General features: G+C 43.2%; 1 protein-coding gene and 1 non-coding gene across 8 annotated transcripts; one reads left to right on the forward strand and one right to left on the reverse strand.

Moving 5' to 3' along the window:
* Nucleotides 1–3,737: 3,737 nt before the first annotated feature.
* Nucleotides 3,738–174,444, forward strand: LOC121282358 (receptor-type tyrosine-protein phosphatase R-like). 7 transcript variants are annotated; one of them, XM_041196065.1, is made up of 11 exons: nucleotides 3,738–3,764; nucleotides 61,941–62,037; nucleotides 79,065–79,313; nucleotides 144,195–144,372; nucleotides 149,797–149,881; nucleotides 159,429–159,508; nucleotides 160,134–160,271; nucleotides 163,838–163,948; nucleotides 165,920–166,077; nucleotides 167,219–167,332; nucleotides 171,862–174,444. In XM_041196065.1, the coding sequence occupies exons 3-11, from the start codon at nucleotides 79,114–79,116 to the stop codon at nucleotides 171,968–171,970; spliced, it is 1,173 nt and encodes a 390-aa protein (XP_041051999.1). In that variant the 5' UTR covers nucleotides 3,738–3,764; nucleotides 61,941–62,037; nucleotides 79,065–79,113; the 3' UTR covers nucleotides 171,971–174,444. The 7 variants fall into 7 exon arrangements, with proteins under 7 accessions (XP_041051999.1, XP_041051998.1, XP_041052001.1 ...); XM_041196064.1 differs by lacking the exon at nucleotides 3,738–3,764 and adding an exon at nucleotides 54,623–54,694; XM_041196067.1 differs by lacking the exons at nucleotides 3,738–3,764; nucleotides 79,065–79,313 and adding exons at nucleotides 61,551–61,702; nucleotides 62,995–63,205.
* Nucleotides 113,228–113,366, reverse strand: LOC121282663. Its single transcript, XR_005944102.1, has one exon. It is a non-coding gene; the product is annotated as a U11 spliceosomal RNA (small nuclear RNA).
* Nucleotides 174,445–287,302: the final 112,858 nt, after the last annotated feature.

Raw genomic sequence — 287,302 nt, forward strand, 5'->3', positions numbered from 1 at the left:
GCATCATCCATAACTTGAGATTTACTATGATAAACTGCAAGAAATATTGGATTAGACTGACATTCAATAATAGATAACATACATATTAGCACCAATAAATTTAAAATATTTATAATTCAGCATATTTCAATCACGATTATTGAATTATTGTTACTAAAAGTAACCTTAATTCATTAGTCATCCTTTATTTCTTGGTCCCTAAACTGTTTACCTTAATTTTTACTGATTGGCTAGAGTAACAGTCTCAAAAACAATTCACATTTACATTTGTTAGATGAGGGATCAAACAGTGAAAAAAAAATCTTTCAGATGTTTCATTGACCTTTTATAACTTCACCTTTTTAAAAGCGCTCATCCAGTCTACTATCACCGCAACATTTTCTAGCCCCCCTCCCCACCCTCAGGAAGTAAAGCTTTCAAAGTTCTGGCTTGATTCTCCTGGTAACCACATTAACACTATAGTTTACCCCATCTCACTGAAATGGAGAGTTGTGTATTCCCCTAACTCCATGGTTCATTTCTTGGAATTGACTTTTTTTAATTATTTGGAGAGGCACACCCCCTAAAATATAAACAACCAAACATAAAATATTTTTGCATACGTGAGGGTAGATATTACACAGTCCTATGTGTTGTCAGGAGCAGTCAGCAGGCAGGCCCTGAAGGGGGAGAGAAGCAACTGCATGAGGACTCGAAACATCAACTCTTTTCTTCTCCGCCAATGCTGCCAGACCTGCTGAGTTTTTCCAGGTAATTCTGTTTTGTTTTGGATTTCCAGCATCCGCAGTTTTTTGTTTTTATATATGCATGAAAATGGGTTGACTGGGAGAGGGAGGTGGGGGCAGTGTTCGGGAGATGGATGGCAGGAATTGGGACAGGGCCAGGTGTTTGGCTAGCAACAAACCTCAAAGCCTCAGTGCTGTTGGAATGAACACTCTGGCTCCTATTGTCTCTACACACAGGTATGAATATTTTACAAAATGTACCTTTTTTGTGGCAGCTGGCAGTAGTCCATTTATGGGTAGGCTGCATGTAGACAACATTTTACTAAATAGAGGCAGGATGATATCTGCTGTATTTAGAGCAAATCAATTTGGTAAAGTGGGCACCAAACAGTGTTTAGGTCTCTTATTTAGATATGCAAAAAGCCTAATGTCTAGTTTAGGTGGAGGCCCCAAACGTCTCCTAAACCAAAATGGTGAACAGTGCAATTCTGGCCCAGAATGTTGCAATGCACATCCTAGCTGCCTTATTCATTCGCCTTCAATTTATGTCTGTAAAATAAATGCAGCATAATCAAATTTCTAATCCATTTTTTTAAAAGGCTGATTTAAAACCTGTAAGATAACTGGGTTTGTCGTACGGGTCAAAGACATCTTTACTCTCAAAATTCACCCCATAATTTTGTTTTACTCAGCAAAGCTCTCGCTTTCATTACTCACTGTTTCATCTGAGCTAAATCTTTAATCTCACTTCCATCTTTTTTTTCCTTCCCAATTTCTTACCCTGCTGAAGGCACTGACTCAAGTTGGCCTACAGTTCCTCAGGCAGCAGTTATAACCCAGTCTCTGCCTCAAGTAAACACTATTCATGCGTGGGTCTTGCCTATGTATATTGGTAAGATAACTCTTTCTTTGGTTTTAAGATATTTTCTAACAAGATGTACATTCTTTTGTAAAAATGACCTGTTATTACCAGGAATGGTTGCACCTCAGCCAAAATGATTTTCTTAGTACACATTTTAGTTTTCCTAGAATGTTAAGGATTTGTTTTCAAATTGACCAGAAGAGGCATATTGTGACTGCCGTGTCTAGATTCCCTTTACTATAAATGCCATTTGCCAGGATAAGTTTTAATGAAAATGAAATGATCATATAAGTAACAGTACAGAAAGGAGCTTTTAGTAACAGTCTCTGGGGTGAATTTAAATAAGATTCCCAGGCACAGACTTGCAATAGTAGGAAGGAAGTAGTGTTAGCAGCTCTGTGGGCTCAGCGTTTGCAAAGGTGAGGAACAATAGAAAAATATAATGAGATCTTGTTGGGCTTGTTTTCCATGTGTATGGTACAATGACACTCTCCAACAAATAACATCACGACTTAAACATAGAGCAGGTGTGACCTGTGTTTTGACTTCTCTTCAGCCTTTTACCCATAGCTTACTAAAATAATTCAGCCTTTTGTGAAGAGATTTAGCTGCTTTGCTGCAGCATTTACAGTCATCAGTAAGCGACAAGGCCACACGCAGGCCGAGTACAATTTGGTTACAAAACAATTTAAGGGGGCCACACTCTTGAACTAGTCACTCTGAACAGGTCACATACACCCTGGAAAAAAAACGAGAGAGAACATGCTTCCAGATGCTGGAACCTGCGCAGCTCTTCTCCTTGCACTGGCTGAAGGCCACTTGCACTTGGTGATGCACAATGTGCAACTCCTCCCTCTGCTCTACCCTCTAAAGGATGTACAGTGCCAGTATCTGAGCTGCTGGCCGCAAGTGTGAGATCAAGTGACGGTGTTTGATTATTATCAGTCTCCTGCTCCTCTTGGATTTCAAGCTCCCACACCACTTCCTGGGCAGTTCTTGGGCAGCTGAAAGGAGAAAAGTGTTGGGGTCATGGTGAGGGAGTCGGGGAAAGCTAAGAGTCCATGCTTACATTATCTGCAGCTTATGGATCAGAAGGGATTGTGGGATTTGGGGGCAGTGGGATATGAGGAAGTGGATTAAAGTAGGATTAAGTACCACTACCTTCTATGCTTTGAGCCCCACCACTGGCCTCCTCTAATGGTGGTTAGTATTGTCTCCTCCATGGGGCTGAGGACATGCAGCCCTGCCTGTCCCCCACTAGTTAGGTGTTGGTGTCTATGGTTGTGCGCCATCTTGTCCTGCAAGCTTTCTTTGCATTGTCATCTCTGATGGATTTGAGAAAGAAACAAACAAACAAAGTTTGAAAAAAAAATTAAAAATACATTCATTTAGCACCTTTCACCACCTCAGGTCACTCCAAAGCACTTTACAGCCAATGGAGCATTTTTGAAGTATAGCCACAGTGTTGTAATGTTTAAATAAAAATGAAAATCACATGAAATGGGGCTGTCAGACTTGTTTTACTATTTACAAATCCTTGGCTTCCTATTTCCTGCTACAGCAGGAAAAAGAGACTATCACAAGGGACTTAAAGATCTCAAGAGGACTTCTAGCATATAACTAGAAAGGGATGGACATAGAAAATTGAAAAGATGGAAAGCTTATCAGCAAAGAACTAACAAGTTCCCATCAACAAATCAGAAATGAGCTAGTGTGGTTTTAAATGAGTGCCCACAGCCATTTTTGAATTAGAGATGTGAGTCATTGATAAATTTCTTCTCTATTTTAAAGTGGGGGTAGCAGCTTGTAGTCTCAGGCACCGATCTCACTTGTTTAATTTTATGTCCATTTAAATTTTTCTGTGCTAGTTATTTACAAAAGGCTTCAGCAACAGTCAAATCAGAACCCATGCAGAGTAAATTTATATTCTTTTGGTTAAAATTATGTATACAGTGACTAATACTTTAAAGGTTACATTTTACAATTAAACGTTATATTAAATTGTGCCTGGTTCATGTTTTGTTGCTCACTGCGTCAAAGCATAATTGTTGGTAAACAAGAAGATTTTTCCATTTTGTAAGAATGCGCACTGATCTAATCACCTATAGCTAGAGAGTAAAACATCATCAATGCATTACAAATTGCCTGCAGCCATGATAGCTGGTAACATCAAACAGGTATGCGTTTTACCAAAAATATATGGTAATAAATGTTATATAAATTGTTTCCTTCCACTATTTTGAGTAATTTGTTTGATCCTTATTAGGGATCTTTTTGTAATAAGCATCTTTAGTCTTCTCCTTGGGCCTATATTGATGTATATGTGATTATGTATATTCATTTGTGTTAGTAAAATAAACTTGTCAGAATGACATGAAGACTGGTGAAAAGGCAGGTATTACTGGTTTGATCTTTTGATTATAATCTATAATTATAATTTAATGTTTGCAGTAAGCAACTTTTGAAATTGTGGTTAGCCTTAGTGTATGTGGTTCACTGTCTATAAATAGAGGACCAGAAGTGCTTAAAACTCACAACCCTTTTTTAAATTGAAGATATGGAATTTGGATGCAGTAATTTATTATACAACAGACTGGGCAGAGGACTGTGGAAAATAACGCTCAGGCTGGGCAGAAAGTTTTGCTAAATAATAGACTGGACAGAAGGGTCTAGTAAACAACAGTCATACTGGACAGATGGGTTTGTTAAATAGCAGTCATACTGGATAGAGAGGTCTGGTAAATAACAGTCATACTGGACTGCTGAGTTTGTAAAATAACAGTCATACAGAGCAGAAAAGTCTGGTAAATAACAGTCATACTGAACAGATAGGTTTTTAAAATAACAGTCACACTGGACACAGAGGTCTGGTAAATAACAGTCATACTGGGAAGATGCGTTTGTTAAACAACAGTCATACTGGGCAAAGAAGCCTGGTAAATATCAGTAATTCTGGACACAGAGGTCTAGTAAGTAATAATAATTCTGGACATATGGGTCTGGTAAATGGCAGTCATATTAGAGAGAGGGATTTGATAAATAGCAGACAGACTGGACAGAGGCATCTGGTAAATAACATTCATACTGGACAGATGTGCCTGGTAAATAACACTCAGACTAGGCAGATGAGTCTGAAAAATAGCAGACTGGAGAGAAAGCTCTGGTAAATAACTGTCATTCTGGACATCTGGGTCTGGTAAATAAGTCTTTCTGGACAGAGGGGTTTGATAAATAGCAATCATATAGAGGCATCTGGTAAATAGCAGACAGACTGTTCAGAGGGATCTGGTCAATATTCATGAAGGAGTAGGAGGAGTCTGTTTAAAGTCAGAGATTAGGGTGAGATCTGATAAATTACAGAGCAGTTATCTGATGGGCTGTTCAAGAGATCTGATAAATGTCTGAGAGTTTGAGGGTAGAGAACGTTACAAGACAAATTTTCTGCCAGCAGTCAACACATGTTCATAGAATGTATTTCCATAAACAAACCTGCATTTCTCATCACCTGAAACTAGCAAACTCAGCATGACATGAGTAATACAGGGCAATGCTACAGGGTAATAATTATTCATTTAGTATCCCGTCCACTCCCAAAGCTGGTACATTGTCTGACCACATCCTTCAGACTAAAACTGATAGATGAATGTACTTACCAATGTGATAAATGCATAGAAACAAAACATGTAACCAATGTTAACAGGATCCGCGCTGGTTGAAGTCAAAACTAAGACAAGGAGCCGTTGCTTGCTGAGAGAGTTTATTGACTTTGCTCAGTGTCAACACTCCTCACTTCCACCCAGTGTCCCAGCTATCCCCTATTTATATGTGTTCAAATGCCCATCATCTATTTCTCTTAGCAATGTAATTGAGATTAGCAAGCCTTCACAATGTAATTGATAAGACTTGACAACTTACAGAGCAATAATGACACTATGTATTTTTGTTTCAAAAAAATCCATAATTACGTTCTTTCCAACTGCTTTTGAATTGAGATTCTGATGAAATGTTAGGTGGACCACATAGATAACCACATAGTACCTCCAGGTTACCACTGGTAATAGACAGTCAAAGCAAGAAACTGAAAAATCTTGAGATTTCTATCAACATATGCAGAACAATTTTACATATCTGTGCTACTAGTAGGCATCCTCATTCACTGGAAGTGCAGGTCAGAAATTTATTACATGGCATGTATCTGAATAAGCAGCTAGGCTCATGATGGGCAATTAGTCCAGTATTAGTCCAATCACAGCTACACAATCAACATGTTTAATGTTATCACCTGCTCAGTTTACCACTGCCCCATTTGACTCCTCCATATCTTTACACGTTTTTTACACTAAAGTAAGGCTACCTTTGATTGGGTGATTCCCCAAAGGCCTTGCTAGTTCCATTCTACAGCCAGCCAATGATTCATGGTCAATGATATGAATTGGTGCTCCCTTCTGATCTTTCCTTACACTCTGAACTATGGTTGATTCTGTTCACAAATGAGCTATTAACAGAGTGATGTATAGGAGATGGCACAGTGAAGAATTACAATATGACTTATTTGAAGCCCTTGTAAATGATTAGTGCTGGAATTATCAAATTGAGATTATCAGAGCCATAATTTTACTAGATTTTGTGGTGAAGAAGATCAGGAGAAAACCATTGTTTGCTATCATGAGCTTCTGAGTAATCACAATTCAATGGCAGTCTTGTGTAGTGATATGTGGCTCTTGGCTATATAATACAAAATATTCAGAAACCTTTACAATGCCTCTGCAGATACAAGGGGCTGGATTTTCAAATGCTGGCAGGGCTGAGAAAGCATGTAGGCGTGCATTGAAAATTGTGTCCCTGGAGGGCATCTCTGCCCTGTGCTCTGGAGCATTAAGAGCACAATGCCATTTCTAGAGAGAGGGTGTGAGTGGAGGGAGCTGGGAACCCACGTGCCTCCAATTAACTGATTGTTGAGCTCATTGATGAGCCCATTAAGAGGCCTCAGAGGAACAATTTTAAATTTTCAATCAAGAGGCACAGGAAAGACACAGAGCGCAATTTTCTGTGCCCACTGGCGGCAGGCATGATAGATGGTGTGAGAGGACAATCGATTTCACGATGGCGGGAAGGTTGCGATTGTCCACTCAGCTAGCCAACGGCAGGTCCTGTTTCCCGTCATTGGTCGTTGGGAACCTCATTGTAATACATCAGCATATCATTATCAGGCAATCCAACCAGGCTCTTGCACTCCCACTGGATCAGCTATCCGCAAATTCCTAAACTAATCTCCATTAAGGCAACATCAACCCATAGATTTTTAAGCAGACACCAGGCAAAACATATTCACCTTACGAATTTAAAATGAGGTTCCTTTCACTGTGGCTCCTGTGAAGTCAGTTGGAGGCTTGTAGTTGCTTTGACCTGACATTACCTCTGCTCGGCACACATGAGAACTACTGAAGTTATACCTAGCACAGCTCATTGAATGTAAATTCTCATTGTATCAATAACCTCTTTGAACCCACCTCTTCTAATAATAAAATCCCTATCATAGTACCAATTTTATAAGCAACATAAACATATTGCTTGGTCGCTGCTCGCTGGGTGCTAGATTTCACTCCATTTCTTGAATGCTGTATTAAAAAAATGCAAATACACTCTATCTCTCTTACATCTCAAAACATGTACACATCAAAGCACCCAGAGTGGCTGGCTTTAATCCAATTAAGACACACCCACAGACTAAATCTCCAATTTAAAAGAAAGATATTTTCCAATAATATTACATACATCAGTAGCTTCATGACATCTCTCCCCCTATCGACAAATGAACCGTCATAATTCTAAAAGACGGCCTCATTTTAATAACCCAACTCACACTATCTCCTATACTTATTACACTATTACATTACCAGATGCATGCATTAACATAACAATATATATATATACAAATCCTTGGTATCAACAGAAATCACTCCAGTTCAGTGTCCAGGATTTTAAAAATGTCCAATTTTCCTTTAAACTTCAAACTCTTAATAGCACATCTGTAAACAGATTTTCTCTTCTAGCAATATGTTTAACCCATAGATTAAATGGTTTAACAATAGACTCCATCTGAAAAGCCTTGTACTTTTGTCTCAAAATTTGTCCAAAAACTTCAAAGGATTTTGGTCTGTATAAACGATTGTTTCTGATGAACTGTTTGTAACATGAATTTCAAAATGTTGCAATGCTAACACCAAACTCAAAGTCTCTTCTTCCATTGTTGAATGTCTTCCCTGTTGTACATTCAGCTTCTGTGAAAAATACCCTATCGATTTTTCAATTCCAGTGTCAACTTCTTGTAACAGTACAGCCCCAATGCCTATACTGCTTGCGTCAATGGCATACTTGAATTGCTTGGCATAATTGGGTACTGCCAAAACTGGTGTCATAGCTAATACAGTTTTCAAATTATCGAATGACTTTTGACACTCCAGTGTCCATTAATTCAGTGGAGCCACCACTTGGCTAAAATTTAGTACAAATTTCTGGTAAAACCCACTCATGCCAAGAAATCTCAAAACTTCTCATTTTGTTGTAGGCACGGCAAAATCCATGATAACCTTGACACATCTCTCGGAGCCACCTTACTATGTCCAATGGTATGACCTAGATACATAACTTGCGCCTTTGCAAATTCACTTTTATCCAACTTCATTACCAAATTAGCTTCTTGTAGTCAAGTAAATAATTCTTCCGGATGCTCCTCCCACGTCTGACTGAAAATGATTAGATCATCAAAATAAACCACAAAATTGCTTAGACCCACAATTACTTTGTCAGTCTTTGAAATGTCATAGGTGCATTCTTCATGCAAAATGGCATGCCTTTAAACTGATATAGTCCACTTGGCATTACAAAAGCTGGTATTTCCTTTGCTCTTTCTGATAACAGTGCTTGCCAATATCCTTTTAGGTAGTCAATTTTTGTGATAAATTTCAATTGTCTCACTTTTTCAGTGCAACCTTCCAACTGTGGTATGGGATATGAATACACTTTTGTCATCACATTCAGCTTTCGATAGCCCACGCTCAGTCCTTGTGTTCCATCTGGTTTCAGTACCAGTATAACAGGCGAACTCCAGTTACTGCAACTAGACCCTATGATATCATTTTGAAGCATGAAACCAATTTCTTTTTGAACTTGTAATAACTTTGTCGGATTTAACCTATAAGGATGTTGCCTTATTGAAGATGACATTTCAATGCATACATCATGTATAGCTAAATGAGTCTTTCTCAACTTATTCCCACAAATAGGTTTGTGTGACTGCAATAGCTTTTCCAAATCATTTTGACACTTGCTTGGAAGGTAACTCAATATTTCATTTAAATTTTCAAGCAACCCCTCATTATCCAATTTGATTAGAGGAAAATCAATTTCAGAGTCCTGTACTTCTACTTCTTCCTCATCATCTACCATCACTAACAATTCTTTTTGTTCCTCTCCCCTGTCAAAGTACTTTTTAAGCAAATTTACATGGCACACCCTCTGCTTCTTTATTCTACCTGGAGTATTTATTAAATAATTTACTTCACTCAACTTCTTTTTGATCTTGTAAAGCCCACTAAATTTTGCATTTAATGAATCACCTAGCACTGGTAACAAAACTGGTACTTTCTCTCCAGAAACATAACTGTGAGTTTTGGTTTTCTTATCTGCTTTCACTTTCATCACTTGCTGTGATGTCTTTAAATGTTCCCTAGCCAACTCACATGCTCTATTCAATCTTTCCCTGAAATTTGATACATAATCCAGGAGAATAGTTTCTGAATTTTGACCCACTAATTTCTCATTAATCAATTTCAGTGGTCCCCTTACCTCATGACCATAAAATAGGTCAAAAGGGCTAGAACTAGTCAATGCAAAGGGAATGTTTCTAATAGCAAATAACAAAATTGAATTCCCGTATCCCAATCCTATGCATAATCCTGACAGTATGCTCTTACTATAGTTTTTAAAGTTTGATGCCATCTTTCCAAAGTTCCTTGTGAATCCGGGTGGTAAACTGTTGGCTTAAGCTGTTTTATCCCCAAACTGTTCATTACTTCCTTAAACAGCTGTGACATGAAATTTGACCCTTGATCTGATTGTAGTTCCTTAGGTAAACCATATCTTGTAAAACATTTAATTAACTCCCCCACAATCTTCTTAGTTGTAATATTTTTTAAAGGTATTGCTTCAGGGAACCTGGTAGACATATCCATTATTGTCGATAAATACTGATTTCCACTTTTAGTCTTAGGGAGGGGTCCCACACAATCAATCATGACCTTGGTAAAAGGTTCTTCAAATGGTGGTATTTGGTTTAAAGGCGCAGTCTTAATCACTGCTTGTGGTTTTCCTGTTATTTAACATGTATGACAGGTTCTATAGAATTCAACTACATCCTTATGCAATCCTAGCCAAAAATAAATCTCTGCATCTTTTCCTGTGCTTTCCTAATTCCTAAATGTGTTCTCATTGGAACATGAGCAATCCTCAGAATCTCATTTCTATACCCTAATGGGATAACAATCTGATGCACCTCCCTCCAGCTTTCATTTGCTGAGACATGATCTGACCTCCATTTTCTCATCATGAATACCGTCCCAGAGATAATAACACACTGGAATACATTTTGCTTCTGTTTCTGAATAAGCTGTCTGATATGACTGTTTTAATTGCAACTTATTGTTCTGTAATTCTACTGACCACTTTGACTTAAACATTTCAGCTGAATTGTGCTGTATTCTTTCCTCTTGAACAATGTTATCAAATATAGTGCAAGCTAATTGGATTTTGACTCCCTCTTCTTGCCTTTGAACTTCCTGCTTATCTTGTTTGTCTTGTTGTTCCCTATGAGCCTTTGATCTCATTACAACACAATTAGGAAACAATGGAGGATGTTCCTTCTGTAACACCTCTGTTAAAAACACATCTACAGGCTGATCAACTACCATAGGCATCACCCACATTTGTGATCCAGCTATATCATTACCCAGAATAAATTGAAACCCTGCAATGGGCAATTTTTCCACTGTTCCAATTATAACTTCACCCAACTTCCATTTGCTCTTTAAGTTTACCTTGCACTATGGAATAGATTTAGCATCTCCATGAACCCCACTTATTATTACCTTCTCCTGCAATACTCCCTTTGAACAACAAATATCACGATACAACAACATTAAGGATTGACTAGCCTCTGTGTCTCTTAAAATTTTATCATCTTTAACTACTCCACCCTGTATACATAGAAAGACTTTCCCGTCACATACAAAATCTTTAAACATTTCTGCAACCTGCCCCTCAGAATTCTCTTGAATAAACTGTGAACACATTTCATTGATTCTCCCTGTTTTACCTGTACACAAATCACTAGTTTCTCCTGTGCCTGAACCTCAGATCCCACAGTACTTTTGCATCCAGAGGTTTTCTGTACCCCAAAATTTCCAATAGTTTTTTTCCTGCAACCTCCAACACACTGACTTTGTGTGTCCCACTTTATTACAATGAAAATACCTCAATTTTCAAATATCACTTCTACCTTCAGCACCTTCTTTTTTATTCTGAGAAAAAACTTCCTGGGAACTTTCAGCTACGCCTTCGATTCCCTGAATACCTACTTTTCTTTCACCTTCCCAGTTTTTATCCTTTTCCAATTTGAAAGGGTGATGAAGAAAGGTTTAGCTCTATGAACTAACTCATAATCATCTTTGCTGCTTGTCTTACAGAATCAACCTTCTGTTCCTCCACAGGAGTTGTCACTCCTGAAGAGACTGAATCTTTAAATTCTTCCAAAATAATTACTTCCCTAAAAGCTGCATAGGTTGTCTCCATTTTTAATGTCCATATCCACTGTATCCACTGGTCAAAATTACTTTGTTTCACCCTTTCAAACTCAATATAAGTTTGTCCAAAACAAAAATAAAAATATATGGAAAAACTCAGCAGGTCTGGCAACATCTGCAGAGAGGAACACAGTTAACGTTTCGAGTCTGTATGACTCTTCAACAGAACTAAGTAAAAATAGAAGGGAGGTGAAATATAAGCTGGTTTAAGGGGAGGTAGGACAAGTAGAGCTGGATAGAGGGCCAGTGATAGATGGAGATAGCCAATAGATGTCACAGACAAAAGGACAAAGAGGTGTTGAAGGTGATGATATTATCTAAGGAATGTGTTAATTAAGGGTAGAAAGCAGGACAAGCAAGGTACAGATAGCCCTAGTGGGGGTGGGGTGGGGTGAAGGAATCAAAAAAGGCTAAAATGTAGAGATAAAACAATGGATAGAAATACATTTAAATAAGTGGGAAAAGAAAAATCTATATAAATTATTGGAAAAAAGTGGGGGTTGGAAAGGGGGTGGGGTTGGAGAATAGAGTTCATGATCTAAAATTGTTGAACTCAATATTCAGTCCAGAAGGCTGTAAAATGCCTAGTCAGAAGATGAGGTGCTATTCCTCCAGTTTGCGTTGAGCTTCACTGGACCAATGCAGCAGGCCAAGGACAGACATGTGGGCATGAGAGCAAGGTGGTGTGTTGAAATGGCAAGCGACAGGAAGCCAGGGTCATGCTTGCGGACAGACCGAAGGTGTTCTGCAAAGTGGTCACCCAGTCTGCGTTTGGTCTCTCCAATGTAGAGGAAACCGCATTGGGAGCAACAAATGCAGGAGACTAAATTGAGGGAAGTGCTAGTGAAATGCTGCTTCACTTGAAAGGAGTGTTTGTGCCCTTGGACGGTGAGGAGAGGGGAAGTTAAGGCAGGTGTTGCACCTTCTGCGGTTGCGTGGGAAGGTGCCTTGGGAGGGGGTTGAGGTGTAGGGGGTGATGGAGGAGTGGACCAGGGAGTCCCAGAGGGAATGATCCCTGCGGAATGCCGCCGGGGGGTGAAGGGAAGACAATATTTTATATATATTTCCAATCATTTATATAGATTTTTCTTTTCCCACTTATTTAAATGTATTTCCATCCATTGTTTTATATCTACCTTTTAGCCCTTTTTTATTCCTTCACCCCGCCCCACCCCACCCCCACTAGGGCTATCTGTACCTTGCTTGTCCTGCTTTCTACCCTTAATTAGCATGTTCCATAGATAATGTCACCACCTTCAACACCTCTTTGTCCTTTTGTCTAGGACATCTTTTGGCTATCTCCATCTATCACTGGCCCTCTACCTAGCTCTACTTGTCCCAACTCCCCCCAACCCCGCCTTAAACCAGCTTATATTTCACCTCTCTTCTATTTTTAAACGGTTCTGTTGAAGAGTCATACGGACTCGAAACGTTAACTGTGTTCCTCTCTGCAGATGCTGCCAGACCTGCTGAGTTTTTGCAGGTATTTTTATTTTTGTCTTGGATTTCCAGCATCCACAGTTTTTTTGCTTTTATCTATAAGTTTGTCCAGGCTGTTTTCTCATATTCCTAAATTTCTGCCTGTATACTTCAGGAACCAACTCATATGTCCTCAAAATAGCCGTTTTTTTACCACATCATAATTCACTGACATTTCTTCTGATAGTAAAGCATATTCCTCAAGTGCCCTACCTAACAACTTAATCTGTAATAAAAATGTCCAGTTTTCCTGTGCCATTTCATCTGTTTAGCTAGCTTCTCAAATGAAATGAAGAACACTTCAATATCTTTTTCCTCAAATTTTGGAAGAGCTTGTACAAATTTAAACATCTCCCCACTGGATTCTACTCTAGAGGTAAATCCTTCCTCACCTACTGGCATATCTTTTCTAACTGAAAACATTTGCAGTTGGATTTTTCTCTCTCTCTTTTTCTCTTTCCTCCTTCTCTATCTTCACAATTTCTAATTTCCTTTTAAAAGCCATTTCTCTGTCCTTTGCTTCAATTTCAAGCTTTTTCTGTTCTTTTGCTTGTTCAAATTCAAGCGTCTGCATTTGTAACTGAAGTCTCAGTACTTCCAGCTGTGACTCACTAGTGTCAGATTTCACTTCCAGCTGTAGATGCTGTGCTATACTTTTAATTATATCTGATTTCCTAACCCCTGCAGGTAACCCACAATTTTAACTTATTTGCCAACTCTGTTAACATACTTTTGGTTATTTTTTCGAACACAATCAGAGTTATCTCTTCTACTACCAGACAAGTCTTAGCAATTGCCAAATCCATCTTTCAGTCTCACCACTTCTAAAATGCCTCGCCAATTCCTGAATTCAAAGTGCTTCTCCTACTCATGACCTTATGATTCACCAATTCCAAACCAGTCATGGAATTAGAAATGTTATTATCCCACTAGAGCCTCCAATTGTTATGAGAGAGCCTTTTTGGTAAAGCTGTTATTTAAAAATCCCAGAGGGAAACGTTAAACAACTGTCATAACCTATATTTTTAAGAGATATGTTTGAGAAGAAATGCTAAATTCAGGAAGCAGACCACAGGTTCTCAAGAGGTTTTATATTAAACCAAATGAAACAGTTTGTTAATTTACACAAGTTAAATACATATACATGGCTACAAATTACTACTATCATAACTTTTAACACATTCCTAAAATAATCTCCATTAAGGCAACAGCAACCCATAGATTTTTAAGCAGACACCAGGCAAAGTATTTTCACCTTATGAATTCAAAATGAGGTTCCTTTCACTGTGGTTCCTGTGGAGTCAGTTGGAGGCTTACAGCTGCTTTGATTTTACATTGCCTCTGCTCAGCACACATGAAAACTGCTGATTGTTATACCTAGCACAGCTCATTGAATGTAAATTCTCATTGTATCGGCAACCACTTTGAACCCACCTCTTCTAACAATAAAACCCCTTTCATAGTAACAATTTTATTAGCAACATAAACATACTGCTTGGTTGCTGCTCGCTGGGTGCCAGGTTTCACCCCATTCCTTGAATGCTGTATTCAAAAAATGCAAATGCACTCTATCTCTCTTACATCTCAAAACTAGTACACAACAAAGCACCCAGTGTAGCTGGCTTTAATGCAATTAAGACACACCACAGACGAAACCTCTATTTTAAAAGAAAAATATTTTCCAATAATATTATATACATTAAAACTTCTTGACAGGTGGGGCAGGCGAATGATAGCAAGCCCACCATGGAAATGGCGTGTTTCATGGGTGTGCATAAATAATGAGGCGGGTTCGGGATGATATGGCTTGAAAACCCACCATTGCGGCCAGTGCGTAAAACGTTGTTTTACCATCTGCTACCACACTCTGTGCAAATTTGGGAAAATTCCACCCTCAGTATCTGGGACACATCAGGGTGCAGCTGCCGTGAATACAACAGTAAACCATCATATCTAAGCAATGGGGAGTAATGCTCAGCTGCTCAACCTGTGGCACAGACTTGCTGTTTCTGGTGATGAGAGGCCTTATTTTGTGAACAGTGAGTGGTGAGACCCTTGAGAAGGATGTGAGGAAGCTGGTATCATTTGAGCAGCAGAAGCTAGCAAAGGAAGCTTGCGTGAATGAACGATCGACAGCTGAGGGAATTGAAATGGGAGGAGCCATCTCTGACATTGGTTGGATTAGCAAGGAGGAGCTTCAGCAGAGGCAGCCTCTTGGTTAGGCGGAGGCCAGAGGGACACGGGTGATGGGGGAGGAGCAGTGCTGCAAGGGGAAGAAGGTACTACCCAAGCCATTGGGTTTACTGCCCGAGAATTAGCTACCTTCAAATGAGAGGCTGGCAGTACCGCAGGAGCCTGAATCCCACCTACAGCCATCGAGGTCACTGTAGCCCTGAATTTCAATGCATCCCAGTTGTTCCAGAGATTAGCTGCAGACCTGGGTGACACCTTGAAGTCAGCGCTCATTACACCATCGGGCAGGACACAGATACTCCATTCTGGAGGGCAGAGAGATGGATGGGCTAGCACAGGCACAGAGGGCATTAGGGTTCACTGCCATTGATCGATTCCCTCAGAACCAGGTGGTCATCAATTGCACCCATGTAACAAGCAAGTTACTGACAGACCAGACAGCCAGATTCCTCAACAGAAACGATTTCCACTCACTGAATACCCATCTACTCTGTGATCCAGGCTCACAGCCCTATGACAGATTATTCTGTAACATAACTTTCATCAGAAAAAGAAATTATGAAGCAAGCACAAACGTGTGGATGATCCCATTGCCACTCAAATACATTGAAACTGTAGTCTCCACTGTTACCAATTGCCCCACCTCACAGAACATGGAACTGCATCAATCCCAAGAACCTGGACTGACATCTGCCCGTGCCAATGCTGGCCCTCTGCGAACCCATCTTCACCATCTCCTCAGCGAATGGCAAGCCCAGTCACGACTGCCGCTGGCCTTTTCAAAGCGGCATTAATTTCCATGTCCAGCCTCCATGTGCTCCCAGCACTGCTAATTGGGTGCTGTTCTCCACCCATCCCCACCCCCCAGCTAATTAGGCACTTTATTCTGATCAAGACCTGGAAATATTCTGGGGCTGGGTTCCCAACCCTGGATTGAAAATCCAGCCCAAGTTTTTTATGTCAAACCAGGTCCTAAAACAAGAAATCTAATGATTACAACATTAACCCAAAGTTGAATGCAACAATCACACTTCATAACTCATTTAATGCTTGTAAGGGTTGTCAGGGTGAAACAGATTTCAGAAATAGGAAGGGAACACAATAGTGAGAATTATAAAAGCGAGTTATTGCTGGACCAGGAACCAATATAAGTCAGTGTTAAAATCTGCTTTGTTTAACTTCCTAAGCAAATGGTGCTCCTTTGGGTCAAGTGATCCATTTTGAATGTTCACATCCTGAGATCTTGTCAAGCTAGTGTGAACATTGCAGTTTGGCTCTAACAGTGGGCGGGCAGGAAGTAAAATGAAAGGGACAGCTATCTCCTGTTCCTTTGTATCACAGAAACAGTCATAACATTGCCAGGAGGTTTGTATGAAAGAATCTCTATTTTTTTTATTCATCTCTGATCATCAGATGACATAATTTGAGATCAAAGCAGAAAGTTTTGGACTTAAGTGGGAGCGATAAATAGGATTTCCCTAGAACATTGATGGGGAACTGGATACAGCAATGCATATGGGCCCCAGCTACATTCAAGAGGTAGTGCTGAAGGTTTGTCCTTCAGAACCAATTGTGTCAAACTGTTTCAGTACAACTATAAGACTGGCACAACAAGGCAGCAGACACATGGGAACACTGCCTCCTGGAAGTTCCGTCCAAGCCACTCACTATCCTGACTTAGAAATATTTTGCCGTTCCTTCATTGTCGCAAACTCAACACCTGATCTCATTACAGCCTTGGTTCAAAGATAGACAAAAGAGCTGAGTTCTAGAGCTGAGGTGAGATGGACTGCCCTTGACATCAAGACAGCATTTGACCAAGTATAGCATTAGGAAGCCCTAGTAAAATTGAAGTCAATAGGAATTGGGGTGCTGGGGTGGGGCAGTGGTGAAATCTCACCTAGCACAAAGGAAGATAGTTGTGATTGTTGGAGGTCAATCATGTCGGCCCAAGAACTTCACTGCAGGAGTTCATCAGGGTAGTGTCCTTGTCCCAACCATTTTTAGCTGTTTCATCACTGGCCTTCCTTCCATCATAAGGTCAGAGTTGGGAATCTCACTGATGATCATGACTCCTCAGATACTGAAGCAGCCTGTGTCTACATACAGCAAAAATTGGACAACATTTACATTTGGGTGGATAAGTGAAAAGTAACATAAGAATTAGGCAATAACCATTTCCAACAATTTTAACCACTTGGCTTTGATACTCAATGGCACCGCCTTTGTTGAATCCCCTACCATCAACATCTATAGTTCGCCATTGACCAGAAATATAACTGGACCAGCTACATAAATAATGTCATTGCAAAAGCAGGGAGAGACTGGGTATTCTGTGACAAGTGACTAATGTTCTGACTCCCCAAAACCTTTTCACTATCTACAAGGCACAAATCTGCTTGCCTAGATAAGTGCAGCTCCAATAGCACTCAAAAAGCTCAATACCATTGAAGATCAAGCAAACAGCTTGATTGTCACCCCATCCACCACCTTAAACATCCCACCCTGCACCACCAGCACACAATGGCTTCAGTGTATATCATCTATGAGTAGTAACTAGTTAAGGCCTCTTCAATAGCACCTCCCAAATCAATGAGCTCTGCCACATGGGAGGGCAATGTCAGAGGGTGCATGGGAACATTACCACAGCAAGTGCCTCTCCAAGTCACACATTAACTGGGTTTGGAATTATATTATTGTTCCTTCATCTTTAATGGATCAAGGTCTGGGAACCTGCTACCTAATAGGAATCTGAGTGTGCCTTCATCACACAGACTGCATCATATCAACACTGCCATATCAATGACAATTAGTGATGGACAATAAATACTGGCTTTACTAACAATGTCTGTCCATGAATAATTTTTTAACAACGCTTGATTTTTATAAAACACTTCAGCAACATATACTTAAAGGAGTATTTTCATTTATTCGTATAGAGAGAAAAATGATCAAGGTTTTAGAAGAAAGTCCAGGGAAATGATGGCACAGAAGGCAGTGAAATCCCTGATTATGATCTATGGGTCTTTTATTGAGTAACTTGCATCCTATTGAATTCAGAACTGTCTAAATTGCACCTGTTTAGAAGCTCGAGTTTATTTTCATGCATGTATAAATTTTCATTTCTTAGCCAATGTTGTAGCCTTTAATCTCTAACTAGAATATAGTGCGTCCACAAAGGAATAATTTTCCAATGCAAAGGAAATGATCTTAAACTCTTTGAAGTTATAAACCGGAATTAGTAATTAGGTTTATAAATCTGGCAAGCTTTAATAATGGTAAACAGATATTGAAGTAACCAATATAATGAGTGCCATTGATGGCTGTTCTAAAATTGCTTTTGAAATATTATCCTCAGATCATGAATAAGCTTTGATTAGGATTTTACATGATGCATGTGAGTGGAGCTGATAAAATGGAAATTTTTGTTGAGATGAGGTGAGCAGTTACGCGGTGCAATGGTTACAGAAATGTCTGAGTGCCACCTTTCCTTGAGTAAACTAAACTAAATAATTCACTGCAGTAAGGTCTGGCAGCATCGGTGGAGAGGAGCACAGTTGACGTTTTGAGTCCGCATGACTCTTCAACAGAACTAATTAAAAATAGAGAAGGGAGGTGAAATATAAGCTGCTTTAAGGGGGGTGGTTGGGACAAGAAGAGCTAGGTAGAGGGCCAGTGATGGGTGGAGATAACCAAAAGATGTCACAGACAAAAGAACAAAGAGGTGTTGAAGGTGGTGTTATTATCTAAAGGAATGTGCTAATTAAGGGTAGAAAGCAGGACAAGCAAGGTACAGATAGCCCTAGTGGGGGTGGGGTGGGGTGAAGGAATCAGAAAAGGCTAAAAGGTAGAGATAAAACAATGGATGGAAATACATTTAAAAGTAATGGAAATAGGTGGGAAAAGAAAAATCTATATAAATTATTGGAAAAAACAAAAAGGAGGGGGGAAAATCGGAAAGGGGGTGGGGATGGAGGAGAGAGTTCATGATCTAAAGTTGTTGAACTCAATATTCAATCCGGAAGGCTGTAAAGTGCCTAGTCGGAAGATGAGGTGCTGTTCCTCCAGTTTGAGTTGAGCTTCACTGGAACAATGCAGCAAGCCAAGGACGGACATGTGGGCATGAGAGCAGGGTGGAGTGTTGAAATGGCAAGCAACAGGGAAGTCTGGGTAATGCTTGCGGACAGACCGAAGGTGTTCTGCGAAGTGGTCACCCAGTCTGCGTTTGGTCTCTCCAATGTAGAGGAAACCACATTGGGAACAACGAATGCAGTAGACTAAGTTGAGGGAAGTGCATGTGAAATGCTGCTTCACTTGAAATGAGTGTTTGGGCCCTTGGACAGTGAGGAGAGGGGAAGTGAAGGGGCTGGTGTTGCATCTTCTGCGGTTACATGGGAAGGTGCTGTGGGAGTGGGTGAGGTGTAGGGGGTGATGGAGGAGTGGACCAGGGTGTCACGGAGGGAATGATCCCTACGGAATGCCGCCGGGGGAGGGTGAAGGGAAGATGTGTTTGGTGGTGGCATCATGCTGGAGTTGGCGAGTTGGTTAGTTTCCTCCGCCATTTCTACCATTTTTTTGTTTTTTCCAATAATGTATATAGATTTTACTTTTCCCACCTATTTCCATTATTTTTAAATGTATTTTCATCCATTGTTTTATCTCTACCTTTTAGCCTTTTCCAATTCCTTCACCCCACCCCACCCCCACTAGGGCTATCTGTACCTTGCTTGTCCTGCTTTCTACCCTTAATTAGCACATTCCTTTAGATAATATCACCACCTTCAACACCTCTTTATCCTTTTGTCTGTGACATCTTTTGGTTATCTCCACCTATCACTGGCCCTCTACCTAGCTCTTCTTGTCCCAACACCCCCACCCTCTTAAACCAGCTTATAGTTCACCCTTCTCTATTTTTAATTAGTTCTGTTGAAGAGTCATGAGGACTCGAAACATCAACTGTGCTCCTCTCCACCGATGCTGCCAGACCTGCTGAGTTTTTCCAGGTATTTTTGTTTTTGTTTTTGTTTTGGATTTCCAGTGTCCGCAGTTCTTTGCTTTTAATTCTCTACAGTACTTGTAGAACAGAGCGGCTACTCTTCTACTGCCCAAGCTCCCCACCCACACATCTTCCTGCATTGTCAGCTGAAGCACAAACACATACATAATCTGGTGCACAATCATCTTCTATTTTTGATACTGGTGTTTCTATTGAGCTGCAGACATACTGAAATAAACAGGAAATCTTCTTTAAAAGCTCAGCAGGTCTGACAGTATCTGCGGAGAGGAGTACAGTTAATGTTTCAAGTCAAGAGTCATACGGAGTCGAAACATTAACTGTGTTCCTCTCCGTCAGACCTGCTGTATTTTCCCAGGTATTTTTATTTTTGTTTTATATTTCCAGCATCCACAGTTTTTTGCTTTTATCTTAGGAAATCTTCTTTAATACTCAAATGAATAAGCATCAGGCTTTGATTAATGTCTAACGTGTTTTTTTTGTCTATTTGTTCAATTTTGAAAACTCTTAATCCAGCTCAATTTATGACTCAGGACAGACCTTGACTTTCAGCAATAGCTTAAAACAGGTGATCGTGAAACAGCAACATGTTTTACATCTCTCCTGATCTTTATTTTCAATGATTTCAACACTAAACCCATAGGTGTTAATAAGAAAGTATCTTTAAAATTTCATTTGTGAGAAGTGGGCATTGCTGACAAGGCCAGTGTTTATTTGCCATTTCTAGTTACTCTTTTAAGGTGGTGGTGATTTGCCTTCTTGAACTGATGCTATCCTTGTGGTGAAGGAACTCCCCCGGTGCTGTTGAATAAGGAGTTCCAGAGTTTGACCCAGCGATGATGACAAAATGGTGATATAAGTCAGGACAGTGTGTGAGTTGGTGGGGTGCTTGGAGTCGGTTCTATTCTCAGCCACTTGCTGCCCTTGGTGCCAGGTTTGGGAGGTGCTGTTGAAGAAGCCTTGGCAAGTTACTACACTGCATCATTAAGATAGCACACAGTGCAACCACAATTCCATGGTAGTGGATGTATGAGGTGTTTTTTAAACATTTACAACCTGAAATATCATTTGTGTTGAGATATTGGATTCTGAAAATTTTCTTGTCCGAAATAATATACAAAAGCATGTTTTATTAAAAATAAGGAATATGAGTTTTGTGCTTATTAAGATGAGACATTTTAGGAATAGGGAATAGAACAATTTGCATCCCAGGTCAGCAGAGTGATGGAAGGTGTCTTCGACATTGCTATCAAGTGCCACTTACTCAGCAATAACCTACTCAATGACACTCAGTTTGGGTTCTGCCATGGCTGCTCAGCTCCTGCCTTGGTTTAAGCCTTGGTCTAAACACGGACAAAAGAGCTGAACTCAAGAGGTGAGGTGAAAGTGACTGTCTTTACCATCAAGCTCGTATTTGACTGAGTGTGGCATCAAGGAGCCTAGCAAACCTCGAGTCATTGGGAATCTCCACTGGTTGGAATCATACCTAGCACAAATGAAGATACTTGTGGTTGTTGGAGGTCAATCATCTCAGCCCAAGGACATCATTGCAGGAGTTCTTCAGGCCAGTGTCCTACATCCAACCATCTTCAACTGTTTCACCAATGATCTTCCTTCCATTAGAAGATCAGAAGTGGAGATGTTTGCTGATGATTGCACAATGTTCAGCACCATTCATGACTCCACACATACTGAAGCAGTATGTGTCTATATGCAGCAAGACCTATAAAATATTCAGGCTGGGACTTTTTTAAAAATTCATTCACGGGATGTGGGCTTTGCTGGCTGGGCCAGCATTTATTGCCCATCCCTAGTTATCCTTGAGAAGGTAGTGGTGAACTGCCTTCTTGAACTGCTGCAGTCCATGTGGTAAGTAGCTGATAAGTAGCAAGTAACATTCACACCACACAAGTACCAGCCAATGACCATCTCCAACAAAAGAGAATATAACCATTCCCCTGGGACTTTCAATGGCATTATCCTCACTGAATCCCCCACTATCAACATCCTGGGAATAACCATTGAACAGAAACTGAACTGGACCAGTCAGATAAATAATGTGGCCACAAGAACAGGTCAGACTCCCCAAAGCCTCTCTACCGTCTACAAAGCACCAGTCAGGAGTGTGAAGGAATGCTCTCCACTTGCCTGGCTGAATACAGCTTCAACAACACTCAATAAGCTCAACGCTATCAAGGAAAAAGCAGCTGGCTTGTTATGATACACCAGTTGGTAAAGCTGAGTTATTTAAAAATCCCAGAAGGAAACTTTAAACAACTATCATAACCTATATTTTCATTTGGTATGATGGAGATGCAGCTCTGAGTTTAGGCATAAAACCACCGGTTCGCGAGAGGTTTTTATATCAAATTACTTGTGTCATTTATTAATTTAAACAAGTTAAAAATATACACATGGCTACAAATTACTACTATCATAATTTTTTTTAAATTCCCAAACTAATCTCCACTAAGGCAACTACAACCCAAAGACTTTAAGCAGACACCAGGCAAACTATTTCACCTTATAAATTCAAAATTAGGTCCCTTTCACTTTGGTTCCTGTGCAGACAGTTGTAGGCTTATAGCTGCCTTGATGTTACATGACTCTGCCCTGCACACACAAAACTGCTTTCTGTTATACCCAGCACATCTCCTTGTATGTAAATTCTCATTGTATCACCAGTCTCTTTGAACTCTACCTCTTCTAGCAATAAAACCCCTCTCATTGTGACAATTTTAGTAGTAATATAAACATTGCTTGGTCTCTGCTATCTAGGTACCAGATTTCACTCTCCTTCTTGAATGCTCTATTCAACAAAATGCAAATGCACTCTACCTCTCTTATATCTCAAAACTAGTATAATTCAAATCACCCAGACTAGCTGACTTTAATACAATTAGGACACACCCACAAACTAAACTATTATTTTTTTTAAAATTCCAACAATATTAGATACATTAATAGCTTCATTACACTGCTTGATTGGCACCCCATCCATCACCTTAAACATTCACACCCTCTACCACTGATGCACAGCAGCAGCAGTGTGTACCATCTACAAGATGCACTGCAGCAACCTACCAAGGCTCTTTGGACAGCATCTTCCAAACTTTTGACCTCCACCACCTAGAAGGACAAGGGCAGCAGGTGCACGGGAGCACCACCACCTGCATGTTCCCCTCCAAGGCACACAGCATCCTGACTTGGAACTATATCAACATTTCTTCACTGTCGCTAGGTCAAAATCCTGGAAATTCCTTCCTACCAGCACTGTGGGTGTTCCTACAATGGTTAAGAAGGCAGCTCGCCACCACTTTCTCAAGGTCAATCAGGGACAGGCAGTAATGGTGGCCTATAACCAGTGACATCTGCATCCCATGAATAAACAGATAAACAAAAAAATTATATTTATATTTTGATATATACACAGATAGGGACTCTCACCTGCTGAAACCATGTATTAAAAACTAACTCTTAAAATTTGTTGCTGGTGAATGAATATTACCCTCAAAAAGACCATCTTTTATTAAAACTTTTGTAAACGTGGAGTTGCCTTTAAGGGGCTGCTTGTCAGTTATTTTAAAGGACTTCAAGTCATTTTGTTTTAACCCACAATTTTATGCAACGCTAATGTTGCTTATTCTACCAATTGTTCAGATATTAGGATGTGGACATTTTGAGTGCTGGAATATACATTGTTAGTTTCTTTCTAAAATTACATTGACAGACTAATATTTCTCCTTAAATACAACATTTTTAGTTTACAGTTATGTAAGCTTTTAGAAAGAGTCAAATGCTCTATGGGTGATTTTGCTTTCAGCAAGTTAAGTGAAATATAAGGAAGTTGCTTTTGTGGTTACAACCCATACTTCCAGTTACACAAGTTTGTCAAGGAGTCTGATCACCCACGCATAAATTGTAAAAATTGGTTGGGCCGTTTATGCAGATAATCTTTCAGAGATCAGAAGGTGTTCCTGCCAATCAAAAACATTCAGCTGATAAAACTTTCGGAGAGAAACATGAGATTAAAGAAAAAATAAGATTAAAAACTTTGACATGTTTGTGTTTTCAATTGAGGCTGCTGACAGAATGTTAGATATCTGTTGGATTTAAGAAAAGACTTATTGGTGAACTTAACTGGTCATTCAATGAAAGAGAAAGATGATAGGGTACAGTGTATTAAGATACAGACTTGCAATGTTAGTAACAGAAACAAAATATGGTCTGTATGAATTAGATAATTACCAAAGTTTCTAAAATATCAGAACTATATCTGAACAAAATCCACTTTCATAAAACCACAGCAATTTCTCACAAATGTGTTCACATACTGCAAATATTAACCATTCACTGCTAACTCCCCCAAAACATTCTAGCTAATACTATCAATTAAAAATGTTTTTCATTCCACTACTGAATTTTTTATGTTCAGTCAGTACTTAACAAATGTTGATAACTCATGCTTATTTTGCTGACCGGAAACTGCATATTCTGTTCACCAGCTCAGTCAGGATTTGTTGGCCATTTCAATGAGTAGATTTCCTAAGAGAAAACATACGCTTCTCCATTTATTGCAAGCAATTTACTGTCTTCGACAGAAGTGAATCAAATTTAGATGCTATCAGTGGTGTGGATCCCTATATATTACCATTAATTCACAGAACTGAGGACCTTGATCCTGATTGCCTTGATATGTCACACCATGTGAAAGAGTACTCGCTATTGGTAGAGTGGGGAATGGGGAGTGTAAAGCATATCAGTTGCATATCAGACATCATGGTGGTTATAACCATAGTCACTTGAGCTCTCAGAGAAGGAATGCATACCAGTCTACTATCAAATGTAATGGTCACTATGTCTAAGTCATTCTTTTTCTCAGAAGCAACTAATGTTATTTTTGTGATATATTACATATATATATATATATTTAGGGTGCATTTTATTCAAGATGTAATGCTCACATGAGGAAAACCAAAGAAGATCACAGTTATATACCAGGCTCATTCTCATTCCCATTGAATCTTATTTTGAAAGCAGAACTGGTGAGTTTCATGTGCATATATATCATTGAATTGGGTCATTAATACTAAGAATCCTTTTGAAACTTGCCTACTTTACACTAAGATAAACAGGGAGTACAATCTCATGACACTGTTACTCTGACTCATCAAAATGTCAGAGTCATGTATCTGACAACATAATAACTACATGCTTTTTCTATGAAAAAGCCATTCTTTGATCATGAAAATACCATTCATGAATGCTTAATGAATGAGGATCTATGTTTTTTTCATTATAGAACTTGATGTATTCAGCTTACATCTGCTGATTTTGAGGAAAACAGTTGAGTTTATAACTGTTAGCTTTCAGGACCTGTGACTCTCACTCAGAAAGTCACAGTTTAGAATTTCAATTTCAACAGCAGTTCAGCCTCTCCACTGTTGGGATAGATTGAACATCTGGAATCTTGTTCCCTTTGAAAATAATTGAGGGCCAGTGACTATTTCCAGGTCCAGACCACACACTTGCTGTTTGCATGCACTCCTGAGAGATAATCTCAAGGTTGGGGCGGGCGGAGGGCATTAAGGGCCACCCCTCCACCCACCATCCTTCATGTTCTGAGGCTGAAGACCCAATCAGAAGTGGATGCTGCCACTGCAGGAAAGGAATTGCGATGGGACCTCCATCTTGAGGGCCCTCTGAAGAGGTGTTTACTTCTGTAAAATAATGTGGAAAACTCTCTACAGTATAGCCTGCAGCCATCGCTGAGACCAGTTGATGGCTGTGACTCTCGTTGGCAGGGAGGGAGGTGGACTGAACCACAGGCCCTCCAGCCTCCCAGTGGCAGGCTACCTCCGGGCACCTGCTTGGCATTGACCTCAGCAGAAGGCCAGTTCCCGATGGTATCTCTATTCTGCCCATAATTGGGCAGTTAAATATGCAAAATGGCTATCCACTGCTGTTGGATGGGTATGGCCATTGCCTCTCCTACCCTGCCTCCAGCAGCATAGGCCAGAGGGGTGGGGATGCATCAGCCAACTGGCACGACACCCCCCTTCAAACTTTCCTCCCTGTCCCACCTTCAAGTCTCATCCCACAGGACCGGGAATATTTCACCCTCTAGTCAAGTTCCACGTGTGTCAAGTTCTGCCTTACAGGTGTGGGTTTATTGTTGGAATAAACTCAAGTCATGCATTAGTCAGTCAATAAACTGATGAGTAATATTATGGAATAGTCTGTGAACCAGAAGAAGAAAACAGCGAGGTAATTAAACAAAATATATGCCACCCATCATAAAAGCTGCTGCATACCTGACATCTTTTTGCAAATGACTTGAAAATGTTGTGTTCTGACTTGCATGTTGGTTTTATTGATTTTTTTCAGTTGATCGTTGGTGATACCATGGAAGTTCTGATTTGTTTTATACTATGTGTTGGAAGAGACAGTGTTAAAATCAGTCCTACAATTGGGTCACCGTTAACCAACTGGTATTTGCATGAGGCAAACATCAGGGAGGCAGGCTGTATACTTAGCATTGAAGTGTTGCCCCTTGACAATGAGCATCTATGCATGTACACCTGGGGTTGAACTTCCCCCCCACAACCATCCCCCCGTCCGGGTTTTGCGGTGTGCGGGCGGGAGTGAGTGCGAACCCGATCAGCACCCCCGATTGGATGCGCGCCACCATTTTACGTGGACAGGTCAATTAAGGCCCGCACAGCATAATGCACACCCAGAAGCACTGAGTGCTCCCTGTGTGGGCGAGGGGGGGAGGGGGGGAGTCCTTGAGTCGGGGCCTGCGCTCTTTCACGCATGCACACAAAAGAGCACAGAAATTTCCCTGAGGCACCTTTGTGCCTCAGGGAGATCAGTTTAAGTTCTGGAATATTTAATTAAGGTGAAAAAAAAATTTAAGAACACGTCCCCTCGTGTGAAACTGTCACATGAGCTGAGACATGTCCATTAATTTTTCAAAAAATTTTATTTAAATAATAAACCTTTCATGAAACCTCATCCCATCCGTGGATGAGGTTTCATGAAAAATGCAAAGGCCACCTGGGCTCTTTGCCTGCCGCCAACCTTAAGGTTGGACGGGCAACATTCTTAACAACTTTAATTACTTCATTAATAGCCTTAGTAGGCCTTTACCAGTTTGGCGCACTGACAATCTAAATGACGCGCGATGACCTCGGGATGCCAGCCTGACATCACCGCGCGCCATTTTACGTGTTGGCGTGCGGACACCACTCCCGCTCGCGGCCAGGAATATTGTTCCCCTGCATTTCATAGGACACGACTCAATGTGCCCTGAGAGGCAGAGATTCTTTTCACTGACTTATTCTGTTTTCATATGAGCTGTATCTAAACGTCACTTTAAGGAGAGATTTTATTTGCACAGTAATGTGGGTAAGGATCGGCTGCTCATTCAGATAAGTAAAAACCAAGTGGACCAACAAGAGTTGTAGTTAACTCAATAGGATGATTCTCTGATGATTGCCTTGATGCCCTCGAGGATTTGGCAGCACGGCGGGAGGTCCTTGTACCCGAGGATGGAAGGAGGAGGCCCCCCCATATGATCAAACATACCTGGGAGGAGGTGGCGGAGGTGGTGAGCTCCCGCGACATGGTGCAGCGCACCTGGATCCAGCATCGCAAGCGCTTCAATGACCTGTTGCACTCAGGAAGGGTGAGTACCATGTTGGCATTGGTCACTTAACCCAGCTGGTGCCCACCCGAGTCTGAGTGTAGTAGCTGCATTGAATCATTGATGGCATGTGTCATTCGCTGGGTAGGCCAGCCCATGCCAAGGTCACCCTGAGAGGGTGGTGAAGAAATGGGTTCTTCACCCACAGCATGTGGTACACTGAGACCAACATTACTGTTTTGGGGGCAACCTGGAGGAGCTGCACCTAGGCGCAGTGCTGGAACTCCAGTATATATCAAAGTCAGGGTCATGACAGGCTGGGAGGGGAGCTTGAAGGTGGTGTGACACTGATCAAGCTGCTGACTTCTCTGCTCCACGTGCTTGCACCTCCTTGCTAAGGAAGGTCAGACTGTGTGGTGCCTAATGTGATGTAGGCAACATTTGACCAAGGGGGTCGGGACAGGCCTAGCATCTTTGTGTGAGTGTTCGGCAGCAGCGGGGTGAGGAGGCATTGGAGCCCTGCAAGGTCCCACTCTGGTTGTGGTGGGCCGTCTGATAAGAGAGTCCAGGAAGAATGCACGTAATGCCGCCAAGTGGATGAGGACTGGCAGAGGGTCAGCACAGTTGGCGATTCTCAGCCACTTCGAGCAGAAGGCTCTAGATTTGGAGAGGTGCCATGCGCCCAGGTCCACCAGTATTGGTGAGGCTGGGGTGCCAAGGGCAGGTAGGTACGCTCAGGAGTGAGGTCACCATTGTTTTCCAACAGCCATGGCAGTGCTGAATGTTCAGTGATTGAAGTTTGCAACATGGCTTGACCATTGCTTATGGAAGAGTGCACGCATAATGATCCAGGGGACAGGGATACACATTGACATTGTCTCCACGTTAAGTGATCCACTGTCCTTGTTCTTCCTTTCAGCATCATCGGAGCAGGGCTGGGAGGAGGAGCAGCAGAGGCCCCCTCTCACACCTGAGGGGCCTGAAGTCTCACCAGCGTCACACCATCTCTGCCAGGGCAGGCATCAATGCAGATACTTGCACCTCAGTGGGATTTTGAACAATGGCTAGTGTCCCGGGGCACAGTGGTGAGCGCACTTCACACTCGCTGGAGGAGCTGGCAGAGACAGAGGGTGCCATGGTGCCAGCAGTCAGGGGACTGCAGGGGATCAGGCAGATGCTCAGTCAGTGCCTGACGATGTGCCTCTGGAGTTGTCCGTGAAGCAGCAAACCCAGGAAATGCAGCCGGGTGTGCAGGAGCTTCTGGTGGAGATACATGAAGCTATGCTTAGCTTGGTGTCTGTGCTGGAGGTGTCTACATGGACTATCGCCGAAGTAATGAGCCTCATGGCCGAGCGCCATGCGTCCTCCCTGGAAAGAGTGGCGACTCTTGTGGAGAGGCTCCTCCAGGAGACCCAATAGGACTTCCTGGGTATGCAATCAGACCAATAAAATCTCACATCGGCATTGAACTCAGCTGGTCAGTGCCAGTGTGGGGGATGGTCTGGACACCAGGTTTCCCAGCTCGGTGCTAATCCATCCACTGTGAACAGGGAGGTCCGAAGCAACCTCATGTCGGTGCAGCAGCTGCCTGTCATCTCAGTGGGCAACTCTCAGGGCGCTCAGTATGAGGACAACAGCTCCTCCGCCCATCTGCCAGTGACCGTTGCATCCGGTGAGGCTGCGACAACTGGGGAGATGCCAGCTGTGGATCTGGCAGCTCCCTCCCAGGCGGGGTCAGCACAGGCTCCATGAGATAGAGGATGCCCGCCAAGGTTATCAATGCCAACAGGACAGCAGAGTCAGCAGGCTGTCTCAGATTCCACTACCAGCGAGGGGGCGGCACCAAGACGTAGCGCCCGAAAATGTAAACATAAGGCACCTTAGGCACACCGCAAGTTTTTCACTGGTACTTTTATGTTGGCCCGAGATTAAGTCCTTATGAGTTGCTGTGATTTTGAACATCTTTGTCATTTTGTTTCCTAAAGTTTCTTTGCTTGCAATATTAAATTCAGACATGTCACCAGGGCTGAGGGTGCCTCTTTACTTCTGAAGGTGGATGGTTTCCAAAAATATTATGAGTGTTTTGTGGGACATTCAGCTTTATTAACAAGGACCGTAATTAATGTTCCTGACCAGGCAGATTTTGTACTTAAGTATCGAGTATGGAGCTGAAAGCCCAGGTTTGTCCTGGAGGTCCATCTGTGGTGTGCTAACTGAAGGTTCATGGGATTAAAGCCTCCCGGGTGCCCCTGCCTCCTTGGAGTATGCCCGGGTTAGTGTCTACCCCCTCAGCATTTCCCTGTGCATGCTCATCCTCTGACTCACTGCTGGACTCATCGTGTGCAGCTGCAGCCACTGCGTCAACGTCTTCATCGTTCACTGCATTCCCCCCTTTCCAGCGCAGGATTGTGGAGAGTGCAGCATGCAACCACTAACAATGACACACAATCTGGGGGGTTACTAGAGTGTGCCCCCTGAGCGGCCCAGCCATCAACAGCGCATCTTGGGAAGACCAATGGCTCTCTCCACCACAGCCCATGTGGAGGCGTGACTCCTATTGTACCGCTGCTCAGCTTCTGTTCTTGTCTGGTGAAGAGGTGTCATGAGACACCTTCTGAGGGGTTAGCCCTTGTCACCCAGCAGCCATCCATCAAGTCAGGCTGCAGCACTGAAGAGTCTCGGCACTTGGGAGTGTCTGAGGATGTAGGCGTCATGGGAGCTGCCTGGGTGTCTTGCACAGACTTGTATAATCAGCATCCTGTGATCACACACTATCTGCACGTTCATGGAGTGGAATCACTTACTGTTGACGAAGGCACCGGGCTCACCTGCTGGTGCCTTGATGGTCACATTTGTGCAGTCTATTGCACCCTGGATATGGGGGAAGCCAGCAATGGTCGCGAGGCCTCTGGCTCACTCTGTCTGCCTTGCCTGGTCCCAATGGAAGTGGATGAAAGTCAATGCACGTCTGAACAGAGCGTCTGTGACCTGCTTGACACAAGTGTGGACAGCTGATTGGGGGACACCACAAAGATCACTCACTGACCTCTGGAAAGAGCCAGAGACATAGAAGTTGAGGACAGCTGTGACCTTTAGAGCCACTGGCATGGGGTGTCCACCCACACAGTTAGGGAAGATCTCAGGCCCAATCATCTGACAGGTATTCAAAGACAGAAACAGAAATACTCAGCAGGTCTGGCAGCATCGGTGGAGGAGAGCACAGTTGACGTTTCGAGTCCTCATGACCCTTCAACAGAACTAAGTAAAAATAGGAAAGGGGTGAAATATAAGCTGGTTTAATCCTGATGGAGAGTAGAACAAAACTTCTTCAAGGTATGCATTTCTTGAAGAGAAGTGGCCGTAAATTAAACACAGAGATAAAAGCAAAAAACTGTGGATGCTGGAAATCCAAAACAAAAATAGAAACAGAATTACCTGGAAAAACTCAGCAGGTCTGGCAGCATTGGTGGAGGAGAGCATAGTTGACGTTTCGAGTCCTCTGTTTTTGTTTTGGATTTCCAGCATCCGCAATTTTTTGCTTTTATCTCCGTGTTTAATTTACTGCCACTTCTCTTCAAGAAATGCCTACCTTGAAGAAGTTTTGTTCTATTCGCCGTCAGGATTAAACCAGCTTATATTTCACCCCTTTCCTATTTTTACTTAGTTCTGTTGAAGGGTCATGAGGACTCAAAACGTCAACTGTGCTCTCCTCCACCGATGCTGCCAGACCTGCTGAGTTTTTCCAGGTATTTCTGTTTCTGTTTTTGTTTTGGATTTCCAGCATCTGACAGGTATTGTTGACTGTCTCCTTTGAGAGATGAAGCCTCCTTCGGCACTGCACTTCAGACATATTGAGGTAGCTGCTTCGCCACCTGTATACCCTGGCAGCAGGATAGTGGCGCCTTCTGTGTCCCCTTCTGCCTTGGACTACTTCTTGGCCCTGGGCCCCTTGTGCCTGTGCCTCTCCTCCCAAAGGTGGCTCCCCTAAAGGCTGAATGTGCACTCGTGGCCTCCTCCTCCTTCCAGCCCTCCTTTCCTCCTCAGAGAAGGTGCCTCCAGTGGACAGTTCAGCTCCCATTCCCAGGCTGTGGGAAGGCTTCCTGAAATCCGCAGGCCTAAAAAAGATTCCTCACTGCAGAGTGCTGACATGAAGGTTGTGAGTCTGTACCAAGTAGCTGGAATGCATTTTGAAGTATTGCAGATCACACAGGTAAGTATCAGTAACTTTGAAAAATCAATACTTGACAGAGCACACTCGTGACCCCACTGAGCCCTCTTACCCTGCCCGTGGATGAGGTTTATACAAATGTGTCCTACCCACCTGCTCGTTGCACCCATGAACCGACTGGAAGATCGCACGGGCACTGAAAAATCACCATTGATTGGCGCCTCAAGGGCCTTAAGTGGCCGGTTAATTAATGGCGGGCGCGCACTGGACATCAACGTGCGCCCGTCCAATGAAATATCACGATGGTGCACGGTGATGTCAGGACGCTCGCCAGATGTCACCACTTGTCATTTTACGTGTGGGCATACAGGGTCCACCCCCGCATGCCAATGGGAAAATTCTGGCCTATATAAAAAAGAAATTTTATATACTGGGGAAAATATTCTTATTTAATTTTGCATAGAAATCATAAACTAATTGTTCAAAACCTTACTTTTGATTTTGCATAAAATAGCGAACAGAGAGACATTTCCCCCATGGTTAGCAGAAGTAATGCACTAACTGGTATCTTAAAACCTAAAAGTTTATTTCCTGGCACCCATATCTTTCAGTGTCACAGGTTGGGAGCAACCTAATATAGTACATCCCATCAAATCTACTCTTAAAGTTTACATTTTTGATGAAGTACTCAAGTTTAATAGATTGTTGAATATGTTCGTGTGAGCTGGGAAAGTTAATTTGCACCAATCTTTCTGGCCAGACAAGCAACATTGTGACGACTGTGAAGTTGGTGCGGTGTAAGAATAGCTCCTTAATGTGGACCCACACAAGATTTAAAAATTCAATGCACTTTCAATTCAGCAATTTTACTCCTGAGTCTTTCCAGAATATTGTGTTGCAAAATTATATTTTATCATAGCAAAAACTTTAGTATAACTGGACCATTGAACATATTGTTGTTCAATAAAGGCCTTTAAGAATTAAAATAAACCTAGGGAAAAATGTTCCCCCCATTGGGGGGAATGTGTGGGAGTGGGGTGTGGGCGGACGTGCCTCCAATCGGTGCCCCCAGTCGTGGGAGTGCTGCCATTTTACATGGGTGGGCAAATTAAGGCCCACCCGGCGTGACATCCACCAGGAAGCATGCGCGTGAAAGGGCGCACAGATCTCCCTGATACTAAGTCCTCCCTCAGGGAGCTCGGCTCCAATTTAAAACTTTCATTAAAGGTGTTTAAATTTTTTTCTTGCCATGTCCCCTCATGTGACACTGTCACATGAGTTGGGACATGTCCATAGGTTTTATTGAAACCATTTTTAAAGATTTAAATACCCCCATGAAACCTCATCCCGCCTGTGGTTGCGGTTTCATGCTTTTTCCGAAGCCCTTAAGGTTGGACAGGCAGGTCCATTAATGGACTTAATTACCTTTTCAATGTGCCTCAATAGGCGGTTGACAGGTTGGCGGGCATGCAGCTGACTTGGCTGTGCCACTGCTGATCTGAAAATGGAAATGACGCGGGGTGACATCGGGAGTTCCACCTAACATCATCCCGCTCCGTTTTACCTGTCAGCGAGTGGGGACAGGGCCCGCTCACTGACCGGGAAATCCTGCCCCTATTTTTATAGATGAAGACTGTTAAATTTATTTTAAACTCAACATATTTTACGTGTATTCTAATGGTAAGAGCTTCCTCAAAAGATCCTTTCAATTAATACTGCTGGATTCCATTTCTGCTGCGTGGAGTCAAGATTTATTCCTTTTCAAAGTATGCAGAAATGAAACAAAAATCAATCTGAAATCTTTCTCACTTACCACAGCTGGTTCACAAAAAACTAAAAACACCATAAACATCTAAAGTTGTCATTCCAAACAATTTATTTTTAAATTTATTCATGGGATATGGGCTTCGCTGGCTGGCCCAGCATTTATTGCCCATCCCTAGTTGCCTTTGAGAAGGTGGTGGTGAACTACCTTCTTGAACGGCTCCTGTTTATGTCGTGTTGGTACACCCACAGTGCTGTTAGGAAGGGTGTTGCAGGATTTTTGACCCAGTAACAGTGAAGGAACAGCGATATACTTCCAAGTGATAATGGTGAGTAACTTGAAAGGGAACTTCCGGGTGGTGGTGTTCCCATCTATCTGCTACCCTTGCCCTTCTAGATGGTAATGGTCATGGGTTTGAAAGTTGGTGTCTAAGGAGCCTTGGTGAATTCCTGCTGGGTATCTTGTAGATGGCACACACTGCTGCTACTGTGTGTTGGTGGTGGAAGGAGTGAATGTTTGTGGATGTGATACCAATCAGGCAGGCTGCTTTGTCCTGAATGGTGTAAAGCTTCTTGAGTGTTGTGGGAGCTGCACTCATTCAGGCAAATGGGGACTATTTCATCACATTCCTGAATTGTGCCTTGCAGCTGGTGGACAGGCTTTGGGGAGTCAGGAGGTGAGTTACTCGTCGCACGATTCCTAGCCTCTGCCCTGCTCTTGTAGCCACAGTATTTATACGACTAGTCCAGTTCAGTTTCTGGTCAATGGTAACCTCCAGGATGTTGATAGTGGGGGATTCAGTGATGTTAAAGCCATTGAACATCAAGGGGCGAGGGTTGGACTCTCTCTTGTTGGAGGTGGTCATTGTCTGACACTTGTTTGGTGTGAATGTTACTTGCCACTTGTCAGCCCAAGCCTGGATATTGTCCAGGTCTTGCTGCATTTGGACATGGACTGCTTCAGTATCTGAGGAGTCATGAATGGTCTGAACATTGTGCAATCATCAGCGAACATCCCCACTTCTGATGTTATGAAGGAAGGAAAGTCATTGATGAAGCAGCTGAAGATGGTTGGGCTGAGGACACCACCCTGAGGAACTCCTGTAGTGATGTCCTGGGGCTGAGATGACTGACCTCCAACAATCACAAAAATTATCCTTTGAGCGAGGTATGACTGCAACCAGTGAAGAGTTTTCCACCTGATTCTCATTGACTTCAATTTTGCTAGGGCTCCTTGATGCCACACTCGATCAGATGCTGCATTGATGTCAAGGGCAGTCACTCTCACATCACCTCAGGAGTTCAACTCTTTTGTCCATGTTTGTACCAAGGCTGTAATGAGGTTAGGAGCTGTGTGGCCCTGGCGGAACACAAACTGGGCATCAGTGAGCAAGTTATTGCTAAGCAAGTGCCCCTTGATAGTACTGTTGATGACCCCTTCCATTACTTTACTGATGATTGACAGTAAACTGATGGGGCGGTAATTGGTCGGGTTACATTTGTCCTGCTTTTAGTGTACAGGACATACCTGAGCAGTTTTCCACACAGCTGAGTAGATACTAGTGTTGTAGCTGTACTGGAATAGCTTGGCTAGGGGCGCGGCAAGTTGTTGTTCAGTATTGTTGCTGGAATATTCTCAGGGCCCATAGCCTTTGCAGTATTCAGTGCCTTCAGCCATTTCTTGATATCATGTGGAGTGAATCGAATTGTCTGAAGTCTGGCATCTGTAATGCTGGGGACCTCTGGACGAGGCCAAAATTAATAAATATCGAGCTTTGGCTTTAATACCAATAATTTTGCCAGATGGTGAGATGTTCCAATTCATTGTATCACAGGATAGCACTTCCATACAGAAAATAATAAAGAACATAACTGGCAGATGGCCTTGCAGTAAGTCTCCAGGGAATCCAGCTTTCAAGGAATGATGCTAAAATTAGGGACGAGACTTAAGAAGGGGAAAGCTAAAATTTGATACCCTCAAGGAGATAGAGGACAGAAAGCTTGGTCAGAGAAATAGGTTAAGGAGCGATTAAATGGCGGAGAGAGAGGTAGAAATGTAGAGCAGTTTCGGGAGGGAATTCCCAAACCTGAGAGACTAGGCAGCTGAAGACACAGCTGCTTATGATGGAACAAAGGAAATCAGGCATTAGCAAAGAGGTCAGAATTGGAGGAATATGGAGATCTTGGAGGGTATAGACCTGGTGGAAGTTGCAGAGATATGGAGGGGAGAGGCCATAGAGGGATCTGAAAACAAGGATGATTAATCGAGATGTTGACTTACCAGAAGCCATTGCTGGTCAATAAGGAAGAAATAATTGGGCCATTTATCAGGCATCCAAAGCAGCCCCCCAAAACAGGCAGAGGCCCCCTGTATAAATGGGGATCGAATGCTGTTTTAAATGCCCTCATAAATTGGGCTACCCTGAGCAGAGTAAGCATCAGTACAGTACTCTGGGTGGTCCCTGCAGGTTGCGATCAACCCTTCCTGCTGCCTTTTCCTGCCCCCACCACCCCAGCACTTACTAGAGCGCCACAAAGGAAGTTGCTCAAATATTTTTTTGAAGATGGATGAGCTGCCTGGGGAAGTGATACAGGCACTAGCAATGCCAATCCTGGCCCTAATTTTTACTCTTTATGTCTGCTAGTTCTGTGATTAAAATTTAAATTAGATATCGTCCTCATGCCATCATTGTCCTTACAGCATGTCTCCTCTTAATGTTCTCTCCTCCACTGAGGAAAAGATAAATTACAATTAGCTGTTTGATGCTTTAGTAAATAGAGTTGCAAGATTTTTCTTGCTCTACTTGATTAACTATTTGCTTATTGCATGTTAACTTGTGTTGTTATTGTGTTTCTCCCATTTATAGCTATTCCCAAGTCATTTCCTCAGTATCTCTGTTGTTACTAACAAGAACCTCTAAGCACCTGCATGAAATAAATACATTTTCAAAAACAGGAAAGGGCCACACTTAGTGAGTATTCAGGTGATGTGTAATGCCCAGAATATCAGCATTCACAGCTTCGCTAACTCAGCCACAATATTTTGACAGTCAGGCCCAGACATGAAGTTTGAAATGAAAAATCATCTGAGTGGCTGGCTGTTTAGTAGATATAAATCCTGTTAAAACTGCATTATCTGTGATGTGGGATCTCGATTACATTTTAATTTCAACAGTCAACAAGTCTTATGGTCTGAAACTCAGTTGTGATACCAAAGCCATGTGATAAGCATGAATGCAATGTACCATAATGAAGCCCATGATTAATATCTCAAACAAGCACTTATTTATCAAAGCTGATTTTATTTATCCAGCTGACATGAGGAGCAACACTGGGAATCTCATAAGCTCAGGCTGTGGGATTTTCTGCACCAGCCCACCCTCGTGAACTTCCAGTCCCACCACAAGTCAGTGAACTTCTGGCTGGGGCGCCGCATCGCCCACAGCGTGTCCCACACCCGCGACAGGGCCGGAAAATCCAGGCTGTAGACTCATAGATGTCGACAGCACAGAAGGAGGCCATTCGGCCCATCGTGTCTGCGCCGGTCAACATGTGGAAACTTTACCAGTTGCCTCCCTATTTTTCCAGAAGGCAAAGACTTCTTATTACTGGACAGCTCTATGTGTGCTGGCCATCCTCCGATACCTTCCAAGATGATATTTCTTGATATCTAAGGCGGTATAAGGGAGTTTGTTAGCTCAGCTGGCAAGAAGACAAGTATGTGGTCCAGAATAATGCAAACAACGTGGATTTGATCCCTGTTCTGGCAGAGGTAGACTTGGGACCGGCTTCATCTCCCCGTCCCTGAGAGTGGAAGGCAAAGGCAAGCCAGCACTGACAAAAACTGCCAAATAAATGGCTCAAGATGAAGCATCACAGAATCACAGAATCACACAGTACAGAAGAGGCCCTTCGGCCCATCGAGTCTGCACTGACACATGAGAAACACCTGACCTATCTACCTAATCCCATTTACCAGCACTTGGCCCATAGCCTTGAATGTTATGACGTGCCAAGTGTTCATCCATGTACTTTTTAAAAGATGTGAAGCAACCTGCCTCCACCACCCTCCCAAGCAGCGCATTCCAGACCGTCACCACAGTCTGGGTAAAAAAGTTTTTCCTCACAACCCCCCTAAGCCTCCTGACCCTCTCCTTGAACGAATGTCCCCTCGTGACTGATCCTTCAACTAAGGGGAACAGCTGCTCCCTATCCACCCTGTCCATGCCCCTCATAATCTTGTACACCTCGATCAGGTCGCCTCTCAGTCTTCTCTGCTCCAACAAAAACAACCCAAGTCTAACCAACCTCTCTTCATAACTTAAATGTTTCATCCCAGGCAACATACTGGTGAATCTCCTCTGCACCCCCTCCAGTGCAATCACATCTTTCCTTTAATGTGGCGACCAGAACTGCACACAGTACTCCAGCTATGGCCTCACCAAGGTTCTATACAACTCCAACATGACCTCCCTACTTTTGTAAGCTATGCCTTGATTGATAAAGGCAAGTGTCCCATATGTCTTTTTCACCACCCCACAAACATGCCCCTTCAGAGATCTATGGACACACACGCCAAGGTCCCTTTGTTCCTCAGAACTTCCTAGTGTCATGCTGTTCATTGAATACTTCCTTGTCAAATTACTCCTTCCAAAGTGTATCACCTCCCACTTTTCAGGGTTAAATTCCATTTGCCACTTATCTGCCCATTTGACCATCCTGTCTATATCTTCCTGTAGCCCAAGACACTCAACCTCACTGTTAACCACCCAGCCAATCGTTGTGTCATCCGCAAACTTACCAATCCTGCTCCCTGCATAGTCATCTATGTCATTTATATAAATGACAAATAATAGGGGACTGAGCACAGATCCTTGTGGTACGCCCTGGACACTGGTTTCCAGTCACTAAAGCATTCTTCTGTCATCACCCTCTGTCTCCTACAACTAAGCCAATTTTGAATCCACCTTATCAAATTACCATGTATCCCATTTGCATTTGCCTTCTTTATAAGTCTCCCATGTGGGACCTTGTCAAAGGCTTTGCTGAAATTCATATAAACTACATCAACTGCACTACCCTCATCTACACACCTATTCACCTCCTCAAAAAATTCAATCAAATTTATTAGGCATGATCTCCGTCTGACAAAGCCATGCTGACCATCCCTGACCAAATCTTAGCCCTCCAAGTGGAGATAGATTCTCTCCTTCAGAATTTTCTCCAATAGTTTCTCTACCACTGACGTGAGATTCACTGACCTGTAGTTCCCTGGCTTCTCTCTACAACCCTTCTTAAATAGCGGAACCACATTAGCTGTTCTCCAGTCCTCTGGCACCTCCCCCATGGCCAGAGAGGAATTAAAAATTTGGGTCAGAACCCCTGCGATCACCTCCCTTGCCTCCCTCAGCAGTCTGGGACACAAATCATCTGGACGTGGAGATTAGTCCACTTTTAAGCCTGCCAACACCTCCAATACCTTGTCACTCCCTATATCAATTTGCTTAAGAACCTCGCAGTCTCTTTCCCCGAGTCTGATACCTTCATCCTCATTCTCTTGGCTGAAGACAGATGTGAAGTATTCATTCAACACTCCAGCGATGTTCTCTGGCTCCACCCATAGATTGCCCCCTTGGTCCCTTATGGTCCCTACTCTTTCCTTGGTTATCCTCTTCCCATTAATATACTTATAGAATATCTTGGGATTTTCCCTACTTTTACTTTTAGACAATGAGCCAATGAACTGCCTTTGGGCACAGCACCCATAGAATGGAAGGTAGTATCACTAATGGTGATGGCCTATTTGACTATGGGGTCATTATCTTGAGTTTGATCCTGCCCATTGACACATGGGAACCACTGCATACCTATCATCGCCAGTCATTAATTACCATAAATTACAGTGTATAAATCAATCTGACACATTAGAAACCCAATTTTTCCAGCCCCAAAATCTAGTTTTTGCATATGCTCAGCATATAAGCGCTCCTTTTCAACCATGATGTGCTCTACTCTCATGAGCAGTCAGCCTCAATTTTTTCACCTCATAAATGCATGCTCTCAATGGTACTTTATAACTGGGTGCAAGTAGGCAATACAGGCTGTGTTGTGAAAGTGTATGGGAGTTTAAGAAATGCCCATTCACTGCATAAGATGCCGATGATTTTTCAGAATGGCCACCAACCATGTTCATTTTTATACCTGGTGTATAAGCCAACACCTGTTTTTGGAGGGATTTTTTGATGCTTCTAAGGGATAATTATAAGCCAACACCTACACTAAATGTTTGCTTTCCCTATCTCATATTAATATGACTTCTGAACCAGATATTAAGTATTTGCAAAATTAGAAACCAGCAAGATTCAGCACTAGGCCACTGAAAAAAATATGCTTCTACTATGTTTTTCCTTAAGACTATAAAACATATAATGCAAAGGACATAGGGCAATAGCTGATAAATTCCTTAAGAATGAGCAATCCCCAGTTCTATACTATTTACTTGACAGCCAACATCACAAACAATTTTCATAGTCAAGCAAACCATTATTGATTCATGTCATGAGTTGACACCTGATCACAGTGAACTTGCCAATTGCAGGCGATGATGCTTTCATTTTCCATGTATCTGGCATATTCAGATGTCTGTGCACTCCAATTAGCCTGCCATACCAAATTTTATGAGCCACATGACAGCTGTTTGGCTCAGGTTGCAAATCAGTAGATCAAGATGCCTAAAATAAGACAACAGCAATAGAAATTCAGTTTGATTTGCTTTCCTTAGTTAATGTTCCCTGGAGTGGAACTAACTGACTGCATGCTCAAATCAGTATACCTCCACACAATTCAGTTGTATAAAAGAAAGAACTTGTATTTATATGGCATCTTTCATGTCCTCAGGGTGTCCCAAAATGTGTTGCAAGAAATTAATTGCTTCTGAAGCATAGCCATTGGTGTTTTATAAGTAAATGTTGTGCACAATATGTGCAGAAGATCTCTCAAAAAACGATGAGATTAATGAACAGATAATTTCGTTTTTGAGTCATGTCAATTATATCAGGTCTACAGCACAGAAACAGGCCATTCAGTCAGACCAATCTATATCAGGTCAATGCTCCAATTGAGCCTCCTCTCATTGCTCATCACCTAACCCTATTCAGTTTATCTCCTAAACCTTTCCACCTCAAGTGCTCATCTACCTTCCCTTTAAATGCACCTGTGCCATTTGCCACAACTATTCCTTGTGATAGCACATTCCACATTCTAACTACTCTCTAGGTACATTACATTTATTAGTGACTGGATTATATTTATGGCTTCTGGTTTTAGTCTCCTTCACAAGTGGAAACATTTTTTCTATGCCTGCCCTAATCATTATCTTAAAGACACCTAGCAGGTCACCCCCTCAGCTTTTTATCTTCCAAAAGGAACAAAAAAAAAACTGTTCAATCTTTCCTGTTACCTATCATATCTCAGCTCTGGTATCACTCTTGTGAATCCTTTTAGCACCTTTGCGATGCTTTGTTTTAATTAAACAGTCGGAATCCCCTGGTCCGCACCAGTTCTAAGTCAGTTGCTAGGCGCCGGCCGAGGCCACCCGCCTGCCGGGGAAGGCCGCAGCTGGGGCAATCAATATTATTTTTATAAAGTTGGGACTGGAACTATGCACATTACTCCAAACCTGGTGTAACCAAAGTTCTATACAACTTTAAAATGATTTTTGAGAAATACAAGCAAGCATATTATGCTGAAGAGGAGAAAAGAGAAATTAAGGCTGGGATTTTCCATGCCCACTGGCATTTGGTGTTTCCAGTGGCATGAGAGACAATATGGCGAGAAGTCCAAGAATCAGTTTTACAACATCATCAAACCAGTTTGTGATTGTCCGTTCTGCCCCCCGATGGCAGGCCACGTTTCCCACCGTTGCAAACCTCATTGTAATACATCAGCATGTCATTATAAGGCCAGCCTGCCGGGATCAACCCCCACTGCCTGCTGGATTGTCCACACACGCTGATCTGTTTCACGATAGCATATGAAAGGCGCGCACTTGGCGGGTTGCACTTTGAGGGGAACTCGAAGGTGAGTGCACAGTAACATTGCGGACTGCTCACCTAGGTCGCTTGTTGGACTTCAAGGCTGAGGCGCTTTTGGGGGAGCAGGTTGGAGGGGGGCAAGGGCTGCCCTGCAGTTGAGGCGGGGTGGCTAGGGCTAGCCTGTGGTTGAAGGTAGCGTTCAAGCACGTGTGGGCTAGTGGGGATGGGAGAGGCAACAGGCCACACGTTAGGGAGACCTTGTATAAAGTGACCATTCCTCTGCAGCTGAGACAGTTCAGACACAGACACATTGATATGATTGGAGTCGGGCCTTTAGCTTCTCTGCCCACTCAAGCAACGCAAAGGCAGTGAAGTGCCACCAAGAGCTACAGAGCTTTTCAACCCTCGGGCAAATACTGCAAAGTAATGTGTTTTAGTGGACTGCAGTACAGTTGGATGACTGGGCATGTTGTGCAATCTCCTTGGTAAAGCTGGCCATGGAGCAGTCACTGGTGGAGGTGCTCACAGCCCCTTGTAATGTCATTATCCTGAATTGGACCAGTTTCCCCCAAGCTAACAGTGCAGCCTTGCAGTGTGGGTTAGGAGAATGCCTGTGCCTGAGCTGAGAGCACAGCACGCAGTCCAATGGGCAAAGCTGCTGCCAATCAGTCGGGTGGGGCTGAGGTGGGTGGAGTTTCGGGCAACCATGCAGCATGCTAATCTCTGGCCATCCAAGTGGTGGTCAGCACTCTCTGGGATGCGTTAAGGAGCCTTCAGACTTAACCAAGAGAGGATTTTAGTACACCCATGTCTCTCTCTATCACCCTGCAGAAGGAGTACATTAGGATCATAGAGCCTGGTGACCCAGCTGTATGCCTTGTGGCTCACAGAGAGCAGAGACGACAGAGAAGGGAGTGACTGAGGCGCCTGGCTCTACAAAGGGAGGAGCAGCACTCTCTGGAAGAAGGGGCAGCTGGGGCTTCTGCACACACCGCCAAAGAGCCAAAGCGAGCCGTTGCTGGTTAGCGCCTAGCTGGGCACAGGGTTTGTAGACGCTGCCTTTCATGACTGAAAATGACTGAGAGCCAGTGTCGCCAAAGACTGCACACGGCTAGGGAACTGGTCAGTCACATCTGCCACCTGCTGCAGGATTTGGCACCATGGAGATATGGAGGGAATCCACTGCCAGTGGCCATGAATGTGACAGTGGCACTCAATTTCAATGCCAATAACGCCTTTCAGCGCTCCACAGGTGACCTCTGTGAGGTATCACAAGCCTCCACCCATAAATGCATCCATGAGGTCATAGATGCCAACTTTGTGTATTTTGCCTGGGACCAGGACAGCCAGGATGCGAGAGCGATTGGATTCGCCCAGATCTCGGGTTTCCTACAGGTGTAGGGTGCTATTGACTGCATTCAAATGGTGCTCAGATCTCCATTGCAACATGCAGTCAGCTACATCAACAGCAAGGGATTCCATTTGCTGAAGGTGCAGCTGGTGTGTGACCACAACAAACGCATCCTGCAGGTCCATGCATGGTTTCCAGGGAGTGTGCATGACACCTACATCCTGAGTCGGTCATAGATCCCTGAAGTATTCCAGGGTCCACATAAGCTGCATAGATGACTTCTCGGGGACAAGGGCTAACCGCAGAGGCCATGGTTGATGACACCTGTGTAGCTGCCTCAGCCTGCAGCAGAGCGACGGTATAACGAGGTTCATGCTGCAACTCGCAACTTGGTGGAGCACACCACCAGGATGTTGAAAATGAGGTTTCAGTACCTGGACCAGTCTGGTGGGGCCCTGCAATATAGTCCACAGAGGGTGTCATGCATCATCATCACCTGCTGCACCCTTTACAATCTGGTGCTGCAACAGGGAGAGGAGCTGGCTGAGGAGGAGATGAAGGAGCTGGAAGTCTCTCTGATGAGGAGGACGACGATAAGGATGAGGGCAAGGAGGTCCTTAAAGGCGATGATGATGGGGATGAGGCTCTCGCACTGGCTAGACGAGGCAGGCACGCTCGGAAGGCCCTCATAGCTGCTAGATTTGTGGATGATGATGATGACATGCAGTGAGGAGATACCATAGATCCTCACATTGCTTCTATAAATGTTTGGCTCTAGTCAGGCTTATGGCAACGTACATACACTCTGCGATAATGCTCTTGTCATGGAAATGAAGTGGAGGCCCTAATAGTTACTTGTTTGCAGGAGGATGATGATGACATGCAGTGAGGACAGTCCGTTGATCTTCACATAGCCCCTGAGAATGTCTGACTCTTGTCTGGCCGAGAGCAGCTCGCTTGTGCTCTGTGATCAGGGTCATATCATTCAGCACCACCTTTAAGGTGCTGAGAGTACACAGAGAGAATGAGAGAACCCTGGAGCCTGCCCACTACATTCTGGCAGCAATGACAAGCACCGCCGAGGCGCAGACATAAGTAATGTTTCCAGGGAATGTGAGGCTGGACTGAAGCCTGCACAAAGCACATGGAAAAGGCCCTGGACTGAGATATTTGCTTTTATCTTGCGCAGAAAGGTTTCAAATCTGAGTGACACAAACATTGCTCGTCAGAACAAGGAGCCATAAGCAGGGAGGCATTCTTGGAAGTTTATTGACAACAGTGGAGAGAATGTACAAGTGATTAATACCCGTGCCTAGGCTGTGCAACTACATGTTAACTTTTCTAACTCGGCCACTATGTCTTGGTGCTCTCCTGCCATCCACAGTGGAGGCTGAGGCAGCCTGCTGACTGCTACGCCTGTCTGTGATGACCTTGGCAGGTGTCCTCTGGAGGGCCGAGACCTGGAGAGCCCTGACCTGCTTTGGATGTCCTGCTGTGTAGCCGTGGGACCCTCCTCAGCCTTGGAGCTGGAGCTGCTAAGGTCACAGGAAGAGGAGATTTGGATAGGCTGAACACTCCTGGAGTCACCTGGATGGTTGGCTCTGGGGTGTGCACCTGCTGAGCCCCCTCCCTATGGGTGCCCAAGGGTCCCAGGCTGACTTCTTGAGGAAAAGGGGAAGCTGAAGTGAGATTGAGCTGCCTCACAGCCCTCTCACGATGTTGGAGTACACAATGTTGGAGGTCAAATATGGCGTCAGCGATGGAGTTGAGCCTGCGCAACAGTGCAGGAGTGAAGTCCTGGACCAAGGTCTCCATGGCAGCCACCATCCTACCAGTGTTGACCTCGATGCATTGGCATTCCAGCACTATCACATTAGAGTGAAGGCAGACAGATTCCTCCACCATGCCTTGCAATCTGAGGAGCGTAGTGGACATCCCTTCCCAATGTCCGCAAACTTGACTTTGCAGCTCCTGCAACTGTGACATGCAAGACTTCAGAGGCTCATCATCTGACTCGGACTCAGCAAATTTCTGGCCTCCAGCAGACCTCCACGTGCCGGGGACCTGGGAAGTCCCTGCCTCTGCCTGCTGTGGATCAGACAATTCAATGTGCTCACCAGTTTGTGATCCTGAGGCTACTCTAAAGCTAGGTCCCTCCGAGGTGTGTGTCTCTGCACTGGTGGATGGTGTGGGTGAGCACTGTGACAGAACTTCAAGGAGGATGCTTTCGGATTCCTGTTCAGAGGCTTCTTCGGGGCTTAATTGGGGGACCAATTTCCTGGACTCCATCGGCTATTTGGCAGATGTGCCTGCGAAAGCAAGGGGAGATAATTACTGCATGGCAGTGGCCTGTGAAACAGCACACATCACTCAGCATGGTTGTCTGATGGATGTTGCGCGGCTGGATCCTCACTTGGTTGAGCGCCACCAAACTCACTGTCAGCACAGGAGCAGTCCCGATTGTTGCCAGCCAGCTGGTTGACTCTGTTTTCAAAGTCCGTGTGGACCTTGAATTCAGGCATTCCCCCAACAGTCTGTGACCTCCCCCTCTTGTTGTGTGGTAGCTTGTCCTGCATGAATCAAGATGAAGAGAGTGTAAGCAGGATGCCTGCAAGGCCAGATGATAAGGATGCCTGGCATGTGTGGATGGGGAGTGGTCCCATGGATGAGATGAGGACAATGAACGTGTGTGTGAGAGAGTAAATGGTGCTGTCCTTAACTGGCAGTGAGTTAGGGCCCTGTGGATGTGTGATGTGTTTGTGAGTGTGTGAGTTAAGAGTGATAAGCAGAGTGACTTACACTGGCGGAATGGAGGAGATCATTCATTCTCTTGCAGCACTGTCCTCTTTTGAAGGGTGTTGGTACTGACCACCACTGATACCACCTCCCAAGCCTGGTTGATCACCCCACTGCCCATCCTGCAGCCAGGGCAGGGGTAGAGGACATCTCTGTGGCCCTCCACAGTGTCTGAAAGGTGCTCTAGTGATGTGTCACTAAACTTGGGGGCTGCAGACATTTTGCCATTTGTGGACATCTTCCCTGCAGTAGTCCTGGGTTGGAAGCACAGAGATTTGTGCGCACGGCTGGACTTCAGATATTGCGCCTGTTATCATGAAGTGGCAAGGTGATAGTATGGTGGACAAATGAGAGCCTGGCCGCCACGGAAACGGCGTTAATGCATAATTAATGCGGCGGGTTGTGACGATATGGTGTGAAAACTCACCATTGCGGCCGGCGGATAAAACGTTTTGCTCACCCATTACTGCAGTTAGTGCAAACCTGGGCTGATTCCTCCCTTGGACTGGAGACAAAGACGGATACAGATATGGAGAGATAGAGAAAAAAGGCTGTAGTTAAATGAGAAGGGAGGGCAGGCCTTAGTGGGAATAGATGTTTTTTCTTCATAATTAAAAACAGAAAATGCTGGAATACTCAGCAGGTCTGGCAGCATTTGTCCAGAGAGAAATAGAGTTAAGTTTCAGGTCTATAATCTTTCATAAGAACTGGGAAAAGTTAGGAATGTAATAGGTTATGAGCCAGTGAAAGGGCAGAGGGATGGAAGAAGAACAAATGGGAAGGTATACAATAGGATGGAGGATAGGAGAGATTAGATAAGAAAATTAAACCTTTTCTCTTGCATGGTGCAAGGCCAAAGGGATTTTTTCTGAGATGTTCCCTCTGTCTGTGGCATGATACTTGGTTAGTAGACAGGCGCAGTCATACTCTGGTGTCTTCTTAACACTTGTTTATTAGTACTACTTCTAAACAGGTTACAAAGTGGGCACATTGCTCCTAGGCATGGTGTTCCAATCTTTCTCTCCCTCTTGAGAGATAGTCTAACACATTACTGACTGATGTCAGTGGTACATCATCATCTACGTCACACATTAGCATACCTCATCTGTGAACCCTTTATACTACAGGAATGGGAATGGGACTAGTAAAGAAACAAAAGGTCTGTCCAGAGGAGGTGTGAGCGGGCAGATAGCTGCCATCCAAATGCAAAGTAAAGGAAATAAGAGAGAAATGAGAAAAAAAAGACCAGCAGAATTTACAATCTAAAAGTTTTGAACTCAATGTTGAGTCCAGAAGGCTGTGAAATGTCCAGTCGAAAGATGAAGTGCTGTACCTCAAGCTTGTGTTGAACTTCACAGGAGCAGTGTAGCAGACCGAGGACAGAAAGTCAGAGTGGGAGCAAGGTAGAGAATTAAAGTGACAGGGGGCTGGAAGCTCAGGGTCACATTTGCAAACTGAAGGGAGTTGCTCTGAAAAGCCATCAGACAATCTGTGGTTGGTCTCCTTAATGTCAATGAGACCACAACATGATCAGCAAATGCAGTATACTAAATTGAAAGAAGTACAAGTAAATCATTGTTTCACTTGGAAAGAGTGTTTGGGACCTTGGGCGATGAGAAGGGAGGAGGTAAAAGGGAAGGTGTTGCATCTGCTGCACATGGTTAGAAAGGTGTGTAGGAGGGGGAGGGGGTAACTGAGGAGTGAACCAGGGTGTCACAGAGGCAATAATTTGTTCAGACTGCTCAAAGTGAAGGGAAGGGAAAGATGTGTTTGCAATGGAATTATATAGGAAGTGGAGGAAATGGAGGACGATGATCCGTTGAGGCTAGTGTGTTGGAAGATGAGGACAAGGGGAACCGTTTTGTGGTTCTGGGAGGGAGGGGAAGGGGTAAGATTGGAAGTGCGTGAATAGAATGGGCATGGTTGAGGTTCTTGATCATGGTGGGGAAGGAAATCCTCGATTAAGGATTCATATTGGTAGTTCTCGTACGGTGGTCGCATCATCAGAACTCATGACAGAGACAGAGAAACTGGAAGAGACTAGGACAGAGTCCTTACGTGAAGTAACATGTGAGGAAGAGTAGTCAAGGTAGCTGTGGGAGTCAGTGGGCTTGTGCTGAACAATGGTTGATGGCCTATCCCCATAAAAAAGAAGCAGAGGTCAAGGAAGGCAAGGGGAAAGTCAGCAATAGACTATGTGAAGGTGAGAGGAAGGTGCAAATTAGAAGCAAAGTCAATTAAATTTTCCAGTCAAGGCAAGGTCTGGAAGCAGCACTGATACAGTCATCAATGGAAAAAGTGGTGAGGAAGGTGGCCTGAGTAGGGCTGGAACAAGGAATGTTCCACATATCTTGCAGGTCTAAATAGATTATCTGGGTAACCATAGCAATGCCTTTTACTTGAAGGAGGTGAGTGGAATTGAAGTAGAAGTTGTTCAATGTGTAAACAAGTTCAGCGAGGCAGAGAAGAGTGGTGATGGATGGGGACTGGTTGGGCCTTCATTCAAGGAAGAAGTGGGGATCTCTCAGACTGTCGTGGTGGGAGGGGTGGAGGTGTAGAGGGATTGGGCATCCATGGTGAAAAGGAGATGGTCACGGCCAGGAAATTGGAAACTGTTAAGATGATGTAGGGCATCCGAAGAGTCGGGGTATTATTTGGAAATGATTGGACATGGGAAGAAAAATGGAGTTGAGATAGGAAGAAATCAGTTCAGTGGGGCATGAACAAGTTGAACAATGGGTCTACAAGCAGCCTTTTTGTGGATTTTGGGCTGTTCAGTATTGGGGGTCAATGAAATTGGAGGCCATGGAGATAAAACTTCCAGAGGGAAAGAGGTCAGTGAAAGTCCTGGCAACATTGTCTTGATGTTTAGTGGTAGTGTCGTAGTCTAGGGGGAGATAGAAGGAAATGTAAGTGAGCTACTTTCAGTCTCTGCTAGATAAAGGTCGATACGACAGACAACAACAGCACCACCCTTATTAGCAAGTTTGATGCCAATAGTAGTGTTGGACCTGAGAAAGCAAAGTGCAGCAAGTTCAGAGGGACACAAGTTAGAGCAAGTAAGGGCAGCAGCGAAATTGAGATGGTGATATGCTGGCAATTCTCAAAGAAAAGATCGAGAGAGATAAGAGGCCAAAGGGAGACATCAAGCTGGAGGGAGAATACTGGAAACAGGTAAAAGAGTCTACTGAGCAGGTGGAAGACATGCGGCCAAAGAAGTGGGCATGGAGGAGAAGGCATTAGTTTGTCAAAAGTAAAGCACCAATTGAATGTGGAGCTAATTATGCATCATGCTTTTGTGTAACTGGAAGTTAAAAAGAACAAGAATAATCATTTACATCCGTGAGACAGAGGTGGAAAAAAAGAAAAAAGGCAGAAATTCTTCTAATTTTTTGTTTTGAAGTTGAATTTTGAAAGTTACCAAGTCCTCTTGCAGAAAAACAAGTAGATGAGAAATAGGTTGAAACTGTAGTTTCCTCTGGCAGGAGAACAATAATAACACCTAAGTAACTATAAATCCAGGAAACTGGGGTTTAGTCATGTCTGGGTCTATCTTTAATTGTCCCTGTAGGCATCAGTGCTTAGGCTTCATGTGGACCTGCTTTTCTTGAACAAAGCTTGCTCAATGTCAGCTGAAGCCAGCATGGCTCGATTTTTACAAATTTATTTGCAGATAAAAAGAGCCTAATGTCTGTAGGCCAATAGTAAGCCATATTTTCTGCCTTCACCAATATGGTGGGACACTTCTGGTACATACCAAGTGAGCATGCCCTGCCTGCCACATTAGATTCTTATAGGCTCCCATTTTGCTCCGAACAAAACACCATGGAATTTCTGAGCCAGTGACTGTCGCAAAAAAGTCTTGTCGTTTGTAAGTTCAGTGTGCACTCTACTGTAATTCCGTTATAGTGCTCAATGCACTGGAGTGCAGTGAACTATAAACCTGTAGAGGGCACTGTATGCTGTTTGATTTGTCCAGCATGGTGTAGTTCTACTTTGGAAGAAGTGACTAATTTTCTGAGGAGAAATCTCTTTTTGGATAAGTTAATAGGAAAACTCAACAGTAGTAGAATATCTTGTTTCTTGTTTCAATACACATCATCCCGTTTACTCCACTGAACACTGGACCCTGCTGATTGATCACACAATGGCACCACAGTTCCAGCTAATCTGTTCCTTTAACTGGAAAAGGATGTATGATGCCAAGCAACTTGTAAGGAGAGATATGGCGAAAAACACTTTTGTTGAACACATTTCAAAGTCTTGTGAAGACTCGCTCTATGCTTGAGTGGCCTTGGACTTTGCTTAAACATGGCAAAGCTACAGTGAATCTGAATAAGCCAAGTCAGATACATGTAGCAAAACCTGACTTTTCACCCTATTCAGTACTGTGTAACCAGTCTCCAAGAAACTGTCCTTTTACACAATAGTGGCTTTACTTTGTCTCACAATGTCATACTGTGTGCTCTGTGTAGGCAAGTCCTAGATTCCAGCTGAAACTGAGAGGCAAAGTTTCATCATATGCCAGCATAGGTTTCTCATGGCCACAACAAGTAGGCTAAATTTTACTAAAATTAGAAAAAACATACAAAATTAAAAACAATTCTTGATTATCATTTATTTGACCTGAATGTAAATTAAATTTCACTCATCTTCTAATCACATTACAACTCTTAATGCATTTTCAGGGTCGATGTTCTTTGTGCGCAAAACAAAAAGAGAAACTGTAAACACATTGAAATACTTCATACTTCGACCTCTGATTTATTTTTCTACAGCAAGACCTCTGAATCAACTGGGCTGCAGCATTTTAATTAGAAATATATGAATTTCAGGAATGCATTCACAATGCAGTGATATAAAATGCAGCCTGTAAGACTGACAGCAGAATGAAGGTTCTTACTTTGGAGTCAGTTTGAGCCTTCACACGGACAAGTTTAGCATCAGTACAAACCTAAAGCTACCCTGCAGGCGTGGATCCAAAATCTGGGTGTGTCTTCCTCTATCAACTTGCTAACCACTATTATTTCAAGCATGCATTGTTTTAATGCAAAAGTAGCTTAGCATAGAAGAGAAATTTCACCAGTGTCGACTGCTGTATTGGGATGCTATGCATCTTCTGCATAATTAGCTCTCCCACCATAGCAGAGGAACTGATATTTGAGAGCAAGGCAAGCTGTGTAAGTGATAGGAGTTATTCATTTTTCCAGCAATTGGGAAAGCAGCTGTACAAACATCACATGTCTTCTCTATGCTATATATGTGACAGAACTTCTTGTACTGCACAGACTGCAAATTATATTTCATTGCAAATAGAGTAAATATACTGAAGCTCACCCAAATAAGATTGGGATACTCATGGTATATAACTGTGTGACATAACACGTGAGAATTTCTGTATATTGCATTGTCCAATAAGTCCTCTGAGCAGTTCCACCTGAATTAACATTAAGGGAGAAGTTTTAACCTGAAAATGTCATTGGACTTGCAAATGGGCAGCTAATTAAAAAGGCTGAAATTGACAGTGTATTGAGAAGACAGCAGCAATCTCTCAAATTCTGACTTCAACCTTAGCGCTACAGGCTGCAAGCAAGAAACTTCTGTGTGAGAGGTGCACTGGTAATTACAGTAGCCAAAGAACCAGTTATTTTAACTGGGATTTTGGAATTTAACTAAATGTGCATGGGTTTCAAGGGCTTCGTGGAGCTCGCCAGGGAAATCGAGGTGAGAGGACAGCGAGATCTGTGGGTGCCTGAAGAAATGTCAGACAGAAGTCCTTTGAATACTGAGACCCTACACCTGTTTCCTTGCCTAAGTGAAATCTTTTTGCTCACAGGACCCGTTCTGAGAGCGTGCTTTCACTACTTTGAAAGTTATTTCCAATACTTTGGAAGTGATTTCTATTACTTTGGAGTTTTTAGTACCTTTGCTCTACGCTTCCCAAATGTCAACCTTCAGTTCAACATGAGAGCTACTTATGCAACTTTACCTTCAATCCCAGGCGGGGTACAAGAAGAATAGCAACAGCAATAGGACTAGTGGTAAGAGCAGCAGGAGCAGGTTCAGCCTTCCACTAAACTCCTATCGCTCCACAGGAGAGAAGGGTTGAGCACAGATTCCCAGCCCATAGGAGGTGATAACCATAACCTCGGATTTATAGGCAGATGATCAGCTTTCTGGCAAGTCTAAGCGCCAGTGTCTCAGGAGGCTCAGATTATTATGCCTGGTGGTCACTGATATTTACAACCTCCTGGAAATAGACATCCTGCCAATTGGACTAGGTGGGTACACATTGCCTGTGGCTATCAAAGTCACCACTAGGTAAGTTCTTCACATCTGGCTCCTTCCAGGAATCTATAGGTGATATTTACAGAATCTCACAATCTGTTACCCACAAATGCTTCACACAGGTGATTGATGTCATGTTTGCCAAGGTCAGAACTTATGAACATTCCCCAGCAGAGGTCAGTCAGAATAAGTGGGCATTTGCATTTGCTACCCTGGCTAGCTGGCTTCCCACAGGACCAGGAAAACATTGATCACATAAGTGTGGCAATCAAGGCACCTTGATATCAACCTGGAGTCTTCACCAAGTGAAAGGGAAGAGGTGGAGCAATGGGTGAGAAGTGGAAGTGCTTGTGTAGAGTCCCCACTCCACCCTTTCTCCATCTTCTCTCTCATGGTCCTCACCAGCATTTTCCTACTAGCTGAGAGCTGGAGAGCACTTTGCCCGCACTTCAGTGAGGCACTGAAATCTTAAGAGCAAATATATCAAATGTCATGGTGAGTTGAAGGTAGGGAGCTGCACTATCACAAAAGCTGGCAGCATTTCTTTTTCTCCACAAAGACTTTTGCCACCTCAGGTCAAGACAGTCTTTTCACACCAGGCATGTGAATGTATTTTTAATTAACTTTTTCCATGAAGAGAGTATGAATTGCTGACTTCTGATATTTGGAAGATCTTTTTTGTTATCTTCTGGAATCTAACTTGCATATCAAATAGCTTGTTCTTGAGGGCCAATAGTATGCATCAACAAACTTCGCACGCATCCAATGTTTCAAAGTCAGGCAAAAATTTCAGCTCCAGTAAGCATGGGATGACTTCCCTTTGGGAGACAAGCTGGCTGTTTCCCTCAAAATATTCAAGGCCATCTCTTGTTTGCAACGTGCACAAAACACACAGAATATTTCCTTTCAGAAAACAGCCTACAGCTTTGTTTTATATTCCTGAGGTAGAAGCCTTTCTAGAATTGAACAAGAAACAGATATGATGACCCAAAATTTGCTATCAGTAAGACAGTGACACTAAATTGCCCATTAATTTACCTGCTTTTCTGCTTACTTCAACCATAATATTCTACAAAATAGAGTTTTACACCTTTTTTTTCACTCTTCCTATTGTCTTCCCTCACCTTTCACCCATAAATAGGTTTTGTAACATTTGTTATTCTTGCTTATTCCTTTCCACATTGTCTAATCAATGAATTAGGGTCATATTTATTTAATTTGTTTTTGTTTGTTGTTGGTATATACTTATACTGTAGGCTCAGATATACTTAAAGGAATTCTGGTTGTCCTCAACTACAGTTCTTCTTAAGTAATTCAGTTTGTTTAAAAACTTCCCTGGTTGCCTTAACTTTGACCCTTTTAAATTTGCACATCCTTTACTGGTTTATCCCAAGTCATACTATTTTATGGTCCTGTCAACCAGGAATCTCACCACTTTCATACCCAAGTTTACTATCTGAACTACTTGGCAATGACAGGAAAATGAATCTCAAGTGTTAGTTATCTTTTTAAAGAAGAGCTGTTCAAATAAAATATGATTTAAAAAATGTCCCACTGCTGCAGGGTTTCTATTTTAGATCCAAAATAAGCAATCACAAGTGACTTTCTCACCAATTCATCACAAGCTTGTCTGCGTTTATTTGGATTGATTTCAGCATTTCAGTATGACCTTTTTAAATTATTTCCCCTCCTAATGTGTTTTATGTAACAGTGGTTGCTTCAACATTGGACAGACTTGGGGTTAATGCAATCTGGCAGCCAGCGTGAGATTATGTTCCATTCCTTTACTTCTTCTATATGAAGCCAAGATAGTAACTGTAATAAAAAGTGAACTTTAAAATGATTAGGATATTTGTGAATAAATAATTCACACAAGTAGTCCAAGCAATACTGAGCAGAATCATTTCTGTTTCAGTGTAAATTGGGAAAATTGTGATAGGCAACTAGGGATGGGCAATAAATGCTGGCCAGCCAGCGAAGCCCACGTCCTGTGAATGAATAAAAAAAAAATTATACTGCATCAAAATAAGGAATCTTTCCCTGCATTGTTGGAAAATTAAGGATGGGAACAGATCTGTAATGTCACCATAAGTCTTTGACAGTATGCTTTGGCCCTCACAATGACATAACATGTATGAACTATCATAAACGGTAGCCCTGCTCATTCTGTTTGGGGTGGAGTGTTGATGAATTGTCACCCCACACCGCATATTAGCATACTTCTTGTAAAACCAACAAGGTCATGGGAATCTGTTGCATGATTCACCAACACAAGAGCCCCCGCCCCCAAACATCAGCACTACCACTGCCCAATAAAAATTACTTTCTCTCTGAGATAGATAAGCATGTTCTACCCTTCTGATTTGTCCTTTCTCATTGTGGGGAAGTATCAGCTCATTCCCATCACAAGTTTAGCTCAAGCAAGTAACTTAGAGGATAAGCATTACCAAGACCCACAAGTGTGCCTCAACGTCTTGAAACACCCGTGCCCCTCTGCAGTAAAAGTGCTTATTGTATGTATTGTATATTATATATTTTTTAAAAATTCTTTCCTGGGATGTAGGTGTCGCTGGCAAGGCCAGAATTTATTGCCCATCCCTACTTGCCCCTGAGAAGGTGGTGATGAGCTACCTTTTTGAACTGTTGCAATCCATGTGGTGCAGGTATAGCCACGTTGCTGTCAGGGAGGGAGTTCCAGGATTTTGAGCCAGCGACAGTGAAGGAACGGTGATATATTTCCAAGTCAGGATGGTGTGTAACTTGCAGGGGAACATGCAGGTGGTGGTGTTTCCATGTGTCAACTGCCCTTGCCCTTCTAGTTGACAGACTGCAGGTTTGGAAGGTGCTGTCAAAGGAGCCTTGATGAGTTGCTGCAATGCATCTTGTATGTAGAACATACTTCTACCACTGTGCATTGAGAGAGCGAAATTTTTAAGCGCTGATGGGGCACCAATCAGGTGGACTGCTATGGCATGGATAGTGTCAAACTTCTTGAGTGTTGTTCAAGCTGCACTCATCCAGGCAAGACTTGAGCTTTGCAGATAGTTGGCAGGCTTAGGGGAGTCAGGAGGTGAATTACTTGCTGCAGAATTCCCAGCCTTTCACCTGCTCCTGTAGCCATAGCATTTATATGGCTGGTCCAGTTCAGTTTCTGGTCAATGGAACCTCCAGGATGTTTATAGTGGGGGGATTCAGTGATAGTAATGCCATTAAATGTCATGGGGAGATGGTTAGATTCTCTCTAGTCGGTGATAGTCACTGCCTGGTACTTGTATGGCGCAGATGCTACTTGCCACTTATCAGCACAATCCTAAATTTTGGCCAGGTCTTGCTGCATTTGGACATGGACTGCTTCAGGATCTGAGGAGTCATGAATAGTGCTAAACATTGTGTAATCATCAACAAACATCCCCATTCTGATCTTATAATAGAAGGTAGTTTACTGATGAAGCATCTGAAGATGGTTGGGCCTAGGACACTACCCTGAGGAACTCTTGCAGCAATGTCCTAGGACTGAGATGATTGACCTCCAACAACCACAACCATCTTTCTTTGTGCTAGGTATGCCTCCAACCAATGGAAAGTTTTTCCCCTGATTCCCATTGACTTCAGTTTTGCTCGGGCTCCTTGATGCCACAATTGATCAAATGCTGCCTTGATGTCAAAGGCAGTCATTGTCACCTCACCTCTTGAGTTCAGCTCTTTTGTTCATGTTTGGACTATGACTGAAATAAGGTTAGGAACTGAGTGGCCCTAGTGGAACCCAAGCTGTGTGTCAATGAGCAGCTTATTGCTGAGTAAGTGCCACTTAATAACACTATAGATAACACCTTCACTTTGCTGATAATCATGGGTAGACTGACAAGGTGGTAATTGGCTGGGTTGGATTTGGCCTGCCTTTTATGGACACAACATACCTGGGCAACTTTGCACATTGCCAGTTAGATGCCAATGTCATAGTTGCACTGGAACAGCTTGACAAGGGGTGCGGCTAGTTCTGGATCACAAGTCTTCAATACTATTGCCAGAATTTTGTCAGGGCCCATAGCTTTTGCAGTATCCAATGTCTTCAGCTGTTTCTTGCTATCATGTGGAGTGAATCGAATTGGCTAAAGACTGGCATTTGTGATGCTGGGGACCTCTGGAGGAGGCTGAGATGGATCATCCATCCAGCACTTCTGACTGAAGATTGTAGGCAAATGCTTCAGCCTTGTCTTTTGAACTAATGCGCTGGCTCCCCCATCATTGAGAATAGGGATATTTGTGGAGCCTCCTCCTCTTATTAGTTGTTTAATTGTAAAAAGATTGCAGAGTTTAGATCTGATCAGTTGTTTGTGGGATCTCTTGACTCTGTCTATCGCATGCTACCTCTGCAGCTTGGCTTGCAAGTAGTCCCGTGTTTTGGCTTCACCAGATTGACACCTTATTTTTAGATATGTCTGGCATGAGGATGACATCTCATTTTTAAGTATGATGTTCTTGGCATGCCCTCCTGCACTCTTCACTGAACCTTTATACCCTATGGGAGTATATGAGAGTGGGAGTTTACCTCTGAAAGAGCGGAGCAGCTATGCCAACTTAGGGCCAACTCATGCCAATACATGACCCCCCACTCACCCCTGTGGCCCCTTATTGCCTCTACACAAACTTATTGCCAACCCATGCGAACACTTGACCATTCACTCACTACCCTTTGCCCTTACACAATCCATGCTAATTCAATCAATATCGAGTATTGGCAGACTGCAGGATCCATGCAGAGATGAAATAACATAAAGTTCTAAGTATCTATTACAATCTTCACTATATAACAAAAATTCTGATAAAAGCCCATTCAATACATTTAAATCTCCTCAAGTTATTAATCCCTTATAGAAACATATGTTGTGTTCATTAATTCACATGAAGGACAAGTAATCCCTTAAAAACCTTTCAGAGCTTTCAATCAAACTGTAAACTCACAGTCTCCCCCTTCCCTCACCCCCAAACACCAACCCCACACCGCCCCCCCTCCCCCGCCCCCCACCCCACTGCGTTAATGACAAGTTGTGGAAGTAGTTAAGCCATAATAATACTATATTAATAGCTTTTAGGGTTATGTCAACAAACAGCTTTTGAAGCTGAAATTACCTCTTTTTTCAACTCAGAGACATAGACAGGCTTTTTTTTCAAAATTTAAAGAGCAGAGGGCTTAAATATCTGGACAGCTTGATAGACCATACTGTCTTTTATGAGTATTTACATCCACTCTAAAACATTGTAACTCACACACTGCAGGGTTAGTCCCTTGTTGCAATTAAAATGGGGCCTGTTTGAACTCATCACTGAATTCAAATGCCCCTGCTGAGTTCAGGTTTGCCCTATGTGTGAGTTACATCCCATGCCTGTTCAACCAATGGTGAAAATAGTATGTCAGAAATGGGGACAGGTCTTCCTGATTTGGGCTCCCGGTGCCACTTTGGATAAGGCGTGGAGTCTCTATAACTCTTGTGAAAATCTAGGCCACAGTATTTTAATGGCTGATCCCGTAATTTTTCTGGTCAATAGTAACCCCCAGGAAGTTGATGTTGGTGGATTCAGCAATGATATTGCTGATGAATGGCAAGGGGAGCTGGTTTGATTCTCTCTTGTTGGAGATGGTCATTGTCTGGTACTTGTATGGCATGAATGTTACTTGTCACTTATCAGTGCACTTATAAATGTTGTCCAGATCTTGATGCATTTGGACACAGGCTGCTTCAGTATCTGAGGAGTTGTAAATGGTACTGAACACTATGAAATATCAGTGAACATCCCCACTTCTAACCTTGTGATAGAGGGACAGTCATTGATGAAGCAGCTGAACATAGCTGGTGTAGGATACTCCCCTGAGGAGCTCCTGCAGCGATGTCCTGGGTCTGAGATTATTGTCCTCTAACAGCCACGGCTATCTTCCTTTTTGCTAGGTATTGCTCCAACCAGTGGAGAATTTTCCCCGTGTTCCCACTAACTGCAGCTTTGCTAGGACTCTTTGAAGCCACACTCAGTCAAATGTGCCTTGATATCAAGAGGAGGCACTCAACTCACCTCTTGTTCGGTTCTTCTGTCCATTGGACTAAGCTGTAATAAGGTCAGGAGCTGAATGGCCCTCGTGGAACCCAAACAGAAATTTGGTGAGCAGGTTATTGCTGTCTAAGTGCCACTGGACAGGGCATACCTGGGATATTTTCAATATTGTAGCAGTACTAGAGTAGCTTGGCTAGGGTCTCGGCTAGTTTTGGAGCACAAGTCTTCAGTATTACTTGCCAGGATGTTGTCAGGACCAATAACTTCTGTTGTATCCAGTGCCTTCAGCCATTTCTTGATATCACCTGGAGTGAATAGAATCGTTTGAAAACTGACATTTTTGATATTGGAGAAGGCCAAGATAAATTATTCTCTCAGTACTTCAGGCTGAAGATGATTGCAAATTCTTCAGACCTGTTTTTGCACTGATGTGCTGGGCTCCCCCCATCATTGAGGATGGGGACGTTTGTGAAGTTTCCTCTTGCATTTAGTTATTTAGTTATCCACCACCATTCATGACTGGATGCAGCAGCGTTTTAACATTTCATTCTATATCAGTACATACTTACATATCACATCAAATTGGATTTGGTTTTAAACATTAGCTCTAAATCTGGTATAATATATGAAATTTTTCAGGCATGCATCACACTTTAAAAATATCTACAGCACAGAGAAGCTTTGGTTTCAGATTGTTTCTTAGCACATTTCAGCCAATGAAGTAATAATTTACTGCAATTTACTTGCTACGCTCACTTCTCACAAGCTTCCACTATATCCTCTGACTCAGTATGAGCAAATGCACAGGGGATCCACTTTTTGTTCATAATTTTATAAACTTATGTTCTTGGATCAATCAAGATTAAGATAATATTAGCTCCATAACTAATATCAACTACAAGAGATTGAAATATTTTAAAAATAAAAATATTACTGTATTTTTCTGCTTCAGTAAAAAAATTCCCCCACACCCCCAGGACCCATTACTGAGAAGATTTATTTGGCCTGGCTGCCAACTGAATAGCAGTAAGAAATACACAACAAACAATTCCCAGCTTCAAAAGTCAGCACATTGGTTGTTAAAATGGTTTGGTTGCAAAAAAGCAAGAATATTTAGCATCAAAATAGGATCAAGCATTTGGGACAAATGTTCAGCACTGAGTAAAGTAACATCATGGTCTGAATTTTTCCCTTGTTGAGCGAGCGCAATTGGCAGACCCAAGAGCGGTCGGGAAGTGGGCCCATGATCGCGATTGGTCTCTGACCGCGATTCCATGCTGGCTGGCCAATTAACAGTCAGCCAGCATGAAACGTGCACTGAAAAGCTCAGAGCTGCTGGAATGGGGGCGGGCAACAACATCACCACAGGTGCAGGGAGCGCTGCGAGAGAGTTCCCTGAAGGCAGACGGCTGCCTCAGGGAGCTGCAGACCTGCAAATAATAAAATAATAAAATAGCTGGAAAATTGCCCATGTAGCACAATCAAGCACCTGGAAACATACCTCATAAAAATGCTGTACCCAGGTATTTATTTTTATTTTATTTCCTATTGGAGGTTTCATCGAGCCCTTGAATGAGGTTCCATGAAAAATGTAAAGGCAGATTGGCCTGTCCGCCAACTGTAAGGTTGGACCGACCATGAAAAAGCGCATTCAATTGCGCTGTTAATGGACTTAATTGCCTGTTTAATTGTTGGCAGGGTGCACTTTTGACTGCTGCATGCACATGCCGAGCGAAATATCGCAGAAGTGCGTGATGATGTCAGAACACTTGCCTGACGTCATCTTGCACGATTTTACCCCTGATTGAGTTGAGCATGCGCCCGCCTGGGGGGACATAAAATTCTGTCTCTTTAGTGTTATTGGATATCACAAGTGTTGTACTTGGAAGATATTTGTGCCTGTTAGACAATTTCAGCACAATGATGACCCAAAATAATGTTAGTACGCAGTGAAGTTGATTTATGGTTAATTTAATTAAATTACTGTCATGCTTATTTTTTTCTTCACAAAGGTTGGAAGACAAGCATTTTCATTACTTAATCATTCTATGGTTGACCAATAGAATGTGGGGTTGAAATGGGACAAATTGACTGGTGCCTTTCTTCCCTTTCCTTCCCACTTCAACTCTACCCTCCCCTCTCCTTTGCCCTCAGGAGAGTTTTTCATTGTAACAGGAATCTATGCCCGGTGGTCCAGCTAAGAACTGTTAAAGTTCATCTCTGATAGATGAATCAGAGGAGCCAGGTAGCAATGTCAACACAATTGGAAGCAGTTAATCACCGCAGGCAGCAATTAAAAAGTGAAAAAGTTAATAAGTGTTCTTTACTGGCAGAGAGCCAATTTAACCACTTCATCAGTAAAACCGAATTTACTGTACTAAGCTGTGGAAAATTTCCAAATCAATAAATTATATTGCAGTCACAATCATATCAAGTTAAGCGTTAGCGATTACATTCTGATGTACTTTGAAGTCTGAGAACCCCTAGACCTTTGTTCCATTTGAGATCAAACATGTTTATTGAGTAGCAATGACAAAACTTAGTAAGGCTCATGCTGATTCAGATTGTAATAATGTGGCTATGTGCTTTCATTGTTAATGAACCAAAAAAATATATATACACTCTGAACAAAGGCATGGGACTGGTGGAAAGACTACAAACATGATTTGGGGACTTTAGTCAAAAAAAAATGTTATTTTTTTCTTTTCAAAAGTAAAACTAAAACTCACTTCCTCATTCCCAGTGGCATGAAGTACATATTGATATAACAAAATTAGGTAAATATTAAAGAAGATTTGCAATCTAAATATTTTTACTGTGATGCAGACTTCAATGCCGGTTTCATATATTTTCCCTCAAAAACAAGAAGCGTTATGAGTTAAACCACTATTTATCCTTCTTTAACTATATGTTGTATAGTGGTTGCACTCGTACAAAGACATGTCACAAGTACCAGAAATATTCTCAAGCATTGCAATTAAGTGCAACATTGTTGTTGTTGTTGGAAGAAGGAACTTATATTTTAAGCTAAATGTTTCTGAATCAGATAACCTGGGGCTTTGGAGTATTTGTGTGTGTATTTTTAACTCTACTAATGAATCTGTAAAGCTAATCCATTTGGCAACTAGTTTACATGGGCATTCAAAATGTTCTAACATCCTAAAATAGACTCATTAGGCTGTCTCACCAATTTTCTAGTTTTTTGTCATGTACGTTTAATGTGACCTTTTGTTTCACCTTTTCAGCTTGCAAGTGGAGTAGTATGATGAAAGTGCGTAGGCCCGTGTGTAGGTGGTGTGGGAGGAAGCAGCAGTGAACAGTGAGAAGAACCTCTCTGCTGATAAGCAGCTTCCTGAGCATTCAGGAAAATGCAGCAGTGTACATTATAGGCAGGGATTACCACAGAGCGAGACAGAGAGAAAGAGAAAGGAAAGAAACACCAAGCTTCTGCTGAATATTTTAGTTTTTACTTTTAGGTGAGTAAAGAAGTGGAAAAGCAAACAGAAAACACATGGGGCTAGAAATTTGGCTTTTCCTTGAATGGGTTTAAACTTGAGAAGTTGTACGGTTGAACTGGTTTTCAAAGTCCAATTTGGCTGCTCCTATCAGCATTGCAGTGTGATGTATGTCGACGGAATTATGAAACTTTAAAAATACATGCCTGTTCCTGCCTTTTTTCTACCTCATTCTGCTATGTGTTCTTTACACTTTTAGAAACAAACTTCATGAACTCAGTCTGAGCAACAGTCAGCTACTGCCATGCTGGTGTAATACTGGCCTGCATACATTTTTAAAAGTATTCCTTTTGTTGGTAAGTAACTTTTTGAGATATTTTCTCTTGCTCTGAGATTAAAATGATGTAGCATAAATGCCAGTTTTATACCTGTTTCTACATTCTACTTTGTACCTGTGACAGAAAAAATGGTTAAATATATAATGTATATATATAAAAAAACAAGGTAAAATAAGATTAATCCAACATAAATTTAAAAACAGACACAAATATAATATTGCATTGTCTTTTGTAAAGTGTAATGAAAAAGTGTTTACTCAAATATTTAAACTGTCTGATAAAATTGAAACCAAGTATAGTGTACTGAGGTGATAGTTCGCAGATTCATAAATAGTTAAGATAAAAAAATGAATGAAACAGTATTTAAGAATGAGTTTAATAGTACAATTCTTTAAAACTATGTGCTTATTGAGAAAAGTAGATCCACTATGTTGTCATTAAATCGTTTTGCTGACTGGTAGAACTTGTTTGTTCTGAAAATAGGTGAAGCATTTCTGTGGCCTTTATATCAAACAGAAAGCAGGGAAGGGGTGCCACATGGATTATTTATGGGTTGTTCTTTCTATTTTCACTTCTTGTGCAATTTAGCAGCAGACTATTTCTAGAAGATAGTTTATGCAATGCAGCTTTTGACCAGGATTGCATTCATGGCTGAAATACTTAAGGCCCGCATAGGATGGAAACTTTAAAAATTGTATTTAAAGTTAATTTATTGAAAGTTAAATTGCATCTACTGTTATTATAAAGAAACAGAAAGCTTAAGTATTAGTAACTTCTATTAAATTAGTGACCATTATGGATAGTTTATCCATTATTAAGATATGATTTTCTACATTATGCCAATGACTTTCACAATGAGTTACCTCCGGCTGTATTTCTGAGCACTATACAATCTTAAACTGAAATTTGAACAAACCTGCTGTTAATAAAGCATAGATGCACTCAGATGTCAGTTTTTCCTTTATGTTGTTGCAGCTTCTTGCTTGTGCACAGCACCAGCAGGCATTGACAAAAATTGCCACAAGCACAGGAGAATTAAACTTGCCATTGATAATCAACGCTTATTGTAACCAGGATCTATCTCATGGGAGAAGGGTCCGGCTCAGAGAGGCTTCCAATCGTTCTTTCCAATTATTCTGATGAGTTACAGTCTTGCAAATACAGCTTTATTGCCAACTCCTTTTAAGTAATTATGGAACATTCTGTTAGCGAAATGGACATGCTAAATCCAAAATCCTTTTACTTTCATTATATTATTCATCTGAGAGAAATTCTTTCAGTTGCATATTCCTGTTAATTGAAGAACTTCTGCTTGCACTTCTCATTCTTTTATAAACGTCCGTTATTAATTACATATTCTGTAGCATACTCAGGAAAGAGCAACAAGATCAATCCCAAGTGTAAATGGGTTTAAGCAATGCAAAAATATTTGAGAAGCTGTGCTGTACAGTATAGAATGGACATTTAGGTGGTCATATAAAGTCAAGATGTAACTGAATGCAACAATAGGAGAGTTAGAGCTGTGAGAAGGTGAATTTTGACAGTCTTCGCTTGTCCTTGACTTTTGTTAGGTTGTTATTTCCTTATTTGTAAGTAGTGCAAAGGGGTGCTAATGGACGAATCAGAGTCTACTTGTTTCAGAGATACAGCAGTTGTGTGCCTTTTAAAGTGACCCACAGTATGTGACTTAAATCATATATGTGATGTACACAGCAGTGACAGCTTATAAATTGGTATTGGGTGGAGTGTTCAACTTTGGCAGAGCTGTGAAACGGGCAGCAGTGGATCAGTCATCCATTACACACTTAGCCTGACCATCTATCACCTTTGTCACACCCTGCCAAATTCTTTGCAATGTTGTTAATTACTATCTCTGTTGGATTAAGAAACTATTTGCATCCATTATCATCTCCAATGTGTTTAAATTACATAAAGATACCAGAAACTAAATATAGTTTAAAGTCCTGCAATTTGCAGGAACATCCTATTACTGTATGACAGTAACTGTTATGTTGATATGACTCTTTATGCCAAATGCCTTAATAAATTGTTATTTCATTGCTTTTCTTTACATAAAAGGTAATATCTGACTTGAAAAGTATACAGTTTAGCAGGAATCCCTATTGCATGGTGACATCTATATGTAGACATACAAACACATAAGCAATTTTATACACAATACTTATTTCACTCACATCAGAATTCCTAAACTGTAAGTAGCCTTAAAATGTTTACTTGTAAGATGCCTATTAAAGTACAAATCCTGTACTAAAGTGATGTTACAGCCTTTTTTCACTAAACCAATTTACATGACTTTGTGTGCAAGATGAACTTGCTTTTGATCTATGCATCATAATACAAAATACCTAAAAAGACCTGTTACCAAAGGTTTAAAGAATGATACAGCACAGAGGAGGCAGTGTGACCCATTGTACTGTTTTGGTGGTGCTGTGCTACAGCTAACCAATTAGTTTCAGACACTTATCTTCCAGATCACAACAACTCACTGCAAGAAGAAATGTTTCCTCACATTGCTTCTGGTTCTTTTGCCAATCACCTATCTATGTCCTCTGATTATCAACCCTTTTATGAAGTTTCTCCTGTTCATGATTTTGAATGCATCCATCAAATCTTCTCCTAACCCTCTCTGCTCTGATAAAAACATCCTCACTTTCGCCACATAACTGAAGCCCCTTCTTTTGGATACCATTCCAGTAAATCTCCTCTTCACCCTTCCTCAAGTTCGATGCACAGAATTAGCCACAAGACTCCAGGTGACCAGTGTTTTATAAAGGTTTAGCATAACATCTTTGTTTTTGTGCTGTAAATTTTCTCCATGGTGGAGAGGCTCTCCAAAGTGGCGAAAATCTCGGATATGGACGAAATGCCAAAGTCCTCCCCCCCACCACCACCCCACCAACCCGGTTCGGGGTGCAGGGTTCCTGGATTTCCCACCTTCGTGGGGGCAGGGCTGGAGTTCAACTAGGGTTCGTGCACTCACGGGTCCTGGAGGTAGCTGGCCATTTAAACCACCAGCTGCTTCCACTTACTTCAGTATTTTGAGCCACTGCTGCATGAAGGCTGGCGTGTGCAAAGCAGACTAGGTCAGGGGAGGTGTGTTTTCTGTGCGTTTTATTTGGAGAGCCAGAGTACCCCTTGGAAAGGTTAGGTACCCCTGTGAAATTATATTGAAGTTTTAATTTAGTCCCCCAGAAGTGTCAGAAACTTAACTCCCATTATCCTCTCGTGACCCGAGGAAGTGCGATGTTAGGGCTGCTGAGTAATTTTTCATTGCCCCAGCTGAGTCTTCCACCCAGGTGCAAGGAATAAACTAGTGCTTCGAAAGTGTGCATAATGCTTGTCCAAGGAAGATAAGGGATAGGCATGGCACATTCTCACATAGAGGCAATAGAAGCCAGTCAACATGAGTACCTGGAGCTCAGAAGGAGGGCCGAAGTCCATGAAGAAGAGGCTGTGACATGAGCACCAGGAAGGAGGAGGAGAGGGAGGACAATCAGGTTCTACCCTGTGGTGAGGATGTACAGAACGAGGACATCATACCCTAACATGACAGAAAACCAGTGCTGGAGAAGACTCAGGCTGAGCTGTGATGTTGTGACAGACTCTGTCACAGAGTACAGCAGCAACTGGAGTCACAATTCATCGATCCCCAGGCCCTCCCAGTGGCTGTGAAGGTAACCATCACACTGACCTTCTACGCTGCAGGCTCTTTCCAGGTCTCGGTAGGAGACATGGCTGGCATATCACAGTCAGCAGCACGGAGATGCATTAAGGAAGTGATTCATGCCTTGTTTGCTCATGTGGGTGAATACATTAGTTTCCCCATGGATCTTGAGTCTCAAACTCACAGAGGCACCCTTTGCCCAAATTGTCGGCTTCCCTCAGGTGCAGAGCATCATTGACTGCAAAGACGCCAACTCAGCATGCAGACTCCTTTGTGAACTCCAAATCATTCCACTCCATCAATATGCAGGTCGTCTGTGACCACAATAAGGTATTTCTTCAAGTGTGCACAAGGTTCCCAGGCAGCTGCCACGATTCCTTCATACAAAGGAATTTGCAACTCGCCAATCTATTTCATCCACCCACATGGATCAGGGGAGAGCTCTGAGGGGACAACAGCTACCCCCTAAGAACATGGCTAATGACCCCTGTTAGGTACGCACAATCAGATGCAGAGCGAAACTATAATTAGCAGTCATGATGTCACCAGGAGCAGCATCGAGCAGTCCATTGACATTTTAAAAATTATAGTCTGATGCTTCAATCGCTCAGGGTGAGCTCTGCAATATGCCCCAGCAAGGTTTTCAAGAGCAGTTGTTGTGTGCCGCATGCTGCACAACATTGCACAGGCGAGGGGACTCCAGCTTGATGATGACGAGGTCATGGGCAGAGACACAGTTTCTGAGGAGGAAGAAGATGAGGAAGAGGAGGAGGAGGTGAAAGTCCATGCACATTCAGGCCACCCTGCCACAGATGAGGGTGTTAAGTCCATTAGAGAGGCAAGGACCATGTATCCAGGGCTGATTCTGTGCAAGTGGGGGTCCTTGCCAGGTGGGTCCATGTCCAGAACGGATTTTATTTAAGCTTCTCCAAAATAAATAATGCTACCAGACAGTCTGTGGTGATATACCTCCAATAGAAAATCCCTGTACCTTGACGCCAGAGTCTCTCAAGGGACTGCCCATCCCTCACAAGGGAGCAAATGTATTAGGTTCAGCAACATTAAAACCTGCAGCTACCGTCTCCATCGTAAAAACTGGCCACCATCATCTTTCAAACGCACATGGTAATAAGTCCCTTTCATCCTGGTCCCTTCACATGAATGCCATTGACTGTGAATGATGTACCTATGCTGCCAGATGGACCTCTATCAAGCCATGCCTCAATGCAGATAATGACACAAATGATGGTGTTAAACCCTATAGCCGCTGACACAGAAGCATGTTGCATCATTCATGCAGATATGGCATCTCATGCATGATGCCTGGACAAATGCGCCATGACAGTTCATCAGGAGATTTTGTGCAATATCTATTCTGGCGAATGTTCCAGGTTAAGAACTGGGCACCACACGCATCAGTCCTGGCTTAAATCTACCTCTGCAAACTTCACAAACCACATCCTGTGATATTGGAAGTGAGAACACAGCCACTGTTGTGACGACAACAGACAGCCTGCATTAATTGGATGATGCATGGCCTACGAAGCTGAACTGCCCACACCAAGGCCAAAGTTCAACACTGCAGTGCGGATGAATGTCTAGCATCCAGAATTTATGCTTCAAATGCACTTGCTAACCAGCATTTTGTCATGGAGTTGGATCATTAAGCCTCCATTAATGTCACACTTAAATGGAAACTGAAGGATACAGGGAGCAACTTAGTGGCTGAGCCTTTGACCACTGGACTCTTTCTGATACAACAGAGAAGGAAGAAGCTCTTACAAGCCTCACCAATCAGGTTACATCATTGCTCCTGGTGAAGCCACGTCAATATGCAACTCAACCTGCACTCTCAATGTTACTGATAGGAAGGGACCTCACATTTTTATCATTCCTTTTGAGCTCTCTATTGTACACACATACACGCACACACAGAATGTAGTAGTGAAAAGAAATATATTGGACAAGACCTCAAATGTGCTATATAGAATGTAAATACAATAGCCATGGTGAACCCATTAGTGCTCTGGGTTAGATGATGCGCTGCAATTGCTCACACTCCTACGAAGTGCCCCCCCCCACCCTGCCGACCACCTGCCTTGTTGTCTTGGAGGAGGTGGAGGCAGGCTGCTCACTTCTCCAACTAAAGGACAAAGAGGAGCGTGGTGGTCGGCCTCGTCCTGCAGGCACCTGTTGGGGACCTACTTTAGACTGTGGCCTCTGCATCTCTGCATGGACAGCATGGTCACTGGCGCATGTAGAGCAGACGAGGGCTCTGGCAGATGGGCAGGGGGATGGCAGAGGATAAGGGTGCTGAGGAACTCTTGATGCCTTCACCCTCCTCAGCTACCTCCACAGCCCCGGCTTGGCCTTGAGGTGGGGTCAATGAGGCTGGTTGCTGGTGCACAGCAGTTGTCCAATGCAGCAACTGCTGTGCCAACGGTGTGACTATCTTGTTAAAGGTACGCAGCTCCTCGTGTATTCTGTGGGTGCCAGTGCTCATACTCTAAGCAGACTGCTCGAGGCCTGAGGGAGGACAAGTTGCAGCTCTTGCATCCATTCCTTGTGTTGCTGCACATATCTCTCCATGAAATTGGCCAATCTCTCATGGTCAGAGCTCATACGGCTGAGCCCTCAGGATAGTGTGGAGCTCATAACGGCACTGGACTTCCACATTTGCAGTCAGATGTCCACACATCTGCTCCTGATTAGACAAACACTGTACCCCAAAAGCTGACTCCTGAGGCTCCACATTCCTTCCCACGGGAGCATCATCATGACTTTCCTCCCTCCTCCAAGAGGGAGTATGCACAGTTGTCTCTGACTCTGACACCTCCTCCTGCACTCTGGTACAGTGACTTTCATACTGTGCCAATGCTCTAAACGCATGCTACAGCCCTCTGAAGTACCTGTGCCTGAGTTGACGGACCGTGGGCTAGTCTGATGTGATGCTGCCTCCTCGGACATCTCTTCCTCTGTTCCTCATCTTCGGGATGGAATGAATCCATGGGTACAGCCAGCAGAGCTTGGACCTGCAAGAGACACAAAATGAGGTATTTAGGTAAAGTCCTTCTCATTGCAGAAACATACTCTGTTGCACAGCCTTGCCTTAACCTTGCTCCTGCAGCCCCTATGACACAACTCTATTGTTATGCTTCCTCTCATGCCAACATCCCATTGTGCTCAGCAAAGTGACAGCATAACCTCCACATTACCACCAAGTGCCAATGTAAGTTCAACACCTCCTTTATCACCTGCTGCAGGAGATTCACCATCACAGACAGCAGTTCCGGCATCCTGCCAATCTCTAGGGCCATTTGCCCCACAGGGCCCAAGGACACCAGGTGGGCTCGCCCAACCCCCAGTCTGGTCCATCTCCCCCTGTTGGTTCTGCAGCCACAAAATTGATTTATGTCACCTCCATATGGAGCGCATGCAGAGATATTGTTCTTCAATACGCCTGCATATTATGCTGCCTATTCACATGTTTTGCATGTAGATAAATGAGCTGCTTACACAATCCTCTGCTTCAGCATTTAGCGTTATATGTGCTATGTCTCATTCTTGTGACCTTTCCTTTTGACCCCCAGATTAGGACTGCATTTCAGATTGATTTACTAAATACATAATTGCTATTTTCAAAGATTGTCTGGATACTTTCTTTTACTTATAAATATTGAAAAGGCCTTTGCTACTCACCTTACCAGAACGCAAAAGGTCACTGAACCTTTTGTGACACTGAGTCCACAATCTTCTGTGTTCACTGGTGGTGTTCACGATTGCTGCAATCTAAACCCAAGCCTTCTTGCTTGTGACAGGCAGCTTATGATGGCCAGCTGGGTGTAAGATGCCCCTTCACCTTTGGACTTCCTCTACCAGGGCCTCCAGGTCCCGGCCAAAAAAAGATGGAGCAACTGGCCCTATCCCTTTGGATGCACCTGATCTCTGCTACACTCTATGAATTAATTAGTTAATTAATGAAAATGTAAGGTGAGAAACGTCATGAGCAACTCAGAATACATTGCTATAATTCACATTTTTATGCTTACATGCTCTAACCATGTACATCATCTCATCTATGAATACTCTCAGTAAAGTGGTTGAGAGAAGGGCTCTGCAAATACTCTTGGTGCCCTTTATGTTGTGGAGGCCACTCCAAGGTAACATGTTGTGCTCAAGCACAACTGACAGCCCTACTGGCTTACTCTGTCTTATACAGACTGTTATGCCACTACACTGTGCAAATGTGAGGTCAAGGGTCCACTGTCTAGGCACATCCAGAGAGACAAGTGCAAACGGAGCAAGTGGATTGGATAATGAGTGTAGCAATGCTGTTCATTCGTCCACTGAACCAAGCCAGCTTCCTAAATCACTGCAATTTCCTCTGCATGGCAAAACAATGCTACCTCCATGGTTATGTCTTGGGAATCCACTCAGTGGTTTAGCTCAGAACACTTTTGATTAGCAAACATTCAATGACAGTTCTCCCATAGGGTATGTCCTTGATCGGCCATCCATTCTAGGATGATCTAACAGTTGGCCAACATTTGGAGCTTTGACACTCACTTGACCACTCCACAAAGTCTCCTCCAAGGCTTCCAATCTGTTTCACTCGCCAGGACTGAAACTCCAAGGGGGCGCTTTATACATCCAACCAAGTTGCCTGACCCACACCGGGCCCATCTCCAAACCCTCTCCACTTCCAGGGTCGCCCGTTCTGAATTGTTTTACAGCCTGCACACCCACCACCCTCCCCCAACCAAAAATCCAACCTACAGGCAGTCATTTGTAAAGATAAAAGCAAAAGACTGCAGATGCTGGAAATCTGAAATAAAAACAGAAAATGCCAGAAAACCTCATTAGTTCCAGCAGTATCTGTGGAAAGAGAAACAGAGTTAATGTTTCGAGTCCCTATGACTCTTCTTCGGAGTCATTTATAAAGGTCAGGTTCGCCGAGCTGGGAAATCCCCCAACACAGTGAACTGGACCCGGGGACAGAAGTCTGGGCTCAAGTCTCTATTTGATGAAGATATGGACCCTACATGCTTTTTAATGATTTCATCAACTTGCCACCTTCGAAGATTTGTGTACAAAAACCATCTGCATTCCCTCACCTCCTACCCTTTACATTGTACCATTTAATTTATGTTGCCTGTCCTCCTTCTTCCTACCAAAATGAATCATGTTGCACTTTTAGGCATAAAATTTCATCTGCCTTATGTCTACCCATTGCGCAAGTCTGGCTATGTCCTCCTGAAGCCTGCTCTAGTCTTCTCATTGTTATACATTCCAAAGTTTCATGACATTTGCAGATTTTGAAATTGTGCCTTATATACCCAAGACAGGGTCATTAATTAATATCAAAAAGAGCAGTAATCCTGATACTGACTCCTGGGAAATAATACTCTATACTTTCCTCCAGTCAGAAAAAAACCACTCATCACTCTTTGTTGTTTCTGTCCTTTAACTGATTTTGTGTCCATGCCATAGTCCCTTTAATGGACTTTCATCTTGCTAATCATTCTATTACATAGTACTTGGTCAAATGCCTTCTGAAAGCCCCTATATACATAACCACAATGCACTCATGAACTGCTTCCATTACCTCACCAAAGAACTCAATCAAGTTCGTCAAACATGATTTGCCTTTAACAAATCCATGATGACTTTCATTTATTAGTCCATATTTTATCATGTACTTTTTTTTCCTGGATAGCTATTTCTAAAAGTTTCTCCACCATGATGTTAGTCTGACTGGCCTTTAAAGCTGGGTTTATCACCCAACCCTCCACCACCAACCCCATATCTAAGGAACATTGAAAGATTGTGATCAAAGTTTTCTCAATTTCCACCTTCACTTCCCTCAGTAAACTAGGATACAACTCAGCCGGACCAGTTAAATTTTCTGCTTTGGGCACTACCAACCTTTGAAGCACCTCCTCTTCACCTATTTCGAAACCTATCTACTGTTGCTACTATCTCCTTTGTAACTGCTACATTGATAGAATCCTCTTCTCCAGTGAAGACTGATCAAAGTATTTATTTAGTGCCTCAGAAGTGCCAGCGTATTAATCTGTGCACATTACTACAATATATTTAGAAGGACTGATTATCCCCATATTAGTGCATCATACTAAACACATGCAGAACAGCCCAGTATCCACACATTAGTATGTTCATCAGACTACAATGTATATGAAAAGATCCATCACACACACTCCAATCCATGTGGCATACTACAACATACATTGAAACACCCATCACATGCACATTAATCTGCGTGTCATACTATATGTTCGGGTTGGGCGTGCGCCCGTACACTGACCCGCACATAGCCACACACTGGGCAGAATTTTACACCCCGTGGGCTGGCGCACGCCCAACCTGATTGGATAAAATGTCTGACCTAATCAAACGCAAAATAGCGTGAGAAGGCGTCGGGCGAGCATCCCGACTTCATTCCGCAAGCGAGCAATCTTCAGGTCGGCGCGTGCACGTGGAAGTTGGAGTCGCACCTGCCATCAATTAAGAGGCCACTTAAGTTTATTAAAAACCCAACTGAAACCGATTTTACTTTGCCCTTGTGATTTCGCACTCGTTGCATGGGCAAAGTGGGGGAGGGGTGGTGGGGGGGGTGGGGTGCGGGGGCAGCTCACATTTTCCATGACCTCATCTAAGGGTGGGATAAAAATTTTCAGCAGGATTGCCAGTGTGAGTGGTGAGGAGTTTAGGAGATAGTTTGCTGCTGGTTGCTTATTTGGAGTTGACAGCCTCATCTCTGTTCTGACCTTTATTCTTAGCATTTCTAGGCTTCATTTCAGGACTCATTGGTGTCTCCAATGCCTCCAGAGGATTTTGATCATGTGGACCCTTCCAGGTATCAGACAGCCTTCTACTACCCTGGTAATGGGGATTATGGTCTCTGCTGGTGGCACCTCCTCTGAAGAGGAAGAGAGGGGCAGAAAGGGGATGAAGCCAGCTGTCCCAATGCAGCTACCAGGGGAGCGACCTGTAGGAGCAGAGGCACAGGCACAAGGGGGCACAGGGACAGCAGGTAGTCCAAGGCGGAAGGGGCCGCCAAAGACGCCACTATCCTGCTGCCAGGGTTTACAGGTGGCGATGCAGCTACCACAATATGTCTGAGGGGCAAGGCCGAAGGAGGCTATGTCTCTCTAGGGAGACTGTGACCTCCAGTTGCCAGATGATTGGGCCTAAGTTCATTTCCAAATGTATAGATGGAAACCCCATGCCAATTGCTCTAAAGGTCACAGTGGCCCTCAACTTCTATGCTTCTGGATCTTTCCAGCAGTCAGCGGGGGATATTTGTGGAGTGTCCCAATCAGCTGGGGAGGTGATGGCATAGTGGTATTGTTGATGGACTAGTAATGCTCTGGGGACCTGGGTTCAAATCCTTTCACAGCATTTGAATTCAATAAAAATCTGGAATTGAAAGTCTAATGATGACCATGAAACCATTGTCGATTGTTGTAAAAACCCATCTGGTTCACATTTAAGGAAGGAAATCTGTCATCCTTACCTGGTTGGCCGACATGTGACAAAGTGGTTGACTCTTAAATGCTCTCTCGATGTTTGTTACAACACTCAGTTGTAACAAACCACCACAAAAAGGGAATGAAACTGGATGGACCACCCAGCATTGACCAACAGCAATCGCAGCTCTGCTAACATCTGAGGGCTAGCGCCAAAATTGGGAGAACTGTCCCATAGATAAATCTCACAACAGCCTGACATAGACATCCTCACGGAATCATAGACACCACCATCACCATTGGCAGGACAGACCCAGCAGAGGGTGGTGGCACAGTGGTATACAATCAGAAGGGAGTTGCCCTGGAGTCCTCAACATCGATTCTGGACCCCATGAAATCTCATGTCATCAGGTCAAATGTGGGCAAGGAAATCTCCTGTTGGTTACCACGTATCACCCTCCCTCAGCTGATGAATCAGTGCTCCTCCATGTTGAAGGAGGAGGAAACACTGAGGGTGGCAAGTGCTCAGAATATACTCTTGGTGGGGAACTTCAGTGTCCATCATCAAGAATAGCTCGGTAACACCACTACTGACCGAGTCTTAAATGACATAGCTGCTAGACTGGGTCTGCGGCAGGTGGTGAGAGGACCAACAAGAGCTGAAAACATACTTGACCTCATCCTCACCAACCTGCCTGCTGCAGATCCATGATAGTATCGGTAGGAGCGACCACTGTACAGTCATTGTGGAGAAGAAGTCCAGCCTTCAAATTGAGGATACCCTCCATCGTGTTATGTGGCACTACCACCATGCTAAATAGGATAGATTTTGAACAGATTTAGCAATCAAGACTGGGCCTCCATGAGGCGCTGTGGGCCATCAGCAGCAGCAGAATTGTACCCAAGTAGAATCTGTAAAGTTATGGCCCAGCATATCCCCCACACTACCATTACCATCAAGCCAGTGGATCAACCCTAGTTCAATGAGGAAAGCAGGAAGGCATGCCAGGAGCAGCACCAGGCATACCTAAAAATGAGGTGTCAACCTGGTGAACCTATAACACAAGTCTACTTGCATACCAAACAGCATAAGTAGCCAGTGATAGACAGAGATAAGTGATCCCACAATCAATGGATCAGATCTAAGCTCTGCAGTCCCACCACATCCAGTCGTGAATGGTGGTGAACAATTAAACAATTAACTGGAGGAGGGGGCTTCATAAATATCCCAATCCTCAATGACAGAGGAGCCCAGCACAGCAGAGCAAAAGATAAGGCTGGTGTATTCCCAACAATCTTCAGTCAGAAATGCCGATTGGATGGTCCATCTTAGCCCCATCATCACAGATGCCAGTCTTCAGCCAATTCGATTCACTCCATGTGATATCAAGAAACTGGATACTGCAAAGGCTATGAGGCCTGACGATATTGCGGCATTAGTACTGGAGACTTGCCGCACCCCCAGCCAAGCTGTTCCAGTACAGCTGCAACACTGGCATCCACCGGCTATGTGGAAAATTGCCCAGGTATGTCCTGTACATACAAAGCAAGGCAAATCCAACCTGGCCAATTACCGCACCATCAGTCTACTCTCGATCAACAGTAAAGTAATGGAAGGGGTCATCAAGCGGCACTTGCTGAGCAATAACCTGCTCAATGATGCCCAGTTTGGGTTCAGCTAGGGCCACTTAGCTCCTGACCTCCTTACAGCCTTGGCTCAAGCATGGACAAAAGAGCTGAACTCCCCAGGTGAGGTGAGAGTGACTGCCCTTGATGGCAAGGCAGCATTTGGCTAAGTGTGGCATCAAGGAGCCCTGGCAAAACTGGAGCCAATGGGAATCAGGAGGGAAAACTCTCCGCTGGCTGGAGTCACACCTAGCACAGAGGAAGATAGTTGTTGTTGTTGGAGGTCAATCATCTCAGCTCTAGGACATCTCTTCAGGAATTCCTCAGGAATTCCTAGGCCCAACCATCTTCAACTGCTTCATCAATGACCTTCCTTCCATCATAAGGTCAGAAGTGGGGATGCTCGCTGATGATTGCACAATGTTCAGCACCATTTGTGACTCATCAAGATACTAAAGTAGTCCATGTGCAAATACAGCAAAACCTGGACAATATCCAGGCCTGGGCTGACAAGTGACAAGTAACATTCAGACAATGGCGATCTCCAACAAGAGAGAATCCAACCATCACTCCTTGATGATCAATGGCATCACCATCACTGAATATCCCATTATCAACATTCTGGGGACTACGATTGACCAGAGGCTGAACTGGACTAGCCATTTAAATGCTGTGGCTACAAGAACAGGTAAGAAGCTAGGAATCATGTGACAAGTAACTCACCTCCTGACTCCCCAAAGACTGTCCACCATCTACAAGGCACAAGTCAGGAGTGTGATGGAATACTCCCCACTTGCCTGGATGATTGCAGCTCCCACAACACTGAAGAAGCTTGGACACTGTCCAGGGCAAAGCAGTCCACTTGATTGGCACCATATCCACAAACATTCACTCCCTCCACCACTGACAAACAGTAGCAGCAGTGTGTACCATCTAAAAGATGCACTGTAGGAATTCACCAAGGCTCTTTAGACAGCATCTTCCAAACTTATGACCACAACTACCTAGGAGGACAAGGTGGGAAAGATGGAACTTCCACCACCTGGAAGTTGCCCTCTAAGCCACTCACCATCCTGACTTGGAAATATATCGCCGTTCCTTCACTGTTGCTGGGTAAAAATCCTGGAACTCCCGACCTAACAGCACTATGGGTGTACCTATACCACATGGACTGCAATGGTTCAAGAAGGCAGCTCATCACCACCTTCTCAAGGATAACTAAGGATGGGCAATAAATGCTGACCCAGCCAGCGAAGCCCACATCGCGTGAATGAATTAAAAAAAAGTTGCGTCAAGCTGATGACTGATGCGCTCTTCAGGCAGTTAATAGCATTTATTCATTTCCGTATGGATGTGGCTAGCCAGACACAGTGAGCCAGAAGCTTTGCAGCAATTGCTGGGCTCCCCCGCATCCAGGCTGCAATCGACTGCACACATGTGGCCATCAAGGCACCAGCAGGTCAGCCGGGTGCACTCGTCAACAGGAAGGGATTCCACTTGCTGAATGTCGAGAAAGTGTGTGACACAGGATGCAGGTTCTGCAAGTCTATGTAAGGTACCCTGGCAGCTCCCATGATGCTTATGACCTCAGACACTCCCAGGTGCTCAGGCTATTCAGTGCTCCAGCCCAATTGGATGGATGGCTGTTGGGTGACAGGGCTATTCATTGAAAAGGTGGCTTATGATGCCTCTCCACCGCCCAAGAACAGAGGCAGAGCAGCGTTATAACAGGAGTCAGGGCAGTAAGAGAGAGGTAACCATGTGTCTTCTGAAGACATGCTTTTAATGACTGCACCGTTTATGGGGAACACTACAATACCCCCCCAGAGTAGGTGTCACTGATAGTGGTTGCATGCTGCACTCGCCACAATCTGGCACTGGCAAGGGGGGACCCACTGGAGGAAGTGGATCTTGACGTAGCTACACAGGCCACAGAGGATGAATCCAGTAGTGAGTCAGAAAAGGAGCACGGTGAGGAGAACGCTGAGGGCATGGAGGCAGACCTCTGTATCCTTCAGGGAAGCAGGGACACCAGGGATGCCTAGATCCAACACTCCTTCAGCTAGGCTGCCAAAGATCTGCATCCACCTCATGCAAGGGCTGCCTCCTCCATCCCAGATGTCTGAAATTACCCTTTAATTTAATCCACACAGTGCCTGTGCAATAAGGTTTAGAGCCACTCATGTCCAGCATTATATACTGATGTACTCTGCAACAGAAAAATACAAAGGTGAAGCATACTCAGGCCATTAAGACAAAAACAAAATTTATCTTATTTTGACAACCCAAAAAAATGAACATCACTTTCTCTGGTCTTCACCCCCAGACCGGAAAACATTAACAAACCATTACACAACGGAAGTTCACTTGTGACCAGTCCCTCTTGTGCTCATTGTGCCTTAAACTTACATTTGCGAGTGCTATGTCCTAGTCCCCGGGCACCCCGCCGCACCCTCTCTGGCAGCAGCATTGGAGGCAGCTGGCTGATTCTGGTGTCTTGTTGGCCCTGATGACCTCGACAGTTGTTCTCTGGCCGGTGGAGCCTGTGCTAGCCCCACCTGGAAGGGAGTGGTCAGTGCCACGGCTGGCATTTGCCCAGTCACCACAGCCTCATGAGACGCCACGGTCACTGGCAGAAGGGTGGAGGAGCAGCTAATGTCATGCAAAGCACCCTGAGAGAAGTCCGCAAAGACGATAAGCAGCTTGTGCACCAATGTGGGGCCACCCCTCCCCCAGCTTTCAAGTAACCTTGCAACATTGACTATGAAAGTCAGACACTTGGATGGATTACCAAGTAGTAACTGGTGTCTGTAGAACTGTACTCTAGCAAGGAGTAAATATGTTGAGGAGAGGACAAGGCAGGTGGAGAAAATTCCTGGGAGGGGGAATAACAAATTCCTCAGCTTTAACTAAAAGTAACTGTTTGTTACATCATGAATTATCTTTGCTCAGTAAATTTCAGGAATGCATGCTTAACCATTTTGACGGCCAACCTTTTTGATCGTGAAAGAAGTCATCAAGTTGCAAAAAAAAGATAAAGGCACAACTGTAGAAATGAAATGCTTTATTCTTCTCATTTTAACGCAATACCCATTCAACATGAATCGAGCACAAACTATACTTAGTGCACTACAAAGTCATACATGGCCAGGGAATAGAAAGGATATGGAAATTGTGTTGCTTTCAACTATATCACTAAATAAGCAGTGGCTGTGTTCTCCACCTCTGTTTACCTCAGTATAAAATAAACAAATACTTTCAATTAACTTAACTCTTTTTAGACAGTCTGGCTGTGCTAACTGCTGAATCAACATAGAAAAAGATGCAGTGAGATGTATTGTGCCCATGAATAGTTTTTAATATTTGATTACCTGGACTAATACAATTACTAGTCAAATCAAATATTAAATGATTATGAAAATCAAAAGAATACTCTATAAAACTAAGTCAGTAAACATCTAACCACAAAAGGTTTGGTTAAGTACAGTAGCTTAACAAATAACATCAGTAACTTAAATAAAAACAAAAAAACTGCGGATGCTGGAAATCCAAAACAAAAACAGAATTACCTGGAAAAACTCAGCAGGTCTGGCAGCATCGGCGGAGAAGAAAAGAGTTGACGTTTCGAGTCCTCATGACCCTTCGACAGTTCTGTCGAAGGGTCATGAGGACTCGAAACGTCAACTCTTTTCTTCTCCGCCGATGCTGCCAGACCTGCTGAGTTTTTCCAGGTAATTCTGTTTTAACATCAGTAACTTACTGCATGAGCAATGTGTATTGGATCAATAAAATGCTGAAATCCTGAATCGTTCAAAAGGTTCCATTTCCCCTCTGGGCTTTAGTTAAAGAAATTGCAGGAAGCAGTAGAAACAAGCTCATTGTTTTTAAACATATTTTTTGTTTAGTAGAAATCTCAGGTATTATTCTGATCCATAAATTACATTAAACATGTCTATGTTATATTAACTAAGGATTATGATAGATGTTTGTTTTGATATCTATATTTAATGATTAGCACGCAATAATAACTTTGTTGCCTCGCGCAATTCTCAAATTATATTTTAGTATGCCCATTATGAAGGCTATGCTTTTTTTAAGTTATAATTGCACATATATAGATATCTTCAAAGTTTGAAATAAAATTCAATATTCTTCAGGCTAAACTGCAAAGTGACTTTGAATTTTGTTCAAAGCACACACAAGGCTTTTCACCACAACAAATTTTCTTTTCTGACAATTTACAGATTAATTGCCATTTAAGGGTGCTTTTGCTTCCAAACCGGCCAGGACATCATGGAGCCAGCAGGTAGTCTCAGCCCAGACCTGCCTCCTTCTGAGGTATGTTCAGTGCACAGCATGGTACAGCCTGGGCTAGCTTCTATTCCGATACATACTGTGAGCTGTCAAGGTCAACCCGCAAAAGAGAACATGGACCCCTCATCGACTTTCTCTGCATCATTCAAATCAGTTAAACAAAGCCGCCTTCAGGAACGGTAAGAATGGAATGACTCAGCAGCTGAAAGAATCACTTCTGTAGAGAACAATTTCAAGCCTTATAATTGATTTGAAATAGTTTTTTGAATATTAAAGAAGGTGACAATATCTGTGGAAAATAATTTAGTAGAACCTTTGTATATCAAACATTTAGTGATTTGAATTTATTGTTAATAACACCTATTATCATCTGAATCTCCAAAGTTTAGGCATTCAAATCATGAGCTTAATATTAATTCTGTTGATTCTCTAAAGGCACTGTGAATTTGCCCAGTGAATAGGCAATCTATGTTAGACGCCCACTCTAGACTCATTTGGATAAGGTCATCCACAGAGACAGGATGGGGGAGAAATTTGTTCACGTAGCACCACTTCTAACTATCTTTGAAGAATGCTATGCAGCCCAAACAGGTAGCTGCCCATGGCACTGTCCGCCCTGGGGAATTGAGATAATTCTATGGAGAGATGCTTCAAATGAATTTTGCCCCAAATTGGCTTCTGTGTTGCAGAGGATAAAGATTAACCTGGCTCCTGTTGCTGAAAGCAGTTGGAAAGAGGCACTTTCCCCTCTGCGCTGCAGCTGGGCTGAGATTATTTGCATCTCTCTGAGCTGAGGGATTGTGGGGTAAACAAAACAAAATGAGGCAGGTCTTCTCAGAACGTACAGCCTAGAAGTCCCCAGGAGGTCTATCAGGCTTCTTCATTTGTTAACTTGCTAGCAACTTACAATTGTTTACTGCAAAGACTACAAAGCTATCCTGTCAGTGGTTGTCACTTTCTTTCTGACTGGAGGACAGGGATACGTGGGGGTTTGTCACTAATTGCAGCAGGTTCCTCACAGAAAAACGTCATGGCCATCACAATGGGCTGAATCTTATGTGCTTCTTGCTGTGTTTTCAGCAAGTGGCTGGGGGGAGGTGGACATGTAAAAGCTAGTCCGCCACCTTCAAGCCCACCTCATGATATGCTAGGTGGGCAGATGCTAAAATCGGTAGCCTGCCTGCCATATTTAAATTAATAATTAAAGGTCAATTAGGCTTGTTAGCAAACCTATTGACCAGAATAATACGCTGCCCATGCCATAATATGGTTGGCATGGGGAGGCTGGCAAGAGTAGGCAGGGCGTTTTTAAGGCCCACATGAAAAAATGCTGGAAGGAAGGGAGCACCTCAGTTTGGGTGGGGGGGGGGGGGCTGCCCTGTGCTCATTGGTGTCGCCTCCCTCCTAGACGGCTCACCACCACCCCACCACCCCCCCCCCTCCCCGCCCTCACTCCTCTCTTCTGCATCACCTGCCCTAGCAAATCTGGCCCCCAACCTTCTCTCCCTCCTCTCTGGGCTCCAAGACCCATCCCAATCCTAAAATGTTGGGACTTACCTTTCTGGGGCAGCCATGGTGTTCTTTGTCCTTCTCCTGTAGTCCCAAGGATGTGCCTACTCCTGGTGCTGCCAGAACTGCTGGAGCTACCAGCCAATCAAGTTGGCTGACAGCTGCGGAGGCCAGGACTTCCTGCCATTGAGGGGTAGAAGTCCCATTGTTAATTTAGTCAGCCTGCAGCATGCTATGGGAGCAGATCGGCTTCCAGCTACCTTTCCTTTTGGGGGGGGGGGGGGGTGGTGGGGGGGGGGCGGCAGGCAATCTGTCCCTCGCCCCCTCTGTAATATGCAGCTCCCTTTAAGTAGTCAGCTCTGTTTAGCATCAGTGGAACTTGTAAGCTGGGCCCCTACCCAGGAGACAAGACGGCTGTTATAATGTGCTAAGATGCATTTGGGAACAGAGATCATTGGTACAGATGTAAAAGAGCAGGGAAACTGTAAGTAACACACTTGTGCCAGAGAGTCCTTGATCTTTTATGACAAATTTTTGCTTTTTGTCCCGATTCCACCTGCATGTGAGTACAAATCCTCTTATCCTTCTATCCCTGAACTGCACCCCCTGCAATTTTTTTTTAACATTAGCGAACGCTGCTTATTTATTCCCGGTTGTTCAACTGCCCCGTTAAGAGGCTGCAGCAAATAATATAGTGCCGCAACATTTAGGCCAGGATTTTGGCCTTGTCGGGTGGGAAGGCCAGGGAGCGATCGCGAAGCTGACTGCCGCTTGCGATGGTGCCCTGACATCGATTTCATGCTGGCTGGCCAATTAGCAAGAGGAGGGCAAGCGCACAAGTACGTGCTTGCACACGAGCGCGTGCAATGAAAGCTCCCTGAGGCTCAAAGCTGCTTCAGGGAGCTGAAGATTTAAAAAATCAGAAATAAAAATACTTTGCTGTGTTAAAAACACGCCCCCATAAGGTTGGACAGGCAGCGCAAAATTTCATTCAATTAGAACTTTAATGGCCTCAATAGGCCTGTTCATTGCCGGCGGGAACACTGCCGACTCCTGTGCGCGCTCGCCAACCAAAATATCACATGCGTGCGCAATGACGTTGGGTCACTCGCCCGACGTCATTACGCGTCATTTTACGCTTGAGCGGGCTGGGCGCATGCCCGCTCACTCAGTGGAAATTTCTGCCCTGAATTTCCTTCAGTCTCTGAGGAGCTCTATTTGCACTGGGACTCTGTCCTGCACACATAAGCATCTTGTCACAAAGGAAAGAAGAATGGGTTGAGGATCACGGAGCACACATGTAGGCCTGGAATTTCAACTGGCCAGAATTTTTGCAACACTTACAGCAGAAACATAATAATAAAAAAAATCAAGGTCATGAAGTCTACACAATTATTTCATCAGTTAAGACAGTTTCAGCTGTCAGTACTCATCAATTTGAATCTTCCTTTGCATTTGGCAACAAGCTTTAACTGTCTTATGGCTTTCTCGTGAAAGCAGCATATTCACCCTAACCCACTTGTCATGAAACTGAAGGGATCACGATTTTACCCTTTATTAAAATCAGATGAGATATGAAAGTGATGCTTGAGGTTTCCTGTCAGGCAGGTTTGGTTAAAATTACTCCCAAATACCTAATTGAAATGAATTAAACTGTCTTTAAATTGAACCCTATTTGGTGCTCATTCCATAAAGCAGCCCAGAGTCAGAAAATCTTGAGTGCTTCTCTATTTATCACATTACATCTTGGAAAATTAACAATATCACAAGGCAACATCATTGGATGCTATAATTGACAAGTTTAGTCAAAGCATTACCGAAACAGTAGTTGTGAGCAAGAGGTTTTACACTGAACTCTTGGCTCTTTCTTTATGCTGCTGCTCATCAATATCATCCAGAATTATGATACCAGCTTCTGTACTGATGATGCGCAGCTTTATCTGTCAGCCTCTTACATTGATCCCAAGGCTGTTTCTGCATTCTCCAATTTCCTGGTTGAAATTAAGGTGTGAATGGGTCAAACTTTCCTACATCTTAAAGTAATCAAAAGCAAAACCTTTTCTTTGACATGATTGGCACCTACAATCCTTTGGTCTTAACTTCATCAATCTCCCTCCTTACCACTGCCTCAGGTTAAATATGGAGGTGTGGAACTTTGATGTAATGCTTGATCATCTGAAAAATTTTCTTCCCCCACATCATTTCAGTTACTAAGACAGTTTTTCTATATCCCCATGCCAAGTGCTTTCATCTCCATCTCCGTCCCCAGCCACAAATTGATGATAGAGAAATTATCCTCAAATCAACGGAAATATTCAGTAGGTCAGGCAGCGCCTGTGGATAAAGCACTATAGGTAATATTTCAGATCACTGACCTGGCCAGTTCTGACAATAGGGTTATTGACCTGAAATTTTAACTCTTGTTTGTCTCTCCAGAGGTGCTGCCAGGCTTACTGCCAATTTCCAGCATTTTCTGTATTCATTTTAGATTTCCAGCATCCACAACACTTTGTCCTCAAATAGTCTTCTAGCCAGTCTCCATCCTCACTCAAAATGCTTTAGCTCCTCTTCTGATCCATCCAAAGGTCCACTCTCCAATCATTTCTGTCTATCATCTACCCACTCTGTGACAAATTGACTTTAAGAACCTTGGCCTTTCAAATCCTTCAAAACTTCACTCTACTTACCTCAGCTTCTCTTCCACTACATTCTTGACTGCTTCAGCTGTGGCAAACACCTAAGGCTATATTTTCCCCTAAGAGATAGGAAATGGGAGGCAGATTCGATTGGGGGATTTCCAGGGGGTCGAGGGTGTTGGGGTGTGGTCGGGGTGGGGGGGTAGTTTTGGGGCGGTAGCTTGGTGGTGGGAGGTGTAGTTATCTGGGAGTTAGAACTGATTTTAATCCTTCTAATTTTTCCTTGGTAACTATTTTCCCAAGTGAGTTGGAACCATCCAAATTCTCCGACTTTAAATCAGAGCTTCGAAGAGTTCCAGACACAGGATAATTGTCCAACAGAAGCTGAAACTTCCTGGACAATTCTTGTGAAGTTCTTGCATGGGGTCTCCTGAAGGGTCCCCCAGCACATCTTCTGAGACTTCCGGGGTACAATCCTCCCTCTCTCCCTTTGAGAACTGAAGGCCTGGGCTTATATCTATGCCTCCTTTGGGTAAACAGCTGCTAAAAAATTTAATAGGCATTTCAAATAGGATGTATTCATTTTAAAAGTGTGGGTTTTCAAAAGCTATAAAATCACAATGCAGCATTTCATCAAACAAAGTTATTAACCAATCAAACAGGAAAAAATGTCGATCACCACTTAAGGGAAAATAACATGATGCGTAGCTCAATTAAAAAGGATGACTAGTTTTTCTATTACAAAATAGTTTTTTTGAAATGTATAATTAAAGTACCAATATGTGGTGGATGTAACATAAATTATATTATATTGAAATGTATAATTAGAGTACCTATATGTGGTGGATGTAACATAAATTATATTAGTTGATGCATTTTTCTGTAAGCACTGATCAATGGCAACAGCTGATACTAGTCTATTGGGACAATGGAAAAGTCTCCAGCAGAATGGAACTGGCCAGGGCTGAATGCAGGTTGACATTCTGAGAATTATGTTTGCAGTTTGAATTAACAAAAAGTCTATCGTTTTGGAAATGTTGGCCATGATAATTCATTTCCAGAGAATGAGTGAGAGTTGATGAAGTTCATATGACACATAGGCCATTGGAAGAAGTTGGATCCATAAGCCAAAGGCCTCTTCCCATTGTTTACTTACATATTTTGTAAATAAACCACAGATTTAATTTGATAAATAATTAGATAACAGTGAAAGAAAAAGTGAAATGATTTTTATTTCACAAAAATGTAATCCTAAAGCAGAAAGTGTCCAAAATCTCAGCAAGTCTTTGACTTTCATTTTTATTGTTATCGTTGACCATTCTGCAGATCAAGGTCATTTCTCTTTCAGTGAAAGGTGTTGTGAAGGTGAAAGGTGTTATGGCATTGATAGGTCAGACTATTCCAGCAGCAGCTTAGTCTAGCTTCATATCATGTTCAGATTACAAAGCCTGTTATTGTTTGTTAGTTTCCAACACAACCTTTCTAGAGGAATAGAGATGAACTGGGGAAGTAATTTCTGTGGAACAAATAAAGATGTTTAAAATATTTGGAAAACTTCCCAGTGATACCCAAAATAATAATTCTAAAATCATTTGCAGTTTAAGAGTCAATATGGACACCAGTTGTATATATGGACACCAGTTGTATATATGCAGCAGAGTACATCTATAAGCATGGAGTGCAGACATCATTGATCTCAAATAGTGAAGTGATTAAATTGGAACCACACAAAGAATACCTTAAGATAATTGTCATTTAACTCTGGGGGCTCCTGCCCACAGTGCCAGGAAGTTCCAGTCGGCATAGGAATGGGCCCTTAATAGGCTCCTTAATTACTTCTCATTAACGGCAATTGGCTACCTACCGCTTGACAATCTGTCCCCGAGCCAACCTCTTTCAAAAATAGCTTCAAGTTGGGGTTGTGGCAGAGGACCAACATGGAGACTAGTGGTGCCAAAATGGGCACCCAACTCCTTATGATCCAGACCCCACCTCTTTTTAAAAAAATCAGCCCATGGGGTCAGCTTCCACACGTACACTAATGCATCCATCTCTTCCTCTTTGCAAACTTTCTGGCACCCTTCATTTCCTGTCTGCAGTCAAATTGTAAGACTGGCATCCAGTCTCAGAAGAGTTGCAATTTCCTCTAGTTGAAGTTTGGGCAGGCAGAAGTCATTGCCTTGATCCCAACACACACTCTATTGCCTTGATACTGATTCCATCTTCTTCTCTGACAATCATCTCAGGCTGAAGCAGACTGTTCATGACCTACATGTCCAAATCAACCCCAAGCTGAACCCACAAACCCATATACCTATTTCCAACTCTCTTCGTAAACTTCAACTCATCCAAATCCCCACTGCATTTTTTAGCAGAAGCTCATTTAGGCCCATCACCCCTATCCTCACTCAATTAAATTGGTTCCCAGTTCCCCAAAGTTTCCATTTTCATGTTCACATCCCTCTATGGCCTCAGCACTCCCAACATTTGTAACTACTTCCAGCATTACAGTCCCTCCCTACCAAACTCTCCATATCCCTGACTGCAACCTCTTGTGCATCACTCCCCTCCCTTCATCCCACCATTAGTACTTGATCTTCAGCCACCTAGACCCCCGTACTCTTGGATCTATCCTTAAATTCCTCCACTTCCAACCTTCCTTAAAAGCCCTTCATAAAAGCCACCTCTTTGACCAAGACCTTGGTCACCCCTCCTACTATTATTTTTGGCTCAGTGTGCAATTTTTCCTTACACCTCTATGAATTACCTTAAAATTTCTGGAAAAGTGAGTGAGTATTTTGATTGTCAAAGTATATTTTGGTTTCATACTTCAATACATTTGACACACTTCAGATTGCTTTATGTTTGCTCAAGAATCATATTCAACTAGAATTGTTTTGTTTTCATTTTTCCTCTTGTAATATTCAGAGCTAACATTTTATTGATTATTCCCCTTATCTAAATGAAAACAGGTTTATGTTTTGCAATTTGACTAAATAATTTAGTTCTGACTGTGTTAAATGCTTCACCATTATACTTCACCAAATCATCATTCATTGCACAAGTCTCTGCAAAAGCAAATTTGAATATGTTTTTTGTGACAAATGATATATTTTTCTCTATCTTGAAATGTTATTTTTCAACTTTATTTTACTTGATTTCATACGTTCCCTAAATATTCTTGATCTTAAGCATATTATATATGCCAAACTCTTTGTAGGTATACGCAAATTGCCAGTTTTAACAATATAATATTCAAAGTGAATTCATCAAGACACTTATGATCAAAGTAGTCAATACTTATTGACCTGTTTTAATAATCACACATTCTTTTTATCTAATCTCTCACACTTAATTTAAAATTATTCTTTTATCCTGCTCCCCACCCCCACAGAATTATTTTATTGACGTCTTTTACCAATTCAGAAGTTAGTCAGTAGACTCCAGTTTTGTTTAGTGTCATTCCTGATTAACATCTGATATATTTATTTTTCCAGTTCCTGTGACAGTTATATCTCCACTGTGGTCTGCTGCGTAGAGCTGGCCATTTTCAAGCGTGGGCGATGCAGATTTCTCATAAAAATGTGGTTCAGTTGCTGGTGCTGTGAACACTGGGCCTCTGGCTCCTGCAACAAACAGGCAAATGCTGCTCCAGATGTGCTGTGATCTTTGACTTCTGCACATGAACTACAGAATAGCTCTGTTGTTTTGCCTTCTTAATATTTATCTCATTTCCATCAGAAAATTGATACACAATTCTAAATATACTTTATAGTCAGCTACAATGAGATTTTTCAAAAGCTGTATACATACTTATCTAGACTACAGCAACAACTTGCATTTATATAGAGGCTTTAATTTGGTAAAGCATTCCAAAGTGCTTCACATGAGCATTATGAAACAAGATTTGACATCGAGCCATAGGAAATGTTATGACAAGTGAATTAAATTTTAAGGAGTGTCTTAAAGAAGTAGAAGGAGGTGGAGAGGTAATGAAGTTTCGGAAAGGAATTTTAGAGTTTAGAGTTTACTGTACTGTACTGTATTGTACTGTACTGAAGGTACAGCCAACAATCGTGGAGCATTGCTCCAAATCAAGGATGTCTAAAAGGCCAGAATCAAAGGAGCACAGAGATCTCACATGGTTGCAGTATTGTGGGAAGTTACAGACATAAGGACTCAGAAGGAAAAAACCGTACGGACCAATACTCATATTTCCCAGTTTTTATTGGTGTTCCATTTTAAGGTATACAAGACCAGTTCGGAACAATATTCTTATTTCCCAGTTTTTACTGATGTTCCATTTTAAGGTATACAAGACCAGTTTGGACCAGTATTCTTATTTCCCAGGCCTGAATCTTCCGGTCGGTGTGCAGGGGCTGGCCCCGCTAGCCAATGTGTAAAATGACCTCCATGACCTTGCCCCTCCCCAGAATAAAAAAAACAGTAAAAATTTGGGGGCGGGAGAATTTTCGCCCCATCAGGGGGGCTAAGCGGAAGCGGGCGTAGGTGGGTGGGCAGCCAATCTCCGCCTGCGATCGGCTGTGTGCCACCATTTTACACGGGCAGGCAAATTAACGCCTGCCCAGCATGACGCGCATCTGGAAGCCCTGAGCGCTTCCTGTGCAGGCAGAGGTAGGTGGGAGAGTTGGGGCCTGCGCCAAGTCATGGACGGTGTCACATGAGCTGGGACATGTCAATGAATTTTAATAAACATTTTTATGACATTTATAAACCCTTCATGAAACTTCATCCCGCCTGTGGATGAGGTTCCATGAAAAATGCGAAGGCCGTCTGGGCTTTTCGCCTGCCCGACAACCTTAAGGTTGGACGGGCAGCCTTGTTAATCATTTCAATTACAATTTAAATAACCTTGTTAGGCCTTTGACAGTTCAGCGGGCGCGCAGCCAACTCTGGTGCATGCCTGCCAAACTAAAAATCGGAATGACGCACGGTGACATTGGGACGCACCAATGTCACTGCGTGGGCATTTAATGCCTGCCCCTGCACACCAACCAGAAGATTCAGGCCTTGGGATTTTTATGTTTATCTGAAAGGAAAGCCAGGGCCTTGATTTACTATTTCATTTGCAAAATGGCACCTCTGACAGTGCAACACTCCCTATGTATGACAGCACAACTGCACTGGAGTATGAGCTGAAATCCTGTGCACAAGACCCTAATGTGGCTTTTGAACTCACAAGCTTCTGAATGAGAGGTGAGGCTGTTACCACTGAACCACAGTTGACACCTTTTATTTTGTTTAGTATAAAAATACTAAGGGCAGAATCGTCCCAGAATTGCACTGTGTGTGGAAGCGGGGATGAAATAAGACTTTTTAACTGCCAGCCGCAATGATGGCTTTTCGTGCCTTATTGTCCACTTACTACCTCATTACTTATGCAGCCATAGGAAACACACTGTCTCACTTGCAGAGAGCCTCTGAATCACCCACCATATCCTTACCTCACTGTTTCTTCACTCCGGGTGTCATATCTAAACTGCAGCCGCCCACACAGTTCTCAAAGCTTGCAGCCCAGGACTACTCCAGTGAAGACATGGCCCTGAAAGCCAAGAAGAGTTCAGTGACCCATCACTGGAATGCCTGTTGGAGGCCCGCTGTGATGTCTTCCATCGCCGCTCTGGGAGCAGGACTTCCAGTACTCTCACCACTCCGGCTTGGGAGCCGGTGGCAGAGGTGGTCAGTGCCAACGCTGCACTGAAAAGCTTGGCCATCCAGTGCAAAAAGAGGATGAATGATCTCATCCATGCCACCAGGGTAAAGCAACCATCTCATCAGTCTAAACTCACACACTCACAGGCTATCACATATTCATTGGCATCACACTCACAGCCAACTAAAGGACATCACCAATCACTCTCTCACACACTCCCTCACATCTCCATCTGGCCTCATCTCCCGTGGAGACTCCCTCCTCAGCCCTTACCATCTTGAGGCCCCCTGCAGAGATCAACATGTGCCACCGCACACATCCTGGGATACTCCCGCTTCCTCAGTACAGCATTTGCCCTGCAGACTCTTCCCTTGCCGAAGACAACTTCACCCACTTCCCCAAGGAAGCCTTAGCCCTGTAGCTGTTGAAAAACCACCATCTTATGACTACTCTGGTAAGTGGAGATCTGCTCATGCACCCCCCTAAAAGTGATGTGGGGTTGCCTGCGAAGCCTAGTGCTGATGACTGCAAGCGCTGCCTGATGCAAGGTAGGCAACCAAACTCCGAAGTCCCGGGCGAATTGCAGCTCGTCAGGTGCATGTTTCTTATGTATATTTGTGAAACACGTCGGCGTGATTGCATGTTGACGTGCCTGGATGATCCAGCGTGGAGAATGGTTCCAGTGAGCAGAGCTTATAATGAGATGCTAGAGTATTGAAATTAGATTCCCGACATGTGATAGTCGGAAATGCGCCCTGCTATTGAAGTGTGGAGCAGTGTTTCACCACGGCGTTAAACTGATTTTTGGTCTTCTCATCATATTGTCTGCTCAAACTGTCAAACACACCCACTGCCAGCAAGAGCAGAAAATTCTGGCCTAAGTCATTTTAGATTGGTAGAGACTGGTTTATACCAATCTGCCATAAGAACGTCACTTCATAGAGTGGAGGACTAAGTCCCTCAGCTTCTTAGATTTAGTCCAGCTCTTGCAAAACATGGGAAAGTTTCCTGTTTGCTTATTTCTTGTGATTCACAAATAGATTCAACAAGACTGGTGGGGTAGATTTTATGGAGGCCACTTCAGCAGGAATTAGGTGGGATACAAAATCTCGATTTCCCAACAATGGGTTGAGATGTAGAGGTAAAGGCAGTGGCGTGTTTGTGGCGATCCAAGACTCATGCTGGTGTGATGGGTTCATACTTGTAATACATTTGCATGCCATGAATACTTATTAGTGTAAAACTTTGTTTGAATTATGTCCTACCTTCAAGATAAAGTCAGCGGCACATGAGAATCTCGTGGTCCCTGGATCTTATTCGTTTAAAGGTGGCGTGCACCAGTCAGCTTTGTGCAGTTGTGTCTGAGTTCAGCAGGTTTCCTTGTTTAACTCTACCAGACAAAGGAGAGGAGCAGGACAATGGCAGCTTGCATGGAGACACTGGACAGGCAAAGTTGAGTGAGTAGTGGGGGCAGTGGGGATGGAGTGGAGTCAGGGGCACTGAAGAGTGGAAGAGGGATGCAGTGAAGACAGAGAGAGGGGTTGGGAGCATGGAGGAGTGAGGCAGGAAGAGCGTGGCATCCTGGCTGTGCTGGAGGGGAGGGGTTGGTGGGAACAGTCAGTCAAGGTAAGGAAATGAGGGGATAAAACACACTGCAAATGTGTGTCTATCTCAGGGACTCAGGTTATTGGCTGATAGAGTCCTTACAGGGCTTTGACTTCACCTACAATATTTCAGTTATCCCCGCTGAGAGTGATCTTAGTATGCTTTACAATTCATAGAAAGAAGGGCCAGCTGAGCATGCAAGTTTAGCCATATCCCACGGAGTGATGAGCACAACACTGGACACCAACATGAACATTCAATAAAGAGTGAACAAAAAACACAACATTGTTCCTTCCACAATAAAGGAAATGTCCTTAATTCCACTGTAACCATCAATGCATGCTAACCACAGGGTATGCCAGTACATTTAGCCCTGTGACTAATCTAAACAAATAACAACGATACACATTTGAATGAAGTGATACCAACGTATTGTGAAATATTTACAAGTGAAATTTAATTTTGACAAACACCCATGCCACTGTTAGGACTTGTGAATCCCACTTGTACACTTGTTGTGGTACTATTGATAGAGTTGATCAGCAGGCACTTCTTAGGTAGAAAACATTATGCTTATTTATAAAAGTACTGAGCTGCTACACTTGTGTGCTTTCACTTCAAACCCTATCTCCATACTATTGACTACAGACTACTGACAACAGAGGTAGCCCATGCTACTCCTCTATTGGTTCCACAAGATCATGTGATCTTCCTTTATAACATCCTTCGTAAAGTTATACTACATATTAGCTAAAACCATAATTACCACATCCCTTCCCATTTACTAAGAAATGCATTTTATATTTACAAGTACAATTTTCTCAAGATGGTGAAATATTTACACTGGTGAGTAATTTACAAATTCAGTCTTTCTGGAGGTTTCCTAAGGTGTGTAGAACATCTCAGTTCTATAACCTCAGATGCTTTGTTAGGAACCTCTTTTTCTGGAGTTGTCTGAAAGTACTAAGTAAACGACAAGCTGTTAAACTTAGCTGCTTATATAAAAGATGCAGTTTAACAGCTGCAAACATGAGAATGTAGTTTATTCATCTACTATTGTTCATTATTTATAAAGAACTGTAAATTATACCACTAATCACCATTCTATATTTCAGTAGAAGAGTCTGTGTACCGGTTGACATCATTCTGCTTATTTGATAGATTACAATTATAGATATATATATATAACATATAAATCTGTAGCCATGAGGATGGATTAGAGAGGTTGGGACTGCTTTCCTTGGAGGAAAGAAGGTTGAGAGGAACTTGATAGAGATATTCAAGATCCTGGGGGCTATGGACAGGGTAAATAGCGAGAAACTTTCCACTCAAGAGAGCCCAACAACTAGAAGGCACAGATTTAAAATAATTGGCAAAACCAGTAATAGTGATGTAAGGAAAACGTTTTTCACCCAAAAGGTGGTTGGAGTTTGGAACAAACTTCCTGAGAGGGTGGAGGAGGCAGGTTCAATCGAGATGTACAAAAGGAATTGTACGGCTATCTGTAAAGAAAGAATGTGCAGGGTTACGGGGATAAGGCAAGAGAGTGGGACTAGGTAGAATGCTCTTTTAGAGAGCTAGTGCAGATTCGATGAGCCGAATAGCCTCCTTCTGCACTGCAAAGATTCTGTGATTCTGAGTTATTATTATGATATTAGAATCTTGTGCTAATTAAAATGATCTTTTATTACAAATATTCTTCGGTTACAATTGTTTGACAAGAATTACATTCATACCATTAAGTGTACATTACAGATTGTGAATGTGAGTGAACTTTATTGAGGTGTGTCCCCTGCGTGCCTTGGAAGATGCTAATCTGGTGCTATCCTGATGTCACATAGCCCGACCGTGAATGTGACACCTGGATCCCATATTTCGGCAGTGCATGTGCAAGTAGCCTCTTCATTGTCCACTCAAGAAAAAAACAAGTGTGGATCTGGGCCCTGTAATGCGGTTATTTAAAGGGACAGGCACTCAAACTGCAGGTACAGAAAATTCTTGGAATTTCTTTTGAGCTAAGTGCCTGTAAGGTTTCTGGAGTTCTCTTGCGGTGAGCTCCTGGATTTGCTGCAGAGGGTTACTGCAAGGGCAGTGGAATTGCTAACCTGTCAACATAAAGATTGCAAGAGAAATGGGGGCAGCAGTGGCAGTACCTCCGGATCTGCAACAGTAGGGAGACGGAGAGGGACTGTGGAGAGGACAAGTCCTGCCCCATGCTCTTTGCCAAGTTGGAGCGGGGTCCTCCATGCTCCTTTGCAGGGACAGAAGGCTATCTGGCAGGCTAGCCAATGCATCCAGCATCTTGGTTTTCATTGAGTGCTCTGTCATCTTACTGCAGTCCTCATGTGAATCCCCTACAGCAGTACTTGTCTGTCACCTCTCCCTCTGGTAAACTTGCATATGAACCATCTTTTACCCTTAATCTGATTGCAGCTCACTCATGTTCAGGTGACACACCACGAGTTGATCTCAACTCCATATGAGCCTCCCAGATATGTGCAGTGCCGATGTGTGCGCAGGCTGCGAGTGGCCGAACAAATGACACAACATCTTCATTAGTGCTGTGTTATTTCCTTCCTTCTCCTGTGGCTGTGCAGGTGGCAGTTCTCAGCTGTCTGAAAGCAGGAACTCAGAAGGGGAAGGTTCCTGTGAGGAAAGCGAGTGGGGTGGTGGGAAACAAGAAATCCATGACAGATAGCAAGACGACGGGATTTGAGAGGGGGAATAAGGCAGGAACATGCCATCATCCTCAATACTCTGAGCGATATCGGATGTCACAGACCCCATTGCAGCCAGCCTCATATTATTGTGTAATGTCATCTTGTAGAAGAAAGAGAGAGAGCAGGGTTGTGTACCACTATAGAGGAGATGTGCGGGGCAAGTTTTTTTACACAGAGGGTAGTGAGTGTCTGGAATTCGCTGCCAGAGGAGGTGGTGGAAGCAGGTACGATAGTGGTGTTTAAGAGGCAGCTTGACAAATACACGAATAGGATGGGAATAGAAGGATATGGACCCTGGAATTGCAAAATGTTTTAGTTGACGGGCAATATGATCGGCGCAGGCTTGGAGGGCCGAAGGGCCTGTTCCTGTGCTGTACTTTTCTTTGTTCTATAAAGCGAGAGTTTACCAAGGTTAACCAGTGAAGTCTAGCCAAATCAGCACAGACTGGGAATCAAGCCTAAATATTTACCATCTGTATAAATCAGAGTCACACTGCAGTGATTCCGCAATAATTCTCTTAAAATGTATACAGTATCTATTGATGGTCTTTTTTGTGTGCTTCACAGTGATAGAGCAATGGTGCAGAATTCTTTCACAGACAAGAGAGTGAAAGGGTCTTTGATCCCTGCATTGAAATTAAACCCACATCTCAGAGATAGAGTGGTGGCTTTCATCGACAAGAGGCTGGTGCATTTAATATTTAATATCTACAGTGACATTAATATTGAATTAAAAAGGGACCAAGATTAAAAAGTGTTTGTCCTGGGTCCTGTGTAGCTCAAACCTGAAAGAACGCAAAAGATGAAGTTGAGTTATTTTAACATTATATTTTGTCTTGTCTCTTTTGGAGCTTGAGATCAGTTGAAACCAATGACAAGTGTGTCACTGTACATTCCTAGCAGGCTTTTGTGTGTTAAAAAACTGAAGCCATTAAAATGCATAGATCTGAAATCTTCCAGAATCACTGCATGGATTTAAATTGTGGTGTGCAACATTTCATAGCAAATAAATAGCCTATTTGAAATGAATGGGTTCGTCCTTTAATTTAAAATTTCAGACAAAGTATGAATGTGTTAACACATTTATTATTAATATTGTAGAGCATGATTCCATTATGGCTCATGTAAATTTACTTTTTGAATTTTGGGCACCTAATAAAGCATCACATTTTAGTTCTGAAAATATCAAACATATTTTTCTCCCAGTAAGAATATAATCATTTGATAATGTCTTTACTGTGTTTGAGTTAATTTTATTATGGATTTCAATGGATTCCAACCCCCCACCCCAGTTTATCCCTTATTCCTGGGATTAACCTGCTGAGGTCATAGAGCATCTCCATAGACGCAGCCAAAGAAACTTCTAGATTCACTTGGCAAAAGAATTGTTGATTCGGAATGGACAAACTGACATCCATTTTTACTCAAAATGACACAATCCAGAACAAAGAAATCATTAAGTGACAGGAAACTGATTGTGGATGAAATTTAAGATTGGTTTTGAATTCCTAACTCAAAAATCAGTTGTTTGCCTCTAGTGTATGAGAGATAAATATGAAAGTTGTTGGAAATCAGAAATTGCTAGAAATATATCTGAAACTTTAACTTGCTTTTCTTGTTCCAATGCTGAACTGAACTATCCATTTCCAGAATACTCTGTTCTTACTGTAGCATTAGAGTTTTCACAGTGTCAAACTTCTGAATATTAATGATTTATATGTTGAACTTTCTTCAGTGGTCCTCACAATCTGATCATTATCCTTATTTGATCAACATAAATATCAATTCTTCTTCATCTTTGCCTCTAGTAGGATTCCATATTAATAACGCTGCAGATATTAAACATTAAGTGCACAAGCATCCTGGCAAATAAAAGACGGCTCTCTATCCCTGAGACATGGGTTTGATCCCTAAACGAATATTGCCAAGATGAAATCTGTAAATGCAGAATTTGGTTGCTGTCTACTGCACAACACAGTGCATCTAACATGTAGACAAGGAAAAGTGCCAATTTTCCAAAAGGAGTATTCAAGTTCATTTCAATGAGCATTTCCACACACCAGACAAATTTAGAATGCAACAGGATAATAAAAAAAGACTTGTACTGTTATAGTGCCTTTCACAACATCAAGATGTATCAAAATCCTTTACAGCCAGTGAAATACTTTTGAAGGGTAGGCACTGCTGTAATGTAAGAAATGCAGCAGCCAATTTGTGCACAATAAGGTTCCACAAACAACAGTGAGATAATGACAAGATCATCTATTTTGATGTTGATGTGATGTTGATTGAGAGATAAATATTGGTCAAGGGAGAGATAAATATCCCTTGAGAGAAAAATCCCTTGCTCGTCTTCAAAATAGTATCATGGGATTTTTAGTGCCATGGATTAGTGCCCATATGAGGGTAGAAGGGGTTTTGGTTTAATGTATCATTTGAAAGATGGCACCACTGACAATGCAGCGTTCCTTTAGTACTGCACTGGAGTGTGAGCTTGAATTATGTGCTCAAATTTCTAAAATGGGACTTGAACACATAATTTTCTGTCTCAGAAGTGAGAGTGCTACCATTGAGCCAAGGTTGACATCTAATACTTCAAAAAGTCATCGTCAACTCAATATTTAACAGCGATATTTGAGATTATTAGGATGATTTGTGTTCACCAGTGCTAGGAAGGAGTAGGTTGAGAAGAGAACTATCAGTTTTGATGAGAAAAGTGACTTCAGTGCGGTTTTAAGGCATGAAATGGCAGCACTGAAGAGAGAATGATAAAAAATGGTATAGAGCAAGGCTTCAATATAAGACACCATGGCCAGGACTTTTCCTATGGTGGGCAGGCTGCGCGGGAGCGGGCGGGTGCAGAACCGATCGCCAACTGCAATTGGCTGCACACCACCATTTTATGCGAGCAGGCCAATTAAGGCTTGCCTTAGCGCTACCTGTGCGGGCGGGGGGAGGATGGAGAGTCAGGGCCTGCACTCTTCTGCGCATGCGCACGAAAGAGCACAGCAATCTCCCTGAGGCACAGAGCTGCCTCGAGGAGCTTGAATGGATAATAAAACAGTTTAATAAATGATGTAAAAATTTATTTAAACATGCCTCCACATTGACAGTGTCACATGAGTTGGGACATGTTTGTAAAAGTGGGAAAATTTATTTATTTTATAAGAGCTTCAAGAAACCTCATCCCGCCCATGGATGAGGTTTCCTGAAAAACACGAAGGCCTCTTGGGCTTTTCTCCTGCCCACCAACCAATCGCTTGGTTTCACATTAAGTGAAACAGTTGAGGGTCATTGTATTGACTAATGCTTCATCAGTTATCTGGTATCTGGGTTTGGATGACAAGGGGTCACAAGTGTTAGCTCGGTAAGTGAGGTTATAAATGCCTGCTGATGGATTAATGGAAATGCCATCTACACACATACATAATTCTAAAAACTTTGTGTGTGTAGTTTTGAATGTTTGGTACAGTAACAAAATAGTATGTATACCAATTAATATATAACGATACTTTATCACACCTTCTCAGGCAACATTGAAAGCAAATTCTCCAAAATGCTTTTTGTAATAAAAATAAGAAAAATAATTATGCATGTGGGTAATAGGCCATATTCAAAAGTACTAACTTGAGATAAAAACTGGAAATTCTTAATATTTGACCTTTTTAACATCCCAAAATTAATGTGTGAATTTTGGCAGAGCTGTCTCCAGTGTTGAGAATTGTTCTTCATTTTAACCATTATGTTAAAATGCTATACTTAAGACAACAGTCCATGACCAAATGCAGCAGGACCTGGACAGTACTCAGGCTTGGGCTAACCAGTGGCAAGTAATATTCACGCCACACAAGTGTCAGGCAATGACCATCTCCAATAAGAGAGAATCCAACCATCGCCCCTTGATATTCAATGGCATTACCATCACTGAATCCCCCACTATAAACATCCTGGGGGTTACCATTAACCAGAAACTGAACTGGACTAGACATATAATTGCTGTGGCTACAAGAGCAGGTTAGAGGCTAGGAATCGTGCGATGAGTAACTCACCTCCTGACTGTTCAAAGCCTGTCCACCATCTACAAGGCACAAGACAGGAATGTGATGGAATACTCCCCACTTGCCTGGATGAGTGCAGCTCCTACAACACTTAAGAAGCTGGACACCAAGCAGACAGCTCTGTCCTGGATGATTAGCACCACATCCACAAACATTCACTCCTTCCACCACCGATGCACAGTAGCAGCAGTGTGTACCATCTACAAGATGCACTGTAGGAATTCACCAAGGCTCCTTAGACAGCACCTTCCAAACCCACAACCACCACCATCTAGAAGCACAAGGGCAGCAGATAGATGGGAACACCACCACCTGGAAGTTCCCCTCCAAGTCACTTACTATCCTGACTTGGAAATATATCACCATTACTTCACTGTCACTGGGTCAAAATCCTGGAACTCCCTTCCCAACAGCACTGTGGGTGTACCTATATCACATGGACTGCACCGGTTCAAGAAGGCACCTCACCACCACCTTCTCAAGGGCAACTAGGGATGGGCAATAAATGCTGGCCCAGCCAGCGTAGTCCACATCCCGTAATGAATAAAAAAAACATACTAGCACTAGCCCTCTTCAGTATGTTTTTTCTCTGCCAAGCTCTCCAATGCCTTCCAAGATGGTGATCCTGGCATCAAAATCATGCATTGTATGGACAGGAAGCTGCTCAATCTGAGACGACTCCAGGCAAAGACCAAGGCCTGTAAGGATATATTTCACAATTTGCTGTTAGCCAATGATTGTGCACTAGCTGCCAGTTCAGTGTTGGACATGCAATGTGCCATGGACTTGTTCTCCAATGCATGCAACAACTTTAGCCTTATGATTAGCATGAAGAAAACTGAAGTAATGTGTATCAGCATGCTCCAGGAAAGCCGTATCTCAAGCCCAAGGTTCCAGTCCATGACCAGAACTTGTTGGCTGAGGTTAAGTTCACTTATCTCAGCAGCAGCACACTCTTCAAGCTGTCTACATTGATGACGAGACACATGCAAGAATTGCTAAAGCAAATGCAGCCTTTGGCAGACTTCAAACATCAGTCTAGGAACAAAGAAGACTAAGTCTGCCTACCAAACTGAAAGACTACAGAACAATAGTCCTGCCCACTTTGCTCTACACATGTCAGGCATGGTCTGTGTACCATGCCATGCCAAAAGGCTCAACCACTTTCACTTGAGCTGCCTTCAGAATCTTCTGAATATCAAATGGGAGAACAAAATACCAAATACTGAGGTGTTTACAAACTGTCATGTGAAGCATACACACTATTTTGAGACAGTCACAACTGGTCATGCAACCAAAATGCCTGGAACTTGGTTACTAAAGCGAATCTTGTGTGGAGAGCTTGAGTCTGGGGTGTGCTCTCATGATGTTAGCAGTCACTTATGTCCCCACTGGAACCCTACCAAACACCCCAAATGACGAACATGGAAGAGAAAGAAAGATACTTAAGGCTTATGACATAAAGTATCATTCAACACAGCTTTTATATTCAAACATCTCATTTCCAACCACCACAACCTAGAGAATGAATAGCAGACATCAATAGGGACACCCACACATGTTAGAACATGGCACAAACTTAATCATCACAAAGTCAGGTTTGGTATGTGGTTAATGAGCACATGAGTCAACACATCCGGGCTAATCTTGTTATTGCACAAAATTTTATGGCAACATTTTCCCCTCATGTTACAAAATGTTCTACTGAAGTGCAAGCACCGAGAAAATGCTAACGAGCATTTTCAGTGAGATACTAATCAAACTGGGGGGCCCAGCAGCCATTGGTAAAAATAAATACAGGAAGGATTTGCTTTAGCTGTAAATTGTATTCGCAAATTATGGGAGTTGGCACTTCCTTATATTTCTTCAACGGTTTTTAGTAATTGTCCACATAAGTAGATATTTGGCCAATTGCTTTCTTGACTGAATTATTAGGCTACATACTGAAATAACTAGAGCATGCAGTTTAAGAGCCCCTATTATTTATATTGTCAATCAGGAGAGTGTTGACAATCTTGGACCTATTCTTTCAGAAAAGCAAGGGAAGAAAAAGGGACCTGGGTGAGTGGGGGAAACAGGGTGGTTAGTTAAGTTCACTTTTCACTGTACTTCTCAATTGTACCCTCATGCAGGAGCACAGATGGGATATACATAAATTCCAACTGCCATTCTAGCGATGATACGACAGGAAAAAATATATATATTTTTGATGTAATTCAATAGATTACTTGGCTTTATGTCTTGTAAATGAGAGAGAGTAATAATAAGACATGGAGAATAATAGCAGATGCTAATAATCTGGTAGAGGAAAAGGTTATCTGCTTCTGAACAAAATCAATATTTGTCGGCAAAAGCACCTGGATGTGTCATTGTAACTGAATAAAGTTCGACTGCTATAAAAAAAGATCTTGCATTTCCTAGTGCTAAGTCCAACAAACTCTTGTATATCATGTTATCTGATTTAGCAAAGACATGACTCACTTGGTTCAGTCTAAGTAAAGAAATACTTCAGATGCTAATATAATATACAATCCATACTCATAGGATGATTTAGTATAGTTATTGCCAAAGTCTGTGAGCAGAAGCATGAAGTGTGATGTGATGACTCAATTAGCAGCACTCAAACCCACAATCTTCTGACCCAGGCCAACGCGACAAATTGGTTCATAGTCTAAGTTGGCACACCTGGGTAGCACATTGCATTGTCAAAGATGCCATGTTCTGTATAGAACCTGAAATGGAGTGCCATCTCGCTGCCCATTCAGATGGACTTTGAAAGGGTATTTTAATGGACTTGTTTTGCCAGCCAGAAGTCAAGCCACTGGCACAGTATATTGAAAATTCAGGACTGTGCTGCTCATAATTTGCTGATTTTTGCTCCTGGCAGCGTTGTGCCATAAAAATAACACCCTGAAGGTTCCAGGGCACTACTTAAAAACACACAGTTCTGCTGATGTCCTGGTGCAAATACATCAAAAATAAGATTAACTGGTCATACATGTCAGTGCAATTTGTGAGGCCTTGTTGATGTAGAAATATTGCTGTATTTGCCAACATAACAGTTACTGCTCTTCTAAATGAAATCATTGGTCAAATGTGATCAGCAGAGACCGAATGTGCGATTGAAGATGAGTGTCAGAACCCTGCAGACATCCTGATGCGTGGGCCTATGTGGAAATGGCCTGAAAAGTTTCAACTTCTGATGGACAATTCTTCTAATCCCCAGGATCCTCCACATTAGAGTCAGAGGCTTTGGACTGTTCAGCGGTGCTTGCCTGGATAGTTACAGCAAAAATATTAGACAGGGTAAAACCTAGTCTAATACCTGCAAAACTCCACAACTGACCCTCCAATCACACCCCACCGTCTGCTACTCCCATAACCACCTATCCACTTTCATTCACCCACTCATCATTTCACCCATTCACTTACCCTTTCAGTTACATTCAAAGGCTGTACCTATAAACTTACCATACCACAGCTAGATGACATAAAAAGGGGGCGTTGTCCTGTCTTCCCCCAGTGTTACTCCGCTCTGGTGAAGTTCCCCGAGAAATGCTGCGCTGTGCATTTCTGTGAAAGCTGGGATCGGAAAGCCCCATAAGAAATGTGCAGCATTGTTGAGTTGGGGGAATTTTTGAGTGCAGCAGCTATCCGCTCACCGTTGCCGCTGCTAGGAAGATTGGGCCATTGTGTCAAGTGCTTGAAGACAGTGCTTCATAAATACACACATTTTTAAAAAATATGTTTTTGCCCAAATTGGAGAACTAGGAGGATTCATTGGTGGATGTTCACAAAATTGGACTTGTCTGAGTAGGTAGTGGTGGTGGTGGGGGGGCCGGGAGGACTAGACAAGAAATATGTAGATGGCAGATGGCCATTTGACTGAATCAGTACCTCCACAGTTGAGGCGCACCACATCATTCTTCAGCAACTAAGCTTAGAGAGATTTGTGGTCACACTACATGACTAGTCACAATTTATTCCATTAAATGTACTAGTGGTAGATTTTCAAGTGAAAACAATTTTGGCAAGAATCAATGCTAAGATTGATTGGTGACGCAAGAACAGAAAATAGGTTAATTATTTCTCCAGAACAATTAAACATTCTGCTGCCTTGTTGAACACCAAATAATTGACCTTTAATTCTGTTGTAGCTAAAATAGTGATGGATCAGAGTGGGATCAGCAGTTGCGATTTGTATATTAGAATGGTGGTATCAATTAAATGAGTGCACATTCATTTGCATCAGGTATAATTAAGTGCAAGATGGCAGGTTCTTTTTCTTTCTAATGGTGACAAAGTCAGATACAATAATTGAGTTTGAAATTTTTTTTAAGTTTGCAAAAGCCTCTTCAATCTGTAAATCTGCTGTTTGGAAACACCAGTTGTCAGAAATTTTTGAACAGACCCAAGGGTCTTGAATTTAGTACAGTATTTTGGGAGCATAAATATGGAAGATACAATATTTGTATAAGTAAGACAATTTTATTACTGCTTTATGCTGCAAGTAAATACTGATATCTGGTTCACACCTTTGTGACTAGGCATTCTAATATCATGCTTTAATCCTGAAAATTCCAAAGTCCAGATGTGACTTTGCAGATCAGAGAAGTTATAATGTACAAGGAATTAACTGTTGCAGTTTAAAGTTCCGAAACAAAGGGAGAAAGAGAAAAGGGAAACAAGAAGGTACACAGACAAGTAGAATAGAGGCAGAGCGACAATCATAAAGACAAAGACACAAAGACAAATGAAGGATGTGGACCTAAGAAGGGAGAGACACACACAGGGACAACAGCAACTTGCTTTTATAAAGCACCTTTAATTCAATCCCAGGTGCTTCAGGAGGGTTATCAAACAAAATTTGACAATGGGCAGAATTTTCCCAGATTTGCACTAAGTGCGATAGTGGATGGGTAAAATGTCTGTGACGGCTCGCTGTGGCTCTTGGGCAGCATGTGCAGGAGCCCCAGCTGCCCCTTCTTCCTGAGGTTGCTGCACCTGCCTCTGTGCAGCCAGGAGCCTCAGTCACTCTCTCCTCCGTCTTCTTCACACTCTGTAGGCCATCAGGCATACAGCTAGTTCACCAGGCTCCATGATCCTGATGTACTCCCCCTGCAGGATGAAAGAGAGAGACACATGGTTAGCATGGGTGCTTCTAAGAAACTGTCTTGGTTAAGTGTGACGGCCCCTTAACACTTCCCAGAGAGTGCTGGCCACTGTTTGGATGGCCAGAGATTAGTACGCTGCATGGCTGCCCTGTTAGCTTTAACTATGGGGGAAAGTGGTCCAAGCAGGGATTCTGACATTGCAAGGGGCTGTGAGTGCCTCCAGCAGTGACTCCTCCATGGCCAGCTTTAGCGAGGAGATTGTACATTGTGTGCAGTCCAGCTGCTCTGCACCACTAAAATGTTTATGAATTTGCAATCTGTGCCGGGGGCGGGAGGTGGGGGGGAATGGAGCTCTGGAGAATTTGGTAGCACTTTGATGCCTCTGCGTTATTTGAGCAGGCAGATAAGCTAGGAGCCCGACTGTAATCATATCAACGTGGCTGTGCCTGAACTGTCTGAGTTGCAGAGGAATGCTCACTTTATACAAGTTTCCCGAATGCATTGCCATTTCCCTCACCCACACAACTCCCCCGACCCTGAATACTTGTATGCTATATTCGAAAGCAAGGCAGCACTTAACCTCCCCCCCGCCGTCCCCCGCCCTGCTATGAGTTGCCTCAGCGGCAAGGCTGCCCTTAATTCCGACCCCCCTGATGCCCCTGAAGTCCAACAGGTGACCCTGGTGAGCACTGCACAACGTTACTGTGTACTCACCTCCGAGTTCCCCTCAAAGTACAGACTGCCAAGTGCACGTCACTTGTGTGGTGTTGTGAAACATGTCAGCATGCTTTCCCACTAGTGTGGATGGAGGATCCAGCAGGATGGGGGGGTGGATTGATTCTGGCAGGCTGGCCTGTTAATGATATGCAGATGTATTACAATGAGGCTTCCCAATGTCCGATGGCGATGGCGGGCTGAGTGGACAATCGTGAACTGGTTTCCCACTGTTGTAAAGCCAATCATGCCACATTGTTCGCTGATGCCACCCATACACAGCCCCCCCACCCCCCAGGTGCTGGGGGGCATGGAAAATTCCACCCATTGAGCTACATAAGGAGGTTTTAGGGGAGATGATCAAAAACTTGATCAAAGGGGTTGACTTTAAGGACTGTCTGAAGAGGAAAGAGAGAAATTGAGACAAAGAATCATAAGAAGGGATTTTCACAGCTTAGAGCTTTGGCAGCTGAAGGCATGACTTGTGGTTAAAATTGGGGATGATCAAGAGAGTGGAATTAGAGGAATACAGATATCTCAGAGGGTTGTAGGTCTTGAGGAGATGGAAAAGATAGTGACGGGTGAGACCATGAAAGGATTTGAAAGGATGAGAATTTTAAAATCAAGGGGTTGCTTAACTGCCAGCCAATATGATCAGCTAGCACAGGGGTGATGAATGGGACTTGAGAGTTAGGACATGCACAGCAGAGTTTTGGATGATTTCAAGTTTACAGAGGTTCAAATGTGAGGGGCGGGTCAGAAGTGCTTTAGAATGCTCAAAGGTAACAAAGGCATGGATGAGTGTTCCAGCAGTGGATAATCTGAGGCAAATGCAGAGTCGTGTTATTTTACCATTGTGGACTTAGGTACTCTTGCTGCTGGTATGGTTGGATTTTTATTGGTCAATTATGATCCCAAGGAAGTTATAGCGGAAAGAAAAGACTATTGATGTGGTGGCAGTTGCGAGGACAGGGGATTCAAGGTGCGTTTATTTTCTAATAAGAAAGGATATTGATAGCAGATTTGAAGAAGTGAACAGAATCTGAGAAAAGAAGGTGCCAGCCTTCCATCAGTGACAACAATGTCAATGTGGAATTCTGAGAAATTAAAGCTAACTTCAATCTATTGTTCAGACATCTTGAGAGGATCATGAAGATTTAATATTGTGGTTGCTTGACATGGCAAAAACTGATTGATTTTGAGCTCTACCATGTGGTCAGTTCCTGGGAACCATACTTCTTCCAGATGGAGTATTTTGGCTTTGACAATTCCATGGTAACCTTAATGTATTATACCCACAACAATTCCCTCAATCAATGCAGAATGACAATACCTCTGCTGCGTAACATAAGATCAGATGAGCTTGTAATGGTGAGATCATTTTGTACATTGGGAAGACCTTGAAGTGTGTGAATGATTTCACTTGTAGACATGTTCTTGATTACATCTTTCCAGATTCCATAGCTGTCATACATAGTTGCAATGCCACATTGTGTTTTGTTGCTGCTTTGATGGACTTTGGCATGTTTAACATTACATAATTAAGATTGTGTTTGTCAACCTTTTCTTCACAACTAGTAGGAGTACCTGTTGGCAATGGATTTCATGAAAGATAGTCTGCTGGGTTGAGCTTGCCTGGCTTATACTTAACATGGAACTCATACTCTTGTAGTCTGAGTATCCAACATTCGAGTGGGTGGTTTGCTATGTGAACAAGCTTACTAGTGGTCTATGATTAGTTATTACTTCAAACTTGCTTCCATACTAGTAGAGATGAAAGTGCAAGTTACCCCATGTAATTGAGAGCACTTCTTTATCCGTTTGTGAATAATGTTGCTCTACCGGCAATAGCGACCTGCTTAATTGTTATAGCAATGATTGATGGGTTACCTGACTTGTTCTTCTGCTTGAGAACTGCACGTAAGCCAACCAAACTTGCATCCACAACAAATTGTTTTTTCTCAGGGTTGAAACAGGCATTTGTGCAATTTGCTGACAACCATTGTTTGATCTGGTGTACAGTATGTTTCTGCGATATAGTCCATTCCCACTTGGTGGTCTCTTTTGTCAGATCACGTGGGTGTGTGTGTGTGTTTGTGTCCAGGGTGGGGGGTGGGGGGGGTCAGATGACATTGCCAGATCAGAAATGAAGTGACTACAGCAAATGATGAAGCAGACTCCAGACTTCTTGCATGCTTGTAGGATCTGCAGCATTATCAATAGCTGAAACTTTCCATGGATCAGATGATACTCCTTCACCACTGAACACATGACCAAAGAATACAATTCTGCTTTCATTGAACAAGCACTTATTTTTGTTCAAGGTGGGGTTACATTCTCTAAGACATTGTAGCCATGAAGGTAGACGTGTCTCGATTTAACTTTCAGCGTGAATGTGGATGAGAACATCATCACTGATGTTCATTATGCCTTCAAGTTCTTGAAATGCAGACTGAATCATGAGCTGAAATACCTCAGCTTGCTGAACTGACTCCAAATTTGGGCCTCTTGTATCGAAAAATTCCAGTGTGTGAGGTGATCCTTCTGCAAGTTGGGTTTGATGGTAGCTTTTTTTTGAGGTAAAGTTTAACAAAGTGTTTAGCACCATTCATAATATCATGGATTGTCAGTGTCAAGTATCTTTCTCGTTGTATGGCTAGGTTTGATGATCATGTATCAGTGCAGATTCTAATCTGATTCTCGATCTTGGGTTTCGTGACAACTTGTATGGGTAGGCACATCCCCAACTTTCTCAATAATGTCAAGGTCAATTAGACGCTGAAGTTCCTTCTCAGTCTGTTTCCTTAAATGAAATAGTATTCACTGCCATTGATGCGTGACTAGGGGCATGTGTCTACAAGCAGCTGCATGAAATGGTCAGAATACACTTTGAGAATGTTGTTGGCATGTGTAAGAACTGTGTATGTGACTGCAATCTTGTGCAGATCTGTTGCAGTGTGGAAACTGTTAAATATGTCACCTTCTTTAGATATGACATAGAATACAGCATTTGTTCCAGTGTCTTTGAATGAAACTGTTATTTCAAAAGTCCTGAGAACTTTCAATCATTTGTCACTGGTGGAAGGGAAAATTTTCATATTCCCAGATTGGCAGAGAATGGGGCCATTTTGAAGTTTGTTGAATGTTTTGTCTCCCTTGACATTGTCAGATGCTCTGTCTTAGAGCATCTATGTCCGAGCAGCCAATGGTCACTGTCACATGTAGCTGGTTGCTCTGTCCAAAAGAGAGCACAAAGTATATTCAGGGCCATCCGCCTCTACATTGGCCACATTCTTTTGTCATTTTGGGTACATGCACATGACATCCTTTTGGTGATATTGGTCTTAATAGTTACTTTTGCTGATGAGTGACAAACATGAGCAAAATGGTTGAATTTTCCACAGGCTTTTCACTGTTTGCCAGTAGCAGGACATTCTGTCCATGTAGATAAGCATCACCAGAGTAGAAACTTTCTTTGGACAAGCTGCAACACAGATAGGTTCCTAGCACATGAGTGATAAACAGCGTTCACAGAACCAAAGAAAAGTTACAGCGCAGAAAGCAGCCATTCAGCCAATTGTGTCTGCGATGCCCAAAGAAAAGAGAAAAAAAGAAACTAGCCACTCATTTTTAATCCCACTTTCCAGCACCTGGTCCATAGCCTTGGAGGTTACAGCTCTTCAGGTGCGGATCCATGTACCTTTTCAGTGAGTTGAGCATTTCAGCCTCAACCACCAACTTAGCCAGTGAATTCCAGATGCCCACCACCCTCTGGGCGAAAAAAGGTTTTCCTCATGTCCCCTCTAATCCTTCTACCAATCACCTTAAATCTATGCCCCCCTGGTAATTGATCGCTCAGCAAGGGGATAATAGTTCTTTCCTGTCTACCCTATCTCGGCCCCTCATAATTTTGTACACCTCAATTAGGTCACCCTTCAGCCTCCTCTGTCCTAAGGAAAACAACTCTAGCCTATCCAATCTCTCCTTTTAGCTGCAATTTTCAAGTCCTGGCAACATTCTTGTAAATCTCCTCCATACTCACTCCAGACCAATTATGTCCTCCCTGTAAGGTGGTGACCAGAACTGTGTACAAAATTCCCACTGTGGCCTAACCAGCATTTTACACAGGAGTTGAACTTGGCATAATGATAGTTACTGTTAACAGCCTCAACTTCAGTAGCTCTGGACTCTGAAAACAATAATGATTTTGCTAACTCCAGCAGCTCTGACAGTTTTCTCGAGTACTTAGCTGACTAAGGAGACACCTTCGATTATTTGTACTTTGATTTCCTGTTTGATATACTGAACATCATCAAAGCCTCATTTGTTTTGCTAGTTACCTCAATCTTATGCAATATTGGTCAATTGTCTTGTTTGCTTCTTGCTTAGTAAATTGGAAGACAATTGTTTCATATATTATGCTTTCCTTGGGCATGGTTATGGCATTTTTTGCTGCGTTGTAGTCAGTTTTTACCTTGTGCAGGAGTAACTGTCTCAAAAATATCTTCCAATTCTTCACCTCCACAGTAGAGAAGTAAGGCCTTTTCTCTTTTGTTATCTGTGGGCGCAAAACCCACTATTGCACCTTTGAAATGTTGCAGCCACTTTTGTCAGTATGCAAATACCGATAATAGCCAGGATTTTCCAGCCCTTTTGGCTGGAATCATGGTGGGCTGTGGGGGGGACAATATGGCGAGAAGGCCAAAAATCGTTTTCACGTGTTGTGAAAGCACAACTGGGATCAACCGATGGTGGAATGGGAATTCTGCTGAAGGCTGGCGTGAACCCCATTTGCATCCTGGTAATGGGATGCAAAGTAAAGGCCCGACCGGATCCATCCCCCTATGCCAGGTTTAACTTTTAACTAGCGGAAAAGCACACCAGCCCAGAACACATTCTGGACGTGCAGAAGTTGGGATTTCCATTAGGGTCTTGCTCAGATTGCGGACATCAGAGGAGAAGATGCTGGAGCTGTACAGCTTTGGGGACCCTGGAGGAACATGTGCAGCGTATGCTGGATGGATTCTCATGGCCAGGGCTCTACTGCAAAGCAGCTCATAGAAGGTGGGAAGTCTCCATTGATGCTCAGGTCTGCATCAGGACTTCATGGTCTTGGCCATGAGCTACTACAGAAGATCGGCAAGGGGGGGGAGACGAAGGCTCAGCCGTGAGTGGGAGAGGAAGGTGTACCAGGGGGTGGGGGTGGGGGTGTTGATGGAAGGCTTAGGATTGACTGGGAGAGAAAGGTGTACTGAGGGGGTGGGAGGGAGTGGTGAGGTTGGGGGGGTGAGGTTGGGGCGGGAATGAAAGATTTGGGGGGCTGAGGCTGGAAGGGGGAGAATGAAGGTGTAGGGGATGAGGTTGGGAGGGAGAGAATGAAGGTGTCGGGAGGTGAGGTTGGGATGGGGAGGAGCGTGTAATGGAGGAGAATGCGGAAAGTGGGTAGGTAGGTGTAAGGGGGGAGGAAGGTGTAAGGGAGGGAGTTTGAAGTGGGGAAGGAATTTGGAGGGAGAAGGTGTCTCCAGGATGGAAGATGTCTGGCAAGAGGAGGGAGTTCGGAGGGGGAAAGGTGTCCTGGGGAGGTAGGTGTCAGGGGGAGAAGGTATTTCAGAGGGGGAAGGTGTCTGGCAGGTGGGAGTGGAAGATGTCCAGGAAGAGGAAGCTTTTTTGGGAGAGGAGGAAGTAAGGGTGGAGGAGGGAGTAAGGTTTGAGAACAGAGTAAAGGGTGTGGGATGCCCAGGTAAACACACTAAGGAGGAGGGGTCTGTGCAATCAATGACTGCTCCCTGGGGAGCAAAATGAGGTTGGACATGGTAGAAGGGAATGGTGAGTGGACAGGGGGCATCGGGAGCCCAGGGTGCATTGGCTGTGGTAGAAGGGATAGTGAGGATAATTGGTGGGGACTTGGAGGCAGAACTGGGAAGGGGTGAGAAGGAGGAGTTCGGGGAGGTCAATATGGATGAGGGTTAGGTTCTCAAGAAGGTAAGGAACATGCACATTCACCTTGACATCAGGAAAGAAAGAGTCCAGGTTGGTAGGTGATGGCGGGGAGGTGGAAGGTAAAGAGGATTGACAATGATGGGGGGAAGGACATGGGTGACTGCGGGAGGAGAAAGAATGGGAGAACTGATCCAAAGCTTCACGATGACCAGCATTGTCGAAATCGAAAGTGAGGGAGCCTCGTGTAGGACGGGCACAGGTGCTGCATGGGAGTGTGATCAGTGGGTGGGTGGAGATGCAGGTTAGCTCAGATGGATAACTGAAAGAGAACCCCAGCAGGCAGCATTGAAAATGCTCAGGACAGTGAGATGACTGTGATGGATGAAGGCTCTGCATGCGTGGGAGAGTGTTTGCACGAGGTTCCGAAAGGCTCTGCCACTCACACACCTCTCCCTTCAGAATCATTCATGGTCCGGCTGCGTGGAGATGAACTGCTAGTGGGGCAGTGAGATGCACTGGGATTACTCGTGAAGCCTGAAAGACAAATGAAGCTGAAAGACAAAATTACACATCATTCAGTGAAAGTGAATATATTTTTGGATGAAGAGAGAAAATGTGTTCACCTGTGCAACCATGTGATTAGAATTTCTTAACTTTTCTAGGCCTACCACTTCTTCAAGGTGCTGCCCTGACATCCGCAGCAGGGGTGCAGACAGCCTGTGCAATGGTTGGCGCTGTTGCCTCTGATGACTTTGGTGTGTGTCCTTTGGAGAGCCAAGGCCTTGAGGGCCCCAGCTTGCTTTGGCTGTCCTCCTGTGGGCCAGCTGCTCCCTCTGCAGTGACAGAGGATAAGGTTGATGGAGTCACAGGCAAAGGGGGCTTGGAGGGATCAGACAGCCTCTGAGATTCCTTAGTGGATGACCCAGGGTTGTTCAGCTGCTGCTCCTCCTCCCTTTGGGCGCCCAAGGGCCCCAGCCTGACTCCTTGAGGGGAAGGAGCACCTGGAGGGGCATCAAGGTATCCCATTTCCCTCCTGCATTGCCACTACAGGAACTTGCCCATGGCTACAGCAATGGAGTGCAGGTCTGCACACATCCCCGTGTTCTGCTGGACCAGGGTCTTCTTGTCTTCCACCATCTGCTTGATGTCCCCCTGCCTTCTGCTGACTCTCCACTATGAGTTGGAAGGCCGAATCGGAAGACTCATCATCTGACTTGGACCTCACAGATGCCTCTTCCCCAGCAGTATTCCAAGTGCCGGGGACCTTAGCTGAACCTGCCTTCGCCTGCTGCAGACATGTGTCCATATGGTGACCACTAGATTGTGAACCTGAGCCTGCTCTAGTTCTAGGTCCTACCAAAGTGTGTGTCTCTGTGCTGGTGGAGGATGTGGGTGAGCGTTGTGCAGGGCCTTCCAGGGTCCTTATGTCCAGCTCTTCAATGGAGGAATTGTCCCCTTGGCTGGAGGTGAGAATCTGGATGGAGTTGAGGGATTGGCTGGCTCAGGGCATCAGTCGCTTGGCAGAGCTCCCTGTGAACCAAAGTAGAGACAACTAGTGCATGGCAGCAGAGTCAAAAGCAGGAGAGAGAGCACTCACAGCTGCATTGAGAGAGGGATGATATGGTGCAGAATCCTCATGTGGGTATTCGTCGCTGACCTCACCGTCACTAGAGGCACGGTCCACATCCTCACCAGTCAGCATGATGGCACACTACTCAAAGTGAACAACGGGCCTAATGTGGGTCACTCCACTCCCGGTCTGGGACCTCTCCCTGCTGCTGTGAGCCAGCTTCTCCTGCCTGAAAACAGATGCAGAGAGCGTGAGCATGGCATTACGTGGAATGTTTGTGTGATGAGCAGAGCCATGGACAGTATGAGTACATGAACTCCAGAGGATATGAGCCTGATGGAGATGTCCGCGTGTGTGTGAGAGAGTTAATGATGTCCCATGTGGTGTGAGATCCCTGTGGATGTGTGATGGGTTTGTGAGTGTAGGTGAGTTGAGAGTGATGAAGCGGTTTGCTTACCCTGGTGGAATGGATGAGAGCATTCATCCTCTTCCTGCACGGGATGGCTGACCTCCTCTGTGCTCCAGTGGTGCTGATCGCAGCCTCCCAGGCTGGATTGTTGTCTCTGGTGGTCCTCCTGTGGCCAGAGCCAGGGGAGAGGACCTCACGGCGGCCATGCACTGCATCCAGCAGGTGCCCAGGAGGGACATCACTAAATTTGGGAGCTGCCGTCTTCTTTATTTTCAGGGCCATCTGTCACCTGGAGCAGTGCTAGTCTGTCAACATGAAATGGGCTGCGCTCTGGTGCACTTTAAATATGGCGCCCAGAGCAAGGAAGCGCTGAGATCACGGTGTGGCGGGCGCCCACCAGAGATCCGGAGTGTTTCCCATGGAATGCATTATTAATGAGGTGGGACGGCGCCAGGAATAGGATGATATGGCACGAAAGCCCACCATTGCGGGCTGACGGGTAAAATGACTTTTTTCACACCCAGTACCGCACTGAATGCTGGAATCTGGAATGATTCTGCCCAGTGGCTCTAAATGTATATTAAAATGTGGTAGATTGGGCATAGACAATGCTACCTTGACCTGCAATGCAGCAATAGTGTATGGGTGTGTGTGCGGTCTGTGCAGGCTTTCCTCTTGCTAATCCCGAGCTGGAGTGCCTCTTGTGTGTCTAATAGCAGGCTACAGCCTCAACGTGTTCCCTCCTAAACCTCCAACTTAAAATGCTGTCTTCAGCAAGTAGACAAACACCTTACAAAATGTTCACACTTAAAAGCAATGTTTCTTATTCCTCATCATCTTCATCACCCTTGTGCAGTTCTTGGGAAGAAACAGCAAAATTCAGTAAGAAGCAGAACTGCTGCAGTTGCTGTTGAAACAAGGATTATTTTATTCTCCTTCTCGACTCTCTCTGCTGATACATGGGTATTATTGTTTTTTTTCATTTGTTCATGGATGGGATGTGGGCGTCGCTGACTAGGCTGGTATTTATTGCCCATCCCTAACTGCCCTTGTTCAGAAGGTCTGGAGTCACATGTAGGCTAGACCAGGTAAGGACGGCAGATTTCGTTCCCTAAAGGACCAGAAAGACATTATTGGTTGTCCTAAGTGGACAAAATATGCATTATAATTTTTAATACACCTCAGAGGTCATGGGAAGATAGATGGGACCCCACAAAACCACCACTGAGCTATATGTGTGACATAATGAACCAGTGCTTAATATAACATTAACCCTTTCCACAATTGCCTTGCCAGAACTCTAGTGTAGAGAAGTTTCCAATTGAGAATTCGGCAAGGGAAGCAATATCTAGAAGGTTCCAACTGTTATTATGCAATATAGTGACCTATAACTCAAGATTTCTCAGTTGTTCCTCCCAGACTGCCCCCCCAAAAAAATCACCTCTACTCAGGAAGCATTTAATTCTTTATTTCACACATCCATAATCTTCAGCTTCTTACACTAGCTAGATCCAAACCACAAAGCCTGCTAGGCAATGCATGATGTTTAAATCAAAGCGTCCTTTAAGTTGTTTAAGCTAACTTAAGTAGTTACTAACTGGTTGTGGTGTTCTGATTTGGGTTAATCCACCAAGGAAGCCACTGCAGTGCCAATAGCAAGCCGTTCCAAACTTCCAGACCAATAAAGTTCAAACAGGTCAAACATGAGTGGGAAATCAAATTGCAAATAAATTGAATTGGCAGAACCCATTCACTATATCTGACTCACGAGCTGGAATTTGCACAGCCTGGTTTTCCCTGAAGTATACTTGAGCTATAATTAAATTGGTTCCAAGAAGTGGTTATCTAGCTTTCACAAGAATTGTCAGGATTTCATTAAAACTACATATAATGATTCATTAGACAATGTTAATTGCATTAATGTTCAGATCTTACATTTAATGATTTGATTTCTTTATTCTTTCATGGGACATGGAGTTGCTGGCAAAACCAGCATTTGTTGCCCTAATTGCTCTTGAACTGAGTGGCCTGATGGACCATTTCAGAGGTAGATAAGAGTCAGCCACATCACTGTGGATCTGGAGTCACATTGTAGGCCAGACCAGGTAATTTAGCAGATTTCCTTCCCTAAAGAATTTTTTTTTTGGAGCGCCAAGACAAACAATCACTAGCAGCTCCAAGAAACAAAAATTGTGCTTCCAAAATCTCTTGATATCAATTCTGCACAGATAAAGCGCAAGCACCTCATCCATGTGCTATATTCTTGAACCAGATGGGTTTTTTCAAAAGTTGATGGTGGTTCTTATGGTCACCATTACTGAGATTAGCTTTGTATTCCAGGTTTATTAATTGCATTTAAGTTCTACCAGCTGCTGTGGGAGTTGAACCCACTTCCCCAGAGCATTAGCCTAGGACACTGCATTACTAGTCCAGTGACAATACCACTGTACCACCATCCTAAACTAAACAAGGTTTTAACTTGTATGATGGTACAAAGCATTAAAAGCATTGGAAAGCCTTGCAAATATTGTACCATTATTCCACCAGAACTCATAACACCATCTGCATTAACTTTTAGCTTTCATTCTGCCTCCTTAAGTCAGATATTCCCCTCAGTAGATCATGCTCCAGCCAATTTGAGTCTTCTTCAGCATGGCCATCTCCACAACCACTAAATGGCTTTGATGCTTCTGATTATGGCCTATTACTGGAAGAGCGGCATGGTAAATTGATTGACTCAACTCCAGATTTTCTACCAGGGACACTCTTTAAAAACTCATAAAGACAAAGTTCCACCACCAATACAAGTTATATTATATTGATTTTTAATTATGATCTGAAAAAAAGCAATTTTACAAGACCTATCCCAGTTTTCAATAAATCTGAGAGCTGACTTTATTGCCACTTTTCCCCCCACCATATTCAGCAGCTTGAGACCATGTGACTTTACAGAAGATCAAAGCTCGTTAAAAACAGACAAATAAGAAAGATGCTATTCCAGTCACCATCACAATTGGGTGTATAAGGAGGGGACGAAGAAAAAAAACATTCACAAATAGGAATAGGCAACACCCACACTTTGATTTTGAAACCCTTGAAACTAAGCACAGACTCTGTAATTCCCAAAGCTTTCAGCAACAGGCAACATGTAAAAGTTTTTAAAAGTGTGACCCAAGTTAGGGTGGGGCACTCCTTTCATGTCAGTTTTATGGCAGGAAGTATAATATTTATCTTCATACCAACCCACGATTAAAATTATAATCTGATACTCATTTATCATCCTACAGTAACTTCTGATAAAGCCTGCCCCATTCAACTGAAATTATAGCTTGTTATTAATATAACATGATGATCATAATATGGACAAGGTTTTGCATTAAGAGTAATGGTGAAGCTATCAGCAGACTCTAAAGGCATCAAGGGGTGAGGGGAGAGAGCGGGAGTATGGTGTTGAGATAGAGGATCAGCTATGATCATATTGATTTGTGGAGCAGGCTCGAAGGGCCGAATGACCTACTCCTGCTTCTATTTTCTATGTTTCTATGACTTTTGGCTGGCCCGCTACATCCCCCACAGCGGGCCCCACCATGGCTGGTCCAGGAAATCCCAGCTTCAGCTTTAAAGTGCATAGGGAAGATCCAGGAAAGTGGTGAATATTCTATCATGCTCCTGACTTGTACCTTATAGATGTTGGATAGGCTTTGGGGATCCAGGAGGTGAGTTACTCTCTGCAGAACTTTGTAGCCACGGTTTTTTTATGGCTAGTACAGTTATATTTCTGGTCAATGGTAACCCAAAGGATGTTGATAGTGAGGGATTTTGCAATGGTAATGTTTGAGTGTCAGCGGGAGATGGTCAGATTCTCTCATGTTAGAGACCGTCATTGCTTTGCACTTATGGCGTGAATGTTACTTGCCACTTGTCAGCCCGAGTCTAAATATTGCCCAGCTTTTGCTGTATACAGGTAGGGATTGCTTCAGTATATGAGGAGTTCTGAATGCTACTGTGAATACTGATCACTGTGCAATTATCATTGAAAATCTCCACTTCTGATGTTATGATAGAGAAAGGGTCATTAATGAAGTAGCTGAATATGATTGGGGAACCTGGGGAACTCCTGCACTGATGTCCTGAGGCTCAGATGTTGGCCTCCAATAATTACAACCATCTTCCTTTGTGCGAGATATGACTCCAACCCATGGCAAACTTTCCACTGATTTCCATTGCCTTCAGTTTAGCTGGGGCTTCTACATGCCACATTCAGTCAAATGCTGCCTTGATATCAAGGGCAGTCACTTGAGCAGTCACTCTCACTTCACCTTACAGTGAAAATGTTACAGAACCCGTGCTTTTCAAAATTTTAGGTCTAAAAAAAAGTTACTTATGTACCACACTTTGACATTGTTCATTCTGCTTTAGGGCTGTGCCACGCATCATTTCCTGTTTGAGAGAGCTTTGCCTCTGACTTTCAGTCACCACTTGTTAGGAAATGAATACGGGTGGTCCTGGTTGTCTGGATTGATGACTGTGCCTTTTTCCCTTCTGCAGGCAAGTGCCTTTGTTCCACTTGGTTCCTCTCAAATAGGATCAGGATTTGCCATGCAAATTTCCATCCCTATGCTTTCCATTGTCCCATTCTACCATTATAAAGCTATTGGACCACTGAGGATAACCAATCCCTTTCAAAATGTAGTGTACTCATAATACTTAAGGATCTAAGCTGGTTTTGACATACTGAGCAATGCCAATGTGACAGTGGGGCAGTATTAGCAAAATTCATCACTAAACTACCTGACTGTCATTTCAATAAGAGTTGTATTGTGGGGAACTCCTATTGTGTAAAAGAGAGCAGGAAGAAAAAAATTAAAGCACTGTCTTAAATAATTAAAGAAAAAAAAACACTGAAGCAAAACAATATTTAGTGATAGATGTGAAAAATGTAAGAATCACATAATTTCTCTGCTTATATGTCACAGCACTTTGACTAAAAATAAATACAGATGTATCAGTCTGAAACAAAATTGAAACACCGCATTTATGTTTCTGTTATAATTCCAAAAAGTCTTGTGCAGACATTTAAGAATAGAGGCCACATGTGTGGTAAGAAATGTTAGTTTATTTGAAGCAGAGCTGCTGCCATCTTAGTAATGGAGACGTTACTGCAGATCCTATTGTTTGCACGATCCCAGCTGTAGAAAAATAAATAAACCCATTCAAGGACCATCCACCAGTGATTACTGAAGTAAAATGAAATAAGAGGAGCAGTAATTGTTTACTAAATGAAAAGCTGGTGAGGAAGTGTTTTCATAAATACTTGCTTCTGCTCAATCCTCAGGAATGATTAATGGGTTGTGTTGAACACACATACCCTTTCTATTCTGCAGCTGAGAGCAACCTGGCAATTGCATTAATAGAAAACTCTATCTTTAAGGAAACTGACATTTAAAAAATTCATTTATGGGACGTGGCTTCGCAGGCTGGGCCAGCATTTATTGCCTGTCCCTAGCTGCCCTTGAGAAGGTAGTGGTGAGCTGCCTTCTTGGTGAACCGCTGCAGTCCCTGTGGTGTAGGTACACCCATAGTGTTGTTTCCTACCATTTGTCCATTAATTATGGGCTGAATTTTGCCGTCAGCGAGAAGGGGGCGGGGGAACCCCTGATGTCATTCCGCCCCATTTAAGTTTTCAGGAAGGCAGGAGCACAGCAAAATCAGCTGTGCGTCTGCCGACCTGTTAATGGCCAATTGAGGCCATTGACAGGATCATTTAAACAATTAAAGGACCTGCCTATTCAACCTTCAGGTTGGTGGACAGGCCAGGAACCCCAGCGGGCAATAGAAAAAACATGAAACCTCATCCACCGGCGGGATGAGGTTTCATGCAGGGTTTTAAAAAGTTTAATAAAGTTTTACTGTAATTTATGAACATGTCCCGTCTCATGTGACATTGTCACATGAGGGGGGCATGTTAGGGAATTTTTTTTTTTCTATTTTTAATCCTGTTAAAACTGTCAGTGATCTCCCTGAGGCAGCACTTAGCCTCAGGGAGATGTGCGCTCTTTTGTGAGCATGTGCGAAAGAGCGCACTCTCGCTTTTGGGGAATCCCCTCCCCCCCGCCCGCACAGGGAGCGCATAGCACTTCCTGCTGGATGTTACGCTGGGTGGTCTTAATTGGCCCGCCCACATAAAATGCCTGCGGGGCCCGCTTCTCCGGCGGGGATTGGCTCCCCGCCCGCCGGAGATGAGGTCGGGCCCACCCTGCAGACAGAAACTTCTGCCCCATGAGTCTGAGTGCCATGCAGATACATGTCCGATGCCTGGCAGCATTAGAGAGTAAATTGCTGCATCAGTTTTTCATCAAAGTCATGGAGCTTCTGGTTGACAACTTGCACCATCAAACTGAAGCTTCAGCTCTCCACAGCTTTGAGAGTTGAAGCCAAAAATTAGCTATCCACCTTGTCCAATGTGTTTGTCATCTAGTTTGTAAAGTTAAAAAATGTATTTTCCACGACAGCGTATTGGGAAAAAAAGTCAAGAGCATCAAGCCTTACAAAAAGAAATACATATAAAAATGGGTATTCATTCTTTGGAACATTGCCAATAAACAATGATATTTCAAGGTCAAACACACCAAAGCAGAATGTTTAGCTTAAGAATGTAAGAGTTATACAGTCCTCTGTACTGTATAAATGGTTGTTGTATTCAGGCACCCATCATTAGAGCGGCAACCAGCCAATGAAAGGCAATCAACATTCAACAACATTACAAACAATAGGCTACAAAAAAATGCCCATATACATATTGGCCGCATAGACTTTTGACCTTATTAAGTCTTTACACTTATCGTAATTTTACTTTAAAAGTTATTTATTGAAGAGAAGCATTAGATGTGTTTATTTGTCTACTAGGCATTAAGCACAGTAAAGAAAATCAGCCGGAATTTGAAAATTTGGTGACCCAGCAAAATGTCCATTGACTTTCGGTGGGAATTTCTGGTCCTGCCACAGGTGGAACCAAAAAATCCCAGTCATCAAATCGAAAAAAATACACACAAACGCATACACAATAGAACTTGCCCAATTTGTCGTCCATTAAATTAAATGGAATTAACAATTGGCAGGCTCTGTTATTGGAGTGAATATCCACAGATTGTTAAGACAAACATCAACTCCAATGTCTCAAATTTTAAGAGCATGTCTCCACTGAATTGAGAGGGAGGTAGGAAGAGAAGAAAACAGGGGAAAAAAAAGTAGTGGTACAATGGGAGCCAGGAGAGGGGAGGTGATTAACATTACCTGGGGTGATTCATTTCTAAATTGTCTATGCTCAACTTTTCACTGACTGGTGGATACAGGAGATTAATTATTAATGTAAATTTCTCACTTATATGAGCAGAATTTTGCAATATTTTTAATGAAACTTTTTTAAAAAACAATCGAGCCACTAAATCTGATGAGACAAACAGAATAAGTTTGAATTAGATTGGCATTTGATTGAGTGCTTCCAAAATACCAACTCATGACCATTTTAAATATCCACCTAAACAGGCAATGACTTCTGTTTAACACCTTGCTATGGAACTTTGAAAATGTTCTACAGTAGACTTTGAGCCGAGATGATTTGTTCAAACTGGCTGTAGAGCCAGAATCAATAGCCTTCTGCTGACAATCCAGCTTTGAAAACATTAAAATGTCTAAGTATTACCTTTTGTAATGTCTGGTATCCCATTGATAGCTAAAGGCATTTTACTCAACATACTTGCTTTTCTTTCACCTCTTGCTGTTTATTCTTAATCATAGCATACCAAATTTAGACTTGTGCACTTAGTTTCATATCCAAAATGCAAAAAAATGAGGCAACACTTAGAAACCTCAGAAAGCAAATTGGTTTTTGTCTTGTGTCACTTTCAAACATCAGCAAGGATCACACACCTTCAGAACATTGTGAGACAAAGCAGAAGGATGGACATTTTTATAAGATACTGTAAGGTAGAACAAGTTTATACGAACATTGAACTTGCACTCAAAGAATGGAATAGCAGAATAAAGTTTCAGCTTTGGTTGCAATTGGTGATTCCGGCGCAAATTGCACCAAAAATTGAGCCCCTTTTGAAAAGAGTTTTTTTTTCCCTTTAGTTCTACTCAACGCATTTGCACATCAACAAATGCAAAATCTACTATTTCCAGTGCAATAGAGCAGCATTTTAAAATGTAATTTTTTTTTAAAAAAAGTTTTGCTTTAAAAATGATTCTTGATATTTTGAATAGAGGCAACTTGGTATAGTTTGATGAATACTGCTGAAATTGGGTATCTCACAATGAAAGAAGCATTTTAAATCACAGTGTCAATCCAGCACCTGTGAGTGATTCAATTTTAAATGGTTGAAAATGACTTTAAAAAAAAATGCGGATCTACTTTTTAGTTGGATTAGAGCACAGCAGTCAGTTCCTTAGTAATTTTTTGAAAAGAATCATTTAAAACCGTTGAAAAAAGTGTCTATTATTGTTCTTAATTGAGCCCAAAAGAATCAATTAATTTTTGGAGTCTCCTCAAAGGTCTACAAAGAAGAATAATTAATGGAAACTCCCAAAAGTAATGAATTCACCCTGGGATGAGACCAATTTTGTGGGCTGGGCCTCCTTCTGGTGCAATGTTTTTAAATAGCGCAAAAGATGGCGAAATTCGAGCTACGCTGAACACAATTTGTGCTGGTAAACACCATACACCATCATCAGAGGAATTCACAGAATCAGCGAATCACAGAATCACAGTGCAGAAGAAGCCCTTCGGCCCATCAAGTCTGCACTAAAGGTGAGAAACACCTGACCTACCTACCTAATCCCATTTACCAACACTTGGCCTATTGCCTTGAATGTTATGATGTGCCAAGTGCTCATCCAGGTACTTTTTAAAGGATGTGAGGCAACCCGCCTCCACCACCCTCCCAGGCAGTGCATTCCAGACCGTCACTACCCTCTGGGTAAAAAAGCTTATCCTCACACCCCCCTAAACATCCTGCCCCTCCCCTTGAACTTATGCCCCCTTGTGACTGACCATTCAACTAAGGGGAACAGCTGCTCCCCTTCCACCCTGTCCATGCCCCTCATAATCTTGTACACCTCGATCAGGTCACCCCTCAGTCTTCTCTGCTCCAACGAAAACAACCCAAGCCTATCCAACCTTTCTTCATAACTTAAATGTTTCATCCCAGGCAACATCCTAGTGAATCTCCTGTGCACCCCGTCCAGTACAGTCACATCCTTCCTATAATGCGGCGACCAGAACTGCACAGAGTACTCCAGCTGTGGCCTCACCAAGGTTCTATACAACTCCAACATGACCTCCCTACTTTTGTAATCTATTGTAATTGCCCTGAAAAGTACAATGTAATTAAGTGGAAACTCCAGGTCAAAATGTTTAGTGTTTGGTTAGATGGCCCCCCTCTGATTATTTTTCAACCTTGACCTGTCATTGCTGTTCCCCAAATCCAACAATTTACATTACTTTCGAAAGGTTTCTATTTTATTTCACAGGAAGCATACCTACATGCAACAAGTGCAACATCTGATAAAGTACCACAAAAGATTTTAGAAATACATGGTGCTAGTTTCAGTTTAAGAGAAAAAAAATATGAATGAAAGACGCAAGTTCAAAGCTCCTGCATAATCATCTCACTAGTTTTCTTTAGCCACGTGCTCTATGGAGCAACCTGAAGCAGGCCAGGCTGATGCTCCAATGAGTTACATGCGCTGATTTTATGGTGGCTACATTGTAAGCTGTTCTACTTTCATTATTCAATTCCTTATCACAAAGTGAAAAAATACTAAGCTGTATATTAATAAAAGCTGCTGTTAGATTCAACTTCCACTATATTGCAAGAAACTTGTCAATTATTGAATACTTGATATTTGCTAAGGGGTAGTGATAATCTAAGCATGGCCTACATCTCAGCTTTCTTCAGTGCAGGTTGTTTGTTAATGATGTGTATACAATGTAGGGCTGAGGTATTAACATCATGCCAAGTAATCACAACAAGTGGGCTTCAATTCATCAGCTTCACAAGCTAATGAAGAAGATGAAAATGATAGTTAGCATTCAGCCACTGCACCCTTCACCTGCTTTTAAGAGCACCCTCAATTTACGACAAATTCATTGTTTAAATTCATAATCGATACACAAGCCAACCCGTGACAAATTTGGAAATATGTTTTGAATGTGTTGAATTAGGGCATAGATTAGGCATGGAGAGAATGATGGGCCATGAGACTGGCATAAGGTGGGATGGTTGGCACGGGTGGGGTATGGGGGTATGTAGGAAAGAGGGGGTTTGATGGATGAGAGCTGGAGGGTTGTTTTTTGCGTTATTGTTTTTTCGCATTGCTTCGACGAAGTGCCAGTGCACCGAGGCAGACCTTGCGCCTAGGCCACCTCTGCACCCAGCAACCTTCACCCTGTTTCCGAGGCTTGCACCATGACTCCCATAAAACACCAATCCCTCCCCACAACTGAATGAAAATCCAAAGCTCAGGGGCACTTTTTCCCGGGTTGGGTTTGCAAGCTGGGAATTGTTCCATATCCATGCTCCCAATGGGGGAGTGAAAATTCAAGCATAATATCCATGACTGACACCAGACCATTATTTTATGACATAGCAAGGAAAACATGACCTCAATAGGATAGTATGAGTTCAAATTTCTCGAGGGATTCAGCTGGATTCTGCCATTTTATGTGGACGGGCAATTAAGGCCAGCCCAGCGTGACATGCAACCGGAAGCACTCAGCACTAGCTGTGTGGGCAGGGGTAGAAAGCAGAGTTGGGGCCTGTGCTCTTTCACACATGCAGGGAGAAATCTCCCTGAGGCAGCGCCGTGGCAGCAAAAAAATGGTTAAATTTTTTTAAATTATTCAGACAGGTGATAGTGTCACATGAGCTGGGACATGTTCATGAATTCTAACAAATTAATTAAACCATTTAGGAAACCTCATCCTGCCCGTGAATGAGGTTTCATGAGAAATGTGAAGGCCACCTGGGCTCTTTGCCTGCCCACCAGCCTTAAGGTTGGATGGGCAGCTTTCTCAATAGGGTTAATTGTATAATTATGGCCTTAATAGGCCTTTGATAGTTCAGTGGGTGCACAGCCGACTCCAGTACTTGCCTGCCAAACGGAAGGTCGGAATGACACATGGTGACATTGGGGTGCATATCCAACATCACCGTGCGTCATTTTACCTGTCAGCGAGCGGGCACCGCCCCCACATGCTAAGCAGAAGATTCTGGCCCAAGAGACCGGTGGAACTCATTAGAACACACCAAGAACCTGGCTGCAATAAAACTCTGCTATTTCTCAGATTTTTCAACCTACTTTGCAAGTGCTGGAATCTTCACCCAACCCTTATAAGATTGGGGGTGGAAGTGGTTGCAAGGAACTTCCTATGCCAGGAATTACCACTTCCTCAGTGCATTCAGAATCCAGTCAGAGGCCTGGATCCTGCAATCTCCATTTGATATCTTTAACCTCAAAAGAAGGCTATGGAGGAGAGAATTTATAGAAATGTTAAGATATTAGATGACACAGAACTGATGTCGAGAAGAACTTGTACAAAATAAATGACAAACTAGATTTTCAGGAAAAAGGAGAGGCAAAAGCATTAAACATTCAGAAGTCTAATAGGTCATGTGATGGAGAACTCAAAGGTTTTCTTTATGGGTGGATGAATTAAGTTATGCTGCTTGGATTTCCTTATCTGTTTCTATCATGCAATCTTGTGAAAATATACAAATAGAAAAGCATACATTTTAAAATTGCAGGTTATTTGGTGATGGGATTTTTTTTAGCTAGTCTTAGCAAGCATTCTGTGTTGGTGTTAGTAGTTAAATGCCTGTTTACAGTTGGCCCACTGTTTTTCTTTCTCCCTCTTTTTGATTCTTATTCAGAACACAGGAATATAATGAGTCATTCATTTTATTTTTCAGATGCTTAATTTGTAGTATTTTTCAGTCTTTCAGTTCCTGTCTACTGTACCACCTTGTACACAAATCTTGATAATCAACCACTTGATGACTGCATTGTGATTGCTGACAGTGATGCATTCTGGGAAACACTTTTGCAATGGATAGCACCAGCACTGTTTAGCACAAGCAAGAAGCTATTTTGAGATGAAAACTACAGCAGTCAAACTATTACTTTCAGGTTGTCCTAGCTAGATTTGGAGAAGCTGCTAATTTGCTGGAAAAGTGAAATGGCTGTGCCACAGAGGTACCAGACTTCCTGTGTGAACCAGACTGTGTGGGCGTCCAGTAGGCAGATTGGGCAGCAACATGGAAGATAGTATTGATAACTGAACATTACCTGAGAAGCAAAGAGGGAGAAGCAGCAAGGCGAAGAAAGCATCTCTTCAAACGTGTTCATAACACTCTATATTTTGTGTTCACTAAATTTGGAATACAAAAAAAAAATACTGACACTCATTGAGAAAAACTGTCAGATATCAGTTTGCTTTTGTTCTGTGGAAATCTGCAGATGTTAATATTTTACAGACTTATCGGGTAGAGTGATTTTATTCAATGGAAATGTGTTTTGGTGCTTTAACAATTTATCAGAATAGACGTAACTGCTACTTACACAGTGAGAAAGAAAGCAATTATTAATGGATACATTGTCACAATGGAAACTTGAAATTCGATGTTCTCGAGAGAAACTATTTAAAAGCTCATAGTTTATATTGCCTGCCAGAAACCGTTCCAATATCAACGTATACTATATGGTGGTGAGCAAGATGCCCACTTTATAATTAAAGAACCATTCTGTAATAGTTTTTAGTTCTCTCATTGGATCCATTTTATTGTAATTTAGTGTTGTTCCTTTCACAAAATATTTAGGGTAAGCTTAATGTAGAATTATGGTGGAATGTAGTTAATTTTAGTTCTACAATTACATGAAGTTGATATATTCCACAAACAATATGTAGTAAGTAGTTTACCGAAAGTTTTTGTGAGTTTTCAACATTATATTTTCAATTTGCTGTCAAGTGTTGCCAACAGTTTTCAATGATGATGCCAGTGATAAGCTTTTGGAATGTGATGATGAATTTTCTTTTCTTGATAACCAGTGATACAACCTATGGTATCAAGATATTCAGGACATGAGCTAAAGACATGAATACCAGTGGATGAACAAGTTCCAACAGATGAGTATCTACACAACCTAATTAAAATAGGGTCAAAGAAATTAACTTATAAATCTCAGTTGTGCTTGCTTCTTTTGGTACAATTCACTCAATTTTGGTGCAGTTGGCACGAAGGATCACATCATTTTAATTGCAAATTATTTTTGGCATAAATAAAGTTTCTGCAATTTTTTACACTAGTTTTAAAAACATTTTGCAAGAATCAGGCACTGCCATCAAAATGGCCACACGTCCTCTCCCCAGAATGAACTAATCACTATTGGAAATTGGGGCTAACTGTGGTACAATTGTGGGGCATAGTAGTACATCAGTGACAGCTCCATTAATAGGAGTGTCTGTTATAAAAGTGAAGGGCATCTAACTTAACTCAATTAGAAAAAACAATTTTCATATCAGATACGATCAGATAATAAATATAGAGAGGCAAGATTCAATTTTTGGAGGAGCAATCACAGATTCCACTCAAATTGTAACCCAAAAATTGCCTTGGTTTTGAAAAGTGTATTTTTTCCTCGAGTCACCACTCAAACTGATTTGCATATTACCAAATAAAAAATCTGCCAAGAACCAACGCAATTAGGCAACATACTGAAAGGTTTATTTTCATTTTAAATTGCTTTGATAAAATATTTCATGGGCAGAATTTTCCCATTGGCGTGCGGGGGTGGGACCTGCACGCTGATGCAAAAATGATGCGCGGTGACATGAGGCGAGCATCCCAACATCACCACGTGCCATCGCGACATTTCATTGGGCGGGCACATGATTATCTCCGATGTGCGCCCATCATTAATTAACGGGCCACTTAAGGCCCTTGAGGCACCAATTGACTGTGATTTTGCAGCACCCGTACGATCTTCAGGTCATCGCACAGATGCAAAGGGCAGGCAGGTAGGATACATTTGTATAAACCTCATCCACAGGCGGGATAAGACCATAAGATGTAGGAGCAGAAATTAGGCCATTCGGCCCATCGAGTCTGCTCCACCATTCAATCATGGCTGATAAGTTTCTCAACCCCATTCTCCCGCCTTCTCCCCATAACCTTTGATCCCCTTACCAATCAAGAACCTATGTATCTCGGTCTTAAATACACTCAATGACCTGGCCTCCACAGCCTTCTGTGGCAATGATTTCCATAGATTCACCACTCTCTGGTTAAAGAAGTTTCTCCTCATCTCTGTTCTAAAAGGTCTTCCCTTTACTCTGAGGCTGTACCCTTGGGTCCTAGTCTCTCCTACTAATGGAAACATCTTCCCCACGTTCACTCTATCCAGGCCTTTCAGTATTCTGTAAGTTTTAATCAGATGCCCCCCTCATCCTTCTAAACTCCATCGAGTATAGACCCAGAGTCCTCAAACATTCCTCATATGTTAAGCCTTTAATTCCTGGGCTCATTCTCGTGAACCTCCTCTGGACCCTCTCCAGGGCTAGCACATCCTTCTGGAGATACTGGGCCCAAAATTGCTCACAATATTCTAAATCTGGTCTGTCCAGAGCCTTATAAAGCCTCAGGAGCACATCCTTGCTTCTATATTCCAGTCCTCTCGAAATAAATGGCAATATTGCATTTGCCTTCCTAACAACCTGCAAGTTAACCTTAAGAAAATCCTGGACTAGGACTCCCAAGTCCCTTTGCACTCCAGATTTCTGAATTCTCTCCCCATTTAGAAAATAGTCTATGCCTCTATTCTTCCTACCAAAGTGCATGACCTCACACTTACCCACATTGTATTCCATCTTCCACTTGTTTGCCCATTCTCCTAACCTGTCCAAATCCTTCTGCAGCCTCCCTGCTTCCTCAATACTACCTGTCCCTCCACCTATCTTTGTATCATCTGCAAACTTAGCCAGGATGCCCTCAGTTCCTTCATCTAGATCATTAATGTATAAAGTGAAAAGTTGTGGTCCCAACACTGACCCCGGCGGAACTCCACTAGTCACCATCTACCATCCTAGAAGGACCCCCTTATCCCCACTCTCTGCCTCCTGCCAGAGAGCCAATCTTCTATCCATGCTAGTACCTTGCCTCTAACACTACAGGCTCTTATCTTACTGAGCAACCTTCTGTGCAGCACCTTGTCAAAGGCCTTCTGGAAGTCCAAGCTGATAACATCCATTGGCTCTCCTTTGTCTAACCTACTCGTTACCTCCTCAAAGAATTCTAACAGATTTGTCAGGCATGACCTCCCCTTGATAAAACCATGCTGACTTTGCCCGATTTTACCATGCACTTCCAAGTATTCTGAAATCTCATTCTTAATAATGGATTCTAAAATCTTACCAACGACCGAGGTCAGGCTAATCAGCCTGTAACTTCCCGTCTTTTGCCTCACTCCCTTCTTAAACAGGGGGGTTACATTAGCGATTTTCCAGTCCTCTGGACCTTCCCTAACTCTAGTGATTCCTGAAAGATCACCACTAACGTCTCCACTATCTCTTCAGCTATCTCCTTCAGAACTCTGGGGTGTAATCCATCTGGTCCAGGTGATTTATCCACCTTCAGACCTTTCAGTTTTCCTAGCATCTTCTCCTTGGTAATGGACACCATACTCATCTCTACCCCCTGACTCTCTTGAACTTTGGGGATGGCACTCGTGTCTTCCACTGTGAAGACTAACGCAAAGTATCTGTTCAGTTCCTCTGCCATTTCTTTGTTCCCCACTACTACTTCTCCAGCGTCATTTTCCAGCGGCCCAATGTCCACTTTTGCCTCTCTCTTACCCTTCATATATCTAAAAAAAACTCTTGCAATTTTCTTTTATATTACTGGCTAGTTTACCCTCATATTTAATCTTCTCCCTCCTTATTTCGTTTTTAGTTGTCCTCTGTTGGTCTTTGTAGGCTTCCCAATCCCCTGGTTTCCCACTGCTCTTCGCCGCATTGTATGCTTTCTCTTTAGCTTTTATGCTGCCCCTGACTTCCCTTGTCAGCCATGGTTGCCTCATCCTCCCTTTAGTATGCTTCTTCTTCCTAGGGATGAATTTTTGCTGTGTCTCCCAAGTTACTCCCAGAAACTCCTGGCATTGCTGTTCCACTGTCTTTCCTGCTAGGCTCATCTCCCAATCAATTCTGGCTAGCTCCTCCCTCATGCCTCTGTAGTTGCCTTTATTCAACTGAAATACCGTTACATCTGATTCCAGCTTTTTCCTCTCAAATTGCAGGGTAAATTCTATTATATTATGGTCACTTCCTCCTAAGGGTTTCTTCACCTTAAGCTCCCTTATCAAATCTGCCTCATTACACATCACTAAATCTAGAATTGCCTGTTCCTTAGTGGGCTCCACCACAAGCTGCTCCAAAAAGCCATCTCGTAGACATTCCAAAAATTCCTTTTCTTGGGATCCGCTACCAACCTGATTTTCCCAGTCTATCTGCATATTGAAATCCCCCATGATCATTGTAACCTTGCCTTTTTAACACACCTTTTCTATCCCCTGGTGTATCTTGTGCCGCACATCCTGACTACTGTTCGGAGGCCTGTACATAACTCCCATTATGGTTTTTTTTTACCTTTGCAGTTCCTCAACTCTACCCACACAGATTCTACATCATCTGACCGTACTTCATTTCTTGCTATCGATTTAATTTCATTTCTTACTAACAAAGCAACCCCACCCCCTCTGCCAACCTGCCTATCGTTTCGATAGGATGTATATCCTTGGATATTTAGCTCCCAGTCCTGATCCCCTTGCAGCCATGTCTCCGTAATGCTCCGTAATGGGATAAGAGGGCTCTGTGGGGTCGCGAGTGTGCTCTGTCAAATATTTAATTTGCAAAGTTACTGATACTTGCCGGTGTGATCTGCAATACTTCAAAATGCAAACCAACTGCTTGGACTGGACTCAATCTTCAGGTCAGTACTCTGCAGTGAGGAATCTTTTTTGGGCCTGCAGATTTCAGGAAGCCTTCCTTTAGCCTGGGAATGGGAGCTGAACTCTCCACAGGAGGCACCTCCTCTGAGGAGGAAGGGAAGGCTAGAACAGGAAGAAGGTCGGGAGTGCACATTCAGCCTCCAGGGGAGCCACCTTTTGGAGGAGAGGCACAGGCACAAGGGGCGCAGGCCAAGAGGTAGTTGGAGACGGAAGGAGCCACAGATCACTAAACTACTGCCAGGGTATACAGACGACGAAGCAGCTACCTCAATATGTATGAGGTGCAGTGCCAAAGGAGGCACCATCTATAGTCAACTATATCTGTCAAATGATTGGGCCTGAGACCGCCACTAGCTGTGTGGGTAGACACCCCATGCTGGTGCCTCTAAAGGTAAAGGTCACAGCTGCCCTCAACTTCTATGCCTCTAGTTCCTTCCAGGGATCAGTGGGTAATCTTTGCGGTGTCTCCCAATCAGCTGTCCACATTTATGCCAAGCAGATTACAGACGCTCTGTTCAGGCATGCATTGACCTTCAAGACTACTGTTGGGACCAGGCAAGCCAGACACAGCGAACCAGAGGCTTTGTGGCCATTGCTGGCTTCCACCATGTCCAGGATGCAATAGACTGTACACATGTGGCCATCAGGGCATCAGCAAGTGAGCCCAGTGCCTTCGTCAACAGGAAGGGCTTCCACTCCATGAACGTGCAGATAGTGTGTGATCACAAGATGCAGATTCTACAAGTCTGTGCAGGGTATGCAGGCAGCTCCCACGACACTCCAGTGCTCCAGCCCGGCTTGATGGATGGCTGCTGGGTGACAAGGGCAATCCCCTCAGTAGGCGGTTCATGATGCCTCTCCACCATCCAAGAACAGAAGCTGAGCAGCGGTACAATTGGAGCCATGGCACTACAGGGGCTGTGGTGGAGAGAGCCATCGATCGTCTCAAAATGCACTTCCAATGCGTATACCGTTCAGGGGTCGCACTCCAGTACCCCCCAGATTGTGTGTCGATAGTGGTTGCATGCTGTGCTCTCCACAACCTTGTGCTGGAAAGGGGGACATTGTGGGCAAAGAAGATGTAGACGCAGTGGCTGCGCCCGCACACGATGAGTCAAACAGTGAAGCCGAGGATGAGCATGCACAGGGAAATGCTGAGGGGGTGGACGCTGACCCGGGTATACTCCAGGGAGGCAGGGACACCCAGGTGACTTTAATCCAATGAGCCTTCAGTTAGCAAAACACATATGGACCTCCAGGACAAGCCTGGGCTGTAGGCTCCAAACTCGATACCTGACTGCAAAATCTGCCTGGATAGGAACAGTAACTTAGGGCCTTGTCAATAAAACTGAATGTCCTATAAATCACTCATAACATTATTGGTAACCATCCACCTGCAGAAGAAAAGAGGTACCCTCAGTCACGGTGACATGTCTGAATTTAATAGTATAACAAAAGGAACTTAAGAGAACTAAATGACATATTTGCTCAACATCACACCAATTCCTAAAGACCTCATCTCAGGCCAACACAAAAGCACCAGTGATAAACCCGTGGTGTGCCTAAGGTGCCTTATGTTTACATTTTCGGGTGCTCCGTCTTGGTTCTGCCCCTTTACTGTATCTGGCATCTGAGACAGCCTGCTGACTCTGCTGTCCTGTCGGCCTCGATGACCTTACCGGCTGTCCTCTGGCCCGAGGAGCCTGTGCTGGCCCAGCCTGGGAGGGAGCTTCCAGTTCCACAGCTGGCATCTCCTCAGTTGTCGCAGCCTCACCGGATGCAATGATCACTGGCAGAGGTGCAGACAAGCTACTGCCCTCATCCGGAGCGCCCTGAGGAGCCCACAGAGATGACAGGCAGCTGCGCTGACGTGAGGTCGCTTCGGACCTCCCTGCTCACCGTGGATGGATGGGCACCTAGCTGGGAAGCTTGATGCCCAGACCATCTCCCGCACTGGCACCGACCAACTGAGGTCAATGCTGATGTGAGGGCTTGCTGGTCCGAGCGCATCCCCAGGAAGCCCTGATTGGTCTTCTAGAGGATCCTTTCCACAAGAGTCGCCACCATCTCCACGGAGGACGCATGGCGCTCGGCCATGAGGCTCATTGCATTGGCGAGTGTCCACATAGACTCCTCTACCATGGAGACCAAGCCTCATGTATCTCTACCAGATACTCATGCACACCCAGTCACATTTCCTGCATTTGCTGCGTCGTGGACGACTCCAGAGGCACATCATCAGGCACCAACTGAGCATGTGCCTGGTCCCCTGAAGTCCTCCAACTGTGAAGTGCCCTCGCCGCTGTGCCCCGGAACACTAGCCAATGTTCTAATTAACACTGAGGTGTTAGTATCTGCGCTGGTGCCTGCCTGGCAGAGATTGTGTGACGCTGCTGAATCTCAAATTTCAGGGCCCTCAGGTGTGAGAGGGAGCTCCTGCTGCTCCTCCTCTCAGCCCTACTCCAATGATGCTGAAAGGAAGAAGAAGGACATTTGATTAGTTAACCTGGAGCAATGTCAATGTGCATCCTTGTCCCCCAGATCATTATGTGCTCATCCTTCCATAAGCAAAGGTCAAACCATGTTGCAAACTTCAATCACTGAACATTCAGCACTGCCATGGCTGTTGGGAGAACAGTGGTGACCTCAGTGCTGGGCATACATACCTGGCCGTGGCACCCCAGCCTCATCAGTGGACCTGGGCGCATGACGCCTCTCCAAATCTAGGGCCTCCTGCTTGAACCAGGTAAGCATCGCCACCTGGGCCAGCCCGCTGCCAGTCCTCACACGCTCTGCAGCATTATGTACATTCTTCTCCTGAAAAGGAGAGAAGAGCATTGATTAATGCAAATTATACCTGGACTCTCTTCAATGATGGTCCACCGCAACCAGAGTGGGGCATATCAGGGGTACAGAGCCTCCTCACCCCACTGCTGCCAAACACTCACACAAAGAAGCCAGGCCTGTTCCCCTACCCCTTCCTCCCCTTGGCCAAATGCTGCCTACGTCACATGTGGCACCACACAGTCTAACCTTCCATAGCGAGGAGGCATAAGCACGTGGAGCACAGAGAACAGTAAATCAATTGATGCCACGCCACCTTGAAGCTCCCCTCCCAGCATGTCATCACCCTGACTTTGACATGTCCTGGAGTTAAGCAGTTGGTGGGGAAGGTGTGGCTCATGGCATACGCACAACCCAGTTGTTGGAGAACATTTAGGATACAATTTTAATTTCTAGGCCTCATTAAAAAGCCTTGATCCACTTCACTCCTGGTGGCTAATGACTTACAGAAAATCAGGCAGCCTTCAGTCATCCTTCTGCATAGGCGGATATGAGAACATGGTTCCAGGATGATTTTGATGGACAGAATGTGTGAGGGGAGGAATTCGAGGGAAGAGGAGCCTGAGATCTTTCTTCTGGGAACTAGAAGGGCATTTCTGCTTCTCCTCATATAAGTAAGAAACTTGCCTGTTCAGTCTATTTCATCCTCTCATGAGATTTTGACCGTCTTCAAACAGATGGAATAGATGCTGTGTGATGTGATGTACATCTACCTTTAAGGGATGTATCTGAAACTGCTGCCCATCACTACCCACCGCGAGACATAATGTGGTTGATAATTGCATGACTCTGCAGACAGAATAAAGCAGCAGTCCTATAGGTCAGAAGTATAGATCCCAGTTAACACTGTCCATATATAGTCTTACTTTCAAATAAAGAACCCAGATTATTTATTGTTTTACCAATCCTTTTTGCATGATTGGTAAGTTTGTGATAAACAGAAAAACACAACAGGTGTGATGATCACCTTTACTTTAAAACTGCAGCCTAGGCCCTATGATTTTATCAGACCCTGTTCTCTATATTAAAAGAAACACCCCCAAGGCTTTGGGAAGGTGGTTTAGGTGTACAGAATCTGCTGTAAAAATAAATGTTGGTGGGATTTGAGTTCTTTTCCAGTAACGGTTCATCACCCATCTAGTTTCTGCAAGCAAGTAGGATTTAGATTGCTCCGTCTACTTATATATGCCAACTGGATTTTTCTTCTCCCACCCAAAGAAGGGCAGGCCAGCATCTGTCTATCAGCTTGATCCCAAAACAGTTTCATGGATGTGTGTCAGGCAGGACAAGCACCAGGTCAAATCCCAGCCCATAAGCAAAAGCCTGCCATAACTCCTGAGGAAAATGGGGCAGCAGGGTCAGTGGTGGAAGGCAAGAAATAGGGTGGTTTGTCGGGCTCTACCTCACCACTCTGTAGTGAGCAGGAAAGAGTCAGTCATCCCAGCAGGGCAGGGAGTGGGGGGAGGAAAATCACAGGAAAAAGTGGTAAGCCTCACTGCCCTATTTTGCCACCGTTTACATCACTACCCTGTCTGAATTCGGGCACAAAAAAAGTAAAATTCCAGGCTAAGTTAATTTTTATGGAAGCATTTCTCCAGAATCAGGCCTCATGGCTGCAGTGAGAATCATATCAAGTGGCACATTGGTGTGATTTTTAAAATTTTTTGAAAGCTCAAGATAGAGCATGCATTTAATTATTTCTCAAGCCTTTTGTATCAAATTTATCAAGTGCAATATTTTTTCTTATACTGTTAACCATCTCAAATGGAAACAGGGGCTTCACACAGACTCACAGGGGAGAATCTTCGGCTCAGCGAGTAGGGGAGGGACCTGCTCGCCGAGGCGTAAAATAATGTGGGGTGATGGTAGAGCGTGCGTCCCGACCTCACCGCGCGTCATTTAGATTTTCAGTTCAGCGGGCACACACCCGAGTCGGCTGCGTGTCCGCCGAGCTGTCAAAGGTCATTTAACTAACAATTCAAATAATTAATGGAGCTGCCCGCTCAAGCTTAAGGTTGGCGGGCAGGCAAGAGCCCAGGTGGCTTTCGCAATTTTCATGGAACCACATCCACCGGCGGGATGGGGTTTCACGAATGATTTTAAATTTTCTCAAAAACTTTTATTGAAATTAACGCACGCGTCCTGGCTCATGTAACAGTTTCACATGAGGGAACATATCATTAAAAAATTTTTCGACACTTTATTCAACTGTTAAAACTTAAAACTAATCTCCCTGAGGCACCTTTGGTGCCCCAGTGAGATTTCTGCGCTCTTTCGCGTGCATGTTAGAAAGAGTGCACTCCCGACTCAGGGAATTCCCCTCCCACCTGCACAGGGGTGCTTCCGGGTGCACATCATGCTGGGCGGGCCTTAATTAGCCCACCCACGTATATTGGTGGCGCGGACCCGATTGGGGGCGCCAATTGTGTCTGTGCCTGCCCACGCACACCCCTGCACAACGTCCCCAACGAGGGGAAAATTCTACCCACAGTTTCCTCAGCTAAAGCTTTGAAGTTTTTGCAACTTTTGTAGAACAACTTAACAACATACAGTTACCTCCAATTAAGCACAGCATATAGAATGTCAAGTGGCGGCATAAAAAAAAGGGACTGGAATACATACGTTTAAAAAAAAGTCAAACCATATGAGGCTGTAATAACCTGTCACTCCTCCAATAAACATCCAGAGTAATGCTACTATAAGTTAAGCAGCCTACAAGGAAGCAACATGTTCTAACCACATCCCCTGATTGTGGTTGTGATGGACCCATTTTAACATGGTGTCTTACTGTACATCAATAGAGGAGGCAAACTTCCCTTGTGGCTGTTCCCCTCCCTTTGTGTTCTGAAAATGGGGATTACACTGTCACAGAAAACTCTTCTAAAATGAATGCTGCTCCAAGTTGCCAGTAGATGTTCAGTCTGCATGGAAATATGATGGCAGGGGAACAGGTCACAGGTGTTAATGTGTACAGTTTGCCAAATAAAGATGCACAACCCTGTTGTCAATGAGATATTAGGCAAATCTATTCTGAAGATTGAATTCAGTCCTTTGACATGGGGATGGGCTACAGGACAGAAGCAGCAATTTCTAGCTGTTAACACCTCACCTCCCAAACTTTAAAGATATAAAACAAACAGACATACAGGTATACATTTACTGCAACACACAGTGGTTCTAACATATACGAAGCCCCATAGCACAAAGCTGCAGCTTTTACTGCTGTTTGAGTTCCAGCAAACTGGAACCTGCATCACCACTATGCAACATTTCAGCTTGAATATTAAAAAAAGCCCTTCCACCCATTGGAACTTGCTGGATGTCAGGATGCAGTGGCATAGTGGTATTTTCAGTGAACTAGTATTCCAGAGACCCAGGGTCATATTCTAGAGACTCAGGTTTGAATCCCACCACAGCAGATGGTGAAATTTGAATCCAATAAAAATCTGGAATTAAAAGTCTGATGAAACCATTGCCAATTGTTATAAAAATCCATCTGGTTCACTAATGCCTTTTAGGGAAGGAAATCTGCCATCTTTTTATGTGATTCCAGACCCACAGCGATGTGGTTGACTTAAATGCCCTCCGAACAAGGGCAATTAGGAATGGGTTGGTCTAGTTGGCTCCTCTTGGATCCTTGGTCGCTAGTTTAGTTGGGCTAATGGATTTGGGTTGCATGCTTGTTTCAGGATAACTGAGTTGGTGCCATAGTCATAGCAGATCAGCAGACAGTTCTCATGCAGAACACTATTTATTTACAAAGGAAATCAGCAGCTACACTTTTGTACTTACAACCAAAACCCTGTCTCTATATTACAGACTCTCACACTTTAGATTACCAACTACTGACTACAGACTACTAAGGTAGCCCGTGCTACTCTGTCATTGGATAATAAGATTATGTGATCTTCTATTATAATTTTCTTCTTAAAAGTATATTACACATCAGATTACCACATTCCACCCCCTTTACTCAGAAATATATTTTACAGTTACAGTTTTTCTCAAAATATCAAATTATTTACACAGATAAGTCATTTAGAAATTCAGTCTTTCTGGGAGTTTCCTTCTGTGTGTAAAATAGCTCCAGATGTTTTATCAGAAACCTACTTTTCTGGTGTTGTCCGAACATCAGGTTCTTCGGTGGGCACCTGCAAATCTGTTTCCTCAACTCTTGCAGGTACAGCTGATCCTTCAGACACATCTGTACTCAGTTGAATTCTTTCAACAGGAGACATTGGCGCAGTCGTGAACACTGGGGGAATCACTTCCTGATACTTTGTTTCTCTCCTTACATGATCTATATTTCTCCATATGATTCGGTCTTCTACTTTCACGTGGTAAATGGTCCAGTGACTTCACTTATTTCACCTGATAACCACTTTTATTCACATATACCGTCTATCCTATAGTAAATTTTCTGTCATGACAACGCCAATCATGTACGATTTTCTGACTTCCGTGTCTCCTTTCCAGCTTCCCCCTATAAATTTGGTGTTACTAAGCTCAATCTCATTCTGAGATGGCGATTCATCCAGAATTCCGCAGGTGTGACATCTGTTGTCGTGTGAGAGGTGATTCTATAATGGAGAAGAAAATATGCTAACTTGGTCGCTATGGAGTCTCCAGTTAATTCCTTCATACCATTTTTGAATGTTTGAACTCACTTGGCCAGTCCATTCGAAGAAGGGTGTTACAATGAAGCTTTTACATGAGTAATACTGTTGAGGCTGATAAACCATTGAAACTCAGTGCTCGTAAATGCTATGCGGTTTTCTGATACGACACTTCTGGTAATCCGTTGATGGCAAAACTTTGTCGTAGCTTGTCAATTTTAGCAGAAGGTGACTTTAACTCATATATGTCCGTCTATTTTGAGTGAGCATCAACAATAAGGAGAAATATTGTTCCCATAAATGGTCCCACATAGTCAATCGCATCCATGGCCATCTTGGCCACACCCACAGGTAAACGGAGCTGCTGGAGGTAACTTTTGCACTTGCTGACACTGCACACAACTTTTCACTAAGCTCCCTTATTCTCCATCCATCCCAGGCCACCGTAGCTAGCTGCATGCTATGGTCTTCATTCAGGAAATACCTGGATGTGCACTATGTAATTCAGTTAACAAAGGCTTTTGTCTTTTTGGAGAAACAATCACTCTAGCTCCCCACAATAAGACACCACCTTGGCTGGTTATCTCATATCTTCTGTGAAAATATGGTTTCAACTCGTTAGATTCCTGTTCTTGTGACTAACCGTGAAGAATTTGTTCTCGTACTTTGGATAAGACTGAGTCAAGACTTGTCCAATTACCAATTGCACATGCCAGTGATGAATCTAAAAAGTTCAATAATAAAATGAGTTCTTGAAGATTTCTTTCAAAGACAAATGGCTAAGTGCATCAGCGTTTGCAATCTGATTTCCAGGACTGTGGATGAAAGTATACTCACACGCTGCCGGAATCAACGCCCACCTCTATTCTCACTGAGGCTAAGGGTGGTATAGCCTTGTCCTCACTGAACAATCCTAGCAAAGGGTCATGGTCTGAAACAATAGTAAAGTGACAACTGTGTACATACTGGTGAAATTTCTTGACACCAAAGATGATTGACAAGCTTTAATTTTCTATTTGTGAGTATCCCTTTTCCGCTGTGTTGAGCATTCTTGAAACATATCTAATAGGTCGTCCTGAGCCATCACCCATTCGATGGGAGAGCACTGCTCCCATTCCATAGAGATGCGTCACATGTTAGAACTAACTTTTCTTTGGTCAAAATGTACGAATAGAGTGGATGAATGCAACAGCTGTTTCACCTTTGTGAAGGCTTCTTTCTGTTGTGTTTCCTTGAGTAGGTAATACAAGGTTGCCAGTTCTGTCGACAAATTAGGCAAAAAGCTTCCAAGTAAGTGATCATTCCCAAGAATGATTTTAGCTCAGAGGTGTTCCTTGGTGCTGGTGCCTCTCTAATGGCTCTCACTTTTGCTTCAACTGGGTGGAGGCTCTGTGAATCTACTCCGTGACCTAAATAGATGACGTCTTTCGCTTGGAACATGCCCTTTTTTATTAAACACAATCCCACCTGTGAAAAACGCTTCAAAACTTCTTCCATGTTTGCCAACTAACCCTTTTCAGTCTGTCCTTTCACTAGAACGTCATCTAAATAAACTACAACATGAGGTAACCCCTGCAGTAAGTTTTCCATTGTTCTCTGGAATATGGCGCATGCAGAGGATACACCAAAAGGCAAATGGGTATATTTGTACAGCCCTTTGTGTGTATTAATTGTGATAAACCTCTGGGAGGCTGTCTCTAACTCCAATTGTTAATAAGCATGGCCCGTATCAAACTTCGTGTAGGCAGTTCCACCTGCCAATTTAGCATACATGTCTTCAAATTTTGGTAAAGGGTGTCTGTCCAACTTAGTCGCTTTGTTAACAGTCAATTTGTAATGTCCACAAATTCTAACACTTTGGTCAGGTTTAAGTAAGGGACTACTAGTGCTGCCTATTCTGAGAACTGCACAGGTCATATCATTACCTGTTTCTCTAATCTATCCAACTTGGCGTCTACCTTTTCCCGCATTGCATAAGGCACTGGCCTTGCCTTCATAAATCGGGGGGGGTAGAGTCTGGATCAACATGAATTTTTGCTTGTAGGCCTTAGATCTTCCTGAGTTTATCTTAGAAAACTGAGGTGTATTTTTGTAGTAGCTCAGGTAACTCAGTGGCTCTCAGTTGGAAGATCTCAGTCCAATCCAATTTAATTTCTTTCAGCCAGTTTCATCCAAGGAGACTTGGCCCCTCACCTGCTACTGCCATCTAGAGTAATTTCACTGATTGACTTCTGTACTGTACAGTAAACCTGCTTATGCCTTTGATTTTGATGTCTTCTGCAGTGTAATTTTTCAATTTGTCATCCATCTCATCCAAATTTAATTTACATTCCCCATGATTCAGGTATTTAAAAGTATGCTCACCTAGCAATGTAGCAGAAGCTCCTGTATCCACTTCCATACTGATAGGCCTATTACTCAACCTCAGTTACATAGATTGGTTCTGTTCTTTCTACCTTTAAACTATACAATGTATAAATATCGGAATCAGTTACTTCAGGCTCTTCTATGTTATGAATCGCTTGAGCTTTTTTTGATTGAAATTCTGCCTGATTCTATCCTTGCATTGTCTCATGAGGTGTGCGTTTCGATGACAGTAAAAGCATTTGATTTTTTTAAAACTTCGATTCATTACAAGGTTGTCTGCTTCCACTTCTGTTACCATTATTCCATGTTTTTGCTGCAAAATCATTTCTTTTTATTTGTCTGTTAGTGTGGCTGCTTCCAGCTTCTCATCAGAGCTGTACATTTTCACGCCCTTTTTAGCTGACGCTCCACACCCAACATGGAGGACGGTGCCATTTTGCACTCCCTATTTGGCTTTCGAGTCCTTCACTACACCTTCCAAGGCCAGTGCTATATCCAGTGTCTTCTGAAAATCCAAATTTGTTTCAGACTGTAATCTCTTCTAATCAAATCTTCATTTATACCACACACCAAATGATCTCTAAGCATTTCATTTATAGTTGTACCAAACTCGCAATATTCTGTTAACTGTTTTAGACTTGCCACATAACAAGCAACTGTCTTCCCTGGGGCTCTATTTCTTGAGTTAAATTTGAACATTTGCATCGTTACTGAGGGCTTGGGTTGGTAATGATTCTTCACAAGGTTTACTAAATCAACAAAACTTTTCAAATTTGGGGCACTGTGTGCCATTAAACTTCGGATTAATCTATAAGTCTTACTCCCACACACGGATTAGAGGATCGTACACCTCTTTTCCTCCCCCACACTGTCATTAGCTTGGAAAAAGAACGTGAGACGTTCAACATAATGAGACCAATCGTCCACCATTGTGTTGAAAGGATCAACTCTTCCAAGTTGCTGCATGCTTCAAGGGGACTGCTTCGATGATTAGGACAAAAATTCTACTTATAATTAGCGTGCGAGGTACGGCCCGATTTTGGTTCACTTGATTTCCTTCCTTGCTTTTCTTTGCTTTTTTTTGATCCTTGTCCTTTCTCGTCACTAGTTTAGTTGGAATAATGGATCTGGGTTGCTTGCTTGTCTCAGGATGACCAAGTTGGTACCATAGACTTAGCAAATCAGTAGACAGTTTTTATGGAGAACACATTCTATTTATTTACAGAGGAACTCAGCATTCACACCTGTGTACTTACAACTAAAACCCTGTCTCTGCATTACAGACTCTCACTCTGGACTATTAACTACTGACTACAGAGTACTAAGGTAGCCCGTGCTACTCTGTCATAGGATAATAAGATCATGTGATCTTCTATTATAACATTCTTCTTAAAGTTATATTACACATCAGATTACCACAATCCCCCATCATACTGCCAGGCATGTGTGATATTGCTGTTGGAGAACTTTGGTCTTCTGAATGTTGAGTGTAAATCCTATCTTCTCAAATGCCTCAGTAAATACATCAACGATTCTCTGAAATGCTGCAGATCCCAAATGGGCCTCATCAGCCATCTCACAGAAGACAATCATCTTCGCTAGTGAGGGATAGTCATAATGGTGTTTCCAGCATGGCTGGTAACTAATCCAGGACATGATTATGCCAGGTCACAGCCTCGCACTGAAATTTTGGGGATGGTCGTAAGGAAGCAGAGAATTAACCTGTGTCTTACAAGGTTATCAATGGAAGGATGACTAGGGAATTTGAATGCTACAATGTCCACTCCCCGGACTACCACTGAGTCCTAATATACAATTAGGTGTACTGGATAACCAAGGAGTAGATGTTGGGCTCATCTGGGGATCGGCCTGAGATCATGATCCAGCACGCCAAAGACTTGCATGTTTGAAAGTAGTGCCCTCTGCGCTTAAATTCTTATTTAGGCAGCATCTCCTGGGATCTGAACTTGGCTCTTGATTCTTTGGTCAGACTCTCCAGTTTTTTTGGCAAGAAAGTTGGAGTTTGCCTCAGATGCAAACTTATCCCATGAAGGCATTTCTTCTCCAAGCACTGTGAACTTTGGTGTGATCAACAACGTGGGTCATGTGGTGGGCCATCAACCCAGAGACTTAAGGCTACTGTTTTCAACTACTTCACTGTTTTAATACTTTGATGTGTTTTTTTTTGCTTTAGTAGATTGTTTCACCTGTAAATAAAATTGACCAAATAAATGTAGCCTGCATACAATGGTTAGGTGATGGGTTATTTTCTACTTTCAAAAACAATGGGAGATTAAGCTGGGCATCCCACACAATCTGCAGTAAGTGATTTTTCACAATTAGGGTTAAATAGCTGAACCCGGGTGCACTAACCCAGTGGCTCTTAATAAGTACTTTTTGAAGTGTACTCATTCTTGTAGGAAATGCGGCAGCCAATAGGTGCACAGCAAACTCCCACAAGCAGTGATATGATAATCAGCAGTTAATCTCTTCCTCATGATGTTGATTAAGGGATAAATATTGGTCAAGACACGAGGGATAACTTCATTTATTTTCTTTAAAATAGTGCCTTGGGACCTTTCACATCGACTTGAATAGGCAGATGGGGCTTTGCTTTAACATCCCATCTGAAAGTTGACACTTCTGACAGTGCAGCACTTCCTCAGTCCTACACTGGAGTGTCAGCCTTGATTTTTATGCTCAAACTCTGAGTGGAATTGAATCTGCAATCCTGTGGCATCGTAGGGGTTATTTGCACTGCTGCAGGGGAATCCATTCAGTAGGGTCTGACAACAAGACCCACACTAGAAATGTAACCAATCCCTCTTGGTTCTATTGCCATACAATTTATCTTCTGAATGACACACGTGGTCCAGCATAGCATGTATATGTTGCCCTGGATGTTTAGGTAAAGCTGGTTGCAAGGAACTTTTGGCCAATCTTGGGAACTAACCCACCATTCCCCCAACCCCCAACAGGAATGATTTGGCTAAAGTGAGATACAGGGTAATTTGATGAGGTGGATTCAAAATTGGCTTGGTTGTAGGAGACAAAGGGTGATGACAGAAGGCTGCATTAGTGACTGGAAGCCAGTGTCCAGTGGTGTACCACAGGGATCTGTGTTGGGTCCCCTATTATTCATCATTTATATAAACGACATAGATGACAATGGCAGGGGGGGCGGGGTGTGGTAGGACTAGTAAGTTTGCAGATGACAAAGATTGGCTGGGTGGTTAACAGTGAGGTTGAGTGTCTTGGGCTACAGGAAGATATAGACAGGATGGTCAAATGGGCAGATAAGTGGCAGATGGAATTTAACCCTGAAAAGTAGGAGGTGATACACTTTGGAAGGAGTAATTTGACAAGAAAGTATTCAATGAACGGCATGACACTAGGAAGTTCTGAGGAACAAAGGGACCTTGGTATATGTGTCCATAGATCTCTGAAGGCAGAGGGGCATGTAAGTGGGATGGTGAAAAAGGCATATTATCAATCAAGGCATAGACTACAAAAGTAGGGAGGTCATGTTGGAGTTGTATAGAACCTTGGTGAGGCCACAGCTGGAGTATTGTGTGCAGTTCTGTTCGCCACATTATAGGAAGGATGTGATTGCACTGCAGGGGTTGCAGAGGAGATTCACCAGGATGGTGCCTGGGATGAAACATTTAAGTTATGAAGAGAGGTTGGATAGACTTGGGTTGTTTTTGTTGGAGCAGAGAAGACTGAGAGGCGACCTAATCGAGGTGTACAACATTATGAGAGGCATGGACAGGGTGGATAGGGAGCAGCTGTTCCCCTTAGTTGAAGGGTCAGTCACGAGGGGACACAAGTTCAAGGTGAGGGGCAGGAGGTTTAGGGGAAATATGAGGAAAAGCTTTTTTACCCAGAGGGTGGTGACGGTCTGGAATGCGTTGCCTTAGAGGGTGGTGGAGGCGGGTTGCCTCACATCTTTTAAAAAGTACCTGGATGAGCACTTTGCATATCATAACATTCAAGGCCATGGGCCAAGTGTTGGTAAATGGGATTAGGTAGGTAGGTCAGGTGTTTCTCACGTGTTGTTGCAGACTCGATGGGTTGAAGGGCCCCTTCTGCACTGTGTGATTCTGTGATTCTGTGAAAATAGGATTGGGATGCTAGGTGGAAGATGGGTCCATGCTCTTCCTGTTGGATTTTAATGTGGCAGCAATTGAGGGTGGAAGCCTAGCTGAGATTGTTTCTGGCCCAGCTCCCAGGTCCTCCATCCAAAAGAGGAGCTATATTGCATGCTCTCTGAGCCCATCCAGTTATGATGATCATTCAGCTTTAAAACTAAAATAATAATCACAGAGATGGTGGGATAGGATTCATGTTATACAATCTAAGACTTGCTGTTTTTTTTTCCGTATGCTGTTCCTTTTTGTTCATAGTTGTATACTTCACCCTAAAACGTCGTATTATTTCTGTTAGGGTTATTGACCAACAGATAGAATGAGGCTCACATGTTATGACATTCTATTTGCCAACATGTTCTAGAGATCTTCACAACACTTAGTGACAAAGGAAATGTAAAACAAAGTAGGGCCAGTTTTGAAAATATAAAAGTATTACTAGCATAGTATATAAGTAATTGCAAAATGGGAGTTTAAGTGTCTTGGTTGAATAAAAATAGAGTAAAGAGCGAAATACTGCAATTGTGGAAATCAAAGAAAAACAAAGTGGTTGAACCATGGTTGGTAAGTCACTAATGGTGGAAGGAATTGACAAGTTTATAGTTTGAATATGGACGATTCTTTAGAACTGAAAGGCAGTGCTTTACTTCATCTAATAAACCAACCAAAGTGTGACCTGGTGGAAAGCAGAATTACATCCTTCATCTGGATTGTGCAATACAAAAACATAAACCTGTTATTGGGAAGATCAAAGCCATTGTCTTTGGTCCCAGCCACAGACTCTATTCCCTAGCCACCTACTCCATCCCTCTGTCTGAAAATGGTCTGAAGCTCAACCAAAATATTGTGATCTTACTGTCATATTTGACCCAGAGATGAGCTTCCAACTTTTCAAAAATATTTGTTCATGGGATGTAGGCACTGCTGGCGAGGCAAGCATTTATTGTCCATCCCTAATTACCCTTGAGAAGGTGGTGGAAAGCTGACTTCTTGAACCGCTGCAGTCCATGTGGTGTAGGTACACCCACAATGCCGTTAGGGAGGGAATTCCAGGATTTTGACCCAGCGACATTGAAGGGACTGGGCGGCATAGTTCCAAGTCAGGATGGTGTGTGACTTGGAGGGGAACTTGCAGCAGGTGGTGTTCCCAGGCATCTGCTGCCCTCGTCCTTCTTGGTGGCAGATGTTGTGGGTTTGGAAGGTGTTATCAAAGGAGCCTTGGTTAGTTGTTGCAGTGCATCTTGTAGATTGTACACACTGCTGAAACTTTGTATTTGTGGTAGAAGAAATTCATGTTTGTTGTGGTGGATGGGGTGCCAATCAAGCATGCGGCTTTGTCCTGGATAGTGTTGAGCTCCTTGAGTGTTGTTGGAGCTGCATTCATCTAGACAAGTGGAGAGCATTTTATCAAACTCCTGACTTGTGCCTTGTAGATTGACAGGCTTAGGAGAATTAGGAGGTGAGTTAATTTCCGTAGGTACTCTCCTCGGAATTCCCAGCCTCTGACCTGCTCTTGTAGACACAGTATTTATATGGCTAGCCCAGATCAGTTTCTGGTCGATGGATGTTGATACTGGGGGACTCAACAATGGTAATGGCATTGAATGTCAAGGTAAGATGGTTAGATTCTCTTTTGTTGAGATGGTCATTGCCTGGCACTTTGTGTGACATGAATGCTACTTGCCACTTGTCAGCCTGGATATTCATGCCATCACTAAGACCACCAATTTCCACCTCGCAGATGAAAGGCCATGAACCTGAAACGTTAATTCTTTTTCTCTCTCCACAAATACTGCTTGACCTGCTTTGTATTTCCAGTATTTTTTGTTTTTATTTCAAATATATGAAGCAGCCCAAAAGGTAGACAGATCTACAAGGCTAAGCAGAACTCCCTTGAAATTTTTCCTGCAGTGCCATCTTACCTTCAGTGAAGAATCAGCAGAAATCCTGTTTATGCTAATAAATAGTGAGTCTGCCAAAGGTATGGCAGCTGAGTGGGAGAAACACGCAAACAAATTCCTGGCGTGATCTTCAAGAAAACTTAATACTTTTCCTTTGTTTTTGACAATTTTTAGGAGAGGCTCAAATGTATCCCTCACATTGGATGTGAGTGCTTTGGGAAATATCGAACCCATCAAATCTACTCCTCAAGAAATAACTCTCCTGTACCTCAAAACCAGCAGTTGCCTGTTAAATAAGGAGCAACTAAAGGAAGCCACAAGTAACATACAAGCCCTGGAAGCTGAATTTTCGGTAATGTGTTTTCAAGTTATTAGTTACAAAGCAGATTGCATCTACCAACATTTCATTTTTTATACAATAATTGTTGTGGTAGTACTTATCTCTTAGGATTCCTTGCAGGGCAACTGAGACCTCAGCAATACACCTTATTAATAACACCTATTAGTTCTCATTACTGCATTGTATAGAGCATAATTTTGTTTCCATGGAAATGAAAACTTGAATGATAATTGGGACATATAAATTGGGTCACCAAGAAATAATTCAAGTTTTTAAAAAAGCATTACATTGTAACCTTCATGAATGATTTTATAATAAATAGAAGTAAGTGAGTGGGATACTTGACTTTTAACTGCTAATGGCCCAAAGTGACGACATTTATCTAGATTCATTACTGAACTTATTTGGTCCAACCACTGGCTTTGACAATTTTTATATCCATCAATGACTATTCCTATACATTACAAACACAGTCAGCTGCAACTATTTCACACAAAAAGACTTGTGTTTGTTTCTCAAGGCATTTTCAAACTTTTACTATAACTTAGAAGATCAGTGAAAATCCTAGAGAAACAACATGAAAGAATTTCAACAGGGATTCTATCTAAAATTCATAGTCAATTATTTCTCTAGAGCAAAATCATTGCAATTTTGAGCATTAGGAATAGGGAAATAATACATTTCTTGTTACAAAATCAGCATAAGAGGGCCCAAATATTCAGGGCTTTACAAATCCAACCTCATATAGAACTGTCATGCTTAGAAGAGCTTTTCAGCCCTGGCTATATCTGAATTTTGTCAAATATCAGTTAGCAATAGAGCAATCTTAGTTTAGTCCCTCTGGGATTTTGAAAGCGAGCAAAGGGCTAACATATTGAGCAGAGATTAAAGGAAAACAAAAGCATCAACAAACAATCTGTAAGTAGCCCATAAACACAGCACACATTCTAATATTTCCAAATTAACATTCTTCTTGTCCCACATAATTAAGTGCCTCATTCTCACAAAATAGATAATTTTGGTTTGTGGCCAAAACCTGTCAATTAGGATATCCATCACTTAAACTCTTTAAAACTAAACCACAAACATGAAAACATTACAAAACAGTTGCAGTGCCTCATCATATATGTACCTATCCTTCTAAGCCTTTTAAACAAGCTTCCCCATTAAGTTAAACCAGACAGATGCTATCCTGTTCCAATGCTATTTCATATTTCTCCTTGAACACATGGATATAATTAAAGGACTCACACTGAGGCCCTACAGAACCCAAATGGTCTTGACCAAACAAATGAGCAATGTCATGGATGTGTTAGAAGATCAGTCATTAACTGGTCTAATTATATTGTTAAAGAGGGTCCTGCTGTGTGTTCTGATTATGTAGCTGTCATGGTCTCATTGCTGTGATTATCACCCCTCGTTTTGATTTCTTCCTGTGCTCCATTTCCTAAATCTAAACCTAAACCAAGTAGAATTAATGGCAGAAGTCTGTATGCTACCACTGTGCACTGCTGAGCAGCCTTGCTCTTAGTCCTGTAAATATATATAGTTCTTTATTGTAGTAAAAAAATGAGGAAGAAATGGTTCCATTCCTGAACACTATCATCTCCCTTGTTCAGTATAAAATTCAACAAAATAAATATGCTTAAAATAACGAAATCAAGAAAAAGAAATCATAGGGACTATTTTATAATAGTTAACTTAGGCAGATCTGTACTCTAATTAAATCTATACAGGGAACGTCAGGTCAGTATATTATAAATGTTCTGTTGTTTCTAGCAGCATAGCCACAGAATCTGATCAGTGTAGAAACACTTATGAGAAGGAGGATTTGAACAAAAAGCAGAAACATATGAATATCTGGAACTGGTTAATTCAAGGCTAACCATTAAGAATTTGTCCTATATTTGACAAACGTGATCAGAGCTGACAGCACCAGGAGCAAGATATATGATCTAAAGGAAAGAGACAGATTGCAACCCAGTTAAAAAGATGGACTTATGCTTAATGTTAGTAGTCAAATAGAACAAATATGTTAGATATATCAACCAATAAGAGTGACCCTCTCTGAAAATAAGCATGGTTTGACAAATCTGCATGTCCACTTTTACACGTTACACACGTCTCTTTGGAGTACTGAATAATTGTTTGACCAGACATTAGCTCCATCTACTGGCCATAATTGGTTATTCTGTCTCTTGCCTTTCATCTTGGTCACCATTTCATAACAGAAACAGAGGTGTTCTAGGGTGCACGCATGCATTGTGGGAGGTCTAGTGGCACAGTGGATAGAGGGACTAAGCCTGAAGCTCTGGGTTCAGGTCACAACCCAGGTTTTGATGGTTAAGGAAAGTGCATTTATAACAATCAAACACATTGATTATCAACCTGCAAATCATTCCAATGCATGTCAATGATGGCAGGCAGTAAGAGCTGGAGCGATTCCTAGTCAGCCATGTGATGGGAAGAATGTTGAAGCCTCTACCACCACTATTCACAACTCCAGAATACAACATGCATGTAAAAGTACATGCTGCCACAGCAACTTCCCTGAGTGAACTGTAACACAGCATTAGCACCATGTTATGGGATAGTATCAGGTCATAGTGGTGGATGTGACTTAGTTATACCGTACAAGCAATGAATGGCAAAGATTATGGAATTAATTAAATAAAAACAGAATGTGGAATTGGAGAATTTAAGTGAAATGGCAGATTTAAGCCTTCATTTTCACCATGATGGACAGCCTCTCCATCATGGTGAAAATGGCGGATCAGCCCACAAATCTTAAGTCCTGCCCCGAACATGGCACTTCCTATTTCCGTGGGGGCAGGACTGGAGTCAGGCCGGGGCTCATGCATGCACAGTTTATGGAGGCAGCTGGCCATTTAAATCATCAGCTGCCTCCACTGACATGGGATTTTTGTAGGCCAAGAGTGTGAAACCTAATGTGTGCAGATTAGGACAAGTAAGAGCTGTCTGAACTTGGTGGATCCATTTGGATATGGTTTCAGGACATCTTTGAAAGAAGGAAGGCACCCTTTAGTAGATAAGACATCTTTTGGGATTGTTAAAATAGATGTGATTGTACATAAAAAGCACATAGGCTCATTGAAACTGTCAAAGCTGTAAGAGAAACATCAAAGCTGTCAAGGAATTGGCAAAGCTGTCAAAGAACTACCAAATTTGTCAAAGATCTCAAGAACTGTCAAAACTCTTAGGAATGATCAAAACCAATTGGAAATGTCAAAACTCATTGGAACTGTCAAAACCATCAGGGGATTTAACTCTGCTGGGCTTTAAATTTTAAAAAAAAGTGCAGAGCTTAAAAAAAGTGCTTAATATTTCTCTCCGTCTGTTGACATAAGCCTGAGGGTTATCATTATAGGATTTGTGCTGCAGTTCTGATTTTACAACCCAATGTTGTCACAGTGGGGTGCTTGTAAGTGATCAGTTTGATTGATAGCTTCAGATGGTTATACAATAGATTTTTTTGTTTTTGTAAGAGATTAAGTAAACAAATTTGAATGCATTAAATGATTTTTTTATCAATAAGAGTGTTTCTTTTAAATAGTGATGACATCAATAGACACATAACTTTATTTTATGTCAAACATGGCTCCTGAGGTTTGCCAATGGTGGATCCTCGGTGAGTTTGCCTGAAGGGGATAATAGCAAAGGTTGATGGGTGGTGGGCATGGGTTGGCATGAGTTGGCACTAAATTTGCATAAGGTCTATAAAGTCCCATGGGATGATTGGAGGGCATTGGTTGGCATAGGGGATACGAGAAGCCATGAGGGTGTGTAGAGTGGCATGGGTTGGTATGGGGGATATGAGTGGCCATTGTGGATGATAGAGGGGCATGCATTGGCATTTGGACTCTGAGGGGTCATGTGGGGGTTGTGGAGGGGCATGGGTTGGCATAGGGGGTTTGAGTGGCCATGGTGGGGTGTGCAGAGTCATGAGGTGGTATAGATTGTCATGGATGGGGCATGGGGTATGTGTGGGAGTGAAGGCTGGATGGTTTTTTTTTGTTTTAATCATTTTTAAAATTAAGTTCAGCAAAGTGCTGGAGCACAGAGGTAGGCCTTCCAGCCAGCTGCCTTTCACCTGGCAGCCTCTGCACCTGCTCCAGGGGCAGTGGACTTGACCTTTAATGCAGTCCGCACCCCAGAAATGAAAATCAGAACTGCAAGCAGCCATTTTTAAAGGTCAGGCCCACGGAACTAGGAATTCTCCCATCTCTGCGCACCCAACCCAGGAGTGAAAATCTGGACCTTAGCATTCAATGTGGCCCATTACTCTTTCGTGGTTGACTAGTATCTTGAAGAATCACCAGTCATATGAAATTTAAAAAGATGACAGACAACATGTACATAGAAACTTATAAATATTATGTAATTGCAACATTAAATGGAAAATTGCATTTCAGTAGAGATGAATGAGTTCCAGAGTCACATACAAATAATTGGAACATTATAAATGAGAATGCTGTTAGTGACTCTAATTATTTACATCATTATCTGAGAGAAAATATTGTTACTAATGGGCACTGTGGAGTGACTGCTCATTACCAGATATAACTTTCAATTCAATATTCTGTATAGTGTACATCACACCTGATGTTGAAATATTGATTGCCTACCTCTATGCTGGTAAATGGACCCTGAAATGATAAGATCTCACCAGAAAGAAGATTTTGTTCTTCTTCCTCCAAACATAATTTCACAGCCTCCTCTGGTAAAGATGCTAAATCCTGTTGGGGTATCGCACCAGGGATGACATAGGCGATTGCTGGTCTTGCTGAGCTGGAAATCTAATCTTGGACCTTGCTAACATGTACAGCTCTGCACCACATCACATGGTGCTTTCCTTAACTCTTAATGATAGTATATTTAGAGAATTAAATCGTAATTGTGGTATGAAAGGTTAACAGATGGGATATGCTAATGGATGATGGAGATGATGAAGTATCACTGACATCAGTCAGCCATGGGTTAGAATCGCGAGAGAGAAGGAGAGGCTGGAACACCCTGCCCAAGAGCAACATGCTAATTCTGTAACCTGCTTAGATATAGTACTAATAAACAAGTGTTAAGCAGGTACCAGAGTATCACTACAGTCTGTCTTGTAAGCCAATACTATGCCTAGAGTCCACAGACAAGAAGGACTATCTCAGAACGCCAAGTAATACAGTGAGATGCCTGGGGCCTGGGTACCAGAACTCCCAATCCCCAGTCACACCAGAGAACTTTGCTTTGGTCACAGAAGTAAATTTACTATACTTAACTTTCATACTCTTTTAATCAGCACAATTTTAACAATAACATCTTCAAGAGCTCCATACTCCACTTAAAGTTTTACATTTCACTCGGCCTCTAACCTGTACAATAATTCAGACCTCATTCTGATATGTTCTTTTTCTCTCTCTTTAGAAAATTCCACCCAATTTTGTTGAATCTGATAAATTGAATGTTCCAGGGCATGCTTCTAAAGACAGATATAAAACTATTTTACCAAGTAAGTCTAATGCATAACTATGTAACATTAACAATTTTCATAGAAAATTGGTGCAGTTTATCAAAGCTTCCTTTATGTAAACCTGTGAAAAAGTGAATTAGAATGGGAAGTTTTACTGAGTGATTGTGAAGGGCATTTATTTTAATACGAACACTGTTAGGAAGATAAAGTATATGCACTAATGTCACATTATTTTGTCCTTTGTATATTCTTTGTTGCGTTTATACCAAGACATGACAGTCAGAACTATTGAACTTAGAAGCATGTCTGTTGGATAGTAGTTATACCAAAGCAAACAAAATGGCTTTGCCATTTATTGAACTGAACAATTAAAGTTGAAAATAGCATATTGACTGCTATGTTTCTTCTTCATGAAAATGATTCACCATAGAACCATAGAACACCTAAGCACAGAAAACAGGCCATTCGGCCCTTCTAGTCTGTGCCGAATATTATTCCGCTAGTCCCATTGACCTGCACCTAGTCCATAACCCTCCAGACCTCTCCCATCCATATATCTATCTAATTTATTCTTAAAACTTAAGCGTGAGCCCGCATTTACCACATCAGATGGTAGCTCGTTCCACACTCTCACCACTCTCTGAGTAAAGAAGTTCCTCCTAATGTTCCCCTAAACCTTTCCCCTTTCACCCTAAAGCCATGTCCTCTCGTGTTTGTTTCTCCTAATCTAAGTGGAAAGAGCCCACTCGCATTTACTCTGTCTATGCCGCTCATAATTTTGTAAACTTATATCATATCTCCCCTCATTCTTCTACGCTACAAGGAATAAAGTCCTAACCTGTTTAATCTTTCCCTGTAACTCAACTCCTTAAGACCCGGCAACATCCTAGTAAATCTTCTCTGCACTCTCTCAATCTTACTGATATCCTTCCTGTAGTTAGGCGACCAGAACTGCGCACAATACTCCAAAGTTGGCCTCACCAATGTCTTATACAACCTCATCATAACATCCCAACTCCTATACTCAATACTTTGATTTATGAAGGCCAGTATGCCAAAAGCTTTCTTTACAACCTTGTCTACCTGTGACGCCACTTTCAGGGAACTATGTATCTGAACTCCCAGATCCCTTTGCTCCTCTGCACTCCTCAGTGCCCTACCATTTACTGTGTATGTCCTACCTTGGTTTGATCTTCCAAAATGTAACACCTCACACTTTTCCGCATTAAATTCCATCTGCCAGTTTCTAGCCCATTTTTCCAGTTGGTCCAGATCTCTCTGCAAGCTTTGAAAGCCTTCCTCGCTGTCCACAACGCCTCCAATCTTAGTGTCATCAGCAAACTTGCTGATCCAATTCACCACATTATCATCCAAATCTCTTTATTAAAATCTAATATTGATTATTAGTATTTAACAATTTTGTTAAATAAGAAAGAAAAGAATAGACAGAGAAAAAGAGAAAGGAAGAGACAGAGAGAGAAAAATAAAGAAGAGCAAAATAGAGAGAAAAAAGAGAGGGAGAGCCAAATAAAGAGAGCAAGAAAGAAAGAGGAAGAACAAAATAAAGGAGAAGAAGGAAAAAAGGAAGATAGGAAGGAAGGAAGGAAAGAAGAAAGCAAAGAAGGAAAGAAAACAGGACTTATATGATCTCGGGTATCCCAAAGTACTTTACAGCCAATATATAAATTTTCAATGGAATAAACATGATATTCAACATAGATAAAAACAAAAAAACTGCGGATGCTGGAAATCCAAAACAAAAACAGAATTACCTGGAAAAACTCAGCAGGTCTGGCAGCATCGGCGGAGAAGAAAAGAGTTGACGTTTCGAGTCCTCATGACCCTTCGACAGAACTTGAGAAAACCCCCTCCTATGGCACCACTCCATGCCCACGCAAAAGATGTAACACCTGCCCCTTCACTTCCTCTCTCCTCACTGTCCAAGGGCCCAAACACTCCTTTCAAGTGAAGCAGCATTTCACTTGCATTTCCCCCAACTTAGTCTACTGCATTTGTTGCTCCCAATGTGGTCTCCTCTACATTGGAGAGACCAAACGTAAACTGGGCGACCGCTTTGCAGAATACCTGCGGTCTGTCTGCAAGAATGACCCAAACCTCCCTGTCGCTTGCCATTTTAACACTCCACCCTGCTCTCTTGCCCACATGTCTGTCCTTGGCTTTCTGCATTGTTCCAGTGAAGCCCAACGCAAACTGGAGGAACAACACCTCATCTTCTGACTAGGCACTTTACAGCCTTCCAGACTAAATATTGAATTCAACAACTTTAGGTCTTGAACTCCCTCCTCCATCCCCACCCCCTTTCTGTTTCTTCCCCTTTCCTTTTGTTTTTTCCAATAAATTATATAGATTTTTCTTTTCCCACCTATTTCCATTATTTTTAAATATTTTTAAATCTTTTATGCTCCCCCCACCCCCACTAGAGCTGTACCTTGAGTGCCCTACCATCCATTCTTAATTAGCACATTCGTTTAGATAATATCACCAACTTTAACACCTATGTGTTCTTTTGTTCTGTTGTTTGTGACATCTTTTGATGTTCTGCTTCTATCACTGCCTGTTTGTCCCTACAACCACACCACCCCCCTCCACTTCTCTCCCCCCCACCAAACCACCCACCTCGCACACACCTTAAACCAGCTTATATTTCACCCCTTTCTTGGATTCACTCAAGTTCTGTCGAAGGGTCATGAGGACTCGAAACGTCAAGTCTTTTCTTCTCCGCCGATGCTGCCAGACCTGCTGAGTTTTTCCAGGTAATTCTGTTTTTGTTTTGGATTTCCAGCATCCGCAGTTTTTTTGTTTTTATCCCTGTGTTTAATTGACTGCCACTGCTCTTCAAGAAATGCTTACCTCCTTGAAGAAGTTCTGTCCGTCTCTGCGACAAGATTTCCGTATCTCTCTTTTGCCTTGTTCACCTTCATTGCTTTCCATTTCTCTCCTGGTGTTTGACAAGGTGTTTACTAAAACCCGCTTTCACAGCCATATCTCCTTTCTCAGTGACTGTCTCTGTCTCCGACTTACCCCACGTGGATTTCAACTGAAATTCCACCCCGTATGTTTCGAACCCACCCAGGATTACAGATATCTCCGGGACATAAAACGTTTCTCGGACTGCTGTTCCCATCACGTTCTGAGATCCACACTCAGTGCCATGCGCCACCATATGAACACACTCGACCTCTCCCTCCAGCAGCACCGCCATACCCTTTTTCAAAGCTGCGCGTGCCCCCAGTTTCATTTTATTCTCCGTCTCATCCGACGCCTCAACAAGAAACTTTTTCTCTTTCTCTCAAGTGCTAAGGAACGCAAGCTCCAACAACTCATCGACACCAACACCCATCTAGGACCCTCCACCCCTGCCTGTCCCTCCGTCCCCACCCCACCTTCCAATCCCAACCCCAGCCGTGTATTCACTATACCCCCTGACCTTCACCTCTCTGATGCTGAACGTTCAGTGCTCAGCAAAGGACTTAGTTTCATACCCTTACGCCCTCACCTCAATGAATTTCGAGCTCGGCATGATGCTGAACTCTTCTTCTGCCGTCTTCGTCTCCAGGCTCACTTCTTTGGGCAGGAGTCCTCTCCCCGTTCAATGGATCCTTTCACCCACCTCCAATATTCTCCCTCCACCTGGACCCCTCCCTCTGGATTCTTACCTTCTCTTGATCTTTTCATTGAGAACTGTCGGCGCGACATTAGTCATCTCAATTTCTCTGCTCCTCTCACCCATTCTAGTCTCTCTCTCTCTGAACTTACTGCACTCCATTCTCTCAGGTCCAACCCTGACATTGTCATCAAACCCGCTGACAAGGGTGGTGCTGTTGTTGTCTGGCACACTGACCTCTACCTCGCGGAGGCTGAGCATCAACTCGCAGACACTTCCTCCTACCTCTCCCTGGACCATGACCCCACCACTGAACATCAAGCCATTGTTTCCAGGACTGTCACTGACCTCATCTCCTCTGGGGATCTTCCTCCCACAGATTCAAACCTGATAGTCGCCCAACCTCGGACGGCCCGCTTCTACCTCCTACCCAAAATCCACAAACAGAACTGTCCTGGTAGACCGATCGTCTCAGCTTGCTCCTGCCCCACAGAACTCATTTCTCGTTATCTTGACTCCCTTCTCTCTCCCCTTGTCCAGTCCCTTCCCACCTACATCTGTGATTCCTCTGACACCTTACGTCACATCAACAATTTCCAGTTCCCTGGCTCCAACCGCTTCCTCTTCACCATGGACGTCCAATCCCTCTACACCTCCATCCCACACCAGGATGGTCTGAGGGCCCTTAGCTTCTTCCTCGAACAGAGGCCCGAACAATCCCCATCCACCACTACTCTCCTCCGTCTGGCTGAACTTGTTCTCACACTGAACAATTTCTCCTTCAACTCCTCTCACTTCCTCCAAATAAAAGGTGTGGCTATGGGTACCCACACGGGCCCCAGCTATGTCTGTCTCTTTATGGGGTATGTGGAACATTCCTTGTTCCAGTCCTACTCCGGCCCCCTTCCACAACTCTTTCTCCGGTACATCGATGATTACTTCAGTGCTGCTTCATGCTCTCGTCGGGACTTGGAAAAATTTATTAATTTTGCTTCCAATCTCCACCCCTCCATCATTTTCACGTGGTCCATCTCTGACACTTCCCTTCCCTTCCTTGACCTCTCTGTCTCAATCTCTGGTGATAGACTGTCCACCAATATCCATTACAAACCTACCGACTCCCACAGCTACCTCGACTACAGCTCCTCACACCCCGCTTCCTGTAAGGACTCCATCCCGTTCTCTCAATTCCTTCGCCTTGTCACATCTGTTCCGATGATGCTACCTTCAAAAACAGTTCCTCTGACATGTCCTCCTTCCTTAACCTAGGTTTTCCACCCACGGTCATTGACAGGGCCCTCAACCGTGTCCGGCCCATCTCCCGTGCATCCGCCCTCATGCCTTCTCCTCCCTCCCAGAAACATGATAGGGTCCTCCTTGTCCTCACTTATCACCCCACCAGCCTCCGCATTCAAAGGATCATCCTCCGCCATTTCCGCCAACTCCAGCATGATGCCACCACCAAACACATCTTCCCTTCACCCCCCCTATCGGCATTCCTTAGGGATCGCTCCCTCCGGGACACCCTGGTCCACTCCTCCATCACCCCCTACTCCTCAACCCCCTCCTATGGCACCACCCCATGCCCACGCAAAAGATGTAACACCTGCCCCTTCACTTCCTCTCTCCTCACCGTCCAAGGGCCCAAACATGCCTTTCAAGTGAAGCAGCATTTCAGTTGCATTTCCCCCAGCTTAGTCTACTGCATTTGTTGCTCCCAATGTGGTCTCCTCTACATTGGAGAGACCAAACGTAAACTGGGCAACCGCTTTGCAGAACACCTGCGGTCTGTCCGCAAGAATGACCCAAACCTCCCTGTCGCTTGCCATTTTAACACTCCACCCTGCTCTCTTGCCCACATGTCTGTCCTTGGCTTGCTGCATTGTTCCAGTGAAGCCTAATGCGAACTGGAGGAACAACACCTCATCTTCTGACTAGGCACTTTACAGCCTTCTGGACTAAATATTGAATTCAACAACTTTAGGTCTTGAGTTCCCTCCTCCATCCCCACCCCCTTTCTGTTTCTTCCCCCTTCCTTTTGTTTTTTCCAATAAATTATATAGATTTTTCTTTTCCCACCTATTTCCATTATTTTTAAATATTTTTAAATCTTTTATGGTCCCCCCACCCCCACTGGAGCTGTACCTTGAGTGCCCTACCATCCATTCTTAATTAGCACATTCGTTTAGATAATATCACCAACTTTAACACCTACGTGCTCTTTTGTTCTGTTGTCTGTGACATCTTTTGATGATCTGCTTCTATCACTGCCTGTTTGTCCCTACAACCACACCACCCCCCTCCACTTCTCTGCACCCCCACCCCACACACACACACACACACACACACACACACACACACACACACACACACCGTAAACCAGCTTATATTTCACCCCTTTCTTGGATTCACTCAAGTTCTGTCGAAGGGTCATGAGGACTCGAAACGTCAAGTCTTTTCTTCTCCGCCGATGCTGCCAGACCTGCTGAGTTTTTCCAAGTAATTCTGATGATATTCAACATCCTTGATTTTAGTATCCATTCTTACTGGTTAGACTATTTCATTCAAATGTCTTGTAACCATTTCACGTTTTATGCAGTGAGGATTTGACTGGCAAAGCAATGTGATGAACTTTACTCACTTAGCTACCATACCTTTGTTTACATCAACTCCCTCATCACTAGGATATTGTGGCTGCAGTGCTTCTATCTACAGAATGTACTGCAACAAGTTTCCAAAGCTTCTCTGGCACCGTCTGCCATGTAGAAGGTTAAGGACAACAGGTGCATGGGAAGACTGTCACCTCCGATCACCACTCCAAATCACACACCATCCTGAGTCGAACATATTGTCATTCCTTCATTGTCAGTGGGTCAAAATCATGGAACTCCCTCCTTAACAACATTGTGGGAGTGCTCCCCCCTCTTGGGCTGCAGCAGCTCAAACAGCCAGCTCACTAACACCTTCCCATTAGTGACTGGGGATGGGCAGTAAATGCCTGCCTTGCCATTTTTGCTCATATACTAAGAGCGAACTTAAAAGTAAGTTAACAATGGTTCACTGTTAAAATTAAACCAAAACTCAGGCATCTTATCCAGGACAACATATGTTTGTGCTAAATTTGGAATGAAAGTTCTAAATGGTTATGAAACATTCAGTTAAAAACACACTACATAATTAAACTGAAATATGAGTCACCCGTTTACATACTCCTTAGGTGAGGCGCAACTTGTTATAGGTGCAGGGAATTGAATAGTTGTTGCTTTGTCATAGTTAAAGTCACACATATACTGTCTTCCAGATTTTCATATTCATTTTGCACTGTATATCACATAAATTATCTGCATATTCATCTTTTAGTCGATTTTACTTCTCTGTACTGAGATTTTCAGTCTAACCAGCCACTGATTTTTTTGAAACGTATGTTTTTTTTTCCAACACTGGGCCATGCAGAGAAGTATCTACACTAAGCAAATAAACAAATAAAGTAGGCTTGGGTCAGTATGCACATAGGTAAAATGACATCTGGGAACTATCTATATAAGCCAAATTAATGCATCTATCAAAGTTGAAAGGTATGATCACATACGTACAAAATCAGCCCTGAGTACAGCAATTACATTAAGTACATCAAAGCTCACCACAAACACACACACAAAATCAGTGTTGTTGCTACAAATCAAATTAATAAAATATCAGTCCAGAGCACATGTGAAAGAAAATGAAATATATCCTAGTCATGCATATCAGATCAACTTAACTAAATACAATAGGTCCAGCAATATAAAAAAAAACATCTATATACAACTTGATAAAATGATTCAGACTTTGCAAAAATGTCAAATTTCAGAAAAGATGTGCCAAGTAGGAGTAAGTCTGACCTAATGTAACAAATCTTGTAATCACACAATTCTTTTTCTAAATACAAATATTGAAATACAAATTCTTAGGTAGGCAAAACATGGTCCCAGTTACCCATGCTGTTAATGCGCAATGAAAAGTCATTGATCTGTGACCAAATTCTATGTGTGGAACAATACAATTTAACATCTAATACCATGTCTAAATGTTTTCCCACTTTCAAGTTTAAGGTCTGAACTTCACCATTATGCTTCTTGTGAAGCCTTGAAAGATTCCCATTTTTTGGCATTATATTTATTCTATATTATTGGAACTCCAGTGACAGAATGCACCTGAGTTATCACACATAACACTGTTTTACAATGTAAGTGGAATGGATAGTTTTTTGTTGAAAACTCGTATTTGCTCAGGTGAAATTGTTGAATGGATGGTGAAAGATAGTGCTTGGCAACTGGACAATAAGCAATCCCCTGTGTGTAGTATAATTGTAAACAAAAACATGTAGAGTCATCTGAAATGACTCATTTTCCAGCATTTGTCCTGTTATTCTTGTCATTTTGCATATTATTTATGTGCCTTTTTGACACAGCACAGTAACATATTTATAGATTTCCTTTTCATGACTACTCACTAATAATGTGTATTTGTTTCTGTCTCATTTGTCAGAGTCAAGATCAGGGGAAGTTTTCTTTCCCAAGTAGTCATTGCAGTCATCAAGCATTCTCAGCTCAGCTCAGCTGAGCTCAGTTCAGGGTTCCTGCTGGATTGGGTAGAGTTTTCTCCCATTTATATCGATGAAGGATGTTGATAATATTCTGTCCATTAAGATTAGAGCACAAAATTAGAAGAACATACACAGACCACACCACCCACACCAATGCGTAGGCTTTAGTCACTGAAAATAGGTGGGTTTTGGTCAAGTAGGTGGGCTAAAGTGTTAAAGCTCTGAATCCCAACCCCCAGCTTGCCTTCAACTTGCCCACTCTGGTTTTAGAGGAGGCAGAACTGGGTTGCAGCCCAGTTCGCTGCCCATGGGCAACAAACCCATATCCATAAGGTGGTTTAGCTATTTAAATATTATAATAAGTCTGCATGGCTCACCGTTATGCACCATTTCAAATTTAATTCTGGCTGACCGAATTTCTCAGGCTTCAGGAAATCCAGTGGCTAAAGAGAGGTGAGAAGTGCTGGTCTAAGGTTTGGGTGCTTTTCTACTCACCTGCTGGATTCAACATACTTACCTCACCAACTCCTAAGATAAAACACACCCCCAATGATTCTGATCTCCACCTGACCTCCAATCCCTCAGGTCTCAACTCTCTGGCTCTGCAATGCCCAGCTCCCAATCCCACAGGCCTCCAATCTTCGACCACTTCCCACAATACAGGCCTCCAATTCCTCAGGCCTGCAAACCTTTACCCACGTCACAACCAACAGGATCGGATCCATCTATGGCCAAGGCCAAATATTTGACCCTCCACCCCAGGTTGGTGCTCAGACCAACCTGATTCCTGCAGACTCTTCTCCACCGTTCCTGGTCCAACTGGAAGCCAAGCCTGTCAATGAGGCTGACATCCAAACAGGGAATCCATCAGTAGCTCCACAGCATGCAGAGGAAACCCTCACTTCCGGGTTTCCTGCATGCTACCAGGCATCCCTTCACCCCTCCCACGCACCACTACCTCGCTCCTGGGGGATCAAAAGAAAAAAGAAAATTCCTACAAGATTATCCACTAGCAGCCAAATTTGATCATTGTCTGAGGTGCAATTTCTGTCCATTTGGCACTGATCCATTTCATTCCAGGCAGGTTTCACTAAGGCCTCTTTGTTAACTATACCCTCAGTGTGTGTTATTTGGTACTATTCATGTCTGCTCTCCACATCTGCATTAACAATGCCACACAGTATCTTCACTCAACCAGGAATTGAATGCAGACACCAAATGACATTCACACAGTTTAAAAGTGTTCTTCCCCACTTTACCCATTCAGATTTCTTAATTATTTTACTTTGGACAACTTGTTTAGGTTTTGGTTAAACCGTTACTGCAATGTTGGGCATTCTTAGGATGTTATTTAAGATTGTTTTGCCCTTTTTTAGACCCAGAGTCGCGAGTCTGCCTCACATCAGGGAAGCATGTTAACCACCTGAGCTCCTATATTAATGCAAACTACATTAGGGTAAGATTACTTACTTTTGATGGTAACAGCAATATAGAAAGTTGCTTCAGTTTAAGCTCAGATTTTGACTCAGTTTAACTGAGCTCAGCATTAATTTTGCCAATGATCTGCCTTTAGACAAGTACTAAACAAGTTCTAAATTTTTAGCCATCTTGTTCAAATTAGTAATGACTGGACATTGTTACCTATTTTTAACTTCCTCAACTGATTCAACAGTACCATTTAGATATGGCCTTGATCTTTAATCCGGTCTGTTCTACAATCTGTCTCAGACCCTACTAAAGCTATAGCTTATCTTCCTATTTCCAACATTTCTGGATAACTTCCTTAATATAAAGACAAACATCCATTGCTTTTTATTTGACTTCAGATTTCTTTTTCAATAGATTTGCTTTCTAACCTGGATATAGAAGGAATTATTTTATAGACAATGATTTGTACTAGCATTTCAGTACACTCCATTACAGTGTTTGTTTGACTGGTTTTTGTGTTATTGTGAGAATTGATCTCCTGTCTTTTCCTATAGGAGTTCAACCTCCCAAGCAAACTGAATAGTTTCATACATGTGAATCTATTATTATTTGGCATCTGGATATGACCACTTTTGTTTATCTCTTTCACACAGGGATATGAAGGAAAGGAGAAAGCATACATTGCTACCCAGGGTCCCATGGTAAATACAGTAAATGACTTCTGGGAGATGGTTTGGCAAGAGAATTGTCCAATAATTGTGATGATTACAAAGCTAAAAGAGAAGAATGAGGTATATGAATATGAAAGCTCCTTTGCTCCGTTCCACATTTAAAGCAATAACAAAGTTAGGAGATTTATGTCTGTGGTAAAATGGTTTTCACGTGGAACACTGATTTTAATGTTGAAAGAAAGAATTACATTTTTTTATTCGCTGGGACTGAATGTCATTGGCTTGGCCCATCCCTCAGTACCCTTGAGAAGGTAGTGGTGAGCCACCCTCTTGGACCATGCAGCCCATGTGGTGCAGATACACCCACAGTGCTGTTAGGCAGGGAATTCCAGGATTTTGATCCAGTGCCAGTGAAGGAATGATGATATAAGCTAGGATTTCCCCCACCGTTCATGGCAAGCATCATGGCAGGCAGGAGTGTAAATATGGTGAGCAGAACCAGATGAACTGTTTCAATGGGGGGGCCACGTTTCCCATCACGGCACATCAGGAACATCATTTTAATACATTTGTATCTCATTATAAGCCCTGCTCGCCAGAATCAACCCCCCACACTGGTTCATCTGGGCACGTCGGCGTGCAATTAGAACATGTTTCACAACAGGATAAGCAACGTGCACCTGGCAACCTGCACTTCACTTGTCACTTCGAGGTTAGTTCACCCACCTTGCATCGGGCAGCGCTCGCAGGAATCAATGCCAGGCTTCACATCGCTTTCAGCGGGGTGTCACAGACAAGTCTCTACCTGCCAGGCCAGCAGTAAGGCGGGGATGGCTTTTAATGGGCTGATTAAAGGGGCACAAAGCTGAATTGTGCATTCTCAAATGAAGAAAGAGGCACAGCTGAGACATGTTAGGAACCTCTCAAGAACAATGCAGAGAATCAGGAAAATGAAGCAATGATGCATATTCGCACAAGACTAATCCTGCAAAGTAGCACTAATTAACCTCCTTGTTTTAACCTCCTATTTGCAGTGTGGAAATTTCTCAGAGTTTAGTATTAGAGTGCAGTGAATGAGGCTCCCAGCGCCTGGGCTGAAGGCAGCAGATCCAAGCACCTGGCCAAAGCAATCTCATAGCAGTTGATCATGTTGGAACCAGGATACGCACCCCTCACTGTCCATCATTTCAGGGGCGAGTACTCTCGACACGTGAACAAAGCCCTTGAACCCACATTCACTGATGAGCCATTGACAGAAAGAGACTAATGCTCTTGGAGACTAATGCTGACACTCGTCTTTTTCTCATTGACACTGCAGAGAGCAGACCATCAGGAAGATGGAGGCTGGATTTATTGCTGCCTACGTTATCGCTCACAGGCAGGAGAGAAGAAGGAAAAGATTGTGACAGGCTTGCCAAAGAGAGAAGCAAGGTCCTCAAGACTGAAGGCCAGCAGGGCCTCCTCTGGCTGCAGGGGATGAGGCTCAGAGAGACGTCGTGTGTGGGCGTCTCGCTAGACCCAGGATGTACAGAACTCGCATGTCTTACCTGTACATGAGTGAGAGACAGTGTCACCAATGACTTCGCATGTCCAGGGAACTGGTGACTCACATTTGCCACATTATCTAGGAACTGGCGCCACAGGGCATCCATTGCCGGTGGCTCTGAAAGTAACAGCTGCAATAAAGTTCTACATCGGCGGCTCCTTCCAGGGTTCCACTGGGGACCTCCGTGAACTATAATTATGTCAACTTCGACAGAGATCAAACCAGGGTGCCAGAGCACTGGGTTTTGCTGAGATTTCCGGATTACCATAGGTGCAGGGTGCCATTGACTGCACTCATGTGGCTACAAAAGGAGTACATAAACTGGAAAGGTTACCATTCACTCAAAGTACAGCTGGTCTGATGCTATAAGGTTTGTGCCAAATACCCAGGAAACATCTGCAACTCAAATATCTTGAGCAGATCACAGATCTCGGACATCTTCGAGGGACCACACAGGATCCAGGGCTGGTTCCTTGACAAAGAGTACCCGCAAAGGACGTGGCTGATGACGCCCGTCCAGCAGCCTCAGACTCCTGTAAAGAGAAGGCACAATAAGGCTCAGGGTGCTGAGCACTGATGGAGCAAACCAGAGGGATCCTAAAGATGCAATTCTGATGCCTGGACAGATCTGATGGAGCACTCCAGTATAGTTCCGAGAGGGGATCTTGGATCATTGTGGCTTGCTGTGCACTGCACAACCTGGTGCTGCAATGAGGGAGGACTTGCTGGATGACAAGATGGAAGAGCTGCACGAGGACCTCGAAGGGGATGAGGGTAATGAGTTCAAGGAAGCCAAGGCTGCAGGGGAAGTGGTCATAGTACAGGCCAGATGAGGCAGGCATGCGTGTGAGGCCCTGATACCCACCAGATTCCACCAGGATGATGACAAGTTGTAGTGAGTGCCCTCTTGGTCAAGGGCCCTCCATCATGGGCCAGCATGAGCACCAGCATTGCTATTCCTCTCATTTTATCCTTGGACTTCAATATGAGAGTGAATAGTTACACATCAGGCTCACATTGTCCTGATCCTTGAAAGGATGATGAATTCTTGGGAGCATGTGTCCTTGCTGAGATGAGGTGCTAATGGAGGAGGGCACCCTGGCATCAAATGTCAGAAGGTGTTGCCTCTTCAAGTGTCTCTCTAGCATCCTAGTAGCAACGGCAGCCTGTAAAAGCCAGGAGCTGTCAGCCGATCCTCACTGATCTTGTAACTGTATGCCTTCAATGTGACAAGGTTCCTCAAGGAGATCCATCTGATGCAATGGAACTACACACAGTGTGCAACATTGATTACGAATCGAATAATTCACACTTGGCACAAGGCAGCCGATGACGTTCTGCTGCGGTAAATCCATTTAGAGATGACTCAGTCATCTGTGGTGCATTCTTCCAAATCACAGACACCCGGCACTGTCATTTAGGGATCCTGGGCTGCATTTATCCTTAGCTTGATAAGGATGTGGACCACCTGAGCATGACGACATCAAACACTTCCTGCCAGACATTAAAATCCCTCCTCTTTAACAGAGACATTGTGCCCCCATGGCCAGCCCTGGCCCTTGCCAAGTCCAAAATGCACACATACCATGAAGCCCTCAAGGGCACACAGCATTGCTAATAAAGAGCAAAAACTTCAGCTTCAGTATATCCTCGCTCCTATCCCCTACATATTGTCTGAAGCAACCACGTGCGCTTCCAGAGCCTGCCCAAAGCCTCCAATGCTTGCCAGAAATGACCATTTGGAATTAGCATTGGTGACCGTGGTGAGTGCTCAGGTGAGGGGCCGCACAGCGCTGCATCCCTGAGAGGGCTGGGGGGACCGAGCTTTGTCACCTTGATTTTGCAAGGTGCCCCCATTTATTGGTGAGCTTAGCAAGTGTAGAATCTGAAAGTTGAAAATGCTATTGGTTGACAGCAATGCACACAAACTCTGAGTATGGACTCAAAGCATGAAAACACCATCAAAGCCCAGATTTGATTTAGTTTTAAAGTGTCTTGTTTATTTATTTTAAGTGCACTATTACAATTTAAGAAATCTTACTACTGAAACTGCTGAGAAAGTTTTATCTTCTTGGGACTTGATATTATCAAAATTCATGTCCTTTCTTTCCCACTTACACTAGGCTTCTTGTATTTTCAGAAATGTGTTGTCTATTGGCCAGAAAATCGGGACACCTTTGGCAGATTTGAAATTGTTGTAAACAATCTTAAGGAATGCGATGGATACACTATTCTGGATCTAAGTATTAAGGTACTGGAACAATAATCAAATTAGCACAGTTAGTAAAACCAAAATATACAGGATTCAATGCCCAGTAATTTTGAGATGGGACATTTTCTGTTACAAAAATGCCCCAGAATTTGCAGTCAAAATAACAGTTACTAGCAATATTCCACAAACAGACACAAGATTAATGACCAAATAACGGGCAGAATTTTTACCTTGGCAGGTGGCGTGCACCCAAACTGCTCAAGTGTGAAATGACGCGCAATGATGTTGGCTGAGCGTCCTGATGTCAATGCGTAGTCGCGCGATATTTCAGTCTGTGGGTGCATGCGGGAATGGCGAGTGCGCCTCCCCCACCCCGCCCCGACAACCAAGAGGCCTGTTAAGGCCATTAACAAGGTAATTGAAACCAATTTTTCGCTGCCCGTCCAACTTTCCGGTTAGCAAGCAGACGAAAAAGTCAAGCGGCCTTTGCACATTTTTGGAACCCTCATCCACGGGCAGGATGAGGTTTCCAACATCAAATAAAAATGAAATAAAATTTTTTAAATTTCATTTATAACATGTCCCTATTCATGTGACATGGTCACATGATGGGTCATGTTTTAGAACATTTTTAAAATATTTATTAGGCAGCTCTATGCCTCAGGGAGATTTTGAAGCATGCACTCGTGTGCATGTGCGAAGTTCGTGCTTGCCCCCATTCGCCCTCCTCAACCCCGTCCCCCGCCACACAGGCAGGGCTCAGCACTGCCGCTCCATTTCCCGCTGGGCGGGCCTTAATTGGCCCACTGGTGTGAAATCACGGTCCAGCCCTGATTAAGGGCGGCGGTCAGCTTCCCGACCGGCCCTGCCCACCCCCGCTGAGCCCGCTTGACAAGGACTAAATTCTGCCCTATGTGTCTTTTGGTGGCATAATTTCAGGAAGGAATGTAAGAATGTTGAGTGGAACAACAGAGAACAATGTGTTCTTCTTTGAATACAAGAACAACAACTTGCATTTATATAAACAACTTTAAAGTCATAAAACATCCCAAGGCATTTCACAGGGCCATTATAAAACAAAATATGAAACCAAATCACATAAGGAAACATTAGGGCAGATGACTAAAAGCTTGGTCAAGGAAGGAAGTTTAAAGGTGTGTTTTAAAGGAGAAAGGAGAGGCGGTGAAGTTCAGCGAAGGAATTCCAATAAGCAGCTGAAAGCTAGCCCAGCCACACAAAGAGACATTAGACCAAATGACCAAATGCATGGTCAAAAAGGTAGGTAAGGAGGAAGGAGAGGTAGAGAGGGGGAGGGGTTTAGGGAGGGAATTCTATAGCCTAGGACTTTAACAGCTGAAGGCTTGGCATCCTATGGTGGAGCAATCGGGTTGCAGAGGAGCACAGATGTCCTGGAGGGTTGTCGGGCTAGAGGAGATTACAGACATAATGTCATGAAGAGGCTTGAAAACAAGGATGAGAATTTTAAAATTGAGGCATTTCCCTGGGGGCCAATGTAGTTAAGTGAGTACAGGGGCGATGAGCCAATAGAATTTGTTGCAAGTTAGGATACAGGCAGCATAATTTTGTATAATCGCAAGATACACAGCTGGATGACAGTGGAGAGTTGTTTAAAAAGAAGTTTGTGGTCAACTATGTCAAAGGATGCAGACGTGTCATGAAGGATGAGGAAGGATGGTTTATCTTTATCACAACCAAAGATGTCATTTGTTTGTTTTGAGATGTATGGGAGTACCCATGAAGACAGCTACCCTCAGGGGGAAAGGGAAAAACAGAGATACAGATCTCTAGGCCATTCCCAAACACTGTCTAACAAGAGGATCAGTAGAATCTTTGGCTAACGTTTCATAGTAGGAGAATGAGGACAAGCAAAGGGAAAACTGGCAGAGGGGGAGAAAAGAGGAAGGCATTTGTTTTGGACGAGTACTTATCTCCTTAGGTTTCAGCAGGGAGGCTTAAGGACAAAAAGTAAGATGAATTATTTCTTCCTAGGATGCAAAACGGTCTCAAAGTGTAAAGCAGTACTGGTACTCATCCTGGCCAGATCACAAGACCCCAGAAACTGCACAATCACTCTTGGACCTCATACATGAGGTCGAAGAAAGCAGACAGGCTGCAGGGAACAGGGGACCCATTGTAGTTCATTGCAGGTGAGAAACCATTTTCAAGTAATTCCTAACTGTAGCAATTTTGTTCAAACTGTGGGGGAAAAAACATGGAAATAAATTGTTTCTTGTGCTTGGTGGGTTGATGAAGATGTGGATTTGACTTTTTTGTGTTACTTTTGCCCAATCTTACATTTTAACACAGAAATACTGATACATTTTCCAACAATGCAAAATTGCTCATACATATTCAGATCATTATCTATATTATAAGGATTGAAAAATAGCTAAGCAGGCACATAATGCTTTGGCTGTATGATAGCAAGGAAATAAAATTTCAATTTAAAATGCTTTAAAAAACATTGCTTGCTAATGACACTGCACCTTCATCAGAATGGGAGCAGTGGCATAACTTAGTTTGCACTTATTTATCATTCTGTTACGGTTTGTAATTAAGGGCTGAATTTTGTTTTTTGGGTCAGGACCCTGACAACAGGGCCACTTGGGGGTCCCAACCCCTCACTGTATTGGGAGCAGTCACCCAGCAGTTATCTTCCCTGAATTGTCCAATTAGCGACCAGAGGGCACATATGCTGTCCAATTAATAGGAAGCCCTCTAGCCTGGAAGGAGCTGCAGCCTGCTATTGCAGGTAAGGAAGAGAGAGGGCACTTCCATCCTAAGGTACCCTCTCATCAACTTTAAAGGAATTGAAAAAAAATATGGCCACAGCTGCCAGGTCACCATTGTGGATGTGGGAGTTGGGAGGGAGAGGGGGGTGGTGCGGAGGCTTGGTCGTGGTGTACCTGTGGGAATAGATGTGGCCAGGGTGGTGAGGAGGGTTCAAAGTCAGCCCAGATTGGAGACCCCAGTATGTCACCAGGAGGCTGTTTCCAGACAGCTGACCTATTCCCGATGTTAAAGGTGTCCTGCAGCCTGACTGGAAATTCCTGTCAGGCTCTGATAATTGGCCTTAATTGGCCTTTAACTTATCTTAAGTGGCTATTCACTGCTTACCTTTCCTAACCCTTCCATAGCCTTTCCCCACCCAATCCCACCTCTGTATAAACAGAATGTACACATTTACATACCTGCCCACATCTGTTCTTGCCCCCCATAACGGGGTAAAATTCAGCTTAATTTCCACCTCGTGAAGCCTTTGATAATGAAAGTAACCATTACATTTAGTGCAGGGATTGGGAGGACAGGCTGTTTCATTGCTACAAGCATTGGCTGCCAACAGATAAAAGAGACCGGCGAAGTGGACATTCTTGGAATTGTATGTCAGATGCGGACAGACAGGTCAGTAAGATTTCTAGCGTCTACATTTAAGTCACTTTTGTGCTTTAAGGGATGGAAAAAAATGTTTTAGACTGCAACATTTCTATTTTTTGCATTGGATGTCAATATCATGTACTCTTAAGTAAGACACAGCTGCAAACTTGTAATAAGAGGCTCTATTCTCAACCTCAGAAAAACATCATCTCACCATTTTACCTAAAAGTCCTAACAAATTGTAATGCAATTTCTGCCAAATGTGTACATGCAAATACATTACAGCAACTGCCTACAAAACAAATAATTTCAAAAGAACAGTTATTGGCTGTACCATGCTTGAACAGGTTCTGAGAATGTGAAAGGTACTATATCTGACCACCAACTGGTATTCTTCACTATCCAAACCTCCTTGCCCCTTCCAATCCTGTTTCAATCTGTGTCCACTCCAAATAAAATCTCCCCCTCAAGTCACCTACTAAAGCATTTTCAAGCTCCCAACCATCCAGCCTTTGCCTTCCCCACATTAAATGTAATATTTTGGCAGTTGTTAATCCACTCGGTAAGATGCTTACTTTCTCCAACCCTGGCCATTTCCACCGGTATCTCCATCTTCATTCCCTCAAGCCCAAAGAATGCAGATTTAAGTGTACTTGGCACACAACTGGCTAACTATTCATCAGTAGATCTGACTGGAGCACATCAAGCATGATCGAGCCTTACACTTCCCTTTCAAAACAACTCACTTCCCCAAGATCTTTTACCCCTCTTCCTGGCTCCTCTTCCCTAATTTCAAATAAATGCGAGAACTCATGGATCTCATTGTTACTATGACCGAGACCATCCTCTTTCCCCCTTGCTTATCATGCCCATTCCGCACCATAGCCATGAACCTGTGTATTTTTCTAGTGTCCATTGTATCTTCCATCATGCCCCCTTTGAGCTATTTTTGTCCATGAGACCCATATCCTGTTCCTTTGGCCCCATTCTTGATCAAGATGGGGGAATTTTAATATTATACCGAAAAGCAATTATGTTCATAATTTCCTTGATCTTTTTGCTGATTTAAGATTTAGTTTGTTGTGTCAGACCCCGTTTACAAAACTGGCCCTGAATCCATGTTAAAATTATGAAATTCTGCGAATTGTGCTGTTCAGGAAGATTCTTTAAATTAGGTTCGTTTACTTAGGCCTGAATTTTCGGCTCAGCAAGCGGGAGTGGGGCCTGCTCGCCGAGGCATAAAATGAAGCGTGGTGATGTCGGGCGCGCGTCCCAACATCACCACGCGTCATTTAGATTTTCAGTTTGGTGGGCGCGAAGCCGACTAGACTGTGCACCCACCAAACTGTCAAAGGCCTATTAAGGCCATTTAAAAATAAATTAAAGTAATAAACTGAGCTGCCGGTCCAACCATAAGGTTGGCGGGCAAGCAAAAAGCCCAGGCGGCCTTCGTATTTTTCATGGAACCTCATTCACGGGCAGGATGAGGTTCAGCGAAAGGTTTATAAATTTAATAAATGTTTCCATTAATGTTCATTAACATGTCCCAGCTCATGTGACACTATCATATGGGGGGACATGTCCTAAATTTTTTTCTTTTCTTTGTTTAAATTTTTGAAACTTAAACTAATCTACAAGATTTCTGCACTCTTTCGTATGTGAAAGGGATTCCAGGTCTTAATTGGCCCACCCACGTAAATGGCGGCACAGACCCGATCGGGAGCACTGATCGGGGTCGTGACCGCTCCCGCTCACCCCTGCCCCCGCCCGCCCCCACACAACACCCCCAACGGGGGGAAAATTCTCCCCTTAGGCACACAGGTCCTCGTAGATACAATTCAGAAGTTTTTGTATCAAAACTTAATTTGCTAGAAACTGCCTAATGTACTCCAATTAAAATATTAAATGATTCAGTATTTTTTTAAGGTCTTTTCAGCTATGTTAAATCAAATTGCTCACAGTTGGAGGACTGGACACTTATTAAAATTAAAAATGCTTATTTTTGGTTAAATGTCAATCTTCAGCTGCATTAATAAAATTGCACCAGGTCACTTCTCTTAAATAGAACAAAAATACTTTAACAAAAAGAGAAAGATTAAACAATTACATCCTGTATTGTCTGATTGCACAGATGGAAGGTTTTATGTTCGAGATTATGGGAAAAAATTTCCCCCCATTGTCGGGGGGGAGGTGCAGGAGCAGGCGCGGGCTACGCACCTCCAATCAGCGTCCCCAATTGGGTGCGCGCGCCATTTTACATGGGTGGACCAATTAAAGCCCACCCAGCGTGACGTCTGCCAGGAAGTGCTGTGCGAAAGAGCGCACTGATCTCCCTGAAGCTAAGTGCTGCCTCAGGGAGATCGGCTCCAAATTTAAAAATGTTAAAGAAACAATAGCAAAATTTCCCTGACATGTCCTCTCATGTGACACTGTCACATGAGTTGGGACATGTCCATCACTTTTACTGAAACTTTTATTAAATATTTAAAAACCCTCATGAAACCTCATCCTGCCCATGGATGCAGTTTCATGCTTTCTCTTAAGCACCCCAGGGCTCCCGGCTTGCCCGCCAACCTTAAGGTTGGATGGGTAGGTCCATTAATTATGTCAATTAGTTTTTAAATGGCCTCAATAGGCCGTTGACAGGTCGGCGGGGGCGCAGCTGATTTGGCTGCGCCCCCGCTGACCTGAAAATGGAAATGACGCAGGGTGACATCAGGAGTTCCACCCGACGTCTTTACGTGTTGGCGAGCAGGCCCCACCCCCGCCTGCCGACTGGAAGATCCTCCCCTGTGTAAATTAATTTTATTGGAAACTTCTGCTGTAGCCTACCCAGCACAATTTCGAGTGTGCATTTTGAGTGTGATTTCCTGATTGAGCCTAAAGCAGAAAAACTACCCTATTTCCAAATCTAAATTATTTACATATACTGAAAACAAAAGTTATCTTAATACTGACCAACTTCTAACCCCTCTATGATCGGAGAAACATTTAGTTACCTTAGTTTGTTGTTTACTGTTCATCAACCAATTTTTCTATCAATGATATTAAATTTTGTTCTTATACCATACTCCAATTTTGTTGTAATAAGCCTTTTATGAGGCACCTTATCAAACCTTTTCTGAAAATACAATTATGTCACTTCCTTAAATAAGTCCAGATCTGTCACGCCTTCAAAAGTAACGTGTCAAATTAATATTTAACACATCTGTGATGGTTGTTCTTGATTAATGCATGCATTTTTAAATGCTCACTAATTTCATTTTCAATTAATTTTTAAGTGTTTGCCTATAACTGAGAGGCAAACTGGTCTATCATTAATCCAGTTTGTCCCCTCTGTTCTTGAGCAAAGTGTTACATTGACTACTCTTAAGTCAATTTAAATGGTCAATGAATCTGCTTTAGCTTTATAGGTTGAAGCCACTAGCTGACACTGTAATCAATGTTTTGAATGAGAGAATAGTTAAATGTTTTAGTACATTATCATTTTTCTTAAGGGATCTGCATTAGAATCTGGTCCAGATATTTCAAATGTGAGCCTTTTCTCTTGACTACTCACAACAGCCTTGCATGGAAATCACAATCACTATCAGGCAAGGGACAAGAACAACTGGGTATGGGAAATGAAAAATTCCTACACTGGTGCATAAGATCACAGATTAGGTTTAAGGCAACAAAAACAAAAATAGCTGGAAAAACTCAACAGGTCTGACAGCATCTGCAGAGAGGAATATAGTTAATGTTTCAAGTCAAGAGTCATACAGACTCCAAACGTTAACTGTATTCCTCTCCGCAGATGCTGTCAATCCTGCTGAGTTTTTCCAGCTATTTTTTGTTTTTGTTTCAGATTTCCAGCATCTGCAGTATTTTGCTTTTATCTTAGGTTTAAGGCACGTTGTTAAGGAAGGGTGGAAGGAATTTACTCTATGTTTAGCCTCATTATATCTGAAGTAGAGATACTTGAAATTGATATTCACCAAAGTGAATAGACCTACATCTTTCACTTTGACTAGTTCAACAGCTTTCCAAAAATAATAACTTTCTAAAGGAAATTATGCTTAAAAATAACCCACTGAATCTCTGAATAGAAACAATATAAGAAACCTGGATTCCCCTAAAAGTAGCTGGTATCAAAATGCACTAATCTTCAATACTTAATACATTAATCTTTAACTAAATTTCTAAAAATACTTAATTCTTCCCACCATATCCTTTATTTAATTATTTTACAGATTTTTGTGCAGTATAATTCAGTTGCTTGATGTTAGAATCCTAGATCAAATATGTCATGTTCCTTCGAGGCTTGCATATCCTGTATCCAATGCTACTTTGGGTTACATTACAGCATTAAAGTGGATCTCAGCACACCAGAATAGAGTTTGTCTGTCCAATCAACAATGTGAAGTAGCTGAGTTCCAGCCTTCTGAAATTGGCAACAAAATTAATTTGTTAATCACTTTCAAATCCTCTGCTCTTATAAAAAGGTATTTCCTGTGTAAAGGCATTTTGAATTTGTCTTAAAATTTAATATGGCCTACCTGACTTCTATCTTTTAGGGGTGGAATGATCCAGACAAGTGAGCAATATCAATTCTTGCATCAAACATTATGTCTTTATCAAAGCAATTACTCCAAGATGCCTGATTCGTCTTCAGCTTCAAAGTGAAGAGTACCTCTCTGTATTTAATAAAGCAATGATGAATGTTTCAAATAAAATTTCTCCAGGGAACAAAGGAGTATAATATCATGAATGGGACAACAGAAAAATTGCTTCCACAATTGCATTATCTAATGTTTACTGTAGATTTCCATTTACCTGTAATGTAAGGTATTAACTTTGGACCTTGAATGTGTATCAATGCACATTTGATGGCTCAGTGGCAAATTCAGCAGCTTTTCAGATTGAGATTCTGACCATTTCTCCAATTTTTTTGGATGAAGTTATAGACTCTTCCTAAGCTTTCATTCTTTACCACATCTGAATTGTTTTACACTGTATTTGCTATTTAACGATCCATACAGAACTCTACGGAAACATAAAATGGATGGAGACTTATTTCATCCAGGATTATGTTCTTCAAATCTATGTCTAAGCCTGTTAAGTTTCCATCAATTTCTTAAATTATTTGATTTACTTGGATTACATAAAGTTTACTGAACTAGAAAGATTATGGTGGGGGGGAAGGAAGTGTTTGCCTATTGTAAATTTAACAGCATAAGTCTTCTTAGCACAAGCCACATCACTACAACTGCCACTGTCATTAAAGTGCCATAACAAAGTGCCTCAGTCCAGCTTCAAATAACACCCTTTACAGCATTGCCAATATAGTGCCAATTGTAGAATTGTGTTTTTTAAAGTTTTTTTTAATACATTGAAGAGAGACCACTGTACACCATTCATTTTCACTTTTAGTGATTTAGAGCAGATTGACATCCCCACATTTTAGACATATTTCAATGATCCATGCACATGATCCCATAGTCAAGCTTACTCTAACTCTCTTAAAATTAACCCCCACAAAACAATGTCAGTGTGTCCAGAAATATACGTCAATGTTATCTGTAGTGTGTTTTTACTTTATAATAGATGTAACTAGACATGGTTGGAAGTCTGAACAATGAGGGAAATTCAAGGATAGTGAGAATCTTGGACATTCTATCCTTACTATAGGATCTCAAATTCCAAAAGGTTTTGTGGAACATCCATTAGAGCATATGTCAAGAGGACCAAGATGTAATGCTGTCACCCGTCATTCCTGTTCTTATTGAACCAATGCGTAAAAGTGCCAATCTCTGCCAAAAGTTTGAGTGAATATTGTCTGTGGCAGAATTCTTTCTTCTGTTGTTAATTTCCTGATGGGTTAAACAACAAGCTGCACTGAATGAATCTGGAAATGCCACCGCCTGAACTCACCTGCCCTAAGACACATGTGCAATTGCTTGCTGGAAGATAAAAATACAATTGGTAGGAGAGGGGTAATCACAAACCACCAAGCACTGATCAGATAACTATGTTTGCTAAACAGCCAGTTTATTTAGCGATACTCCCCTCAATATGATGTGTGCTTTCATATTTTGGTTTCAATTATTATAATCCAATCTAAAAGGTCCGAGGTTTCCAAATGTCAAGAACAAGGATTTCTAACAAATAACAAAAATACTAACTTAGCAGGTTTCCAGTCAAGTGGGTTGCTTTAAGATACATATGATAGGATATATCAATCATTATTTTTGATACAGTAAAGGTTTAGAAACCATCATAATTTTCCAGAGTTTAGTAGCCATAGGCTTTTTTATTAAGTATTTAAAAATGTTTTTTTTTTCATTTATTACACTCTATTCCTGTTAACTCAAAGCCAAATTTTGTTTGAAAAGGACGTGAGTTATCCAGCAGCTCTAATTAAGGTGTTTTAATAAAGCAGCACAATAGGCATTTTCCCCACAATTAAACGGATAACTCAAATTAAGAGTAGTTTGTACTCAAATGTATGTATAAATGTACAAGAAACTGATATTTTAAAAAATATATTCTCCCAACAATTATTTTCTCTTACATTTTTACCATTTCTTTTAAACTCCTTTGAACTAACTGCCAACAAGAGAATTTGTAGTCATCAGCCACAGATCTCTGCCACTAGTGTCCTGGAACTGCTTGGTGGAAGATGTATAGATCATTCCGAGGTCCATTATTTACTGATGTTGTCCTGTGGAAAATGTTCTCTCTGATAGCCTGACTAAGACTGGAAACTTGGTGAGTGTGGGGAAATTTGCAAATTGAAACCCTTGTGTTACCATTCTATAGCTGAGCTCAGTGGTGCACCAGTACAGTCAATGCAACTTCTAACAGTTATATACATGTAGCATTTTTGTCAGTAAGTAGTGGTAGAAATTACTGCCGAAGTCTACTTCAGCATAATGGCATTGTTCTTAGTTCTGCATTCATATCACTTTTAAGTAAAATATAACAGAGCTTCATTTTCACCATTTTTTAAAATAAAAACCAGGATAAATGGAAATTATTGTAAATGATGCCTTGCAAACTTCCAAAATGGAGACCACTTTATTTTTTTATGTACTTTTCATAATGCAAATTAAAATATGAATGTTTTTACAGCTTTTCAATAAAAATCATTAAATTTGTTTTTTGTTATATTTCAGTACTTTACCTAATGAAGATAGGTACTCTGTAAGGACTAGATTTTGTTTAGGATCTTTTCTTTGTAAAAACAAAACTAAAAAAAATTCTGTTTGACACATTAGATTTTATGCTCTTCTGTTTAACATTTTCAGAGTTTAATATGTTGGAGAATGTGCTGATTAATTTATGATTTTTATTTTGTCTTATTTCTGTGAGTGTGCTGCTCAAATGTTGTATTGATAAGACATTTACATTTGCATAGCCTGATTCTTTTTAACAAGACCATTATAGTGCCTACATTGTTTATAGCCAAATATGAATTTGTACCCTGTAAAAAACAATGGGCAGGATTTTTCAGTTGGTGTGCGGGGATGGGCCCGACATGCCAACACGTAAAATAACTCGCAATAATGTCGGGCATGCGTCCCGACTTCATCACGCTGTCTCATGATGTTTTGTTCTGTGGGCATGCGCTGGAGTCGACTGCACATCCATAGGTAAGTAAACGGCCTAATAAGGCCATTAAGGAAGTGATTAAGCTAATTGCTGAAGCTGCCAGTCCAACCTTAAGGTTGGCAGGCAAGTGAAAAGGCCAAGCAGCCTTTGCATTTTTTTAGGAAACCTCATTCATGAGCGGAATGAGGTTTCCTAAAGCTTTTATTTATTTAATAAAAAAATTTTCCTCCATATAAAAACATGTCCCATCTGACATGTTTAAGTAATATTTTACTCCATGTATTTAATATTTTCAGCAGCGATTCAATCTCTCTGAGGCAGCTCCGTGCCTCGTGGGAGATTGAAGCGCTCTTTCTTGCACATGCATGAAAGAGCACTGGCCCTGACTCTCTCTCCTCCCCCTGCTCGCACAGGTAGTGCTGAGTGCTAGGGCTCACATCTTACACTGGGCAGGCCTTAATTGGCCCGCCCACGTAAAATGGCGGCGCGGAGCCTAGCACGGATGGCAATTGGCTCCGCGCCCGCCCCCACCCACACCTGCTGAGCCTGCCCACTGCCTGAAAAATTCAGGCCAATAGGATGATCCCGAACTGAAATTTTTGACAGAATTCTGCACGTAACAATGTTAACTTGCACTCAGTTGCAAAATTCTGTGTTCAAAAGTGATTTTTAAATGATCATTTGAACCTGAAGGTAATCAATTGAAGAAGCTGACCTGAAGCCATATCAATTGCAAACATTTATTTGCTTGCAACCGTAGCAACCACATCAATTGTGAACAGCATCTGCTCCCCTGATATCATTGGTGTTAAACCGTCATGGATCAGTGATTGGCTAGCTCCTAAGTGTACTCACAGCAAGTGCTGGCCTGCTTAAGTGCTCACAGATAGAATGTTGTTGGAAATTAACCAAGTCCCTATCGCTAGCTGCAGCACAGATAAAAATTGTTGTTGGAAATTAACCAAGTCCCTATCGCTAGCTGCAGCACAGATAAAAATTGTTGTTGAAAATTAACTAAGTCCCTCATGCAGCCCGTACTTGGAAATTTGTCCCTGTTAAGTACACATCCCAGCAATTAGTATTAGCCAATTTTGTAGTCCACCTCCCAATTTCCAGCATCGCAGATTATAGAGATATGGTTAGGTGGAATTTAGATATTAGGCAGAATTCATTAAATATTAGGATCGTATACTTTAGAATTGAATAAATGGTTACAATTTGTTAACAGGCAAAACTGGGCTAAAAACCTTTTTTAGCCATTTCCATTCACAGGGATAGATCTCAATTTAAAGATAGCTGAAGTACTTCTGTGTTAAAATTAAAACAGAATTTTAAAATGTGTTTTTCAGACAGAGGTACCAGGTATGGGCTAGTATCAAGACACCTGACCTCCCCCCAACAATCTACACAAAAGCCCCCAGTTCCCTATGCCCAACCCTGCCAAACCCCCATCCCCTCCTACAACTCCACCCCCATCCTAGCCACAAACCCCTGTCCACCACCCCTACACCCAACACCCTCTACTGCCCCACACCCAACCGCCCACCCCTTCTAAGCCCATATCCCCTCCTACAACACCACCTTCCATCCTAGCCCCCACCCTGTACCGTACAAGCACCCAAAACCTGCCACCCACTACTGCTGACCATCTCTCCCCAAACCCCTCCTACCCCAAAGCCCCAGCCTCCACCCTCTAGACCCCAAAACCCCACACCATCTACACACCTATAGCCTCCAGACACCCTCTACACCCCCAGCAGCCCCATTCCTTCTAAACCCCTCAGACCTGCACATTCCCTCTACACCCCTCTGACCCGAGCCCCTTTACACCCCTGTGTAACCCCCAACCCCCTCTACACCCCCCTGGCCCCCCACCCCCTCTACAGAGAGCTGCCTCAGGGAGTCGAAGACCTGAAAAGCATTAAATAAAACTTTTAAAATCAGGAAAAAACATCCAAGCTTCACGATCAGCTGCCTGAACATACAGATGATAAAAATGCTGTTCATAGGTTTTTATTTTACTTTAAGAATGGGAACCTCATTCTGTACTTGGATGAGGTTTCATGAAAAATGCAAAGTCCAACTGGCCGATTCACCCATCTGCCAACTGTAAGGTTGGACGGACCACAATAAATTAGAGTCAGCTGCCTTTAGTTACCTTATTTGGCCTCTTAATTGTCGGCAGGCACGCTTCCAACTTTTGCTCATGCCCGCGGACCAAAATATTGCGCGAATTCGCTGAGTTAAGAGTTCTGCTGCAAATCTTTGGGGTGCTTCTCATACACAGCTAGAGTGGCGTAGCTCTATCAAAGGATGTTCCTCAACAGGATCAACAGGATCTAGGGTTGCACTATGACACACCTCATTGGAATTGGGCAGTTCAGGATTTGGCAACTCCTCTGAAACATCTGGAATGTCTGTTCTAGGTTGATCACACACCTCAGAAATCGACAGTTCAATATTAATCACAGGTTGATCAGTTAATTGTTGGAATACCTATATGGCATGGATATGATCTATGTGCTTATGGACGATTCTATCTCCCACTTGTATTTGGAAAGATAATGGACCAGTCTCTGAAACAATGGCTTCCTGAGCCCAGGAGGGTCCACTGCCAAAATTTTGCACATATACCATGTGACCTACACTGAGTGTCCAAGCCTTACTGTGTATGTCATGTTTAATTTTCTGATTACTCTGGTTCTGAGCTACCTTCCCCTCTAAATTTGGAACCACAAAGTGCAAACGTATACACAGACAGCGTTTCATTAATAACACTGACAATGTTGAACCCATAGTTGAATGTGGTGTTGTGAGATAAATTAAGAGAAGCTGGGAAATTCAAGATTCCAGAATGCCTTCCAATGATCTTTTCATAGCAGGCTTAAAAGTTTAAACAGCCCTCTCTGCTAGACCATTCGATGAGGGATGCCAAGGGGCTGTCTTTATATGGTGGATTCCATTCAGATTCACAAGTTTCTGAAATTCGGTGCTAGTAAAGACTGCACCATTATCGGAAACGATAATTTCAGATAGTCCATATAAGCTGAAACAGTGTCGTAGCTTCTCGACAGTTGCGTTCGACATTGGCGATTTGACTTTGTATACATACATTTTGAATGTGCATCTACAATTAACAAGAACATAGTACCCAAGAATGGTCCAACATAATCGATATGTAGTTGAACCCAGGGTCGACCAGGCCACCCCCATGGGTGCAGGGGAGCTGAAACATGCAATTTCTGTTGTTACTGATAATGGAGACAGTGTTTGACTATCCTTTCAATGTCACTGTCAATGCCTGGTCACCATACACAGCTTCGCGCAAGCAATTTCCTCTTTGATTTGCCTGGATGCGCGCTTGGGAGCTCTGTGAAGATTGGCTCTCTACCTTGTGGTGGGACGACAACTCTTGAATGCCACAACACAATTCTGTCTTGACAGCTTTGTTCCATGTTTCTGACATGGGATGGTCTCAATTCTTCAGATACAGGCGAGTTTGGATATCCTTGCAAAACAAAGTCTCTGACTTTCAACAATATTGGATCTCTGTTCATCCAATTTATAATTTATTTTGCACACACAGGTGAAGAATCTAAGAAATTCAGTAATAGTACTAATTCCTGTGGAATTACAATACTATCTGCTAACTGAAGATAACTAAGTGCACCTGCATTTGCAATGTGTAAGCCAGGGTGGTACATGAAAGTATACTATAGGCAGATCATTTCAGAGCCCAGTGTTGCATTCTTGCTGATGCTGTTGGCTAAATGGCCTTATCCTCACTGAATAATCCTGTTAATGGCTTATGGTCTGACAATGGTAAAATGCTGTCCCTGTATGTACTGGTGAAACTTTTTTACACCGAATGCTATCGATAATCCTTCTTTTTCTAACCGAGGGTAGCCCTTCTAGGCTTGCGAAAGGGTTCTCGAGACATAACCAATGGGCCTTTCTGATCCATTTTCCATTTTATATGATAAAATAGCTCCTACATCACAAGGAGACATCATATTTTAATATCAGCTCTTTCGATGGGTCGTAGTGTACCAATGAACAAATGCAGCAATTTCTTTGCTTCACAAAGGCTTCTTCCTGTGGTTCTCTTTTCACAGCGAGTGTAATGGTGCCAAAACAGTTGATAGGTTGGGTAAGAAGCAGCTATAGTAGTTGATCATACCCAGGAAAGACTTAAGTTCTGTGACATTGGAAAGTGAAGGCGCATCTTTTATTGCCTGAACTTTATCTTCTGCCGGATGAAAACCCATGGCATCTACCCTGTGACCTAGATAAGTCACTTCTGGTACTTGAAATGTGCATTTTTCCTTCTTTAACTGTACACCGGCTTCCACAAACCTTCTTAGCACCTCCTCCAGGTTGGCCAAGTGTTTGGTCTCAGTTGACCCAATGATCAGAACATCCAAATACACTACCTCTCATGGGAGTCCTTGCAAAAGAGTCTCCACTGTTCTCTGGAAAATAGTGCATGCTGACGAGAGTCCAAAGGGTAGATGAGTATACTGAGAGAGATCCTTATGTGTGTAAATCGTCACATATTCTCTCAATATATTATCCAATGTTAATTGTTCATAGGCCTGGCTCATATCAAATTTTGTATAGGACTGGCCTCCAGCCAGCTTGGCATAAAAGTCATTTATCCTTGGAATAGGGCACTTGTCCCACTTTGCTGCCTTATTTACCATCAATTTATAGGGCGGCTTTTTCCGGTCGGCGAGTGGAGGCAGGGCCCACTCACCGACGCATAAAATGACGCCGGGTGGCGTCAGGCATGTGTCCCGATGTCTCCCCGCGTCATTTAGGTTTTCATTTCAGCGGGCGTGCAGCCGAGTCGTCTGCGTGCCCACCGATCTATCAATGGCCCATTAAGACCATTGAAAAAGTAATTGAAATGATTAATATACTTGCGCATCCAACCTTAAGGTTGGCAGGCAGGCAAAGAGCCCAGGCGGCCTTCTGAAATAGCATGAAAAAGCATGAAACCTCATCCATGGGTGGGATGAGGTTTCATGAGGGATTTAAAAATGTCAGGATATTTTAAAATAAAAGTAATGAACAAGTCCCAACTCACGTGACAGTGTCACATGAGGAGACTTGTCATGAAAATTTGTTCTACCCTTTAAAAATTTTTTATAACTTCCACCGATCTCCCTAAGGCAGCACTTTGCACTCCCGGCTCAGGGAATCCCCCTACTCCGCCCGCACAGGGAGCGCTTCCAAGGGGACATCACACTGGGCGAGTCTTAATTGGCCTGCCCATGTAAAATGGCAGCGCGCCCCCAACTGGGGGCGACGATCAGGAACCCACCCACGCCTGCTCCTGCACAACCTCCCCCCGACAGGGTAAAATGCCGTCCATAATCTCCACAGATGTGTATGGTTTGGTCAGGCTTAACCACTGGAACTATGGGTGTGGCCCACTCCACAAATTAGACAGGTTGGATGATGCTCAGCTTTTCTAACCTGCACAGCTCTGCATCCATCTTTTCTTTCAATGTATAATGCACAGGCCTGGCCTTAAAGAAGCGTGGTTTCGCCTGAAGATCAACAGGTATCTTGGCGTGCATGCCTTTTAACTTCCTTAATTCATCCCAAAAAAACCATGTTATATTTCCTTAGAAGTTCTGGGATTCCATCTGATTTTAGGTGAAATATCTCAGACCAGTCGAGTTTGAGCTTCTGTAGCCAAACCCGACCTAAAAGATTGGGTCCCTGTCCTTTCACTGTTCGCTATCTGTTGATTGTAAGAGACTGGGGCAATGGTGATTTCTTTTACTTGAATAGATTCTTCTTTGTAAGTCCTTAATTTAGTAATGGTCCACCGTCTTTCTTCATTAAGGTACCAGAAAGTGTACTCTCCCACCACCGTAATTGAGCCACTAGTATCCACTTCCATTGTCAGTGGCTTTTCATTCACTTGTACTGTCACCATAATAGGCTCAGTCTTCACAGCAGTCATGTTATATAAGGAGTAGACGTCAGGAGTAGCAGCTGTAGCCTTTGCTGTACTAATTACATCTATCATGTTTGTTTTGCAGTCTGCTTCAACTTTGTCCGGCATTGCCTAACCACATGGCCCTTCTTATGACAGTAATGGCATTCTGCCTCTTTGAATTTACAGGTATCTGCTCCGTGGTCACCTCCACATCTATAACAATTTTGCTTTGAAACCTATTATGAAATGTTTCTGTTAGGCTTCTTAATGTTTCTCACAGTGGCCATTGAATCACATTTTAATTCTGCAGGCCTGGCTTTCACGCCATACTTGGCGACAGGTTCCCTGCCCAACATGAAGTATATCGCCATTATCCATGTGTTACAAAGCCTGCGAGATTCTGTAAAAACTGCAAAATAAGAATACTGGTCTGAACTGACCTTGTATACCTTTCTATGCAACACTAGTAAAAACTGGGAAATGACAGTACTGGTCCGATCTGCTTTTTCCTTTTAGGGAAGGAGGGGGAAGGAGGTGGAGAGAGAGTGGAAGGGGGCAAGAGGGTGGGAGGAGGAGAGCAGGTGGGGAGAGAGGGAGGGGGAGAGACAGGGGAAGGAGGGAGACAAGGGGAGAGAGATAAAGGGAGAAAATGAGGGAGGAAGTGATAGAGAGAGAGGACAGGGAGGGAGAGAGAGAGAGTAGAGAGAGGGGGAATGAGACGAGCAGGTGGGAAGGGAGAGAGAGAGAGAGGGAAGGGAGGAAGGAGAGAGACAGAGGAGGGAGAGAGAGAGAGGGGTTGTGGGAAGGATGGGGAGAGGAGGGAGGAAGAGAGGTGGAGAGGAGGGAGGGGGGAGAGAGGGAGGTAGGGGGAGGAAGGAAAGCAGAGGCAGGAAAAGAAGGGGAAAGAGATAGGGTGAGGGAAGGGGAAGGAAGGGAGGGAGGGAGCTGGGCGGGGAGGGGTGGAGGGAGGGACGGGGAGAGAGAGGCAGGGGGTGAAGGGGAGAGAAAGCAGGAGGGAAAGAGAGGGGAGGGAGGGAAGAGGGAGGGAAGGAGGGGAAGAAAGAGAGTGGGAGGGAGGTGGGGAGAGAGAAAGGCGAGGGAGGGGAGAGAGAGGGGAGGGAGGGGAGAGAGAGGGGAGGGAGGGGAGAGACAGGAAGTGGAAGAGAGAGAGAAAGGGAGGGGGAGGGCTGGGAGGGGAGAGACGGGGAGGGGGAGAGAGAGGGAGTGTGGGAGGGAAGGGGGGAATGGGGAGGGAGAGAGGGGGAGAGGAGGGAGGTGGAGAGACAGGGGAGAGAGGGAGGGAGGAGGGAGGGGGTGAGGTAGGCGGAGGGAGGGAAGGAAGGGGAAAAAGATGGGATGAGGGAAGGCAGAGGGAGAGGGGATAGAGGGAGGGAGGGTGACTTAGAGGGCAGGGAGAGAGAGTGGAGAGAGGGAGGGAGGGGAAGAAAGAGAGGGGGAGAGAGAGGGAGAGGGAAGCAGGGGAAAGAGGAAGATGGAGGAGAGTGAGAGGGTGGGGGTAGAGGGAGAGAGGGAGGGGGCAAAAGGGAGAGAGGGAGAAAGAGGGAGGTAAGGAAGACAGAGAGGAGAGTGGGAGGGCGAGAGGGAGGTAGAGGGAGAAAGGGAGGTGAGGGAGGGAGGGAGAAGGAAGGAGGTAGGGGAGACAGAGGGAGAGAGGGGGAGTGAGAGAGTGGGAAGAGAGCATGGAGGGAGGAAAGGGGAGAGAGAGGTGGTGGGAAGGGGAAAGAGATGGGGATGGTGGTGGAGGAGAGTGAGAGGGGAGGAGGGGAATAGAGGGAAATGGAAGGAGATGGGGTGTGGGGGAGAGAGGGAGAGGGAGATGGAGGGAGGTAGGGGAGGCAGAGGGAGGGGGAGAGATGGAGGGAGGGAGGGGAGATGGAGAGAGAGAGGGAGGGAGGGGTGAGAGAGGGAGGGAGGGTAAGAAAGATGGAGGGAGGGGGAGAGAGAGAGAATGAGGGAGGGAGCAAGGAATGGGGAGTGACGGAGGAACATAGGGGCACAGTGAGATGGAGTGCAGGGTGGGAGAGAGAAGGGGAGGGAGGGAGGTGGAGAGAGATGGAGGGAGGGATGGGCAAGGGGAGAGAGAGGGAGGGTGGGAGAGAGGGAGACAGGGAGGGGTAGGGAGAGAGGTGGGAGGAAGAAAGGGGCAGCGAGAGAGGAAGGGCGCGGGAGTGTAGTAACTGAAGTATAGCCTCTCCTGCTATTGGGGGTCATGTGATATTCTTGGAGGCCCCGACCAATGAGCCCTAAGCGTGGGCAATTTGGAGGATGGGGCTTCCTGATGAGAAACAGGAAACATGAAAAGGCCTAGCAGGAACACTTCAGCAGCGACTCCAAGGTTAATTTGTTATAGATGTGGCGGTGACCACGGACCGGACACCTGTAAATTCAAGGAGGCAGATTGCCATTACTGCCATAGGAAAGATCATGAAGTAAGGCAGTGCAGGGCAAAGTCAAAACAGCTCGTAAAGCAGCAAACCAACATGACTGAATTAAAAAACACAGCAAAGCTGAAAGCTGCCAACACCGACATCTATTCCATTATCACGTAACCACTGTAAAAACCTAACTGTTACTGTCACAGTCCTTGTTAATGGGAAGCCACTAACAATGGAGGTAGATACGGAAGCCTCAACTACAGTGGTGGGAGAGCACACATTTAAATACCTTAATGAAGGTGCCCAGTCACTAAACCTGGAGCAGACAACCTCTAAATTGAAGACACAAACTGGAGAATCTATTCAGGTAAAGGGCATAGCCACAGTACCACCGTCTTACAGACAACAGACAGCCCAGCTGCCAGTGATAACAGTGAAAGGAGAAGGATCTAGTCTTCTGGGGCAAGACTAGTCACAGAAAATCAAGCTTGACTGGTCTGAAATATTCCACCTGAAAATGGGGGGAGTTCCAAACTGCTAAGGAAATACAACAGTGAATTTGGGAAGAATCACGGAAGTTAAAAGGCTTGCAAGCAATATGTGGATTCTCAGGCAACACCACATTTCTTTAAGGCCAGATCTGTGCCTTATGTGTTGAAGGAGAAGGTGAATGCAGAACTGTGCCAGTTACGAAAGCCAGGCATCATCCAACCTGTCCAATTCTCAGAATGGGCCGCACCCATATTTCCTGACCAAACCATACGCACTTGTGGGGACTATCAATTGATGGTAAAAGAGGCAGCAAAACTAGATAAGTACCCCATTCCAAGGATAGATGATTTATATGCAAAGCTGGCTGGAGCAAAATCCTATACAAAATTGGATATGTGATTTTCCTACTAACAATTAGAACCGGACAGCAGGCCGAGAGAATACGTGACTATTAACACACACAAGGGACTTTATCAGTATACTTGCCTACCTTTGGAGTATCATCTGCATATGCTATCTTCCAAAGAACAATGCAGAGTCTTTTGCAAGGACTTCCCCAAGTGGTAGTTTACCTAGAGGATGTTCTGATCACAGAGTCAACAGAGACCAAACACTCGGCCAACCTGGAGGAGGTGCTAAGAAGGTTCATGGAAGCCAGTGTACGGTTCAAGAAGAAAAAATGCACATTTCAAATGCCAGAAGTTATTTACCTGGGTCACAGGGCAAACACCATGGGCTTGCATCCAGTAGAAGATAAAGTTCGGGTAATAAAAGATGCACCCTCACCATCCAATGTAACCAAACTCAAAAAATCTTTCCTGGGTATGATCAACTACTATAGCTGCTTCTTGCCTAACTTATCAACTGTTTTATCACCATTACACTTGTTGTTAAAAAAGAATCACCATTGGCTGTGGTATTCATAACAGGAAGAAGCCTTAGTGAAAGTAAAGAAACTGCTGCATTTGTCATGTTTATTGGTACACTACGACCCATCGAAAGAGTTGGTATTAACATGTGACGCCTTTCCTTATGGTGTAGGAGCCATGTTATCACATAGAATTAAAAAAGGATCAGAAAGACCCATTGGCTATGTCTCGAGAACCTTTTCCACATCTGAGAAGGGTTATTCCCAGCTGGAAAAGGAAGGTTTATCGGTGATATTTGGAGTAAAGAAATTCCACCAGTACCTACATGAATGACATTTCACCATTGTGTCGGACCATAAACCATTAATCGGTTTGTTCAGTGAGGATAAGGCTCCACCAATAGCCTCAGCAAGAATACAACATTGGGCTTTCGTATTATCTGCTTGTGAGTATACTTTTATGTTCCACCCTGGCTTACATATTGCAAATGTGAATGCACCCAGTCATCTCCCATTACCAGATAGCATTGTACATGCTTCAGTGCCATAAGAAGTTGTGCTATTACTGAATTTCTTGGATTCTTCGCATGTGTGTGTGAACCAAATTAGAATTTGGATGAACAGAGATCCAATATTGTTGAAAGTCAGAGATCTTGTTTAGTAGGGATGGTCAAATTCACCTGTATCAGAAGAGTTGAGACCATTCCATGCCAGAAAAACAGAGTTAAGTTGTCAAGGTGGAATTTTGTTGTGGGGATCAAAGACTTGTCGTCCCATCACAAGGTGGAGAACCACTTTTGACAGAGCTTCACATTGTGCATCCAGACTTATTAAAGATGGAAATGCTTGTGTGAAGCTATGTCTGGTGGCCAAGCATAGCAGTGACATTGAAATCATGGTCAAGCACTGTCTCCACTGTCAGCAACAATAGAAATTGCTCCCCTTCATCTGTAGGAGTGGTCTGGCCGACCCTGGTTTAGACTACATATCAATTATGTAGGACCATTCTTAAGTACCATGTTTTTGTGGATTGTAGAACCACATTCCAAATGGAGGGATGTATACAAAGTATTTTAGCATACATGGCCTACCTGAATTGTCATTTTGGATAGCAGTAGTTAACGCTGCAGGACCGGTTGGTTTCTAGAGTTAAGGACGATGCCATACAGCCCCGTTTACTCACTGAGATCGACATCGAATTTAAACATGCTTTAAAAACCCCCTTTGCAATGGAAAGTGCTGCGAGAGACTTGCAGGCTTTGCAATGCGTGGAAAATGGCTCCATACTTCATGTTGGGGTGGAACCTGCCTTTGAGCATGGCGCAAAAGACAGACCTGCAGAATTGAAGCGCGATTCAATGTCCACTGTGAGGAACATTAGAAAGCTTAGCAGAAACACTTCAGCAGCGACTTCAAGACAAAGTTGTTACAGATGCAGGGGTGACCACAGAGCGGGTACCTATAAATTCAAAGAAGCAGAATGCCATTGCTGTCATATGAAGGGTCACATGGGTAGGCAATGTCTGACAAGGTTAGAACAGTCTGCAAAACAGCAAACAGATGTGATAGAAGTAATGGATACACAGCGTCTGAAGCTGCTGCTCCTGACATTTATTCCTTATATAAAGTGACTTCTGTAAAGACCGGACCTATAATGGTGTACACTAACTTCCAGAGAACAATGGAGAGTCTTTTGCAAGGACTCCCACGAGTGGGAGTATATTTGGATGATGTTCTCATCACTTGAGTCAATCACTTGACCAACCTGGAGGAAGTACTAAGGAGGTTCCTGGAAGCCAGCGTTCAGATAAAGAAGGGAAAGTGCACATTTCAGGCATTAGAACTTATCTAGGCCACAGGGTAGATGCCTTGGGACTACAGCCGTAGGAGACAAAGTTCAGGCAATAAACGATGCATCATCACCATCCAATGTAACAGAACTCGAGTCCTTCCTAGGCATGATCAACCACTTCTTACCAAACCTGTCAGCTGTGTTGGCCTTATTATATTCGTTACTAAAAAAGAACCACTATTTGTTTTGGGGGTCACAACAGGAAGAAACCTTCGAGAAAGCAAAGGAATTGTTGCATTTGTCCTGTCTATTGGTACACCAAGACCAGTCAAAAGAGCTGGTATCAATATGTGGTGCTTCTCCCTACGAGGTGGCAGCTGTGTTATCCCATAAAATGGAAAATGTGTCTGAAAGGTCCATTGGCTATGCCCCAAGAACCCTCTCCACAGTCAAGAAGGGTTATTCCCAGTTGGAAAAGGAAGGCTTATCGGTGGTATTTGGGGTGAAAAAATTCCACCGGTACCTGCATGGTCGTCATTTCGCCAGCACGGACAAGGCCATCCCGCCAATAGCATCAGCAAGGATACCAACGATGGGCTCTGGCATTATCTGTGTATGAGTATATTTTATGTACCGTCCTGATCTACAAATTGCAAATGCAAATGCACTCAATCACCTCCCATGCCAGACGACATTGTATGTATTCCCATTCCACAGGAATTAGCGCTATTATTGAACTTCTTAGATTCTTTGCCTGTGTCTGCGGAACAAATTAGAAATTGGACAAACAGAGATCCAACATTATCGAAAGTCAAAGACTTTGTCTTAAAAGGATGGCCAAACTAGCCTATATCTGAAGAATTGAGACCATTCCATGTCATACAGACGGAATTGAGCGGCCAAGGCGGGATTTTGTTGTGCGGGTCGAGTGGTCCCAGTACAAGGCTCTTGACAGAACTCCATAGTGCCCATCCGGGTATATCAAAAACGAAATGCTTGCGCAAAGCTATGTACAATGGCCTGGCATTGATGGAGTTATTGAAAACTTGGTCAAGCACTATCTCCACTGTCAGCAAAATATAGAAGTTGCCTGTAACGGCTCCCTGCATCTGTGGGAGTGGCCTGGTCAACCCTGGGTTGAATTACATATCGCTTACATGGGACCATTCTTGGGCAACATGTTCTTGTTAATTATAGTTGCACATTTCAAATGGACGGATGTATATGAAGTCAAGTCGCCAACGTCAAATACAACTATCAAGAAGCTACTTCACAGTTTCAGCGTACATGGTCTATCCAAACTTGTCATTTCAGACAATGGCACCAGTTTTACCAGCACAGAGTTTCAGAAATTTATGGATCTAAATGGAATCCGACATATTAAAACAGCCCCTTACCATTCCTCATCAAATGGCCTAGCGAGGAGGGCAGTACAAATTTTTAAGTCTGTTATGAAAAGAGGGGGGGGAGGGGGGTGCTGGGTGGGGGGGGGGAAAGAGAGAAAGAAAGAGAGGGAGGGAGGGGAAGAGAGAGAGCGAGGGGGGTTAGAGAGGGGGGAGAGGGAAGGAGGGGGAGAGGGAGAGGGAAGGAGGGGGAGGGAGGGAGGGGAAGGAAGGGGGAGGGGAGGGGAAGGGAAATGAGGGGGAGGGAGAGAGGGGGAGAGTGAGGAAGGCGGAGAGAGAGGGAATAGGAGAGAGAGAGAAGGGATGGAGAGGCAGAGAGAGTGAGAGGGGGAGACAGGGACGGTGTTTGAGAGAGAAGGTGGAGGGAGTGAGGGGGAGAGAGAGACAGAGGAAGGGGGAGAGAGGAGAAGGCAAGCTTGAAATTATCAAAATAACTTAGGAGTAAAAGGCATTTGAAATGCTAATGAGTAAATATAGATGAGGGCTCCACATATAGCGTGTGAAGGAAATTTGCATTTTTAGATAAGGGAAGAGTTGTTTAGGTTTCAGAGAGATAATCAGATGTTTACAACCAACAAGTTAAGCAAGGCCAAGCAGTATTTTTATTTTTTCCAAAGGTACTGACCATATTAGCAACATAAAAGATTTTTATATTATGGGAAAAGTAGATTTCCAAAGACATGTAGAAAAATGGAATTTACAGATTAAAGAGTAGAAACATATATAAAGAGAATGGAAAGCTATGTTATGGGGCCATGGATGATCTAAGAGGACCATGTAAAACAGCCTTGGGGAAGCCTCCAGCTTCTTTAGCAGAAGTCTGCTGTGTCCAGTAACCAAAGGCACAGGAAAGCATTTGGAATTCCAATGTCATGTCGATGCTGTGGTAAATTTGCTAGCTCAGTATTTAAATTTAAAATCTATTTTGGACTGTTGCCTTAAAGGGGGTGTATAGTTGGGAGTCAGGTTAATTAGGAATTTTGGGATTTGTTATAGTATTAATTAACTATAATCTTATGTGTTTGAAATCTTTTCTTTTGTTAATAAATATTTTAATTTAGTTTTTAAAATCTCTAAAGGTGTTCATGAACTCATTACTTCTGAATTCAGTGCACAAATCTTCTCATAATAAATACAAATTCCAAAAGAGTTGTGATAGCGTGGCCAAGTTTCTTTGTGGATTTAGTCCGCCTGGCATACATCAACTGCCAAGTCATAACAACAGGCCAACAAAGTTGAGTGCTGGGTGTTGCCAGCTTATGGCAGTAGAAGTGGGATCTGGGAAGAACTCGGGGGGAGGTGGGGGGTTGGGTGTTCCAGAAGATTGTTATTTTTAGCCATGCATTGGGCGATATATTGTTTTCCTTAAAATTTTTTACTCACATTATCTTTTTATCTTTCTGATCTTTCACCATCAGACATAAACCATGCTGGGATAAAAACAGGAAATGCTGAAAGAATTCAGCAGGTCTGACAGCATCTGTAGAGAGAGAAACAGAGTTAAAATTTCTGATCTGTATGACCCTTCTTCAGAGCTAAAGAGAAGTATAAATGTGATGAAATTTATACTGTTTAAGGGGTGTGGAGCAGGTGAAGCTGGATAGAAGGCCAGCAATAGGTGGGAGCTAAGGAAAGATTGATAAATATGTCATGGACAAAAAGGCAAAAGGAGTGTTAATAGTACTGGTAAGGGCAAAAGGAGGTGCTGCTAGTGGCATAAAGGTAAGAAAGCAGCATGTGTTAACAGTAGGACAAGGGTAAGCACTCTGTGAAAGAACAAAATGGGATAAGTAACAGATGGCCTTTTTGGGGGTGGGGTGGGGAGAGGGGGTGGTGGTTGGGGAAAAAGGAATAGAAAGTGGATAAAAAAGGGGATTTAAAAAAATGAACAGATTAATAAGTTAATTTAATCATGCTGGGATTTCTGGTTTTCTTCGGCAGGCACAGCCTAAATGTTAGGGAGGACCCCACCCCAGGCTATGGTGACTCCTCCATGCTGATTGTTGAGCTCCTTGTCATTGCTGATGAGCTGTAGGTGGTGGGGGCTGATGTGGGTCTTCTTGTTGTCCCGGGCCACATTGCCCACCAGCTCCTGGGTCTCGGATTTCGGCGATCAGGTGCTCAAGAACAGCGGCCAATTAGGCAGGGGCTGTTAGGAAGGGAGTTCCAGGATTTTGACTCAGCGACAGTGAAGGAATGGTGAGCTAGGATGGTATCTGTCTTGGAGAGGATCTTGTAAGTGGTGGCATTTCCATGCACCTGCTGCCCTTGTCCTTCTAAGTCGATGTCGCAGGTTTAGAAGGTGCTCTTGCAGAGCCTTGGTGAGTTGCGAGCTTTTCATTTTGTTATACACTTAGAAGTTTAATTCTGCTGCACTGTTACTTCTTAATGGTGCCACATTTACTTTGTTACTTACATTGTTGACTATTTATTCACTACACAATCTCCCCCATCCCAGGCAAGACATCTGTTGTTTTACCCAGAGATGGTGAAGGCATTATAATGGGAATAAAGGGAATATATCCCCTTGAATTCTCAAGTGCTTTCAGTTATTAACGATCGCCTCCGAGCGCAGAAGATCGCTTCCACAACCTTGACAAGCCGCGATGGCTTTCAAGCATTTCTGAGTGCTTTTAATAAATCCTGTCGTGCAGAATCATGTTTTTGAGTGCTTCAACACTCATTCCAAATTACACCATTTGAAGTCAGATCAGCAGTGATTGCTTACAAACTTTTACAAACACTGAACCAATGTTAGATTTTCAGGTCCTTCTGTCAACAATTTAAAAAAAAACAACTCTCCATTTTGTACTCATCATGTTCTGTAAAATTATTTAAAGCAGTTTTATCCTCAAGTTTGTCTGTGTGGTTAGGATTTAGAGCTTAATAAGGCGGATTTCTAAAAAAAATATAGTGGATATCTGGGCACTGCAGAAACGTGAGGCCAAACTTTCAAACCTCCTTAGATAAACTCTGAAATATATCCTTTGCACTGAGGGTTTATGTTACTTTTACTGAATGCAGTAAAAAATGCACAACCAAGCTGTGGATTTGTAACCTATTCCTCTTTCTCTCAAGTGCTGCACATACATAACTAGGCAGCCCAAGTGCATGATCTTGATACCCATTTAAGAGCAATATATTATTCTAGTCATAAAATAAATTTGAAGTCAATTTTGTGCATGTAGCAGAAATTTTTAGATTTATTTTGCTCTCTACTTTTGTGAAATGTTTGCTCAGCTTTACGCCACATAAAAAGGGGAGGAACAGTCCATGTTAATGAAGCAGGAGGAGGCTGGTCAGTATTTTTTTCCTCCTAAGGTGGGGTGCTTGTGTGATGGTTTTGTCTTGCATACCTCTACGGGAGAAGATACTAATGAGACATTCTGGATTCACATTAGCCCTCTTGTCACAGAGAGGAAATAATTTGATTGGTTTGAACACACCATCCTGACTTGTCCTTCACTGTTGCTGGGTCAAAATCCTGGAACTTCTCCGAACAGCACTGTGGGTCTACTTACACCACATGGACTATAGCAGTTCATAAACCTCAAGGTTAATTAGGGCAGGGCAATAAATACTGGCCTTCTGAGTGACACTCACACCCCATGAACAAATAATAATTTAAATGTATCACATTATGACTGGCTGTTTCTTTCCTGCTGCATTCTGGCATGTTGATGGAATCCATACAAGCAGACGGTTTAGTGCCCTGTTCGAAGGCTTGCAGCAGAACTTCGTGCAGAAAAAAAAGTGAGATCTTGTGACGTACCATGGATCAACAACTATGCTAGAAATAAAAGTCCACCCTGCAATTTGAACATGGAATATTTGGTTCAGCTTTGTTGGACTCTTCCCCCAACCCTGGCAGCGCTGAGGCTCCCAGTGCGCATTTCATGCTGGCTGGTGGTTAATCGGCCAGTCAGCATGAAACCATGGGTGGTGGACCATTGCACAGTCCCCCGAAGAGGGGAAAATCCTCCTCTATATGTCAAAAAGTTTTCTAATATAAAAACTTCATAATGCCTTTTTGATGCTGGTTTTATGTTTATCATCATCCAGGATGGAAAAATTAAATAAAAAATCCACTCGTATTCTTTCACACCAAGCGCCCTACCCACCTGGGGCAGAATTGTCCCATTGGCATGCAGGGGCGGGCCCCACACGTCGACGCTTAAAATGGCATGCGGTGACGTCAAGAGAGCGTCCTGATGTCAGCGCATGTTTTCCCGATATTTCATTGGGCGGGCACGCAACAATACCTGCTGCGCACCTGCTATTAATTAACCGGCTACCTGAGGCCCTTGAATCACCAATCGACGCCGATTTTTTGGCACCCGTGCAATCTTCAGATCGGCGCACGGGCGCAAGGGGCAGGTGGGTAGGGCACAATTGTATAAACCTCATCCACGGGTGGGATAAGAGGGCTCAGTGGGGTCGTGAGTGTGCTCTGTCAAGTATTGATTTTTCAAAGTTTTTGAAACTTGCCTGTGTGATGTGCAATACTTCAAAATGCATACCAGACTCTTTTTTTCTGGACTCTTAACCCAGGTCAGCACTTGGCAGTGAGGATTCTTTTCTGGGCCTACAGGTTTCTGGAAGACTTTCCATAGCCTGGGAATGGGAGCTGAACTCTCCACCTCCTCTGAGGAGGAAGGGAGGGCTGGAAGGGGGAGGAGACCAGGAGTGCACATTCAGCTTCCAGGGGAGCCAACTTTGGGAGTTCAGGCACTGGCACAAGAGATGCAGGGCCAAGAGGTAGACCAAGGCGAAAGGAGCAGCAGAAGACCGCCACTATACTGCTGCCAGGGTATACAGGCTGAGGTGCGGTGCCGAAAGAGGTTCCGGCTCTCAGGGGAGGCAGTCAACTATATCTGTCAGATGATTGGCCCTGAGATTTCTGCGAACTGTATGGGTGCCAGTGCCATGCCAGTGACTCTGAAGGTCACAGCTGCCCTCAACCTCTAAGCCTCTGGCTCCTTCCAAGGCTCGATGGGTGATCTTTGAGGTGTCTCTCAAACAGCTGTCCATACCTGTGTCAACCAGTTTATGGATGCTCTGTTCAGGCATGCATTGATCTTCATCCACTTCTGTTGGGACTAGGCAAGTCAGATTCAGCGAGCCAGAGGCTTTGCGGTGATTGCTGGCTTCCCCTGTGTCCAGGGTGCAATAGACTGTACACATGTGGCCATCAAGGCAGGTGAGCCTTTATCAACAGGAAGGGCTTCCACTCCATGAATGTGCAGATAATGTATGATCACAGGATGTTGATTGTACAAATCTGTGCAAGGTATCCAGGCAGCTCCCACGACGTCTACATCCTCAGACACTCCCAGATGCTGAGGCTCTTCAGTGCTCCAGCCCAGCTTGATGGATGGCTGCTGGGTATCAAGGGCTATCCCCTCAAGGTGGCTAATTATGCCTCTCCACCATCCAAGAACAGAAGCTGAACAGCAGTACAATAGGAGCCATGCCTCCAAAAGGGCTGTGGTAGAGAGAACCATTGGTCTTTTCAAAATGCGCTTCCGATGCCTGGACAGCTCGGGGGGCTGCACTCCAGTACCCCCCAGATCGTGTGTCATTGATAGTGGTTGCATGCTGCGCTTTCAACAACCTTGCACTGGAAAGGGGGGAACGCAGTGGACGATGAAGATGTTGATGCAGTGGCTGCGGTTACACGCAATGAGTCCAGTAGTGAGTCCGAGGATAACCATGCACAGGGAAATGCTGAGGAGGTAGACCCTGAACTGGGCATACTGCAGGAAGGCAGGGACGCTCGGGAGATTTAATCCAACAAACCTTCAGCTAGCAGACCAAAGATGGACTTCCAGGACAAGCCTGGGCTGTAGGCTCCATACCCGATACCTAAGTGTCAAATATTCCAGGTTAGGAACAGTAACTAAGGGACTTGTTAATAAAGCTGAATGTCCCACAAAGCACTCCTAACATTTTTGGAAACCATACACATGCAGAAGAAAAGAGGCACCCTCAGCCATGGTCACATGTCTGAATTTAATATCATAGGCAAAGAAACTTAATGAAACGAAACGACAAGGATGTTTCAATTCAAAGAAAATCATAAAGACCTCATTGCGGGCCAACACAAAAGCACCAGCGATAAACCCGTGGTGTGCCTAAGGTGCCTTATGTTTATGTTTTCGGATGCTACGTCTTGGTGCTGCCCCTTCACTCGGAGTGGCATCTGAGACAGCCTGCTGATTCCTGTTGGCCTCGATGACCTTGGCAGTCGTCATCTGGCCCATGAAGCCTATGTTGGCCCCACCTGGGAGGGATCTGCCAGTTCCAAAGCTGGCATCTCCCCAGTCGTCGCAGCCTCACTGGATGCTATGGTCACTGGGAGAGGGGCGAAGGAGTTGCCACCCACATCCAGAGTGCCCTGAGAGGTGCCAGTAGAGACGAAAGGCAGCTGCTGCGCTGATGTGGGGTCACTAAGGACCTCCCTGCTCACCGTGGATGGATGGGCACCAAGCTGGGGAAACTTGGTGCCCAGACCATCTCCCACATTGGCACTGACCAGCTGAGGTCAATGTCGATGTGAGGCCTTGCTGGTCAGAGCGCATCCCCAGGAAGCCCTGATTGGTCTCCTGGAGGAGGCGCTCTATGAGAGTCGCCACTCTCTCCACGGAGGACTTATGGTGCTCGGACATGCGGCTCATTGCTTCGGTGATCGTCCGCGTAGACTCCTCCACCACGGAGACCAAGCCAAGCATAGACTCATGTATTTCCACCAGATGCTCCCACATACCCAGCCACGTTTCATGCCCATGCTGCTTTGCAGACAACTCCAGAGCCACATCATCAGGCACCGACTGAGTACGTGACTGGTCCTCTGTAGTCCTATGATTGCTGGCGTCATGAGCACTCTCTGTCTCTGCCAGCTCCTCCAGTAGCTGTGAAGTGCCCTCACCACTGTGCCCTGGGACACTAGCCAATTTTCTAACTCCCACTGAGATGCTAGTATCTGCGCTGGTGCCTGAGATGCCACAGCAGGTATGTATGCCCAACAGAGAGGTCAGCATTATTCTCCCAAAAGCCATAGCAGTGCTGAATGTTAAGTGATTTAATTTTGCAACATGGCTTGACCATTGGTTATGGAAGGATGAGCTCAGAGATGGTGTGACACTGATGAGACTTCAGTCCCTTCAGGTGTGAGGGGGGGCCTCTGCTGATCCTCCTCCCAGCCCTGCTCCAATGATGCTGAAAGGTGGATCAGTTAACGTGGAGACAATGACAATGTGCATCCCTGTCCCCCGTCTCATTATGCACTCATCCTTCCATAAGCAATGGTCAAGTCATGTTGCAAAAGTAAATCACTTAGCATTCACCACATGGTATATCCTTCCATAGCAAGGAGGCGCAAGTACGTGGAGCGCAGAGGGCAGCAGATGGTTCGTTGCCACATCACCTTGAAGCTCCCCTCCCAGCATCTCATCACCCTGACTTGGACATGTCCTGGAGTTCCAGCACTGCGCCTAGGTGCAGCTCCTCCAGGTTGCCCCCAAAACAGTCATGTGGATCTCAGTGTACCACAGTGAACCCATCTCTTCAGCACCCTCTCAGGGTGACCTCGACATGGGCAATATCTGCTGGCCCATCCAGCAAAGGACACATGCCTTCAATGATTCTATGCAGTCCCTACACTCAGATTTTGAAGTAGGCAATTTTGGTGCTTTTTGTTCAAAAGTCCCAAAACGCTATACACTTCAGTTGTAATTTTCTAGCTTCCCTCCTTTCCTCCAATTGTATCTATGATGATGCTAGAATGTGTTTTCGTAATTGCAATGAAAGATTTGACAAGACTGCATTGATGCAGAATGCAATATTACAATTTTGTCTACTGGACCTTTCTGTTCCAAAATGTATTCTGAAAATCTGACAACTGAGAAGTGTCATGAAGAGATATTATTGTCTATAATGTTATCAGAAATTATTTTTAAATAGAATTGTCATGAGGTGTGTGTCCGTGTGTGTTTTAACTGGATTAAAGCCAGCTGGTCTGGGTGCTTTAATGTATAGAAAGAAGTAAGTTTGAAATAGTAATTAGATAAACATGGAGAAGTTTTGAAACGTCATTGTCAAGGGGGCAATTTGCACGTTTAAATAAACCATTCAAAAGAATGGGTGGTATCTTGCACCAATCTTGGGAGATGCCAAGCAATGTGCTTGTATTACTAATAAAATTAGTGGGATGAAAATGTTATTGTTAGAAGATGTGATGTTAAAATCCACAATACAATGGAAAATTTACATTCAAAAGAAAATCTAGGTAAAAACAGAAAGGAATTTGTGTGTGTAAGTCAGAGGCATTTAAGATCTAACCAGCCTGTAAGCCTACAACTGTGTCTGCAAAAGAACAAAATTGCAAGGAACCTCATTTTGCACTTGTAAGGTCAAATGTGCTTTGCCTGGTGTCTTTCTAAAGTCTATGGGTTATTGCTGCCTTGGTGAAGATTTACCTGGGAGTAATTAATTTGGGGATTTGTTTAAAAGTTATTATGGTAGTAATTTGTAGACATGTGTATGTGTTTAATTTTTTGTTAAATTAATACATGTTTAATTTAGTTTGATATAAAAAATGCTCTTGAGTCTTGGCGGCTTTATTCCTTAATTCAGAGCTGCATCTCAAACATACCGATTGAAAATATAGGTTATGACAGTTGTCCAAGTTTCCCTCTGCAATTTAAATAACTCAGCCCTTACCATCAGCTATGTCATAAAATTGGGGTCTCCTGGCAGGATAATATTTGTAATTCCTTGATTGGTTTGGAATTGGTGAATTTTAAGGTTACGAGTACAAGAAGCACTTTGAATTCAGGAGTTGGTGAGGTTTTTTTTAAGTGATGAGACTGCAAGATGGCTTTGGCAATTGCTAAAACTTGTCTGGGAGTATAAGATATAACTCTGATTGGGTTGCAGAAATATCCAAGAACAAGTTAACAGTGTTGGCAGATAAGTTAAAATTAGGGTTACCAGTAGGGGTCTTGAAATATATAATTAAAGGTATAGCACAGCATCTATGGTTGGAAATGATACATGACACTGGTGAGTCACAGCTAGAGGTAGTGAGACTTAAGTTACTAATGAAGACGCTTAAACTCGAACAAGCGAAGGAACTGAAGAAACTTGAATTAGAAGCAAAGGAAGGAGAAAAGGCATTTAAAAGGGAGCAAACAGAAAGGCAGGGGATAGAAAGGAAGCTGGAACTGGAATTTCAGGCAAGAGGGAAGGATAAAGAAAGAGAAGCAAGGGAAAGAGAGAAAGAAAGAGAATGAGAATATCTGTTTAAAAGGTTGGAAGTTAAAAAATTCTGATTCCGAGAAGAGTTCTGAAGATGGAAAAACCTTTAATCTAAAACCCAGTGGGGTGATGGTTAGATTTGTACAAGCTGTTCCAAAGTTTGAGGAAAGAGATGTTGAAGCATTTTTATTACTTTTGAGAAGATACCTAAACAGATGAAATGGTCACAGGAGTACTGGACATTGTTGTTGCAATCCAGGTTGGTGGGTAGAGCACATGAGGTATAAACTTCATTATCTGAAGAGGTATTGGTGAATTATGATGTGGTGAAAAATACTATTTTGAGTGCATATGAGTTGGTCCCTGAAGCATACAGGCAGAAATTTAGGAATATGAGAAAATACCTGGACAAACTTATATTGAGTTTAAGAGTAAAACAAAGTAATTTTGACTAGTGGATACAGGTATTAAAAATAGAGACAACCTCTGCAGCTCTTAAAGAGGTAATTCTTTTGGAAGAATTTAAAGAATCAATTTCTTCAGTAATGAGAGCTCATGTGGAGGAACAGAGGGTTCAAATGGTAAGACAGGTAGCAGAGATAGCTGATGATTATGAGTTAGTGCATAGAGCTAAACATTTTTTTTCATCACACTTTTAAATCCAAAAAGGATAGAAAGTGGGAAGGTGAAAGGAAGGTGGGTAGTCAGGGAAGAGAAGGAGTAGCTGGAAATTCCCAGAAAGGTTTTTTTCTCAGAATAAAAAGGAAGGTGCTGAGGGTAGGAGTGACATTTGAAAATTGAGGTATTTTTATTGTAATAAAATGGGCCACATGAAGTCAGTGTATTGGAAATTACTGGGAAAATCTATTGGAATTTTTGGGGTGCAGAAAAGTTCTGGAAATAAAACTACTGTGGATTCTGAGGTTCAGGTACAGGAAAAACAAGTGGTGTGTGTACAGATAAAACAGAAAGAATCAGTGATAGGTAAAGAAGTGAGAATTGTTTACAATTTACCCAAGAGAATTCTGAGGGGCAAGTTGCAGAAATGTTTAAATACTTTGTGTGTGAAGGGAAAATCTTTCCATGTATTCAGGATGGAATAGGTAAAGATGTTAAAATTTTAAGAGACACAGGGGCTAGTCAATCCATAATGTTGTGGGATAGTGACATATGTTGCTTGGAGGGAGCCTTGCAGGAGCCAGTGATATTAAGTGGGGTTCATGGAGATACTAAACCTTCCCTCTTGTGGAATATAAATTTAAAGAGCAAATGGGATGCAGGTGAGGTTATTGTTGGAGTAGTGGAAAAATTGTCCCTTGCAGGGGTTCAATTTATTTTTGGTAATGATATAGCTGAGTCACAGATTTGGGTAATGCCTATGGTAGTTGAACAACCTGTGGAAGTGGTTTCAAGAGAGGTTTACAGAAAGTATCTTAGATTGTTTCCAGATTGTGTGGTAATGAGATCACAAGCATACAGGTTAAAACAAGAAGGCAGTTCAAAGGTAAGAAGAAGATGTCAAAATCCAATTAGCTGGCACTGTGTTTCATAACATTTTTCAGGAGGAAAGACCACAGGACAATTCAGCTGAAGTGTTTAACTCAAGGAGGTTGGTAGAGTTGCAGAAAAATGATTTGCAATTAAAACTGTTATATCAGAAAGCTTACACAGAAATAGAAGCAAAATGTATTCCAGAATGTTATTACCTTAAGGGAGGTATTTAATGAGAATATGGAGGCCGGATCATGTCTCAGGAAATGAAAGCTAGATGGAGGTGCATCAGGTTGTTATACATGTTGGGTATAGAAATGAGATGCTGAGGATTGCTCATAAAATTCCAATTGAGGAACACTTAGGAATTAGGAAAACACAGGAAAAGATGTAGAGGGTTTTTTTTTGGGCTAGGATTGCATAGGAATGTGGTCAAATTCTGTAGAACAGGTAACAAGGAAACTACAAGCAGTGATTAAGCCAGCACCTTTAATCCCAATTCCATCTTTTGAAGAACCTTTTACCAGGGTCATGATTGATTGTGTAGGACCTCTGTCTAAGACTAAAAGTGGAAATCAATACTTACTGACAATAACAGATGTGTCTACCAGGTTTACTGAAGCAATACCTTTAAGAAATATTATGACTAAGAAGATTGTGGAGGAGTTACCTAAATTTTTTACAAGATATGGTTTACCTAAGGAAATGCAATCAGATCAGGGGTCAAATTTCATGTCACAGTTGTTTAAGGGAATGATGTATAGTTTCGGGGATAAAACAGTTTAAGTCAACAGCTTATCATCCAGAGTCGCAAGGAGCTTTAGAAAGATGGCATAAAACTTTAAAAACTGTAATGAGAGCATATTGTTAGGATTATCCACAGGATTGTGATATGGGAATTCCATTCTTGCTATTTGCTATTAGGGAAGCTTCTAATGCATTGACTGACTGGCTTTAGCCCTTTTGAACTAGTTTATGGCAGATGAGGCAAGGGGACCACTGAAATTGATTGTTGAGAAATTGATGGGTCAAAATTCAGAAACTATTCTCCTGGGTTACATATCAAATTTCAAGGAAAGACTGAATAGAGCATGTGAGTTAGCTAGGGAACATTTAAAGATGTCACAGCAAGTAATGAAAATGAAGGTGGATGAGAAAGCGACAGCTCACAGTTTTGTTGCTGGGGAAAAAACTGTTCGTTCTGTTACCTGTACAAGGTGATTCATTAAGTGCAAGATTTAGTGGACCATACAGGGTTGAAAAGAAATTGAGTGAAGTAAATTATTTAATAAATACTCCAAGTAGAAGGAAAAAGCAAGGGTGTGTCATGTAAATATGCTTAGAAAGTATTTTGACAGGGAAGAGGAACAAAAAGAGGTATTAGTGATGGTGGATGATGAGGAAGAGGTAGAAATGCAAGGCCCTGAAATTTATTTTCCTCTAAATCATATTGGATAATGAGGGGGTGCTTGAAAATTTAAATGAAGTATCAAGTTACCTTCCAAACAAGTATCAAGGTGAAAAGCTATTGTAGTCACACAAACCTATTTGTGGGAATAAATTGGGAAAGCTATGCATGATGTGTCTGTACAGGTTTCACCTTCAATATAGCAACATCCTTATAGATTAAATCCAGCAAAGTTATCACAAGTACAAAAAGAAATTGACTTCATGCTTTAAAATGATATCATTAAGTCTAGTTGCAGTAACTGGAGGTCGCCTATTGTGTTGGTACCAAAACTGGATGGAATACAAAGACCGTGTGTGGACTATCAAAAGATGAATGTGGTGATGAAAGCAGATTCATGCCGTATACCATGGTTGGAATACTGCATTGAGAAAGTGGGACAATTGAAATTTATCACAAAGATTGGCTTGCTAAAAGGATATTAGCAGGTACCGTGGCTAGAAAGAGCAAATGAAATATTGGCTTTTATGACACCAATTGAAATATATCAGTTTCAAGTCATGCCATTTGGTATGAAGAATGCACCTGCAATATTCCAAAGGCTGACAAACAAAGTAATTGCAGGCCTAAGCAATTGTGCTGTTTATATTGTTGATCTGATAGTTTTCAGTCAGACATAAGAGGAGCATTTACAACATTTGGAAGTATTGTTTTCTCGATTAAAAGAAGCTAATTTGGTGATGAACTTGGCTAAAAGTAAATTTGTCAAAAGCGCAAATTATATATCCAGGCCATACCAATGTGGTTGCTCCACTGACAAACTAATAAAAAGAACATTAAGTTTTAATTGACACTGGAGTATCAGAAGTCATTTGACAGTTTGAAAACTGTATTAACTACGATACCAGTTCTGGCAGCAACCAATTATGCCAAGCAAGTTAAGTTGGCCGTTGACACAAGCGATATAGGCATTGGGGCTGTACTGTTATAAGAGGGTGATACTGGAATTGAAAAGCCAATAAGGTTTTTTCATGGAAGCTGAATGTACAACAGAGAAAATATTCAATGATCGAAAAAGAGACCTTGGGTTTGGTGTTAGCATTGCAGCATTTTGAAATTTACTTTGTAAACTATCCATCAGAAACAATTGTTTATACAGACCACAATCCTTTGAAGTTTTTGGACAAACTTTGAGACAAAAGTGCAAGGCTTCTCAGGTGGAATCTATTATTATAACTATTTAATATACGTATTATACATGTTCCTGGTAGAGAAAACCTGTTTGCAGATGCATTATCAAGAGTTTAAGGCTCCCAGCGCGCATTTCATGCTGGCTGACCAAGAAATTTGGAGTCCGGGCCCGATCATGGTTGGCAGACCCTTGTGCGGCCGTTCTGGGGCCTGAACCATCGAGCCTGCTTGACGAGGTGAAAATCCTCCCCTATATGTCAAAAGGCTTTCTAATATAAAATCTTCATAACGCCTTTTTCATGCTGGTTTTATGTTTGTAATCATCCAGGATGGAAAAATTGAAAAAAAAATCTACTTGTATTCTTTCAAATGGCCTACCCACCTGATTCCATGACCAATGTGCTAGTGGGCTAGGAGAGTTGGAAGTGGACAACAATTTAAGACAATATGCGCTGCACTTTGTAACTATGGTGGATGTACTCTTGCTCTTTTTCATGAACCTAAGACTTCAACTACATTCTTGATATTCCAACCCTTCAATTTCATTTTTAAATATTCCTTAGATCTAAGCCAGGCTACACATCTGTCATTTAAATCAATTAATTACTGTTGCTAAATGGTGCGTAAAATATTCTGATCATTAGGATCATTAAATAAAATTACTGTTCATCTTTGCATTAGAAAGTTTACGTTGAGGTTGTGTAATTGCTTTTCCAGTATCAAATTTTCAGGTGCCACTCTCAAAGAATATTATTATTTATAGTACATGAAATTAAAAAAAAACTATTATATACAACATTGCTATTGTCATTGTGTTTGATTGCGTTACTACTCAGATATGGTGGTGCTCTCAATCCTGATGCTGGATCAACATCATGCTGCTTGGAGTCCCAAAGCAAGTGAGCACAATGAGGCATTTTTCTAACTGATTGAAAAGCTCAGCTTTTATAGTGGTTATGTGCCTGGGGTGAGAAAACATACTAAAGCTAATCTGAATTTTCCCTAACACCTGCTGATTATGCTTCAGCACATTCTTGATATAGGGTCGTTCTTAGGACTGCCTCAACTGCCATCAAATCCAATAAGAATGAAGACTTTCAACAAGGCTCATATCTCTGTTTTTTTGAAGTAGGCAATGTTGGTGCTTTTTGTTGAAATGTCCCAAAATGCTATACACTTCAGTTGTCATTTTCTAGACTCCTTCCCTTCCTCCAATTGTATCAATGGTGATGCTAGAACATGTTTTTGTAATTGCAGTGAAAGATTTGAGAAGATTGCATTGATGCAGAATGCAATATTAAAATTAGGTCTACTGAACCTTTCTTTTCCCAAATGTATTTTGAAAATCTGACAACTGACAAGTCAATGCTTGATCTATAAACATAGAGGGTGCATGAGGAACAAACAGAGCAATATCAGTCTGTTTAATTCTTAAGTTGTGACAAAAATAATACATGCACAGTTTATTTTATGTGGACGCACATCCTGTTATAGCATAAAAAAGCTGAATTGTGAAGAACAACACAGTAATGTAATATTTTTTCTTTTGGTCAGCCGGATGTTTGAGATGCTCAGAAACATGACACAAGGCTGTAAATTCACTAGGCAAAGTTATCACTAAATCCTCACTATATGGTTATTGCTTACCAACTAATGGAGCCCCAACAATCTCTCTTTAGGAACACACCCTAGTCAAGAGAGCCTAGGCATAGCCTGGCAACACCCAAAGGGATCATAAAATAGAGCATAAATTTACGGCTGGAGTTAAGCCAATTAAAAAACAGATAATTTACCTACATAAATTACTGATAGTCTTCTGGCTGCTTCTTCAGCTAAAACCATTCTTCGGGCACAAAGCAAATTGCTTGAAGATGGGAGGGGAACACACTATAGAAAACATTACTTTAAAAAAAATGAAAAACAGAATGAGTATTGGCAATATAGTGTCAGCTAATGAGTTGTATTACATCAACAAGTACCCCATACCCCTGCCCCTGCCACCCCTACCACCCCACCACCCCCCCCCCCCCCCCCCCCCACCCCCCTCCCGCCACCACCCCAGGACCTAGACTCCCTGCTGACCAAGAATTATGGATGACACCCACACCACCCTCATTTAGCGGTAATTAGTGACTTGCATTCATTTCCCCCTCCCCAGTGGCTAGTTCAAATCCTCATTCAGGCAATGCTGGCTGCATCTGGTCATGATCACACTTGTGAACCATGGGTGGATTATCTCAGATAGTACCCTTTTTCCTTTCAGGCTACATGTTTGTTTTGTATTATACTAAATATGTTTTGAACAGATTCCATAAGTAGTCAGTAGATTTACCAACTAAAAATGTTCCCACCTTTTTCCAGTTTCCCCCCTATTCCTCATCTACATGCTGCCCCTCGATAACATCATCCAAAAGCACAATCATGGTTTCCATGTGTATACTAATGGCACTCAGCTCTACCTCATTACAGCCTCTCTTGACTCCTCTACTGTTGCTATTCATTCATGGGCTGTGGACATCGCTGGCTAGACCAGCTTTTTTTGCCCATCCCTAATTGCCCTTGAGAAGGAGGTGGTGAACAGCTTTCTTGAACCGCCACAGTCCATGTGCTGTAAGAACACCCGCAATTCTATTGGGAAGAGAGTTCCCAGATTCTGAGCCACAGGGATTGTGGGGTAGTCACTCCTACCAATACTTTCATGGGGATATGCATTCTAAGACAGGTAGATTGGTGAGGACGAGATAAGTAGTCTTTTCCCTCTTGTCGGTTCCCTCACCACCTGCCACATCCAGCTTAGCAGCTATGTCATTTAGGACTCAGGCAGCTTGGTCAGCAGTGGTGTTACCAACACACTTTTGGATATGGATACTGAAGTCCCCCCACTCAGTGTACATTCTGTGCTTTTGCTACCCTCAGTGCTTCTTCCAATTGGTGTTCAGTATAATGTTCAACAGGTCTTTCCGTAGTGGATACTAGTTCGGCTGGCATGGATGGTGTAAGGGCAAAAAGGGTGGTGGGTGGGGGACATGAGTTGGCACTAGGTTAGCACTGGGACTAAAAGAGGTCAGGGGGATGGATGAGGGAATCATGTGATGTCATTAAGTTGGTATGTATGCTATAAGCAGCCATGAGGGTGGTTGCTGCCATGGGTTAGCTTGGAGATATGAGAGGCCATTGTGAGTGGATGGGGGGGGGGCTTGAATTGGCATGGGTTAGCATGCATGGGCATGGGAGTTGGTGGGGGGTTGGGTGTTTGAGGGGTGAGGGCTGGAGGGCCTGTTCTTGAGAAAACAAATGTCCAAACTCCCAGAAAACTGAGGTGGGTCTTTTAAACAGCTTGCCTTGGCTCAGGAGCAAAAATCTAGGCCTTTGTTTTTTGATCCCCCCTTTTCTCTGTCAAGCCTGGTAGTGGATTCATTCTGAATGGGCAATGGTTCAGCTGGACTAGGCAGACTTGGCATTACTCACTCAAGAAAGCATTTTTCATTTGTGAACCCAGACAAGTGTTGACAAGCCATATTCCACAGGTGGCATTACAGCTTAATTTTGTCTGATTTGATCTGGAACCATGCTGATTCTGGCCTTAGCCAATGATGCCGAGGCCAATTTTAGGGCACTCAATCCTGCTCTAGCTAAAATCAGCTGGCTTTGCACAAGCCAGGAACTGAACCTGGGGCCTTCTATTTCATGTTGCTTAGTGCTACAGTGGTTAATGTCTTCATCCACTAGGCCATAGGAAGAAAATTTTTTGAACTGTAATTAATTCCAAAAATAAAAGTATGCTTGATGGTCTTAGTGTTCAGGTGGCTCAATAATGGCCTGGATTTTATGGTGGTAATGACAGCAAAACTGTTAGCATTCAACATCATTGCTGTAGTGTTTCCATCCCACCCTGCTCCTCAAACCTAAAAAAAAAGAGAGAGGAAGAGGCAGTGCCTTCAGGAGTGCACCAGACCTCTGAGGGACACTCTTCCGAAAGTGGATTTTAAAGAAAAAGCAGCTGATTGGTGAGTAAATCCTGGGAGCAGACTCGGAGGGAGGAGCACTGGAGCAGTGAGTATAAATCTAGCTTGCCTCGAGGATTCGCGGCTTGTCTCCAGGGAGCAGACTCGGAGGGAGGAGCACCGGAACGGTGAGTATAAATCTAGCTTACCTCAGGGTTTCGCGGCCTTGTCACTAGGAAGCAGACTCGGAGGGAGGAGCACTGGACCTCAGGGCACAGAGTAACTGAAACCAAAACTGAAAAAGTGACGTCATAGGAAAGCTGTGACCTGACTGGTTGGTAGGAAATCTGCACCAAATTTGAAAAAAATACCACTGCAAAGCTAATTAATAAATTAATTATCTAAGTAGAGATATCTGGGCAGGTAATGTGCTGTAGCCGTATGATGTGGGAGTTGCCAGATCCCATTGCGAGCCACAGTGACAACATCTGCAGCAAGTGTTGGTTGCTGGAGGAACTCTGGCTCAGAATTGATGAACTGGAGTCCGAGCTCAGAACGCTGCGGCACATCCGGGAGGGGGAGAGTTACCTGGACACTTTGTATCAGGAGGCGGTCACACCCGGTAGATTAAGTACCTCAAGTTCGGTCAGTGGTCAGGGTCAGGAGGGTTTGACTGCAAGTGAGGCAGGTAGAGGGATCCTGTGTTCAGGAAGAGAGGAGCCTCAGCTCTTGACCTTGTCCAACAGGTACGAGGTACTTGCTCCCTATGTGGAAGAGGAAGAGGGCTGTAGGGAGGATGAGCCAGCTGACCACGGCACCGTGGCACAGGAGGCCATTCAAGAGGGGGGAGCAAAAAGACAAGTGGTAGTTGTAGGGGATTCTATAATTAGGGAATTGATAGCTTCCTTTGTAAGCAGGATCGAGAGTCCCGCATGGTATGTTGCCTGCCCAGGGCCAGGGTGGGGAACATCACTGACTGGCTTGAAAGGATATTGGAGAGGGACGGGGAAGATCCAGTTGTTGTGGTCCATGTTGGGAGAAGTAACATAGCTAAGGCTAGGAAAGAGGACCTGTTTGGGGATTATCAGGAACTAGGAACTATATTAAAGAACAGGTCCTCAAGGGTTATAATCTCCGGATTACAAACCGAGCCACCTGCAAATCGGCATAGAGGCATGAGAATAAGGGAAGTAAACATGTGACTAAAGGAGTGGTGCGGGAAAGATGGGTTCCATTTCGTGGGGCACTAGCATCAGTATTGGAATAGGAGGGATCTGTAAGGTTGGGACAGTCTCCAACTGAACCAATCTGGTACCAATATTCTAGCGAAAAGGGTAAATAGGGTGGTCAACAGGACTTTAAACTAGAAACTGGGGGGGAGGGGGGAGGGTAAAACTCCAAGAAGTATGACTAATGGGAAACAAAGTAGCAGGTTAGCATGTGGGGGGTGGATTCAACTTCATGGAAAATTATGAAAAAACTGAAAAGAAAGGACAGCCCAGGAGAGGCTATTAAAGTCTCCAGAATACAAAATAAGATAGAGTGTTTGGAAAGGGCTAGGAATCTAACTTCAAACACATCAGATAAAGGGACGACAATGAGAAAGGGGATGGGAAATACAGGACTGAAGGTGTTGTATCTGAATACACGCAGTATACGAAATAAGGTAAATGACTTTGTGGTGCAGATTGAAATTGGCAGGTATGATGTGGTGGGCATTACGGACACATGGCTGCAAGGGGATCAGGACTGGGAGCTAAATATCGAAAAGGTAGGCAGGTTGGCAGAGGGGGTGGGGTTGCTTTGTTAGTAGGAAATGAAATTAAATCGATAGCAAGAAATGACGTAGGGTCAGATGATGTAGAATCTGTGTGGGTAGAGTTGAGGAACTGCAAAGGTAAAAAAAATCATAATAGGAGTTATGTACAGGCCTCCGAACAGTAGTCAGGATGTGGGCCATGAGACACACCAGGACATAGAAAAGGTGTGTAAGAAAGGCAAGGTTACAGTGATCATGGGGGATTTCAATATGCAGGTAGATTGGGAAAATCAGGTTGGTAGTGGATCCCAAGAAAAGGAATTTTTGGAATGTCTACGAGATGGCTTTTTGAAGCAGCTTGTGGTGGAGCCCACTAGGGAACAGGCAATTCTAGATTTAGTGATGTGTAATGAGGCAGATTTGATAAGGGAGCTTAAGGTGAAGGAACCCTTAGGAGGAAGTGACCATAATATGATAGAATTTACCCTGCAATTTGAGAGGAAAAAGCTGGAATCAGATGTAAAGGTATTACAGTTGAATAAAGGCAACTACAGAGGCATGAGGGAGGAGCTAGCCAGAATTGACAGGGAGATGAGCCTAGCAGGAAAGACAGTGGAACAGCAATGGCAGGAGTTTCTGGAAGTAATTTGGGAGACACAGCAAAAATTCATCCCCAGGAAGAAGAAACATATTAGAGGGAGGACGAGGCAACCATGGCTGACAAGGGAGGTCAGGGACAGCATAAAAGCTAAAGAGAAAGCATACAATGCGGCAAAGAGCAGTGGGAAACCAGAGGATTGGGAAGCCTATAAAGACCAACAGAGGACAACTAAAAAAGAAATAAGAAGGGAGAAGATTAAATATGAGGATAAACTAGCCAGTAATATAAAAGAAGATTGCAAGGTTTTTTTGATATATAAAGGGTAAGAGAGAGGCAAAAGTGGACATTGGGCTGCTGGAAAATGATGCTAGAGAAGTAGTAGTGGGGAACAAAGAAATGGCGGAGGAACTGAATAGGTACTTTGCGTCAGTCTTCACAGTGGAAGACACGAGTGACATCCCCAAAGTTCAAGAGAATCGGGGGGCAGAGGTGAGTATGGTGGCCATTACCAAGGAGAAGGTGCTAGGAAAACTGAAAGATCTGAAGGTGGATAAATCACCTGGACCAGATGGATTACACCCCAGAGTTCTGAAGGAGATAGCTGAAGAGATAGTGGAGGCATTAGTGGCGATCTTTCAGGAATCAGGGAGGGTCCCAGTGGAATGGAAAATCGCTAATGCAACCCCCCTGTTTAAGAAGGGAGTGAGGCAAAAGATGGGAAATTACAGGCCGATTAGCCTGACCTCGGTCGGTGGTCATTATTAAGGATGAGATTTCAGAATACTTGGAAGTGCACGGTAAAATCATGGTTTCAGCATGGAGTCAGCATGGTTTCATCCAGAGGAGGTCATGCCTGACAAATCTGTTAGAATTCTTTGAGGAGGTAACGAGTAAGTTAGACAAAGGAGAGCCAATGGATGTTATCTACTTGGACTTCCAGAAGGCCTTTGACAAGGTGCCACACAGGAGGCTGCTCAGTAAGATAAGAGCCCATGGTGTTAGAGGCAAGGTACTAGCATGGATAGAAGATTGGCTGTCTGGCAGGAGGCAGAGAGTGGGGATAAGGGGGTCCTTCTCAGGATGGTGGCCGGTGACTAGTGGAGTTCCGCAGGGGTCAGTGTTGGGACCACAACTTTTCACTTTATACATAAATGATCTAGATGAAGGAACTGAGGGCATCCTGGCTAAGTTTGCAGATGATACAACGATAGGTGGAGGGACAGGCAGTATTGAGGAGGCGGGGAGGCTGCGGAAGGATTTGGACAGGTTAGGAGAATGGGCAAAGAAGTGGCAGATGGAATAAAACATGGGGAAGTGAGATGTCATGCACTTTGGTAGGAAGAACAGAAGCATAGACTATTTTCTAAATGGGGAGAGAATTCAGAAATCTGGAGTGCAAAGGGACTTGGGAGTCCTAGTCCAGGATTCTCTTAAGGTTAACTTGCAGGTTGAGTTGGTAGTTAGGAAGGCAAATGCAATGTTGGCAATTATTTCGAGAGGACTAGAATATAAAAGCAGGGATGTGCTGCTGAGGCTTTATAAGGCTCTGCTCAGACCACATTTAGAATATTGTGAGCAATTTTGGGCCCCAAATCTCAAGAAGGATGTGCTGGCCCTGGAGAGGGTCCAGAGGAGGTTCACGAGAACGATCCCAGGAATGAAAGACTTAACATATGAGGAACGTTTGAGGACTCTGGGTCAATACTCAATGGAGTTTAGAAGGATGAGGGGGGGATCCAATTGAAACTTACAGAATACTGAAAGGCCTGGATAGAGTGGACGTGGGGAAGATGTTTCCATTAGTAGGAGAGACTAGGACCCAAGGGCACAGCCTCAGAGTAAAGGGAAGACCTTTTAGAACAGAGATGAGGAGAAACTTCTTTAACCAGAGAGTGGTGAATCTATGGAATGCATTGCCACAGAAGGCTGTGAAGGCCTGGTCATTGAGTGTATTTAAGACTGAGATAGATAGGTTCTTGATTGATAAGGGTATCAAAGGTTACGGGGAGAAGGCAGGAGAATGGGGTTGAGAAACCTATCAGCCATGATTGAATGGCAGAGCAGACTCAATGGGCTGAATGGCCTAATTTCTGCTCCTATGTCTTATGGTCTTATATCATTACTGTGATGAAACTGACAGCAACTTCAGGAATCTGTACATGCGCAGAATAAAATGGAAATCCAGAAGTTGATGTCAGTGATTCCATGATTCTCCAGAGGTCTCCCCAGACTGCAAACAATAGGAAATCTTTGAATTCACAAGAACTTCCACTCTTACACTGTTAGTCTCACTGTAAAAACCCTTGAAAAATTAAGTCTCTTTTAATGAGGTTTAGCTGGGTTTTTAATAGCATATTGACTTTCTAATTTCTCCTAATTAACCTCACTAGCCCTGAAAAGCTAACTTTATATTTGTTGACATGAAATTTCTCCATTATGATAGATGTTTTTTTGTAATTAGTTTTTAAAAATATTTTAAATATTTTTTTGACGTTCATTTATCTTTATTTTAACTTCAACCTCAATTGAAGCATAATCATGTATTATGCTATCTGAGATTTCGAATTAAAAGTGAAGGGATTCATTGCTGTTAACTTCCAGGTTTGCTGTCTGTGAAAATACTTCAATATGATTGGCTGCTTACTCTGCTTGCTGACATCACAGTTGCTGGTTGCCTGGTGATCCCCTTAATTTAGCACCAGAATCAAATTGCAGCCAGGGTAGGGAGGACTACAGAAATTGCTAGCTCTTCATGGGCAGCTTTCTTCAAGGTCATTCAAGGTGAACGTTGATGGCAATATCTACGTTATTATCTAATGTGGATGTGTCACCTATGGAACTTTTATATGGTTGGCTTCATCACACTAATTTATTTTTACAAGCCAACTGTAAGCACAAATGTTTGCAACATGCTGCAGGAATTCTTTATAACAAACAAAATGTAATGCTTTTTTTTATGATCTAGGTTGAAACTTTCAAATTAAGATCAAGGCTAGTTTTTTTGAGTGTCATTCTAATAATATTTTATTCTGAAACCCACATGAAATTCCAGAGTTCATGGCACAAGAGTGTGGATGAAAACCAGGAGGGAAATGAAGATAATCAAGAAAAAGGCTACAATGTGGAATTTGAAGGAGATAATGAGTTGGAATAGATGTTAGTCCAATGAGTCTTGATCTCAATACAGTGAAGATGCAGGGAGAAAGAAGGGCACAGTTGGAGATTGGGACACAAGACAGGAGCAATCATTATAACATTATTCATTACTTGGTTGCTAAAATTAACTGAACGCAATAAATAAAACATCTATATTAAATAGAATGAATTCCTCAGACATGTACATAGAAATTCTTTAGATTTTTGCTCCATGCACAGGCATTTGCAGAGAACTCTGAGGCTCATGGCATAATCATATGATATCTTGTATATAAAACAGGGAAAATATTTAAAAATTGATAGATCGATTATTGAAACATACTTTGATGTCTTCATATGCTTCACTTTTTTTGTACCTTGCTGATGAAAGTGGTTTTGTATTTGGAGGTGGTTTTCCAATATGTGCTTATTAAAAATATTAGTAAGTACAGTCACCACTAGAATATGGCATGTCCTTAAGTAAGCTGATGAGTATGTGACCTGTTATAAATCAACAGAACTGCAAAGGCCACAGATGATAGCAGCTGATCACATAAACAGATGTTGCACTTATCATGCAGTCTGTCCTGGATGAAACTTTGAGAACTGCTATATATCCATGACATATAATCTTTCTCGTAAAATGCAAAATCTTACTTGTATCTACAAATAGATGCATATACGTTTGACTAAATGTTTGGCTTCTATTTAGAGGTGGAAATGTAACATTTAAAACTAACGTTGCAACAAGCACAAAAGCTTTTACAGAACATCTTGTACCATAACAACAATTTTCATCACTTCTGCAGGCACTGGGGTATAAATTCATCTTGGGTGGCTTTGAAAATGGCAAATCAAATCTGCCCAGTGTTCTTTTCTGCCCAATACAAACTTATATCCCACTAATTCATGTCAATGTTCAATGGCTGCTTGTTGTCCTCTGGCATGCCTCCCTGAATGTGTTCAGAAGCTATCAATTATGGTGGGATATCTTAGTTGAATCCAGTACAGATCCCACCTGACATGGACATACAAGCACTTTCCAGAAGAATCGCATGTTATAGCAATTAGGAGCAGGAGCTCTGGCTGACTTTTTCTGTTCCTATTCCCCTACCGTCACACACGCTGCAACCCAAGGAAAGTGTGAATAATTTCAGTGTCCAAGTTAAAGTTGAAATCAGATAATTCAGCAAGGAAGGCAAACTGAACCAGAGATTCTCCTGATTTCTCTACATGTTTCATGTACTTACCAACTGACAAAAATCTAGCACAGTAGTTACAAGACGCTGACTGACAAAACCTAGAGGGTAATATATAAAATAACCTTACAGGTTAAATAAAAAGAAGTTTTCATAAGCAGAAGTATGCAAGATTTATCAACATTTAAGCTAGTACTAAAATTCATAAAAAGATTAAAAAACAAATACAATGCAACAACATAAGTGAAAACACAGCTTGAAGTTTGGGGGAGTTTGCTCACATAAGACTAGCCAGAAATGGAACTAACAGCCTGCATGAGAAAACTAAACATCTCTAATACAGCTGTTAAACTGCTGCTTGGTCGAAGGACAATAATAGGCCCATGGGGTGACAATGCAAAATGAACAATAGCAAATTAGTCACCCATTTTACATGCCACTTGAATTGCTTTCCCAGAATTAATTTTCTTCCCCTTTATGTCTATAAAAGGATACATTCAATTTATAGAATTAAACACAAATTGTAACAATGCTATTAAAATTAGAACTGCAAAGTGCCCAGCAATAATTGCAAAATTTGAAACTGAAAATTCAGGCCTAGATTTTTGCTATGACGGAGTGTCTCTCATTCATGGCAAAAATCTCAGAAATGGCCATGTAGTAATTATGGTTTTATTTAGTGTGTAATATACCTTTAAGAATAATATTTGTCTGGGAAGATCACATAATGTTTAGTAACCAAGAGGAGAGTAGCAGGGGTGACATCAGCAGACAGTGCAGAGATAGATTTGGAGTTGAAAGCACGCATGTAATTGCTGCTGAGTATATTGTAAATAAACTTAATGGGGAGAATTTTCTCCCCATCGGGGGGGGTTTGTGTGGGAGTGGCGGGAATGGGTGCGAACCTGATCGGCGCCCCCGATCGGGTCCGCACCGCCTTTTATGTGGGCGGGCCTCATGCACCTGGAAGCGCTGTGCATTCCCTGTGCAAGCAGGGGGAGGGGTGGGTGGGGGAGTGCCGTGGGGTTCCCTGAAGGGAATGTGGTCCAACCTTAAGGTTGGACGGACAGCTCAGTTTATTAATTTAATTGTTTTTAAATGGCCTTAATAGGCCTTTGACAGTTTGGCGGGCGCACAGCTGAGCCAGCTGCGTGCCCACCAAACTGAAAATCTAAATGACACATGATGATGTCAGGACCCACACCTGACGTCAGCCCGCGTCATTTTACGCCTTGGCAAGTGGGCCCCACCTCCGCTCGCTGAACCGAAAATTCTGGCCAATGTTTCCACTTAGGAAGTGTCTGCAGTTCAACTCTTTTACTAGCAATAAAACTCAGTCACCCTACAACAAACTGGTGATGAGGATAAAATAGGATTGAACAGAAGAAATCAACCTAAAAAGAAATTGGCACTGTACCTCGCCCAGTGATTGTAAGTTGCAAGCTCCGTTAGAATTGAAGAAGTTATCCTCTCTCAAAGCACCACAATTTGGGAAAACTGATCCTTTTGAACCAGCCACAGACGATTGGTCTCAATACATTCTTCTTTCAAGTGAATGAGATTATGGGGGAAGAGAAGAGGTGAGTGATCCACTTGAGGACTAGTGGGAGCAAAACCTATGGTTTGATTCTAAGTTTGACGGCACCCAATGCCCCAGATTTGAAGAATTTCAATGAATTGGTGGACCTCATGAAGGGTCACTTTCAACCTAAGCCCTCAGTCACGATGCAGAGGTTCAGGTTTAATTCGCAAAATAAAGCACCAGGTGAGACAATTGCATGCTATGTGACAAATTTGATGCAGCTAATGGAATATTGTGAGCTCGGTACGACTCTGAACAACATGTTAAGAAATCGTTTAGTGTGTGGTGTGAAAGAGGACACTATTCAGCAAAGAATATTATCTGAAGTGAATCTGGATTTCAAGAAGGTGCTAGAGATAGTGCTGGCCATGGAAAGCGCTGTAAAAGATCCACAAGCAATGCAAGGTGTGCAAAATGGCACTGTCTTCCACATCAGGTGAGAAACCTCAAGTGAAAGTAACGCAAAAGTTCCTGAGAAGCGGGAAACAGCCCCTGCTAGCCGAAGGATAAAGAAAAATAATTTAGCAGCGAGACTGAAAAATGATTTTACTAGAGGTGGAAACAATCAGTCTTTTAGCGATTGGCAGTTTAAAAAAATCAAATGCTACTATTGTCACAGAAATAGGCATAAAATGAGGCAGTGCAAGGAAAGATTCAAGCAGGCTTGTAAACAAAAGAAGTAGCCCAATGAAACCTACAATGTAGAAGAGCCTGAAATAACAAATTCAGACACTTGCTCATTGTTTAATCTGAAAGTTGGAAAGACTGAGCCAATATTTGTTACAATGAAAATAAAAGGCAAACCTGTTAAAATGGAAGTAGACACGGGAGATTCCACTACAGTAATTGGGGAACATACCTTCAGATATTTGAATAATGGTGAACATAACGCTAAATTAAGTTTAGAACAAACGGCTGCCAAGCTAAAGATGTATTCAGGTGAAAACTTTCAAGTGAAAGGCATAAGCAGAGTAACTGTCCATTATGGAAGCCAATTGGCAAAGCTACCAGTGTTGGTACTGAGAGGCAGAGGACCAAACCTTCTAGGGCAAAATTGGCTGAGGGAAATCAACCTTGATTGGCCACTGGGATACCAGATGGAAGCTGGAAGTGTTCCTGCTTTGAGAAAAAGTGTGTGTAAGGACTCAACAACCTGAAGAAATGCAAGCTGCCTTAAGCCAAAACCTGGAAGAACAGCAGGAGAAACTCAAAGAGACCCTGCTTGATGACAGAGTTCGAGACAAGATGAGTAACCTTTGCAGGGAAAAAAGAAAATCCTTTGAAAGACCTTCACACACGACAAGATTCCTTCAAGTCAAAATTTGTATCTCTGGAAAAGTATGAAGAGAAACAGAAGGAATTAAGCACTTCTTTGAACAAACTGAAGAATGAATTACAGAGAAGGCACAACGATGTTCAATTTTCCAGGAGGCAGAAAGCAAATACAAGAAAGAGATGGAAGAGGTGAAGAATCAACTAAATGAAGGCAAAGAGGCTTTGGAAGCAAAAGTCGCAGAATTTTCCAAGAAGCAAACAGATGATGAAATTTTGGGAGACTCAGCCACTGAGCTCAGACAAGCTTAGCTGGCATCTGAGAGAAACCTGGCCAATAGTGAAGTCAAAAAGAAGGCCTAGATTAAAGTCTGCACTAGAAAGAAGAAGAGACGTAGAAAGAAGATACAGAAATACCTAATAGGGCCTTAATTCTGGCAGCATATGAATACACTTTCGTACATAGACCTGGCAATCAAATCGCAAACATCGATGCCCTTAGTCTTTTGCCTTTACAAGAAAATGATGAGCACATCCCAGTTCCACAGGAACTTGTTTTACTATTAAATTTCTTAGATTCCTCACCAGTATGTGCCTGCCAGAGCAGAGACTGGACAGGTCAGGACCCAGTCCTATCTCAAGTATGAGAACAAGAGCTACATGGTTGGTCACAGGAGCCCATATCTGGTGAAATGAAACTCTACTTCAACAGGAGACATAAAATAACCAGTCAGGATGGCATCTTATTGTGGGGAGCATGAGTAATAGTTCCTCCAAAGGGAAGGGAGATTCTTTTAGTTGAACTACACAGTGCCCATCCAGGAAATTCCCGAATGAAGGCCATAGCACACAGCACACATTTTTGGTGGCCAGGGATGGATGGCAAAATAGAGAGTATGGTAAAGCATTGTGTGTAATGTCAGCAACTGCAAAAGTTGCCAGTGACAGCTCTGTTACACCCATGGGAGTGGCCAGGTAGACCCTGGGTGCAGTTACACATTGACTATGCGGGACCTTTACTGCAAACCATGCTTCTGCTCATTGACGATGCCCATTCAAAATAGTTGGACGTATATGAAGTGAAGTCACCAACATTGGGTGCTACAATTGAAAAGCCACATCAGAGTTTTGCCATTCATGGACTACCAGAAGTAGGCGTTCCGATATTGGCACAGCATTTACAAATGCTGAGTTTCAATGGAGTATCAGCTTCAATGGTATTACTCATATAAAAACTGCACTGTACCACCCTTCCTCAAATGGGCTGGCTGAAAGGGCGGTTCAAACATTCAAGACAGGCATGAAGGAGGTAACTGATGATTTCTTGGAAACCAAGCTAGCATGCTTTCTTTTTCATTACAGGACTACACCTCACACAACAACAGGTATCACACCTGCGGAGTTATTGTTGAAACGCCATCTCAGGATGATATTGAGCTTAATAATGCTGAATTTAGAGGGGAAGGTGGAAAGGAGTCAGGGAAGCCAGAATACGAGACACAACTGGCATAGTCATGAGAGAAAATTTACGGAGGGAGAGCCAGTATAAGAGAAAAACTTTGGGGATGGACCAAACTGGTTACTGGGTGAAATAAGTGCAGTGACTGGACTTCTATCTTACCACGTGGAAGTGGAAGGCTGGATCATCTATAAACATGTGGACCATTTAAGGAAGAGAGAGGTAAACCACCAAGATTTGATTCCACCAGTGATTATGACCGGGTTTGCATTTCCTGTTGAGGATATTCAACCCAGAACTGACCTGACCGATGTTCCTGTAAGAGTTGAGGATACAGAATTGCAAGTGCCCACCAAAGCATCTGATGTTCAGGCAATTACAGAAAAGGTGTTACCTGACAAGGAGTCTGAAGTTCCACAAGTACCACACAACCACCTGAAAGAATGAACTTGTAAATTCCTTACCCAGTGTAAATATTATGTTGTCTTGAAAAATATGCACTTGTAAATATAATATGTATAGCCGAGTTAAAGGACGAGGAATATAATAATTGTGTTTTTTAATGTGTAAGGTACCTTTTAGAATAATACTTGTTAGAAAGATCACATGACCTTTAGTAACCAATAGGAGAGTAGCAGGAGCTACAGAGTTAGAGTTGGAGTTGAAAACACATGTGTAGTTGCTGCTGAGTGTATTGTAAATAAACATGTTTCTACTTAGGAAGTGCCTACAGTTCAAGTCTATTACTAATAGTACAACACGGCCACCCTGCAACAGGCCAGAAATTCAAAGTCCCACCCCCAAACATAGCTGGCCTTAACTTCTGACTGGCGTCGGAAAGTGTTGCTCGCAGGAATAAGAAAAATAAATACTTACTCACCTGGGCTTGAAAATTATGTGAACACTTCCGTTCACCGAAGCTGCTTTGGTGGAGCCGGCATCGAAAGACTCATCACAGGTCCCAGTGAATTCTAGCTCCAGCGGATTCAAGGAGGCCATGCCCCTTTTTTAAGGCACTTGCTGCCGTAAAGCAGGTAAGATTAAATGGCCAGGGAAATTGACAGGCCGGGGGAAAGGTAAGCGTCTAAGGTAAGCAGATAGGAGTTGGGGGTTGGGGGTGTCCAGGAGCAGTCCAAGGATGTGGGTCAGAGGTCCCAGGTCGGGTCAGAGGTCCAGGGGAATGGGGACGTCGATCAGATGTACGAGGGGTGGGGGGGAGGGGTGGGGTGTGGTGGGGTTGGAGGTCTGTGGTGGGATGGGGGGCTGGGGTGGGTCTGAGCTATGGATGGGGAGACCTGTGGGGTTGGTCTGGGTCTTTACAATAGTTACTCAGAAGTTAGAAGAGGTTTTAATTCTTCTAACCTTTTCTGAAAAAAGATTGGTATAGCCCCGTTGGAACCATCTGAAGTTTGCGATTTAAACTGTATTTTCAGATGATTCCCAGCACAGTGCAATTGTCCAGAGGAAGTTTGCACTTCTGGGCAATTGCCATGCAAACCCTTCCCTGGGAACTTCCCAGAGGGATTCCCCAGTGCATCTTTGGGGCAGCCCCCTAAATCTGATGTTAGGGAGCATGGAAGTTACGGACCAGCAATTCCTATTTCCGCGGTGGCGAGACTGGAATCCAGCCGGGGTTCACACATGCACAGTTTACAGAGGCAACTGGCCATTTAAATCACCGGCTGCCTCCACTGAAGTGGAATTTTAGTGGGCTAATGGCGTGAAACCCAGAGTGTGCGGATTAGAACAGGTAAGAGGAGGTCTGAACTGAAGTGAATTATAACCTCAACCCCTTTTTAGGGGCTAACCCAGATCAGGAGCACTCCTTCAATAATCACTCTGGCTTGAGTTCAGAATAGGCACTTCCCATAGACCCATTTTTGGGTCTGGGCAAGTGAACCATCTTTCTCTCAAGGAAGGTAACTATCAAGGGATATTGCCTTCTTCCAGGTAGCCTTCGAAATAATTAACAGCTGGGTTATAACTACACAGATATTATAAGGGTCTGGGGATCTCTCACCAAAAATTGTATTTCCCTGCTTTTAGGAAATACAGAGAGGTGGGTTCTAAAGTTTGAAGTTTACATACAGAAAACTGCATGAGACATTATGGGCTGAATTTTCTGTTTGTTGGGCAAGCGGGCCTGACACAATCGGCGGCAGGTGTGGAGCCAATGGCCGCCGGTGAAATGGGCCATGCCGCCATTTTGTGCAGGCGGGACAATTAAGGCCCGCCCAGCACGTTTCAGACTCCCGTGTTCAGCGGGAAATTCAAATCTGTGGCGCGCATGTTCAGACCGCCGGTTCCAATGGGGAAACGGCAATCTGTATAAAGAACAGCCAGGCAGCCTCATTTAGGTTGTTCACCATGGCCAGCGACCGGGCTCCAGAGGAGGTGAGGGCAGAAGAGGAGGAGGGGGGCAGGCTGCAGGGTAGGCCAGCGGGGGGCCAATGTGCCCCTCCGTTCTCTGATGCCTGCCTTGCTGTCCTCCTGGAAGAGGTGTCAAATCATCGGGAGGTATTGTTTCCGGAGGATGGGAGGAGGAGGACCCCCCACGTGACCAGGCTGGTGTGGCAGGAGGTGGTGGAGGCTGTTAGCTCTCAAGATGCCACAACAAACCCAGAGCCGCAAGCGCTTCAATGATTTGTTGCGCTCTGGAAGGGTGAGTACCATGTCAGCCTTGGCCATTTTACCCAGCAAGTAGCCTTAGCCTGTGAGGGCACCGCCCCTCTTCCGACATGTCCTAGTGTCATAACTGCATTGGGCATTTGGCACACGCTGGGTGGGCAAACAGATAGTTACCATGCTTACATCAGCCTTAGTGGTTGAAGAGAAGACGGGTTCTCCCTGCAGCATATATTGGTGTTTGTCGCATTTGAGTAGTCTGGGGGCAACCCGCAGGGGAGGCAGCTAGACACATATTCAGATCTCCAACACATGTCTTATTGATGGTGATGAGATTGTAGAAGGGGAGCCTCAAGGTGTCGTGGCCAAGAGCCATCTGCTGGTCTCGGTACCGCACCTAGTTGCGCCTCCTTGCCATGGGCGCTAAGACCCATGTGTTATTCAAAGTGATGGACACCAAATGTGTCCAAGGTGGCCATTAGGGGAGGGGGTTGGGAGCAGCCGTACTATCTTCTGGGGACTGATCACCAGTAGAGTGGACAGGAGCCGCTGGAGGCCTCAGATGGGCCACTGTGGTTGGGGTGCGGCGTGCACTCGCAGAGTACATGAGCGATCAGCCCCAATAAATGCTCTACTCTGTTCTGCAGGCAAAAACAGAACAATAGTCGGGAGCATCTGCGGACTGGTGGTGGGCATGCCGTGCTGCAGCACCTCACCAGATATGATGAGCAGGCCATGGAGCTGGGGAGGAGGCAGGCGGCCAGGTCGGCAGGTGTCAGCGAGGCTGGGGTGCAGCGGCCAGGTATTTGAGGCCCACAGTCCCATCCACTCTGTCTCCCCACCATCCAAAGCACTGATGATTGCTGCAATCATTAATGCAGCAACACTGCTCATTCACAGACTGATACAGTCAGACGTGTGGGTCATATACAAAGGTCCCTCGGCCCCTTGAGGATGTGCATCACTAGCACCTTCCAAAGTCACCTTATCCCATTTGTGACCAGTATCCCCATGGCTTAACATGCCATGGCATCGCTGCTGCACATCCAAAGACTTATTGCACCTTAGGAGGGTTTGTACCTCCACCACCCTTTCAGCCAATGTGTCCCACATTACTCTGTCTAAAAGGTCCTCAGAACCTCACCCGTCAAACTCATGGCACTCAACTTAAATAAATGCCACCACGTTAGTCATCCCTCCGCCAAGGGGAAATGTTGCCTTCTGTCCACCCGGTCTATGCCCCTCATAACGGTATGAAGTTCACTAATGTGACCTGTCAATCTCCTGTGCTCCACGGCAAATGTCGCAAGTGTATGCAATGTTTCCTCATAACTCCAACTCTCCAGGCCAGCATGCATCCAGGTCAGAAACCTTTGCACTCTCCCCACTTCAATGCCATCCCTCCCATGAAGCGCAGGTCACAACTGGACGCAGAAGTGTAGCTGTGGCCTCGACAGCCTTTTCTGCACTTGCAACATGACCTCCCTTTTTCTACATTCTATTCTTCGGCTAATAAAGGCAAGTTTGGCTTTTACCTTATTAAACGCCTTATGTTCCTGTTCTGCTATCTTAACGGGTCTGCCCAGCAAGGTCCCTGTAATCGTTGTGACTTCCCACGGTCCTACTATTACTCATGTATTCCCATTCCTTCTTTGTCTTGCCCAAGTGCTTAACTGCACTTATCCACATAACATTCCATGTGGCATTCCTTAGGCCATCTGACCAGCCTGTCTGTATGCATGTGTAATGTTTGGGCCTCCTCTTGTCTATTTACCACCCCACCAATGTTCGTCTCCTTAGGTTCTTGAAGGTTGAGCGCATTATGAGGCTGGGGGGGGATAGGGAAGAATGGTGTTACTGACTGAATGCTAACTGATGCACTGTCCTTGTTGTTAATTTCAGCATCACCACCGCATGGCTGCCAGCAACAAGTCCAGAGTCCCCCCCTCCACACCTGAAGGCCAACACTTGCAACTTGCGTCACATCATTTCAGTGAGCCAGGCACCAGCGCAGCGACTATCACATCGGTGGGGATTATGAGTCGTCTAGTGTCCCGGGGCGCTGGAGGAGATGGCACGGACAGAGAGTCTGAGGACTTGCAGGGGACCAGGCACATGCTGAGTCAGGCAGTGATGATGTGCCTCTGGAGGTGTCAGCCATGCAGCAGCTGCAGGACATGCGGGAGGGGGCATGGGAGAGTCTGGCAGGGTTGCATGAGGGTGTGTTTCACTTGGTTATTTGTGGTGGAGGAATCCAAGCAGAGTTTCAGTGATGGCATGAACCTCAGGACAGAGCTTCAGGCTTCCTTCATTGAGAGATTAGCGACTCTCATGAAGAGGGGCTTCCAGCAGATTGAGAATCTTCTGATTGGGTTACGCTCTGACCTGCAGGCCCTCATAGCGCTAATGGCCACAGGTGGTCATTCGCAATGTGGGAGATGTTCTGGGCACCAAGTGTCACTGCTCAGTGCCCATCCATCTGCGGTGAGCAGGGAGGTCTACTGTGACCTTACAATGGTTCAGCAGCTGCATGTTGTCGCTGCGAGCTCCTCTCAGGGCGCTCTGGATGAGGGCAGCAGTTCCTCCGCCCCTCTGCCGGTGACCGCTGCACCCATTGAGGCAGCGACAACTGGGGAGGTGCCAGTTCTGGAACTGGCCACTCCCTCCCAGGAGGGGCCAGCACAGGCTCCACGGGCCAGAAGACAGCCGCCAAAATCATTGAGGCCAACAGGACAGCAGAGTCAGCAGGTTGTCTCACAAGCCACTCTGAGTGATGGGGCGGCACCTAGACGTAGCACCCGCAAATGTAAGCATAAGGCACGTTAGGCACTCCATGGGTTTGTCACTGGTGATTTTGTGTTGGCCCTAGATTAAGGAATATATCATTATGTACGTCAGAGTGACGTATGTGGTTTATTTTGGTGGGAATAAAGTACACTTTTCTGACTATGGCTGAGGGTGTTTTCTTTGTGCTGCATTTGTATGTTTCACAGACATATCATGAGTGTTTGAGCGGACATTAATGTTTCTGTACTAAGCCCTAAGTTGCAGCTGATGAGGTTGAAGATGTAGCACCTAAGTGCCACGTGTGGAAGTGCCAGGCAATGATGGTCCTACTGATCCATGTGTGTGGAGCTAGTTGAATGTTCGTTGGATTAAAGTGTTCCGGGTGTCCCTGCCTCCTTGGTGTAGTAGTGGGTTGGCGTGCTGAACCTCATCATTGCCCTGTGCTTCCTCATCCTCTGAGCCACTGCTGGATTCATCATGTGTAGCTTCATCCACTGCGTCAAGGTCTTCATCGTCAACTGCATCCCCCCTTTCCAGCGCAAGATTGTGCAGAGCGCAGCATGCTACCACTATCACAGAGACATGATCTGGGAGGTACTGGATTGTGCCCCCTGAGCGGTCCAGGCAACAGAAGTGCATCTTGAGAAGACTGATGGCTCTCTCCACCACAGCCCTTGTGGTGCCCTGGCTCCTATTGTAGCGCTCCTCAGCTTTTGTTCTTAGATGGCGTCATGAGCCACCTTCTGAGGGGATAGCCCTTGTCACCCACCAGCCAAGCATCCAGCAGAGCTGGAGCACTGAAGAGCGCCTACACCTGGGAGTGTCTGAGGATGTAGGCATCATGGGAGCTGCCTGGGTACCTTGCACAAACTTGTAGAATCTGCATCCTGTGATCACATACTATCTGCATGTTCATGGTGTGGAAGCCCTTCCTGTTGATGAAGGCACCTTGATAGCCACATGTGTGCAGTCTATTGCACCCTGGACACGGGGGAAGCCAGCAATGGCCGCAAAGCCTCTGGCTCGCTGTGCCTGACTTGCCTGGTCATAGCGGAAATGGATGAAGGTCAGTGCCTGTCTGAACAGAGCATCTGTAACCTGCTTGACATAAGTGTGGACAGCTGATTGGGAGACACCGTAAAAATCACTCACTGACCCCTGGAAGAAGCCAGATGCGTAAAAGTGGAGGGCAACTGTGACCTTCAGAGCCGCTGGCATGGGGTGTCCACCCACACATTTAGGGGAGATCTCCAGGCCAGATCTGACAAATACAGTTCACTTTCCCCTTTGACAGACGGAGCCTCCTTTGGCACTGCACCTTAGTCATATTGAGGTAGCTGCTTTGCTGCCTGTAGAGCCTGGCAGCAGGACAGTGGCATCTTCTGCGGCCCTTTCCACCTTGGACAACCTCTTGGCCCTGTGCCCCTTGTGCCTGCACCTGGCCTCCCTTGGAGGCTGCTTGTCCACTCCTGGCCTCCTCCTTATTCTATCCCTTCCTTCCTCCTCAGAGGAGCTGCCTCCAGTGGAGATGTTAGAACCCATACCCAGGCTAAATGGAGGCCTCTGGAAAGCTGCAGGCCCGATAAAGATTACTGTCTGCAGACTGATGAGCTGAAGCTTCAAAGTACACAGAAAGCTATTGGAAATCGATCTGAACTGCTAACAATCACACAGGCAAATTTAAAACACTTTCTGCAATAAATACTTCAGATAAAACATTAACAACCCCTCTGAGCCCACATATCCCGCCCATGGATGAGGTTTGTTAAAAAATCAGTTACCCGCCTGCCCATTGGGCCCGTGCGCCAAGGCGAAGATCGCAAGGGCTCCTCAAAATCAGTGTCGATTACCGAGTTAAGGGCCTTAACAAGGCCTTTAATTAATGGCGGGCACGTGTTGCACTTCATAGCGCACCCACCCAGCTAAATATCGCGATGCCGCGTGCTGACATTAGGACGCTCACCCTAAATCAGCATGCGATATTTTACGCGCTGACCTGCGGGCTCCGCCACCCACATGTCAGCCATAAAATTCTGCCCTATATCTTACTAACTTATTTGCAATTCTGTTGAAGAACCAATTAACATGCAATACACTCAAAAGTGGATGAGTGCATTGCAACGTTAAAGACCATGGATAGAATTTTGCCCTTGGCATGCGGGCTCGGCAGGGGGGCGGGTGGGGACAGTCGGGACCGCATCGCAATTTCAAGCTGGCAGGCCAATTAAGGCCCGCCAAGCATAGAACACGAGTGGCAAGGCTGACCGCTGCCTGTGTGGGCAGCGGGAGGAGGTTGAGAGGTCCAAATGCGAACTTCATGCATGTGCGCGAGTGAGCGCTTCATAATCTCCCTGAGGCACCGGCTGACTCAGGGAGATGAAACACTGTTTAAAAAAAAAGAAAATAAAACATGTCCCCTCATGAGAAGGACATTTTTTTAATTCAAGTGTCACATTTTTATTTGATTTTTATTAGCTTTAGGAAACCTCATGCTGCCTGTGGATGAAGTTTTCTAAAAGTGCAAAGGCAGGCTAAAAGGCCCTTGGTTAGGTTGGACGGGCAGCATAAATATGAATTTAATTACCTTTCTAATGGCCTTAACAGCCTTTTAACTGTCGGCGGACGCACTGCCGACTCCGGCGTGCACCCACCAAACGAAATATCACGGGCCTGCGCAATGACATCAGGATGCTTGCCCAACGTCATCGTACATCATTTTACACTCGGCCAGGTCAGGCGCGCGCCCGCCCACCGAGCTTAACATTCTGCCCTATAGAAAGGTGGAAAGCATAGTCTTTGTTCTCATATAGAATCCAGTAAAAGAGGCTTTAAAATACAATGATACAGAACCAGGAGCAAATTCTGGGCCTCAGAATGATTTGGTAAATTGTGGCTTGCTAAAGCAGTAATGCTACTTTAAGTTGAACCTACCTAAGATAGTGATTCCATTATTCTGAAATTGATTTATGCTGTATTTTGTTCAACTCAGAAAAAGCTGTTCTATACTAATGCAGGAAGAAAGTTATGGGGGGAATTATTCAATTGCCCCAAATTCAGGCACAAGGAAGCAACGTTTGTTTGACCCTGAACCAATGGGCAGAATTTTGCCCTTGGTGGGCGTGCGGGCCCCACCGGCTCGGCAGCGAAACTGGGCCCGCAGCCATTTTGAGTGGGCGGGCCAATTAAGGCCCGCCCAGGGGCCTGCCCAACTGGAATGCGCTTCCTGTGCAGCGGGGGGAGGGTTCCCCCAACTGTCTAAGTGCGCTCTTTCGCGAAAGAGCGCCCTGCTCCCTGAGACAAAGTGCTGTTCAGGGAGCTTACTGATAGTGCAAAAAACTTTAAAAATAGAAAAATTTTAAAAATATTAACATGTCCCCCTCATGTAACAGTGTCATACGAGATGGGACATGTTAATAAAAAGGACATAAACTTTATTACACTTTTTCAAAACGGACATGAAACCTCATCCCGACAGTAAATGAGGTTTCATGTATTATCAGGAGCCCGCTGGGGCTCCTGGTCTGCCCGCCAGCCTTAAGGTTGGACAGGCAGGTCTTTAATTATCTTAATTAGCCTGTCAATGGCCTCAATTGGCCATTGACAGGTCGGCGGGTGGACAGCTGATTTCACTGTCCGGCCGCCCTCCTAAAACTTTAAAGGGACCGGGATGAAGTCGGGGGCGAGCAGGCCCCACCCCCAAATGGCCGACGTGAAAATTCAGGCCAACGTGTCCAAAGCAGACAGCATGACTTAGCCGGTTTGTGCAAGACGAGAACCACTTCAAGTTAGCCTACAGGAATTAAAGCCAGCCTGCATCTCTTAAAGGGGACATGCACTTTGGCTGGAGCACATACTGGAATAGTTTGTAGAAGAAAGTCTGAACAAAGAGTCTGAGCAGAAACAAGAGTGAATTATGGAACAACAGGGAGAGAGCATGCTCAAAGATTCTCTAATATGGCACTGGATGCCTTGGCAGTGGAAGTGGAGAGGAAGAGAGATTTGAAGGGGGCCTTTCAGACAAAATTTGTGAAGGCAGTGGGACAAGTCAATCATTGCAGTCAATGCCCGGAGTTACATCCTGAGGTTATGGATGAAGTGCCGCAAAAAGTTCAATGCCCTGACAAGAGTAGTTAAGGTCAGCAAATACCATATCCCACCAAATGTCATGAGCCTGATACACTGCTCAATGCACTACACAACTTCACTCACCTACCAGCCATCTCTGTTAATCATGATTCATACCGCTAACATTCATAGTTTCACTTCATCCTCACACATTTAGCAATGCTACATGCACTTAGTGTTACTTGTTCTGATTCCAGTAATGTTACGACTGGATAAGTCAGATCCTGGGGGGGACCCTGGCTTGATCGATCCCAACTTTTATTTTCTGTTTAGAAACATGGAGAGTGGTTAATGAACACATTCACAGGAAGCTGCTGATGAACTTTTAACAAAAGAATGAAACATTTATTAAACAAGAAAAAAACCATAAAAACTATATTGCATTACTCCTTCACTCAAGCTTATAAACAGATTTGTAATGATAACGCAAGTTACAAAATCTATCTTGTAATCTAATGTCCACAGTAAGTATGCAGCCATGTAAGCCAATAGACAACCTGTGGTTGGACACACTATACTCCAAGATCAAGTGGCAGATGTCACCCAAAACAGAGGCTGTGGATTTCTCATCAACTCCCCCAGACACTTGTCACATGGTGAGCCAACTGGTCTCACGGAAACTCTGCCTGAAACAAGAGTTTCCAATCTCCCTCAAAGAACTTGCCTTGGAATCTTTGTCCAAATAATGCTTTCTCTCAGAGGTCTTCAACAAGGATTCACCTCCAGGGTTTCTTTCCCCTGGATCGCCACTTGCATTCAAGCTTTGCCTTCCACGCACTCTGTCAGATACTTAGCCCTCTCAACAGAACACCACTGATTCACAGGCACATAGTTACGAGTCACCAATCTTTGGATGTCTCCTCGGATAACCTGGCTTCTCGCAAGGCTACTTTGCTTTAAGTTTGCTTCCTGCAGCTCTGTCTTTTTAACTTGAAACCTTTTCTCTGCTCCTTACTTTCAATTCCACTGAAGAGGACCTGTTTCCGATTCCTGTCCTTTTCTCTGGGCTTGACCATCTTCCCTCTGCCCCACTTTCTCTCCTTTCCTTTGGGACCTGCTCCCTCCAGCTCCCACTCTCGTGGGAATAGTGTTCTCTCTGGGTCACCTGACCCACTTTTCACTTTTGGGGGTCTTCTTTCCCTTCTGCACAGGCACAAGATTATCTTTTAAAATAAAGAAAACAAGAAAAAACTGTACATGTGTACAGGGCTATCTACCGGCCTGAAGAAGTGAACGTGCCCCAGCTGTGCACGTGTGGCCATTCCAGGGCCACCGCATGTGTAGAAACAATTCTTCCATCGGGAACTGTAGTTCCCAACTCCAAGGACCCAACCTTCGCTTTTAAAAATGGTAGAGTTTTCTCCTCTTCTTCTGAGGTCCATAACATACTGCACCTGCTTAGCATTACTACACCCGTTTACCACTGCTACATCCACACCCGCATCTCACCTTGCATACACTGCCAGCTATTCAACCATAGACAGCCACATCTCATGAACAGATTGCTCCGCACTCACTGCCACAGATTCCTCTGTCTATCAGGACAAGTTGTGCATAACCAGAGGCAGCAGGAGCATAACTGGCAAGGAACAAGGCATGGATGCATGTCTTTATCCCAATGGAGGAGGTGGTGGTCGCTATCATTGGAATAATCTTCACTGAGATGTGGCCAGCCGTTTAGTTGAAACCATTGATGATAATCCTCTTCCTTCCATCCACCCACCCACATTCTTTTCTGATTTACAAGTTGCAGATGGTGTAAGCATGCATCACTTGCTTTGCCCCTTCCCTTCATGACAACCCTGCTATTGTTCCTTACTCTTTTCACATACCCAAGGACTTCTATCTGCCCAGGCACTGCTGGAAGGGTAAGGAGTGGAAGAAAGTAATGGAAAAACACTGTCACTGATAGACACAAACCCAGATACTGCCACTGTGTATTTTAGAGGATGGCTTGCAGGCAGGATCTGCATTTGGTGAGATAGCAGGCATGAGTGGCCTGTGATCAGGGAAAAGAACCAGGAGGAAGAATCGCACAGATATCAGTTTGCCAGAGGGTAAAGTCACACATGAATTCTGTTGTAGAGGATTCAAAAGAGCACATTGTTGGGGTGGGCTGCCGAATAAGACTGATTGGTATGCACATGAAATGCTTGGTGCATTGGCATGCCTTCCATAAAGCCTACAGCCAATGCCAAGGAGGATGGAGGAGTGTGATGAAAGTATAATAATTTTCATAATATTTTTCTGATTATTGTAAAGTTGGTTTATTGGTGTAAGTATAGGTTCTGTTTGTGTAATTTAACTACATTTGGAGTCAAGTAGCCTGCAAGCTTGAAATCATCAAAAGAGGCTAGGTGTAGAAATGTGCTTGAGATGCTAATGAGTAAAATGGGTGCTGGCTTAGCATGTGAGGTGTGAAGGGCATTTGCATTTTTAGATAAGGGAAGGGATTGTTGGATTTTAAAGGGATGTAATTTTGTTTACAACTAGCCAAATAAGCAGGCTAAGGGGTGTGCTTATTATTTTCCCAAAGGTTCCTGACAATATTGGCAACATGAAAGTTTTTTTATATTATGAGGAAGATACAGTTTCAAAGACATATGGAACAATAGAATTTGCATAGTAAAGAGAGTGAAGCATATATAAAGGAGAATGAAAGTCTACGTGAGGAGAGGGCCATATAAGATCTAACAGGAGTGTGTGAAACAGCCTTCAAGAAGCCTCCAGCCATTTCTGCATAAGTCTGCTATGTAAAGTAGCTGAAGGTGGGGAAGCCATTTGGAATTCCATTATCAAGAAGATATTGTGTTAACTTGCTGGTTTCATTTTAAATCTAAAATCTATTTTGGACTGTTGCCTTAAAGGGGGCGTGCAACTGGGAGTCAGATCAATTAGGAATGTTAGGATTTGTTATAATGGTAGATAATTGTGATCTTATATATGTGCTTGAAATATTTTATTTTCTTGATAAATATGTAAATTTTTAAAAAATCTCTGAAGTTCATGGTGGACTTATTATTCCTGAATTCGGTACACACATCTTCTCATAATAAATACAAATTGCAAAACCATTGTGATAGCATGACCAAGTTTCCCTTGTCTGCCATGTCGTAACTGGAGTCCAGCACCAACTTGCCACAAGGCTTTATGCAAAGCTTAGAGTTCATTCTTTCCAATGTAAAAATAGTGACCAGCTCCCTTAGTGCACTTATGGACTCAACCTTGATGCATGTGTCTGATGCTTGATGTTTCAGCTTCCATTGCAGCACAAGCAGAAGCCACCCAATGTCTCTGTGTTGCAGTGGAAGCTCAGGCTCCTGTGCTGTAAGGTCATCTTTCTGCCCTCACGTTTGTGAAAACATGTGTTCAAAACGTACAGGATGTCATTGCTAATCCTTACAAAGCATGCAATCTGCCTGCCAACAGAGTATGAGGATTGCTGAAGTACTACACCTGACCAGTGTAATGGAGCAGGAACATGCTGTTTCTCTCCCAGGATGGCCATTTTCATCCTCCCACCACTGGGATTCCACCAGTGCCCATGCTGTGGCCTGTCAGCCAACCAGCCCAGACTGCTGTGCCCATGTCAGATGATGCAGTTTGTGGTCAGTTCTCATTAGAATAACATTGTAAGCCACCAGAGTGAATGAGTGATGAGAGGCAGTGTGCCATTTTGGAGAATATGTGAAACTGAGCCAAGCTAGAAGTGGGCCCTTAAAGGTGGAGTGAAGTGAAATCCCAGAGATGCTATGTAAGGATTAGCAGCTAGGCCAGGGCTGCTCCTGCTCTTCCAGTGGAGCAGTTCACTAATGGACCCTGCACAGGATTACTTTTCCATAACATAGACAGGAAACAAGGCCCATCATGTTTGTTAAATTATTGGCTATGGTGTTAATTTTTTATTTTTTTTTAACTATTTTTATTTTCAGAATATTTTGTTTGATTATCTGAACACTTGAAAGATTATTTTAGAATGCTCAGATGACTTATGCACTTGCTTTCTTGTGCCTCTGAAAACACCCCAAATGTCAGCATAGTAGGGGGTGAAGTATAAGTCAAGGAACACCCGGCCAGCATGCAGATCAGGTCATGAATGTTTATCCAATGCACAAGCAGCTGCTGCTGGTCTCATGTATCAGATTTATATGATAGGACACCCAATTATGAATGTGTGCACTGTTTCCATCAGCAGCATCCTCTTAATTTCCTTGTGTCAGTAACATTCTTCAATTACTCTATATGTCAAAGTAAACTGTCATCCATCTTAACACATTTCATCAAGCGAGTCAGAACAGAGGGTACATGAATGTTGACTGATGTGAAAAATAACATTTTATACACGGTGCTAATGGTTTATAATGTAAAGCTGTTAGTTTAGAGAATGGTGATATAAATTCATGAAAAATCATCACACTTATACCATCAAACATGTCCCTTCATTTATTTTTATTTGTTTGAAAAATTTTAATCAATTTGAAAGCATTTATTGCAACAAGTTTCAACATGTTGCAAGACGATTATTCAACAAGAAATAAACCTAGGGCAGAATTTTCTGCCTGTCGGGCGGGCGGGCAGGGAGCCGATCCCTGCCAGCGAAGCGGGCCACACCGCCATTTTACGCGGGCGGGCCAATTAAGGCCCACCAGTGTGACTTCCTGTGCGGGTGGGGGGGGGATTCCCCAAAAGCGAGAGTGCGTTCTTTCACGCATGCGCATGAAAGAGCGCACATCTCCCTGAGGCTAAGTACATCCCGCTGGTGGATGAGGTTTCATGTTTTCTCTAATTGCCGCCGGAGCTCCTGGCCTGTCCACCAACCTTAAGGTTAGACGGGCAAGTCCTTTAATTGATTAAATGATCCTGTCAATGGCCTCAATTGGGGGTTCCGCCCAACATCATCCAGCGTCATTTTACATGTCGGTGAGTAGGCCACGCACCCTGCTCTCCGACGGCAAAATTTTGCCCCTAGTCTTTTCTATCACCTTATGGCACTTTATGCCTTTTGTTACAAATCTGATGCTTATAAGGTGGTTGTATTTTGGGATTGTGTCTTTAATTTAAGATAAAATGAATGGGGTCATGTGACTTGTGCTGAAGCCTTTCTAACAACATGTCTCGGTGACATGGCTGTTAAAGATTAAAGGAAGGTCCAGGTTGTTTGCTGAAAAGAAGTGAGGTGTTCACACTTGAAAACAGTGGCAGCTGCATCTGTGCTTAATTGGTTAGACTGCTAATCTCTGAAATCCCAGAGAATGTTGGATTGTAAACATCTATACTTCAAGTGTTCATTTACTTCCAAGGTAAAAGAGAGCTGGTGTCCCAAGGGTGGCGAATCAGTATTTTTATCTAGATACAACACCCAAGCAATTCACATTGCGACAGAGTTGGGCTTTGGGAGGAGAAAGGTTTCTAAGGTATTCCTGAAACTCACAGATAAGTTCGTCAGGAGAAAAGGAGCAGATAGAGGTCCAAAGTATTTATGTTTATCACACAGGGATGCGGGAGAAAGATTGTGTTCAGACTGAAAAGACCAAATTCATGATGATTTGAAACAAAGTTGGTGAATTTGTCTAGCTTGCGCTAGAGAGTGAATCATGAGGAAAATCCTCTCTATATAAGACAATTCTGGAGTTAAAAGTTACCAGATGGGGGAAGGAAAGGAACAGAAGTAAACCCATGGGAGCTAAGAGTTACTTTGGAATGGGTCCGTAAAAATTGAATTAGTACTTATTGGGCTGTGTAAAGTATACCTGTGAAGTGGGTTTCTTAGTAACAGAAGGGGAAAGTTCTGTTCTGTGGTTTAAAGTATAAGTTATTGACAAAAATAGTATTTAGTCAGTAGTGCTTTTCATATGTTTGTTACAGTAAAAATCTAAATGTTAAATTTTGTGGTGTCATCCTTTCAGCTATCAGCTGGAAAGTCAAATTTATTTTTTGAAGTTATTGGTCTCTACAGGGATTGTAAGACTTTAGTGTTTTCTTTTTTTAATGGATTAAAAATCATATGATCAATTTATTATTACCTTCTCCTAATATTCCAAGTTCTGCAATGCTAAAGGAGAGTGTTGAAAAGGTCCAGGTAGTTAAAAACCTGGATTAAGTTTTGGCAGAGGAGATGAAGTATGTGTGGCAGTAGACAATGTTTTGGAGGTGAAAGAAGGGGATGTTGGAGACAGATGATGAGCACAGGGCCAAAGAAAAGCACGAATGGTTCATACCTGCAGCTGAACTGGCAGCCAGAAAATGAGAAGTCAAGACGAGAGATATGCAAATGTTTTCAGGGCTCAAAGGGTGTAATATTGGTTTTTACTGGGAGAAAGTTCGGGATGTTCATGTTTTTTTAATGTTGAATAGACAGTTGGAGTTGACGACAGCTGACATAGTATCTATGGAGGGAGTGGCAAAATACAGCTGGGTATCATTGACATATAAACAAAAGCTGACCCAATGCTTCTGGATAATTTCATCAGGGAGTGGCATGTTAAATGATGAAAAGGAAGGTGCCAAGGATAGCATGCAGATATATCACACATGACAGTATATGTATGGCTTGGGGTGGAGTGGGGTGGTGATGGGGAGGACAGAAAACCCAGTTAAGGCAATGGAATGCCTATAGGCTAACAGATATGAGAAGAGCAGGACTGGATTGTCTAGATGAAGCATTCAAGAAGATTTGATTGATCAAGAGTGTTGAAGGCATCAGAGATTTTGAGGATAGTGACTCAATCATTTTTATATAAAATATCATTGCAAAATCATAAATGCACTCAAAAATCACATTTAGAATTTTACAATCACAGCAATTTCTGCAATTAAGTTTAGATCTTGCTCCGCTTTTTCTTCAATCTGCTGAACAGGATCACCTCTAACCTCCATCCTCTCTTTGTCCATTGCAATATTTTTGTCTTTCTCTATTTTATTAGCACTGTTGGTCTGAAATCTTATTCTCAATTCAAGTTTCAAATACACCACGATACACATCGCTCCTCCTCTGTACAGCTTCACTTTATTGAAAATAAAGGATCCGATTTTTCAGTCAATGGTGAAGGAATGGTGTCTGCCACTTCATTTGCGCTGATATATGCCCTCAAAGTTTTTGTTGATTTTTAATGACAATTTGCTGCTATCGGAAATCTGATTCTATGTGATGCCTTCCACAGAGGCTCTGTGGCATGCATGAATAGGACATGCAACAGTGTAGCTGTTCAATCAATCAGATTGAAGAATCCTTAATGAGACAAATAGGGCTAGGAAATTGTTTGCCCTGAGTCTCAGGTGCAGGGGTTCATGACTCATGATGTGCCCATGCCCATTTAGATCAAGGTGGGCAGCACAAGAAATCTATGTACCTACCCCAACTAAATGATTGTGGCACTAGCTGGTATACTTCCAATGCTGCTCTCTGCTCTATAATGCTGCTGGCAAACTCCGCACTCAACAGGAGGTACCAGCTGCATTGTTCATTAATTATGTGTCACAGACAGCCTGGTCCTCTTAAAGGCAGCCTGTCTCTTAAACAGAAACTGCACAACAAAAATGTCTGCAGCGCAAGGTATTGAAAAGTGACCATCAGGGCAGACACAAGACCCTTGGTGATGGACATGGAGCTGGAGGCATTAATGGTGCAGGTGGGCATGAGGAAGATGCCACAGCCCTACAAGGGGCCAGGAGATCCTCAGGGGCCACCCACAGAAGGGAGTAGGAGTAGGTTGTTAAGAAGGTCAATACCCAGAGCCTCAAACCAAGGACCTGACTGCAGTGCTACAAGGGATTTAATGACTTCACACAGCCGGTCAACATCAGTGAGTTCATCTTCACATAATATGTCCTATCCACCACAGCTGCTCAATGCACCATGATCCCATCACTCACCCAACAACACATCCTAGCATTTCAGACTCACACTTAACACTCGCATACTCCACCTCTCCCTCATATTAACACTGCCAGCCTCACACCCATCTCACACTGCTTCCGCATACCTCCAGTTATTCAGCTATATGACAGGCACATCATCGAAATGCAGTGCTACACAATCACTGACATTCTGCCCGCTCTCATGCAGGACAAGATGGCACACAACAGAAAGGAGGATAACAGAGCTGATGGGGGACAAGGATGGCTGCATTTCCTTAGCCCTACAGAGGAAATGGCTCTCTGCATCATGCGACTATGATGGGGCCCATAGCATCCAACATTTCTGAGAGCTTTGAGGATAATGGCATTTTCCTGCCTTATGTCGCTTCTCAACTCTCAACATATCCTTTATGAATTTGCTACATTGGCACATTCATTGGCCATTAAACTTACCCCAGTAAGTTAAGTCTAGTAACAGCGTAAGCACCCTTCTGATATGATAATGTTAAATATTGGTGTGATATTTGTTCAGTAAAATAAACAAGTATAAGTGTGGAGCAGCATTTCTTCATGTTATGAATTGTTTAAGAGGATTTTAAAAATGTAAAATTTAAAACATTTTTTATTCTTAATTTTCAATGTTGTGTTCTTTTCCCCTTAATTCAAACTTTCCTTCCCTCTTTATTTTTCTGTACCTGATTTGACATTGAATTAACCCTTTCTAATTTGATCTTCTTATCAACCCTTCCTCTTCTTCACAATTCTTAAATCTCATTAATTAAGATTATAAACTGTTTTTTCCCATTGACAACTAGGGCCAGGATTTTCGTACAGTCACGGTGACTCCGAAATGGCAGACAGACCCCAGAACTGGAAGACCCACCCCACCCCCTACCATTTCTGACAGATCCCATTTTCACTGGTAGGTGAAATGGCGTGGGGCATGACTCACACATGAGGAAAACCCAAACTCAGCTGGGCCATTTGAACTCAGCGCTAGGTTCAAACAGACCCCGTTTCTGCTGCTGCAAGGGCCTTAACCCGCAGTGTGGGGGTTAACAACTTGTAGAGTAATCGTAAAATGGCATAATGATGTATCATGATGTAATAATAGCCCGTGGAGTAATGTCAATAAAAAGCTATTATAACTGCCAGACCAGTTTTTTTGTTTAACTTGAAGGTTGGATAAGGTCTATAGAACCATCAAGCTGTCAATTTATTTAAATCCCCAGCCCTTCAAAAATGTTAAAAATAGGCCTGTGCCAGTGAGAGTTGAAAAAAATCTGGTCTGGCAGTTACAATTGCTGTTTGTTAACATTACACCAAGGGCTCTTATTTTGTGGTTATTAATGCTTGGCTGCTTTCTTCAATCTGTCATTATTTCAGTAGGGGGCCCTAAGTTCACAGTTTGACTGACAGCTCAAATAGGTCATTAAAAGATTAGCTGTCATGTGGGGTTATGAATGCATGTCTGTTCATTTTTAAAAGAGATTAAGTACTTGAGGGAGTTTAAATATTTTGAATTGGTTTTCATGAATGGGAATGCTTTTTTATATGGTGAAGGCTGTAATAGAGATTTAAACCTTTATTTTGTTTCATCTCAGCATGGCTCCTGAAGTCCACCCATGGTAGATACTGGGGTATTGGCATGGAGGGTATAAGGACAAAGAGTGGTGGGTGTGTTGCCAGCAAGTTGGTATGAATTGGCATTAATTTTCTGGGGGTCTATAAGGATCCATGGGGGTGGGTGGGAGCATGGGTTGGCATTAAATTAGCATGGGGCATGGATGGGGCATGGGGTATTGTTGGGGGTGAGCGGGTGTGAGGGATGATGGCTAGAGGGCCTAACATTTAACAAAAGAACTGGGGCAAGGACCCGGTGAACGAAGGTGAGCTTATTAAAGTGCCTGCCTTGGCTTTCAGCAGCCCTTGTGGCCCCCGATTTCCATCCAAGGGTGATGGGACCTGAATCTATCCCACACCCACCCACAGCCTGCCCCCTCCTGGAATGAAGATCATGCCATTTGGGAGAGTTTCTTCTGAGGTGGATGCGGCAAGCAAGGAAATTTCACTATTCGAGCTATCCGTCCAGGGCACGAAAATTCAGGCCCAGGTCTCAGACACCCTGTTGTCCACACTGCACTTTTAAGAGCTTCTACTTCCAGCAACTTTATGAGCAAACTTTTTCAGCTGAAGGGTGCAGAAACGAGTGTAACTAACAGAGCATAACCTGTTTTAATGGCTTTTGAACTTTACATCGTGCATGCACAGTTTTTTTCTCCACTGTGTGTATGCAAAAGTGTCTAGGATACATTGAGAAGTGTGGGTTAGATGCCTATTTGCTGATATTCAAAATAGGATGTTCATATCATATGTGGGAGTGACGCAAACTGAAGAGAAAATGAAATATGTCTGTGCTGGACAGTTAAGAACCAATAGGAAATGGACATTATGGTCAGAATGTTATGGTTAGCATGTGGGTGCATGACCAACATGCACAAGAGTAATATGACACGTGATGACATCGGGCGTGAGTCCTGACATCATCGTGCACTCGCACGGTATTTCGTTCGGTGGGCGCGCACCGGAGTCCTATTAAGGCCATTAACGAGCTAATTAACTTGAAATTTACACCGCCCATCCAACCTAATAGTTGGTGGGCAGGCAAAAACGCCAAGCGGCCTTTACATTTTTTAGGAAACCACATGCATGAGAGGGATGAGGTTTCCTAAAGCTACCTCAAATTAATTAAAAACTTTATTTTGAATTTAAAAACATGTCCCATCTCATGTGACACAGTAACATGAGGGGATGTTTCATTATATTTTTATTGTCTGTAGTTTTTTTTTTAAAGCGCTTCAACCTCCCTGAGGCAGCTCTCCCTTCTCCCCTCGCTTACACAGGTAGCGCTCAGCGCTGCCACTTCCAATCCATGCACGGCGGACCTTAACTGGCCTGCAAATTGCAGTGCAAAGCCAATCGCGGGCAGCGGTCAGCTTCCCGGCTGTCCCTGCCCACTCCCTCTGAGCCCACCCAACGAGGGAAAAACTCTGCTCTATGAGAAGGAAAAGGGAGTAGGTCTGATCATTCACTGAGAGAGGAGAAATGGCCAGCGAAAAATACAAAGGAACAGAAAAAAGACAGATAAAAGTAAAATACTGCAGATGCTGGAAATCTGAAACAAAAACAGAAATTGTGGAAAAACTCAGCAGGTCTGATAGCACTTGTGAGCAAAAAATAATAGATATTTGCCAAGCAAAAACTTATTTGAACAAAGGTGTTTTAAAAGTGGCATGGAGGGAGTGGGGACAATAACTGGTGTGAACATTAAAGGGGAGGAGTAAATAAACACATCAAAGAGGGAAAGTTGCTTGAACTGACCAAATGAAAGTCTTTTTCACTTTATAACTCATTTCTAGAGAAGCCAAACTCGGGAGACCTGTCAAGATTTGTGGAGCAGCGCAAGCTAAGGAAATGGTTGAGCGGAGCATCAATCCAATGATGATTGCCACTCAGCGGAAGATCCGGCCATAATCTAACCTTACACCTAATGCAAAACTGAGGGAATGCTGCATTATTGGAGTCCCATCTTTCAGATAAGGTACTAAACTAAGACCTGTCTGCCTACTAAGGTGGATGTAAAAGGTACCTTGGCTCTAGTGAACAAGAACACTGACCCACTCTTTTCACTTAACCAAAACAATATAAACAGATTTAATTGGTCACTTACTGATGGGGTCTTGCTGTGTGCAAATTGGCTACAGTATTTGCCTACAAAACAACAGTGATTACACTTCAGGAGTATTTTATTGGTTATGCAAAACTTTGGAATGTCCTGGGAACAGGGAAGTTACTATCTAAAAGCAATGTTTTCTTTCTTTACCATCCCTGGCTTAACTAATTAATTTGGCTAAGGCAATTAAAATTAAAACTGTAAATGCTGTAAACCTAAAATAAAAGCGGAAGAGATTGACAACACTCAGAAAGTCAGTCAACATGTAGGAAAGATTAATTTTGGTGAGACTTTTCAGCAATGTTTATTTGGCAGCACTTAGGGGAGAATTTTCTGGTTGGCGAACAGGGGCAGAGCCCACTTGCCGACGCGTCACTGCGTGTCATTTAGATTTTCAGTTCAGTGGGCGCACAGCCGAGTCAGTTGCACACCCGCCGAACTGTTAAAGGCCTATTATGGCCTGTTTAAAACTAATCAAATCAATTAAATGAGCTGCCCATACAATCTTAAAGTTAGCAGGCAAGCGAAGAACCCAGGCAGCCTTCGCATTTTTCATGGAACCTCATCCACATGCAGGATGAGGTTTCATGAAGTGTTTATAAACTAAATACATTTTTAAATTAATGTTCCTTGACATGTCCCAGCTCATTTGACACTGTCACATGAGGGGAAATGTCTTAAAATACCTTCAATTCTTTATTTAAATGCTTGAACCTTAAAGAGCTCTCCCTGAGGCACAGAGATCTCTGCACTCTTTCGCGCACATGCGTGAAAGAGCGTAGGTCCGGACTCAGGGAATACCATCCCCCTCCCCCCGCCTGCATAGGGAGTGCTCAGGGCTTCCACGTGAGTGTCACGCTAGGTAGACCTTAATTGGCCCATCCACATAAAATGGCGGTGTGCACCCGATCAGGGGCGCCAATCAGGTTCATGCTCGGTCCCATCTGCCCCTGCAAAACAACGCCCCTAACGGGGGAAAAATTCAGCCCTTGGGTTTGCTACCTGTCACCCAACTCAACTAGGTTTTGGCAACATCTCTGATATTGCAGCCTCCAATCTGCAGCTTCTGTTTTATTGCTAATGAGAATGATAATAAGATGTGAACAGTTATTTTCTCCACATGATAACAAGGACAGTGAAACATTGGAAGAGGTGCATGATTTACACATTGATAAGAGAAAGGATTGAATGGGCTAGGACTCTTTTCTCTGGAAAAGGGAATAGGAGTGAACCAATGGAGGTGTTTAAGATTCTTAAGCAGTTTGATAGGGTAGATCTAGAGAAGATCTTTCCACTTGCGGGCAAGACCAGAAATGGGTTTGATAAATACAAAATAGTCTCTCATAAATTCAAAAGAAGTTTCAGCAGCAACTTATGTATTTGAAGAATGGTTAGAATGTGGATCTCACTACCATAAGGAATAGTTGAGACAAATAACATATTTCAATTTCAACGCCCTGTCCAACCTTCGCATTTTCCAGGAAGCCTTATCCATGGGTCCTGCCATTATCACATTTTGCTTTCCAGTCTTAAAGTCACCATTAGCACCCCCTTCAGCCAGCACCACTGCCATTAACAACCCTTTGACCTTTTGTTTATTACATCTTTCGCAATCTCTCCTTTGCCTCCACCTATCGCTGGCCTTCTATCCAGCTTCACCTGTTCTGCCTCCCCTTAAACAGTATATATTTCACCACATTTCTACTTCTCTTTAGTTCTGTAGAAGAGTCATATGGACTTGAAACGTTAACTCTATCTTTCTCTCCACAGATGCTGTCAGACCTGCTGAGTTTTTCCAGCATTTTTTGTTTTTGTTTCAGATTCCCAACATTCACAGTATTTTGCCTTTATCTTAGTGTTTATTCCTGGTTTGGATGACTCCAGTGTTTGATTTGGAGATCGTTAAACCTAATAGATTCATGAGTGCCAATCACCAATAAATTTCTATGATCTTTAAATTAAAATTTCTAAATATAATAATAACCAGAATCTAGTGAATTAAACAGATTGAATTATTAATCAAATTAATACTTAGCATTGTGAGAGACCAAAAGTCTTAATTGTGTAATGTAAGTATTTTTAGCGTAATTCTGATTTTACCTTAGCTTCAGTTGTATAAATTTACACTAACTATGGATTGTTTTGGGAAATCAAAAGTGCATTGAGTAAAACAAAAGAGAGAGGGTTCACTGTAATTCCACTTTATTTCCACAAAATTTGACCCACAATAATGGAAAAGAGAACATTTAAAGGTTTTGTGGAAAGATCAAAGGAAATGTGTCACAAATGAATTATCGAAAGCAGGTGCAGAATATTAGGGGCTGGAATGAGAAGACAAAAATGAAAGGGGATGACTTTGAAAAAAGAGCATTCATCAACAGACCAAAAAGCAGTCATTGGGTGGGAGAGAAGAGGTTCAAGTTACATATTACTTTAAAAGCTAGAATTTGTATAGATTTCACAATAGTATAGTATGCTTATCGGAGGGGTGAAACTAATCTGCACTCCTTTGTGCTCTTTAAAATAATGATTATGGATAACCCTTTAGTAAATATTTGTAGTTTACACAATTGGAAAGGAAGAAAGTACTCATTTTTTTCTATGTGTGTGCAGATTTTCCCTTTGAAGCTACATAATTCTACAGGAACCCATGAGATCAGGCTCAAAGTTGACTTAGCCATGATTCCAAGAGAGAGAGTTTGCAGTTTAGTAGATTACAGAGTTGTTCGGTAGTTCAACTGAAAATCGTGTAGCGTGATGGTGCATTCTTTATGGTTGAGAACTGTGATTTACTTAACTATTACTGTCTTTTTCCAGTTTAAAGAATTAAAAAATTTCAGTTTGAAGATAAATACACTATTCTAGGGTAGCTTGACACTACTAAGTGAACCATTTATTAACCGCTTTATTCTATTTTAACCATTTCTGTCCACTTTATAAATATCTTTCCTCCAATCCTATCAAACATTTAATATAAAGATGAATAGGTTTATTATCACCATAAGTAGATGATCCTTTGCCAATGCAACCGTGCAATTCTGTTAGAAGAGGCTATTATATCGCAAGTAGCAGAGCAGATCGCCAGACCAGTAACCCGCCATTTTTTAATTTAGGTTTGTAGTGAGCTAGCTGGTGTTAGCCAGGATGATGTGGAATTAATACATTGCCCCGCAGCAAGGCAGGAGATCAAAAAAGAGCAGGAGTTTTCAGAACAGTATGAATGTTATCCACCAACCCCAGCTTGAAGCCCACCTGAGTAGATGTTGAATGAGGACAGGTTCGTCTTTGGTTATGATGTCTGCTCATAAACTGCAAGCAGCCTTTTGAGGCTTAAATGCCAAAGTTCATGTATGAATAATGATCAGTTGGGCAAGGTGCCAAAGGGCAACTGTATTAATACCTCATGGTGAGAGAGGGAGAATAAACTAGCAGAGAATAGTGGCAAGGAAAAATCTGTGAGGGATCCAGTATAAATTGTAATATAATTCATATCCTCATTACAGATATGATAGTGTGTCTACCTACATTCTTACTGTGCTATTCCTGTGTTGCTGAGAGATGATCCAGCATTTAACGATCACATGCAAGTTGTAAAAATTATTTACAAGTTCACAATAAAGTCATATTGGGAAAGTATATTGGCACTTCTATGAGTAAAGCAGGAGAATATTTACAGGGAGCGGTTGGCCATATTATGCTGATGCTAAATTTGACCCTCTGCTGTCTTCTGGCACCAATGAATAATTTATCAGCTTAGCACAAAGCAGTGTAACAAAGTTAAAAAGTATGTCTAGAAGATTCCAGCCAAAGTTAGACTTTACAGCAAATGGGTCAGAAGAAAACAACTTATAACAAATATTTGCAAATTGCATTCTCTGGGTGCTTGCAATTTCAAAATGAAAAAGCTTAATAAGCAGAAAGAAACACCATGAATTATTTCGCACAAGCGCCTGCCTTCTACTATTCACCCTGCTAAGCTAAGGCAACTGTAAACATGAAGTACTAATCCACATTATTCATAGAAGTTAATTTGAACTGCTCGATACCCTTGCAATATAAAGTAGAACCAAAGAAACATTACTTGAAGTATTTTCTGTTATGGGTATACTAGTAATTCAGAGATCATTTACCAACATCCTGTGTCACAGATTAATAATGGGGATTTGGCCAGCAATTTCAAAATTAAATCCCTCACCAGCCAAACCATATAAAGCCCTCTTGGCTTCATATTATTTGTCAGACCTTGCCTCATCCTGATCTCACCTCTCTTGAAGAAAGGTTTGCCATTGAGAAGTCCCAGTACTACCATTCATTTTGAACCTTTGAGCTCTTTCTCCAGCATCTCCCAAACTCCGTATTCCGCAAAATCCAAATTGTCCAAGATACTGCCAGATGTCACATCTTCAACAAAACCTTTGGCGGTCATCACTCCAGTCCTTAACTTCTGGCTTTTCAGTCCCAAAGCACCAAATTCAAAATTCCAGTACAGCCCTCTCCCTGCAGTCCCTTTGTTTGCCTGAGGCCACCTCCCCCTTTGCCAAGCAAGCCCTAGCCCTGCAGCCATTGAAAAGCCATGCACATATGCCTGAACTGGTAAGTAGAGACCTGCCGTAAGCCCCGCTAAATGTGATGTGGTGCTGTCAGTGAAGCCTGGAACTGAGGACTGCGAGTGCTGACTGAAGCGAGGTAGGCAAACAAACCTTGAAGTCCCGAGTGAAGTGCAGCCCGCCAGGTGCACATCACTTATGTGCTGTTGTGAAACACATTGGTGTGTTTTTCCGTCGAAGTGGGCAGACAGTCCAGCAGGGGGAGGGGGGGGGGAACGATTCTGATGGGCTGGCCTAATAATGATATGCAGATATATTACATTTAGGTTCCCGACGTCCAATGACGGGACACTCACCCCGCCATCGGCAGGCCGCGTTGGCAGTTGCAAACTAGTTTCGCACTGTCGTGAAACCGATCGCGCCATATTGTTTGCTCATGTCACTGAACACGCCTGACACCAGCGGGCACAGAAAATCCCGGCCATAGAGTTGAAAGAAAGATGGGTACATTCGATAACAACACATTCAAGGTCCTTGGAAAAGAACTGGGACAAAAGCCACGATAGAGTGGATAGTTTTGCAGAAGTCCTTTAGGAGGGTAATCCAGAGTGTGCGTGGGGACACATGTTGATCTGTGCAAGTGGTCTCAAGAAGGTGAGGGCTAAGCAGGCAGTCTCCAGAGGAGATGAGGCCAGATGGACATGTAAGAGTATGTGTGTGAGAATGGGTGGTGATGTCCCTTGAGCTAGTGGTGAATGAGATGCCAGTGAATGTGTTATGGGCTTGAGTTTAGAGTGATGTGATGGTTGCCATGCCCTGGCTGCATGGATGAGATCATTCATCCTCTATCTGCATTGGATGGCCAAACTCTTCTGTGCTGCATTGGCACTGATCACCACAGTCACCACCCCCCAGGCCTGGTTGGTCACTCTGCTGCCCATCCTGCGGCCAGAGCAGGGGTAGAGGACATCACGGCAGGCCTCCACGGCGTCCAAAAGGTGTTACAGTGTTGTGTCACTAAACATGGGGGCTGCAGTCTTTTTGCCTTTTGTGGACATCTTCCCTACAGTAGTCATGGACTGGAAGCACTGAGATGTGTGTGCATGTCTGGACTTTAAGTATGGCTCCTGGCATGATGAAGCGGTGAGGTGATGGTATGGCGGGCAAATGAGTCTGCCCGCCATGGCAACTGCATGTTTCCCAGGAATGCATAACTACTGTGGCTGGTTTGGAACGATACGGAGTGAAAACCCGCCATTGAGGCCAGTGGGTAAAACATCATTTTACCCGCCCGCTACTGTACAGTGCAAATCTGGGATGATTTTGCACTATGTTTCATTCTCTTCAGTCAGCTTTATGGCCATGGCATTGAAACATCGCTAACTAAAGACATAAATGAAATCCACTGTGACTGTGGCCATGTGCCCTAACCTCCTCAAACTTATCAGTTTCTTTTCACCCCTTTGAAACAGTCATTCACTCCACCGCCTTCCGATGGCTCTCCTCCATTGTCCAGCTCTGTGGGACTGCCCTCTCCTAGTTCCACCTCTTGAGATTAAAGACCAAGAGATGAAAAATGCAGAACTTTTTAGATTGCTTGTTCTGTAGAGGAGAATTACAGGAAATAGTCAAGTGCAGTCAAACTTCTGAATTAATTAGCCAACTTTATTAGGTTCACTCAAAATATATCAAAAGCTGCAACCTGAAATATGTGTCTACTATGGAATAATAAGCACAAGCAATAAATTGTCTCAAATATGAGGCAAGCAAAAGACCCAGAATAACCCAAGGCCAGTCACATTGATTGTAGTTCTCTAGTCATTGACCAAGTCACTCCTTCCCTATGGTTGAAACACCAAGGTATCTTTAACAATATCCTTTATATCTCAATTCTAGGGAGGGACAAGATAGTTTACTGACAGCGGCTTACAGTCCAATTAGTATTTGTTTTAGGCCAAAATATCCAATCACATGCTGAGCTCTTTGTTTGAACAAGCCTGTCCCGGTAGTGTCAATCTTCTTTCAACTTCCTTCAGTCAGTTTCCATCAGTTCGGGGTGCCGAGTGCTTGGGGCGGGCAGTTCCTTACCATCCGGTAGCTTCCAATCACTTGCAACAGTTGGGAGTCACGGGGCCAATTGCAAGTCTCAACGGCCAAATCTTCCCATCTCAAGATCATCAAAGGTCAGACATACAGTGAAAGATGTGCATCAGGAACCTACAGATGTCGTGAAGTGCAAACCTATGTGGGAATTGCCCAGGAAGTTTAAACCTCTGATGGGCAATTCCTTGCTGCTCGAGACCCTGTGAGAAGCCTCAAACTCTGAGCTAGAGTTGGAGACTTGGGACAGATCCTTGCGACTTACCTTGATAGTTACCCAGAAAATGTTAGACAGATTAAATCATGATCTAACATCTAGGTAATACCACAACCAAACCCCACAATCATTCCCCCTGACCATCTGGATACCCCCACCACCCAACTACCCTCACACCGACCTGACTACCCCCTACTACAGTGCACTAGCAGTGGAGGGAGTGAATGAAGGATAGGGTAGTGAAAACAGTAAAACCTGGCAGTGATGTGATTAAAATCTGGGACAATGTGGCCATTCAAGATCTGCTAATTTGTTTTGATAACACGAATTGGGATATATTTTATGGAGGTGTAAATAAGAGCACAGATATGATAAATGATTATATCATCTTCAGTGAACAGATAAACTAAAATGATTAAGATCTACCCAAACGAGAAATATTGGATTGCAAAGGACTTGAAAGCAATGACAAAGTAATGACAAATTGCATTCATTATAGAGGATCAAGACAAACTTGACAAACTAAAAATCAAAGTGAGAAATGAAATTCAGAGTGCAAAAAGTGTGCATAGAGACAAGCTGCATCACTGTTTTCAGACCAATCAGAAATGCGTGGAATTGTATGCATAAAATGTCAAATTTCACAATGAAAAAGAGAAATGATGCATTTTTTTCCATTGATATTGTGATGTTGCGAGTGAATTGAATGGGTATTTTTTTAGCCGGTTTGAAAATGATGAATTTAAGGAACATGTGACTCTGCAGCAGGCTTTACTTCATGAACTAAAAGGATCTCATGTTGCTATCAACAAATGGGAGGTAGAGAAGCAATTCCAATGAGTGAATCCATGGAAAGCATGCGGTCCAGCGGGATCAGCAGGAAAACTCTTAAGGAATGTACTCATCAGTTGGCAGATCCTCTCTCTCTGGCCTTTCAGAAATTGTTTGACACATACTCTTCCTTGCTGTTAGAAATTAGCCATCATTGTCCTGATTGCTAATAAGTCTGAGCTGAACGGTTACTGGTCAATAGTCTTTCAAAAGTATTGTGTCAAAGCGTCTTTTAAATCCTCTTGTTCCACATATTGATGAGTTAGTTTGCCTGTGCCAACCTCATAAGTCAAAGGATGACACTGTTCTGATCTTTGTCCATCTCATCCAAACAGCACACAAATAAATTAGGGAACAATGCTTGTGCTACCTTTGTTGATTTCTCTTCAGCTTTTAATACCATGCCACTATTCAAGCTTATTGAAAAGTTGAAAAACCTTGATGTTAATCCTATTCTCCTACTTTGGATCAGTGATTTCCTTCACAGGGTCCAACGGCTGTTAGTCTCTGGGATTTTACTCGGAGACCACGACTACAAATACTGGATATGCTCAGGGTTGCGTACTGTCACCTTTACTTTTTAATCCTCTATACGAATGATTATCATTCAAAGCAGGATGACAATGATGCTTAAGTATGCAGTTGATACGGTACTTGTGGGTCTCATAAGGAATAATGAAGTCAACTCTAGGAACACGATGGACAAGTGAATAAAATGGTGCAATAACAATTCTCTTAAACTGAACAAAAACAAGATAAAAAAGCTGGTTATAAATTTTAGGAAAGAACCAATTAATGATATTGTTCCTGTGAAGATTCATAATGTGGGCAACAAAATAGTTACCAACTAGAAGTAGCTAGGTGTCAAAGTACTTGATAAGTTGAAGTGGAGGGAACAGTATACAGATGTGGTGGCCAAGGGGCATATACGATTTGTCGTAGTCATAGGGTGTAGGATCGCCAAGTTGTACTATTATTGATAGAGTTGATCTGTAGACACTTCTTGGGTGGAAACCTAAAGTTTAATTACAATATACTCAGCAGCAACTACACGTGTGCTTTCAACGCCGACTCTATCTCTACACTGACAGCTGGGGTAGTCCATGCTACTCTCCTAATGGTTCCTGCAGATCATGTGATCTTTCTTAACAAGTATGATTCTTAAAGGTACATTTCACACTAAATAAAAACATAATTACTACATGATTATACTACTTCAGAAAACTAACATCCTTTCGAGTAGACCCTACAATCATAAAACTCTCTCATACGGCTGTATTTGAGAGTGCTTTCCTTTTTGAATGTCTCACCTGGTACTGTTCTTTTAGCAAAGCAGACTCTTTAAGAGTACAGACATTATTGAACCAGGCAGGAAAGGTATTTCATTTTGTCAGATCTCTCTTGACAAAATCTGCTCTTGAAGAGTTTAGATGCAAGAGTGTCATGAACGATAAGAATCACTCCTTGTCTCAGTATTATTGTTAGATGTATTCAGGAAAAAGGCTAAAATTCCTCGGATGCAGGACAAGTCAATCCCTGAACTCATTTTGTGCCCTTCCATATAAGAACTTTTAACAGGAGTTTGATATATGAGTGATGAAGTGCATCCAGGGCAGGACTCATTGACTGATTATTTTAATACACTGGAATAGTTTGTAATATATATTCAATTAAAGTTAGATCTTTGTGAAAGGGTTATTTTATTTCCTTTATTGTAATATTCATTTATATATTTTTATTCACAATTGAGCAATATACCCGAAACAAATTCTGTATGGATAATAAAGTGAAAGTACATAAAGTACTTGTTCTGGATCTTATTGAGCTTCTTGAGTGTTGTTGGAGCTGCACTCATCACATTCCTGTCTTGTGCCTTATAGGTGGTGGACAGGCTTTGGGAAGTCAGAAAATGTCATAAAATTCCTGCCATCTGGCATACTCTTGTAGCCAGGGTATTTATATGGCTAGTTCAGTTAAGTTTCCGATCAATGGTAACCTCCAAGATGTTGACGATGGAGGATTCAGTGATGGTAATACCATTGAACATGATGGAAGATGGTTAGGCTCTCTCATGTTGGAGGTGGTCAGTGCCTGGCCATGTGACATGAATGTTGCTTGCCACTTATCAGGCCAAGCCTGAATTTATATGGATTTTTCTGCATGCAGGCATGAACTGCTTCAATATCTGAGAAGTTGTGAATAGCACTAAACACTTTCCAATCATCAGCGATCATTACCACCTTTGATCTTATGGTACAGGAAAGGTCTATGATGCAGCAGCTGAAGGTAGTTGGACATTGTCTTGCAGAATTCTTGCAGCAAAGTCTTAGGCTTGAGATGATTATCTCCAACACGACAATGATCTTCCTTTGTGCTAGGTATGATGCCAACCAGAGGAGAGTTTGCTTCCCATTGATTTAAATGTTGCTAGGGTTCCTTGATGCCACACTTGGTCAAATGCTGCTTTGATGTCAAGGGCAGGCAGACACCTAACATCACCTTTGGAATTCAGCTCTTTTGTCCTTGTTTGGACTAAGGCTATAATGAGTTCTGGTGCTGAGTGGGCTTCATCACAAGAGAGGTACAAATCAGAAACATGTCAATTCAAATATTCTTTGAAGGTAAATTTACCATTTGAAAATGACATTAAGATGTTCGGTCAAAATGCATACATTAAAGTTGTTTTTCTCCTGCATATTTTATGATGGTATAGCCTAGGGAGTGCTACTTGATCCAAAACCCCAAACAGAGACTTCTTTTCAGTTGAAACCAAATAATCTTCTCCTTCCTGCAACACAATATTTCACAGTGCAAACAGATCCACAGCTGAGCTGAATTTTTATCACTTCCAAGGAAAAATAGGAATGGTAGAAGAAGTGTTACTGGGACTCCAAGAAATCACTATACAATGCAATGCTTTGAGTTATAAGGTGATCTGTTGAGATCCTTTTCTACTCAATAAAGACTCTTTTCCTACACCCTATTACCAGGATAGAGGAGATTAACACTAATCAGAAAAAAGGAAACAAGAGGACCAGAGAAGACTGCAATCCAAGCCAGTCACAAACATTAACATCTCAGAATATAAAACATGAAATGCTGGAGAAGCTCAGCAGGTCTGGCAGCATCTGCAGAGCGAGAAATAGAATTAATGTTTTGAGTCCGTATGATGTCATGGACACAAGACAAAGGGGAGTGTTAATAAAAGTGTTGCTCTCATGTTCATATTTCTGTCCTTGACCTGCTACAATATTCCAGCACCTCATCTTCTGATTACACACTTTATAGATTTCTGGACTTAACAGTGAGTTCAATAACTGCAGACCATGAACCCTGCACTCCACTGCTATTTTTTTGCTCCACCCACCCCTTTACCTCCACCACCACCCCTAACCCCACAAGTGCCACTCTGTAACTTGTTCTCTTATTTTGCTTTCAGAAAGTGTTAACCCTGTTCTGCTAGTAACACATTCTGTTGTCTGACCTTTATGCCATTATTAACACTTGCCTTAGTCTTTAACACTATCATTACTACTCTCTTTGCCCTTTTCTTGTGTCCATGACAGCTATAGCATTTATTTTTTCCTGAACTCTAACCTTTTCTTGGCTTTCTATTTTGCTCCACCTGCTCCACCCCTTCATGTCAATACCATAAAGCCCATTGCATTTCTACCTCTCTTCAGTTCTGAAGAACAGTGATACAGACTTGAAACATTGGGCAGAGTATTATGGCCTGTGGGCAGGCGTGTGCCCAACCCAATTGAGCGTAAAATTGCATGCAATGGTGTCGGGCAAGCACCCCGACGTCATTGCGCACTTGTGCAATATTTCGGTTGGCAGGCATGCACGAGAGTCGGCAGCAGATCTGTCAACAATTAAGAGGCCTATTAAAGCTATTAATTTGTTAATCAAGGGAGATTTTTCACAGCCTGTTTAATGTTATGGTTGGCAGGTGGGCAGATGAATCAGCCAGGCAGCCATGGCATTTTTGCGGAAACCTCATCCACGGGCGGGATGAGGTTTCCGACATTAATTTTTAAAAATGTTTTGACATAATCTTTTTGATGTATATGTTTATGTGAGTGAGTCCTATGTGGGGATATTTTTTTCAGAATTTACAAACCTTTATTTTTGATTTTAAAATTCATCAACTCCCAGAGGCAACTCTCTGCCTTCAGGGAGCTTTCATTTTGCGCTCCCCCATATCTTCACAGACTTCAGTGCTTGCCCTCCTCCAGCCCGCAACTCAGTAGGACTGAGCCTTTCGGCATGCATTTCACACTGGCTGGCTGTTAATTGGTCAGCCAGCATAAGATCGCGGTCAGGGACAGGTCGCATGTGGCGGCCCACCGCGCCCGCCCGAGAACCCAAAAATTCTGCTCATTAGCTCTTTCTCTCTCTCCACAGACCTGCTGAGTTTTTTCCAGCATTTTCTGCTTTTATTTCAGTTTGCCAGCATCTGTAATATTTTGCTTTTATCTCACAATATAATGCCGGATATAAATTGTATCCAGCAATCCACTAAAGGCTCTGGCAGGTTCTGTTTGTAGATTGTAACAAGATCCCCTGTCTTCATAAAAGAGCTGACCGTGGCATTTATTTCACCCTTGACTAAAGCCTTAAAACACTAGCAACTATATCTGTGCCACAGCAGGAGCAACATCAGAACTTATAGGACTTTAGGTATTACAAAGTAGATTTTAGAGTAAAAAAATGTTAGCTAGCTTATGATCATTTGCAACAACTTGATCTTTAGGATTTCCAAAGCTATACCCTTAACATAGTAGTCACTGAATTCCAAAAAGTAATCCTTTTTGGAGCAATGTAACACATTTCAACAAAGTATAAGTGGTGGCATTGAAATGAATGTATTTCTTTAGTATATCCATACATATGACACCATGCTCTTAGGTGCCACCTCTAGCCATGCCTTTTTGGTGCCCCAAGATGGCTTTTTCTTCTCACTGCTAAGAAACAGTATATCTTTCCAGCCCCTCAAAAGCCCCAGCAGCACATTCAGATAGTTATTGAACCAAGGTTCAGTCTTTGACTCTCTGAACTCCATTCTCCTAATTCCTTCTCTTTGGCTACCGCCTCCAAATTCCTTCAAATTGCTCATTTGAAATGTCTGCCCTATAAATACCAGAGTTGAAACTGCTTCATGCCAGTCCTCACCCACATCTGCTGATGCTAATTGTTTGGAGGACTGGGAAATCATATAGCAATGTAGTTGCTGGGTTACAAATCACAGGCAGATGAACGACAGTGGCTTCCAGGTTTTTTGCATGCCAGCAGAACTCCCCTGTTCCCAGCACTTTCCGAACTTAATATCCAGGCCGTTAATTCATTCCAGAGACTGTTCCTCTCATTTTAGTAATAAACATTCACAGAGAAACCAGAATGAATAGGAATGGAGGCAGGATGCATCATCAATCAAATGTTTTACAATTGCTGCAATATTTCCAGTGGCATTGCTCACATGGCTTCAAATCTGTTATTTGCTAACTTGATGTTTAAACATACACTACTAAGTATTCATTCGAGTTCAGTAATCTCTTGCTAACAAACTAATCCATAACTTAAGTTTGAATTTAATCTTGTACCTTTGATTGGGATTTTAGATGATATACTTTGTCATTGGTAATGTTAAATGTCTATACTGATGAAAGAGTATCCTACTGATGGTTCATATCCTGCAATAAATCTTATACTGCCGAGATGTCAGCCTAATCCACAGCTATCACAGCCCTGTGAACCCTGCAAAGTCCTCCTTACTAACATATGGGGGCTAGTGCCAAAATTGGGAGAGCCGTCTCACAGACTAGTCAAGCAACAGCCTGACATAGTCAAGAATCATATCTTACCTAATGTCCCAGATTCTACCATCCCTATCCCTGGGTATGTCCTGTCCCACCAATAAGACAGACCCAGCAGAGGTGGTGGCTCAGTGCTATACAATCAGGAGGAAGTTGCCCTGGGATCCCTCAAAATCAACTTCAGACCCCATGAAATCTCATGGCATTGGGTCAAACATGGGCAAGGAAACCTCCTGCTGATTACCACATACTACCCTCCCTCAGCTGTTCCTCCATGTTGAACACCTCTGGGTGGGTGTAGTAATTATGGTTTTATTTAGTGTGTAATGTACCTTTAAGAATAATATTTGTTAGGAAGATCACATGATCTGTAGTAACCAATAGGAGAGTAGCGCCGGTTACCTCTGCAGACAGTGTAGAGATAGAGTTAGAGTTGAAAGCACACATGTAGTTGCTGCTGAGTATATTGTAATTAAACTTAACGGGCAGAATTTTGTCCTTGATGGGCGTGCGGGCCCCACCGGCTCGGCGGCGGGCGGACAGCCAACTCCCACCGCTGAAGCGGGGCCTGCCGTCATTTTGAGTTGGCCAGTCCAGCAGCCTTCCTGTGTGGGGATGGGAGGGAATCCCCAGCTGGCAAAGTGCGCTCTTTTGCGCATGTGCATGAAAGAGCACACTGCTCCCTGAGACTAAGTGCTGTCTCAGGGAAATTAGTGACAGTGCAAAAAGTTAAAAAAATAGAAAAAAAAAATTATTAACATGTCCCCCTCATGTGACAATGTCACACGACTTGGGACATGTTAATAAAAATGACATAAGCTTTATTAAACTTTTTAAAAATGGACTTGAAACCTCATCCCGCCAATGGATGAGGTTTCATGTATTATCAGAAGCCCGCTGGGGCTCCTGGCCTGCCTGCCAGCCTTAAAGTTGGATGGGCAGGTCTTTAATGATCTTAATTAGCCTGTCAATTAATTGGCCACTGACAGGTCAGCGGGTGGACAGCTGATTTCGCTGTCTGCCTGCCTTCCTAAAAATTTAAAGGGACCGAGATGACGTCGGGGGTTCCTCCCACGTCATTCCGTGTCATTTTCCCATCAGTGAGTGGGCCCCACCCCCAAGTCGCCGATGGAAAAATTCTGGCCAATGCTTCCACTTAAGAAGTGTCTGCAGTTCAACTCCATTATTAATGGTAAAACTCAGTCTCCCTACAAGAAACTGGTAATGAGGATAAAGCAGGGTTCAACAGAAGAAATCCAGCTAAAAAAATTGGCACTGTGCCTCGCCCAGTGATTGAAAGGAGCAAACTCTGTTAGAATTGAAGAAGTTATCCTCTCTCAAAATGCCACCATTTGAGAGAATTGATCCGTTTGAACCTACCACAGATGATTGGTCTCAATAAATAGAATGCCTCACGTTCTTTTTTCAACAGAACGAGGTTTAGGGGGAAGAAAAGAGGTGAGCGATCCTTTTGAGCACTTGTGGGAGCAAATCCTATGATTTGCTTCGAAGTTTGATGGCACCCAGTGCCCCAGCTTTGAAGGATTTCAATGAATTGGTGGACCTGCTGAAGGGTCACTTTCAACCCAAGTCCTCAGTCACAATGCAGAAGTTCAAGTTTAATTCACAAAATGGAGCTTCGGGTGAGATAATTGCATGCTACGTGGGAAATTTGATGCAGCTAATGGAACATTGGGAATTTGGTACAACTCTGAACGACATGCTCAGTGAGGGTTTAGTATGTGATGAAGGAGGACACTATTCAGAAAAGATTATTTTCTGAAGTGAATCTTGATTTCAAGAAGGCGCTAGTGATAGTGCTGGCCATAGAAAGCGCAGTAGGAGGTTCAAAAGCAATACAGGGCGTGCAAAATGATGCCGTCCTCCACATCGGTCAGGAAACCTCAGCTGAAAGTGGCGCAAAATAGCGAGACTCTGCAGAGAAGCGGGAAACAGCCCTCCGCTAACCAAAGAATAAACTAAAATAATTTAGCAGTGAAAGTGAAGAATAGTTTTAATAGAGGTGGATACAATCAGTCTTTTTGTGATTGGTAATTTAAAAAATCGAATGCTACTATTGCCACAGAAATGGCCATATAATGAGGCAGTGCAGGGAAAGATTCCAGCAGGTTTGTAAACAAAAGAAGAAGCCAATGAAATCTACAATGTAGAAGAGCCTGAAACAACAAATTCAGACATTTACTTGTTGTTTAGCCTGAAAGGTGGAAAGACCAAACCAATATTTCTCACAGTGAGAGTAAATGGCAAACGTGTTAGAATGGAAGTGAACACAGGAGCTCCCGCTACAGTAATTGGGGAATATACCTTCAGATATTTGAATACTGGTGAACGTCAATTAAGTTTAGAAGAAAGAACTGCCAAGCTAAAAGATATTCAAGTAAAAGGCATAAGCAGAGTAACTGATCATTATGGAAGTCAATTGGCAAAGCTATCAGAGTTAGTATTGAGAGGCAGTGGACCAAGCCTTCTAGGGTGAAATTGGCTTAAGGAAATCAACCTTGATTGGCCACTGGGATTCCAAAAGTAAGCTGGAAGCATTCTTTGTCTGAAAAAGGAGGGTGTAAGGACGACGGCACAGAACAGCCAATAAGTTACGCATCAAGAACGCTCACCACAGTGGAAAAGGGATACTCGCAGATAGCAAAGAAGGTCTGTCCATCATCTATGGTGTCAAGAAATTTCACCAGTATGTACACAACCGCCATTTTACAATCGTTTCAGACCACAAACCATTGCTAGGATTGTTTAGCGAGGACAAAGCTGTACCACCCATAGCGTCAACAAGAATACAGCAATGGGCTTTAATTCTGGCAGCATACAAATTTGCTTTTGCACATAGGCCTGGAATTCAAATTGCAAATGTCAATGCCCTTAATCATTTGCTTTTACAAGAAAATGATGAGCATGTCCCAGTTCCACACGAACTTGTATTACTGTTCTGAATCTTAGATTCCTCACCGGTATGTGCTCAACAGACCTGGATCTGGACAAGTCAGGAACCAGTTCTATCTCAAGTATGAGAACAATACTGCATGGTTGGTCACAAGAGCCTGTATCTGATTAAATGAAACCATACTTCAACAGAAGACATCAAATAACCAGCCAGGATGGCAGCTCATTGTGCGGACCACGAGTGATGGTTCCTCCAATGGGAAGGGAGCCACTTTTAATTGAACTACACAGTGTCCATCCAGGAATTCCCTGAATGAAGACCATAGCATGCAGCTATCTATGGTAGGCTAGGATGGATGGCAAAATAGAGAGTTTAGTAAAGCACTATGTGCAATGTCAGCAACTGCAAAAGTTGCCAGTGACAGCTCCGTTACACCCGTGGGAATGGCTAGGTAGACCCTGGGTGCGGTTACACATTGACTCAGTTGGAGTGATCCTGGGAAAAATGTTTCTGCTCATTGTAGATGCTAATTCACAGTGGTTGGGTGGATTTGAGGTGAAACTACCAACGCCGGGTGCTACAAATGAGAAATTACGTCAAAAGTCTTGCTGTTCACAGACTATCTCAGAAGTAGTCATTTCTGATAACAGCACAGCATTTACGAGTGCTGAGTTTCAATGGTTTATCAACCTCAGCTTTATCGCTCATATGCAAACTGCACCATACCACCCTTCCTTAAATTGACTGGTCAAAAGGGTGGTTCAAACGTTCAAGGCAGGCATGAAAAAGTTAACTGGTGATTCCTTGGCAACCAAGTTAGCACGCTTTCTTTCTTATTACAGGACTACCCCTCACACAACAACAGGTGTCACACCTAGGGAGTTATTGTTGAAACGCCGTCTCAGGAAAAGATTGAGCTTAATAATGCCAAATTTAGAGGCGAAGGTGGAAAGGAGTCAGGGAAGCCAGAAAACTAGACACGACTGGCATAGCCATGAGAGGAAATTTATCGTACAAGAGCTGGTATACACGAAGGACCAAACTGGTTACTGGGTGAAATAAGGGTGGTGATTGGACCTCTATCTTACCACAAGGAGGTAGAAAGCTGGATCATCCATAAACATATGGACCATTTAAGGAAGAGAGAGCCAAATCACCAAGGTATAGTTCCACCAGTGATCAAGACCAGATCTGTGTTTCCTGCTGAGGATACTCAATGAAGGACTGACATGTCTGATGTTCCTGTAAGAGTTGAGGATACAGAATTGCAAGTGCCCACTGAAGCACCTGATGTTCAGGCGACTACAGAAAAGGACGTTCTTGACAAAGAGTCTGAAGTTGTGGAGCTGTGATGTTCCACATGTACCAGGAAACCACCTGAAAGTCAGAACTTGTAAATTCCTTACCCTGTGGAAGTTCTGTTGTCTTGAAAAATATGTATGTGTAAGCATAATATGTATAGCCGAGTTAAAAGGGGAGGAATGTAGAAATTACAGTTTTATTTAGTGTGCAATGCACCTTCAAGAATGATCATTGTTAGGAAGATCACATGATCTGTAGTAACCAATAGGAAAGTAGCGTGGGCTACCTCTGCAGTCTGTGTGGAGAAAGGGTTGAAAGCACACCTGTGGTTGCTGCTGAGTAAAGTGTAAATAAACTTAAAGTTTCCACCCAATAAGTGTCTGCTGATCAACTCTATCATTAATAGTGAAACTCGGCCACCCTATAATGTTGGGGTTTTCAATGTCCAGCACTAAGAGTGACATAGTAGCACCACTACTGACTGAGCTGGCTGAGTCCTAAAGGACAAAGGTGCTAGACTGGGTATGCGGCAGGTGGTGAGGGAACCAACAAGAGGGAAAAACGTACTTGATCTCATCCTCACCAATTTGCCTGCCACAGATGCATCTGTCCATGACAGTATCAGTAGGAATGACCACTGCACAGTCATTGTGGAGACGAAGTCCCACCTTCACATTGAGGATACCCTCCATCATGTTGTTTGGCATTACCAGCATGCTAAATGAGATAGATTTCAAACAGATCTAACAACTCAAGACTGGGCATCCATGAGGCACTGTGGGCCATCAGCAACAGCAGAATTTTACTCAAGCACAATCTATAACCTCAAGGCCCAGCATATCCGCCACTCTACAATTACGATGAAGTCAGGGTACCGACACTGGTTCAATGAAGGATGCAGGAGGGTACATCAGGAACAGCACCAGGCATACCTAAAAATGAGGTATCAACCTGGTGAAGCTATAACACAGGATTATTTGCGTGCCAAGCAGCATAAGCAGCAAATGATAGACAGAGCTAAGCGATCCCACAACCAATGGATCAGATCCACAAATATCCCCATCATCAATGACGGAGGAACCCAGCACAACAGTGTAAAAGATAAGACTGAAGTATTTGCTACAATCTTCAGCCAGAAGTGCCAAGTGGATGATCCATCTTGGCCTCCTCCGGAGGTCTGTAGCATCACAGATGCCAGTCTTTAGCCAATTCGATTCACTCCACGTGATGTCAAGAAATGGCTGAAGGCATTGGATGCTGCAAAGGCTATGGGCCTTCACAATATTCCAGCAATAGTACTAAAGACTAGTGCTCTGAAACTTGCCACGCCCCTAGCCAAGCTGTCGAGTACAGCTACAACACTTGCATCTACCTGGCTATGTGGAAAATTGTTCAGGTATGTCTGTACACAAAAAGCAGGACAAATCCAACCCGACCAATTACCACCCCATCAGTCTACCCTCGGTTATCAGTAAAGTGATGGAAGGAATCATCAATATTGTTATCATGCGGCACTTGCTTAGCAATAACCTGCTCACTGATGCCCAGTTTGGGTTCTGCCAGCACCACTCAGCTCCTGACCTCATTACAGCCTTGGTTCAAACAGGGGCAAGAGCTGAACTCCAGAGGTGAGGTGAGAGTGACTTCCCTTGACATCAAGGCCACATTTCACCAAGTGTAGCATCAAGGAGCCGTAGCAAAACTTAAGTCAATGGGAATCAGGGGGTAAACTCTCCACTGGTTGGAGTCATGCCTTGTACAAAGGAAGATGGTTGTGGTTGTTGGAGGTCAGTCATCTCAGCTCCAGGACATCACTGCAGGTGTTCCTCAGGGTAGTGTCCTCAGCCCAACCATCTTCAGCTGCTTCATCAATGACCTTCCTTCCATCATAAGGTCAGAAGTGAGGATGTTTGCTGATGATTGCACAATGTTCAGCACCATTCACGACTCCTCAGATACTGAAGCAGTCCCTGTCCAAATGCAGCAAGACCTGGACAATATCCAGGTTTCTCTGGCAAGTGGCAAGTAACATTTGTGACACACAAATGCCAGGCAATGACCATCTCCAACAAAAGAGAATCTAACCATTGCTCTTTGACATTCATTGGCATTACCATCACTGAATCCCCCACCTTCAGCATCCTGGGCGTTACTGTTGACCAGAAACTGAACTGGACTAGCTATATAAATACTGTGGCTACAAGAGTAGGTCAGAAGCCAGGAATCCTGTGACGAATAACTCACCTCCTGATTCCCCAGAGCCTGTCCACAAGGCACAAGCCAGGAGTGTGATGGAATACTCCCCACTTACCTGGATGAGTGCAGCTCCCACAACACTCAAGAAGCTTGACATCACCCAGGACAAAGCAGCCCACTTGATCGGCGCCACATCCACAAACAATCACTTTCTCCACCACCAACACACAGTAGCAGCAGTATGTACCATCTATAAGATGCATTGCAGGAACTCACCAAGGCTCCTTAGACAGCACCTTCCCAACCCACAACCACCACCATCTGGAAAGACAAGGTCAGCAGATAGATGGGAACGCCACCACCTGGAAGTTCCCCTCTAAGCCACACCCCACCCTGACTTGGAAATATATCATTGTTCCTTCACTGTTGCTGGATCAAAATCATGGAATGCCCTCCCTAACAACACTGTGGGCGTACCTTGACCACAGGACTGCAACAGTTCTAGAAGGCAGCTCACCACCACCTTCTTAAGAGGAACTATGGATGGGCAATAAATGCTGGCACAGCCAGCAAAGCCCACATCCCATGAATGAGTAAAAAAAGAAATTGGTCACCAAGAATCTTCCCCAGTAAGTAGTTGTAAATTTTTTTGTTGCTTTCATTGTTGTGTTCGCTAAATTATTTCATGCTAGATACCATGATTATAAGTATATTTGAACTTTGATTTTCCATTTGGCTTTTGTTGGGTTTAGCAGGTGAGTTTATTTCATGGACAAATATTCAGATTGCAACAGCTTACATCAGGTGCATTTTGCATATTGAACATACTTTATTTACAAACATACGAATTAAGAGCAGGAGTAAGCCACCAGGCCCCTTGAGCCTTTTCTGCCATTCAATAAGATCTTGGTTGATTTGCTTGTAACCTTAACCCCACATTCCCACCTACCCCCGATGACCTTTCACCCCCTTGCTTATCAAGTATCTAACTACCTCTTAGGTTCACTAGATTGATTCCAGAGATGCAGGGTTTGTCTTATGAGAAGAGATTGAGCTGTTTAGGCCTATACTCACTAGGGTTTATAAAGATGAGAAGAGATCTAATTGAGGTACATAAGATGCTAAAGGAGATAGACAAAGTAGATGTGGAGTGGATGTTTCCCCTTGTGGGGCGTTCTAGAATGAGAGGCCATAGTTTTAGGCTAAGGGGTGGTAGGTTTAAATCAGAGATGAGGAGGAATTACTTCTCTCAAAGGGTCGTCAATCTGTAGAATTCACTACCTCAGAATGCAGTGGATGCTGGGATGCTGAATAAATTTAAGGAGGAGATAGACAGATTTTTAATTAGTAACGGGTTGAAAGGTTATGGGGAGAGGGCGGGAAATTGGAGTTGAGGCCGAAATGAGATCAGCCATGATCGTATTGAATGGTGGGGCAGGCTCGAGGGGCTGAATTGCCTACTCCTGCTCCTAGTTCTTATGTTCTTATGTTCTCTGCCTTAAAAATATTCAAAGACTCTGCTTCTACTGATTTTGAAGAAGAGAGTTCCAAAGACTCTTAACCCTCTGAGAGAAAAAAAAAATCTCCTCATCTCTGTCTTAAATGGATGACTCCTTATTTTTAAATAGTTCTAGATTCTCCCACAAGCGGAAATATCCGCTCCACATACACCCTGTCTAGTCTTAGGTATATCATTCCAACTTACAATAATACTGAATATTTATACACTGAAGTATAGGGCACTGCCAATGTGAAATTAGTAATTTCAAAGTGCAGGATGTTCATGGTTGGATACACACTTCACAGCCAGGAATCTCATGCTGATAAACCTTGATGTTTTTCAGTATTTTCATATCCATTACTTGTTGCAATAATAGTTGCCATTATAACACATCTTTTATAACTAGTTATGGAGTTTTTGGCCAAAAGTCAGGGGTTGATTTTTACACAAGATCAACTATTACATAAATATATACGGTATATCTGTGTTTACTAAAGTGAGTGCTAAAGTCAGTGCTATGATTGGAAAAGACCATTAAATAATAAGGTTGCCTAATTATAACATCTGACAACTGGCAAGCTGTCAAGTGAAAGGGCAACATTGTAAAAGTGGTGGAGTTTTCACATGTATTAGAATAGATGACCTATTGGATAAAGTGTTATTCTGCATTTTACAATATCTAAAATTTAGCATTTGTTAGATGCATAGCTAATTGTTTAGACTCTTCCTGTTGCTGTCCTGCATTCTTTGCAGCACAGCTCAACTATTTGTTTGGCTTTTTGAAAGTTTTGTCAGGATTATGAGTTTTTGACTGCCTTCAAAGGCACTAATGGATTCTTTAGTGCACAATTTGTTTTGCACAGCTCTCCTAGGGAATTTAAGTTTGCTTATTTTGAGAGCTATAAGCTTCTGCAGATGGTAATGGTTTGAAGTGCCTATTCAAGTAATGTTTGATTATTTTGACTGATTCATGAGCATCAATGACTTCCAAATGTTATTATAGCTAATGAGTAAAGTGAATACAGGGTTAATGGGTTGTGGGGGTAGGCATAGGTAAGGTGAAAGGGTGAGGGGTGAAAAGGGAGATGAGGGGTATAGGGGGCTCAAGAGGTGAGGGTGACAGGGGATTTACACTGACTATTTCCACTGTAGAACTGAGCCAATGGCTGGGATCTTCCACCCCAATTCACAGTCGGCGTGCTCAATGGCAAGATCAAAGAATCTCGCGAGAAGGCCCTAGTCGCGTATCCTGATTACGTAAGTCCAGGACAAGATCGTCCACTCCCCTCGTCAATGGTGGGCCACATTTCATGCTGTCAAACACCGGGAACTTAATTTGAATAGATTTGCATCTAATTATTGTGGCCACATGCCAGAATCAACCCCCTCCCCAACGTCAAATTTAAATCCCACATCGGCAAGATTTTATTGCCTTTAAAAGGCATGAACCTGGTGGCCTCAACCTCGAGGGGAACTCGGTGAGTGCACAGAATTTTCCGCAGCACTCATGATGATCCCAGCTGCTCCGTGGGTTCAAGGGTGCACAGGCAAGTTTACACAGTGGCTTCTTCGTGGCTGGCTTGTGGGTGCCGAGACAAGGGTGACAGTGCCAGGGAGAAGGTAACCTCGGGGAAAGGGCAACAGTGCTGGAGGGTGATGGCAGCACTGACTGAAGTTTCAGCACAAACGCGTATGCCAGGGGTGTGGGGAGGCAGGTGGGGGTCGGCAGGGTAAGAAAATAGCCGGTTTAATGGCAAAACATATCAAAGATGAGCACTCCACCACAGTTGAGTGCCTTTAGCTTGAGCTCAATTGACATGTTTGGAGTCAGCCTAGTCAAGCAATTGTGTCCACTCAAGCAGCACTAATTCCTCACAGTGCCAATGATTTCTCCTCTGCTGTTAACCCCTCATGCGCACACTTCAAATTCGAATGAGTGTTATGGTGCTGCAGATCCATTGTGCGACTGGCCAAGCCTGATGGATCCAGTTGGGAAAGATGGCCATCGAACACTGATGGAGGGGTGAAATCCCTTGCATTATGTTTCAGTTGGCATTGAAATGTCACCCTCATGTTACAAGCAAACCACAAAGCCTTGGAGTTCAGATTATGGAAATGCTTGCTCCTGAGAGAAGAGTTCAGGATGCAGTCGAGTGACCAAAGCTGCTGCCACTCGGTCATGTGGTGTGGGGCAGTGCTGGGTGGGGGCATGGTAAGCCAACATGTGCACTAAATACTGGGCATCTGTGTGGTGGCCTGGACTCTCCAGCATGCGTTAAGGGGCCTTAACGTGAGAGGCAGCCACAGGCGATGGCTTGACCAAGAGTGGTCCTTAGAAGACATTTGCTGACCCTTTCTTTTCTCTCTTTGACACTGCAGTGAGGACATCATCAGGAACATGAAGCCTGGCGAAATCGCTGTCTGCCTGACTGCTTATAGGCAGGAGAAAAGAAGAAGAATGCAACGGAGGCGCCTGGCATGCCAAAGGGAGGAGGAAAACCCTAAAGACCAAGAGGTGGCACAGCCTCCTCCACACGCAGAGGATGAACCCCACAGGGCCGTTATTTGTAGGCACTTTGCTAGACCCAGGGGGGCTGGAGAGAGATAGAGCTGCCCCGCACCTCTCTCGCGTTGCCACTTTTGGAAGCCAACTATTGCGTCAACAATGGAGTTCAGCCCATGCAGCAGTTTTTATGGCACAGCTGATAGTAAATGCTGAGCTGCTCAAATCCCAAAGGGAAACTTGAAATAACTGCCATAACTGTTTTGCAGTCTGTATATATTTCGAGATCCGTGCCTTGAATTCAGTAGTAATAAGATCGCTGAGTCTTATAGGTTTCTTACAAAACTAAATTAAACTTTTATTAATAGAAAAATGATTTTAAGTACATACATAGATCTACAAATCACTGCTATGATAAATTCTAAATCCCCTGGTTAATCTAACTCCCAGTTACACTTTTGTTAAGGTAACAGTAAGACACATAAGGCAAAATTTTTAGCTCTGTAGGTAGGCGCGTGCCCAATCCACTCGAATGTGAAATGATGTGCATTGATGTCAGGTAAGCAACCAGACTTCAACGTGCAATTGCATAATATTTTGGTCAGCGGGCGTGCGCTAGAGTCGGCAATGTGCCCACCAATAATTAAAAGGCCTGTTAAGACCATTAACTTATCAATTCAGTTAAATTTTTTGTCAAGCGGCCTTTGTACCTTTTAGGAAACCTCATCCACGGGCGGGACAAGGTTTCCTAAAGCAAGTAAAAATAAAATAAAATTTTTTAAATTTAATCTATAAAATGTCCATGTTCATGTGACAAAGTCATGTTTTATTACATTTTTAATTTTTTTTATATAACTCTTCATCTCCCTAAGGCAGCTCTGTATCTCAGGGAGATTATCAAGCATGCACTCGTGAGCATGTGTCAAGTTCATGCTGGACCTCCTCCCCCGCGGCCGCACAGGCAGCCCTGAGCCCTGCCACTTGCGTTTCAAACTGGGCGGGCCTTAATTTGCCCACCAGTGGGAAAAGGCCTTCCGGCCCCAATCACAGGCAGTAGTTAGATTTCCGATTGCCCCTGCCCGCCCCCGCCAAGAGCAAGATTCTGTCCATAGATTTTAAAAGACCCAGGCAAAGTAACACACAACACCCTGAACAGTCGAATACAAAGTGAGTTTTTCTCAGCTTTGGTTCCTTGTAGACAGCAGCTTGAAGCTAGTACTAATTTTACCAGTAATCTTTGGGAAAAATAAACACAGGGGGCAATTTTCTCCTGTCAGGGGGGTGGGGGAGGGGGCGTGTGTGTGAGCGGGAGCGGGGTAAGGGTGGGTACAAGCTGATCGTTGCCCGCAATCGGCTGCTCACCGCCATTTTACATTGGCCCGCCCAGTGTACCCGGAAGTGCTGTGTGCTCCCTGTGTGGGCAGGGAAGGGTGGGCTGAGTTGGGGCCTGTACTCTTTCGCGCATATGCGCAAAAGTGCACAGAAATCTCCCTGAGGCACGGAGCTGCCTCAGCGAGATTAGTTTGATTGTCAGAAATTTTAATTTGAAAAATTTTTAAGCCATGTCCCCTCATGTGACAGTGTCACATGGGCTGGGACATGTCAATGAACTTTAATAAAAAGTTTTATTCAATTTATAAACACTTTATGAAACCTTATCCCGCCCGTGGATGAGGTTTCATGATAAATGCGAAGGCCTCCAGGGCTCTTCGCCAGCCCGACAACCTTAAGGTTGGACGGGCAGCTCAGTTTATTACTTTAATTGGTATTTAAATGGCCTTAATAGGCCTTTGACAGTTCAGCGGGTGTGCAGCTGACTCTGTTGCACGCCTGCCAAACTGAAGGTCTGAATGATGCACAGTGATGTCGGGACTCACACCCGACGTCACTGCGCGGTATTTTACGCGTCAGCGAGCAGGCCCCGCCCCCGCACACCAACCTGAAGATTCCGGCCATACTGTTTCTTAGATTTCTCTGGCTAGGTGAAATATTTCACCCCCTCTTTTGAATTCAAGCTAGTTTGGTTTATTTAAAAATGCAAATGTTCCATTCACACCTCACATTCTAAAACTTCCCCCATGGTAACCTATTTAACATCTCAACCCTAGCTTGTTTTCTGATACATCAGACCAGCTGCCTTTAATTCAATTAGGTCCCAAACACACACCCATAGACACAGGCCCCACTATTACTCCACTCTACAATAAATTCCAGCAACATTATGGGAATTATTATATCTTCCTGACATCCCCCTCCTTATCAAATGTAAGAAGCAAGACTCTTATTGCCCTTATAATTGCTTTCTCTCAAATTTACCAGTCGCATTTCCTATCCATTCACCTAAAACCTCTTGTTATTTACCTTATTAAGAATCTGCAGCACCATGGGTGAGTGAAGTTCTGTCTCCAGTTGCCTACTAATTATATCTGAAGGGATGCATCAACTTCTGCTCATCACTCCAGGGCTGACAGGTTACCAAAATCCTAAAATGGCGGAAGACCCCTGATGAAATGAATGTTAAGAAAGCCAGATTCAGTCTAGGAGCCATTCTCCATGGTGTGCTGTATTTGATTGCAATGATTCGACAGGTGCCTGGCACCCTTTGATATTTATCAAGGGCTTTTGGGTTTACATCGGAAAGTGAGTGGAATTTCAGAATGTGATCAGTCTGGTTAGTTTTAACCTGATAGTGATGATGTGAATTCCAGTGATCACATCAATAAACAATAAGGATGATTAATCTATCTGCTACTAAATGTGTAGAAAAATGACTTTTCCAAATGTCTCAAGAATAAATACAAGTTAATACAGTAAAATATTTATTATCTGGCATGCTCCAGGAATGGGTAGTGCCAGTTAATCAATAATGCCAGTTAACGGGGAGTTACCTTTATCGATTAATACAATGCAATGCTGTAATATAAATTTATGCATAAGCATAAATAGCAAAGAATTAAAGTACAGTATGTTAAAATGTATGAAGTATAAAATAATGTACAGATACTCACCAATCAAGAAGTAAACCACAGTACACTTTATGCTCTAATCTTTCTTTGGAGATTCAGGATGTATTTGGGGATCTGGCTGTGCCTCAAGGACCTCAGCTTCTTTTACAACTGTCTCTGTAGATGTAGAAGGCATAGGAGATTGGGCCCGAGGACAAGCACAGGAGGCATTCTTGAATAAATCTCTGATGTCAGCTTGCCTATTTGCCTTCTGCTTTTTTCCATGAAACTAGAGTGCAGAATGTACAACTGCATAACCTCTTATTTGATTCAGAACTAATGAAAAACTTCAACAACTGTCCCTTCTGAGCCTTGATATTGCATATAGTGGATGAACCAACATTATATTCTTTCATCAAAACCTTCCAATTCTCGTCCTTTTCAATACGTCTACAAATGTTCATTTTCTGTTTTAGTGTCAACACAACTCTTATGCGTCGCACCTCTGCTTTTCTATGGTTTATTGGATGCAATAATGGCAGGAGGGCAGGATTATAATTCACGATAATGCACAACGCAATACCAAATGTACAATTAGCAACAGCGGTTACCAACAAGATGGACTACCAGTGCCTCTACCAGAAGCTTGACTAGCCGTACTGAGGTGACCCAATAGCGCTCGGAAATCTTCTGGGGTTATGGATAAATTCTGAATGGCTCCTGGTTGGTAAAGCGATGATCTGCATTTGGGAATATCAGAAATTCCGGTTAAAAAAGTATTCCGATTCGTACAATGCCAGATAACACAAAGTTTACTGCTGTTCAGTATCAATCTGCCTGATTTAAATTTAAACAAAGCTTGATAGTTAAGTGTCAATCATCAGTTAACTGGTGCACTCTCCATGGCAACACCTCTACCAATCAAAGTCTACTTGCCAACCAATCAGCACTCTCTTCTCATGCAGTATAAATTGTTGTTCCCTTTACATTTGGTATTTTTGTGAATTATCCTGATGGGTGTAAAATGAAAAGCTTCGACAACATGTGCCTTTTTTCAGCAATGCTCAAAATAATCTTTGTAGATCAAGAAAAATACAAAAGCAAACTCTTCTCTCTCTTTCTATAAATTTCAGGTCTTGGCATTAGAATGGTTCAAAACCTATCTTGGCAAGGGCAGGGCCGTAAAATACAGGAAGCCTTTCAAAAGTCCAATGGGCAGGATCTTCTCCCCCTAATGGGGGGGCTGTACGGAAGCAAGCGCAAGTGGGCGGGTTCCCGATTGGCACCCCCAGTTGGGGCGCGTCACCATTTTATGTGGGCAGGCCAACAAAGGCTCACCCAGCGTGATGTGCACCAGGATGTGCTATGCACTCCCTGTGCGGGTGGGAGAATTCCCTGAGCCGGGAGTGTGCTCTTTTGCATGCGCGCGGAAGAGTACACAGATACCCCTGAGGCAAAGTGCTACCTCAGGGAGATTGGTTCAGGTGTCAAACATTGAATAAAGATGATAAGAAAAGTTATTGACATGTCCTCTCATGTGGCACTGTCACATGAGCTGGGACATGTCAATTTCTTTTGTTTAGACATTTCATATAAATTTTAATACCCTCATGAAACCTCATCCCGCCCGTGAATGAGGTTTCATGTGTTTTCTGAAGGCCGCCTGGGCTCCTCGCCTGCCCGCCAACCATAAGGTTGGATGGGCAAGTCCATTAATCAGTTTAATTACTTTTTTAATGGCTTTAATAGGCTTTTGACAGTTTGGCAGGCGTGCAGCCAACTCGGCTCTGCCAAACTGACAATCTAAATGACGTGGGGTGATGTCAGGACGCACGCCTGACGTCACCCCGTGTCATTTTGCGCATCAGCGAGTGGGCCCCGCCTCTGCTCACCGACTGGAAGATGCAGCCCATTGACTTCAGTGGGACCGCAAAAGCCCACCTGCATAAAATTCCACCCATAGTTGCTGGAAGTCTGAAAGTAAAGTTGGGTACTTTGTCAAGTTGTAGCAAGATACATTCGTGCATCCTCTCCCAATCACAGAATCAGATTCACACAGTGCAGAAGAGGCCCTTCGGCCCATCGAGTCTACACCGACATATGAGAAACACCTGACCTACCTACCTGATCCCATTTGGCAGCACTTGGCCCAAAGCCTTGAATGTTATGATGTGCTAAGTGCGTTTCAAAGACATTCTCTCGCTTTCTTTAATGATTTTTTTTGATTTTCGAAGCTGCTTGAAATGTCCTGTCTTTCCACATTGAAAACACTCTGGGTCCCCTGCTGGGCAAATCTTACCTTTTAGTATCACAACTTGGGCACCTCAAAATGGCTACTGTAGGGTTTCCCACCCTTTCACCCATTTTGGTGGGCTTTTGAGTGGATGCAGCTGCTGCCTTTGGGCTTACCCGACTAACAGACTTGTCTGAAGCCTTGGTATTTCAATAGATTATAGCCCGTTTTTGCTCCCTAATTTCGGCCTGCCTAGAGTATTGATTCACTTGTTCAAGCATTAGGCTGTCTTCTGTCTGTAAAACAAAATCTGACAGCTTTTTGTAGTGGTCTCAAATGACAATGTGGTCACAAATAAGTTCATCTTTCAATGCAACAACTGGCTATCTATGCAGATCTGTAAGAAACAATTTGACTGATTACCTTGGTCTTTAGGGTCTCTGATTGAATCATGGTCGCTCAAATTATGAGGTCCTGTTTTGGGCTGAAATATGCATCAAACACTCTTAGGATGGTTTTGAAGTCTGCAATGGGCACTTCTACCCCCTGTCTCAGGAGGACATCATCAGCAACAAGCCCATTTGCATAGAGAAATGAATTAACCTGGTGTTTCTGCTCTTTGGCATGCAAACCCGACACTGCTCGGTACTTCAGGAAATGTTTTTTCCACAACTCCCTGTGCGCCTTCAAGGTTTTCAAACAATTGCAGAAAGGGCAGTGACTGCTCGACTGGAGCTGACATCGCTATCGACTCTCAGTGTGCCTCTCACCAAGGTAAGTCTTCTGATTCTTCCTTTGAAGAATTCTTTTTACTATTTCTCTTCATGGGCGTTCTCCTTGGCACTAAATCATCACCAGATTCGTGCCACCGCCACTGCTACCATGTTATGTTGTTCGATTTCTATGTTGAATCTGTATTTGGAAAGTTTCCCTCTGCTCATGGTGACGTAGAGTTGACTCAGGTAGGTTCTTCAAAATTACTTTATTTACACTATATAGCTAATAGGCTTCCAGGTAGGTATATCTCTCGTGTGTACAGACTATTCCAAGTTTCTACTGAGTCTCTTGCACATGACTGTTGATGTCACTGTTACATCATGATAGGCCTCACTATCTTAATACCATAACTATGAATCCATATGCTTCAACTGGAATCTTCCCATGTCACAGCATGAGTGATTTTGGAGTTTTTGATGCCACTGGGATCTAGAACCAGGTCTGGAACCTTGTCTATGGGTGCACACAGGCATGTTTGCTTCCAATGTAAATTATGCTAAAAATTGTAAAGTAGCTAAAACAATCTTTCATATAAACTAACAGCCATGGAGAACAAGATTCCTTACTACACTTACATTACCACTTTTTTATCAAAAGATAAATTCACCACTTTCAGTGATCTGACATCACTTTTACAGTGTATCAGGAGCAAACTAGAGCAACTTCCATTCATATTGTGCGTGTTACAGAGAAAAAATGGTCCGTAGTGCTTGAAAGGGTGTAAAGCAAGACAATTGGTCTTGATATCCTATAGATACATTTGGGGCAACCTTAAGGAACCTGTCAATTGGCAATCTAACGGGATTAAGTGAAACACTGGTTTTGCACTCTCCCAATATTCTTCTTCCCCAGGTAGCATCCTCAGTTTTTTGAGGGTTGCTGAGCCACAGCTAGTGATTTTTCAATGGGGCAGGCGAGGAGGCAGCGCGCAAGTCTATCTCAGCTGGAATGGGGAGTGAACCCCATGTTGTTGATGTTAATTTGAATCACACATGCTAGCTGTTTAGCCAACTAAGTAACCAGCCCCCATTCCTAATATTACTTTCCATTAAAAAAGAAAAAAAACTTCTACTTTTACTTTCCATTAGCTTTGATGGAATGGGGAATGAAGCAAGGTATAAAAACCAGCATCACCCTCGATCTCACCAGTTTCGCAATGGGTATCTTAGGTTGGTATTGCCCCATAATGCAGTTCTCAACACAATTGCTACATAATGTGTTCATACAACAGCATTTGCTACATCTTTAAGGGAGAATTTTCTGTAACTAGAGGGAGAATTTTCCCCTGGTCGGGGCGGTTGTGCGGGGGCGGACAGAGGTGGGCGTGAACCCGAACGGCGCCCCCGATCGGGTCCATGCCGCCATTTTACATGGGTGGGCCAGCTGAGTGCCCCTGTGAGGGCGGGGGGGGTGGGGGTGGGGAATTCCCTGAGCTAGGCCTGCACTCTTTCACACGCATCAGAAATCTCCCTGAGGCACAAAGATGCCTCGGGGAGATTAGTTTAAGTTTTAAACATGTAAAGAAAGAAATTTTAAAAATTTAAACTATGTCCCCTCATGTGACAGTGTCATGTGACATGAGCTGTGACATGTCAATGAATTTTTTTTTTTTTAATTTATTCAATTTTTAAACACTTCATGAAACCCCATCCTGCCTGTGGACGGGGTTCCTTTAAAAATGTGAAGGCCGCCTGGGCTCTTCGCATGCCCGCCAACCTTAAGGATGGAAAGACAGCATTCTTAACTGCTTTCACAGAATCACAGAATCACACAGTGCAGAAAAGGCCCTTCAGCCCATTGAGTCTGCACCGACACGCAAGAAAAACCTGATCTACCTACCTAATCCCATTTACCAGTACTTGGCCCATAGCCTTGAATATTATGATGGGCCAAGTTCTCATCCAGGTACTTTTTAAAGGATGTGAGGCAACCCGCCTCCACCACCCTCCCAGCAGCTCATTATAGACCATCACCATCCTCTGGGTAAAAATGTTTCTCCTCACATCCCCCTTAAACCTCCTGCTCGTCACCTTGAACTTATGTCCACTCATGATTGACCCTTCAACTAAGGGGAACAGCTGGTCCTAGTCACCCCGTCCATGCCCCTCATAATCTTGTACACCACGATCAGGTCGCCTCTCAGTCTTCCCCGCTCCAATGAAAACAACCCAAGTCTATCCAATCTCTCTTTATAACTGAAATGTTTCATCCCAGGCAACATCCTGGTGAATCTCATCTGCACCCTATCCAGTGCAATCACATCCTTCCTATAATGTGGTGACCAGAACTGCACACAGTGCTCCAGCTGTGGCCTCACCAGGGTTCTACATAATTCCAACATGATCTCCCTACTTTTGTAATCTGTGCCTCGATTGATAAAGGCAAGTGTCCCATATACCTTTTTCACCACCCCACTAACATGCCCCTCTGCCTTCAGAGATCTATGGACACACACGCCAAGGTTCCTTTGTTCCTCAGAACTTCCTAGTGCCATGCCGTTCATTGAATACTTCCTTGTCAAATTATTCCTTCCAAAGTGTATCACCTCTCACTTTTCAGGGTTAAATTCCATCTGCCACGTATCTGCCCATTTGACCATCCCGTCTTCCTTTAGCCCAAGACACTCAATCTCACTGTTAACCACCGAGCCAATCTTTGTGTCATCCGCAAACTTACTAATCCTATCCATGCCGTTTATATAAATGTTGTTTATATAAATGACAAATAATAGGGGACCCAGCACAGATCCCTATGGTACGCCACTGGACACTGGCTTCCAGTCACTAAGGCATTCTTCTGTCATCACCCTCTGTCTCCTACAACTAAGCCAGTTTTGAACCCACCTTATCAAATTACCCTGTATCCCATGTGCATTTGCCTTCTTAATAAGTCTCCCATGTGGGACCTTGTCAAATGCTTTGCTGAAATCCAGATAAACTACATCAACTACACTATCCTCATCTACACACCTAATCACCTCCTCAAAATATTCAATCAAATTTGTTAGGCATGACGTCCCTCTGACAAAGCCATGCTGACTATCCCTGATCAAACCTTGCCTCTCCAAGTGGAGATAGATTCTCTCCTTCAGAATTTTCTCCAATAGTTTCCCTACCAGTGACGTGAAACTCACTGGTCTGTAGTCCCCTGGCTTATCTCTACAACCCTTCTTAAACAGCTGAACCACATTAGCTGTTCTCCAGTCCTCTGGCACCTCCCCCATGGCCAGAGAGGAATTAAAAATTTAGGTCAGAGCCCCTGCGCCTCCCTCAGGAGTCTGGGACACAAATTATCTGGACCTGGATATTTGTCCACTTTTAAGCCTGCCAACACCTCCAATACTTGTCACTCCCTATAGCAATTTGCTTGAGAACCTCACAGTCCCTCTCCCCGAGTTCGATGCCTTCATCCTCATTCTCTTAGGTGAAGACGGATGTGAAGTATTTGTTCAACTCTACCGATGTCCTCTGACTCTGCCCATAGATTGCCCCCTTGGTCCCTAATGGGCCTTACTCTTTCCCTGGTTATCCTCTTCCCGTTGATATACTTATAGAATATCTTGGGATTTTCCCTACTTTTACCAGCCAGAGCTTTCTCATATCCCCTCTTTGCTCTCCTAATTGCTTTCTTAAGCTCCACCCTGCACTTTCAGTACTCCAGTAATGCTGATTTGCTTTCACACTGATTTGCTTCCCTTGTACCTGCAAAAATCCTCTCTTTTCCCTTTCATCGTATCCTGAATATCTCTGGTCATCCATGGTTCTCTGGGCTTGTTACTCCTTCCTATCACCCTAGAGGGAACATGTTGAGCCTGTACCCTCCCCATTTCTTTTTTGAGCACCCCCCACTGTTCCTCTGTAGATTTCCCCACAAGTAGCTGTTCCCAGTCTACCTTGGCCAGATCCTGCTTTATTTTACTAAAATCCACTCTCCCCCAATCCAAAACATTTTTTTGCAACTTGTCTATTTCTTTGTCCATAACAAGCTTAAATTGTACCATGTTGTGGTCGCTATCACTAAAATGCTCCCCCACCACCATCTCAGCCATCTGTCCGGCTTCATTCCCCAGAATTAGGTCCAGCACTGCGCCGTCCCTTGTTGGACCCTCTACGTATTGAACTAAAAAGATCTCCTGTACACATTTCAAGAAATCCACTCCATCCAAGTCCTTAACATTATGTCTATCCCAATTAATATTGGGAAAGTTGAAATCACTTAATATATTATTATATATTATTATTAATATATTATTATAACATATATATTATACCCTACTGTTATTGTTTTTACACACCTCTGCAAATTGTGCACATATTTGCTCCTCATTTTCCTGCTGACTATCTCGGGGTCTATAATAAACACCTAACAATATGGCTGCCCCGTTTTTATTCCTGAAATCTACCCACAATGCTTCATTCCAAGATATAATCTCTCCTTACTGCAGTAACTGACTCCTTAACTAATAATGCAATGCCTCTTCCTCTTTTACTCCCTCTCCTGTCTTGCGTGAAGATTTTATATCCTGGAATGTTGAGCTGCCAATCCTGCCCCTCCCTCAACCACATCTCAGTGATGACTACTATATCACAATTCCATGTGTCAATCCTCACCCTTAACTCATCCGCTTTACCTGTAATACTCCTGGCATTAAAGTAGAGGCCATCTAGCCTTGCCTTACTCCCTTGAAACCTAACGCAGCTTTACTCCCTCTGACTTGATTGTTTTACTGTACTATGATGTGTCCCTATTCTGCTAACATTCTGTGTCCCCTCCCCCTGCCGAATTAGTTTAAACTCCTCCCAACAGCATTAGCAAACTCGCCTATAAGGATGTTAGTCCCGCTCTGTTTCAGATGTAGACCGTCCCGCTTGTACAGGTCTCACCTGCTCCAGAAATGGTCCCAGTGATCCAGGAATCTAAAACCTTCCCTCCTGCACCAACTATTAAGCCACATATTCATCTGTGCTATCTCTGAGCTCACTAGCACGTGGCACTGGGAGTAATCCAGAGGTTACAACCCGAGAGGTCCTGCTTTTTATCCGACTGCCTAACTCCCTAAATTCTTGATGCAAGACCTCATCCCTCTTTCTACCTATGTCATTGGTACCAACATGTACCAATGACACCCTTATCATCCTCCCCCTTCAGGATGACCTGCAGCCGTTCAGTGACATCACGGACCATGGCACCAGGGAGGCAACACACCATCCTGGAGTCACGTTGATGGCCACAGTAGAGCCTATCTGTTCCCTTGACTATAGAATCCCCTATTACTATTGTTCTTCCTCTCTTCCTCTCCTCTTACCCAGACAGGCTGCTTGGTGCCAGAAGCTTGGCTCTGTCTGCACTCCCTGGAGGAAACAGCACCCTCATCAGCCTCCAAAATGGAATACCAATTTGTGAGTGGGACCCCAGGGGACTCCTGAACTACCTGCCTGTTTCTTTTGGACTGCCTGGTAGTCACCTATTCCCTTCCTTCTTCAAGTCCCTTCAGCTGTGGTGTGACAACCTCTCTAAACATACTATCCATGATACTCTCAGACTCATGGATGCTCCACAGTGTCCCCAGCTGCTGTTCCAGCTCTGAAACCCGGGCTTCCAGTAGCTGCAGCTGGATACATTTCCTACACACATGCTTGTCCCAGGCACTGGAAATGTTCCTGGCTTCCTACGTGGAGCACGAGGAGCAGACCACAGCTTTGAGCTCTCCTGCCATGACTTATCCCTTTAAATTAAACCTTTTAAATCAATTACTGTAGGGCCCTTCTTTCCTGATCCTCATCACTGCAGAATATACAAACTATAAACCACAAAAAGACCTTAAACTACAAGTGACAAAAGTAGTAAATACTTACCCAACCTTACCCACTACTTATCAGTCATTCCTTTACTTTGTAGCCTGTACTGCTGCAGGACAAGACCACTCTCTGGAAGTTGGATAGCAAAGAAAAAATGCAAAGAGCACCTCTTCCCCTATGCACTGAATTCCCACTGTGCACCAAATTGCCAATACCCACACTTACTCTGGCTGTGTCTCACTCAGGATGAGGTCTCTCCCCTGTTCGTGTCCCGCTTTAATTAATTTCTTAATGGCCTTAATACGCCGTTGACATTTCGGTAGGTGCACAGCAAGCTCCGGTGCGCGCCCGCCAAACTAAATATTGTGTTGACATCAGGACACACACGCGACGTCATTTTACACATCGGTGAGCGGGCCCCGCCCTCCGCTCACCGACCTGAAAATTCTGCCCTCGGAGTTTTTTGCATGACTACCTTGGTAAGTGAAAGAAATTATAGTTTGCTATATTTAGTGCTCTAAGATTGATTGCAAAGGATCAGAAGGGATATCCTTAACCAGAAGATTAACATATCAACAACCTCAACCCTATAGAACAGCAATATGTCACCACCTCACATGATATGCACCACTTGATGCTTTCATAAAAAACCACTCTGAAGAAATTATAACTCATAGGGACTTACGAAGTGAGCTCTGTTATAAACTAGAAAATAGCACTGTAATCACTAAATAAGTCGTGATGTGTCATAGCCAGGATCACATTACATACTCGGGTGTAATAAGGTGTCATGTTTATTCCCTGACTGCATATCATTTTATAACTCTTAAAATGTCATCTGGCACACTGCAAACAGCTGGAAAAATGAGATATTGAACTCCATTCCAGTCTGACATCAGATACTCTTTGCAGTATTAGACTTACAGCATGACTAGGGACATGAAAATTCAAGGTAGAACCAAAGCCCTGCACACTTGAGAGAGCACACATTTTGTTTCAGTAGTTGTTATTGCAAAAGATCAGTAAAGATCATTTTATAGTAACCTTCTTTAATTCTGTTTTTCAACAAGACTTTTTTCTGTTTTTCTATTTCAGACCAATTGTCAAGATTTTAATTTGTCTATTATATATTGCATATAGTATCAGTCTTGGCTCAGTGATCTTGTTTCTGAGTCAGGAGCTCATGGGTTCATGCTTCACTCCAGAAATTTAGGACAAAATCTAGCCTGACTGTTCAGTGTGGTACGAAGGGAAGGCTGCATTGTCAGAGGTGCTGTCCTTTAGATGAGACATAACCAATGCTCCATCTCCCCTCTTATGTCTATGTAAAAGATCACAAGGCAATATTTAAAGAAGAACGGGAGAGTTACCTCAGTGTCCTGTCCAACGTTTCACCCTCAACCAATAGCTCAGCAGATTATCTGGACATTTGTCTCATTGGTGTTCATGGGACTTTGCAGTAGATAAATTGGCTGCTGAGTTTGCTACATTACAATAATAATGACCCTTCCAAAGTTTTTGTTTCATTGGTAGTAAAGCACTTTGGGAAATTCTGAGGTTATAAAAAGCATGATGAAAGTGCAAGTCTGTTTTCTTGCTTATTATTTATAGTTGTTTTCTTTCTATTCTTCTGTATATTTGACATATCATAGTATATTGAAATAAATAGTAGCTTTAACACGAACAATTTGCATTTATATAACATCTTTAAAGTTGGAAAACTTCTGAAGGTGCTTCACAGAAGCATAAAAAAACATAGCTAACTTCATAATTTCTAAAGATCCCCAAAGCATCTCGCAACCAGTGATGCACATTTGAAGTATACATTTCAAGTGGCAGGATTGTCTTATGAGGAGAGTTTGAGTCCACTGTATTCACTGGAGTTTAGAAGAATGAGAGGGGATCTTACTGAAACATATAAAATTCTGCCAGGGCTGGCCAGACTGGATGCAGGGATCATGTTTCCCCTGGCTGGGTGATCTAGAACAAAGGGTCACAATCTCAGGATACAGGATAGGCCATTTAGGACTGAGATGAGGGTAAATTTCTTCACTCAGGGGATGGTGAACCTGTGGAATTCTCTATCACAGAAGGCTGTGGAGGCCAAGTCACTGATAATACATTTAAGAAGGAAATAGATTTGTAGATACTAAAGGAGTCAAGGGGTATGAGGAGAGGGAGCAGGAGTATTGCATTGAGATAGAGGATCAGCCATGATCATATTGAATGGCAGAGTAGATTTGAAAGGCTGAATGGCCTACTCCTCCTCCTGTTTTCTATGGTTCTTTGTGTAGTCACAGTTGTAATGTAGTTCTTCTTAATGCTAGAATCAGGGCTTTTAATAGAACCTATAGGCTTAAAACTAGGATTGCACCACACCCATTTTTAGGGTGAAAAATATTCACCTAAGTGTCTAATACAGCAGGCATTGTGCCATGCTCATTCAGCAGCAGAAGTGCACTGCAGTTATATTGGTTAAGGCTCTTATGAAACAGCAGTTATGCTAAGTATTTCCCAGAATCATAGAATAATACAGCACCAAAGGAAGCCATTCAGCCCACAAGCTAACTGTGTCAGCTTGACTATTTGGTTAATCCTACTCCCATGCTCTTTTCCAATAATTCTGTATCTTTTTCCCTCAATTTCTTTTGAATATTTCTATTGAATCTGCTTCCATCCCTTTTTCAGGCAGTGAATTTCAGACCACTGGACATTTGCTTAATTTCTGTAGATTATTTTTCCAGCTGAATACTAGAGCAAATAAATATGATTTTAAACAGTTGAAATGTTATAAATAAAGTAAACACATTCAAGCTCAGAGCAATTTATGTTGGAAACATGTCAAAATTATGTCTAAAAGAATTCAGCTATATTGACATTTGTAAATAAGCACGTCTATGTGCAATAAATTCAGATATTCAATATCATACTTGTATTACTGTCTTAATTTTTACTAAACAAGTTTAAGTACTGAAAAGCTGATAATAAATTCCTCAAAGGTCATGTGTAAAGACTCTAATCCCAGTGGGCAATGCCCCAATTGTTGTGGGAGTAAATCAGCCTTTAGCTGTATTATTATCTCACAATAACTTTGCCTTTATTAGCAAGCAAATTGTAATGACACCTATTTTAATACTGATCATTAATTAGTTTATGTAATTTCTTTATTCAGGCTCCCATGAATCATTATTGGAATCACTATTTTTACCTGAAGGATCCTGATTTATCAATGAGTCACTTGATAGCTCAAAACAGTTAAACTTTTGACTCCTGTGTCAGCCTTGGCTCATTGGTAGCAATTCTCTTGCCTCTGAGTCAGAAGGTTATGGACACCAATTTCCTTGAAAATTTAAGATTAAAAATCGATGCCATACTCCAATGCAGTATTGAGGGCGTGTAAAAGATCCAATGGCATTATTTTGTGGAAGAATGATACCCTAATGTACTGGTCGATACTTACCCCTCAACTGCAAATATAGATTATCTGGTCATTATTACATTGCTATTTGTAGGAGCTTGCTGTGTACAATTTGGCTGCTGTGTTTCATACATTACAATGTGACTACACAAGTGCTTCACTGGCCAGAAAGCGCTTTTGGAAACCATGTTATCGTAAAAGTTGCTATATAAGTGATTTGTTTTTTTTTTCTTTCCTATTGAAAAGATACAAGCTTGAAACCTCTGTTTGTCTTTTAATCTTGCTGGACTCAGTTGGCTAGGATTACTGGCTTTCCTGTTACATAAACTAAAAAATGAAACATATGATTCTTAACTATTTATTGAATCTTTAGTGTTAACATAAACAGAATGAGAACACATAACTGATGCGAGTGTGAAGTCAAAACATTACATCAATTTCCTAATATTGCATATAATAAAGAAAATAGAGAAGCTAAAATGTAACCGTGTGAATATCCAACCTCATTCCATTTTCCCCTGTCAAAAAAATTAAACATTCATCCCAGTTGTCTGAGTTTTCATTAGACAAATAGACGAGGCAAAGATGGAATCTAGGTATTCATGAAGTTGGCATCACTTTTCAATGTTGGTATTGGTAAAATGGAATACAAAATGTAGCTAAAGAAAAGGGAAGTAAGAGTGAAACCTGATAATACACTGGAGTTGACCATATGGACATACAAAGAGAAATGATTGAAGGTAATTTGGGTTGACATCTCATTTGAAAGAGGGCACCTTCAGTGCACAAGTCAAGATTCCCTCAGCACAACATGGTGTTGTCAGCCTAGATAATGTACTCAAATCCTGGAATGAAGCTTGAATATACAGCCTTCCATTTGAGAGGTGAGGGAGTTACCTAAGCTGAACGCACACTAGGATAAGTGCTTCTTCAGAGTAATTAAGAGCTTTCTTATTCTCTGACTTCAGGTACCATGTCTAAGAGGATGTTGGTGACCATGGACCTCCATATTAATCTTGCTCTGGAGGCGTGGATCATCTTTATTGGTGGGACATTCATCTACTTTGTGAGGCTGTCCAGAAAGGTCATTCTTTTTATACCTCAATCTCTTTTACCATCAATCTTTCCCATCAGCATCAGGTTTTCTAAATCATGATTTCGTATTAGGTGCCCAAGAAATTCCAATTGTCCCTTCCTCATCTTTGTCAGCAGAGTTCTTTTGGTCTCAGGTTTTACCAGCACATCTTCATTGGTAGTATGACTTGTCCGAGATATCTTCATTATTTGCCTCAGAAACCACAACTCTGCAGCCTTAATTCTTCCCTGCATTGCCTCAATTATCATCCAACACTTGCTTCCATATGTGAAAATTGGTGAGATGTAGCATTCTGGGATTCTCAGCTTTGTTTTCATGGCTATTTTTACTTTCTTATTAAATGAGATTGTATTGATTATGCACAAAATTGTTGTTAAACATAAAAAAGGACTATGAATGGACAATGGTAATAATACCATTCCAATGTCTTTTACAGGAAGCACAGATCCATTTAATGCCTTTGCAATGTTAGGATTTTTGTGTTTCCTTTATGTTTGTAGTGCTGTAAGTAGTGTATCAAATCTATAACAGAGCTGTCAACTATGTTGACCCCGCTAAACACATTCAGATAGGCAGTCTTATGATGAAGTAGCATTGGGTTAGTTTCAACCTAGCACCAGAAGCCAACCTACTTTCTTTTAAGCCATTATTTGCTGCTATTTGCGGTAACCTATTCCTTGGGTAGGCAATAAATCACTGGACACATACAACATGTGCGTGACTATGAGCAGGTTATATTAGATATACACAATGGGGCCCTCTCGTTTCTTCCAGAATTCCACTCTGCATGTGCTTGCATATTCACCAGCCATTATGCCAAGTATGCACCAACAGTGGCCCAGAAGAAAGCCCAGGGAACAGGCAGTGAAGTGAAGGAACAGAATGGCATTCCTACACCTCCTGCCTCCAGGGGAATATTTTTTTAAAAAACTAACCTTTAGTTGTCAATGCACAGTTGTGGTAACTCCTGAGTGGGGCAATTTCTCTGAGGGGAAAACAGGTGTTAGTCACTCATTTCATTAAGGGACTTAAGGTTGAATTTCTGGGCCCTGTCTAGGGTGGGAATGAAGGTGGATGGGATCTGAATATACTGGTGCTGATCAACTTGCAGGTTTCCTGATGTTGTTCCCGCATGTTCACCAAAGCGGGGAGGAGGACCAGATTGTGATCCTGTCTAATCCCTGTTTATGGCCAATGGAGATGTTGAGGAGCTCATTAAGAGCTTGTTAATGGTGAGGTGTTGAGATTTTCACAGGACGTACGGCCTGCCCACACTGTCAGTGGATAACCAGGTGAAGGGAGGTTGATATACTGTGGGGAGTCAGTCATGGCTTCCCTAGTAATTACCTCAGACCTATAAAAAAGTGAAAAGTGCAGACAGGGACTTGGGGAATAGCTGCCTTTGGTGCAGTGCAGGTGGCAAGCAGAGTGGGCAGTAATTGATTGGGCAGTGCAATGGGTTGTTGCCCTCCAGGCATTACAGGGCCAGAAGAGCAGAGGGAAACATTGCCAAGGGAAATTAGAGGGCTACCTGAGTACAAGGAAAGCAGCAGCTGACAATGGGGACATGACTCTCAGATTTTGGGACCAGTCGTGATGAAAAACAACACTCTCCACTGGAAAACTAGAGCCCAGGCATATGACAGGGGAGAGGAAACAGGGGCAGGAAGGCCACAAAGACCCTATCCTCAGCATGGGAACTACCTATGAAAAAAAGAGCTACCTCAACATGAACAAAAGAAAGAGAGACTGTGACTCTTCAGGCGGATGGTCATAGACATCTGTGCCCTTGTCTCTGAAGACCTCATACCTCACAGCACTGATCACCATGGCCTTTTTTTAGCTGTCAAAGTCACTGTGGCTTTGAACTTCTTTGCTTCTGGCTCCTTCTAAGGATAAGCTGCAGTCCTAGGTGGCATCTTGCAAACAGCTGCACACCATTGCATTTCGCAGATCACTGATCCTTTATTTGCTAAAGCTGGACAGTACATTCAACTCACGATGGATGAAGCCTCATAGGCACAGAGGGCAGTGAGGTTTGCCACCATTGCTAGATTCCCCTAGATGCAGACATTATTGATTTCACCCATGTGGCCATCAAGGCATCCAGCATTGCTCAGTGAGAATCATCAACAGAAACAGCTTCCACTTCCTCAAAGCCCAACTGTTCTGTGATTACAAGAGCTTCCTCTATGCCTGCGTCACTTTCCTCAGGCTTCTTCATCCTCTGTTGGTGCAGGCTGTTGCAGATCTTCACCCCTACCCTTGAAATCTGGGAATTTAGTGGCAAAGGATATTACTTGAAGAGATGGCTCAAGGGAAGTCCCAAACAGAGGCACTAAGCCTCTACAAACAAAGCCATCCACTCAGCAAAAGTAGCATTCAGCAGGCCATTGGACTTCTGAAAATGTAGTTCCGATGCATGGACAGGTCAGGTGCTGCCCTCTCAACCCTAGTTGGAGTTTTCACAAGTTATATTATGACTCTATTTATAGTCACAAGTCACATTTCAAAAGTTTCCAGATGATCTAGAAGGTTGTTTGGAAACCTATAAAACTTAATATACAGTACTTTTAAGACAGTGTGGATGGCAACAACAGAAATATTAAAAACTGTTCGTAATTGATTAGAGCTCTGTGTATGTTTTTAAAACATACATCTTGCACTTCCTTGGAGCCAGTCACATGGATCTCATCTTGTGACTGCACACCACTACTCTCAGATCAGCAGCTGCAGTATACCTATTGTCTGAGAGCATCGAGGTTGTGAAAGACCGAAAGTAGACACTATCTGCCAATAGGGGTGGGCAATAAATGCTGGCCTAGCCAGTGAAGCCCACGTCCTGTAGATGAATTTAAAAAAATAGCTGGAAGAAATTTGATAGCTCTTGCTTCATATCTCTGACAAATTTTTTGGCAAGGTCCATGAAATGTTGGCATTTACTGGGGACTGAAGTGTGAAACCCTTAGGGACAAAGCACATTCGTCCATTAAGAACCGAGCTGTGCACTTCACATTGGAAACGTATGTACGAGAGCATTAATGCATAATGAAAACACTTGTACCTTTCAAATGCTACCTTTGGGAGAGTGAAGTAAAATAACTGAGTTTAGGAAATAGCTTGGTATACTGTAATAACTTCATGTGGTATTTGTTTCTCAATTCCAGTGTATATCATGGAAAGTTCCTTTAGGTGGCCTTTTATAATAAATGATAGCATTGGGTGATAGTAAAATATCTTTTATTCCAGAGTTGCATGAGTTCAGTATTGATGTTATTGTTGCTATGGAACAATTTGATTTCCTGGCACATTCTTATATGAGCTTATCTGAGAAACAGGAGAATAGCCATAAATCGGTAAATGATTGCAACCTAAATTTAAAATGTTTACCTGTGCAAAAATGGTAGAATTGAGTATGAGTCCAAAAGCTACAGTGAAAAATTAAAAGCTCCTGTTGTTCAACTAGTTTATTTTCATAAAATATGATCTTTAAAAGATTGGTTACACTGATGGTCAATTATACATGAAATTTCATCACTCTTGAAAAGTGAAAATCATTTGAGCATCATCAAGAACAAAATCTGCAGTGAACTAATGCAGTGTTTTAGAACATTTTTTTAAAAATTTTGCTTTAAAAGATATTTCTTGATACATTTGAAGAGTTTTGACTTGGTGCAGATTAATGAAGCTGAAAATTGTTTATCACAAAAGTAGCAATTCCACCACCTGCGAGTAGCCTGATTTCAAATAACTAAAAATGACTTTAAAACTATCTAGAATCATTTGCTAGTTATATTGTTGTACAGTTGTCATTGTTCTAGTAATTTCAATTAAAATAATATTCATGCGCTTTTAAAAATTGCCTGCTAATTCCTTGTGCCCAAAAGGAAAAACATAATTTTTAGAATCTCCTCAAGGACCTGCAAATGAACATAATTAATGGAAAGCCCAAAAGCTTGCTCATTCACTTTATTTCCAGGTTTTGTGGGCAGGGCCTTCTTCTAGCACGATTTTTTTTTACACTGGTGGAAAAGATTGCCTTAGAAAAGATCTTGATTTGCGCTAAATGCAAATTGTGCTAAAAATTCCATGATGCTTTGCGCTGGTTTTGCTGATTTTTTGCGTGAATTGCGCCAAGATGGAACATCACAACCAAGCAGAATCGGCAGGCTGATACATCGGCTAAATATAAATGATGCAGAAAGTGATTAAATAGTACTTGTACCAATGCAAGGTAATTTTTGGTGCACAACGTTTTGAAAAGTGGTGCAAAGACTGTGGCTCACTACTGACCAAACATGCAAGCTCAGCATAGTCATTGTAAGACTCTCTTCAGGAGAGATGGTGGCAATAGTGGTAATGCCACTTGACTAGCAATCCAGAGGCCCAGGCTAATGCTCTGGTTTCAAATCCCACCACAGCAGCCGGTGGAATTTAAACTCAATTAATAAAATCTGGAATTGAGAGCTAGTCTCAGTGACCATGAAACTACCTTTGATTGTCATGAAAACTCATCCTGTTCACTAATGTCCTTTAGGGAAGGAAATTGACCATCCTTATTTGCTCTGGACTACATGTGACTCTTGATCCATGGTAACGTGGTTGACTCTTAACTGCCCTCTCAAATTGCCTAGTAAAACACTTAATTCAAGGGCAATTAGGGATGGGTGACAAATGCTGGCCTTGCCAGTGACTACCACATCCCATGAAAAATAATTTCTTAAAAAAGTCTTATATTGTTCCAAGCTTGTCCAGCTGCACTGGTCTAATGTTGAACTGAATTCCAAATGATGACTCAATGAAGCTGCTAGAAATTTTCAAAACTTCTTGGCTTGAAAGAAGTGGGCATTCCCAGCCATTGATTCTGAAGATCAAAGAAAATTAGCCACCTGATGAGAAAAACTCTCCACTCCTGTTGGCCCAGATCCTCCGCTCGCGTAGGGTCGTACCCTGGAAAATGCGCTGAGGGACCCCTTGGAAGTCCCCATGCAAGGAGCACACGGGAGTTGCCCAGGAAGTTTCAACTTCTGTTGGACAACTCCGCTGTATCTGGAACCTTCCGAAACTCTGATTTAAAGTCGGCAACTTCGGATGGTTCTGATTCACTTAACAGAATGGTTAGCCAGGAAAAGTTAGAAGGATAAAAACCGGTTCTAACTCCTGGATTACTATAATACTAACTCCCCACTGGAACCCCCCCCCCGACTACCCCATTCTCCCACCTAATCCCCCACTACCCCTCATCCCCCCAACTACCCACCCACTCCCTGACTACCCTTTGACCCCCAACTACCAACCCATGCTGACGACCCCCTGGCCCCTCCTACCCCGACTAATCCCCACCCAACTACCTGTCCGGCTACCCAGTTTGGTGGTGGTATTCCCCCCTACCAATACCCAACTACCCCACCCAACTACCCCTGAACATCTCCAACCCCCCTGTTCCTCCCCCTGAAACCTCCGCACACCCACGCTGATCCCCAGATAGCTCAGCGACTGCAGTATAACGGTTTTAGATTGTGTTCCGGTTACATGATTTACCAAACTCATTACCTGTCAAAAAAAAAGAGAAAGATGAAGTGATATGCGAAAAATTAATCTCAGCAAAAAATATAATTTTATACTTACAATAAAATGACAGGAAACGATTAATTGCATCATCCTTATACAGAGTAGACTCCAGATGGGGAATAAATAATTAGCTAATTGAAGCGTGGAGTGCTGAGGTTGGGATAGGAATAGTTTCAAAAGAAAACTACTGAAAAGAAGGATTTTGTAGAAAATTTAATGAAGAAACTTGGGCCGGGATTTTCTGACTCCTTTGCCGCAGGGCCCACCTCGGGAGATTCGTCAGACCAACCAAAAAACCCATTGGCTTTCGGCGGGGCCGGAAAATCCCACCCTTGGATTTAAAGGGGGAAAAAACTAGCAGCCCGGGTATTTGCAACGTAAATGATGAGGAAACTGCTCGCAGTCGTCATCTTCCGTGCAGCGTTCCTCGGCTGGAAGCACTGAGAGGTGTGCGCTCAGCTGCACCTGATGCAGCGGTGAGGTAATGGCGGGCGAATGAGAGCCGCCTGCCATGGAAACGGCAAGTTTCCCGGTAACATATAATTAATGCAGCGGGTTTGGGGTGATAGGGCGTGAGAAGCCGTCATTGCGGCCAGTGGGTAGAACATCGTTTTACCACCCCCACCCCCACCCCCACCCCCCCCACCGCAAATCTGGGACGATTCTGCCTTAGTCTCAGGCGCCCTCTTGCATTACAGCTTCTGTCCGCTGCAGCGCTGTCGTTGCAGGGACCGGAGAGTTGCCAACCAATCAAATTGGCTGGCAGCTCTCTAAGGCGGGACTTTGGCCCAAGTGAGGAGCGGAAGTCCCGCCTGCAGCTACTTTAAACTCATTCGAGCGTGAAATGGCTGCGGGGCACTGGGAATCGGTGAGGATGTGTTCCCCACCGACTCTTCGGATGCCGGGAAATGAGAACCCACCATCTGAAAAATTTAGGCCTGTGTTATGAATTCTGATTACTTGCTTTACTTGTTTCATCACAATTTGGCGCCTGCCGCCAAGGTGATTTCTGCAATAAATCAATTACCTGACTGCCAGATTAGTTAACTAACTGAATTAAAATTTTGAACTCATGATTCCAGAGCGTAAGTCCAGGCCTCTGGATCACTCGTCCAATAATATTGCCACCAAGCTATTGTCCTTCATCTATTTACATAAGTGAAGTAAAACATAAAAGCAAGTCATACAAGTAGTGGTGATGAGTTGGGATGGTTTTACTCTGTTAAATGCACTATATAAATGTAACTTTTGGTTGAAAGTTGAAGATGACTTTCTGGAGTTCTGTGTTTGTATGGCGCCATCTAGTGGATAAGCTTTGATTTACATTTAATCTTTATTCCAATCAACGTATATAATCGAGATAAAAGTAAAATACTGCAGATGCTGGAAATCCATAACCAAGCCTCTACAACTGAGCTAAGTGTGGGTGTTAGTGTGAACATTGGACAGGATCATCCAGTCCCATTGACGGCAGGCACATGGTGGGAGGAGGGGACACGAGGGGTAGAAATCGATTTCATGTCAGCGTGAAATCACAGCGGGATCATCCAATGGTGTCTGCCATGGCGGAACGCGGATCCCGCTGGAGGTCGGCGTGAACCGGATTTGCATCCCAGTAATGGGATGCAAAGTAAGGCCTGACTGGGATTGACACCCCCCCCACTACGCCCGGTTTACACTTACGCCGGCAGGAAATCACATCGACCCAGAACACATCTGGACAAGCAAGATATGCAGAAAGCGGACACACCTTGAGGGCCTTTCTCATATTGCGGACATCCGAGGAGCGGAAGATGCTGGAGACCTACAGCTACTGGGCCCTGGAGGAAGACGTGCACCGCAGGCTGGGTGGATTCTCATGGACATGGCTCCGTCGTGAAGCAGCTCATGGAGGGTGGAAGGTCTCTGTTGAACTTTGGGTCAGCTTCAGAACATCGCAGTCATGACAATGGTTTGCTGTGGATGATCAGCGAAGGGGTGAGTGACAAAAGTCTAGGTGTGAGTGGGAGAGGAAGGTGTACATAGGAAGGGTCAGGTTGGGAAGCGGGGACGAAAGTGTCGGGGGGGATGAAGGCGTCTCGGGGGTAAGGTTGGGAAGGAGAGAGCAAAGGTGTCAAATGCGTGAGGTTGAGGGGGGATGAAGGTGTTGGGGAGGAGGTGATGTTGAGAGGGGAGAGGAGGGTGTCTGGGAGGATTTAATGGGGAAGAATGCTGGAGGCGGAGAGATAGTTGTAAAGGGGGAGAAAGGTGTAAAGGACGGAGTTTGGAGAGGGGAAGGTGTCTGAGGGGAGGAGGGAGTTCAGAGAGACAAAGGTGTTCGGGGGGAGGGAGTTCGGAGGGGGCAAGGTGTTCAGGGGAGGAGGGAGTTTGGAGAGGGAAGCTGTTCAAGGAAGGAGGGAGTTCGGAGAGGGGAAGGTGTTATGGATGAGGAGGGAGTGAGGGTGGAGGAGGGAGTAAGGGGAGGATGTCTATGTGAACTTGCAAGGGAGGCGTTCTGTAGAGTCAATGACTGCCTCCTGGGAAGTGAACTGAGGGTGGACAAGGTAGGAAGGTATGGTGAACGTGAGAGGGGGGCAGAAGGAGCCGATATGGTGGAAGGGTGAAGGTGCATTGGAAATGGTGGAAGGGATGGCGAGGTTGGTTGGTGGGGACTCGGAGGTAGATATGCACCCTAGGGGTAGGAATGAGGAGGTCAGGGAGGTCAATATGGATGAGGGTGGAAGGTATGGAACGTGCACGTTCACCTGGACATCCTGGAATGACAAGGGTTCAGGTTGATAGGTGATGGTGGGGAGATGGAAGGTGATGCCGGGGGGTCGTCAGTAATGGAGGAAAGTGCTTGGGTGACTGGGGGAGGGGAAAGGACAGGAAGGCTGACAATATACTTGACCATGACCATAGTTAACAAAATCAAAAGTGACCGGAGTCTTGTGTGGGACAGGCACCGGTGCTGCATGGGAGTGTGAGCTGTGGGTGGGTGGAGATGCAGCTCAACTCAGATGGACAACTGAAAGAGAACCCCAACAGGCAGTATTGAAAATGCACAGGATAGTGAGATGAGTGTGATGGATGAAGGCTCCATGTGTGTGGAAGAGTGGTTGCATGAAGCTCCAACAGGCCCTGCCACAGGCACCTCTCTCTCCAGAATCACTCATGGTCCAGCTGTGTGTAGTGGGAGGACTCGCAAAGCCTATCAATGAAGCTGAAAGACAACATTACACATTATTCAGTGAAAGTGAATATATTTTCAGATTATGAAGAGACAAAATGTGTTCACCCATACAACCAGGTGTGATCAGAATTTCTTAACTTTTTCTAGGCCTAACACTTCTTCTAGGTGCTGCCCTGACATCTGCAGCAAGATTGGAGAAGTCTGTGCGATGGTTGGCCTTGTTGCCTCTGATGACTTCGGCGTGGGTCCTCTGGAGAGCCGAGGCCTGGAGGGTCCTAATTTGCTTTGGCTGTCCTCCTGTGGGTCAGCTGCTCCTCTGTGGTGACAGACGACGAGGTTGAGGGGGTCACAGGCAGGATTGTAAACCGGAGCATGCTCTAGTTCTAGGTCCCACCGAGGTGTGTGTCTCTGAGCTGGTGGTGGGTATGGGTAAACGCTGTGCTGCATCTTCCAGGCTGTTTATTTCCAGCTCTTCAATGGATGACATGTCCTCTTGGCTGGAGGTAAGGACCTGGATGGAGCTGAGGGACCGGCTGGTTCAGGGCACTGTTTGTTTGGCAGAGCCCCCTGTGAACAGAAGTAGAGATAATTAGTGGATGGTAGCAGAATCAAATGCGGGAGAAAGAACACTCAGTTGCATTGAGGAAGGGATGATGTGATACAGGATCCGCACGACGGTGTTCACCGCCAACCTCACTATTGCTGCAGGAACGGTCCATGTCCTCACCAGTCAGTGTGATGCCACACTCCTCAAATTGAGTGAGAGGCTAAATGTGGGCCACTCGACCCCCAGTCTGAGACCTCTCTCTGTTGTTGTGAGACAGCTTCTTCTGCATGAAAACAGATGGATAGAGTGTCAGCAGGATGCATGGCACTGCATGGAAAGCTTGTGTGGTGAGCGGAGCCATGGACAGGCTGAGGATGCGAGCTCCAGAGGATATGAGCCTGATGGAGATGTGAGGCTGTGTGTGAGAGTTAGTGGTGTAGTCCCTTGAGGTGTGAGATTCCTGTGGATGTGTGATGAGTTTGAGAGTGAGTTGAGAATGATGGTGTTTTTCTTACCCAGGCAGAACAGATGAGAGCATTCACCCTCTTCCTGTACTGGATGGCTGACCTCCTCTGCGCTCCGTTGGCACT

Source organism: Carcharodon carcharias, chromosome 9 (genome assembly GCF_017639515.1).
Source record: "Carcharodon carcharias isolate sCarCar2 chromosome 9, sCarCar2.pri, whole genome shotgun sequence".
Classification (NCBI taxonomy): Eukaryota; Metazoa; Chordata; class Chondrichthyes; order Lamniformes; family Lamnidae; genus Carcharodon; species Carcharodon carcharias.

Coding starts and splice junctions, on each gene's coding strand:
- LOC121282358 (XM_041196065.1), top strand. CDS start 79,114: ATGGAGCCAGCAGGTAGTCTCAGCCCAGACCTGCCTCCTTCTGAGGTA. Junction 79,314..144,194: donor CAAAGCCGCCTTCAGGAACG/GTAAGAATGGAA, acceptor GACAATTTTTAG/GAGAGGCTCAAATGTATCCC. Junction 159,509..160,133: donor TTAATGCAAACTACATTAGG/GTAAGATTACTT, acceptor TCTTTCACACAG/GGATATGAAGGAAAGGAGAA.